Source organism: Rhea pennata, chromosome 9 (assembly GCF_028389875.1).
Source record: "Rhea pennata isolate bPtePen1 chromosome 9, bPtePen1.pri, whole genome shotgun sequence".
Lineage (NCBI taxonomy): Eukaryota > Metazoa > Chordata > Aves > Rheiformes > Rheidae > Rhea > Rhea pennata.
Genome location: NC_084671.1, coordinates 14,909,710 through 15,191,950, shown reverse-complemented (window position 1 = coordinate 15,191,950; position 282,241 = coordinate 14,909,710). Strand labels below are relative to the sequence as shown.

At 46.5% G+C, this 282,241-nt stretch overlaps 7 protein-coding genes and 1 non-coding gene across 20 annotated transcripts; 6 read left to right on the top strand and 2 right to left on the bottom strand.

The window, feature by feature from the left end:
• Positions 1 to 18,998: 18,998 nt before the first annotated feature.
• Positions 18,999 to 35,825, bottom strand: BDH1 (3-hydroxybutyrate dehydrogenase 1). Its single transcript, XM_062582956.1, has 7 exons — positions 35,746 to 35,825; positions 34,312 to 34,436; positions 31,403 to 31,475; positions 29,830 to 29,940; positions 24,278 to 24,419; positions 21,453 to 21,605; positions 18,999 to 20,862 (listed from the first exon to the last, which is right to left on the bottom strand). The coding sequence occupies exons 2-7, from the start codon at positions 34,392 to 34,394 to the stop codon at positions 20,393 to 20,395; spliced, it is 1,032 nt and encodes a 343-aa protein (XP_062438940.1). The 5' UTR covers positions 34,395 to 34,436; positions 35,746 to 35,825; the 3' UTR covers positions 18,999 to 20,392.
• A 58-nt stretch (positions 35,826 to 35,883) lies between these two features.
• On the top strand, positions 35,884 to 58,447 carry LOC134144266 (D-beta-hydroxybutyrate dehydrogenase, mitochondrial-like). Its single transcript, XM_062583051.1, has 5 exons — positions 35,884 to 35,988; positions 40,842 to 40,952; positions 48,931 to 49,072; positions 54,228 to 54,380; positions 56,116 to 58,447. Exons 1-5 carry the CDS (start codon positions 35,884 to 35,886, stop codon positions 56,595 to 56,597), a joined length of 993 nt encoding a protein of 330 aa, XP_062439035.1. The 3' UTR covers positions 56,598 to 58,447.
• Positions 58,448 to 60,048: 1,601 nt separating this feature from the next.
• On the top strand, positions 60,049 to 82,229 carry LOC134144214 (very long-chain specific acyl-CoA dehydrogenase, mitochondrial-like). Of its 4 annotated transcripts, none has more exons than XM_062582984.1 (20): positions 60,049 to 60,305; positions 61,362 to 61,508; positions 66,091 to 66,154; positions 66,564 to 66,636; positions 67,000 to 67,064; positions 67,720 to 67,854; positions 68,376 to 68,520; positions 69,052 to 69,181; positions 69,476 to 69,598; positions 71,090 to 71,288; positions 72,954 to 73,058; positions 73,870 to 73,956; positions 74,547 to 74,609; positions 74,765 to 74,866; positions 75,795 to 75,892; positions 76,548 to 76,620; positions 78,202 to 78,274; positions 78,887 to 78,959; positions 79,452 to 79,527; positions 81,360 to 82,229. In XM_062582984.1, the coding sequence occupies exons 3-20, from the start codon at positions 66,116 to 66,118 to the stop codon at positions 81,495 to 81,497; spliced, it is 1,797 nt and encodes a 598-aa protein (XP_062438968.1). In that variant the 5' UTR covers positions 60,049 to 60,305; positions 61,362 to 61,508; positions 66,091 to 66,115; the 3' UTR covers positions 81,498 to 82,229. The 4 variants fall into 4 exon arrangements, with proteins under 4 accessions (XP_062438968.1, XP_062438967.1, XP_062438969.1 ...); XM_062582983.1 differs by lacking the exons at positions 60,049 to 60,305; positions 61,362 to 61,508 and adding exons at positions 64,776 to 64,802; positions 64,893 to 65,006; XM_062582985.1 differs by lacking the exons at positions 60,049 to 60,305; positions 61,362 to 61,508; positions 72,954 to 73,058; positions 73,870 to 73,956 and adding exons at positions 64,776 to 64,802; positions 64,893 to 65,006.
• An 836-nt stretch (positions 82,230 to 83,065) lies between these two features.
• On the top strand, positions 83,066 to 89,229 carry APOD (apolipoprotein D). Its single transcript, XM_062582853.1, has 5 exons — positions 83,066 to 83,149; positions 83,530 to 83,660; positions 83,989 to 84,110; positions 86,503 to 86,591; positions 88,000 to 89,229. The coding sequence occupies exons 2-5, from the start codon at positions 83,538 to 83,540 to the stop codon at positions 88,233 to 88,235; spliced, it is 570 nt and encodes a 189-aa protein (XP_062438837.1). The 5' UTR covers positions 83,066 to 83,149; positions 83,530 to 83,537; the 3' UTR covers positions 88,236 to 89,229.
• Positions 89,230 to 90,464: 1,235 nt separating this feature from the next.
• Positions 90,465 to 108,964, top strand: PPP1R2 (protein phosphatase 1 regulatory inhibitor subunit 2). Of its 5 annotated transcripts, XM_062582765.1 has the most exons (8): positions 90,466 to 90,683; positions 96,876 to 96,983; positions 97,443 to 97,523; positions 97,834 to 97,940; positions 99,219 to 99,395; positions 105,517 to 105,653; positions 105,822 to 105,921; positions 108,556 to 108,620. In XM_062582765.1, the coding sequence occupies exons 1-6, from the start codon at positions 90,526 to 90,528 to the stop codon at positions 105,579 to 105,581; spliced, it is 696 nt and encodes a 231-aa protein (XP_062438749.1). In that variant the 5' UTR covers positions 90,466 to 90,525; the 3' UTR covers positions 105,582 to 105,653; positions 105,822 to 105,921; positions 108,556 to 108,620. The 5 variants fall into 5 exon arrangements, with proteins under 5 accessions (XP_062438747.1, XP_062438749.1, XP_062438750.1 ...); XM_062582767.1 differs by lacking the exons at positions 105,517 to 105,653; positions 105,822 to 105,921; positions 108,556 to 108,620 and adding exons at positions 102,434 to 102,484; positions 103,886 to 105,315 and having other exon boundaries at positions 90,468 to 90,683; XM_062582763.1 differs by lacking the exons at positions 105,517 to 105,653; positions 105,822 to 105,921 and having other exon boundaries at positions 90,465 to 90,683; positions 108,556 to 108,964.
• A 1,274-nt stretch (positions 108,965 to 110,238) lies between these two features.
• Positions 110,239 to 179,475, top strand: ACAP2 (ArfGAP with coiled-coil, ankyrin repeat and PH domains 2). Of its 6 annotated transcripts, none has more exons than XM_062582402.1 (24): positions 110,239 to 110,366; positions 128,446 to 128,503; positions 130,695 to 130,814; positions 131,781 to 131,834; positions 135,858 to 135,916; positions 136,422 to 136,605; positions 139,490 to 139,534; positions 140,630 to 140,725; positions 144,742 to 144,816; positions 152,316 to 152,428; positions 157,305 to 157,325; positions 160,572 to 160,623; positions 162,040 to 162,140; positions 163,343 to 163,448; positions 163,876 to 164,084; positions 164,292 to 164,361; positions 165,661 to 165,755; positions 167,164 to 167,348; positions 168,168 to 168,260; positions 169,564 to 169,751; positions 170,072 to 170,181; positions 171,193 to 171,303; positions 171,541 to 171,602; positions 176,473 to 179,475. In XM_062582402.1, the coding sequence occupies exons 1-24, from the start codon at positions 110,314 to 110,316 to the stop codon at positions 176,574 to 176,576; spliced, it is 2,364 nt and encodes a 787-aa protein (XP_062438386.1). In that variant the 5' UTR covers positions 110,239 to 110,313; the 3' UTR covers positions 176,577 to 179,475. The 6 variants fall into 6 exon arrangements, with proteins under 6 accessions (XP_062438386.1, XP_062438387.1, XP_062438390.1 ...); XM_062582404.1 differs by lacking the exon at positions 110,239 to 110,366 and adding an exon at positions 110,965 to 110,987; XM_062582403.1 differs by lacking the exon at positions 157,305 to 157,325.
• A 7,445-nt stretch (positions 179,476 to 186,920) lies between these two features.
• On the top strand, positions 186,921 to 249,852 carry XXYLT1 (xyloside xylosyltransferase 1). The gene is made up of 5 exons (XM_062582712.1): positions 186,921 to 186,996; positions 187,130 to 187,219; positions 191,297 to 191,444; positions 218,709 to 218,841; positions 248,472 to 249,852. Exons 3-5 carry the CDS (start codon positions 191,354 to 191,356, stop codon positions 248,866 to 248,868), a joined length of 621 nt encoding a protein of 206 aa, XP_062438696.1. The 5' UTR covers positions 186,921 to 186,996; positions 187,130 to 187,219; positions 191,297 to 191,353; the 3' UTR covers positions 248,869 to 249,852.
• Positions 188,373 to 188,443, bottom strand: TRNAS-GCU (transfer RNA serine (anticodon GCU)). The gene has a single exon. It is a non-coding gene; the product is annotated as a tRNA-Ser (tRNA).
• Positions 249,853 to 282,241: the final 32,389 nt, after the last annotated feature.

The window sequence follows — 282,241 nt, the reverse complement described above, 5'->3', positions numbered from 1 at the left end:
AAAAGAAAGGCCAAGATATTATTGCAGAAGGGAAAATTCATCCAGTGGAACTACTGAAGCATGAGACTGGTGTCTGCTGTGAGTTGGGAGCAATGCCACCGCCTTTCAGTCACAGCTGGAAAAGCCAGATCTGTGCCCATTGGATAGCTTGGAAATGCAAGTACACAAGTGCCCTGTTACCAGGGAAAGAGGTTTTGTTTGTTTTTAAACACTGCCAGCTCTCGGTGCCCAGAGCACCTCTGCAAGGACCCTCCGCACAGCGCATGTGGCACAAGGATGACTCATCCGCTAAGCCCCGCTTGTCCCCAAGCCTGGTGCCTCGCAGCCACCTGCACACCCTCGGGGACAGCCTGGCTGGGCAGGCGGGTGCCTGTGGCCGCCCACCTGGAACGGGCCACCCACTCCATCCCTCCCGAGCGGGCACGGGTACCCTCAGCTGGAGCCTTGAGAAGCCTCATTTCTCCTTATCCCCAGGCCCTTAACTTCTCAGCTGCCTGGAGAGGCAGGGCACTAAAAAGCTGCATTGCTCCGCGTTTCCCGGCGGGGCTGGGTTTACATCTCCCTGATACATCCAGCCTCTTACTCAGCAAGCCTCAGTTCTGCCCCACGGCATTCGGGGCAGGGTGACGGCTCACGCAGGGTAGTTATGGTCCCCTACAAGCACCGCGGCTTTTTGCTGCCCCTTAATTCCTCGTGTGGCTTGTCCTGGTTCAGCAGGACTCGTCTCGTGCAGCAGCCCCCCGGGAACCGCTGGCGTTCATCCTCTTCCTTCTGCTAAGGGAGCACCCTTGCAAAGTGCCGGGAACTCTGTAAAGAGGTTAACTTAGTTATGTATTATGTTTTGCCTTTGGTAATTTTATGCATAAAATAGCATATTTCCTCAAGGCATCTCTGTTTTTATTTCCCTTCTTGTGGGCTTATTCCAATGATAGTTACAACTTGCTGCAGTGCCAGATGAATTAACTTCAAATATTTGCAGCATCAGATTAATAAGTCTGTTGGAAAACCAGAAAAGTACTCCAATAGGTGATTTCATCAACTGACCTATTTCTCTAGGGTGAAATTTTTGTGAGGTGGAGAGTTATTTAAGGGAATTTACATAAAAACAAGTTTTCATAAGTAACTTCAAGTCCTAGACCCAGTTTTCATTTTTATTTTTGTCTATAGAAGCTGTTGCTTGGTTTAAAAAAAAAAAAAATCAGTCTGACTGCTCTGGTTTCTAGTACACACAAGGTAAAAGGTAGAAATACAATATTAAATCAGATAATCAAAAAGCTTCCTGATTTACCTCCTACCAGAAACAGGTTTAAAACAGTAAGAACCTCCTGAATACATGCAAAAGCTTTTCTACCAAATGATCTTTTGAAAGATCAAACAGGATCACACTGGAGTGAATGATGAAAGCAACACCTCTGTGTCTGCTTCATTAGGCACACGGTAATAACATCGGAAACATGACCAGTGTCATAGCTCTTAAAAAGAAAACCCCACTCAGCTACTTGTTAAAGCTAACAGGAGCTGAAGGAGTTCATCACCTCTGAAGAGCAATGTTTTAACTTAAGAGACTGATGAATGGCTTTAGGACCTCATCTCAGGACCCAGAGAAGGAAGACCCTCTGCAATGTGGACACCTCTAAACACAGAAATTTAAGGCAGCACTTGAAAACCTGCCTTCACTCCATAGCTCAATCTAACCTAGTCTTATATTATGCAAAATTATTATTCCCATATCCAAACATAGCTCTCCGGAGCAAACAGCAGTAGCACAAATTGCAGACCCGGACTTTATCTGTCTGCTTCCCACCTCCCCCTCCTTTCCTTCCAAAACTTGCCGGTTAAGGGGGCTCCTCACATTAGGCTGTCTAGGAACAGGCTACTCTTTAGCACACGCTCAAAAACATCAGCTCGCTTCTCTGGGAGCGAAGCGATGGATGCAGCTGTTCCAAGAAAATGCTCTTTTACAGCTCCATTGGCATTTGGTCTTGGAATTCAGCCTGGCCATCACACATCTTTTTAAGATTTTGTTTTGCAGGTGATATGTATTTTCTGGATTGCTGTAGGTAGTACATAAATGCACTAGATTCTGCTGCTATAAGCTGGAGAATGATCTGCTGGTTAGAAATATTCTTCTCTAACATTGCTTTTTAGAGGGAAAATGCATGCATGTAATCCATGGTAAGGGCTTTCTGTTGAGATCTGCTTTCTGTTTCTGGTCTGCCCAAGCCATGGCCTAAAGTATAAACTCCTTGACTGGAAAATAACATCAGCAAGAATTCATTTACATCCAAGTTGACTTATTCATTCATATTGAAATTTGTTTGCCAGTGTACCTGGGCATACTTGGGCCAAGATCCCAACACCCTCCTCGAAGTAACAATACCCGGAGAAGCAATGCACTGGGGCGTTTAAAGAGGAGTTTTACAGCAGTAAGACTTTCCTGGGAGTCTGGAGGGTTGTCTAGGATCGGCTCTGAATGGACCCACAGCTCTGGGCCACTAGTCAGCGCGCCTTATCTTGGAAAGCTTCGCCCATCTGGGGGAAATAGGGCCATGCTAACTGCCAAGCACGCAGGGTAGCATGCGGGGCGCGGTGCCGCTGGCTGGACAGACCTCGTGGGCTGCTGGTGCCCGCAGACACAGGGCCAGGGGGAAAGCAGCAGGTTGCGGGCTGCTCTGCCCCTGTAGCCTGCAGGACAGGGCTGCCTCCCCTGCTGTGCCAGCAGCCCCGTGTCGGTGGAGACTGCTCGGAGGTGGCGCGGCAAAGAGAGGTAATGACTAGTACCGTCAGGCAGGAGCTAGAAGTAGAAAGAGAAGCTTTGTGTGGGTGGTGAGAGGAAAAAAGGCAAATTAAGACACAAGGATCAGAATCTGCAAATCATGCAAAACCAGTTCTGTGTCATGCAGGAAATAACTCTTCTTCTACGTGCAGAGCCCTGATGCTGGTTTAGAAATGCCCTTTGTGGGATGCCCTTTGTTTTGCATGGATCTACACACCCTTGTGGGTGCTTCTTTTGGGATTTTCAGTGTTTCTAGTACATTATTCATTGCATTTTAGTGTTGCGTGACAGATGGATGGTGCGCACAACTTCCATTGCACACCCCAACCCTCCTGGTAAAGGTACAAGGTCTAGATTTCTGATACATAGAAAAACCACCTCAAGACAATCTAAATGAGAGATGTCATCTCCACTGAAAGCAGCAGGAGTTGTCCCATCATTTTAAAGAAAAGTCCCTGGAAAATGCTGGTATCAACTCATAGTGGAATTCCTATTACTTCAGTCCATTTGTTGGAGTACCTCTTTCTACACGCAACTCTTGTGCTACCATGTCTGGGTGGCTTCTGCAGATGGGAAGAGAGAACCCGACACAAGTGAGAGAGAAACAGAGCGAAGAGCTGCCATGGGAAAGCACCGACAGAAACCACCCACCTGTGGGTGAGCTTCCTCTGGGGCACCTCCATGGGCTTTGCGTTCCTGCCAGGCCTTTTGCCTTGTTAGGAAGGAACAGACTCTGAAGAGGGCAGTTTTATCCCGCCTGTTAAGGAATTACCAGCGCAAGGCTACGTCTTGTACAAGCTACACCTGCTCTGTGGGTTTAGCTGTCACCCGGCTGCGACCAGGCTGCCCGCGCGTTGTCCGTCAGCTGCAATGCCAAGTGCAGCGTTGGGTCCGTTAAGCAAATTGTGAACTGAAGTGCCAGAGCGAAGCAGCAGAAGCACCGTGGTGATGGCCCACCGTGCTTCACAAGCACAACGGGTGCCTCACCAGCACCAGAGCCCCTCTGCTCCTTGCAGTGAGCGCGGAGCAGCTGTCTGTCCTCTGTAACACAGCAGTTGCTGCTCCTGGGGTGTTTGCTCTAGTCTCCAGTCCCCCTGGGAAGCAGAAGTACCCCAGGTGAATATAGGGGCACAAAAAGGTAAGAAGAGTTGACTGCACAGACTCTGCTGGAGGCAACCAAGAAGAAAACCCCAGATCCTGTACGTTTTGCCCTCCGTGCTAAGACCAGAGGTCAAAAGATTGAACGTAGGTTTTCACATGTCAGAAGGAGAAGCCAGATTCCTCCCACATTTAGAAGAACTACCAAAGACAGTCAAAGCCTGTTGTTTAGAGAAGGAAATTGTTCAAAAGGGAAAAAAAAAAGACACAGACTGCTATTATTCTGTCTGTACGGGACTTGGTTAATAACTCAGTGTCTGCAAACTATAACTTCAAAATTTTTCCCTGTCACATGGCCAGGCCACAGCTGCATAAAATAGAGAAAACCCCTTATAAGTGACCAGAGCCGTCCAAAAGCTGTGGAAATATTACCTCAGGCTGCAAGGGCCTTTCCGGTGGAAAGAAAATTTTGCAATTGTCTATTAATACCGCTCCTAGCTGACAGCTAGTGCTCATACAATCTGGGTTTCATCAAAAGGTTTTTCATACAGGCTGTACAAAACTCTGAATTGAAACAGATTTTTTTCGCATTATTCTGAACAATTTGTTTCTCCCTTTTCTCCCCTACCTCATGTAGGGGACGCTGATGAGGATGAGCATACAAAAGCACAAATATAATGTGCAGGAACAGGAAGCCACATGGCAGAGGCACTATCCCTGGATTCTGCGTGATAAAGGACTTTTCTGGACCAACATACATAAAGAGATGCTGGAGGAAGGATTTTTTTTTAAAATAAAAAAAAATGTCAACATTACATCACTGTCTAGGATTATATTGTAGGCAAAGCAGCACTTCAAATAATTTGTTTTTGCAACACCCCGTAAGATTAAGTGACTGAGTAGAAATCAATGATTTTATAAAAAAAGTGAAAAACCAAAGCTAAACCTGAGTACCGAACTCACATCTAGGTACAGCATTTCATACTCCCCTCCCTCCCCCAGGCTGATCAGTTCTGGGATCCTAGCCCAGACCCACCTCCAGCGCAAACCAGCCCTCCTTGGCCTCCAGGCCCGCATCTGTAACAAATCGGTGCTCCCCAGGTCTCTGCTCCGCATGCCTATGGACATCCATCAGCGCACATAGCTTTCGAATGAAAACGAGCTGAGGCCTCTGAGCTAGTGATTCACATGCTGATTTTTGTAATGAATTTTTCTGAACAACGTACAGCTGCATGCAACAAATGTGGAAGCGATTAGATCTGGGGTTCAGAGTAAACTCAAAGCTGATAAAGGGGCAGGTTATGAAGATTTAATATGGATAAGGGCTTTTCTAAAGGTGAGGGTAATTGGTTTGGGCCCCTCCAATGCATCTGGGAAAGTGGGCAAGCTCAGCTCACTTAACATACCAGCTACCATTAACCTCAGATATTCCTTGCTTTCCCACTCACTAGAGAATTAATAGGCTCAGGCACCCCCACAGGTCCTGCCAGGAAATGTATCACTATAGCTGAAATTATATCATTAACTTTTCTGGCCAAAATCAATCTAACAAGGAGGCCCCTTGCTGGGGGCCATCAGGAGGAGTGACACTGTCAGACGGATGTAAGCCACAAGGATCACACAAGAATCTTTCCCAGACCATATGGAAATGTGGGGAAAAAAAAAAAAAAAAAAAAAAAAGAGTAAAGACACCACCAACTCCGTATGTGACCCTTTGGCTGTAGCGCCCTGTGTCTGCAGGACAAGAACATCATGTTTCTGGTTGCACGGCTGTGGAGAGGAGCACTGAGAAGTTTGCAGTCTATTTGGTACATAACTGCCTCATGTCAGGAATATCCTCCTCCAGTTTGACTGCGACCAGCATATATGTTCTTTTTCATTATGTTCCTAAGCTATGCAGAATGGAGGAAATAATCATCAATGGTTTTAATGTGAAAGTTCCTGATAGTAGTTTAGAGCAATCAATAAGGATGGATAACTAGGGCCTCACAACTGAACCAAGATAAACTGTAGTTTTGGAGGAGATGACCAAAAAGAAAAGAATTGCCAAAGGTTTAAAAGGAAAACATTATTTCCTAAGCATATCCTAGCTGTTTTTTCAATGTACTTTGCTTGTCATCTCAGTGAGGAGAATTAAAGAGGCAGAGTAGGAAAAAGCAGCAGGAGAGAGGAACTAACAAAGGTTTGATTCACCAAGCAGGGAGGTGACATGCAACCTGGATAGACAGTGTTCAGAAAAATATAGCAAAGCCATAATTACATTAAGAGACACAGGGATCCTTTTCAGGGCAGCAAAAGCCAAGAACAACAAAAAAAGCTGCGCAAGAGGCATTACTCATGCCATCTGCAGAAAACTTGTGAGTGTTGCAGGAAAAGCAACCTGCCACCACAGGCAGTTCTCATGCCAGCCTCAGGGACAGGTTTCCCCGCCCACAGGCACCATCTAGACCAGTGCAGAAGAGGACAAAAAGGCATTTGCCAGCAATGGACATCAAAGTCTAAGTATTGTTTTTCTATTTTCAGAGAAGTCAGCTGCAGAAATATAGTTTAGATTTGCATTAAGAACTCCATTCATTCCAGAATTGTTTTGGTGGTCACATCTGATAAATATTATCTGTAAAACTGTAATAGCCCTTTGGGTTCATAGGCAAGAAAGCTAAGCAATTGTTACTCATTGCCCTTGGACCCTCTACTGACCTCAGTTTCAGTCTCAATCTCCCTCAGCATCTCCTACTCTGCACAACTGTCTCATCTCTTACTCTTTCTTTGAAGATCCCATTTCTAGGTCCCTGATCCAAGTAGTTCATCTCCTACAGATGTTCTCCAATCAGTCCACATCTTTAAAGGACCCAACCCGGGACAGGACAGAGCCCTTCAGCTGCAGCTCCCCTAAATGGAGGGGAGCAGCAAGATTTCTCCCCAGACCTTGGGGGCTGCGCTCCTGTTTGTGCCGCTGCTGCATCATGTACCTTCTCTGCCAGCTTAGGGTCCCCTCCTGAGGGATCGCTGCCATATAAAGCATTCCCACTGTGTTCTTCTCTGCTCAACTTGACCCTATTTTTCTCAGGCCATTTCTTCAATATGTCAGGATTATTTTGAACTCCAGCTCTGCCCTCCAACACATGCTGTCATGCAATCAGTATCTTTTGCTATGAGCTGCCTGTCTGATGGAGCTGCAGTGGAGGTCTAGATCTGGGGCAGCTCTTCCTGCTTGCTGGTAGCGTCAAATCTCGCACGTGCATAAAAGGAACATTTACCACATCTCAAAGCTTCCAAATAGCTCAGCTAACAAAGTCCTTCACTGCTCATAGGAGACTGAAGCACAGATCCACATAGTGCATAGAAATCTAAGGAAAAACCTAGAAATCTCGATGCACGTGGAGTTAAATAAATAATAAAAGTAATAATACTAGCTAGTCTGGGCCCTGGCATGTCCTGCCTCCTGGTACAAGAGGGGAACTGCTGCTTTCTCAAGCAAGGCAGGCTTTTGGCAAAGCAACAGGAGCAGGGTAAAGTCACCAAGAAACACGGATGTGAAGAAACCTCTTACGCAGCAGATTCACAGGCAGCTCCAGACCACAGAGCTTGTTTGCAGCACTGACAGAGCCAAGCAGCTCTGTGTCGTACAGCCCACGGGAAACTAAACTAAAAGTAAAGAGGAAAATCAATTTTTCTGGTAGCACAAGAGAAATCTGTGCCAGCTTCTTCATCCAGTGGGGAAGGAGCTTGCTCTGAACACCACGGAGCAAGGCCAGATAGAGAGGGGCAGAGCTCACCTCACAGGCAAGAGTTAGTCAGTAGAAAAACACACAGATTTTTGGCCACATGAACAAATAAGAACCAGAAAGAAGTGAGGCTGCTGTGCAGTGACACTAGGGGCAAAACTAGAGATCTTCCAGATCTACAACAATGAGATAATTTTAATTGCTTTCCTCTAGAAGCATGAAGCTATGAGATATATGACAGACATGAGAAGAAGACAGAGGAGGGAATGAACATATAGGCAAAGGAACAACCACATTTGAGATAAAAGCAAAACTCAGGAGTTCAGTGTGCTGAAGTGAGGGAGAGCAGATAACCACAACCATATTAAATAGCAAGGATTTCCTGCAGAGCTATCAAATCAGACTACATGGTTAATGTACAGCCCTGCCTCCAAATGCTTTCCCAGGCTCAACACAGGTAGCTTCAAGTCTCTGGTGAATCAGTGCCCTCCAATACCCTCAAAAGGTTACGATGTCCCACAGCTTTCAAGATTTTCAGCTCCATGGCCAGGAGTCTTTTCCTTGTTAAGGGCCCACTCCCCCCAGCAAGCTAGGACAGAGAAGCTACACCAGCAACCCCCAGACAGGCACTGGAGGAGCAGGGGGCCAGCAGGAAAGGGACACAGGGACTTAGGACACATGCAGAGGAGATAAATCATACAGCAAAATCTAAAACCAATTCACCTCTGCAGAAGACAAGGGTTCGCTCTGCTCAAAGGGCTGTTTTGTTCTTAGCAAAGCACAGTTTTAGAGATCAGAAGCCTTCTGCTCTCTCACTATTAGGAAGAGATGGGGCAGTTCTTCCCCGGCTGCTTGGGTCCCCTGCCACAGCCCACAGCACTGCACAACATTGCTGTCACCCCCATTGCTTACTCACCCCAACAGCAACTGCAGATGCAGGACCTAGACCAGCCTCACTCCTCCACTAGTAAAAGCAAGGTAGAGAGGAAAGGGGGCTATTTCTAACAGGCACATGAGCAGCTGGGAGTGAGCAGAGCTGTTTAGGTTAGTGTTGCCACAGGAACAAATTGGTATCATATGGCCACAATTAAAAATCATTTTTTTTTCTTTTTTTGATTGTTTTATTTTTTAAAAAAAGTTTCTATCCATCTGAATTGTGGGTGTCTGTGGCAGCTTCCATACAGAAACAGTGCAGGCAAAACCCTGCTGTTTATGAAAGGGATTACACGATATGGTTTCCTGAGATAACAAGGGATCAGATTTGAAGATCCAGCAATTTCCTGCTGGTCTGTATTTTGTGATACACAACAGGGTGGTTTTGTCTTCACATTCAGGGCTGGCTAATTAGGATAACACCTGCAACGGGACCAAAGCAAACTCCAAGGCCCCAGAGGCAGTGGTGCACGCTCCCAGTCTCGAATGAGGGTGCAGAGGGTAAAAATGGTGTGGGAAGTCCTGACCAGCTCCTGGCAGGCACTGGGGATGTAGGAAGCAAGAGCTCCATCCTCCCTTTGTCTGCTGCACACGGAAAGCATAAAAACCCCATGCTCAGTTTGAGTCATTTATTACTGTCACTGCAAAGTCCTAGATGAAACAGATGAAATAACTGGCAGTGGGCAGGCAGGCAAAACATCTGCTTGTACCCCTGTAGCATGCTAAAGCAGCGCTTCTGATATCTTAATGCAAGGAAAGCAGAGCAAAACCGCATGGTATGCAGTTAAAAAGTGTTTTTGTCTTCTGCAGAAATTGAAACACAGCTATGGCTCTTGTTACATCAGGATGAATCTCTATGTAAGTTGCTAGTAATTGAGAAAAAACATACTGGAATTTAAGGGCCGCGTTGGTTCTTTTTCTGAAAATTGTCAGACTGAAGGTTAAGCTGAGAGGTAAGTGCTGGCCTTCTGCGCCCTTTGCCTGTCACTGTGACTGCTGGATTTGAGGACGAGTGAGATGCCTTATCGTACACCTGTGCATAGCCATGGCCGAGGCAAACCCCGCTTGGACTTCAGGGTGCTGCTTCCGCTCGGGCGAAGCAGTCTCTGGGGTGGAGGAAGTTCCCACGGCAGGCTTGAGTGCACAGTGAGGACCCCGGCACTGTGCAAACCCACTAATCTTTCTTTTCTGCCCAGGCAGATATCGGGACTGCTTTCCTTGAGGTTGTTTTGATATAATCAGGCAACAAGTGACTGTTATTCCACCAAAACTAAGCCTGTTCCTTGAAGCTGTTACAAGGGCGGCAGCGATCAAAGACAACAGCCGGGGAAGCTGCTGGTGGAAAGAGCTGCCAGCGGCTCGCACGACCCACGAATGGGGTAGACCAAGGAGAAGATGAAGCAGCTTCCCTCACACCTCCCCTGGACTATTGCTAAGGACTTCAAAGAGCCCCGGGATCCTGCAGCCGCCGCTGCTAAAAGCTGTTGTCTTCCGGCAATAGTAATTATGAACCGAACGAGACTCAGAGAGAGTAAAGTGCCAATAAGGCAACACCTTTTCTGCTTCATTTGCTTGATTGCCCCCATTTTCATTACACCCATCCCCCTAGGATGTGTCTTTTCATCCTGCAAGCTGGTCTCTCCCTGTGAATATTCACTGCCAACAACACACTTATCACTGCTGCCCGCATATCCTGAAGCTGCGTCAATCTTACATACAGCTCCTAGGACTTCAGCAAAAATATAAATGTGAAATATTTAAAATGTAAAAATGGTTTAGACAGGTCCTGGCAGGGGCTCTAGGCGCCTGGAGGAGAGCTGGGCCCCGTCCCGCCTGCCAGGGCTCACGGGGCTCCCTCCGGAGGGGCAGGCGCGTTGGCGAGGCTCCGAGCACGGAGCGGGGCGAGAGCCCGGCACTCGACGCCGGGCTCCTCCGATCCTCTCCCGTCAAAGCTTCCTGCCGCACTTCGGGGCTCCTCGCCCGCCCTCGTCGCCGCAGCTTGGTGAGCACCCCAGCCTCGGGGCCCTCGACGCAGCTCCTGGGGCTGGGGGACGCTGGCACCTTTCTGCTCGCGGGCGGCGTTCGCCGGCGCAAGGCTCTGCGCTAGCTCAGCCCTCGGCACTTGCGTCTCCCTTGTGTCGCCCTTCGCTCCTCGGCGGATCCCCTGCTCCCTCGCGCTCAGCGGCACTCACATGTGCGGGGGAAGCGCTAAGCCCAGGGGAAACGGTTCCCTCGCGGTAATTATGTTCCCATTTCGCAGTAATGTCTGCTAATAGTGCTGACAGCATTCCCATCTGGGAGTCTTTTAGTGTCAAAAACAGAAAAATGAGTATTCATGTTCCTTCTGACCCCATTCAGACTTAAATAAACCCCTCTGGATGGGTAATTTTATCCCATTAAATAATGGGCTTGCTTAGAGAGATTGTAAGTAGTCTAAGTAGGCACAGATAGCGAGGTTGCTGTTATACCAAAGGGTCATGCTGACATTAGAAACCGTGATGCTGAAGCTGGAGAAGTGGCTCTGGGGGTCATTAGACTCTCAAGCAGGTCTTACGTGGTGTTAACTGCAGAGCTTCACCGTGACGTACTCCACGCTGCGTCCACCTGCGGTTCCTTCGCTGTTCATTGACGGCATTCCCAAGCTATTTGTAACATAAACAAAATCAAACAATAATGTTTTACATGCAAGACAGCCCCGCAGTTTACAGACGCTGTGGGCCTCATCGAGCTTTGCTACGCGGCATTATCGGCGTTTTGAAGACAGAGGCCATTCTTGGAGGATGCGGCGGCCCTGGGGAGGGTGGCCGACGTTGGCGCGGGGAGCCCAGGGGAGCTGGTGGAGCCGTAGGATGGGAGAAGGTTTGCAGTAGAGCGAGGGGCAGAGGGAAGAGGGGGTGGGTTGGAAAGGGGGGAACGGAGGAACGTCAACGTCTGCGTGGTGGCATCCTGCGGTGCGGCTGGGAGAGGCTGCAGCTGCTGCAGGCCCTGGGCACGGGCGCGCAGGAGCAAACCATGCTGGAGAGCTGCTGTTCGGCGCGGCTCGTCCGCAGGGGCTCTGTTTCAGTTTGGCAGCTCCCCAAACACGGTCTGAGCACGCACTTCCCCCGTAAGTGTGCTCGAGAGCCAGAGAGGGACAGAGGTCAGGGGTGTCCTCACGCGAGCATCCCCAGCCCGAGCCCCAAGGACTCCCTGAGAGTGGCTTGAAACGAAAGGACTTCCAGCTAACGCCCGGGACTCTGACTGGCTTCCTCCTTCCCGGGGTCAGGCGATCTCCCCTGGACACATCCAGATGTTTCTGCATGAGCCCAAGGGCTGCAGCTCCACCTCCCTGTGAAGAGAAGGCCACCATTACCGGCTAACCACCTGACCCCAGAAGCTGGAGCTTGATGGAAGGAGAGCCACCAACCCTTTGGTGACTCGCGCTGAAATCATGAGCCGTCCACATTTCCAGCCAGGCCTGTAATGCGGCTGGAAACGCTGGTCTCCTTGGGGTGGCGGGGTGACCGGCATGCTGCTGTCGGAGGGGGTCGGAGCCCAAGCCAGAGACCCACGGCTCGTCCCCCCTGGGCAGGGGGTGCATCTCCGAACAGCAATGCCTGCATTTCACCCCGGCCGCTCGGAGACTGACGCTTAGGAAGCTCTGGTGGGTTTTGCCACTGACAGCTCTCCTAAGAGCTCCAAAGTTGGATCATTTCAATGAATCTGATGTTTTAAAAATTCTGTTCAATTAAAGCGGTTCCTTCGGGTGTGTCTATACGCAGCTCTCACCAGCGTGCACGGGACAGGCGTGCAGCGCGTGCCGGCGTGATCGCAGCCGAAGACACGTTCACCGTCGGTCGCTCAGCATGGGATTGCAACGGTTAGCTAAAAACCAGAACTTGCTCATTTACTGCCTTCTCTTGGAGAAATCCACCCAAACAGTTGCAGATCTTAGTATCGGGGTAAAATCTCGTGCGTGCCGCTGCAGCTGCCGCCCCGCGGGCGGCGACGCTGCGGGGGCGTCAGATCAGAGCCCCGGCTCGGCGGGAAGCGGGGCTGGGGGCGGACTGCAGAGCGCTTCGGCCGAGGCCTGACCGAAGCTCCGCTGCTTTCGTCCTCGCTGCGCTCTAACAGACTTTTGCAGTGGTAATTCCTTGTGGGTTTCCTTTCCACCTGCCGTCTCAAACTGGGGTGAATCATACTGAAAAGCGTATTCCGGAGACCTCGACCGTCTCCTCGGCCTCGTCTCCGCTGGCCGGGAGCCGCGTGGCCCGGAGGCGGCGCTGGCGGGGCGCGTGCCCGGGGCGCCGCTCCGCTCTGCTCCGCTCCGGCGCGGGCTCGGCCCGGCCGACGTCCCCTGGGCAGGTTGTGTCCCTATGCCGCCTCTCCGGAGCCTTGGCCGTCAGATGGGCTGGGGGGGGGTCGCACGCAGTTTTTCCACCTCTGGGAATAAAAAGTGGCATGGCCGGATGATTAGAAAAGATGGGCAAACTACAGCCAGAAAACGAAATCCTCCAGGCTACCAGCGGTTCCCTGAAGCGGGGCAGAAAAACACCCAGCGTTTTTCTTAGCTCCAGGCCGTCCGCCCCGCTCTCACCTCCTGGGCGCGATCCCCCCTCCGCACCCCCACGCGCCGGCTACACGACACCGCCGGAGCCCCGCTCAGAGCCGCCTGGGGCCCTGTTATACCCACGGGCGGCAGCGCTGCCGGCAGCTCCCCTGCCCCGCGGAGGCCTGCGACGCCTGCGAGCCCGGCCCCGGGCACGGCCGGGCCCGGCGCGGCACAAACGCCGCCGGCGCGCCTTGCTCCCGGACACCTGCAGGCAGCCGGCGGAGGGAGCAATTCACCCGAGCGGACAGGAGCGAGCTGAGCAGCAGAGGAAGAACCAAGTTTGCGGAGGAGGAGGAGGACTTTAAGCTAACTGCAGATCCCGAGGGGAGGTACAAGCGACAGCAACCCGGTGTCTCTGCGGAACCGATCTGTGTAACTTTTTCTAGTCCCTCTCTCGGACCAGCTGTACTTTCAGTCTCTGGCGACGACGAATTCCACAGCTTGCTCACGTGTTGCAGCCCAGCGTGGTTTCACACAACCCCTCTTGGGTCTCATGATTCGAGAAGTAGCAAATGATCATCTGCCTTCATCGGTACAACAGATTTCTGCTGTTTCCTGTGTTAGCGATGCACAAAGCTGGACTTGACTGGTTCAGATGAGCTCCCACAAATTGCTTACTTGTAGCATTCAAACTTCCAAGACCTGAAAAACTGGCTGGAAATCTCTGTGGTAACATGTTATCTCACAAGATTTATGGTCCATCCTGCTCCAGGCAAAGTTAGAAATACCACCAGGGTGATCTCTCCGGATATTACCACATTTTTAGGCTGCTGCTCTGACATTCACAGCTGAGTGAGAAATGGTGGTAGGAGTATTTACACCCCAGACTCCACCAAGGAGCTTTTCTGGGGTTAGTGGGAAGGTATTCAGGGAGCTTGAGATCAGGGTCTTGTTACTTCCTAACTTGTAATTTAGCCTGGAAAAAAAGTTGTGCTCAGGGATGAGCACTTGTGGCAAACCCAAGAGTGGAATTTGGGCTTTTTTTGCCTTCCATGTCCTCTTTTTCCTGGGGGAAGCCGTGACCTCTAGCTGGGTATCTGGCCCCATGTGCTGATGGGGGAGGTAGAGTGAGGGGACCAAATACCCCAGGCATGTAAAAGGAGGAGGCCCCAAAACAGTTGGTCAGAAATAAAGGGGTGGGACTGGCAGAAGTCCATACCATAAGCAGCAAACAGCTTGAGTGGCTGCAGCAAAGCCCTGCCTGGCCATGATTCCCAGGGTGCAGTTTCTCAGCACCATAATTTGATCTAAGTGTTGCTGAAGAAGACATTCCTGTGCTCTGCACCTGCTCTGTCGGATTTACCCAACCTTGAAAACAACCTCTCTGCAGTCAAAACTGTTTTGCAGTGGGCGAGATGACCCACTTGCCCCATGGCTGCACAGTCCCCGAAGTGAGCACTGTAGAGGGAACACGCAGCCAGACAAGGAGGACAGCAGGCAACAAACCCTTGATGGAGGCAGAGGTAAACCAGATAAAGCATATTGTAAAACTGCACCCTCAGCTGTGATCGCCTCTGTGGGGAGAAAAGCAAAGCAGAGACCCTCTGTCAGATCTGGGCAGGACTGTGAAACCGGACCTCCTCCACCTCAGAGGAATGCTGTTTCTCCAAGGCTTACATAGTGGGTGATGACAGCTCTCTCAAGCTTTTGTGCTAAAGCTGTCCCACGTCACATAAATAATTATGTAACATTGGGCTAGAAAGGGAAAGAGAGAGGAAGACTAGCTCAGCCTGCAGTGAGGGCAGTCGCACGGCAGATATGGGTCCTACTCCCTGCTCCACTTTAGTATTTGTACAAGGTGGTAGAGCCCCAGTAGGACAGAGAGACTCATTTATGATCAGGGACATACTGACAAAAAAAGATCATCTTTGAACAGTCACACTCAGTAGCAAACAAAACACAGCATTAGCAAAAATTACTTTAAAATAGCAACCTATGTCTTACCAAGACTCCGCACCCCTACGCTTCCCACAGACTGCAGTGAGCTGCCTTCTGGAGAATGAGAGCAGAGGAGTGTGATTTCCAGTTTGTTAGCCAGTCCTGAAGTCCCTGAGCCCTTCTGAGGTGAAACACCGAGGTAGTAGACAACCATCTCAGTTTGTTCATCCACCAATTGCAGAGCTGCAGAAGAGTATCCATCACTGCATGTCCCTCGCTGCATGCTTGGGGGTGAAAGCCCCAGTAACGTAGACCGTGTTGTCTGGGGCAACGCTGTGTGCCATTGCCACCTCCTCTGCTTTGCTAGAGGGGATTTAGGGTGAGCGTCTGCTCCAGGCAGTCAGTCTGACGGGCTAATAAAGCAGGCACTACCCTAGCTGTCTGCCAAAAGCGAATTAGGGCACAGTCACAGTATCCCTTTCATCCACTGCCCGGTGAAGGTGGCAATGCCCAGATGACAGGTGGTGACAAGCAGCACACAGCCAGCCCTGCCTGCCATGGGTGTTGTGGCCACAGGGCCATGCTGCGGCATCCCTGCGAAGGGAGCACGGGCTGGCCAGCTGTTGCCCTGCTCCTGGCCGTGGCCATCTGGGCTGGGGACAGCAAATGGCTCAGAGGAGCAGCCATTACAGCAGTGAGCTACGCGTACAGCTAACACCTCTGATATTCGGGGTCAGTTCTTTAAATCACCTGCTGCATCTTATGGTCTTTCTATAGAAAACCATAGTGCTTTGTGGCACTTAGTTAAAAACATGGTTGAAGAAAGCCCTGTCTCAGGAAGGGAGGAGAAGTAGGTGGGATGGCCAAGCTCGTCTAGCCTCTCTGTCACTTCATGGTCCTTTGCGTGCTTTGCTCCTGCTCACTGCATCTCTGCACAGCCCCTGCTGAAGATCTCACAGCCCATGACCAGCAGAGGAGCAAAGGTTTTTACTTGCAAAGGAACATGCTGGTCATGCTCTGGCATCTCCCCCTTCTTGCATTCATGCAGGAGAAGAAGAAACAGTCCTGCAAAAGCTGCTGCTGCCGCCTACTGCTGCCATGCTGCTTTGTGAGGTTGTGCACCAGTTGGCACAAAAAGCAGATTCCGTTTGCTGCTTTGGCAACACCAGGCCAGCGCTTTCTCTCTTGCAGGGAAGTACCACTCTAAACTTGCACCACCACAAGGCTGCACAGCAAGCCATAGCTCTGTTCCTGAGCAGCATCTCACCAGGGGAAGTGCTACCAGGTCTTGAGTTGTGTATGTGATTCCCAGTCTTGTTTCCTCGGACCAAGCTGGAAGCCACTCTCTTTTCAGTCACAGTCCCTGAAGTGCCAGCAGCTACATACACGCTTTGGAGCCAGGTCCCCTGGCTTGGGTCAAATGTCAGTCCAGACAGGGATTTGACATTGTGGCTCAGCAGCTGAACCATTCCTGTATTTAATTCAGCCAGGCATCCTGGGCTGTTTGACGTTGCCTGGATGGGCATGGCTCCCTTCACTCTTGTCCTTCCAGGCAGTCCTGTTTCTGTACTGCCAGCCCAGGACAGCACATCTCTTCAGCGAGGCTGGAAAGCAGAGTCTCAATCAAGCTCCCAGGGTTGACACAGCTAAACATGAGGGGAGTCTGAGTCAAATCTCTGCGGGGAGGCAGGAGCTGAGGCACAGACTTGGGACCAGCTCTCCTGGCTAAGACATCAGTTTCTGTGCAAGTGGGAAACCCCTGCACTGCATCTAGAAAATGTAGCATTAACAGGTCACTAAATGTTTGTCTTAAATGCAACATTCATTACCCTCAAAAATAAGAACAAAAAGTTCTGGAAGTGGGTAGAACTTCATGATTTCCTCATTAAGGCTTAGAGCAAGATGTAACAGCTGTAGTTAAAATTACCCTGTCTTTGCTGCCTCCCACCATATCAGGGAAAGTTATTTATAGGTTAACATAGTCTTACCATCGAAAGCACTGGTGACAATCATCCGCTCATCTTCCAGGGAACTGAAGCAGATCTGAGCCATGCTACTGCATGGAGAGCTGTGATGCAAGCTGGCCAGTGGCTTCAGTCATTTATGCAGTGAGTCATTATTTTCCCATTTAATTTGCTAAGCAAAAGGAGTGCCACAGATCTGCCTGCATTTCGAACAAACAGCAAGCAGTGGGATGTTATTCTGCCAGCAGCCTGCAACTGCAGTCAGTGTGGTTTCATTCCAGCATGCTCTGAAGGTCCCTCCCCACCTTCAGGTGAAGGCTAGACAAATGCCACTTCCTCCAGTGCTGGTGTCAGGGAGCCAACTGCTAGGCACAAAGGCAACTCCAGGTTACCCAAGGGCTGCTGCACAGTGAGAGCTGTTGCAGCCGCACCAATGGCCTTGGTTCTGGCACAGGACTTGTGATGAGTGCTGGCAGGTCTCAGACAGACACCTCTCTTGAGCCAGCCGTAATCACAAACTAGAGCCTCATAGTGGGCATGGCGGCAAACTGACTCCCCCAGCCTCTCCTGCGCTTTCAGACGGGGCAGTCCCCACGGAGGCAGCTTTGAGAATGCAGAGGATCAAGTGCCCAGCAGAATTCTCCTTTTCAACACTTCTGTTCTTTTTAGTTTTCAAACAAATTTGATGGGCTGAAGCCCTTCTGGTAGCTCGACTGGCACCATGCACGCAAGGGCTAGAGTGCACTGAGTTGCCAGGGCAGTCAAGCAACCAGACGGGGTTATCTTTTAGTGCACTCTCAAGACAAACCCCGAAACTGCAAGTTGCCCAGATTCTAGCAGAACTAACCAGTTTGCTGCCCTCTCGACCATAAATCAGCTACCACAAACTGCCAGCATCAGGAAAACGCACATAAGGAACCTAGGAATGGCCACTATGAGCAGGATCCTGGCCACCGCCTCCCTCAGCCCATTGCGTTTGGCCTTGCTGTCCCCTCTGAACTGCTCTGCAGTGGTGTTGTCACAGCTCCTCAGTGCCAGGAGCGCCTGCCCCGGAGCAGCGGCTGTGCTCCAGCGCTCCCAGTGCGTGCAACCTGTAGAGGGCTTCAGATGCCTCCAGACAGGATGCTCTGTATATGGAGGAGCAGTTATCACTGCTTCGCTTTATCTTTCTGTCTAGGAGTGAACGTGGTACTGTTTAACATCTGATACATTTGCTCTCCAGGGTCTGAGCTAAATTTGGGTGGACAGAACTTAGTTGTGTACTCAATCTTTTCCCTATCTAACTTCAATGATGTCTGTATTAAAATCTGACAGTATATGTAGACACACTGGGGACTAGCATCCCAGGCAGAATTGCACAATTTGCTTAGCATCTAGGGACTAAATTTTTAGATAAGAACTGTTCTTATAACAGCTTTTCTTTTTCTGCTGTAAAATCTGCAGCAAACCTTGTTATCTAGACAATTTGCCTTGCAAATCAGTTCCTGTGCCTCCTAGGTCTCTTGTGGTGCTTACGTTCTGTCCAAGAGAGACGAGCTATTGGAAAATGAAGCAACTGTCCCTGTACCAAAAGATACAGCTACTGCACACATGTCACTTCAGGACTCTAGAGACCAGCAAGAAGATCTGGAAGCAGCAAAGTTTTATTTCAGGTTCCTTCAGTGACCTGCTGTGTGCCTGCCCTTCTGAATCACTGCCGCTCCCCTCCCCTCTTCATAACTCAATTTCTTTTCCTGCTCTGTGGGAATAATCCATAATAATCCTTGGTAATCCATGGGAGTCTGGTACAGACTTAAGAGTAGCGAATACACAGAGTCCAAGGGTTAGACATACTTGTCACAAGATGCAGGAGGATTCACACAACATTTATACAAAAGCTTTGCACAATCAAACATAGACATATAAGCCTGCAAATCAGCCTCTGAATAAAGCATTTATGTGTAATAACAGGCATGAACCTCACCAAATTTAGAAAAACAAAGAACACGAGTTTTTCATTTTAAATATTAAAAAATAAAGAGGAAGCTGATGAATTTTGTTAACATTCATATACAGATTTATTAAGCCAAAGGAGTTTGTTCACGTACTCTCAACTTGTCGAAGTACATTACTAGAGCACATGAAATCCTTCTCTTCAACTTTGCTAATAATGGTTACTTTACTTACTTTTTTGGGTTTTTTGCCTTTCAAGCTTAAAAAAATTAACTCTTTCAATAGTCCCCCATGAAAAGCTCTTTTGTTTTTTTTCTTTTCTTTTCTTAAAGTACAAAACAAATGTTTCTCAGACATGTAAACATAACCATCATAGAAATTAAACTGCTCTTGAGGTTAATTTTACTGTGTTACAGACATTCTGTTAGATTTATATCACATTATATGTATTTTGGCTCAATGACTCCTTCAGTGAAAGTTTTTATCACCTTCACTGTAACAGTGTCTAGAGGCCCTGGTTAGGATTAAGGCCCTTCTGTGCAAGGTGCTGTACAAATACCTCAGTGCAACTCTGAGGTCCCTGATCAGAATGGCATTTGCTGACATGACTGTAACACTCTTTGCTTCCTGTGGTCAGCTGTGATCTGCACAAGTTACAGGAACTGGAGTGAAATTCTATTCCAAACTAATTCTGGAGCTGATGTTCAACTATTGTTGAAGAGAAGAGAAATATTACTATGGGCCAATCCTGATACTTGTAGTCCTGTGAGTAAAGCTTCTCACACTCATGGGAATGCTCATATGAATAAGAAACTCCTGTGAGAAAGGTCTGCAAAACTGAGTCCCTGGTTCACTGAATTGTTACAAGCAAGCATGCAAGAGAAGGAGACTAGTTCATTTTCACTTAAGCTTCATTGGTACAACTCTAAGAGAGGAAAGAATAGGGTCAGTTGCTCAGTTTCAGCACTTTGAATGTTTTGAGTTCTGATCCTCAAATGAAAGAAGCCTCTGCTCTACCTTGGGCTTCTGTGATCAGTCCTGGAAAAATCTATTGGACACTTTCAGGCATCTGGAGGCAGTCATTCGCTGCTACAAAACAGAGGGCCTCTGTTTTAGGTGTGAAGGCTGCATCCTAGGCAGGAATTCTAAAAACTGTACAACCATCAGCAAAAATTATTCTGAAAACATTTTGGAGCAATTGCAATTTAAATAATGATTTTAACTTGACAGTTGAGGTGGAAAAAGAAAGGGATTACATGAAATAAATAGCAAAGAAATAATGTCCCTAAACAAACATAATATATTCCTGCCTATGAAGCATCCCTTGCAAATCACTGCCCTTTAAGTTATGTCAGATGTTTAAATGAACCTTTTAGAGCTAAAATACAGTACTCTGAAATGAGGTTAGAAAAGTTTAAAAATAGCTAATAGGAACTGTGTACAATGCTCTCTTTGAAACAAATTTCCCATCTGTGTCGCTTAGGAGTGTGAGGCCTCAATAGACATAGAGCCGATCTGAAATGGCAGCAGGCATGTGTGTCATGATCTGCATACGCAGCCACCAGTAGTAATCCATGGGGTGGTAACGGGTGTAAGGGGTTGTGGAGGTGAGTGCATGGGCAACACTTTCAATGACAGGTGAGGTGTCTGTCGAGCCACTGTTGCAGTATGTCTCCATCTTGCTGACCTGCTCATCAAAGTACTTCCTGCCATAGTCCTTGCGCACTATCTCAGGGAGCTCGTCCCACATCTTGTCAGCTATGGCTTTGATTCTCTCGGGGCTGTACAGGTTCGTGGCAGCTATGAAGTTGCCGGGCTCCACGATGCTGACCATCACCCCCTGAGGCTGCATCTCGTACCGCAGGCAGTCAGAGAAGGCTTCCACACCAAACTTAGTGATGCAGTATGGTGACCGGGCAGGACTGCCCATCCGACCCATCATGCTACTGATGTTCACTACACGACCTAGGCAGAGGTCAGGTAAACCACAGCCATGATATCTCAGTCAGGGCAGACACCTGATACACACTACCCAACAGATTCTTGAACATGCACCCACCCGCCCACTGCACACCTGTAACAGCTGTCTGGCACATAGACCTGTTAAGGGCTCTAACTGAGCTTTGATGTCCTGTGCAACAGCTTTCAGGCAGGAGAAAAGTCCACACCCTGGCTTGCTGTATCTGAGGGCACAGGTACATGGTGACACACAAAGCTCAATGCTGCAGGGAACACTGAACAATACAAAGAGGCTGGATAAAACCTGCATGGTGAGAAACAGGATTGCTCAGTAGCAGTCAGGATTGAGCCCAGACAAGAAGCAGCAGCATCAAAGAAAACCTTTGCCACCAAGACCGAGCTTGTTCATTTGCAAGGCTGAGGCACGCTATGATCCAGCAGCCCAATGGTGGCTATAGTGCCTGCCTCTCAACAGGGTGCATGCTGCTCCTGCACCACAGAGCAGTGTGAGTCCACTGCATCCTCTTCTGCATGACAGCTGGATAATGGCTGGGGGCAGAGAGCCGAGGCCTCTTTCCTCTCCAGAAGCCACTCACCTTTCGATCTCCGTATGAGCGGAAGGAAAGCCTTGGTAGTTCGCACTGTCCCCCATAGGTTCACCTCAGCTACTTCCATGTAGGTGTCCATGCTGGTGAACTCTACCTCCCCGAATGTGGAAATTCCAGCATTGTTAACCAGCCCCCAGAGACCTGGAAGATAAAATCAAACAAAAGGCTTTACCTCTGTGAGACTGACGAAAGCAAGGCTTTGGAAAAGGCCCTGTAACAGTTTTTCATTAAGACCTGTAATGATGAAAGCCAGACAGGAGAGAATCCAGAGCAGATCTCAATCTCTTTATTGAGCAAATGCAACCACAATAGGGGGTTTTCTGTACTGTCCAACACTGCAGTCACAAAGTACTGTGAATAAGGCTGCCAATGAGTTCTGAGTCAACAGAGAATTTCAACCATGTCTAAGCTGCTCTCCTTGCCATTTTCTTTTTATCCCTAGTGATTTTTTAAAAGAAGCAATATATAGTTTCTGAATGCAAAAAACAAAGACCTTTTAAGAAATAAAAGAGCAATTCTTTTGAAGTAAAATCCTTTGTGTCATCATAATGACAAAAAATGACCGCAATGCTGAGAAAGGTGGTGTGGGCGTGGGTGGACATGGGCGGGCATGCATGTCATGGCCTCTCCCTTTTGTTCTGCTGTAACCAACATGACAGCAACTGCAGCTACCAAGTCATTTGGCAACAAAAAGAAGGATTAGAAAGAAACTCGGAATAATTTAAACTCATTTCTTATAATTTCCTAATTGCACAGGAAACTGGCTAAGAAAGGCCCGTGATGGCTTCTCTCTTCTGCTTAGGAAAACTTACTGTAATCTGTTCAGTAACTGTGTCCAGGCCTGTGTTCTAAGAAGCAGCCCAGAGAAGGCAAACTCATCTTGACCTACACTTGAGAATACAGGGCTAGAAGACACTTATAAGATGCACATATAAAAGTTTAATATATAAAAAGTAAAAGAAATCATGCAAAATCCAAAATAAATCATTACTAGTTGTTCTGCATTTGATACAGTAGCCCAATCCTGAAGTGCTGAGGGGAGGAAAAAAACAGTTCAAAGGGTAGAAAGGTTTCAGGAATGCATCAACAACTGGGATTTTCATAGTACTAGTGCAGAAATTGTTGTCCTTACTTCACCACAATAAGGTTGGCAGGCTAAGAAAGTCAGTTACAGCTGCCCCTTGGGCTCTTGAGATTTGTAACATCTGGTAATACGTGAAATAGCATTAACTGTACTCAGTTGTCTTCATGAGAAATCCTATGATGGGTCCCTCCATCTCCTTTCCTTTTGAAAGTCTGGGGAAACATTTCAGTTGCTAATCTCCAATCTTCGAGCCCTAGCCTTTTATGCCTACATTCACCCTTTTGGGTTTGTAGTTTTACATTCTTGCTGCTGCTGCTGCTCAGCATATGTATCAAAGAGCCTCTTCTGATACTTCAAATGGAGCTGTTAATGCCAGAGTCCCACGACAAGCTATAAGATATTAATTAACAGACAATCAGATCCTTAGTCTGTGTCTTTGACTAGCTTTGTGAACATCCTTTGAACTGCTAGAACCTCCAATGATGAAGGCCCCCCACAGGGGTTCTGCACGCACAGAAAATGTGGGAACAGGTCCAACAACTTATTCTTCTTCATGTAAGTACAGAAAAAAAGCCACAGGCTGAACTCTGCATTTACAGGAGTGGAAGCAGAGATCACAGTCTGCATGGAGACCTTCCCAGCAGTGCCAAAAAGAAGTCTCAAACTAAAAAACTCCAGCCTTCTCTACAATCTCAGACCAAAGTGAAGTATCATGCAGACAACAAACTCAGATTCCCCAGGTGAACATAGCAAAGCTAATGTCACTTGGACAGACAGCTCGTGGTCCTGAAAGGTTTGAACCTGCCAAGTGCTCAGTAGCCTGCTCCTGATCCAGCGCTGAGCTCCAGGTGTGTGAACCGAACCCTCCAGCAGCTCCTTTTCCAACTCGGCAGTGTAACACAGGTCATCTTGGTCTCTGTCAGCAGTGCTAGCAGTGACTCTGCAGGTAGTGGTGATGTTAGTGATGCAGACATTTTTCCATCCTAATCTGAACTGTAAGAGACCCCCTTGTTCCACACAGTTAGGGATAGCCATGCACAGCCTGCCCTCCATGGCTCTGCCAGCTGCTGCTGCCGCAGCACCAGGCAGAGCTGGGCTCTGCAACAGCACCATCTGGCGCACAGCCCAGGCAAAACAACCACCTGGGCAGGCCCTGGCCTGAGCAGCAGCAGGAATCACAAGCAGGAAGCTTTGCCTGATCACAATTTGCCACAAGTCTCCAGAGCCAGGTTTCTGGCTGGCACAGACCAATGTGCTATAGTTCTTGAAAAAGGGCCAATATCTGTGTGCTGAGAACCCAAAAGCATTGAAACACTGGCAAAACTTCAGGAGGTGTCAACACCCTAGAATTAATTTCCATTCAGCAGAGATGATCCAGGTTTTAGGAAGTGAAAGGAATAATAATAAACTTCTGGTCATACATGAGAGCATCAATCCTAGGGCTCTGAAACAACAACCTGATAACAGCTAATGTCCCCATAGGAGCTAGCAAAGAAAACAGCAGAACTTTTTTGTACGTGCTCTCTTAAATGGCAAGAGGGAAGCCGTTTTCTGATACAACACAGCATGTAAACAGGCCATCTGCTCTGCACTGCTGCCCCTAAAAGCACTGTGCCCTTCATTCACTTGGCAAACTTTTGAAATATCTCTGAAAATGGTTTAACGCACAGCTGAGGGAGCTCTTGCCACTGATGTTCATGTGATATTGGAGTCTACTGAATGCACCTACCTTTCTCAGGATCCTCCAGGCTGCTGTTCACTTGCTCCACTGCTCGGTCCACTTCTTTGCTGTCACAGACATTGAGCTGGACAGTTCTCATTCGATCACTGTTCATGTTGTCGAGATCCTTGGAGCCACCATTTCCCTTGTCCTAGATGACAGAAAAGGGCTGGTTTGAATCTGCAGAAGAGACCTTGTGTAAAAGAGGAAAAATGCATAGCAACCACCAAATCAAGCAGAGTGCACAGGGCAGTTGCAGAATAGCCAGGGCAGGCTTGCAGCTCGAAGAGGAAAAGGAACAGACAGAACTGCTCCTGCAGATGAGCATCGTTCCTCTGCATCTCCATATGACCACCAGCTCCATCACTGAGCCAGCTGGTACAGATTTGACCAGAAAAAATGCAAGTAGAGTAAGACCTGCCCCATCATGTTAACTCCTGCCCAGTATGAGTTTATGAGACCAAGCTATGCTCTACTACCACAGCTGAAAGAATGTGGTGCCATTATTACTTTTGCATTGTATATAGGGCACAACAAGACTGTGGTAGAGGTATAGCATATAATAGGTAAAAAGTAGCTGCACATACACCCTGCAAGTACTTTTCAGTCATATGCCAGTGCTGGCAGTGGCAGTTCTGCAAGAGGGATTGTTTGTGCATTGCTTTCTTCCTGCTGCTTATCTGTGCCTGCTGCCTGAAGTGAATCTACGGCTGCCAACTGACTCCTACAGAGTCCAGTTGTCAGGTGTCTGGCCAGCTTGCATGTTAGTAATTTGCCCAGGAAAACTGATCTTTTCCAGTGTCCTGCTCTTCTTCCCCCTTTCTCCTTCTTTCAGGCTCTTTCTCCTTCCTGGTTCTTATCTCTACTTCCTTATTCTTAGCTGAGAGCAACAGAATCCCCCCAAAATATATAGCTATATACACACAAATACATAATATATACATGTATATATATACACACACATATATATGTATATATATATATCTCCATTCACAGCTCAGCCATGTAACTGCAGCTAACCCTTAAGCTACATTTCACAAGGGTCTGGTGCTGCTAGCCACAAGGTTGTCATGCTCAGAGCCTGCCATTCAAGTGGACTAGCAGCTTAGCCCAGCTACAGTGCTACCAGAACACAGACACAGAAGATCAGTGAGTTTGGGAATATCCCTGGATTGCTTTCATGATTATATGCTACTGGACTCTGCAGGTTTTTGCAGAGCTTCTTTGTAGGGGCTTGTGAATGTCTGGCTCTGAAAATAACTACTTCTTTGAAACATCTCTGTCTTTACTGTAAAAACCTCCCTCTGTCCCTTCAACATAATGCCTCACAAGGTGAAACCTTTTATTCCCCATTAATAGGCTAGCCATGGCACATGTCCCATAGGATCATCTGATGGCTGCTGGGCTCTCCTTCCTCCAGCCCTTATCCCTTCTGGGTAGCTCTACTTACTTAGCTAGCATTAGTGCATAAGCATTGGAGTGCTCTTCACACCTGAGCTTTTACAAGGCAGGTATGATAGAGGAGGTAAAGCTTTGTTCCACTGACCTGGAAAGGATCAGCTCTTCACAGTGGGCCTGTCTCCAGACTGCTGAATGGCATTGATTAGTTCTAAATATCTCAAGTAGCAAGGACTCCCATCACTCCCTTTGGGAGACTGTCAGCAGTCAGCTGTCAATGAGATAGTGCCTGCCTCCACAGTCTGAACCTGAAGTGCCCATTTGCCCCAGCAAAATGAGAGCCCACTTTAGATATTTCAGTCTGTCCATGCAAGAAGGGTGGCTATGTATCTCACTGTCTCTGTGCCATCTCTGCATCTTCTAGCTCCTCTTGTTCCTATACTTAATCATTTGCCTCACAGACAGTACCCTAAATTTCAGTAAAGTACTTGATATGTCCTCTATGCTCTTCTCCATCCTTTCTTATTCTGCTGCAGACTGTTAATATCAGTTAGTATTTGTCCTTAACAGGAGGCATCTACTGCACTCTCCTCGCACAAAAGCATACTGCATACAAAATGGAGCAGTTAAAAGTTCCATGCGTAGCTTAGCAGTATTTGGTTTTATAATGACCAAAAGCAATGCTTTGTGTTAAGCTTTTTGCTCACTCAAACCCACTTTGGTGCTGAAGCCAGTGCATATGGCAAAGGATTAAATAGCATACAAATGGCATACAGGGGAATGCCAAGAGAGAATCAGCAAATGCAAACGTGCAAGTCCCTTGGAATCAGCAGATGTGGCTTAAGGGAAGATAGAGAATAGCAAGGCCAAGGTGCTTCTTCCCCAATCTCAAGTCTACAAGGTGCTGTGAAATCACCTTGAAGAGACGAAAACTCCAGAAGCCACTATGGGAAGGCAGAGTAGAACAAGCACATGACTTGAAATGTTAGAAATTTTGGCAAAAGGTAGGTAGCAGTGGGCTTGATCCTGAAGTATCCAATTCTCCTTGCACGGCCAGGCCTCTGGACCACAGCAACACAGCAACCTCAGAGGCCTCTTGAGCACTGTTGTGAACTTCACAGCCTTCTCTTCCTCCCTCACAGAGTTGCCTAAGAAACCCAACATCCGTTGGCTACAGTTCCAGCCACACGCTGCCTGGTGCTTGGATAGGAACTATCTGCAGCTGCAAAGCCAGACCCAAGGGCTGGACCTTATGCATTGACCTAGACCCACAGGATCATTCTTTTCCCTCTTTGGAAAGGGCAGAAGGATGATGTTTAAGGAAGAAACTCTGCCATCACACCATGCTCTCCTGACACAGGACAGAGCCCACCCCACAAACCTTGCACCCTTCAGCAGCAGTGCAAGGACCTTCTTATGCTACGTGGAGAGACCAATTCATCTTCACTGACCCCAAGGCAAGAAGACCCAGGTCTTGCATATTTATATTACATACTGCTACCTCATCTTTTTCTTTCCTTGGTCACCCTTTGGAGCCCAGCTTGGATCTGCCTCTGTATCCCTGAAGTGTTAACCTGTGGCTCTAAGCATGCTTGCTAAGCCCTGTAGTAACTTGCCTGCATCCTGGCTTGCTCAGATGACCTCTGTCTTCTCATCCCCCTGCAAGCCCCAACAGGCCTGAGCACACAAAGCAAAGCAAACAGGAATTCCACGACAATCCTGACAGCCATGACAAACACCACATATGTCCATTGGCAACAGGTACTGATGGTAAAATACCTTCTTCATCTTGTGTCAGCTGGCTCCTACGGCTATTAATCGAAGAGAAAAAATAAGGCAGCTGCAGTGTGATAGTTCATTGAATCCAGTCTGTCACTGTCTCTAGCAATGAAGCATCAACACAACTCTCATGTGAATATATTTGTCAGTGAAAATGTTAGGAAGAATCAGTATGTGAAATATACACATCTGAAGATAAAAGGAGCCAGAAGCACAGATGCATTGTTGAGCTTTACTCAGTCATGACTCTAAATGTACCTCTCTGTCTGCTCAGGTTTCCTTCAGAGGTGATCAGGATCTAGCCATGCTAGGAAGCTTTTCCTAAGGAAGAGCCAGCACTGCTGGCACACACTTTGTGTGTGCAAGTAGGAGAGGATGTTCCTAAGGAGAGTGCGTACCCCAAGGACACAATTGGTCCCCAAGCCAGCCTTTGACATGTAGCTGTACTCTGAAAAAGCCACACGTGTAACAGTCGTTTCCTCTCAGTTAGGGCTAAAACAAATACACTCAATTTAGAAGCAAAAGATGATGCTTCTCATTTCCAGCTGCACTTCTGTCTGGAATTTAAGACCACACTGGGCTTTTTTTCTGTACTTAAAGTGAGCACTAGCAATAAAAACATTCTGATCAGATTCTAATTGTGGTTTTGCTAATGAAGCCTGTGACAAAAATAAAAATCAACTCACTCTCCCGGAGCTGTTTTGATTCTACAGGGCTAAGAGTTTGGTTTTCTCCATGAAGTACATGACTTGAAGACCCATAGGAGACATATGATTAAGAAGCTTTGGTATTTTTATAGTGTTCTTCTGATGGCGACTGCTGTTAGCAATCTTGCCATGGTGGCATAAATTTTGGAACATGAGATGCAAGTCCAGCTAAAAATGCAACATTTAATTACACAGTGATACAGCAAAGGCTTCTGCTGATTTTGATGAAGAAATAAATGCTGATCAAAGCCTATGAGAGTTCTGGCATGCTGCTTTGCATCAACTTCTGTTGAAATTGTGAGAGGCCAAGGATTTCCAGTGACATGCATTCAGTAGCATGTGTACTGAAATCACTATAACAAATGGAGGCTTCAGAGATATTTAATCAGACATTGAAAATCAGGTCTTTCTGATATCTCAGACAGAGGAAGTGAAACTCAGAAGCAACTTTGTTGCTCTGAGATTTTTGGCTACTGTCAACATCTGAGCAGACTATTACTCTAAATAGTGTTTTTTAAGTCTGCAACTTTAGTGTATTCTGTAATGTTGATATTTAATTAAAAAAGCTGAGCAGAGCTTATTATTCTTATTCGCAAAGAAGTCTTCTTCTCCCTCCTCCTCTGCCCTTGAAATCTTTTGAAAAGCAGCAATTTACACAGACAAAAGTTTCTTGCTCTGCTGTGAAGCCTGTAGGGGGAGCCCAGACTAATAAATAAATCCTTGATCTAAAGCTGAGAGACCACAAGGGGCAGAGCTATCGAAACATAAACTTCTCATTCGAAAAAATGCAGCAGAAAGAAAACTACTGATTGAAGCAATACTTCCTAATAATGGAAAGATAACAGCAGAAAGAGTATTAATAATGTTTAAAAAATACCTGGCAATGTCTCTTCAAAGACTATAATGAGGATACATTTACAGTGATCAGTGAGCTAAAAGATTAGGATCAAAATAGCTGACCCACCCCAGGATATCCTGAGGATTAAGTTTGTTTCTCTCAGGAAAGGGCCATGCAGCCAAAAAAGTGAAACTGCTTCATACCACAGAGAGGCTACAGCTCTCTTTTCTTACCCATTACCAGGCAGCTCTGACTGCCATACAAAGCTCCCCTCGAGAATATACCAAGACTGTCACTAGGCTGTTTGTGGCCTGATTCTGCTCTCATTTGCACTAGTGGAACTCTGTAGCCTTCACAGCAATTTCAAGAGGCTCTCAGTACACACTGGGGCATGGCTGCACTCAAGGATACAGAGAGATACAGTCATACAACAAGTCATAAAATCATTGGTGGCTTGGTGGTTGTCACAATTAATCAAATTAAGCTCTGCATAAATATGTATTATTCCAGAGCAGGTCCAAAGATCCAGATTCAACTTGGCCCTACAGTTTGCTTATGGATAAACCTATAAACTTAGATTTGGGTTTCTAGCCCATTGGCTTTGGCCAGGTCACAACATTGACATTCAGATGAGAACCTCCCCAAACACTGTGCAGACTTGGTTCTGCTCCAGGCCAGTTTATGTTCCACGAAAATCAAACATTTACGTTTTTTTCCCCTTGGGCAACCAACTACTCTCTCCTCAGTGCAAAGTCGTGCCGAGTAGAGCCGAAAGACTTGATTTGTTATGTGTCTGTGCACGTGCCACTGGTGAAGAATAAAGTTTTTGCTTTCCTTACCTTTTGCAGGCAGCCAGCATAAACAATGAAGCCTTTGGTGTGCAGGTGCTTGGCCAAGGCAAATCCAAACCCTGAATCACAACCTGTTATAAGTACAGCTCTGCTGCCAATCTGCAAAACAAAACAAATAAACAAAAAACTTACTAGAACAGAGTGCTTGGAATGAATGATTTGCAGCACAGAGAACAAAACTACGTCCTTGGCCACGAGCAGTCCGTTCCAGGGACATTCTCTACACTCGTTGCCAGCTACTGCCACCCAGTGCCTCCTGAAGACAAGAAACCTTTATTTTTGGAGGAAATCCAGTGAGGCAGGGTTATCGACCTCCCAACACAAAGAGAAACTCAGCATCTCTGGCAACAGGCTACCACAGCCAGGAGGCCAAGCAAATCAGCAATCCCTGCAGCTCATATGCATCTCAAAACCTGAAAATACAGTAGACAGTTCCCAAGGAACACTTCCGCTTCAGTAGGAACTGTTCCAATATGTACAGGGGTAAGCAAAGCACCAGGAATACACCAATCTACTCTCTTGTGCCATATAGCCTATAGGTGTTGGGGAAGATCAGCTTAACCAAAGAAGGAATAAGGATTGATCCAGCTGACTGCTCATCCATGTTTGTCCCTCTAGCACATAAACCCTCTAGTGCTGAGTTTTTAAAATGATGCAAAATCAGGTGGGTTTAACATTTGGAATCAAGACTAGTTGGTCATTAGTATTTTTGCCTTCTTGTTTTTCCAATCTGTAATTTAAACAGGAGAAACTCACCTCTTTTCTTCTCCAAATACCTGATTTACTATCCTACTGTAATCCAAAGAGAAGTAGCATTTAATAACTATTACAAAATGAATGATGTGTCAAACATTCTAGAAGCAATGGGTGTATAAGCAGCAAGATGCTGCTGTGGGTGGGATTAGGTAATAACTATTTGCAATTCACTCCCGCTTGTCACTGCTTATAACTAGAAATTTGTCTTTCCCTAGAATATAGTGGGACTCAGAGTGTCACAAGTGCCACACCTGAATGCTCTGAGACTTTTTCCCAAGCTTACAGAGGGGGATGTATATGCTCTAGCATTTCTTCAGTATTGAGTCATGTATCATAAGACAAGCAAATGCCAAAAAATTCCCCCTCCTTTTGCCTGGCACTGTTCCTGGCAGACTAGTGACGTCAAGGAAAGAACTATGAAGGAAGAGGGCTACTTTCTGTACTCAGACCTGAGGATACATCAATTTATTTACATCTCTACATCACCATTCTCAGGAAGGAATGCTTTATTAAGAACTTGTCATGCAAATTCCCTCCACTCAAAGGTGGAACATTTCATCTGCTGAGTGAGTTCCAAATTTAGAACCTCTCTGCCATTAGTCTGATTGTTTATTTCCATCCTTAGTAGCATGCACCATGCTACGTCAATGGAAGCTCTATACTAGGAAAGAATGTGGAGTATGTTGGAAAGGTCCAGCTCAGAATCCCTCTGGCAGATCAGCAAAATATTTTGGTCACCAGGCTTCAGGGAGTTAAAAACCCCAACTCAGCAGAACTGGTTCCAAGAAATCAAAATCACACTCACCTGATCAACTTCACTTGCATAAGAGCGGCTGCCACATCGGGACAAGAGAGGGAAGTAAAATTTTTGCACAGGCCTGTGAGAAAATATAGAACAGTCATGGAATATCTTGTCTGAAGTCTTGTGCTGCTACATACGCATAAGAAGGGTGCTGCTGATACATACAGTGTAGGCTTTCATTTGAGAAGACAGGATCTGGTCTAGAGTTCTCCTTAGTTTGAGCCTGTGTGTTTCCTACCTTACGAAACATTTTTTTGCTCAAAAGACCTCAATGCTATTTCCAGTCATAGAAGCTGGATATTACTGAGAATTCTAAAATAACTTCTAGTTTCAAGGCACTGGGCTGTCTCCACCTGCAAAATGCGCAGTATACAATGTTTTCATTTCCCAACAGTGACAACACTTTCATTTAGAGTGACATAAAGCTGGCTCAGTGGAAATTATTCATTTTTCTGATGAAAATATACTGCTGTGGCATTGTTTCTCATACCCAGCCTTAGGTTTACTTTGCTTGGATCCATCTCATTGCCTTTATGTGCAGCTCCATCCTTGCGTCACCTTAGATGACATTTCTTCCTCCGCAGTGTCTGTACCCAGCAACTACTCAGATCTTATATCCCCTCTCTGTAACCGCTTAAACTAAGAGTAACCATAGCTTTGAGTAATACCTGCCATGCAGATCTGAAACTCCTCTGTATAGTATGTCGGACTTGCAGGAAAATATACCGTGTTTGCAAATGCAGACCAGAGTAAAGTGACAGTGCTTTCCAGAAAATGAGCACCTATTCAGAAAAGCTACGCTACTGGTGGCATCACACTCTCTCAACCCTTGCCAGCACTCATCAAAACTGGGCCAATACAACACATTAGAACGACTCTACCATCAGTTCTTGCTAGCCACCTGTCTGGATTGTATCAGCTTTTTTCTGTTCTCTTTTGAGCATGGCCATTACTCACCTACAGCCTTCTAACTTTCCACTAGACTTGCCGTATTTCAGCTGCCCTCTGGTCTGTCTGACAAGATCTATCTCCTAGCAGAGCTTAAGTTCTAGACTGCTCCTCTGCCTTGTGAATGAACCTTCCTAATCACTCACAATTATCTCCTGCTCAGACATCAGAGGCACTCCCAGGGTGACCTGAGCCACACTGAACACTAATCTGAAGGTATTCTGGCCTCTGAGCTGCACCTTGGGACAACAAGGCTGAAAGGATCTAATAGGGCAGAAGCTTTAAACCAGAGAGGAAAAATACAAATGCCATTCTTGTTGAAAGACATTTTACAATCAGTCAGTGCACCTGTATCCTGCATCAATCCATCTCTTCTACCTAATTGAGTGTCACAAGCCTTATCTACTCTGGAAATAGCAATGGCCAATGCTATTGCTGCAGAGGTCAGTTCCCTGCCCATGTATAACATTACTGACCTGCTATTCTGGTTTCAAACTTTCATCTCAACAGTAAGTTCCTTTGTGTGTCTCAAAGTGCCTATAAATGTTCATAACACACATTTTAGTTGCATTAAGTTAATTTTTATTTTTCATTATCATCTCTGGTCTTGTTATTTCATTATAGCACTCTAATTAGCTGCTCTCTAATCACAGTAACCTGTAGAGAATTGACATCTTGTCTACCTTGACCTGAAGATAAGGGAACCAAACATGTTCTGGTTACTGATCAGCAGAAATGTCATCAGAGGACACTGCTAAGATAGGTACATGATGTTAGCCACCACACAGTACACTAATGTAGCATGAACCATTTTTTGTCATTCTGCATGATGGAATTCTAGATACTATCACTGAGACCTTTAAAACGTACAGATGGTCATGGAACTGAATCTGTTCTTGTTACCAATCATTTGTTTTTGCGTCAGTTATATGAATAAAAGCAATTCTCAGCTTGAAAAATCAGGTATACAAACGTTACCTCACTGCATTAAGATATTGGTAGAGTGACAGCATGGCCTTTCAGATGAACAGTTGGATTTCCACTGCAGATTTAACAATTTGAGGATATGTCAAAAAATGTAAAACATTGTATCAAGAGCTGAGTACCAAAAGCAGAAATACATAGTAAGCAAATAAAAGAATATGCTGAAAATTCTTTTCTCGAGTTTATAAAATATTGATTTGTATTTTTAAGGACACAGAAGTTTCGCTCTGGTACAGGTTTGGTCTCCTGTGCAGCAGATAAAAGGGGCCACCTGTTTTCATGAGAAATTAAGGTTAGACTTTTCTGTCTTTCATCTTCACAACTCTCTGTTACAGGAGTCATCCTTGAGAGTGATGGTGCTGGACATGAACAGAAATGGAACCACACTGATGGTAGCAGTTCTCACTCAGCAGGCCATGAGCCATTTTTAAATGGCTTCTGCATAATTAGTGGTGCGCACAGTACTGTTTGGGAACCCTGCTCTGAAACAATGCCACTGAAAGCACTCAGCTTACTCTGACTTTGAACTAGTATGATTCTCTTAAAATATTAGTAGAAACGGTATTTTTTTTTCAGAGCTAAGAATTAGAATTGAGTAGGTAATTTTCTGTTCAAGTTCAGAAAAAAAGTCAGCTTCATCCCCATCCACCTCCCTTTCTCACAAAAACCCTCCCTCTCAACTTTCTCTCTTCATTTTATATGGTTCGTTATCTCTTTAATAGAGTCACAGAAATATGTGACTGTTCCTTGCAGTGCAGCAAGGCCTACCTGCTGATATTGAGGAATAAATCACTGCTAGACATTAAATCAACCCTTTGACTGCAGATGACTGCACAGGTATTAAAAACCATGTTGTCAACCCCTACTTGCATAAAGAATCCATCTCCTAAAAATAAACAGTCTCACTGAAATCAAATGAGCCTTCAATACATGCTTTATTCAAGGTGTCATTCTTTCTTCTTCTCCATCAAGTTTCTTACCTGAAGCCATTCCCTGGGTCCTTGACATTAAGGGTTTTCACAGAGAAGTTCAGGAGAGGCCGGGACAGTCTGGTTGCCAACATCCTTTCAGTTAACTCACTCAGCAAGACAGCTCTCCCTTAGCTCTGCAGTACAAGATAGCACCTCTCATTTGCTCAGTTATTTTGTAAGTCATGCTGACTCCTTGTATTTTAACAAGCAAATAAAGTCCAAAGGAACTCATCTTCTCCCCTTGCAGTCCCTCACATGGAGATAAACAGCTCAACTTTCAATCACCTCAAACTGCTTTTACATACAGAAGATTATAAGTAAATTGACCAGCAGGGAGCCATTTAAAGAAAATCCTCGTTTACGGTACCTTAAACAATATTCTCTGAAATAGCTAAAATTAGGTTACTTATGTATGGAATATACTCCTTTAAGTAAGTTACATTAAATATTTTGCAAATAAAACGTAAGTTCAAGCCAAGGGTGACATTGTGTTACATGTTCCCAAAGCAATCCTTGGCTTTACTGCTAGTATTGCTATGTGGTTAAAAATATATGCAGCTCTTTGAAATTAAGTAGCTGGCAATATCAGAGTATACACAGAGTATCACTGTTAGTTATTATGGGAAGAAAATGGCTCAAAAACAGGAGTTAAAAACAGTTTCAGTAGTATTCATTTTGAATAAAAAAGATCCAGCACAAAAAAGAACTTGAAGTACAGTTTCTTTTATTAAAGCAGAAAAATTGTATCTAATTATTAAAGTTTATTTATATCTCTATTGAATTCTGTATTGTTACTGCACTTCAGGGGCCTGTCTGAAAACAGGCCTAGACTAAAAAATGCAAAATTATCATGAGAGGATATCTGGCTCAGAGCAGAAAGGCTCTAGAAAACTCAAAGAAAGGCACATCTATGTTAGTCCTATTTAATTACCTCAGAAGACCAGCTGGTTACTGTAATTATCTGAAATTTAGTGTTGCTAGTCAAATTGATTTTTTTTTTAAGGGTGCGGTGGTCACAGGCCCCCATCAGCTGGCTGACATGCACCTCACCACACTTTTCATTCCCCAAGAAGCTGCGAGCGTTTCACGACCCATCATAAACGCGTGTGCCGGCCGGCGGCAGCGCGCTACCCGTCGCCGCTTCGGGAGGACGAGGCGGGCGTAGGCCGCGGCGCGCCGGGGAAGATGTCCGCGCCCGCTGGCGCAGCGGGCGCGCACCGGGGCCAGGCGCGGCCCCGCGCCCTCCCGCCCCCCGCGGCCGGGCCGGGCCGGGCAGAGGCCCCGCGGCCCGCAGCGGTGGTGGTGGTGGTGGTGGTGAGGGTCTGCCTGGAGCCGGCTCTTCCCGCGCGGCTCCTGCAGTGGCACCTCGCCGCCACCCGCAATCGCGGGCCCGGCCGCGCCGCGCCTTCCCTCCCCCCCGCCAGCGTGGCCCAGAGGCTTTACCTAGAGCCAGCGGGCGTCCGAGCGCTGCCTGCGGTTTGAATGGGGCTGGGCCGCTGCCCTGGCGGCTGGGCGCGGCGGAGGGCGGGCGGGGGGAGGGCCGGGGGCGTGTGCGGGCGGCGGCGGCGATAGGCCGCGGCCATGCGCGGCGTCGCCTTGCTGCTGGCGCTCGGCGCCGTGCTGCTGGCGGGCGGCGGGCGGCGCCTGGCCCGCCGCCTCCTGCCGCGCCGCCGCCGCGCCCTGCCCGTGAGTACCGCGGCGAAGGGCCGGGGAGGGCGCGGGGGGCCGCGGCGCCGGACGCCTGCCCTCGCCCCCACCTCGCCGGGCGCCCGCCGCGGCGCGACCCGGCGGGCACGGACCTCCCCGCCGGTACCGGGGGCTCGGAGCCGGCCCCGCGACCGAGCTCGGTCCGCCCGGTGCCCCCTTGCCCGCGGGTTGCGGGCCGGACGCCCGCGGGCAGCGGCGGCAGCAGCGCCCGGCGGCACAAAATGGCGCCCGCCTCGCTTGGCCGCGGGCGGCGGCGGCGGTTGTGGTTTAACCGCGCGGCCGTTAAACGGCCAGGCGGGGGCGGCGGGGGCGTTTCAGCCCTCGCAGCTGCTTGGTGGAGCACCCGTGACAGGGACGCGCGTCCAGCGCGCGCCGGGCGGTGCTCCCGCATCGCGGCTGGGCGAGCGAAGGCTTGACGTGAACACCGCCGGGGACGGAGCGGAGCTGCGGAGGGACGCGCGGCGCTGGCCCGCGAAACGGCTCTCGGGAGTCTGGCAGCTCCTCTTGAAGGGGTTTGAGTAGGCTGCGTTGCTGTAATGCCGACCTCCCTGCTTCTGTGAAACCCGTGGGTTTTCTTCACAAAATTCACGAAATCTTGGGGATATGGGCTTAGTTCCCGTATTCTAAACTTGGAAATGAGTATAAGGGAGAAAAAAAAGAAAACCTTTATGAACTGAAAGGAATTGCATAACCAGTTTCCTTTTATAAGCCCTTTAAAAATGAAATGTTTGGGGTTCTTTCACAGGGTTGGAGCAAACTCAGTCCTTGCTTACGCTCCAGACAACCTTTCAGCAGGCTCTGGAAGGAATTTGCAGCTGAGCATGTTCTTGTTACAGGGCCTCCAGCTGAGTCCAGACCCCTCTGAAATGGCCAGATGGGTTTCATACTGTTTGCAGTCTCCTGCTTTGCTGCTCCCCCATCCTTCCTGCTCCTCCAGTGTTTCCCGCCTCTGTTGCACCTGGCTCTTCCCAAGGGCAGTCTGCCTTTGGTGTCACGGGAAGTGGCTGGAGGTAGGGCTGCCTGAAGAAGTGCAGCATTACTGCCTTCTCCAGAGATGCAGGGAGCAGTCATCTGTGGCTTCAGCCTCTTGAAAGAGAAGTGCAGTGTTTGGCTACTAGCCTTTGGTTTAGGAAACCTTTCAGCTGTGATAGCTCAGCTTTTCAGCAGTAATTTGGCACCTAGCTTCTTGTGCTTTAACTTTTCTTGGCTGTGTTTCCACACAGAGATACAGAAAAGTTGGTAATTCAGGTGATCCAAATTTTAAAAGGGAAACTTGTGTCTAGAGGATGCTCTATAGATGAGGAATTTTATAGGTAGGAAATTTGCTTCTCTTTAGTGTGTATTTTCAGTTCCTTTTCCTGGTATTGCAAACCTCAAGTTCCTGACTTGTGGAAATAAGGAACCAGCAAAGTGTACTATATAACTGCTTGCTCTTATTTTAAAATTGATCTGCTTGATAACAAGTAAATGATCTGGGAGGGTATCAAAGGAAACAGGATCTGTAAAACAAGTGACACAGAGTGGAAGAACATGGAATTTAGGCAAGCATGGTGGGTTCCTAAATTACCCAGACAGGCTGGCAAAGAGGCAATCAAAGTAACTGTGCTTAACTTAGCCTCTTTTGCAGCTGAAGTGTATGATTTTGATAGAGCATCTGCATGAGTAAAATAAATTCTACAGTTTAAGAAGGTAATCACATCCCATTAGGAAAATTAGTGACATTTATACATCTGAGCTGCTGGCAAATTAAAAATAATTGATCTCATTGGAGCTATTTGAACTATATGGAGCATGTATTGCTGTTCAAGTGCCACAGATCACACAGCAGTGACGCAGACTGTATTACCCTATGGAGGTATCATACCAACCCTTCAATCCAAGAACTTACTCTGCGGCGTCATCGGATCTCAGGTGCCCTGGCCACACTGCATATATGTACAGTTTCTCCTGTAGTATTTCCTGTTTGAGAGCACTATTTGACCAGTAATGAGTGAAGCACCTGCAACTCTCCCCCAAAAGTTGGTTAATATCACTGATACCTGATCCTCTCTGCTTGCGTAGGGAGCCTTTCGTGTCTGTCTTACTGCTGTGTTAAACTGCAAGCTGTAAGAGAGTGACCCTTAAAAAATTCTAGGAATAAAAGATGTGAGACCTCTTGGGCATTTTCAAAAGGTGAGGATGATCGGATTTCTCCGTGTTTACAGACTTTTAGGATAGGGTCTCTGCTAATGTGTATTCTGGAAATGGGATCACTCCCTGGTGTCATCCTAGGGTGTTCTCTCCCAACAAGCATCTCACAAAGATAAAGGCAGCTAGTGATCTGAGATATATTACATCCCTTGAGTTTTCTTTGCATGCATATTACTGCTGCTGGGACTTCAATCTATTGTTATGAAGTGTACCACTGCAGTCAAATCTTTTGTTACCAATAACTAGGATAACAGCAAGTAATCATGTGAATGTTTTCATACTGTAAATTGTTCCTCACTTTTCTGCCCATTATAGACACTTGAGAGGATTTTCCAAGCACCTCGTGTGTGTGTGTGTGTGTGTTCAATCAGAGACAGCAAACCAGCTGCTGAGATCTAAAATTAGGTGCACAGCTCAACCACTTGTAAATAGATCTTCCTTTATTTCTTGTATTTCTTGCAGCTGAGCTCTGTCCTTATCAGCCCAGCTGATGAGAGAGCTGACTATGGTGGTGCATCTTTTCCATTTGCCTGTATTGGTCTTTGGAAATAATCACAACTCATTATCTTCTGCTTGATTCCTATACTTCTTGGAAGTCAGGTGTCTTCAGGTTTCAGAACCAGAAGGTATAAGGGAGAGGAGCTGGAGAAAAAGTCAAATCCTTTCATCTCTAAAGGTTGCTGAACTGATGTAGGAGGACGTAACCTTGGCAAATTCAGTGATCTAGTTCATACTTGATCTCCATCTCTTGGAGTTGTGTTACTGTAAATTAGATTAGTATTGAGCAGTGTATATTTAATTCTCACTTATCTTAAACCCTTTAGTATCTGTAGCTACCTTTACAGTATTAGGATAATTAGCCTGTAGATGGGTGCTTCTTGTCTGAATGTGGAATCAGAATTCATATGGATGATCATATGTTAAATTCAGGATATACTTTCAGTCAGCTCAGTTTCAGTTTCAAATCTTGCATCTGCTGTGAAAACAGTAACTTCAATATGAGATGGAGAACAGAACAGGGTGTAGCTTATTACTGTCTGCTTAAATTCATCTTGTGTTTATGCAGTAACTGTTCTGATCACTATCACCCTGCAATTATTCCTTATTACCCTTTCACTACTGCCTATGTCAGCAAAACAAGAAATTAGAGCACTGGAAATTGCACTTGCTTGTCCAGCCAACTTTTCAGATAAAATGGGGCAATTCATGCACGCGTAGTATAAAATCTGAGTGTTTATATTCCAGACATTGTTAGTGCAGTAAAAGAGAGTATTAGTTGCAGATGTTTCCACAGAGACGGAAGTGACCTCACTTCCTTATTGCATTCTTGAAATCTTTATTGCTACCTTGTGTTATTGTCTGACAGATAATGGTTTCAGTTGGAGAGGTCTAGAGCCCTGCAGGTGGGTGTCTGCTAGCTGGGTTAAATGTTACAAATTTATTGCCTCACAGCTGCGGTGAACAGAGCAGGGGAGAGAGGGTCCCCAAGCAAAGAAAGAAGGTGAATGTGCAGTGGGTTGCAGTACAGGATTCTCTTCAGGATTTTGGAAGCTATTACAAGCCTGTTGTATCGTACCAGATGTGGTATCAAGTTGTTTCTCAATTTATCGGTCAGTCAGAAGAGAATAATGTAGGAGAGAACTGTAGGATTAGATACAATTTTTTTCCTGTTAGACTGCAGTATTTTCAGAAGCACTCTAATCTATAGTCGTGTTCTTGCATGCTCTATTGAATCACTAAAATACAGATTGGAAAGCACTGCGTAGAATGTGAGTAGATACAGAACAAATAATAAGAGAATCACTCTACAGCTAAAAGATCTGCTATGCAGTTCAGACAAACACCATACTGTCATTCTGTTGTTTTCTTTGCTACTCTTATGCATTGAAGCTGGTAGATCGCTGACTTTTGAAATGCTTCTGTTCAGTTTCTGGCCACTGATACTTGAAAGAGAGAGGTTCTGTTCCAGCTACTGTATCAAGGCAATGCAAATTGTTCCAAATCAGTGATTGGCTAAATTTTGGATTTCATAATAGTTGTGAGCTGCTTGCATTTTTACACTGGCATCTTCTCATCTTGTTTACGTTGGTGGAATTGGCAGTAGCTCCCCTGAAATTGTAGTGAAGTTAGCATGCAGACAGGTACATGCCGATTGCAACTTGTACCTGGAATTGTCATTTATGCCTGTAATGCTATCATAAATGTGGCAAGGAGCTGAGCTAGAGAAGATTGTGACCTGGCTTCATTGCATTTAGGAGGAGATTATGACCTGACTTGATTGCATTTAAGATTTTGCTGTATATGGAATGATGCTTGTCCAAAATTATGCATCAGGTCTGAGCTTGCTGTCTCTGCTTTCTCTAGACATCCATCTGTATAGGATAATTCCTGTTTTTAGTAGGTGCCTTTCACTGCAGATTTTACAGGGAACCTGGATTAAACAGCTATCCTTCAGATAGCTCAGGTTAGGTGAGCTCAGCTTTAGGGAGAGCTTGGATATCAGCCGTATCTCCCCTTAGTCACGAATGGTACTTTCTAAATGCTATCTGGCCCTGATTACAGGACTACAAGTTGCTCTGATGCATGCTGGTGCCTGCAACATTGCAGTATCTGATAATATATTTCTGTCTTTCTTCACACAGGCTGCAGGGAAGGCAGTGCTAATAACAGGCTGTGACAAAGGTTTTGGACATGCCTTAGCAAAACAACTTCATGCAAAGGGATTCACTGTTTTTGCTGGATGCTTGCTAGCGGTAAGTAGTAATATTGATCAAAATTCTTCTGTGATTGGAGAAAAGTGCTTCTCAACTAATAACCGCTTCATCTGCAGCTTCCCTCTCCCACAGTCTGTGGGAGGTGCAGTGGGTGGGTATCTTTCATTCTTTTCTTTAACACTGGTTCCAGAGCTGTACGTAGTATTAGTGTCAGACTAACTGGCATCTCATTTCTCAGGTCTTTTTTCTTTTCCTTCAATGCAGGTGCTGCTTTTGGAATTCTACAGGGATTGGGCACCCATCTGCTAAATTTAATTTAAAATATCTTAAGCTTGTGTTTCGATATGCCAGTTCTTCCAAAACTCTGGGATATAGATTATCTGCATTCTGCTCTGACTTTTAAAATACCTGAGGGAGCAGCACAAACACAGGAGAGCTGAGAAATAAGTGACATATTTCCTTAAGCCAAAATAAAGAGAAAATAAATGAAGATTAATAAGTGAATTCAGTTGGCAGCATAATAGTCATGGCTTTTAGTGCCCCCAAATGAACAAATGAAAAGAAAAAAATATATTTTGAATATTTTTGCTTTACCTTTTCTACCTAAATGGACTAGAAGCTATTTCTAGCACAGATACTCAGAGAGCAGTGACCACGGATTTTGGTGTACTGTGGCAGAACCATGAAGGTGCATGAAAGGTAATATTCCTTGCCTGCCTGATCACAGTAGAGGTTACATTCTTCCACCATACCAACAGGGGAAACTATTATCAGCTGACGTATTGTGTAACTTGAGAGCAAAAGAGTACTGTTGGAAAGTTGCCACTCTTTGGAAATTTCCATATGGACTCTCTATAAATCCTTCTGTAATCACATCATACACTACATTGGGATGTCTGTATCTGTTGTGATAGCAAGTCAAACACTAACCTTGCAGAGCAGCAGGTGTAAGGGATGGAAAGAAAAGTGGATGGAATGATTTTGAGAGCACTCTTTCAGAAGGCAGCACATTAGTGCTGAGCAGAGAGGGCCAAACTCAGTTTAAAGCCATATAAAGAAATTAAGCGTACCCTAAATGAGCCTCATATGCTCATTTTAACAAAGAAACAGATTACCTCTTCATCACAGGATTACCTGTCCCAGAATGCCATGGCAGCCCTCAGTATCCACCCATCTGGTCTGGTGGCATCTTAATTCAGAGCCAACAATTTTGTGATCTCTATTTAAATTATATGCTGAAGTGGAAAATGCATCAGCAGTCATAGTTGATTCACAGGTAGCTTTCAGGAGATTGACTAACCACTTTATCCTGAAGTGGTAGAGAGTGGGAGGATATGACTGTTCTTGTTCTGTGCTGTGCTACCTGGCAGATATCAAATATGCTTCTCTCTGTACTGTTCCCCATCTGTATTACTCCCCATCTGTATTACCTTTTATAACTTCCTGTGAGCTTGCTTTTGATTTTGTGAACAGGAGACCTGGACTTAGTGTCCCAGGATTTTGCTTGGGAGCCTGGTTTCCTCTGAGGTTGCTGATGTTGTTGTTTGATGGGTTTTTTTTTAATTGCTGTTGGGTGCATATGAGGGACAAGACCTAGTGGTAAAGCAATGTAGAAGTGATACAGCAGAACGCTGTCCGTGGTTCTTGGGACGGCCAGTGTCCCCATGGAACAGCCTTAGATGGCTGAGGGAGATACTAGCAAGAAAATTTAAATTTTTATGAGGAGAAACTTACCAAAAGCCTGACGGTAGAATGCACTTCAGATAAATTTAGATAATTTATTTCAGATAAATTATTTCAGATTCCGAGCATCTATTGCAAGAAAAGGAAGCATATAGTAATTGCAGAAAAGACTAATGGACTCCAAAAGAAGCAGGAAGTAACAGTAAAGTCAGGGAGCTCTTATTGCAAATAATAAGTTATCAGCACCTGAGTGATTACTGCTGATAAAGGAAGTTAGGCACATGCTGTATAGCTAAAGATGCAGCATATAACTACTCATGGCAATTACAAGGAAACTTACCCTGTCATGAAAGAAGAATGAGCTGCTGTAGTTTCACTGCAGGGTTGGAGCAGGTATGAAGCTAGTTGTGGAGCAGATGCCAGGCTGTAAGTTCTCACATAGTTACTCTGTCATCACTTACTTACATGCTTTTATGCTGAGAACTGAAGGATCCCTGGAGTACTTTGTGGTCATGGAAAGCTCTTGCACTGAATGCAAACTGACACCTTGTCAAGTGCATCAGAAGCTTTTTAATGTCCATTAAATAAAAGTCATACAAATAACAAGAATACTGCATGCAGGCAGAGGCAGATCTAGAGAGGATCAAGTGCAAACAATATTTCATTTAGCAAGAAGTGAGCCCAAAGGGTAGTTTCTATTAATGTATTAGAATTAAAAGGAGGGAGGAAATGAATTACAAAGTGAAGAATATAAAGTGTAGAAAAACCTGAAATAGTCAATGTTTTATTTTCTTTAATCTTACTGAAAAAAAAAAGAATAAACTGTGTTTAGATGTTTAATGCTAACTGGTTTTATAGGGAGGTAGTTTTTTATGCTCTACAGGATGGAAAAGAAAAGAGGATATTTACATAAATAGACGTGTTCAAGCCAGCAAACCTGATTAAATGTGCTGGAGAGCATTTAAAGAGTGAGCTGAAGTGATCTCTGCACTACAGGTAATATCTTCAGGAATGTATGGAAGCCAGGGGTTTCCCAGAAGACTGGAAGACAGCAGATGCTATATCTCCCTTTCAAAGGGAGACAGACCTCTAGAATTACCAGTGAGGCTACTCACCTTCAGTTCTTTGGATGAGGTTGCAACACATTAAACAGTAATTATACATATCTAGATCAGAGTGTGATAGAAACTGCCTCTATAGGTTTACTAGGAACAGACTGTGCCATATCAGTCTAATTTCATGCTGTGATAAGCTAAGTGGCAGAGGGATTAAAGGGGAAGGAGTAAATGTGTATCTTGAATAAGGGTTTTGACACAGTAGCTCATGATATTCTTATGAGCAAACTTAGTGTAATGCCTAAGTGTATCTGTCACCAATAGGTGCTTGAAAAGTTGTGCTTCTGCTTGGAGGATATTTGAAGGGGAAGCCTGGAAGGCTCAGCTCTGTCCCTGGCAGTCTGGTACTCTTCAGTGAACTAGATTGAAGTGGTCCCCAATCTGGTCTGAAATTACTGACACTGTTCCTTTTGGGCCTCCTCAGGAGCCATTACCAAGGGCTTTTTGAGGCAGCATGGAACTACTGTCTTATTGCTGCCCTAAAAAGTAGTCAAACTTCCCTGGAAGTGCCCCTGGAATGGAAAATTTACTTGCAAAAAAGATGGACATGGTGCCAAGCAGGGAGGATTGCAGGCCTTTTGTGGAATAGGTTAGGATTCAAAATGACGTTTACAGATCACATAAAGACTCAAATCAACTGGATGAAATCTAGTAATGACAAGTGTGGGGTGTTCTGCTTAGGAAATGTAAAATGGGAACAAGTGGTTAGACAGAAGCAAGACTGAAAGGAAAATGGAGCTGATAGGGGAATGCAAACTGAATGAGTCATTCAGATGCGGCAAAATAGAGCAGATCTTACCTTGGGAAGCAGGCACAGGAAAGTTATTTCCAAGTCTCTATGCAACACTGGTAAGACCTCAGCTAGGACACTGTGTCTAGTTCTGGACACTATGCTTTAGGAAAGATATATGTAAATTCTAAGATGAATGATAAGAGGTTTAGAAAATAAGACCTGTGAGGAAACACTGAAAGAAAATGAGATTATTTAAACTGAAAAGGAGAAGACAGAGTAAAGAGAGGAGAAAGTTCTTATCAAAAGGATAGTTAATCATTCACTCTGTTAACAACAGGAAGGGCGTGCAGAAACCAGATTAATATGCAGCAGAAAATCTATAGATTGGGTTTCAGTGAGTACCCTAATGACTAGACTGCACAATCTTGTTTTCTTTTGCAGTCTTTATGGCCCTGCTGTTCTGAAGTGTTTGCTGCCTAGCAGTGCGACTCCTCAGCAGAGGCTGAGTGTGACTGCCCCTGCGAGAGCACTCCCTCTGGCTGAGGATGGTGTGATAATTTAAGGCTGGGAGCCTGTAATAATGGGCTCTGTCTCTTCTCTCAAATGAGAGCACCACCTTTAAATGTACTGTGCCTGATCTTGATCTGTGTGAGCCCATGAGACTGAGCTCTTCAGAAATCTTGGGTGGGGAAACCTCGTTTTCAGGAGTGGATGTGGGTGTAGGTATGAAGTGCTGGGCCAGCTCCAGATGTGCCAAGGCACAACCAAAAGGGAAAGTCTGAGCACAATGACAAGGTGCCTGTGGGGGTTGCATTTAGGATAAGCAGCTGCTTAGTGAGGTTTTTCAGCATTATATTTATGGCTTCTTGGTTCTCACTGAAATCTCACTGCAGATACCCAAATTCTTGCTGAGATCTATTGCTGAATCTCACAAGCTTCCCTGGATAAAAGCCACAGCTCAGGCCATTACAAGTCTGTGTGGTCTGCCTGTCCCTTAGCACAAGCTGCATCAGGATCCCCAGAATCAGCACAGGATAAAATGAGTGAAGGGAAAGGAAGGCAGCAGAAAGCTTGAGTGATACTTCTCAGCTAGGTGGAGAGGGCTTGTTTGCTGCTTGCCTCCAAACCAATAAGAAGGCCCTGCTAGTCAATAGAGGCTGGATTTGACCAGCCAGAGCCTGTTACAGGGCTGCAAGGGCAGGAGAACAGAGAGAAGTGAGGTAACTGGGCAGGAGATAGTGAAGTTCTACTAAAGGTACCTTTGGAGAGACTTGCTGCATGGCTGGTGACCCATGGAATGTTGTTTGGGACTCACCAGCAGAAGCAATGGATCCCCAGCATGTTTCCCTTCTGCATGTGGATGGGCGATGGAATGCAAACACCAAGCCTGGCTCAGGTCTGTGAACATGTTGGGCTGGGAACTGTGCAGCCTCCCAGCCTGTAGCCCCCTGAGGGGGACATAATGCTGCAGACTTGGCTCCCTGGGGCAGCTGTGCCAGAAGCTCTCTGTGCCAGAAGCATCCCCAAGCTGTCTTCTCATGAGATGTTCCTCTTCCAATGAGATGGCAGAGACCTAGGGCCACAAGCCAGCTGTGCCCTCAGACCGTACGCATCTGTGAAGTGAGCAGGCAGCAATCCAGTGGGGAGCTAAGCCGTTCGCATGCTCTGCTGTAGTTAGGGTCGCGGAAAGGTTGTGCCTAAGGAGAAATGAAGGTCTGAGTGCTACCATGCTGAATCAAAGCATAAAGAATTGGAAAAGTCCTAACAGATGATTCTCTTTCTCAGGGTTGGCAAGAGTCTACCTTTGGGATCTAATAGTTGGATTAGTCTCAACACAGACCTCAGGTGCAAACTGCCCTTTTGTGAAAAGGGTGTGCTGTGCTCTATCCCCCAATTGATGCTAGGGGCCGTATGCCATAGCCCAGCTTGACTCCAGGAGAGTTTTAATGATAGTGTAACTAGGGTGGCCCTGAATGCCAACCTCCCGTTACTTTCTGCAGGGCTGGCTCTTTCTTATGCTAACCCTGTCCTGAGTTTTCACTCAGATTTGTCTAGTCCTTGCAGTCCTGTCACTTGTATAGTAGTGCAACGTTGCAGACAGAAAACCGGAAACAGAGCAGGCCCAAAATCTTGCTACCTTATTCTAGTGGCAGCTTATATGGGATTACTTGTAAGGGTAGAGGAACTAGCCTGTGTGTGAGGAAGAAATGTAATAATAGAGTCTGGTCACAGTCTTGTGTCCTGCTGTTCTTAGGTAAACTGCTCCAGGTACTTTTCTAGCCAGTGAAACTACCATTGAAAAAAAAACAAGGAGGAAGTACCACATGGATATCTGAACTGTGAATGTGCTTATAGCCTCTGAAGCCCCCAGAAAATAAAAAGTTGTTGACTTCTTTCTTTCTGTGAAATATATGGCCACTTCATCTGTTATGAAACAAATTCTTAACTCTTAGGTCCAGAAAAACCTCCTAAGAAGTGGCTGAGGTGGTGGTTCCTGTGACTCTGAAAAATGTTTCTAGTTAATATTTTGTGTTGAAGTTTGTCTCCCAAAATCAATGTGTTTTGTCAACAGTCATTCATATCTGAGAAAGTAACTTTGCAAATTGGGTTGCATTGGTCAAAGGGGAAACTTTGCTTTGATATGAACAGTACTAACAGTTTATACTGGATTTTTAAGTTGCTGGTCTATGACTTTTATTTGCAAAAAATGGTTGAAGTGCTTGTTCTGAGGATTATGCAAGAGGAAATAACAAGTAAGGAAAGGTGGCTTCAGGGCTCTGAAATGAGAAGCAATATTTGAGTGCAGACAGTTTCTCCCCTTCCCAATATAGATGCAGTAAATCTCTCTTTACAAACCAGATTGCTCCACTTTATTCACTGTTAAGTAGCGGAAAGGTACTTTATGTAGCTCACAGCTAGGCTGCAAGAACATCTTCCAGAAATATATTGAGGGAGGCATCATATGGTCCTCACGCATTTTGTAAGGAATATAATATTTTGATGTTTACCTCATTCACTACTTCTAATGCTAATTTTAGAGATTTGCTTTGTGGCTAGATGAGAACTGTGGTGTGCATTAGCAAGCTTTAAATCTTTATTTTCTGTTTTTGTGATATTTGGAAGTAGTTCAGTTGTGAAATGATATGCAGCTGGGGGGCAGAAATTCATTCCTATTGTCATAACTCTGGATTAATTATATGTTGATATAACAGAATTATCCTATTTTGCTTAAGGTTGAGATAGGAATTTTGGCTCTCTTCCTTCATCACAAATCATTGTTTACTGGACTGATGATGGAGGGAGGAACTTGTTACCATATTCATTAGCTACATAATTGGAGATACACGTAGAAAAGCTAAGCAGTTTTTACATCAGCCTTGCTATGGAGGCAGCTGAGCAGATGATTGTGGGAGTGTTGCTTGCCTTGTTTGCCCTTGCTGTGTGGGAGGTAGCATCAAGTGTTAAAGGAAGAGTGGCAGCTAGGCATAGTGATTCACCAATTCATAGCTTCTTCCTCCCTAGTAAAACAGAGCCTATGATGCAGGGAGTAATTTGGTGAATTAAATCTTGAGCCTGTGACGGAGCTACATGGCTAATCTCTACTTTGTTCTTCACTATTCTAATTTAAATTAATGGCTGAAATTTTTTGATTTTATTTTTTCCCCAAAACTTAAACATTTGCATATCTTTCTTACAACATGAAATGTAGACAGTGAAGGACATGATAGAAAAGAGGAAAGAAAGGGGAGCCATCGTGTTGTTTCCTTTAGTGGGGAGGAAGGATGCCTCTTTGCTTTCTCAGCCAGAGGCTCTTCCCTTCATGCCGCTTGTCTGTCACTTTGTCCATGTGTGGTTGCTGTCCACTATGTGGACACTCATGTACATTGTGCAAACTATCATTTCGCAGGTTCAGCTCTAAATGTTTTCTGTTGTGTCCTGTAGCATCAGATGTATTCGCTGTCAGTTATGCCAAAGGTGTTCCTAATGTCTTTCTTTCAAAGCGATCTGACAATAGTATTTCATCAGAAACCAGGAAATGTTTTGGAATGAGGTGAGGAAAGTATTCAGCTTTTTGCTTTTAAGCCTAAAAGATCTGACTCTGATGCATGTAAAAATGTTTGCATTACATGCAGAGCATGGAAACTAGGGCAGTAGAGAGTACCTCAGGGCTGTCCCAGGCTGGCACAGTACCTGGCTCTGTTACAGCTGTGTAACCCTACACTTGGGGAGCAAGCTGGAGGAGTTCTGCTGCCATTTCAAAGCAGCAGGTCAGCAACAGAGATGTAGGAATTGTGCTGGAGGCAATAGGAAGCTAACCATCAGCTGCACCTGGTTAATATGGCTCATGTGCCTGTTTGCTGTTTGTATGCCTCCAAGTGCAATTTTAATAACCCCTATTTCTTATCCATCTGAATATGCTTGGCCTCAAGGTGCATTACTGCTGCTAATACCTCTTATGAGGACCTCTTTTGTTTTTGGTGAGCAGGATAAGAACGGAGATGGAGCCAGGGAGCTGAAGAACATGAAGTCAGATCGCATGATGGTGCTGCAGATCAATGTGTGCAGTGACCAGGAAGTGGATCAAGCTGTGGATTTTGTGAAGAGGAACTTGAAGGAGCCAGAGAAAGGTCTGTGGGAATCTCTGTCTCCCTCAGCCAGCTGGTTCTTTAGTGTGCTCACAGAGACCTTCCTCTGGAGCAGTCCTTCCTCTGTCCAGGCTGTTCTTTCTCTGCACTGCCAGAACGTGATTACCAAGCCTAGGAGGCCTGGGACAGTGTGTGACTGGCTATCTGGCAGTGCAGGATTCAGGTCAGTAGGGAGAACTGGTTTACCATTGACATGCCAGCCATGTGGGAAGAAACCAGGACTTGATAGAGCTTAAGGCTCTAACCCTACCTCCTGGAGAAAAAAAAAAAAAAAGGTGGCAACAAGCTCACAGAAGCATGAGGCAGCAGCCAGGATGGGCTCAGCCTAGACCACCTTAAAACACATGCCACCTTACCTTAGAGGTAAGCCCAGTCCAAGGGCCCTAGAAACATGTAAAAGATGACAGGAGTCCCTTCTGCCTGCTTTCCTCCTTTTTGGCAATGTGTAAGGGGGCTGGGACCACAGCAAAGTAGTGTTCTAGCGCCAGTCTGTGAAAGCACATGCAGCCCCAAGTGCTGCTCATGCTGTGTATCCCATGTCCACACCTCCACTGACTTCCACATGTGAAGGGGGCAGAGGTGCCTAGGAATGGGTGGCTGATCGTGTACCTGCTGCAGCATGGCTTGGCTCCTGTGTTGGGCTTCAGGTATCTCCTCCTGTGCGTGACCAAGCAGTGGCATGTGAGCTTACAGCCAGAGCCTGACATGCTTCCTTACCTCTTCCCAGGCACTGAGTTTGTAAGGTTCTTTGCCTTATGTGGCTTTCTCTGCAGCCTGTGTACAAGTAGCAGGCTGAACAGTGATTGCAGACCCTGGCTGAGAGTGGACTCAAACTTCACAGCTGTGGCTCTAGGACTTGCAGGTTGTGTGGCTGGAAGTGTGGTTGCCCCTCTTAAGGCAAGGGTGAAGCTGCCATAGGGCTGTCCTTGTTCACAGCAAGTGTAAAGTTAGTAACAGTAGCTCTAAGCTTCACGCAAAGTATGTGAGCATACCCTTCCTCCTAAAACAAGCATATGAAGTATAACCAAGGCTCTGTTTCCCACACATGCTCACTCTGCATGACTCTTCCTACACAGTCATCCAACCCTCATCACACATTTCACAGCTTCTCAAGCTTTTCCTAAAGAGCCCAGCAACAGCAGTAGCACAGAGCTCTTTCTACTGATTTTCAGGGGATCAGCTCTGTTGCTTCTATAGATGCAGCAGTGTTTGCAAAACCTTGTGCCTAGCAGGAATAGCATCCTAGCATCCTTGATCAACAAATTGGGTCTGTCCCTCCGGCTCTGAGAGCCTTCTCATTATTTGTTGCAGCATTGTGTGCAGCACAGCGAACACTTCTTTTCAGGAATGTGTGACTGATGTTTGGAGCTTGCCAATAAGCAGTGCCCAATAAACTGATGCAGGAAAGTACTTGGTATGCAGAGTGAAGTGCCTTGCACAGAAGTGCTTGTTGCACACCAAGTGTGGCTCCAGGGAAGCTAGTGCAGAATAGGTCTTCTGTTACACATTCGTACCTCTTTCTGCTTTGCATACACCCTTAAAGTCTAAACTCATTTTGAGGGAGTGCCACTGTTTGCTTTTGATCTTATCCAGTTCCCGCTGTATTGTTCACAGTAAAGAAATAATAACGATAAGGCTCTGCTCTACAAACACATCACGGTCCTGCAAACAGTCCAGTGACCAGGTAACTATCAGCACTTTGTACTGTATGTAACAGGACCTGATCGACTAGTAATGAAATCCCAAGAAGAATGAACCATTTTAAATCACTTTTTCATAAACGTTCCTAAATCTAACTTAATTACCTGAGAAATGGTTGTAGAAAAACTTGGAACCAAGAACTAGTCTACCGACTCAGTTGGGGACTCTTTGTGGTCTTTGGTAAATCCCTGCCAATCCCTGCTCTGCTTAGCTTCTTTTTACCGGTGAAATTACACCATTAGAGTATAGAGTATAGAAATTAGAGCCTGCTTTGAAGAAGTACTGGGGACCTAATTCAGGCTGAGATGCTTTGCCAGCTAGTAGAGCATGGATTTCAGAGTGATGTTGACCCCTTAAAGCCAGCAGTTTCAGTAAGTGCAGCAGTGACAAGTAGGGGATGTTGGATGGAAGCAGCATCATCCAACTGCAACATTTAGAAAACATAATAAAAATAAAAATGAAGGTAGGTGAACAAAATGTTTTCTTAACTTTTGCTGCAGGTCATCACTTAGCTGTTATCCTAAACAGTCTCTGGGGCCATAGTGGCCTGGCTGGAATCCAGAAACAATGGATCTAGAGGAGAATAGAGCTGCAGGCCAATGAACTGAGTTAGCGAAGCAGTATTCACCACTTTCAGAGACAGAAATGCAGGGAAACAGTGGGTCTGGGCTGATCACAATAAAGCTACCACCATGCCGGCTTTTTTCCAGCTATGTGAGAGGTGAACAGGAAAATCTATTTTGGGATAAATCAGGAAGGAGTGGGTAATTTACTGTTGTCACTGGGTAGAGCATGGCCTTTTCCAGACCATTATACGCTGCTTGTCATCAGCATTCAGGGGAAAATGAACTCTTCTGGGAATGGGGCAGGGGAAGGTTACTAGGGCCATCATGAGAATGGACAGTCAGTCTAGCAAGGGCACATGGCTGTTTTTTAAATGCATCAGGAGGGTAAATTCCATCAGTATTTATTTGGCCATTGTGGAAAGCTGCAATTTGCCTAGAGGACCATGTTCAGTACATTATATAGTTGTTATTTGATCACAAATAAATTTAGGCCAGAAGTTATTAAAAGGTTTCCAGACGTCAGAGCAGGGAGGCTGTGGAGCAGAGGCAGGGCAAACAGCCCCCAAAGTTCGAGAGAGAGCTTGATTCGTTTATCAACAGAACGACATGACGTGGGTACTTGTGATAGCAATGTCAGAACTCCCCGAAGACTCCGTCCCAGTCCTGTGTTTGTATGTTTTCAGTGGTAAGAAAAAGGGTCACAGAGTAGAAAGGGGCCTGATTCTGACTGAATATTTGCACAGTAAGAACAGAGGTGTAGGAGTGGCTGATACACCAGAAGGCTGTGCTGCCATTGAGAGAGATTTGGACGGATTGGAGAGTTGGGCAGAGAGGAACCTCATGAATTTCAACAAAGGCAAGTGCAGGGTCCTGCACCTAGGGAAAGAATAACCCCATGTACCAGTACAGGTTAGTGGTTGACCTGCTGGAAAGCAGCTCTGCAGAGAAGGACCTGAAAGTCCTCGTGGACAAGTTAACCACGAGCCAGCAGTGTGCCTCTGTGGACAAGAAGGCCAATGGTATCCTGGGGTGCATTAGGAAGAGTCTCGCCAGCAGGTCAAGGAAGGTGATCTTCCTCCTCTCCTCAGTCCTGGTGAGGCCACATCTCAAGTATTGCCTCCAGTTCTGGGCTCCCCAGTACAAGAGAGACAAGGAGCTACTGGAGAGAGTCCAGCGTAGGGCTATAAAGATGATTACAGGACTGGAGCATCTCTCTTATGAGGAAAGGCTATGAGAACTGGGCCTGTTTAACCTGGGGAAGAGAAGAGAGGGGATTTTTTTTATCAGTGTATACAAATATCTTAAGGGAGGATGCCAGGAGGATGAGGCCGGATTCTTTTCAGTGGTGCCCACTGACAGGACAAGAGGCAATGAGCAAAAACTGAAACACATGCAGTTTCATCTGAATATGAGGAAAAACTTATTTCCTGTGAGAGTGACAGAGCACTGGAACAGGTTGCCTGGAGGGGTTGTGGAGTCTCCTTCTTTGGAGATGCTCAAAACCTGCTTGGACACAATCCTGTGCAACATGCTCTAGGTAACCCTGCTTGAGCAGGGGGGTTGGGCTAGATGATCTCCAGAGGTCCCTTCCAACCTTAACCATTCTAGGTATGGTTGGACATCTAATGAGGAGCAGCTCTGATAACTTGTTCTGATTCTTCTATTGTTTGGTCCTACTGCTGTTTGTGGCTGTGTAGTCCTTTGCTTCAACAAATTCACGAAGTATGGAGTCAGTCCTGCAAGTGTTTGCTGCTGGGACTCATGCAGTAATCATTTTTAATGGTCAAATCCTTAGTGGCCTGCTGAGTTCTAGACATATAAAAGATTCATTGCAGAAGCTCTTGCCAAGTACAGCCAATTTAATCTTGACAGGACTGCATGCACAGTAGAGGTTCATTTTTAAATTCTAATTGTTTTAAAGGTTGGTATGTTTTCCATATTCTTCTACAGTTAGGCCTGAGAGAAGTCAATTGTCTGGGCTAAACCAGGAGCTGCTGAGGTAACCAGTTCCCTTACTTTGTGCAATGAAATCAAGATGTGACTTAACTTACTACTTCAGAAGTATTTTCAAAGTTATTTTCCAAGTTAGACTTTCAGGTTGAAAGCCTTTCCAAAAAATGCTATTATCTTTTTCTATTTTTAACAAAGATAGCTTGCCTCAGCTTGATGGGCATCCCAAGAGTGCCTTTCTTCTATCTCTGCTGTTTGTTAAAAGGATTGATAGGCATAGTCTGTGGCATGGTTGGCCTTGAGCTGGAGCTGTTGGTAAGGTTAGTCCCAGGGTGTGCAGGCACCCTGTTACTGTTCCTTTGGCTCTGCAAATCCCTGTGGGGCTATTTGGGGAGTGAATGATGAGGCATGCAATGGCTTCATTGGACTGTGAACCTACAGATCAGTATCATGTGCGCTCCAGAGTCATGATATGGACTTAAATTCAAAATATTTTTAAGCTGTTTTCCTTCTATTTTATGAAATTGAGAGAAAATCCAGCCACCTCTGAACTGTAAGAGCCATGATAGTCGCCGAGTGAAGATAAACCCAGGACCTGCAGGAGGCATAGGGTAGGGTCAGCCATATCCAACCATACAAAACACAGACATAGCATCAGCCAGAGGGCCAGAGGCATTCATGGAGGCAGTGCTGATGGGGGTCATGCTTTACTACCATTGGAGCACCAAATGAGCCCTGATGGCTTCATTTCTCGTGTCCCAGAGCCCATTTCCTCCCCTTTCTGACTTTGTCTTCTACTGTTTTCTACAAAAGTACCCAGATCTTTGTCAAGGAGTTGGGTTACTCAGAGCATCTAGGAAAGCTGCTTCTCTCTGACACTTCTTCCTTGTTTCACTCTTTAACCATGTGTTTGTTGGCAGGACTCTGGGGCCTGGTGAACAATGCTGGCGTCTCAACCTTTGGAGAGGTGGAATTCACAAGTTTAGACAAGTACAAGGAAGTGACAGAGATCAACCTGTGGGGCACCGTGAGAGTGACAAAGGCTTTCTTGCCCCTTATTCGCAGAGCTAAAGGTACATGCTGGGCAATGTGGCAAGAGCCAGAGAGCTTTTGCAGTGCAACAAAGACAGGTGTTTAAAAATGATGGATCAGATTCTACTTTGGGGAATGTCTGTGCAGCCCAGTGGGGGAGGGTTTGGTATCTGAGGCATACAAGCAAAGCAGACAGCAAGGTTTGACATGCTGTGTAAGGATTTGGTGGAGCTATTGGTCACACTGCAGGGCAGTCTAGGCACCTACAAAGCAGGTGCTGTCTTGAACATCCCAGAGTTTCAGAAATGTTTGTGCCGTGCTGGCATGGCACATGTCCCACAGGACCTGTGGGACACCTAGAGCTTTAGGAGCAGTAATTGGAGGCCAGGCCTATGATACTTTTTGCCTCCAAAGTGGTACCAGGTACTTAAATTTGGACAACCGCCCTCATGTTACTCATTTTGCAGTTAATTGCCACACTGTAGTGGTGGAGTAAATGAGAGTCAGCAGCAACAGAGCCATTTAAACTGTCTTAGTATTATCAAGTCATTGTTTTATTTAAAAAAAAAAAAGGACATGTACGAGGAGAACTCTGAAGGGCTTCTTTATTTAGCATGTGTAGGAGTATGCTGGCACAGCTGTGAGCTCTGTGAGGACAGAAAGAGGTTACACTGAGAGGATTTCTCAGATACTATTTCCAGAAAGTAAGTACCTGTTAAATAAGCCCTATGAGTAAGTTGCACAAAAGTCAACTTACCCCTCAAGTCAATATGTGGTTCTTGGAGGCCCTCTGAGCTGCACTTAGGAAGTCTGGGATGAGAGAGCAGAGCCGCCCACTTGTTTCTCAGCTAAAATTTCAAGCACTAGAAGAGCGGTGCTCCATGGCTGTGAAAATCCTCTCTGCAAAAATAGCTGATGAGATTTTAAGGACCTGTTTGTAAATGCAGTTGAAACCCTAATTGCAGGTATCTTTGTCTTGGGGAAGGACCTAGTGTCCACAGAAGAGTGACCACTGCTGTCACTGCCCCTGGACAAGGCATGATCTGTCATGAACTGCCAGAGCTCTGCAGTTGGGCTGACGTGGGCTGCTGGCAGAAGTCAGGATACTTTGCTTTTTGCTGTCCCATAGACAACAGCATGTTAAATCGTCTCCTTTTGTCTCAGCCACATAACTCTGTAGGCACTCCTGGGGAGCCAGGTAGGTGAACAAACTGCACTGCTGATGCTGCAGGTTCAGGGAAACCTCTGCTGGCTCTCCACCATCCAACTTGGGTCAAGAAGCAGTGTAGCTATGTTAGGCAGAGTGGGTGCAGCAGAGCTGTTGTGCTTACAGAAGCAGTCAGGAAGCATGTACGGCCTCACACTGTGTCATGCAGTTTCCAGCCTGTAACCTTTCCCCAATGGGATGGAGGAGTGGGGCACACTGAGATAAGAGCACATAGCTCATGGCCTCAGAAGATCTAGGTACTGCCCTACCTGGAAGATAGGAAGATGGGAATGTCTTGTACACTTCATAAATTCTTTTTGACACAGAGGCAGGAATGTGTGCCATCCATGTAGGAGGTGAGAGCAGGAGCTAGGTTTGCTTGAATTAGGACATAGGGGCTCCTTCAGAGGGAATTTGATCACACTTCAGAAATTTCAGATTTTATAAATCACCATCATCCAACAAAACAGCTTTTATTGGGGTATTTTGGCTGTCTCCACTGTAGCCAGTCCTGGGCTCCTAGCTGAAAACAGCCAGCTGATCTTCTCTCCCTGTTCTTCCCACTCTAGGCCGTGTGGTGAATGTTACGAGCATGTTAGGGCGGATGGCGAGTCCGTCTCGCTCCTGCTATTGCATTTCCAAGTTCGGGGTAGAGGCCTTCTCCGACTGCCTCCGGCAGGAGATGTACCGCTGGGGTGTCAGAGTCATCCTTATTGAGCCCAGTAACTTTGTGGCAGCAACAGGAATCCTGACTGCAGACAGCATCGACGTGGAGGCTGATGTGCTGTGGAATGGGGCCAGTGACACTGTGCGGGAGGACTATGGGAGGGCATATTTCACTCGCCACGTGGCCCTGATGAAGTCCTTCGTTAACAGTGGCCTGAAGGACATGTCTTTGGTCTTGAATGACATCACGGATGCACTCACTTCCACACACCCGAACAACCGTTACAATCCCATGGAAACCTATTGGTGGGTAAGGCTGCAAGCCATGACGCACCTGCCCACTGCCATTGCTGACTGGCTTTACATTCCCGGTGCCACGCTGTAAATGGGCGTCCTTCAAGCATCCTTCCAGTGCTCATATGCATGGTTTTGAGCGGACTTAATCAGGGCTATTCTGCACCCAGTGCTGATGCATCTCCCCTGCAGGTGCATGTGTTTTCACTTTGGCTTCAAGTTTTGTATTGTGGGAGACATAAAACCATAGCATTTCTGGCTCTTCTTAATTCTTACCCCTTTCTCCCTGCTGCTCTGATTAAGGTTCAAAGATGTTTGAATTGTGGAGGAAGCAGGGGAAGGTTAACATAATGGGTCAAATATGTAGCTGGTGTAATTAGGCCAGCAGAGTTTTTTCCCAGTGATAAATTTGACTCATTAGTGGGCTCTTGCTTTTCCTTACAAGGACAGGCTCGTGATTGCAAACCAAAGCTGTTGCTAAGAGATGTGTCAAAGGGAGAAGGTAAAATGGGAAACAAAAGCAGAGTTTTCCTTTTGATTGAAAATGGGTCAGTCATAGCCTTCGTTTGTTTTCATGATACTGCTAGGAAGTTTGGCTGCTCTTTGACTGTCTGCTCTTTCTAAGAAAACAGCAACATTGCCTCTAAACAGCCTTATTACCTAGCTCTGATGGGGTTTAGGATCCCTACAAGGAAGGATTCTTCCCTCCCAGCTCTGTGACCAGAGGCAGCCAGTCAGTAACTGACTCTGATAGACCGGATAGACAGGAAGAGCAGATAGACTGGAAAAGCCCTTCTAATAGTGAGTCTGAACTTTCCCTCTGTCATTCCCTGTGGATGCTGGAGTTGCAGCTTCTCTCCATGCCCTGTGGATGAGCTTTGTAGGGCAGACTGGAATCTGATGCAGCAAATGGAGTTTTGACTCCTTTGATGCTATGTTAGCGACCCATTTCTGAACAATTCAGCAGTGGTACAGATGCTGTCCAGCAGCCCTACAGCTGCCTCCAAATTTGTGCCCACTGCTAGACACCTCCTTGTTGGTGAGGGAACTGCTTTTGCATTCCCAGACTATGGTTTTGGTTTCATCTGTTCTGTGTTTGAACAGTGACAGGCACTGCAGCCAATGTGGCATGACTATGTGCTCTGGGTGGATGCTTTAAGTGATTCCCTTTTCTTTTCTTAGTATCACACAGTAAAATTTCCATGCCACACATCATTGTCTCCTCACAGAGCTTCCTAGCAACTGTGATAAGTGATACGATCTGGTTTTGCACAGTATCCCCAAGGGTCTCCTGTTGGCCATAACCAGGATTTTTGGTCATTTTACCAAGTGCTGAAGCTGCCTGGCTTCACATCTTGTTTCCTTTTTCCAAGTGGTGATTGCTAGTGTAGTAGCAAACTGACTCCAGGCACTGCTGGCCAGGCCAGGAATCTACCCTCTTATTCTGGGACACGTGAATTCTAGGACCAGCTTCCCGTTCTACTGCTAAGCTGTGTTTAGATTTTGATCTACATGAGATTAAGTGACTTAAAAGAACTTACCATTTGTTCTTTTCTTGTCTCTGTTAGCTCTATCTTGGTATTATGTCTTAAAACTTCTTGTATGCCGCTGACTGTGATTGCTTGGCATCTGAATGCAGCTGTGAATGCTGTGATGCCTGGGGAGGAAAGCAGGCTTCCCGTGGAGATGCTGTGAAGATAGCACGTGTTACAAATAACTACTGGAAATGCTGGCTGTGCAGTTCTTTTTTTATTGCAGATCATCAACACATGGAGACTGTCTGGGATCCAGGACTCAGAATGATCCCAATCTCCCACTGAACTGCAGCTTGTTTGAACAATGTTGTAATCACTTCTGTCCCCTGCACCATAAAATGTGAGTAAAGTTAGGTAACACTGATCTGTGCAGAGAGAAAAATAAACTTGAGATTTGTCAAGCACATGTCCATGTTTCTGGTGCTCATTTCTACATTGTTTTTTTTCCTCCCTCTCAATATGACTTCAGAATTAATTTGGCTCAGTGATCAAGGAGTGTGGCAGTGGGCTCTGCATATGGTGGGATTGTGGGAGTGCAGTAGAAACGGCCTAGAGCAGAATGGATAGCATGACCCTGGCTCTGGAGGGGTAGCACAGCTACTGTCTGCCACATGCTCACAGATGCCAAGGCTTCGTGTGGGCCCTGAAGTGGGAGGTGGTTCATGTGTGGGCCAGCCAGTTTAATTCACTGTGCTTAGCACCAGTAATATCAGAGTGACCTGAGCTGTTTTGTGTTGGATATTTTGGGGCATTAATGAGTTCAAACAGTTTTGACTGAGAAAGGAGGAGATATAATTCCTGTTTTTAGGACAAGAATTGAGGAAGAGAGAGAGCAAGGGAGTTACTCAGGTGTTCATATGGAGGTAAGGGCAAAGGATATTGAAGCTGATGTCCAAGATGAGTGCTTAATTGATCAGTCCAGTTCTTCTCTGCAAGGTTGCTTTGTATTGCAGAAGTGACAAGCACAAGGTCCTTCCTCCACATGCTTCCAGTCTGTGCTGCTGGCAGGAGTGGTGGAAGGGAACAAGGTCTCTCACAAAAGAGGCTCTCCAAAAAAGGTTTCTCACAGACCTATTTTCTCACCTGTTCTGGGGTTCTGCTTGGGAAATAATTTATTACTGTCAGTGTTTGGTCTTTGATATTAAGCAAAAGGGTCCTGTCTCTGCTTAGCTCTTCTCAGCTATCCAGTTAGTGAAAGCTCTGTATGTGTGAGTGTGCACATGCGTGCATGTGTACATCCCTGTAAGTGCACTGCCTGAGTTGCAAATGCCATTTCCAGAACAACAGTATATTTGCAGTCCCACTGGTCCTGCATTTCCTCAGCAGAAGGCAGCTACAGAGAAGACTCTTTCCAAATGCATGCATCATCAGTGTTTATATTTTATGTGGTTTTGCTTAAATGAGCACTTGCAAGCCAGGAAGAGTGTCTGAGGCCATGCAAGGACCTGTTGTCTGAGCCAGGATAAGAATTTCAGAGTGTGCAAGTCTCAGTCCCTTCCTCTGCCCCTTTGATAAGTGCTCAGGTGAGCTGTTAGTGTCAGGTCTGATTTCTGTCTGGATGGGTAGCTCTGGGACGATGTTCAGAGGTAAAAGGTGCAGACTTGTGCTAGAAGAGCAAGTATCAAATGTTTCTGTACAGTATAGGTGGTCACAGACTCTGGGCAGCAAAGGAAAGTCAAGATGACTGAGCGGGTCCATTCCCATCTTGAACTTTCAGCAGCTGTTCAGTATTCTGTGAAAACTGGGTTTTGGTCTTGTTGTGGGGCTGCAGGTGAGAGGTGTGGGAGAGCCCTATGCAAGGGCCGATAAGCTTTTTCTCTTATTCCATTTGTACTTTGATCTCTCAATAACTTGGTTACTTCATTTTTTCTTTCTTTCTTTTCTTTTTTTTTTTTTTTTTTTTTTTTTTTTTTTTTTTTTTTGTAAAAATAATTGGTTACTTTCCTGTTAGGAGACTAAATTCCAAATAGTAAACCCCAGTATCCAGAGGATTCCAGTGGGTAATTTCCATCTCCTGCTGTTTCAGCTGAACATTCAGCTTCTGTAATGCTGTGGCATTTAACCGTAAAAAGAAAAAAGCAATGTTTATGCCAAGAATTGCATTCTTCAGAGCATTCCACTCCTACGTCTTTTGACCTTATTAGATGCTCATTAATTTGTGCGACCAAAATGCCTGTGCACAGAGGAGACCGATCTGACTTCTGCCAGTGGATGATGAGTGTCTTCCCATCACTCGCACCTTCAGTAATCTTCATGTTTCCATGGTGGGTTATGTTAGGTACAGCTGTCTGTATTGAATTTGGCCCTGATGTCAGGGAAGACTCTGCAGCAGGACTGTGATCAGTCCAGAAGTTAACTGAGCTGAAGGAGCTTGAATCTGCTTGGTTGTGCTACAACTACACCTAGGCTTGGAACAGACCTGCTGGGGTTGCTTCACTAGCTGGTAGTGTCAGTGCAGTTTTGAAATCTGATCCCTGAGGCAGATTTGCCCTTGTTTCACACTATAAAGTAGCATTAATGCAGGCATTGAGGGCAGACCATGTCTTGCTGATAAGTAAGAGCGAGAAGAAAACTCAATTTTATTTGAGAGTGACCTTCAAAGTTGGGGGATGGTGGGGAGATGGAAGGAAACTAAGCCACATCCCAAGGCAGTCCACCAAAGTGCCTTTGCTCACTCTCACTGTGGCATCCTGGGAGGAGGTGGGATGTCAGAGGCATCTCTGGCTTTACTTTGAAGGAACAACTGCAGAGGCCACAGGAATGTCCTACCTTTTTCTGCGTGTTCCTCCAATGCCTTGGCAGACAGCCTGGTACAGCTGCTTCGTGCATCCTTTAGCCTTTGTAAAGTGACTGTTTTCCCTTTCAGGTCAGGAAGAATCTGTATGGTGGCACTAGGAAATGGTTCTCTATGTGCAGAGTTTGCTGTGGTTCAACTTAACACAGCAAGGGGCCACCCAAGCGAGCACTGTGAGTCTGCCTGGGTCCTGCAAATAGCTTCAGGTTCTCTCTGTCCTGACATGTCCCAGTATGTGTCCCTACTTCATAGCACCTGTAGTTCTTGGTTTAGCCTCAACCTGAAAACACCACAGAAAGCAAAGGAAGGATGAACTTAGAAGGAAATATATTTATTGCAGGTGAAGGGAATAAAGATCATCTCTAAAAGCTAAGAGAATCTAGAAGTTTTTCTAAGTGGCAAGAGCTGCAGAGGAAGTGGTTAACATCAGGCAGGTGATATATGTAGACAAAGGAAGAAAGATGTTGCCATGGAGATCCCTCATTGATAATCTTAGATGTATTTATCTGTACATTAAACTACACAGAAAATGAAGATGTGTGCTTCCCCCTCCGGGCCTTGAAAGACTTTACCACTGTCACTGCCGTGAATGGCTGAAATTCTAGATGAAATGAAGATGAAATCATAGAAAAAATCCTGATGAAGCTGAGGAGCTTAAGCAGTTGCAGAACTGGTCAGTAAGCATACTATATCGAATATGAACTGTGTAATATTTTTGGGAACTACTGCTATATAGTCTGCTTACAGGGAAGAATCACCATTTGGAGAAAGGTTTGCAGGAAACAGAATGCAGTTTATCTTAGCTAATGTTGCATGTTGCCAGTCAGAATATTTCCATATGTTTCCAAGTGATGGCCCTGTGTGTGCTGACTGGTTACTGAGTGCTGGCCAAAAAAAAGGGGGGGGGGAGGAGCAGCAAATCAGTTGGTCTCCTCTGCATAGAGGGCCTAAACTAGCTGATAATCCTTTTTCTGGCCAAGTGACTGACTCAGTAGACAGTGCCAACACACCCTAGCCTGTTGCTTTGACACCAGGAGTGGAGAAGTTAGGTGCTAGTCTAAGATTTGAGAACATGAGTTCAAGCTTCTGCTGTCCAAAGATTTTGTTCAGCTTCCTGGGAAGCACTTACTGCATGTCTAGCCTTGATCTGGTACTTGAGGTACTGTGTTGCTGCAAGACATGCTATTGGGAAAGGAGGCCAGTGATAGCAGTAGCTTCATATACAGTGGTGGTTGCAAGAAACAGCATGGGAAGACCACAGAAGATCATGTGAGGCAACTCTTCTCAGCCCCAAGTCAGCATTGGTCTTACATCTGCTGTCTCAGTGGTGTTTTTCTCGCTTCTGAAGATCTCTGGGGACTCCAGCACCTCTCAGACCAGCTGCCCCCGCCCCCCACCTCTGCCAGGGCTCGCTGTCATCATGTCTCTTGCACCTTGTCCACAGCAGGGAATACAGACAGGAGCCTGTTCTTTCACTTTATAGCTGCTTTTTACATAGCTGAAGACCATTCTCAGTCTTGACTGAAGAGCACCACTTCTCAGTCTTTCCACTTCAGTTATGTTTTTGAGTGCTCAAGCTTGGTGCTGTGCAGGCTGTACAAAGCACTCTGCTGCTGCCTTGCTGATCCCAGCCAAGGCAGAAGTGCAGCTAAGCTCTGCCTGGCCTCCTGTATGTGTAACCTGGCACATGGTGGGAATGCAACATTCGATTTGAAAGACTGACTGGGTTAGACAAAGGTGTTAATGTGATCTGACGGTGCCCAGCACTGAACAGTGAAACATGGGTTAGGATTTCACAATGATGTGCATGTGCCGTCCTACCTGCTTATCCTGCTAGCTGGGATTGTTGGTTTAAAAGAGGAGAAAAAGGAAAAAAAGTGCTGCTGCTCCTACCATACACCAATTCATTTAGGTGTTGCACTTTGAGAAGATATCAGAGTTCTATCAATGCTATCAACTGGGAAAAAAAAGTGTTAATTGTTAAACATATCAAGTGAAGACTAGAAAGGTGTACTAAAAATCTTCATGAGAGGCACAGGAGGCCAAAAACACTGCTGAGTCTCTGCTTTGTACAGAGGGATGCTGGCCCAGCAGCTCTGCCAAAAGAAAGGGGAGAGTATGGGAGCAGAGCACTTTCGTGAGCTCGCCGCTTCTGCAGGGAACTCTGCCAGGAGACCGATCGTCCCAGGTGGGCTTACCAGCTCTGTGATGCAGCTCTGCAATGGTGCCATCCAGTGTACCCTGAAACGTGAGTTTCATTTAACATTTTAGAAGCTTCAAGACCTAGGAAATACAGGATGATTTTATCTCTCTAGCTTGGAGGCACCTCCCTGAACACCATGATTTTTGTGTAAATAGCAGCACAACCTGTCTTTCTAGCTACTGTTTTGCAACAACAGAGCTGAGAACTGTACTAGAAACAAGCCCAAACCAATGCCAGGAAGTTTCTCAGCTAGCAGCCTGAGCACTCTGGGGATTAAAGAGACCTGCAAACAGTGTAAGAATTTGTAACAGAGCTAGCTCCACCCCCAGAGTTTGGCCTCAAGCCAGATACAGTTGATTTGTTCTCAGCAGTGCTGGAAGAGCCACAGGGATGCTACTGATAGAGAGCCATGTTGTGTTCTTCCTCAGCCACTTGTTCTGGGGTAAGAGCTGTGTCTTTATCTAAAAACAGTCATGTGAAATAATAGTTTAGCCATGTGGGAGACATATCAGGAGGCACAGAGCTGCTGTGCAAGCTTGTACACAAATCTCCTTCATGCTCTTATTGGTGTGCATGTCTTAATAACGAACTAGCTCCACAAATCATTATTCAGGATGTAGCAATGGACATATGCTGATTTGTTAGCACATTGCGTGCTGCAGGGATTCATACAGCGGTACTGGCTGAAAGTATCAGCTCTTTGGGGCATCAAGGGGCATAGAACTGCTTCTGAGAGTTGGGGCAGCCAAAACAGCCTCAGTTCCCCTTTGGGCCAGGAACCTCCCACCAGCTCCTCATGCTATTGCAAATTAATGGCTGCTGCCCCTCTGTAATCTGTTACTGCACACTTGAATGGGACTCAGGCACTCCACACTGGTCTGTCTCTCTTTTTTTTTTTTTTTTTTTTTTTTTTTAGGAAGGAAGCAGCATCTTTTTTAGGAAGTGAAACACATTTTTGGAGTGCTAACCCACTCTGGCACTGCATGAAGTGCAGTAAAAATGTGTCCCTCTGAAGTTTTGGGTTCTTCAGTTTCAATGAGAAATCTGGAGTTCGACCGTCTCTATGCTCAGTGTTCACTTTGTGTTTGGTGTTGTCCTGCCCAGCACCTCCCTTGTCCTGGTTATGCCTTGCAGAGTGGCTTCTTGGTCTCCCCTTCCACAAGCACTGTCAGACCTGCAGAGCAGGTATGAACAGTGCCGCAGGGGAGACTGTCTGTCCACGCCTACAACTGCAAGAGCAAGCCAAATAATGCAGTAAGCAGCCTGCGTACCTTATTGCTTGCTCTGGTCTAACAGAGCGCTGCTTATGGGACGTTTGTATTGTGTGAGCTTGTCTTCTGTTGAAAGTGACCGCAGGAGGGGGATTTGCCATCAGCAAATGGCATCAGTTGTGCATGAAAGCCTGTTAACTGAGTATCTTGAATATGAATTTCTTGAAACTGTTTGGTCTGGGCTGCTGCCAGTTACCAGGTTCCGAGCAGGCTGGACTGGGTGTCCCTTGCAGCTGCTTCCTTGTTCAGCTTCTGCTTTTTTTTCTCCCTTACCAGTATGTCTGGCTTGCACCCTGCTCGCCTCAGCCACTGCGGCAGAGCTGGCAATAATGCGGCCTGTGGCATCACAGTGCCGCCGGCGGCACCGCGAGGTTCCAGCACCCACTGCCAGCCTGCGCTGCAGGCACCTCCGCTGCCCTCCTGGTGTGAGTGGCTGCTTGGACGCCCCAGGTGCTCTGTGCGTTGGGCTGGACAAAGGAGGGCTTGTTTGGATGTACGTGCGTTCTGGAGAGAACAGAATGGTTTCGTTGTAGGTGCTCCATGCCTGTTTTCTTACCTTCATTGTTTTTCTCTCCCCACCAAGGATGTGAGCTGAGCATCGTCTTTGAGGCGAAATGCTTCACCTGATCAGATCTAGACTGCAGCTTGGCTGCAGAAGGCAGTTCTGGGCACAGTACCTGGCCAAGCCAGCGTTCAGGTACTGTTACCACGTGTGATAGAGCGACCATGTAGCAATTCACTTCCCTCAGGGGGGTTTGCCCCACAGTGCTTAATGCATGCAGCAGTGGGTCTTTGCCTGCTCTGTTTCCTCTGGATTTGCAGTATTGCTTTTTTCTGTCCTTAATAGAGAAGCTGTTTGTGTTTTGATCCAACAGATGTGGTCAGGGAAGTATTTTTCTGGTCTCTTTTCTGATAATGCAGATCATTATCAGATGATTTGTCATGCAGGAACCCCTGCCACCGGGCAGGCACCAGCCCCAAGGAATCAACATGGAGAAAGAATCCGAAATTTTCATGCTTTTTGTGCCTGCCTGTTCCAAGCCAGCCTGGCACAAGATTATCCGCTCCTCAAGCATGTCATATCAGGGGCTTTGGCTGCTTGTATGGGAGCTCTTTCTTGAGCAAGACCTGGCAGATGAGATTTCACCAAATGCCTAGCAGTTTACTGGTCCTCATCAGCCCCAGCAAACAGTGAGAGCACATCTAGTCACCTGCAACTCAGAAATAGTCTGGCAGATTTTCTTTTGCAGGAACAGTTTTCTTGACACCTCAATATATTTAGCAATTCTCTGGTATAACACCTATTTTACAAGCTAAAACGAGGGAGGGGGCAGGACATCTTAATGGAAGTTACTCGCAGCTTTATTATTTGTAGCAATGAAGTATTTTAATGTGGTTGCCAAAGTCCCTACTGCAACAAAAAAGATATCTTTAGTGACCGGTCTGACGTTAATTAACAATATCTCTATTGGCACAGACAGGGCTCTTGAATGGCTATTAAATTTTCAACTTTTCTATGTATTTTTACAGTAAAATACTACTTGATGAAAGTGCCTGGGGACCTGGTTTTGTGCAAGCTCTCCCAGACACGTAGATGAGAAACGCCACGGAGCAGGGTGCTGTCAGTGCTCCCAGGGAGCCTTTGGCATGCCTGCAGGGTGTGGGGTGCCTGGCCGGGCGCAGGCATGCGCCCTCCAGGCCGACACAGATAGCCCTGGAGACTGATGCAGCTCCTGGGGAAGGATCATTGCACAAATCACTGTGGCTCGCTCTCTCTGCAGGCTGCCGTCACTGCCGTGCTGTGTAATGCACCAAAGAGCAGGATATTCCAGTGATGTGGAGATGGTAAGTCAGGGGTGGGCATTTGTCTGGTGGAGAGGAGTCCACCTCTCCCTCTGGGGCCTTGTCCAGAAGGCTCCAGGGTGTCCTTGACGCTGCACATGCTGGAAGCAGAGCGTCAATCAGAGCAGCTGACGGGTGATTCTGGGAACAGGAGGGGACACCTGGGGACACACAGAACCTTTCCATGGGGACAGGAGACAACAGCATCCTTGCCATGTACTCTGCCTCGCCACGTGCTGTTGGGACCCGAGGCAGGGAGCCAGGGCTCTGCAGCTGCTCCCTAGCAGGGCTCCCTGTGCAGTCACATGCCTCTAGGTCTCCTGCTTTGCACTGCTGTCTCCTGACTTCAGTCATCCCCTCTGTAAGGGCAGGGTTTTGCCACTGCCTTGTCACTACCTGTTTTCTCTTTTAGGAATCCACTTCCTTTGTCAGAAATATTTTCAATGGGCAGCTCATACCTGACAATGTTTTCCCTTTCCCCTCAGGTGAGTTATATTCATGCATTTGGAGCTGGTACCATTTGCCCTCAAGTGTCACTGACTCAAGCAGTTATGTAGTGGGCAGGGTGCAGGACTGACATTCGGATGTGGGTGCACGGCTGGGCTGCCGGGTCCATACACTGATGATCAGAACAGCTGTCCCCTAGGAAAAGGATGAGATGATGCAAACAGCTATTGGCAGGGGCTCCGTAAGGCAACCGCCAAGGCATAAGGCACTTGCCCACTGCTCTCGCTATGCCGCTGACTCACCGTCAAGCACATCGGTATTCTCCTCACTTGGCAAAGTCAAGTGCTGGACAAAGTAGTGAGGCTAAGGGATATCTTTCTAATGAGGCCATTCTCCTTCAGCTCTCACAGAGGAGGAAACACAGTCCCTGCGAGCCTTGCTAGATCCCTTCACTCGCTTCTTTGAGGTCAGTGGTATCCTCCATCTCTGCAGGCATGTGAAGATATCCTGACACTTGGACACACCTGTGTATGTGTCCATATCTGTGCAGTCATGTGTGTGCATGCACGCACAGGCGTGCAAATATGCATGCATGCATGTATATAAGCATATGCACACATATGCTTATATACATGAGCATGTGTACTCACATATGCACGTGCTTGCACATACTCTTACACGCACACATTCCCATATAATTTTACATGTGTGTGCACACACATATAAGGGCTTCCTTACTGTTGCTATTTTACTAAGTGTCTCTGATAACCATAGCATTTGTTTTAGCCTGTCCCAATGGTCTGAGCCAGATTGTGGAGTCCTTGAGTCCTTGTGGCCTGTGAGTGAGCAGAAGGTAGTAGTGGAGGGCTTTGCATAAGTTGTCTTCTGAGCCACAAGGGAATGCAAGGAGAAGGGAGGAACTGGGAAGGGAGGACGTGGTCACCCTGCGACACTCAGGCTTGCCCCTGCAGCCCCTCATTGTGTGGGACTGGCTGCAGTATCTTGGCACTACTGCTGGCAGTGCCTCCCTTCCTCCTAGAACTGGAGATCCTCCCCTAACGTGTCCTTTCTGAGGAATGAGGGGTATCAGCCTCTCACTCATCCTGTCTGGTTACTTGAAGGAGGTTAACAATCCTGCTGCAAATGAGAAGCTGGAATCTATTGAGGAGGCTACCTTGGCAGGGCTGAAAGACCTAGGAGCCTTTGGACTGCAGGTGCCAGAGGAGCTGGGAGGCACTGGACTGAAGAACAGCCAGGTAAAGAGCCTGCTGGCTTGGGCCCTGTGCAGTAGGGTCTGCATTTTGGGGGTAGATGGGACAGCAGGCCAATTCCAGGTCTGCAATGGCAGCAATGGAGTCCAGATCTGCAGCTTAGGGTTGGGGGCACCTTTCACCTGACTAGACAGTGCTGGGTGAACTCTCCTCACCTTTGTTCTCTCTTCTCCTGGCCTGCAGCCCTTGGTGCACTGATAGACAGGGTGTGAGGACAGTCAGGAGCATGGTAATGGTGTGTGATGGAGGCCTCTATGTGGTGACACTGCACCATCACGCTGCTGCTGCCACCCTGTACTGTGTGCTTGTCTGCAGGGAACCTCCAACCTCCTGACCCACCCAAGCCCATGCTTTCCTGCCATCTCTGCTGTCCCTGCAGCGCTGTGCTGCACCCTGCCAGGCCTCCTGCTGTGTGGAGATGGACAGGTGCCACTATCGGAGCATACAGCCGTGCCGCACAACCCCTCCCTGACCAGGCTAACAGCTGCCTCCATTTCTCCCTGCAGTACGCTCGCATAGTGGAGGTAGTGGGACTGCATGATCTTGGTGTGGGCATCATCCTCGGAGCACATCAGTCCATTGGCTTTAAGGGCATCCTGCTCTTTGGGACCCCGAGCCAGAAGGAGAAGTACCTGCCCAAGCTCGCCTCCGGTAGGGCGCTCAGTGGGCACAGTCATTTGCTGCTGGGGGCTGCCAGACAGACGGCTTGCTGCAAACAAGCTGGGCTTGCAGCAAAAAAGCTGCACTTGCATCTCCTGGTGGTGGGGATGTGCTGTGACCATGCCTAGCACCATCAGGGGAGCCGTCAGCCTAGGTGCTGTAGGTGACACTGGCTTGCACCACGGGCTGCCCTGCTACCCTGGCTGAGGTGGCCCAGTGTTTGCTGGAGATTGGTGTGGACATGGGGGGACTTGCCTTCGGGGCCTGTTCTGAATCGGGCCTTGAGTCAGGCTGTTGGGCTGTGCGGACAAGCAGGCATGCGGAGAAACGTCTGCCGAAGGACTTGTGGTGCTGTGCTGGCCAGGCGCTGCGCTGTCCCTGTCACGTGCGCTCAGTCATTCTCGAGTGCCTGCTATGCTGTCCGCAGCCCAGCCCAAAGGCAGGGTGCGTGGGGCGCACTGTGCTCTGCCACAGCTGGGTACCCCGCAGCCTGCACCCAGCTGGCTGCCCTCTCTTTTGTAGGGGAGACCACAGCTGCCTTCTGCCTGACGGAGCCCTCCAGCGGCTCAGACGCAGCCTCCATCCGGACGGTGGCCGACCTCAGCCCCTGTGGCAAGTTCTACACCCTCAATGGAGAGAAGATCTGGATCAGGTGAGGCCTGGGACAGGATTTCTCAGGCACACCCCAGTCCTCAACTAACTCTTAACCCAGTCTAGGCCAGACAGCTTCTGTTTCTCTGGTAGCCTAGTTTGATAGGCTGTAGTCAACTGTACACAGGCTAGTTGTTTTTGTTGCTGTTTTCCATTATAAAACAAAATTTGCATGATGTACAAGCAGGCCACAGAATCACAAAATCAGAGGAAAAGAGAGAAAAGAACCAATACAATGATACATAGGCTACTCAGAGGAAGTGTTCACTGCTTTGCTGTCCACTTTGTGTTGCAGTAATGGAGGGATAGCTGAGATCTTCACTGTGTTTGCCAAGACACCAATAAAGGTAGAAACTGGTGAAATAAAAGAAAGAATTTCTGCTTTCATCGTAGAGCGAGCATTTGGGGGAGTAACCAGGTAAGAGCTGGTCTATTTTAATGGCATGACATAAAGACCTCCATCAAGGACTGAGATCCAGCAGTTCTGATCCTGTCACTGACACTGGTTTGCTAAATGTCCTGAACAAATCACTCTGCCTGTGCTAAGCTCCCTTACCAACCAATCCATCTGTGTCACTATCCTGTCCATGCTAGAAAGAACTTTTTTAAAAAAAGGAAAATAGTAAGCATCACTATGCAATGCTGTTTGACTGTTTTGTTCTTGTAAATGTCAGAATACCCATTAGCTCTTTGTGTTTCTGTAGGCTGATTTTTTTTTTTTTTTTTTTTTTGGTAGAACAGAAAATGGTGTCTATCTCTAGTCTTCCCTGTGAAAGCTGCTAAAAGTGGCTTTATAAAGTTCTCTGAACTTTTACAGCCTTGGGGAAGAAGATACCAGCATTGAGGGCAGACATTAACACTGTTGTGCTGTTTTTACTTTGGCTGCACTAAAGTTAACCATCACTCAACGAGCACATGCCAAGTCACCTTGAACTGTGGCTTGTAGGAGGCTCTATGTAATCTTTTACTGCGTATCTTTAGGGCCTTCCTGACAGAGTGATCGTGCTTTCACGAGGTGCTGGTGGTACATGTCACCTTAGGAGGTCAAGTGCTGTATAAGAAGTTATTTTTCTGGTGAGACTTTAACCAGAGTTACTATGACAATCAGTCAGCAGACTGCCAGCACCTCGTGTCCTTGCATTTCCTACCTGATTTCCAGCTGCTCAGAGGTGCTTAGCCATTCTGTGCTCAGCAGAGCACATTCGTTTTCTACTCCTAATGACATGTAACCCCCAGCCCTTGCAGGCTGCAGCTGTTTGCTCCAAGAAGCATGACTAACAAGAGAGGGAATAGGCATAGGGAATGCAGGATGCTAAGGCTGTGCACCTCCATCACTTACTGCAGGGAGGAACGTGGCAGTCCCAGTGTCTCATTGGAGACATCCGGTGGGTGTTTGGAGTAAGGCTATACTGCTACTCTGTCTATTGAAAGCCGTGCAGTAACTCTCCTACTTGCACTTCTGCGTACCCCTAGCAGCTGTGCGCTCAGCCTGGCAGGCATCCAGGCCCTGCACATGGGATCTGCAGGGAGCAGAGCCCTTTCATTCCTCCTGGCCTCAAGGAGGACAAGAAGCCACCTCCCACGCTGCCACTGCAGGCCTGTCTGTGGGCAATGGCTGGTGCAGCTTTACTGGGAGGTGAAAGAGATTCTTGTCCCGCCAGCCCTACAGTTCCACGTCTGAATGTGTCTTGAGGCAGCCTCCAAGGCCAGCTGATGCAATCATTGCTGTGCAGCTGCAAATGTCTGTGTCCCATTCCCTCTCATCCATACTAGGCACCCCGGTATACCTGTACAAATGCCAAAATTGTTCATGCAAAACAGCATGCAAAAAATGCACATGTTCAAGGAAAACTGCCAAACTGAAACCAGCTAAGGGCTTTTGCTCTGTGTTCTTCCTTTTTTTTGTTAGTGGCCCTCCAGAGAAGAAGATGGGGATCAAATGCTCCAATACAACTGAGGTTCACTTTGATAACGTGAAAGTGCCTGCAGAAAATCTGCTAGGGGGACTCGGGAAAGGCTTCAAGGTGGCAATGAACATACTGAATAATGGCCGTTTTGGGATGGCGTCTGCCCTGGCTGGGACCATGCGAGGAGTGATCGTCAAAGCCGTAAGTTACTCTTACTTAGAGATTAGGTAGTGCAATGGCTGTGGTAGAAGGTGGCTTAGAGGAGATGTGCGACTGTGTCATTAGGTGGGGGCAGTGGTCTGTCAGTCCCATCCACGGACTCCAGGACTGAGTTTTCTCGAGGTCAGCACTGGTGTGGAGATGGTGCTGGCAGGTGCTTTTACTTGCATTGAGGTTTACTGCCAACTCTGTGTGCACACAGGAAGCGCTTCTCCATCCTCTTCTCCCTGCCACACTCTCAGCCTCTACACTATGTCTCAGACTTAAGCCATTTCTACACCTATTTTCTTGCTGCACGTCTTTATTGACAAGTGAGGTACTAAGACTGTGTCTGTGCCCTATAATGCCAATCTTGACCTGGTTTTCGCTTCTTTGACCCTTTTCCACACCCATATCTGAGCTGCCTGGTTCCTTCAGGCTTTGGGGACAGCTGTACCAGGCTACCACTACTTACCTGCAAGTGAGTAGGAGCAGGAAACCAGCTTGTGATGTTGCAGGAGGCAGGTACGGCACCTTAGCACATCCCGGGTCCTGCTCCTGTTCTATCTGGCTCTCCCTGCCTGCAGGCAATTTCAAGGGCCAAGAGCTGGTTTCCAGCTCTGTCTGCACATGGGCACTTACAGACTCCGAGTCAGTCCCAGGCTCCCATCCTGGGGAAGTTTCCATGACTGTTGGAACTGGAAGTTCTTGTGCATCCATCTGGCTTGGGAAGCTTTTGCTCTGTTCCAGGGGTAGAAAATATTGTGCATGAATAATTATGACTGGGCATGCAAGGCTTGACAGTCACAAATGTGTTTTCAGAAACATTCAAGGTAATTTAATAAAGCATCTGTTGTCTCACCCCAAGTCTCTTTACCCTGAAATACATGCCTGGATAGTATCTCTAGAGAGTGAAGTGTAGATAAAAGCACCTTTAATACAGTCTAAACTAGTATTTCCTGAAATCTCCTAACTTATTTGATTCAAACTCATATGAATGGTATCTCTGTGCCATCTCAGAGTGCAGCTAGGTATTGAAACAAAGTTAGAACATTGACCACTGAATTTGTTGTTTATTTTCTATGTAAAGTAAACCCGTGTGTAGAAAACACTTAGGTCTGTGTTTTAGTGTGAGGCACATGTGCTCAGACTCAGCGGCTTCAGTGCAGCTATTCATGGGCAAAGCCAAACACATATGCCTGTGTATTTGTGATCTGCAGCCTGTGTTGAGTGGTGTGACTTGGTCCTTCAGAACAGAGATTCTTAAAATTCCCTCTCATGTATGGTGTGAGATTAGGGAGTTCAGGGAAGGGGGGTGGAATTCACGGGCTGGCCTAGTGGAAAAGTGTGTCAGGACATTTCCCTACCTCAGTTTAATTTACTGTCTTGGGTCCTTGCACCTTTGGTGACTTGAACCAGAAGAGAGAACCCTAAGAGCTCTGGCAGAAATCAGAAAAACAAGCAAGGGGGAACTCACAAGCTCCAGGAGGGAAAGGCCAGGTTGCCTCCAAGCCCTGTTAGTGTGGACAGCACAGCATTGGTTCAGATGGAAATACACATTCAGATCAGGCAGCTGTGTCTCCTGATAAAATTCCTCTTTCAGTGAGCCCTGCATCTCCTCCCTCTTCCTTTCTCTCACTGCGGTAACCTACTGTTCTGTAACACTAGGCAGACCATGCTGCTAACCGCACACAGTTTGGAGACAAGATAAGCAACTACGGGGCTATTCAGGAGAAAATTGCCCGGATGGCCATGCTGCACTATGTCACAGAGGTGAGAAATTCTTCAGCCTCCTCTGGATTAGCAGAGGCCAACACTGCTCAGCTGTGCACAGTGGTGCCTTCCCCAGCGAGGGCAAACCTTGATGTGGGAAACTGAGTCATCCTGGAAGTAGTCTGAGATCAGAGTAAACATCCTTATCTGACCTAAATGCAACAAGCTCCTCTCCCCAAATCAAGCATCCCTGCACATGTGGTTTTCACCTGGGAGCCTGAGAAAGCAAGCAATCCCTAGAAGCATAAATTAACTGAAATTCTGATGAGTGATGGCACATGATCAGACCATGCAGGGACAAGAGTGGATAAAAGCTTGTAGCCTGGCATGCTCAGGCTCCTTTTACCTGCTGCCACAGTGCTTAAGCAAGTGTCATTATCTCCTGCACCTCATCAAGGCTGGCCCAGTTTGGTGTGTGGATAGGAGACCTTCAGGCTGTGTCTCCTAATCACAAGGAAGTGCTGGGTCTTCTGAGCTTGGCTGTGACCATCTACACTAAAGGAAGGTGAGGACTGTGTGCCAAAGTGTCTGCTGCCCAGTGTGGAGCAAGAACTGCCACCCAGGCCAGGGCAGGATGAAAAAGCTCCAGAGTTATCAGGGCTGGTGGGTGCTCCCTTGGAGGGCCATGCTGCCTGCTACATGCCTGGAAGTGCTGGAGATAGGAGCAGGTTCTCTCTGGGCCAGGCTGCAGGGGCTGAATGGAGGCAGTAATGCTGCAGGAGTCTGATGGGCTGTGACACTGGGTGGAGAAGGTGAGGGGTGGAGAGATGTCCTTGTCACAGGCATGACCTGACCAGCAGCTCCTCTGCAGTCAATGGCCTATGTGCTGAGCGCCAACATGGACATGAAGGTGACTGATTACAAGCTGGAAGCTGCTATCAGCAAGATTTTTGCTTCGGTAAGTGCTTTTAATGACAGCATATCACATCTCCACTGATGGAGCCTGAGCACTGCCTTCTGCTGCAGCCTGTCATGGCGGAGCCAAGCTCCAGGGCCTTGCAGTGGCCTGCTTCCCCCTGGGGTGGGTCATGACATGGGCTCAGTATCTCTGCATGCCTGCTCTCTCTGAGGGTGTGAGGTCTACGGGGTCCCACTGGCCTGAGCCTTGGCTGGAGCTGTTACTCTGAAGGCGAAGGGCAGCTCCCTCCTTGACCAGGTGGTTTACTGCTCCTAGTTTGCTGCCTCTCCATGGAGCTCCTGGGATGTCCTGCAGCCCTGAGCTCCAGCCCTGCTTCTCTTTGTGCTGACCATGGCCCAGTTCGGGTGAAAATGCAGGCCAAAGGCTTTCTCTGGCTGTCCCAGGAGAACTGCTTGGTGCTAGTAACATAATAGTACTCCAGTATTGCCTGACACATTTGCCAGGTGGTACTACGCGTGGACAGAGATGTAAAGAGGGAGCAAAAGCAGAGCTGTTGTGGTGAAGGCTTCCAGTGGCTGCATCCAAGTGGGATATGTTCCCATGTTGCTTTGTGATGTTTTTACATCTAGGAAGCAGCCTGGCATGTCACAGATGAGGCCATCCAGGTCCTCGGAGGAATGGGATACATGCAGGTAAAGGAGCATGGGCTGCCAACCAGGGGAGGGGAGACTGAAGGGCACTGCATGAAGCTCTGTGGTCAGTAGTGCCTAGTGCTTTGTGTCCCTGCCTTGCCGTGACTGGGGCAGCCAGCAGATCCTGCTTTGCTGGAACACCTCCCTTTTTGCAGGAAGCAGGCATTGAGAAGATCCTGAGGGACCTGAGGGTTTTCCGCATCTTTGAGGGCACCAACGACATCCTCCGGCTGTTTGTGGCACTGACAGGTGTTCAGGTAAAGACCCAGAAATGACCTCGGGGGGGGGGGGGGGGGGGAGGGAGTTTCCCTCCCAGAAGACTGTAGGTGCTCCAGCCGCAGTGGGGAGGGTTTTCCTGGGAGGGGTAAGTGCTCTAGGTCTCGCTGTGGCTGGCACTGGCACAGTGGCCAGGAGTCCATGGGTGCCTGAGCCAGCCTGGCAGGAAGGGCTGCGGGACCCGCCTGCACTGAGCAGCTGTCACAGCTCAAGGACGCACCCCAGAGCTGGCAGAAAGCAGTGTCCTGCTGGAGTCTGTGTTACAACATAGCTACACTTGTGCCCGTGAAAGCAGAGAAGTGTTAATGTGAATACGCTGAGCTCACACAAGGGAGGCCAGCCTCCTGGATACCACATCTGGACAGCAGCACACGGTGCAACACGCAGACCTGGTTTGATGGGCAGGTTTGAACGCCAACTCTGACATCTACTGCCCTATCTCTTTCAATGTCTTCTGAATCCCAGATCATCAATATAAAAGCAAAAAATTTTGCATGGGCTTTTGTGAATATAAATTGTTCTGCTTGTACATGGACAATGACCTAATCTCTAAGAGATGGTCTCTCCTTTTTTAATGTGATAGATTCTGTTTTCTTTTTCAGCAAGTCAAGCTATTGTTACCAGCACATTTTAAAAACATATCATGGGAATATATAGGCTGTATGTAGGTCATAGCAAATGTGATTTAAGAGTGTAACTGCATTAATGCACTCCTGCACTAAGGTTCTGACACTTGTTTAAGTTGCAGAAAATAGGTTTTAAATGGTCTTACTGGGGCATCCATTTGACAGACCTAGTAATGCCATGAACTGATCATAGCGCCTCCTCCAGGAGAGCAGAGTCCCTGTGCAGAAGGAACTGTCCAATACGCTAAATGACATTCTTTAAAGTATTTGAAATATGTTTCAGTACGCTGGAGGCTGCTTAAAAAAACTGCAGAAAAGCATCATGAGCCCACTAGGGAATGTGCACGCTATCCTCAGAGAAGTTGGATGGAGAACAAAGCGGTAAGCTCTGGGGATGCCTGTGGGCCCTGCTGTCCCGGTGAGCCTGGCTTAGCTGGGGCACTGAAATACCTGCGGGAAGGCGTGAGAAGTGTCCTGGAGAGCAGAGCTGGAGCACACCAAGGTGCAGCACCAGAGGGAGCTGCTCTGCCAGAGATGCTGCCTCTGGAGGCACTTCCATTGGGGTTAACATTCACAGACACACGGCCTTCGGTAGTCTGCAAGAGCATGGAATTAGAGAGCATAGGATCCGCTCCTGTGTCTGTTGGAGAAGTCCAACCCTGCCTCCTCCTGCTACATGCTTTGTCACTGTTGTCAGCGAGAGCAAGATCAGGCTGCATGCATGCCGTGCTTGGCACCTAGTGCGCGTTGTGTGATAACGGGGCAGCAAAATGATAAAAAGTTTGACCTTTCTAGCATTAGGCTGACCTTGGTGTGGGACACTCTGGGACATACTGAGGAGCCAAGATTAAGTTCACTGTTTTAATGCCAGTTTTTATGGTGAGCATGTGCACAGGGCTGACATGCTCCAGGGCCAATGTTTTGTTGCTGATTCAGATGTGGCTCTACAGTGTAGTTTTGTCTGCGGAGACTTGTTCTGCTCTCTGTTTTGCACCTCTTTGTTTTTCTTTTTTCTATTTCTTTTTTCTACTTTCAGAAAAGTAGGGATCTATTCTGGCTTCTCTCTCCAGGGACTTGTTCATTCAGACCTCGACAGCAGTGCAGCCCAGGTAGGAGAGCCTTCCTCAGAGCCAGGCTAGAACAGCTGTTGTTCCTGTGCTGCAGGGCTCATACCTTAAATAATAACAATAACTCTTTTAGTTTTACAGTTTCTTAAATCTTTCTTTAGTTTCTTATGTTTTGGATATATATTCAGATAATTTCCAGGTTGTAGGGCTACTCACTAATTGTATATATATATATATATGTGAAACATAACATCTTTTGTGCGTTTGCCTTGGAATGAGGCCCCATATCCCACAGGCCATTTCAAGCTTCCAGGATTTGTTTATTTCCTTAGGTGTCATAACTGTAATTTTACACCATTTTGCATGAACAGGTCTCAAAGCATTTTCTGCCACTCCTAGAAACAGAGGAAAATCCCCCCCTTCCCTCCCTTTCTCTGGCTTTTCTCCTACAAGTTCATTTTTGTTGTTTTCCTCTCTCCTCCAAAGGAAATGGGGCTTTTGGTAGGTCATACAACTTGTAAGCAGAAACAAGCTACTTGTGCTGCTGTGCCCGAGACCCTCAGCGCTGCCAGGCCTGAGTGACCCAGCCTTTGGGCCTGCTGCCTTTCAGGTCCCGGTGTTGGACCCGCAGAGTCAGGGGCACCTTTCCCCAGGACCTGGGCTGATGGTCCTAACACAGAGATGAATTGTCAAAGACTGTTTGCCATGAGCAGCTTTTCCTGATACAGAAGATACTTTCATACACACCTTCTGTTCAGCTCACTTTAAACTTGAACCTCAAAACTTGAGTGCTGCTCCCCTCTGAAACCAGGAGCTCTTTGCCCCATAAGTGCCCGAGGGGAAGACAGCACAATCTATGGTAGCTGTGCATCTTGTCTCCCCCGAGAACACAATATTCAGGTAACCAAATACTGGCAATAATGAGTGAATACATTACACTTTGGGCAAATTTACTGAAAAAGTTCCCTGAACTAGCTGAAGTGATTTGGAAAGCTGCCAAGTGTAACCACCACAGAAATCTTTCCTGCATGTCGGAGGGGGTTGCTGAATGTGCAGGGTGGATTTACCTGCAGTTTGTCAGAGCTAGTGTCAGTGCCCCAATCTGGCAGAATCATAGAATCAGGTTGTAAAGGACCTCTGGAGATCATCTAGTCCAACCCCCGTGCTCAGCAGGGTCACCTAGAGCATGTTAGACAATAGTTGTCCTGAGATGAAAACATCCTCACGGGGACAGGCAGGGAGCCCTGGGCAGGTGAGTCCCAGGGAGCTGGTCATGTGCTGCAGCTGGTGGTGTCGCACAAGCAAAAGGTGCACCCAGAGCACTGGCCTTCCTGCAGTGCCTCGGGGCCAGAGGGGAGGAGAGTTTGGGCAGTTTTGAGGCTGTCCTAGGTGTAATGTTGAGGCCTGGACCTGATCTCATCACTGGATTGAGATCAAGACTCCCTCCAGCTGCCTTTCAACCCCTTAGAAGGTGCAGAGCTGCTGGTGCCTGGGGTCTAGCCCATCATCAGCTGCTGGATATCCTTCCCTGAGGCCAGTGCACAGCCTACTTGCCTCGGCTGCTGCCCTGTCGCAGCTTTCTTCCACAGAAAGCTCTGTGTTACCTCTCTCTTTACTTTAAAGCTGACGAAGGCTGTTGACCTGCTGGGAGAAGCTGTAGAGAGCCTCCTGCTGAAGTTTGGCACCAGGCTGACAGGTGGGTGCTTCTCTGCAGCTGTTGAAATCCCACCTCTGCTCTGCCATCAGGCTGTGAGCTGTGGGCCCTGCAGCTGGGTGCCGTGTCAGAACGGGGTGAGCTCCACAAGTGGCAACATTCCTGAGACCTTGTGTTGCTACCTCTCATCCTACTTCCCCTCTTTCCCCGCTGTTTTTCCCTTGCTGCTTTCATAGCTTGCCTTGTGTTCCTCCACTGGCCTGGCTCTGAATGCTGACCCTCAGGGATGCAGATATGACTCTTGGAGGCCAGTATTAGCTTTGTGCTGTTTTGGCATCGTAGGACGCTGCACCCTGTGCTGGCCTGGAGCCTGCAAGGCTCAGCAGGGCAGGCACCGGTGGGAACCGCTTCTCTGTGTGCCTGTGTAGCACCCAGCATGGCTGAGCCCAGGTCTGATGTCTCTGTGCCCTGCTGGCACTGCAGCGGCATCCTCAGCCTTTGCAGTGGCAGGCACAGGGAGTGACAGCAGACCCTGCTCCCAGGAGTGCTTGGCACCTTCTTACCCCACAGCAGCTGTGGCCATGCACCTACTCTGCAGTGACTGCCAGAGCAGCCAGCACATCTGCCCCAGCTCATCACAGTCTCTGTTCCCAGATAAGCAGTTCCACCTGAAGCGTGTGGCCGATGCTGCGATAGACATGTACGCCATGGCTGTGGTGCTCTCCAGGTGCGCAAGGGAGGTGGAGGGGGGAGATGCTATTCTGAGAGGGGAAGGAACTCCCTGCCAGGCAGCTGCCTTGATGGTCTTCTGGCAAGGAGAGCTTTTAGGACCTTCTGCCACTGAAGGCTTCTCCGGGGGGGGGGGGGGGGGGCAGCCTGAGGTAATGTGCAGCAGGGAGCAGGGCAGCAGCACTGGGGTCAGGATGCTGGAGAGACAGCATTTCCTTTGGAAGCCAGATCCTACCTAGGCCCAGCCAGCTAAAGCTCCTCTTTTACCGAGGTCCCAGCAGCTGACTTTAGGCTGGCTTGGGGTGTGTGATGGGAGAATCTCACTTCTGCGCTAAGTGATGGTTATAGATGCATATAGATCTTCAGGGGTAGAGTGGCTCTGCCCTGTCCCAGCCCTCAGCTGACTGGATTTTATCTTCAGCTCCAGCTTTTTCTATCAAGGGAGTTTTCTTTGCTGGTAGCACTCACTGCAGTTACATCCTCTTCCTAGGGCCAGCCGAGCCTTATCTCTGAAACGGGCGTCTGCAGAACATGAGAAACTCCTGTGCCGGACGTGGTGTCACGAGGTGGGCATGGAGCGGAGCAGCTTGAGTTGCTCCATTTGCTATGGCTTCTTGATGGCTTTGTCACTAGGCAGCTGACCCATGCCTGTGCTGCCTGATCCTAGAGGGACCTGTGCCTGTGTTTGGCCCATGGGATTCAGGCACCTTTACATGCACTGCATATGTCGTGTACCCAGCACTCCTTCACCACACATGTGTACCGTGTGACCTTAATCCAGTGCTGTTTATACCATATCTACCATGTGCTCAGTGCTGCCTCAACCCACACACACCCTGTATGGTCCCTGTACCCACTCCTACCTCTCCTACAACCCCCTAGGATATGCTGGGTAGCCAGTGCTGCCTTACCCCATATATGCTTTGCCCCTCAGTGCCACCTCACCATTTGTCCAGGCTGCCTCAGCCCATACACACTTCATATGTGCTTTGTAGATGGTACTGCCTTGTTCCTCCATACCCCTGCACCACTTCACGCTCCGTGTGCTGTGCATGTAGCCTGTACTCTTGCCTTGCAGCTGCCTCCTCATCCAGAAATATGTAGGAGGCTTCATTCTTGCGCAAAGTGTTCACAGCATGTCTCATGCCCCCCCCTTTCCCCAGTTCTCCCCTGGCTCTTCTCCTTCCTGTGTTTCCACTTCTGCTCCAGCTTCCTGCCCTTTGATGTGCCTCCACTCCTTTGCTCTAGGGTACGAACGGCTTAGCAGATGGAGATTTTTCCCCACCCCGTAATTAGGAGGATTATATGGTTATGCCTTTCCCTGAACCCTTGCTCTGGTGTGTATTAAAGGTGGGCTGCTCACAAGCACAGTCCTAGTGCCAGCTAATGACATGCAGGATGGACCTTGAGGAGAGCCCTGGTCTATGCTGGAGCTGAGCTAGGATGACAGGCAGGAGACTCTTGGCAGTGCTGGGGAAGAGATGGCTGGTGAATGTGTCCTGACCTCATGGCCCTGAGTAGGGACTCAGCTGTAGGTGTCTGAGTCTTCTCCGCTCTAATCTGTGAACAGCAGATACCTCGGTACTTCTTGTTGTGGTCAGACAGAGCCCTAAAATGTGCCCCTGGAGAGGGTGTAACCAGCCCTCACTTGGAAACAGGTCCCAGCAGCCCAGTAGCGAGCTTGGCTGTCAGCTCTGGTCGTTTGTGCTTCAACGCGTGCAGTGCCTTAGCGCTTGTGCAGTTCCCTTAACACCCCCCACCCCTGCTCCAGGCAGGCCCTGGGATGGCCTTTTGGGTAACTCCTTCCCCAGGGTGCTGGGCCCTGCAGCAGCCATCCTTTGCAGCCATATTAGGGGGCAGGTTTAGTTCAGTTGGTTAGAGTGTGGTGCTGCTAATGCCAAGGTTGCTGGTTCAATCCCTGTGTGGGCTATGCTGAAGGTTGGACTAGATGATCTCCAGAGGTCCCTTCCTACCTTACCATTCTATGACTGTATGATAAGGCTGCCTGAGCACAGCTTGGACTGTGCAGCCCTGGGATGATGTAGACCAGTTGGGATCCCTCAGGCCCCTCTGTGGAAGCAGCTCTGCCCGCTGGGGCAGGCCCTCCAGGTGGTGCTGGCAGTAGGATGGGAACAGTGTGTTAATGAGCAATGTCTGGGGTGAGGGCTGGGGGATCGTGCTGGCAGCAGCCAAGTGGAGTGAGTGGCCACTGACACAGGGGCTGGGGCTCTCTGCACAGCTGCTGCAGCCACAGTCTGTGATTTTTGGTGCCAGCACTGAAGGCTGAACGCTGCATCTTTCCCTGGGTCCTGTGAAGTTTCCTCAGCTGACTACATGAGGACGAGGTGATCAGTGGTTCCATAACTAATTGGTAATGGTATGTCTTTGTCCAATGCAGGCATATGAGCGAGTGAAGGCAAATTTGAGAGCAGTGAAGTCGTCTACGTGGAATCAGTCTTGCAGCAACATGAAGCTCATATCGCATGCGGTGGTGCAGAACAAGGGGGTCTACACGACACACCCACTTGGCTTCTGAAGGGATCCTGCCTTGGGTTAGAGCGAACCACTGCGACTCCTGCTAGGACATAATAAATTGCTGTTAATTTACTTCCACTGGTATTGGTACTAGTTATGAGGGAGCTGACAGCTACAGCAAAGCCCACCCCACAGGCTTGCTGGATGGCTATGTGTGTGGGGATCTCACCTCTGCAGTGGATGGTATGATGCCATTTGTACAGTTCAGGTCAGGACATGCATCAACAGTTCTGATTTCTAACCCGTTTATATTGCAAGAGGTTCAGATGAATGTGGGACTTCACAGAGGTTCTGCAGCTTCCTTTGATGTTAATGTGAGCAGCCAGTCTAAAGCCGGGATCTTAGAGCTTGATGGATGCACACATAGTGGCAACCAAACTGCTGAGGGAGCCATGTGCTGGGGAGAGCCTCTGCGTGCTGCCCAGCTGGGTGCTGGGGCTGCCAGGGGGATGGAGGACCATGGCGCGTGAGGAAGCTGGGCTTCCTCAGGCTCCTCGCCCCTGGCTACCGTTGCTGTGTGGGTTTGATGATGCAGCATCATCCCCGGGACCCAGTGAGTGCTCTGTAAGAGGGGCAGACGTGGAGCTGCTTGTGGCTCTTGAAGTTGTTTGTACAGTCAGAGGCTCAGAGCATGTTTGTGCATGTACGAGTAAGCCATGGGGAGCAGTGTAAAAAAGGCATAGAAAGGGTGAAAGCCTGAACAGAGATTAGATTAAAAGAAAATGTAATTAAATGCACAGAGCATCCTGTCTGTTACTCAACTCTCCTTGCATAACTCATGGGACCGGCTGCTTTCACAGATGACTGCACTGCTGTCAAATTCATTTGCTGGGCACCTGTTGGAAGAACTGTCAGGTCAGCTCAGATTTAATTGCATCTTTCACTTGTAATGAGATTTTAAAATCTAGAAGGAAAAGTGTCAAAAGTTCTTGCAGCTCCTAAGACAAGCCCGCGATACCTCCTGCTATTTAATCCCCACCGTGTACCCCAGCTACCTGTAACGTGGATCAATCGGTGGTTTGAGGCACATGTTGAAGAAGCACCATGCAGATATTGCTGGCCATCATTGTAACTACTCCAAAGGTCCCCTAAAAGGCAAATAAAGCTCTTGCTTTGCAGTTGCTCCCTGCCCGCCCAGGCCAGGAGCGGAGTAAGCCCACGTGGGCACCACGCTTACTCTGTGCTCACCAGCTCCTGCCGCAGGCTGCCCCACCAGGGCCCCCGTAGCCACGGTGTGCCCCAGTGCGGGCTGCGACCGCTGGCCGGTGATGCCAGCTGGCGCCCCGGAGCCCTGTGCTGTGCTCCGAGGGTCTCCCAGCTGCTCGGGTGGCATCTGAGCCCAGGCTGGCTCTGCGCGTTGCCCGGAGAGCGGGACCCTTGCAATACCTCTTTGCAAGCGTCACCCGCGGGAACGGGAGGCTTTTGCGGGCGCGAAGGGGCAGAGCGGGGCAGCCGCGGGAGCGCCGCGCGCCTCCGGCTCGGCGCCAGCAGCGGGGCCCGCAGCAGGGAGGGGCTTCTGCGCCGCTGCCAAACCGGCCTCCGCGCGTGCTTATAAAAGCACGCGGCAGCGGGACGGCCGCTGCCAGCCGCCCCGCGCCGTCGCAACCGAGCCGCCTCGTCGCCCCGGTGCGTTTCTCAACGAAGAGGGTTTCGGTACAAAACGGGCGCTCGCTTTGCGTTTGCGGGGAAACCCGGGTGCCGCGGTGGGAGGGAGAGGAGGCTCGCGGAGCTGCGCGGGGCCGGCGCCCCGTCCTGCCCCACGCGGGTCCCGCGGCGCCGGCTGCGCCGCAGCTGGTTCCTGCAGCTCTTCAGGGCAGAGCCCCTCGAGCGCCGGTTTCTAACCTCCTCTAGCTTTCTACGGCACCTGCCTCCGCCACGGCCCTCGCCTCAGCTTGGCGGAGGTGCAGACGTTCCCGAGCTGTCTGAACGCCGTGCCGGGCGCCGGGCCTGGGTGCTGACCCGACGGGCTGGCCCGTGCTGCTGCCCCATCCTCCCTTCCTGCCCCCCACGCCTGCTTTCTTCTCTGCCTCCAGGCGCAGCCATGCTGAGGACGGCGGTGCTGCTCTCGGTCCTGCTCAGCCTCGTTGGCTTTGGAGAAGGGCAGACGTTTCACATGGGACCATGTCCAGACCCACCAGTCCAGGAAGACTTCAACATCGCCAAGGTGCGAGGAGCTTTCTGAAAGCTCGCGTCGGGCAGCGAGCGAGGCCGCGGCGACGCGCGCCGGGGCGCGGGCCGGGTCCGCGGGGTCCTGGCAGCTACCGGCAGCGGCCGCGTGCCGAGCACCTTGCGGCCCGCGCGGCGCTGGCTGCCCGTGGCCTGGCCCACGAGGTCCCAGCGCCTGCGCCGGCCCGCGGACCCCTCGGCAGTCTCCCGGGTCCACGCGAGAGCCGCTGAGGCTCCCGCGGGCTGAGCAGGTCACCAGAGGAACCAGGCTGCTCTGCGGACTCACCGAGTGCCCTCGCGCTAAACCCTCGACTTTCTTTTATCAGTACGTTGGAAAATGGTACGAGATAGAGAAGCTGCCATCAAGTTTCGAGAAAGGAAGCTGCATCCAGGCAAATTACGTGATGGAAGAGAACGGGAAGATCAAAGTGATCAACAAGGAGCTGCAGTAAGTGTAAAATGCCCCGGGTCTCGCTCACTGGCTGTTTTAGAGCCCTCAGTGCTTTAAACACCCCAAGTCCTTTGGTGGAGGAGAAGCCAGGAGCCCCAGGTCCCGTCACGTGGGGCTGTGGGCTGCTCGCCGGGTGGCAGCCGCCCCGGGTGCCCCCGGGTGCCGAGAGGTGCCCGTGCCCTGCACTGCTCTCTTCTCTGGAGCAGAAGCGCCCAAAGCACCTGACGAAAAGGGGCTGGGGACGTGGGGCACGTGGGCCGTCTTCACTTGAGCAAACATTTGACAATCTGTCCTTTGAAGCGTTTACCTTGCAGCGCAGGGGTGTCAGAAATCGCTGCCGGTTTAAATCAACGAGCGGAGGGAAAGCACCGATTATTCTCTCCGTTACACTGGGTAGCCGGCAGTCACGCTGAGCCCTCCCGGCTTCTCGCACGGGCTGCTGCGGGTGTTGTTTTGCTTAGGTCTGTCAACAACCCTGCCTTTCACGGGGCGGTGGGGCAAGCGGCAGCGTGACCGAGCGGCGGCGAGCGCTCAAGGAGCCGCTGTTCCCCGCGCTCCCTGGCATGGGCTGGCGACATTGTCCTGCTCTGCAATAACAACGCTGCAACATGTTCCTTGTGCCGCGCGGCGGCTGCTCGGCCCCGTCTCCGCGGCTCCCGCGCCACGGGAGCGCCTGACGACCAGCTGGCCCCTATTAAACTGCAGGCGATGGGACTCTGCAGGAGGGGAATGTCTCAGTGGGACTGACCGTCGGTGTCAGGACTGCAGCAGCTCAGGATCCTCAAGCATCAGGAACACCTTGGTAAAACCTGCTGGCCGACGCGCGTGCTGTGCGTGGCTCCAGCGCCAGCCCCTCGACCCTCGCTGCCGGCAGACCCGCAGGCGCAGCGTCTCCCTTGCGATACCTGCGTCCTGCAGCCGGTCTGCGTTTCCAGAGCAAGGCAGCGGCGTTCACGGGTCGCTTGTGCCTGCAGCGTCTGTTGGCTCTCGTGCCCAAGCCAGCAAGCACATGCTAACAAGCTTCTTGCGGCGCTCCTGGTGAGAGGAAGGCAGGGACTGTAGGCACGCACAGGCATACAGCCCCTTTTGTTTTACGGACAGGGAAAACGAGGTGGAAGTACAAAGCGACGTGGCCACGGCTACGCAGGGAGCAGCTGGTGAGACAAATTAGCTCCGGTCTTTTTGGGTGCTCCCATTTCAAAGCCCCACAGGCAGTCGCTCAGGCTTGAGGCGTCCGGGGAAAAATGCAATCACACGTTAGGCAGCTTGAGCTATAGAGCCAGCTGCCAGCAGGACAGCGCTCTGGATCGGCAGCTAAACAAGCCTGAACTCATCAAGTAGGGGCAGGTAACTTGTGTGGGGAAGGATATGCTTCGACCTGGAAATGCATAAGCGATTGGGCACCTTTCAGAGCTAGCAGAAGTGGAGCAAGTCCTTGGCAGATCTGAGAAGAGTGCTGGGATTTTCCTGCTCTCCACAGAGGGATCTGTCTGTCCTGCCTCGGGCCTGGGGCTCCCTTGGTGGCCACTGAGCCAAACTTGCCATCACTGAGCCCTTCAGGCTGGTTTTGCAAGGGAAAGCTCCTCCGATAGTGGTGTAGGAGAGCAGAGAAGCAGTTTTGGGACTGTGCAGTGCTATGTCTTGGTCTTGAGCAGGATTTTGCATGCTCGGGGGCAATTAGGAAAAGATGCTTGCTGCAGGGCTGAGCCGGGCCAGTCCAGCACAGCTGTGCGAGGCAAAGCAGGAGCAGAGCTGGGCTCGCAGCGGTGCCTGGCCTCCCTCTAGCACTCCTTCCAGTTATTGGTGTTTGCAGGCAGTCGTGTGTCTGGTCATGCTGGATGCTGCAGACTGTCCCAGGAATGCTGTCCTTGCCCACGTTCACCAGCTCTTCCTGTTCTGCCCCATCAGTATCGTCAGGGGAATCGAAGCGCGTTCAGGCAGTATGAGCATTAAATGAGGGCTCACACCAGCCACACAGCAGTTCTGCTGCTTCCTCTCTCAAGCAGCTCTGGGGATCCTTCAGCTGTTAACCTGCCTTTAATGGTTTGAATGTGTGTTGTCAGGCATTTTTTTATCAGTGCTGGCTTGGAAATGTGCCACACTGTAAAGCCCTGGAGAGAGGCATCTTGGAGGTCTGGGGTAAATTAACCTGCAACGGCATTCCTGTGTCCCTGCCACCCCACTGAGCATGTCTTCGGACCCGGCGTGTACCACCAGCCACTGAAACACGGTCTCCAAAGGTTGACCTGTTCTTCTGGGGAAGCTGTGGTTAGCTGGGACATGTTTCAGCCACCCCTTGGTAGATGAATACGTCAGGAAGGATAAAAACTTAAATGTGATTTCAAAAACTTGCCTAATTTTATTTCTCACCTTGTCATTCTCTCCTTAGGTCTAACGGCAAAGTTAAAGAAATCGAAGGAGAAATCACATATGTGGACGTAAAGGAGCCAGCCAAGCTCGGCATCAGCTTTAACTGGTGTAAGTGTGTCACCAGGAGCCGCTCGCAGCCGGCACCAGCTCCCGGCACGGGCCGTTGGCTGCCACAGCACCGCGAGCCCGGCTCATGCGGAGGGCAGGCGGCGTGCAGGGGCATAAAGCAAGTAACTGCAATGTTATCAAAAACGGACAACCTGCAGAGCAAGAGGTTGCCCCAGGGCTTCACCGCAGCATGACGGGGACTGCAGCCTAGGCAAAGGGTTAGGACCAGTGTTGGGATCAGCAGGCCGAGATCTGATGATGTTCAGCTATAATTTACAGCAATAGCCCTAGTGGTAGAGTACTTTTCACCAGCTGATCCCAAAGCAAGGAAGATGAGCAGCACTGCCATCACTGCGTGCCACGTTACCTGTGGGGAAGCGAAGGGTTGGAGGTGGGGGAGGCAGCCCACAGAGCCAGGAACAGGCTTGTTTTTCGGAAGCCCAGCCCAGCACACACTGCCTCTGCTTACAAGCTGCTTCCATTAGCTTTAATAACGTGTTTTTGTTTGCTTTTTCTTCGCTTGCTAATGTAACGTGCCACAGGAGCCTGCTGAGGTATGGCGCACTTTGATCGTGTTACACAGCACTTTCCTCTGTCCACAGCAATGCTTTGGAAAGTGAAAATCTGTCTCTCCTTTGCACCTCTTTTATTTCTTACTTTCTCACGCCTTTTCCTTGGCTGTTTGCGGCACTAACAGAGGAGTTATTTGAGAAGCGGGTGGGTGGAGCAGGGGACGTGCACAGACAGACCCGGCTAGGTGCCGCGAGTGCCCCCGCTGCGGCCGTTTCACCCGCAGAGTGCGCAGGGCCCCGGAGCCACGCTTGGCATTTCCGAATGGACCAGAAACAAATCCCCATGCATTTACTCCAGCCTGCTTTCCAATTTCTGCTTTCCGCCTGATGGCTGGAAGCTGGAGTAGCTGATGCTCCTGGCAGCAGATGTAGCAGCCTGACTGCAAAGGGGATTTGCCCAGGCGGCTGGTACCGACAGGATCGGCCAGCGATGCTGCTTTCGGCCACCCCGCCTCCACGGGGCTCTGCAGGGCCCTGCCCCGGGGCCGCGGGGGCCGGGAGGGAGGTCGTGCTTCGTGCTTCTCCGCTCGTGGCTGTCGGTCCAGGCCTACGGCTCACCCATGCCAGCGAGCCCCCTCACACACGTACGGGCTTTCAGAGGGCTGGGCTGGCTGTTCAGGTCGCAGTGCGACATGTTCATGGCTTTGGGGTTCTCTCGAGTCCCTCTGGTCAGAACAAGGAGTCCTGAGGTGGTTTCCTAAATTACAGCTCCCTGCTCTGGCCCAGCAGCAGCAGGACAGGCCACAGCCCCCAGGAGACGGGGCTGCAGCACCCTGCTGCGGAGCGGTCCAGAGCTGGTCGCCCATGGCGTTTAACGATGCCCTTCTTTCTCCTAGTCACACCTTCCGCTCCTTACTGGGTCATCTCCACTGACTATGAGAACTACTCGCTGGTTTACTCCTGCACTAACATTCTCTGGCTCTTCCATGTCAACTACGCCTGGATTCTTTCAAGAGCTCCCGAGATGCACCCGGAAACTGTGGACAGCCTGAAGAACCTTCTCCAGTCCTACAAGATTGACACCGAGAAAATGATGCCCACGAACCAACTTAACTGCCCTCCTGAGATGTAACTCCGACAGCACCGCACCAGCTGCGAACTCTGCTGCTTTCCTTAGTGCCCGTTAGGACTTCTTTGCGTAGTCGTAGCCCCTCTGCTAACGGTAGTTTGCCAGCCCTGACCGTTGCTCCTCGCGGGTGTTCTCTCTGTTGTTATTCCTCCTTTTTTGTCTCACTCTGACTGACTTTTGCAGAGTAACTGACTGGTTCAAAGCTAAAGGGTGAAGAGATAAGGAATCCTGAAGTGCAGTCGTCAAGTTTTGCTGTTGCTGTGGATCCTCAAGTGTGTGGATACAAAAGGGTATGAGATGTGATGTACAAATCTTAGTCCTGCGGGAAAACCTTTCTTCATACTTCTGCAGGTGCATTTCCTATTTTTGTTGTGATGTTTCTGGGCCTGTTAGGTACACGCAGCGGCTGAGCCACCCCACAGCCTCCCCAGCTGCAATGGCTGGCCATCGGGGGTCTGTCCTGCAACCAAGGAATTGCCACTGGAGTTTTTAAACATGCTTTCTGGTGCAGAGATGTAGGGACATGCTCCTGCCAAATCAGCAAGCCTTCTTGCTAAAATCCAGATCTGGCCCTTCGCATTTAATGCCTGAAATGCCTAAAAATGTCCAGAAATTCATCATTGCTCCCCCCCCCCCCAGTGCCTATATGCATCTTTTTTTGCCTCTGGCAAGGCTGGTCCTGCACCACCAAAGGCTCAGCTCTGACAGTACCTGCAGACAGGCAGAAAAAGGAGGAGAAGGGTCTGTGCTCTTGTCCACACACAGGACGGGCAAGGAGCAAACGTGGCTCTCGTCCTGCCTGTGGAATGTGTCGCGCGCCAGAGGCTTTCCCCGAACTCCTCCAGCTGGCAGGCTGTGTCCTGTGTGCCGCTCACCGCTTCGTTCGCATCCGAGTGCCCTGACGGCACTGCATCTGCCCTGGCAGATGTTCGCAAGGCGCTGCTACGACTCTGCTTACATAGCACTGATGCAACTCATTAAAAATGAAATCAAAATATCTGCTTCCGGGCTTTTGTACCTTCAGAGCTGCGTGACTTTTCCGAGCCGGCCTAGGGCACGGCGTGTTCTACCTGCCCTTCCTGGAGCATACGGCAGCGGGAGGGCAGGACCAGCCTGGCCCGGCCCGGGCAGAGGGTTCCCACCGTCGGCCGCAGCATCGGCCTTTACCCGTTGCCAAAGAGACAGCGCAGAGAAAACGAGGCTGGGGCTGGGACCATCTGCGGGCTCGATGGGAGAAGACACCTCGCAGCAGACGGGGGAGCGCTGGCGACTCGTGCGCAGCGATGCTGCCCCTGCACGCAGCTGCGTTTGATTGCATTCGGAAAAACTGGACTGCTTTTCTCAGCTCTGTCCCGCCAGGGCCGGGGGCTCCAGGCAGCGGTTAGTTCTGCTCTCCAGCGAGTTTTACAGAGCAGAGTCGAGTATGATAAGGCAGACGGGCTACCCGGCGCCCCGCGACCCGCTGAGGGGCCCAGGCGGAGCGCGGCTCCGGCAGCTCCCGCCGCGGGAACGGGGCTCCCGGGACGAGCCGCGCGGGCGGGCGCTGGCAGCAGGGGACGCGGCCACGGAGACGGCTCCCGCGGCGGGCTCTCCCGCTGCTGCGGCCCGAAGCGCGGATCGCGCACGCTGACCGCGGCGTGTGCGCGGCCCCGCGGGGAGCCCAGCGCTCCGCCCAACCCGGGCGCCGGCGAGCTCCGGGCCCTGCGCGCCGCCCCGACCCCGCCCTGCGGCACGGGCCGCCCCGCCAGACACCACGACGCTGCCGCATGGCGGCGGCTGTGGCGCCTCTGCGTCACGGCGCGCGTGGGGTCATCGCGCAGGGGCCCGCGTGGCGCCGCAGCCGCCTTTCCCTGCGAGCAGCCGCGCGCCGCGGGGCGCCCGCGGGGGGATGCGAGCGCGTGCCGGGCCCCTGCGTGTGCCAGGGCCTCGCGCGCCTCCAGAAGCCCCGCAGCCGCGCGCGAACCCGCTGCGCGTGAAACCCTCCGCACACCCGCGCGATCCCGCCCCCCCGGCCCGCGCGCTCGAGACCACCCCCGGCGGGGCGGGGCGGGGCGGGGCGGGGCGGGGCGGGGCGCGGCCGCGCAGGCGCACAGCGGCCGGGGCGGGCGGGGGGCAGCGCGCTCCGCCGGCCGCCAGGGGGCGCGGTGGCAGCGCCGCGCCGAGCGCCGCGCGGGCGGTTGTGACGCGCGGGGCGGTTGTGACGCACCGGGCGCGGCGGCGGCGGCGGCGGCCCCGGACCCGCTCCCGGAGCCGGAGCCGGAGCCGGAGCCGGAGCCGGACGAGCGGCGCGGCCATGGAGGCGCCCTCGGTGCCGGCCGCCTCCACGTCGGGCGCGGCGGGGCGCAGGCCCATCAAGGGCATCCTGAAGAAGGGCGGCGGCGCGCTGTCGGCGGGGGGCGCGGCCCCCGGGGCGCGGCGGGCCAGCCCGGCCCGCGACGAGGACGAGCACGGGTGAGGCGGCGGGCGGCGGCGGGCCCGGGCCGGGCCGGGGCGCGGTGGGGGCTGCCGCTGCGCGGGGCTCTGTCCCGGCGGGCGCTCGGGGCGCCGTTGCTGGCTCTCCCGCTCCCGGTGGCGGCCTGGCCTGGGCACGCAGCAGCGCGCGGACGAGCGAGCGGCCGGTGGCGTGGCGCGCCGGGCCCTGCCGAGGCCCGCTCTGCTGCCGCACGGCCGCCGCGGGAGGGGCTTGGGGAGCGGGCTGGGGCGGCCTCCCCCCTCCGCCGCGCTCGGTGGGTCAGAGGCGGCCTGGGCAAGCGGCTGCCGCGGGCTGCTTGGCTCAGCACGCCGCCGGGAGGCCGCGCTGCGCGCGTGTCAGCAGGGCGCGGAAAGCCTGCGCGCCTGCGGCCAGGAGCTCCCCCGGGAAAAAACCCGTGTGTGGGAGGCCAAGGCCTCGCCGCGCGTGGGAGGCTGGCGCGCGGTTTGAAACACGGGTCTGTGGTAAGAAGGCGGCGGACGGTAAGGGCTGTGGGTGAGAGCGAGCGCTGCGGGAAGCAGGGCACAGCTCCTCTGGTCGCAGCTGGTGTTACCGGGACGGTGACCTGGCTGCCCAGTGTGGCAGCTAAAGGAGCTAATGTGGTTCTTCGCTGTTCAGGGAACACTGACAGAAGTAAAATTACCTTTAAAAGCTTTTCCAAAAAGGCGGTTGACAAATGGGAAGGTTTTACAGTTGCTAGAAAGATAAGATACAGTTTGGGAAAATATAGTTTGCAATGGGAAACCTGCTCACTTCCTGAGCAGGAGTCTGTGGGGAGAAGACTTGTGCTAGACTGAAGCATAAGTAGGATCTGTGCTTGGTTCTCCAAGATTCACCTCCGAAGATCTCACACTTGTGAAGATGCACTGATGAAGTGACTTGTGCTTTTAACGATGAGAAAATCTTAGTTTAATTGTAACACTCAGAGTTAGTCCAAATATAAAAGAAGTGATCTTTAGCTGTCCTTGACATGTACAAATTCCTGCGTTAGTGCCGACGTTATCACCGGGTACCTGCTGCCTGCTGTAGTGCTGAGATTCCATAGTGTTATGATGACGAGGGCTAGACCTGAACTCCCTGTTTATAAAACTGCTCTTGGCAGTGTTGTTCATTTGGGACCTCACTCAGTATTGAAAGAAGAGGTATAATATAATAAACAAAGTTTGCATGTTTATTTGATAGTGTTCCTTCTTCCACTTGGCCTAGTTAAGTCATGAATATGGTTCCCATCTATCAGAGTTAAGACTAAAAGTTTTTTATTTGTGATATTGCCTGTATTGAATGTTCCAGCTTTCCAGGGAGGAGTTAATGCAACTGAAGGAATGAGATGATGTTTTTGAAAGAGGTGAATGTCAGTGGCAATATGTTACATAAATGTTGTTACTATCTTTCTGTTTTCCGCCACACCTGATCTCTAGTTAAACTGGTTGTTAGTAGCTTAATATTCTCTAGTCTCTTTATACCATCTTGTAAAATGATTATATGTATAGCATAGCTGGTTATAGGATACAATAATTTCTTGTGATGCAGTTAAATGGGCAGGAATCCAGTTCCTATTTCCTGTCTGCCAATGCAAGTCAGTAAATGCGTCATTAGATTAATTCAGAAATTGCCTTGCAAGCTAAAGGATATTGGCTAAACCTGGCAGATTGTGCTGGAAGCTTTCCTGGAAAGAACAGTATAGGATTTTTTTAAAACTAGCTTGTGTGCAGATGTTATTTTTGGTTGCCAACTATGGAAGCTTGATTAAATCTGTGTTATTTCTGACTGTAGCAAAATCATTATTTTTATTTAAAAGAATGACAAATGGTACAGCTGTGATTTTTCTTTTAAGAAAAACTAGTTTATAAACTAAGGAATCTGTTTATTAGGTGTGCTTCTATTAACAGCCTCTGCTTAGTCCTAATACTGAAATTCATAGCTGCAGATGAAGGAACTCATTGTGTCAGCTCTCTTCGTTTAAAACACCCTGTTCAGTATAGCGCTCGTGTGTTTACATCATTGTTGACCTGCGCTGTTGCTAGTGGTGGTTAAAATCTTTGGAAAACTTCCTTAATGAAGGTGTGATGCAAGAGCAAAGCATGTGAAACCAGGACACCACTAGGACGGCACCCTGAGAGCTAACATCATAGTTTAATGGTAGATATGTTCATGGCGTGATTGGTGTGCAGTATGACTTGCCTTACAGTTCTGGTAAGAGCCTGTGAAGGCTCTGGTCTAGCATTTTACCAAGTAACTAAGTGTGTGTTTGTGTGTATTTAGCTGAATCCAGTTCCTTGACCTGTTTTGCAGTGCAGTCCTGCACACAGCTTTGTTGGGACAAACAAGAGGAGGGTCTGCTGTGGTGGGAGCAAGTGGGGCAGGAGAGCAGCATTTCTTAGAGGAGTACTGCTGCGGGGGCTTCTGACCTATCAAGGTGTAATCTCAAAGCAAACAATTATTTAAACATTTTAAAATGAGAGCAGGTGAATGCTTTTGGCATTTTTCACTTTTCAAATCTGATTTTACTAAGGAAGATTAGAGTTCATATTTTATATCTGAAGCGATGTCAGGAAGCATTTTCCTGTGATTATCCTAAACTTGTATCATTAATTTTATGCTGCTCTGGCGTGCCTAAGCATGCTAAATTAGAGACAATCAAGGAAGGTGTGGGTTTTTTTAGAGCAGTTAGTCACCCTCATGTGAAGACATTTTACACCCAGGGGTGAAATGACATCTTTTTCTGTTTACCACTGAATTTTATTTATTTATTTATTTTTTGGAAGGTGTTCCACGGCCAAGGCTTTTAATGTTGGTATGTAAGTTAAAAGAAATGAGTACTAAAAAATGCCATGAAAATCTTGCACTTATAAATTCCTGAATTGCAGTCTGTAGAGTGTCTAATTTCGAGTCTAGTGTATGCCAAAAAGATTTTCTGAGGTTGCCAATATTATTGCTAAGTATTGAGTTGTGAACAAAGGCAGTTTAAACTTCAGAGGCTGAAGCAGTTACCTTCTTTCTGTCCTTGCTTTTACCGATTCTAGTTTTAGGGTGGTTAGAGCTGTCTAGATTTGTGCTGGTCTGTGACAGTGAAGGTAGCATGCTGAGTTAGTAAAGTACAAAGGGAGAAGGCAAACAAGATACTGATGTCTCATACAGATATATTTCAACACCAGTACTAGTTCTAGACAACTAAAATACACTTTTCTCATCTGGGTCTTTGCTGTCTAGGGTGCTTTTCCCAGCACTGAGGTGTCTGGGAATTGTTCTTGCTGCTGTTGACCCAGGAACTGATCTGGCTCTTTCCCTTTGCACTAGAGTGCTCGGGCCTGTTCTCCAGTAGGCTTTGATTTTCTGCCCCTTTGCTGCAGGATAGTGGTGAATTGTCCCCCTCAGGCAACCAAACCAGTGGAATTGTCTGCCATCATCCCAAATGCACAAGTGGCCTGATTTCAAGCTCAGGAAAATGTATGCACAGATTTTCTTTGGAGTCTTAAAAAAATAGGAATCCTTGCTAGAGCCTTTTTGCTTTTGTAGTCCCTGGTCTTGGTTTTTATTGGATACGTGCCTGAGTCCCCTGAAGTCAATTCCTGTGGCTCCTTGCCATGAATAAATGTAGTCAGTTTGCCTGTAGTTGGGAGGCTTCGTGAGTCTTTGTCCTGTCTTTAGAAATCCAGCTGCTGATCCATTTCTGGTAATTTTGTTCCTTTTGGTCTTGTGGAATGGGTCCCATTATCACAGCTCTCCTGCTGTGCTTAGTAGACTGTGTGGAGTATGGGAAGATTTCCCTTGCACCGTAACCTAAGCATTAGTTGCAAGCAGAAGCAAACGGGTCACCATCTCCTGCAGGGTCCAGTTTTAGTTGGAATTGCAAGAATGAAGACTAGTTTTTAGCCTTTGCCAGTCAGGTGCATTTCAAGTTCAGTCTTGGAGCAACACATCAAATGAGATTCTGAGTTCAGACCTGATTTTTTTAGGTCCTCGTTTTCTCTCCCATTCCCTCATTTAGGTTATTTGACTCCCAATTCACAGTTACTGTTCTGATACTCCTCTCCAGCCTCGGCTAGAAACTCCAGCCTTCCCTCTATTTGAGGACTGTTTATTTTTATATGAAGGCACAAGCAGGTAGCCTATGACATTGTCTGCTTTCTGTTCCTGCTGCCTCCGCAGCACAGGCACTGGTGCTTGTTGGATTCTGCTGTGAGCCAGTTCAGGAGTCTGAAACTAGCAGAAAATCAGTCTTACAAAAAATTACTTTGTTTTCTTTTTGTGTGTGTGTGGGGGGTGAGTGAGTGGGTGGGAGGGGAAGGCTACTTGGTACAATATTTCTCTTACGTTTTTGCCTGTGCTTGTGCAGCCAGACAGTGAACAAGCAGAAAACAACCCTAAAAAAAAAAGATTAACTTTCTCTTGAATCAGTGTATGAGTGCTGGCGGAAAGGAGGCAGTGAGATCACATGGGCAGGCAGGAGCCTTGATTTTATACTGAGTGCTGCTGTGAAGCTGTACTCGGAGGCAATTCCAGTGAGCACAGAGGCATGTATTAGGAGTTTTCTCCCATCTGTTTTATTTCCTCTTAAACTAAGCTCTCCCTCTATTATAGGGATTGCATACCACTGTCCTGGTATGGACAGTCCACATACTGCTGTGACCAGTAAAATTCTCAGGTACTCAATATGGAACCACATTATCATCTCATGTTAGTCATAGATAAACTTGAAGCAGATGTTTGGCTGATGTTTAATTTGTGAATTTAGACTGCCAAGTAGGTGATACGAATAGCTGATATTTCTAGACCTGGAGTTCTTGCTTTGTCATCATCAAGCTTGTGACTCTCCACTCTGCCAAACATATCGGAGCAGTCAATCTGGCTGATGTTTTGTCCATTCAGATTGTAATCCTTGTGTTGCAAATTGAACAAAATGGTTAAATAGATGTGAAACCTCAAACATGAGGATTTGGCCTGGCTTAGTATATGGTAAGGTGACTGAGTTCACTTACTTGTATGCATTATAGATTTGTAGTATATAGAACTCCATGTAAATTCCGCTTCTATATTTTTTATCTTTAACAATTTTTCCATTGCATTATATGTGGTACTCTCCATAAATGTAGGATTTAGTTTATGCTGAGAATTTTGATCAGTGTCTCTGTTTTACGGATAGTGTTCTGCTTACAAGAATTTGTGTTACTGAGATTGAGCATCTTCAGAATTGGTAACTTGTTGTTAGAACAGTTTGTGTTTAAGAGCAGTTAAATTTAATGAAATACCTCACCAAAACTAAAACTATGTAACATTTTGTAACATTTTCTTCCTTAAATCATAACTTAAAATATTTCAGGCATATGTTAGCAGAGAAGCTAATATTAAATGGTGGAATTTAATATTCTAGATTTTGTGGATTAGTCTAAGGGAAAGACCAGGGCAGTTGCTTGCTTTGTGGCTTGCATATTTTGCTCTGCATATTTTTGTTTCTGCCTGTATGCATAAAATATGTGTGTATATATGCACACATACATAAAATGGTACATTCTCTAATTAATCAAGGAAATTCTAAATAATGCATGATTTCTGCTGGATGTCTCTGTAAGGTATGAAACTGTGGCTTAATAACAGCAGTGGTCTCATTTTATGATTCCAGATTAGAGTGACAAAAGCAGTATTAAAGAACAGAAGTTTAGTGGTACATGTTTTAGTGCAGGAATTAGTTGTTAGTTGGTGTTGTTTGTGCAACAGTTTCACTAATAATCATAGCAGGTGACTGAGCAGAGGTTGGGGGAAGTTACTTGGTTTTGTAGAAGTGTTGTGAGTTGTAGCAAGAGCAAGATTAATTTGCCAGTGACTTGTAACAAGAGCAGACAGTTAATGGGACAGTGATTGAACAGGACTGGTAGTCTCTTGGGATGGGGGAAAATATGTGCATGTGTGTATTTGAATGTATTTATAAAACCATGAATTCGTTTAGCTATCATGATTTGTTAGGGAAGGAGTTGTAAAGTTGCACCCATTTGTTGTGACTCGGTGTTTAATAATCATATTTACACTTTGAACATACCTGTGTGTCATAACAATATCTTTTGCCCTCCACTACATTCTGTGCAAAACCAGAATGTTCTAAACATAATTTCTTCTGTTTGACCATAGGAAAGGAACATTTAGACTACAAGACAATTAATTTGGCTTTCTGATTTCAGTAAAAAATCCCAGAAGTGGGATGAAATGAACATCATCGCTACGTACCATCCAGCAGGCAAAGATTATGGTTTGATGAAAATAGATGAGCCAAGTACTCCTTATCACAGGTAGGCTTGCCAAACAGCTGTCCTAAATAACTTTAATCTTTGATGCTAGGCAATATAGTAGTAGTTCTGCAGCAAACATGGCCTTTTGGATGATGCAATATTTACTAAAACTATAGCTGACAGACTATGCAATCCTACTGGATATATGTGTTCACAAAGCTGCTAAATAAATCTTACAGTTATCAAGCAGTACTGCCAAAAAGGATGATAAGATCTATGTGTATTAGGCCTTAGATTATTAATGGAATAAGTAAATCTGAATTGTATTGGTTTTCAGGTGATATCTCTCATTTATATAAATATAAAGCTGTAACTCTTAAATATTTAAATTAGATTTAGAAAACTCTTCAAGTAATAAACAAGCCTTTTAATTGAATGTTGTAAGATTTGGATTGTTTTATCAATTAAATTTTGAGCAGCAAGTTACTGATTACAGCTACTCTTTGTTTGCCTTTGAAGCATGGTAGGAGAAGATGATGAGGATGCAGTGAGTGATTCAGAATCAAATGAGCCCTTAAAAGCAGATGTGTTGACTAAAAAGTAAGTATTGCTATAGAAAACAGACTTAACGTTGAGATAATTTTATCTTTGTAGAAGTAGTTGCTTTTTGGATGGAAAGGTGTTGCTGTTCTTAGAAGTCAGACTTTTGCTAACTGCAGTTAAACAAAGTAATTTTCTGTGCTTAATAGTGCCACTGGAATGAAAATGGTCTTTTGCAGAATGTTAGTACACATAAATGTGGCAAAAATACTGGATAAAGCAGTCTGTATGAGTATTCTGAAATTTATGTATTTTAGATTGTGAAAGCTTGCTTGCTTCTTCAGTGTTTTGTATTACATGTTTTATGTAGACTAGCAGCTGCAGCTGAAGGTAAGGGACCTAAGATCCTAGCAAAGCAGGAGGAAAGCAGTGAGGAGGAGGATGATGATGATGAAGAATTAACACCTGAAGAACGAGGTAGGCATAATTCCCCCCCCCCCCAAGTAGTTTTAGCTTTTTGGGAGAACTACTTGGAAAGGAAAGGTAATAGCTAGTATAAAGGTGTTGTCATTTAAAAGTGGAGATACTTCACCTTTCCTTAGTTTCCTCCTAACTGGAGGTAAGTTAAGATTAGAAATAAGTATCACTGGCTGTTCAGTCAGGACTGTTTGGTTTGGGATCCACATATAAAGAGGAAGCTTGCTGCTGCTGGATGACCCCTTGTATACAAGCTTAAGGTGTGTAAATTCCTTTTAAGAAACCAGGAGTTCTTAGAGGAGGGGCTTTTTTTGTTTTGGGGATGAGGGAGTATTCCTTAATAGGGCCACATTTCAGGTAGAATTAATGATTTAATGAGTACTACTGCAATTAAAGCACTACTAATTGCTTAGAAATAAATAGATGCTTTTTGTTTTTATGTTAGCTTCAAATCAACTGGTAGATGGATCTAGCAAGAAAACTATAAATATTCCGAAACAAATTGACTCATGCATCTTCAGCAGAGATGCTATTCTGCCTTAGCTTGGGCTAGAACATTTTGAGGATACAGTTGAACAATAATACTTCTAAGGTTTCAAGCTTGTGTTATCTAGCTGTTGCTTCTCATATTTCCTAGCCCCATTCATCAGCTTTGAGCGTCTAATCTTACAATTCTGGTGAGGAAGACAAAAACAGTGTTGGGGCTGCCAAGAAGCAGAGTTTAATTTGATTAAAGTGAGTTACTGCCAGACCTGTTATGGGAATGTTGGATATATAGAGAAAAGTTAGGCTTCAAGCCATGGGGAAAGTGGAAAATATTTTCTTCCATGCTTAGTAAATGCATCTCAGATAATTGGCCTTTGGTAATTAGCCAATAGTCAATTTAGATATCTGCAGAAGTTCATTTTCTAGCATACCAGTGATGTCTCATTTACCCATAAGTTTGCTTAAAATGAGACTTGTTTAACTTTGGAATTTCTTGCATGGTTCCTAGATGCTTTTCTTGATCAGACTTGCTCTCACTTGCAGATAGGTTCTTTAATAGCACTCTAGCCACTTCAGTGCGTTAACTGTTAGGCCTTTTAAGTCAGACTTGTTTGATAGAAGTTTCACTGCTTGAAGAACGTGCTGCAAATTCAAGTGTTGGCTGATGGTGTAAAGAATATTTTTAAAGTGGGAGTGAAACTGACCTGGGAAGTAGTTAATGCTCATGTGTCTCTGAAGAGAAGATAAGCTGATTAAAATATCAATTCAGTATTTAGATTTCTTTGTCCACAGAAAAGAAGAAACAGTTTGAAATGAAGAGAAAGATGCACTACAATGAAGGGCGAAATATCAAACTGGCAAGACAGCTTATTGCAAAAGAACTACATAGTGAAGATGATGAGGATGAAGATGAAGAGATGCATGATGCTGCAGATGTAGAAACAATGAACACGGAAGCAACTGAACATGGTGAGCTGCTGATTAATCAAAAAGCATATTTAAGTATTGATAGTCTTTTCAGCTATTGGAAAATCAATAGACTTAAGTGTAAGAATGAATAGAAAAGGGAAATTATGTATGTAATGCTTAATGTGTAATATTGTGTGCTGTCTTGATAGGTTTGTAGAATGCTACTAAAAATATTAAGGGTGAGGGCTTTTTTTTATTGTTGTGGCACAACAGAAAAGCAAGCACTCCTGCTTGAGGACAGTACTATTTCCACAGCATAACTGACTCTTGGTACTGAAGCTGAAAGCATTATTTTTAGAGGAAGAGTGAGTGTCTTATACAGAATTTTTCAAGGTGTGGCCTCATGGGAGAGCCGTATGGGTTCACTTTCCATTCTGCTCCCAAACCATCCTTTAGTGATCAGTGCGAGACTAGCATGACTGCTTCTTCCCTGTTGAGAATAGGATCCTTGTTTTCATAAGTAAGAACTACTGTATATCTTACTGTAACTTAAAACTATGCTGTTAGGACGTCAGTATGTGCTTGTGTTTAAGCAGTAACACACTTTTGTACTATGGGATAAGCAGCTCAGCCTTCCTCTTGGCTGGGAAACTAAGAAAGCTAAGAAATCTGGGACTTGTAGCTGGGAACTGTTTCTAGAACCTGCTTCAGAGCTGTCTCTTGATATTAATTTGATAGCTAGAGGCTGACACCTTCTCTTCTGTCCCTAAGCTTCACTGTGAGTGAAAATTGTAGACTATGTAATAAAAGCAGTCTCTGAATTTGTGGAGGCCTTCTGGTGAATAACTACAGTTTTTTAGTTACTACCTATATGTGTAACAGCACTCTGAACAAGCTCTTAGCATGAAGAAATGGACATCTCTGCTTGTGAGACTAGTGGCAATGAATGTTAAAGTTTGTAAGCCTCATTCTTCTGTTGCTTGGCAAAGTTGTGAGACATTAGCACAGTCTGCAGACTTGGGAAGATGCTGCACGGGTTTAAATTGGTTCACATTTGCTTTTTGCAACAGTGTGAACTAAGAACTGTTCTAAAATGAGTTTAAAATCTGTATAATAAGGTGACTTGCAAAGTTGGATTTTTTTTAAAAAAAAATCTGTCGATTGCACATTTTAGTTCTACTGTTTATTATAAGAGGCCTAATGCCCCCATAATTGCTGAAGGGTCGTTTGGTATATGTCTGAGACCCATTAGTTGGTTGACTTCCTTAGAATATGCCTTGCAATGGCTATTTACTAGAACTTCACTCTCCAGGGGAAAGGAGGGCTCCAGTAGCATCCTTATGACCTTTCTACATGGCCTGAAGCTGCCATCTTTCTGCACTCTGCTGTAAAACAGGGAGGTAACTCCGTTCCCCAGCTGCATTCTCCAGTGGAAAAAGGCACACCTTTGCAGCATTTTTCCATCTCTATTGTTGAAGTCCATTCCACCTTGCTTCATAACCCAGCTTCTGAGCCACCAATGGTAATTATCAGTTTTAGACTGCTTATGGCTGATAGACTCCATAAATGTAACTGCCAGTTTATCAACCCATTAACTCTACCTGGTTCACTCTATGGCTTACAGAAACACTATTAACTTCACATATTTCTCAATTTTCCATTTTTGTTTTATATCACTCTGCTTAACAAAACTTAGTGTTTTATTCTCTCTTAATTTTTGATCTGTGTACTTGATCAGCTCTTCAGAGGTTAAATATCGGTCTCACTTCTGCAATGGCTCATGAATTAAATGGCCTCCAAACTGATTGTGTGTGACTCTAGGGTGAAAGGATGATGGAATCTAGTCAAAATTGTGTTAATAAACATCAGCTCCATGTCTTTCATCATTGCTCATATTTTAAAATATTTCCTACACTGAGACTGATAAATGTTCATATACTTTAGCCCTGCTGAAGTAATGCCAAGGTTTTACTGAAATAACCTTTGTGGAGATGATCTGTCTTGAGCATTCTCTTGTCTTTATTCTGAGGGCTCCTTTCTTATAAATGTTAATTAAATGTTTTTTTTTGAGCCACGGAGCACTTTTAAAAATAGCTGTTTTTAAAACTTTCTTAGATTCTTTGCTAATCTCTGTTTTTGGCTATACTAGGCAATTGGATTTAATTACTATTTCAATCTGTTTTTTTTTTTTTTCCTTTATGGAAGTGGATCAAAATACAGTTAATATTCTTGTTCCTAAGTTTCTCCCTTTAGGACTGTGAGCATATCAGGATGCTTTTTGATCATTCTGAAACTATGTGGAAAGATTGCTCATCTGGATGTCCTTCAAAGTGCTCTTCAGCTGCAAATCATTGTATTTTACTGTGGTTTTTTTAGAGCAGAGCGGGAGAGTTTTCTTTACTCAATGTATTGGGTGAAGTTTCCTGATTATGCAGGATATCACACCTGTGAGGGCTTATTTTGGCTTCAGTCTATTAAACTGTCTAACAGCTCTGATACTTTCTTTTTAACAACAATGGAAATGTCTGCCTTTTTCTGTGTGATGTTTTGTAGATACATTTTAATTATTTCTTTCATTTGACTTCAATTCTTTTGAAGTTGTGGAAATCATTTGGTGATGTGGCTACCACTCATATTAGGTCTTGGACTGGGTGTAAATTTACATAAGAAAGAACTGGCAGCAGGGTCTATTTCTTCCACTGCAATAATGTGCCTTTTTTATAGTAGTGATGATCATTCCAGGTAAATCTGTGACCCAAGAGTGGTTTCTTGGTAGTCTGTTGTGAATTTGGGGTTCTACTGGCTCCTAGATTGTTATTCAGGTGATTTGAGAGCCTCTTGTCATTTGGAATTTGTCTGTCCATGAAGATCCCTTAAAGGTTCTGAGCTTCTCTTGCCAGATACTCCTTTCCACCATCTAATCCTGCCTGAGTTTTTTTTGTTTGTTTGCATAAAACTAGTAGTTCTCCTGATTTCTGCAAATCCTTCTTGTTATGTCTCTGCTGAGAAAGGGGCTGATGTCTTAGGGTAGGTTTTTAAGAAGGCTTCTGTCAGGTACCACCAAGACTGCTAATATAAGTTGCCCTTCTTGGTTACAGACTGAGATTTCTTGCTGATTGAAATGAAGATGGCCAGTCCAGTCAGTAATGGTGAGAACTGTATGTCTTTCCCCCTGCTTTCATCCTGGGCTAGCAAGCTTTTTCAGTGGATGGATCATTCCTTCCTTGCCTCGTCAAGTAGGTGTCCCATATCTGTGCATACAGATACTACCAGCGAAGCTTTCTGGAGGAAGAGAACTATGTTAAAGTTGCAATAGGCTGCACTGGGATTGTTTACTTTGGCCTCTTTGGAAATTCTCTGGCTACACCCGATTTATGACTCCAGGAACAATGTGGTAGACTTTGCCAGCAAAATAGTGACCATCATCCCTTTCTACACTTTTCCTTTAAAAATGCTCTGAGATCAGTGAAAGAAAGACTCCTGATACGGGTTGATTTAAGAATGAGGACTTCAGTGCAGACTTGATTTTACTTCTGCTGTACAAAAGCTTATTTCTGCAGAAGAGATGAGGGTGTGCTCTGTAGCAAGCCCATTGACAAGCAGTAAAACTTTTGTCCTCAGCTTATGGTTTGTTTAGCTATTCACTGCTGTGATAACCCTACTCAGATACTGTGATCAGCTTAGCTGTCAGCTGACTGGGTGTGCTCTTTTGGCCTTTGGCAGATACAGAATGCATTGTGTTTTCTTAAACCATAGTCAGCATCGTCATAAAGATGACTTAAGTGAGATGGCCAGGAGCATACACAAATTGGTTTTGCTTGTCAGTTATACTATTCACTTATTAAACGGCACATGTGACTAAGTCTAAGTCATGCCCAAGCCTAACCAGCCACTGGCCTTTTTTTTTTTTTTTTTTTTTTTTCTTTAAGAAAAGATGATCATCTGGACTTGTCTTTCTCTGGTCTTTGCTTTATGCCACCAAGTATATTTCTCTTCTAAAGCAGAATTAGGGTTGGCTTTTTCATAACAAAAGCTCTGAGAAGGAATCTTCTCTTTATTACTTTCTGCCATGTAGTGCATAAGATCTTTGGTTCAAATCAGTGACTTTAATGATTTCTTGAACAGCATAACAGACTGCTCCATTTATTAGCTTGGTTTGGTTTAAAATATCTAATCTGGAATTGAAATTTGACCTGAAGACCTTGTGTTTACAGGAACTTCGTATGTTAGTTTTGCATATTGGTATCTGTAACACTTGGGCTAATAGCTCCCACGTAGAGGGGTGGCCAACATTCAGTGCTGCTGTGATATGCAAAACAGTAGCTTCAGAATGTGAGGGTGAAATAACTATTTTGGAGGTTACTGCGCTCTTGGACTAACAGCATATGTAAGCTGCAAAGATGGGACATACTTTGGGGTTGACAAACATTACCTGCGGGGAAAAAGATGATTTCAGCAGTGTGGCTTTTTTTTTTCTTTTTCTTTTTTCTTTTTTTTAATTACTCAATGAGCATGAATAGTTATCTATTCTTGTAATCTTTCTTATGCAGCACATACTACTAGTGACCAGCTGGGAAGTAGAGCGCACAGCATAGAAGAAATCTGTCCAGAACTGTAACTGCTTGTCAAAGACAAATACAAACACTGCTTCATGATCTTTTGCAATTATGGCTCGTAAATATCAAGAAGCATATCAGTTACAATGTTGTATTGCCAAGAATGTTAATTTTAGACTTGTTCATTAGGCAGAAAAAACTGTCTAATTGATTTATTCTTGTGCCTAGTATTTCATGGAGAATACTGCTTTATCATCTGTTCAACCAGAATGGCATTCCCTGTATGTATAACGCTGATTATCTTGCGTAATGTACTGTTGCTCTTCATGCTTTGAAACACAAGACAGTATCTTTGTTTTTTTCACTATTTATTTGACAATGTTCTAGGTGTGGTATCTCCTATGAAAGGGTTTGGAATTCAAGAGCCAAATGGTACAGCATACATTGGATTGACATATTTATCAGATGTGTTAAGCAGTTTAAAAAGGGATTATTTAAGTTTTACAACTTTTTTTGTAGAATTTTGACTGGTTAATCTAGATTTCAGTATGTTATTACCTGTATTTTCCCAGTCTCTAGAAGAAGAGCTGTATTATTTTTAAGAGCTGTGTTTGGAATCAATTACTAGTTTCTGACTAAGGCAGTACTAACTTCTGGTGGAAGGATGTTTTTACACTGGAAATGCGCTAACTTGAACTTTGTGTTTAACTGTCATCTATCTCTTCCATTGGGACTTGATTTTTTGGAGCTCTCTTGGTTTATCTTGAGAACATGGAAGTTCCCTCCAACTTATCTTTTTAAAACCACATCAACTGTCACTCTTCTTGCTCTTGTCCTAAACTTCTGGACTTTTCCAGTTGCATGAAAAGTAAATACTTACCTGAAGTAAACCACCTATTTAGGAGGAAATCCACATCAGGACTGTGGAGACAGGAGGGATTTAAGCTCTGTCTGCTCTTTATATAAAATATAACTGCTGATGATCTTATACCTTCTTGGTGTTTGTACCCTCTATACTGAATACCACTGGTCTAAATCTTTCTGAATCCATTGTAACTTGCAGCAGCTGCTTTTGCAAACAAAGTTTGTTTGGAAGGATAGAAGACTGCCTAATTCAAATGCTGTTTACAATATAGTTGGATAGCTCCTGTAAAGAGGGATTTTTGAACCTCCAAATTACTGTAAAAACTTCCCACTCAATGGATTTTGACTGGTGAATGTTATAGTATTCAAAATAGTTCTTGGTTTTTATTACACAAATGAAGTATACACTTAAGCTTTAGCTTGTTTATGGAATACATTGTTTATCTTAATTTTGATCCGAATTTGATATGTTGCAAAAATCCATATAATTATATGGAACTATTTTAAAATGTCTTTTTGTCCACTGTATATGTGAAGTTTGAATAAAGGAATGAAAGTTATTTTAGTTATCTGTGTTCTCAAACGTGAGCTTTCGTGAAATCTCAGAACACATTGAGAATGAGTAAAGCAGTGACACGCAGTCATTGAAAGATGTTCTGCAGGAATAATCCATTAGAATGAATATATTGCCAAAGATGTTTATGAACTGTGGTAAGTAGGTGTAGTGGTGTGTGCCTTTCCTAAATCTCTTTTCTCCTTAGCAGGTAACAGGATTGCCAGCTGTGGGATATTTAGTCTAGATTCTAAAGACCTGAATCAGACCTAAGAGCATCTTTTCACAAGAAAGAGTTGAACTCTTGATTCAATCCAGTGTGGTGATGCTACCTTTTCAGTAATAGTGAGTGCTGTTTCTTACTGTATCAAACATGGTAATTTCTATAGAGTAAGCAGGGCTAAGAGTGAGCATTTTAACACTTCTGACTTCCAAAGTCATTTACTGTAGCTTTAAGTTTGGCTCACAAATACAGGATTTCAAAATCTAAAGTTTATATTCTGTATATGTTAGTTGCAGTGCTCAGACTGCTGCTGTGTCTGCACGGCTGTGTGCAGACTGACCTGTTTTTCCGATTGGCTGAACGATGGCCCGCTCTGCTTCGTCCGGAGCAGTAAGTCCTACTGAGCAATTAGTGTCACTTAACAGTGTGACTTTCAGATTGGAATACAAATGTGTTAAAAATTTGACGGATGTGGATGAGTAATGCAGATGTCGTCTTGCTCTTAGTGATGAGGTCAGCCAGTGGCTGTACCCAAAATTGGGGCACAAACCATCAGCAGCAGCTCTTACTGAGCAAAAATCCTCCTTCCCCCTCTTCTTCCTTATCCTGATCCTCCATGACCTCATTTTCACTTTGTGCTCAATGAGGGTGCTTTGCACCCTCCAGTGCTTGTGAAGCATAGTGCTTAACAAACAAAACCTTTGCTGTGTTTCAGTAAAGACCTTTCCAGTAGTGATTTCCAAAATCCTGGATGAAATCAGGCTGTAGCTGTGGGAGAGGTACAGTACATGCAAATGCATGAAGTTGGTTTTGAATGAGACTCAATGTCATTGTTCTGATTCATTCAGATCATTTGTCCCTTCATCAGATGTTTGGGTGATTTCCCCTTCGCTGTGTCACCAAGCCCCAAGTTTTAGTCATATACCATTTTGTTATAACTTATGTTGATTTTAGTTATGGGCTTTATTAAAGCTTCTATAGCCCTTTTCACTTTTTTCAGTGAAAACAAAAATACGGTTTATCCTTCTGCTTCATCTCACTCATCTGGATTGCAACCTAATATACCTGCTGCTTCTGTACCTAAAGCTTCATTTAATTGAGAGGCTGATTACTTGATTTTATCCAGCCTTTTACACCTTCATGCATTTTAGAGGTTAAAATACCTGTAGTTACTGCAAAGTAAACTTAGCTACTCCGTACAATTTTTATTACAGAGGGATATCTGACTTGTATTTTGGAAATACTAACTATAGTTCCCTGTTGAATGGGGGCAAAAGAGAAGAAATGCCCTTCCTCTTTTTACATTTGATAGGGATTTAGCTTGATGGAGGTTTTAATACTGTGGTGCATTTGGTAGAGGCTCAGTTGTACAGCAATGAGTGGTGTAAAGAAGAAACAGAATACCCTTCCTTCTTTCCCCCTCCCCCCAAATAATGTGGAAATTGAGCCCCAGAGCATCCTAACTGTGAGGCTTCTCACACAGGTTTATTTTACTCCTTAGGAAGTATCCTATTTAGAGGAAATACTTTCAGTGTGCTCCCAGTTGGATGATCGCTCACCAATAACAGTGTTAACTGTCGTTTATTTATTTTTTTTAACTTCATCACACTGGATGGTACCTAGTTCAGAGAAACTGTATATAACTCCAATATGAGGGCTAGAGAGCTGTAAAAAATACATAATCTTCCTAGAGCAGTTTCTATTATATGCTTTTTGTGGTACTTATTATGATAGAGTCTCACAAATATACTTATTTTGTTTGAAATCAGTATCAAGTGTCACAAAGTAAATAAAACTGTTCCCTTTATTACTGCTTTTGGCACTAATAGATGTATTGGATTGACTTTAGCAAATTTTTTTAAAAAACTGGCAGCTCTTATGATGTTTGCAGGTGGGCTTATTTAATGCGTATTTAAACCAATATTGCAGTTTCCTCATCACTGCAAAGGAGGAAGGTCTCTTGAATATTTCAGTGCAAGTTTGGTGTACTTTAGTTTGTAGGCATTTTCAGATTTTGAGTATTGTCAGACCACTGAAACACGAGAACAGATCTGGGAACCTCAGTGAAGAATTTAAAACAGCACTTGCACAGAAGGAGGTTGTGCTTTTCATAGTAATTACTGTGTGTGTTGTAGGATTAAAGCATGGCTCTGGTGTTTTAATTACATGGTCAGCATTGAGGTAATCACTCACTTGAATTGAGTAATAAAAAGTGACTATCACGAACTATTCCTGAAGAAGCAATATTGTATTCAGAAAGAGCTGGGCTCTCTAAATTGCACAGTTAAATTGAAAAGTGGATTTCACAATGTAAATGCAGCCTAGATAATACAAAGATTTCTTAACCTGCTACGTTTCCTACATGAAGAGACAGCTCATGAAAACATAGTCATTTCATATTGAATTGGATCTGACATTTCACAATTAAAAAAAAAAAAACTCCTAAACCACAGTTGAGTAAATCAAAAAGCTTCAAAATGTTTTTGTGAAAGGACACTAATAAAAGTTAAGGTAGTATAGTTAGAGCAGGCATTTGAGCTGTTTTCCAAGAGAGAAGCCTTATGTGCAGTCTCTCCCCGTGAGACCAAAAGGAAATTGGGGGAGAGAGAAGGTCTACAAATGGAAGGGGATAAAAAATAAACAGGTGACATGCAGGGTGACTGATGGCATGAAGAGGAGTGCTGTCCCAGGCTGCTCAGCAGTGGGAGTGCGGGTCTGTGCGGAGTTGGGTCGCAGCTGCCCCAGGTGCGAGGGGTGACGAGCGAACAGCATCAGCTTTGCAACTGTGGGATTTGGCCCTGACTTGGCATGATGTCGTGTTGTCTTTGCCACAATTAACTTGAGTTAGTGATTTGTACTCTGTCCCTGCCTTTGATAATTTGCAATGAGGGCTGATGCAACTTTTTCTGTGTGTGTGTGTGTGTGTGTTGTGTTTTTTTTTTTTTTTTTTTTTTTTTCTAGCTGGGAACAGTAAGAAGTGCCAAAAATTGTTAAAGCTGTTTTTCTCACTGTTTTCTCTTAAAGGATCAGGGATCAGGAATAAAGGTCTGCAATCCTTCATTTCAAAGAGGGGGATGGGACCAGCTGGGTATTTTTTGCTGTATCTGTGATGCAGCTGTTCTGCTGTTTGAAAAGCCTTCAAAAAATACTCTCAGGCAGAAGCTGCATACAAACCCCCCCCCCCCAAAGGCATGCTTGATATTCTTTCCATAGAAAAAAATTCTGCTATTGAACTTTCTTCTTCAAAAACAACTTTGAATCTGTGGTAAGTAACACACTTAAAAAGTGTATGAACTATTTCCAGCATTGAGAACTTCAAAGTAAATAAGAGTTGAGAGCTGTAACTTCTTCAAGGTGGATTTAAAAGTTGTTCCCGCATTATGCGAATGTGCAGAACTGTCACCTGTATGCTTCTGCCTTAGCAGCGCAGAAATAATAATAATAAAAAAAAAGGTAAAATTTCTACCTAGAAGGATCGTTCTGTTTTCTGTGACGCATCAGGAAGAGGAACGCCACTAAGCAAAGTAACAAATGGCTGCAGCCTTCACCCCTTTCTGCTAGCCCAGAGGACTCGTGCGGAGAGGGAGCAGCTGTGGAGGTGTCCTGACCCGCCAGGCGGGTTTCGTGTTTCAGCAGCCGGGGGCAAGGGGAGCCCTGCAGCCCCAAAATGTCCAGTTTCCTCAGAGGCCAGCGAAGCGCCGTGGCACCCAAAGGGCTTCGTGTCGCCCGCTGACCGTCATCTGTTTTTTTTTCCTGTTCTATAAATATTCTTAATAGGTACTTTACTGCCTGCGCGCCTTGCTCGGCGGCCTCCCCACGCTGCGCAGCTGGCTGCCGCTAAATAAATCGCGTCGCGACAGCCCGCGGCAGAAAACTTCATTTTTTTTTAAAAAAAGTTACTAATGTTGACTAACGGTCAACTAACAGTTGTCTATTCCCTCGCGAGCTGGAAAAGAGGCAAACGGAGAAGGGCCCGAATACGAACGCACAGGCACTAGCAGCGCGGGCCTGTCGCGACACGGCGCACTAGCGGCGCGGGCCGCTCGCGACAGGGCCACCCACCGCGACGGCCGAGCGCCTTGCCCCGCCCACCCCGGAGCAACGTCATCCTGACGCGAGCGCACGGGCCGCAGCGTTTCCCGCCGGCGCCGCGAGCGACAGGCGGGCCAGCCTATGGCAGTGGGGGGGCGGCCCATCTCCGTGGTTATGAGCGCTGGGATTGGTCTTCCGGGCAGCCGTGGCAACAGAGCTCGCCGATTGGCGCTTGGCCAGGGGCCGTTGTTCGGTTGGTTGCGCCAGTGTCACTCTCTCGGATGCACGACGGGGAAGACCTCCGTGAGCGCTCGGTGGTTGGCTGCCTCCTCCGAGTGGCCCGGGTATTGGGCGGTTTTAGTGTACGCCCTCCCCTCGCCCTTCGCGATTGGTCCGGATGCTTGCTTTATCCTGTGACTGGATGCGCTCGTTGTCACTCTTTCTTCCCCAGAGCGGATTGAGGAAGCCCCGCCTATGCTGCCCCCTCGTTGGCTGATCCCGCCGTGCCTTGCTTCCCATTGGCCGGCGTAGCCGTCAGTTGGCACCGGGCGCGGGAGGGGGCCGAGGGGCTGTGGGCACGGCGCCGCCGCCGCCGCCCCGCGGCTGGGCCCGGCCGTCCCTCTGCGCCGCCGCCGTGAGCCCCGCCCCCGCCTAGCCCCGCCCGGCGGCAGCGCTGCGCTCCGGCTCGGGCTCGGGCTCCGGCTCGGGCTCGCCCCGCGCCCGCCAGCAGCCGCGCCGCGCCCGGCCACCATGAAGGTGACCGTGGACTTCGAGGAGTGCCTGAAGGACTCGCCGCGCTTCAGGTGCCGCCGGCGCGGGGGGCGGGGAGCGGGCGCGCCGGTCCGGGCGTGCCGCGGCTGGGGGCCGGGCTGCGTGAGGGCGCGCGGCTGGGGGCGGCCGCGCGGGGCGCGGGGGTTGCGGGGGCCGCTCGGGCGAGGGAGCGGGATGCGCTGGGCGGCGGGCTGGGGTGGGGGGCGCGGGCAGAGGTGATGGGGACCCCGGGGGGTGGCAGCCTGGGGGCGGCAGGGACTGGGTAGGGTGGTGGGTCGGATCTGGGGCGTGGGGCCACGGCTGCTGGGGGCGCAGGGGGCTGCCAAGGGTGATGGGGGGGATCAGGTTTGGGGCCGGTGTGTGGGGGCTGTGTGTGAGGAAGGGGCTCTTGGGGCGCCTGGGCCGCTTGGGTGCGAGCACGGGCCCTCAGGAGGAAGGGGACGCGAGAGGTAGGCGAGCAAGGGAGCGGGGTCGCGCGTGGGCTGGGCGGGCCGCACGGGAGGGCTGGGGGCTCCCGTGGAGGCAGCGCGGCTGGCTGCGCCCACTGCTGGGGTCAGCCGTCGGGGGTGGGGGGGCCTGGCCGGGGCTGGTGCAGGAAACCTTCGGCAGCCGAAGCCGCGTCTTCTCAGCCTCGGAGCATGAAGTTTTGGCTGGTCTGTGTCCTGCTCTTTACTGCTGTACTTACATTTCTGCCCCCAGTGTTGTCCTCCAGTCCCTGCTGTCTGCGTGTCTGTCCTCAGTCTGACTTGCTGGGGTACCAGTACCAAACAAGCTCAACATATTCTTGCTTTCACATACTCCTTTTGTTCTTTCTGCTCTTGAGTGACCGCTTGTCTGTCATTACCTTAGGCTAACCTATACTTAGCCCGAGGAACTCTCCCATTCATCTTTCCCCATGTTTTGTCCCTTCTGCATGCTATGGACCCTTTTGTCCACTCAACGCAGTGCTGCCTGTCCTTGTTGGATGCGTGCCTGTAGGTCCACTTTATGAACCTGATATAATCCTGCTTGTTGCTGGTGGTGGTGAGGCAAGCAGCCCTGAGACTTGAGCTGATGTGTCACTGCTGCGCTCTTCCTGTCCCTTGTTCAGCCCACATTTGGGGTGCTCGTAGCTCTGTGGTCAGCATGGATCCTTTTTGTAGTCTGGCTGTTAGAAGAGATAGTCCTGCTCTTCCCCTGCTGTCTGGACACGTATCTCCTCTTTATGTAGGCTCTGGCCCGCATGCAGTTGTGGGATGTGGATGAAGTTGGAATAGATTGCTTGAATGGTTTACCTCTGCCAAAAGTTGGAGTTCTTGTTCTTCCTTTCTTTTCTCCTGTTTCTGCTATCAGCTTGTTCCTAGCTGCATGATCCTGCCATTTTTTGGGGTGGCTTTGGTGTGTGTTGGATGCTTGTATGAACTCCCTGCCCTGACAAGAAAGAGTGGCGCTAGTTTTCTGCTAGATTAGTGAGTTGCATCAGCATAGCAAGGGGTGTGAAGTGTACTAAAACCGCTAGAAAGGAGGAGGTGGAATTTCCTTGCCAGGAGCAAGGCTGGAAGAATGCAGTGGGGAGTGAGACCTCCCCCTGGGGCAGCAATAAGCTTTCATATTGATTTAGGTGAAGTCTTGTGGAACAGTTAAGTTGGACCTGCATGCTAATATATATTTTTGGCAGAGCTGTATTTAATGTAGGTCCTTTCCATTTGATGGCAATACAGTCTTGGAATGGCTTAATGTAGCCAAAGAACTGTACTATTAACTGTAGCTTTTGAAAACTATGTTTTCCTTTAGGAGAAAAACAGTGGAAAACACTTTATTGGGGGTCATCTAGTCCAATTTGGCCTTTTTGACGGGTTCTGATACTACTGCCTTTGAAGAAATTGCAAAATATCTTGTGGTGGAGTGATGTAATCCCAACAAAATGTTCTTCTAGCCTTCAAGTATTAGGAAGTGGTTAAAACTGAAGCAAAAAATCGTGTAATATTTCTGGAAATAATGTTTATGTGCTTCATTATTATTCATTAGTTACTGTTGTGACTTTGGTTGTACTACTCATAAAAGTTACCTAACCCAGATAGTAAGAAGCCTTCTAAAGACTGAGAGGGGATCTTATCAGTGTCTGTGAATACCTTAAGGGAGAATGTCAAGAGGATGGGACCAGACTCTTTTCAGTGGTGCCATGTGACAGGACAAGAGGCAACAGGCACGTACAAACACAGGAAGTTCCACCTGAAAATGAGGAAGAAGTTCTTTCCTGTGAGAGTGACAGAGCATTGGAACAGGTTGCCCAGAGAGGCTGTGGAGTCTCCTTCTCTGGAGATATCCAATCCTGCCTGGATGTGATTCTATGTAACATGCTCTAGGTGACCCTGCTTGAGCAGGGGGCTTGGACTAGATCATCTCCAGAGGTTGCTTCCAACGTCAACCATTCTGTGATTCTGTGAAGTGACACTTACTGCAGCAGGTTTAATTAAGGGTCTGTATAGCATAACGTAGAGTGAGGTCATTACCTGATCTTTGCGTTATTGTGGGGAGTAGCAAGTACATAAAGCAACTTCTTGTGCTGTGTTCCTTTTGGTAATGGGGCAGGAAGCAGGACTGCAGCTTCCTCCTGACCTTGCTGAACAGGTGGGTGTAGTCTCAATCCTTCCCATCTGTATACCTGTTGGAGTGGTTAAATAAACCTGTTAGGAAGAATATAGTGTATAGAAATGTCACAATATACTTTCTTCTGTAAGCAGTGGAGTGAGCTGAGAGGAAGTGGGTGAATCACAGTTCCTGAGTCACCAAATCTTGCTCTAAGAATCGTCCAGTGCTAATGGTTTTTAGCTCTTCTCTTTTGCAGATGTTCTTAGGCTGTTTTCACAGAGAACTGTTTAAATCTTTTAAAACACACTACTACAAACACACTGCTTTATTGCTTATCTGATTTTCATTGAGTTCATGTTCATCTTTCTGGCTTTGAGATGTGATTGGGAATATCATAGTTACCTGAATCAAAGAGACAAAGGTTTGTTAGTATGCTCAGAATGCATATGATGGGAGTGTGCATGGGTTGTCGCTGTGGCAATGCTGGTATGTGGTTTGATGATGACTATAGTGAGTTACATCAGAAGTACGGTATATTATTTCATAGTAAGGCATGCTTTTTTTTTTTTTTTTCCTCTAGTAGATAAAGAAATCTTTGAATTGGAAAACCTAAAGCAGTGGTGGCTTATTGCATCTTCAGATTTGGGAATTTATGACTTGTTGGATCAGTTTGAGGTTGGAAACTTGAGTCTGATGTTTTGAAAAGGATAATGGAAAGGTTATGGATTCAGGTGCTGTTTTGCAGTGAATAGGTGGAAGAGATGTGGGAGTGAAGCTTATTAAGAATATTAGCGATTTGCAGTCGTGTATATACATTTTATATATATATATATAAAAAGTTTTTACACAGTAGCCGAAGTTGTTCTATATATAATAATCTTGCAGAAGTTAGGTGCTTTTGTTTCATGACTCTCACTTTTAAAATATGAACAGACCAAAGGCCTAAGAAGGAAGTGTGTTTGCAGTTCTACAGCGTGTGGATGACTTTACCTCACATAGAAGAAGTTGCTTAGGGAGGGGCCTTGGAGCAGTCCATAAGGAGCAGGAACGGAACTGTGCTGGCAAGTTCTGCATATGCAATCAAGAGTTCTTAGAGGGCCTTTTAATACACATAGTATTGTGAAATAATAGTTTCTGCTTATCTTGAAACTGAAATTGTCATTAATAGGTCACTGGAACAGGCTTTTATATTGATGTTTCACTTTTTTTCTTCTTGTAACTAAAAATGTGGCTGCTACAGTGCATACTTCATTTATTGAAAGAGAAATCAGCGATCACTCAAAAAATATGAACAGCAAAGTTCTGTTGATTGTATTACATGCAACTTTAAGAACTCTTTAGAAAACTTTAGTCTGTTCCAGTCTTTAAAATGCATCAGTAAAAGGTATTTATTTTTGAGATCCTTTCTTTTTCCTTGTCTATCTCTGTTGTTGAGGTTTAACGTTTTTGTATTGAAGAGAATTTTCGCTTCCCGAGACCTTGACTGTGGCTAAATGAGGTAGATTTTTTAAAAAAAATGTTGCCAATTACTATTCTTAACAACAATATTTAATGGGTGGTTTCTGAGTAGAATTTGGTGTTATAGCATATCCTCTTCAAAGGGACTAATCTGAGTATTCTCTGAGTATTCTTTCATTTTAAGTTTCGTTAAAGCGTTGTTTTGTGTAGGCAAGCCTGAAAGGGAGGACTGGCTTGTCAGTTAAGTTTTCCAGTGTGGTGTGGGGGTGTATGTGGGTGGTTTGTTTATTCTTGCGTGTGTGACCTCAACTATTTCGAGTTTATCTAAATGTGGGCAGCTGAGATGCACCTGAAGCTTCTTTAAGGGGTGCGTTTTCTGCTGTGTTGCTGAGTACCTACCTTTTGTCTGGTATTTACCTGGATGTTAATGCAGGCTGTTACGTTACTTGGTCCCTGGTCTTTTCATTTTGAAGATAAACAAGGCTTTTGACGGACAATGTGTTAAATTAGGTTTTCCAGAACAAAACTCAAGTTTGTTAAAACAATTGCTGACTTAAAATTGTTAGTTTGGTTTTGGACTGGGTTGCTGTCTGCAAGACTGTAATATTTATGAAAGATTCGTACTTCTTTGAATAGCCTAATGTGTTTAAATGGAAATACACAGTTAGAAAAGCATTGGGCAAACCTTCATGTCAACTGTAGCAAATACTCAATATTTAAATAACCTATTAAAATAGGAAGAGGTCATAGATTGTTAATCTCGTGGTGGGAGTTCTAGCACATTGTGTGGTTTGAGTGTGCTTAGGCAAAATTCTTGCATCTTTGAGAGTGGCTTATGACCAGGGATTGTGCCTCACTTAAGTGAAATGAAGGATGTAGAAATATTGCATGGCTCTATTCACTCCTTTTACATACAGATTTATTTTTGTATCCTGATGGCATTAGATGCAGTTTCTTTGCTTTTAGGAAAGAATGAATCACTTTGCACACATATATCAGAAAGTGATATATGTTCATGTATGATCATAAAGTTTCCTTATTGCTCTGTAGACTGAAGAACTTATTTAGAGTTCACAACAGAGTATAACCTAAAAGCGTGGCACACATACTAAGATAAGATACAGAAAACCAGACAACATGTAGTATATATTACTAGTTGATTCCTTCTTCCATCAGGTAAAAGAATGTAGTAGCTTTTTTAGGTATGAATTTACAATTTCCGGAAGATGATAGCTTGAAAAAATTATTTATAGCATTCAATTTTGCATGAAACAATCAGTAACACTTTCACTGAGTGATTAATTTACTACATTTCTCATTTCAAAAGGCTTAGAATGGCTATCTAAATAGGGTGCAAATGCCACACCGTTGTTTTTTGGGGTATATTAATTTTTTTCTATATTGTAGATACAGTTTAATATCTGTTTCCCAGATAAGAAGTATGTTCTGTCACTTTAAAACCCAAATAATATAAGTGACTTATTTAACATATTACGTTATTTGGTGCATGTCTAGTCCTAAAGTCCTGTTTTCCCCAGAGAAACCTGATGGGAATTTGTTCAGTTCAGGTATCACTGCATAGGTACCCTAAAAATGATTTTGATTAAACTTCTTAGCAATGTCATAAATACAGAAAATGTTACGCTGAATTCTCTTAAAAAGGCATGGGTTTATTGGGGTGAGAGAATATGACAGAGGTTTAGAGAGATTGATATGTATCTTGCATGCCTGGTTTTATGGGGAAAACTCTTAGATATGTGTAACAGAAATGAATACAAACTATATATTGTGGCTAAGTGTGTGTGGGGGAACCCAACATGTTTTCTATGGATGGTATTTGAAACAGATGTTTAAGTATGGATCACAATTGTATTAAATGAGGAAACTGATGCATTGAACTTTCTCTACTCCACTTAAGTAACTGACCTGTGCTTGTAAAGAATGTGTAAATATTGGTGTCAATCTTTCACCAATGCAAATAGGTAATTGCACAGAGTGAAACAATTCTGTGTTTTTTTTTTCCCCTTCCCTGTTATCTTATGTTTGCAAAATGCTACTGTCAGTTCATCTTAGCATAATAAAACTTCCTGTAACTTCTTAAATTTATTAAATTGTGTTCAAACTGTTCAGTCTTCAGGGAAATGCAAATATATATGCCTGACTTGTATACCTTGATTGGCTTATTACTTCTGATGATAGGGAGGATGTAAATTAAAGTATCAGTTAAAATTTTACCTCCTCTACTTAACTTACCGTCAATATATTGCTACAGTGCAGTGTCCTTACTAGTGTGTATTATAATACTGTAAACAATAAGTCAGTCTTATTCTGCCTGTGTTTATAGTATGGGTAAGTTAAGTTTGTTTATAGTACTGTTGAGGTCAATGAGGCTGTTTATGTGGGTAATTTTAGTCACATTAAGAAGCTAAGAGAACTGTAAGAACTTCACGTCTGCATGGGGAATCTATTTGTTATTATTCAGATTTACAGAGCTGTTCTAGGAGGAATTAAAAAAAAAAAAATCTTTGGATTGGGGCTCCTGGCCTTGGTTTCTAGGACTGAAAAGCAAGTTTGTAATTCATCTGGCAAGGCTGCTTGGAAAATATCACAGTAGAACAGAATAAAAAAGATATGGCAACTTGAAAGAGAAAGCTGCCAAACATTTGTTGCAAGCTTGCATTTACTCTTTTTTTTTTTTTTTTTTAATACTTTGGCAGTTGTTTTATCGTCAAAATTTCCAGTATAATTGTGGAACAGCACATTTCATAGTTGAAATTTAAGGACGTGTAAGAAAATCCTGTAGAACGCTAGTGAGGTACGCTTTTAGGAAATCTCTGTCTGTATTCCTTGTAGTCTATTGAAATTAAACAGTGATTCTGAATTTCTAATGCTTCAGTTTTATGGCGATGACAGTCAGTGTGCTATTCTACTTAGCTTTTAGGCAGTGTATGTTTTTTTTTTAAGCCTGTGACTATCTTTTCAAACGTATCTCTCTTTAGTTCAACTATTCTAATAGATTTTAATTATTTGTTGGAATTAAGACATGGTGTTAGAACATTTCCTTCTAGGATAGTCATGATAGAGTAATGAAGTTTGATTTAAAACTCTTCTTTCAAATGAAATTCATTAACATTTGTTGCATTGAAATCCTGTAAAATCTTTTCAAATTTTAATAGCAATCCTAATTGAGAATAGAGAAAAGAAACCTGTCTTGAAATCAGTTTGCCCTGATAAGATTAGTGATCCTAAATTTGATTAAAAAAATAAAAAAGAGGGAGGCTGACTCTCATAATTGTTCTACAACTGTAAGATTTTTCTTATTATGATTCCAGTTTGGTTTCTTGGTTGTTGATATAATTTGTGTTAAGTAAAAACAAACTGGAACATCTTAGCTATGATCTCAAATTGCTGATAGGAACTTCAAAAAACAATTTACACTTAGAATTCTAATTTGGGAGTGTTATAAAAAGTGCTCAGAAGTGAGTTTACAGTAGAAGTAGTAACAACATCTGCTAAATGTGATAACATTACTGTAGATTAGCAGCAGAAGGAATTACTGAGAACTGATACTGAACTTGTGCAACTGGCCATTAATGAGAACTTGTAGAACTAGAAGGCAGGCTTGTGTCAAGCTTGGCTTCTTAACAATATTCGTACTCAGAAACCTGTTGTGGAATTTAGAGTCTACATTTTTACCTTTTCTGTTTTTGTTCTTTTGTTTATTGGCAAATTTTGGCATACAAATCATTCTTAAAGTCCCTAAACAAACTCCATCCTGCCAAACTTTCTTAGGAGAAAAGGGGCATCATATTGTCTTTTGAGTGTCATTCAGTAAAGGAAAATAATTTATGTTGAGTACAGGGAAAAAAATCTTACCAAAGCTACTGTTTACCAAGCTAAGAACCCTTTGCTTGGTTCTTGTGCAGGCCTCTTTGGTTAAATCAATTTAGCGTCTCAAGGGGACGCAGATGCAGAAGTGTCACGAGGGAGTGCAAAAAATATGTGGTTACTTAATATAATCTCTTAAAGTGTCTTACATTTACAGGAGCGGGAAGCAGAAGAGTGAGCTCTAATTCACTTAACATTTTTATGTTCTTTACTCTCACTCAAATGTGCAGAATTTGGTTTAAAATCACTTACAGAAGTGTAAACTATGTAAATACACGTGACCTTTTTGAGCAGATAGTGTGCTGTTTGAGAGGTAGAGATCTGTATGAGTTTAATGCTTTAGATTTCTTTTTCATAATGCATATTGTATAGCAAATAACATTGAATCTAGCTGTTTGCAGGGAAGATCATTATGAGGAAATAAAGATTAACATATGAAATGTAACATTTATTAAAACATCTGAAGGAGCGTTATGTCTCAGTGTTACTGTACGAAGCCTGCGTCTACTGCCACGCTTTCATGTAGTCAGAAGATTTGATTGAGAGCATCACAACGAGCAGATACTGTCATTCTGCTCAAGTTACCGTGTTGGACTATTGAAAATAGTTTAAAGTAAAATGTTGCCTTACCTTCCTAATGATATCTTTAAGAGGAATCTTTGCATGTTCAGCAGAATAGCTACTTTACAGTTAATGCTTACTCTGCAAATACTGAAATAACCTAGCCTCACACCGAAGATAAATCAGTTGGCTTATTTTGATACGCTGTAAATATGTTATGCCAGTGTAGAAGAGTAATCTTTTGTATATCATGTACAGATTTTCCAGGTACTCAATTTGACAAACTGCAAGAGTAAACTTAAACAAAACCAAACAACCCCCCCCTCACCCCCGCGAAATAGTCTCTTCAGGTGTCAAATAGGTGATTGGGAAACTAGCTTATGTGGCATGAAAGTTTCTGTGGATCAGGCTTTCTGGTTGGAATTCTAATGACTGGCCTCTACAATTTGCAGACTTGGAACTCTTGAATATTTTTTGGAGTCCATATGTCAACAGTAATGGAATTTAAATTGGTCTTCTGTGGGTTTTGGATGATTTTACATGTGTGTGTGTATATATGTACACACTCACAATTTGTGTGTACACTAGATACTGTTATATTACTTTGTTTTTCGTGAATTTATAATATGTCTTCAGTAATGATCATTAAAAGAAAATGTGTACTAACATTTAATTTTGTATGAATAAACATAAGCAGATCAGTCTGCATGGTGTAATTCTGAAATTTCTGAACCTTCAAAATGTACTTTTGTATTTTAAACTGGATAAAATACAAAGAGAAATTTGAGAAGCCATATGTAGTGAAATGTATTCCATCTGTCCCAATTTTAAAAAACAAGAGAATACAAGAGAATTCCAGATTTCCATCTTTGTGTGTGCCAGATGTTAACTTTAGTAGAAACACATGGATATCAAATACAGTGAATGTTTCTGTGCAGTTCGAAATATCCTGGTCTTCAGTTATAACTTAACATATTGAGACGCCTATGCTGAGGAATCCATTGCTAATTACTCCTGTTTTTTGCGACACTGCTACCCTGTCTTTCATATTGGTTGCCTTTGAGGCACGTAAGGGATATCTTTCCAAATCTGGGATTAAAGTTCCTTTGTTCTTCCACTAGACTATTATTGCATTTCATTTTTAAAAGAAAAGCTGTTGTGACTCTTTAGCGTCTAACTAGGCATTCCAGATCTTAAGGCACAGCGTTTAGAGGGAGGGACATCCTATCTTATCCTTTGCTGTTGGTTGCTTGATGATATTGTTCCATCTCCTGATCATACTACATATTTGAGCTTTCAGATATTGGAATCCTTCATCTGTTCTCCCTTTTCTGTGTTAAAATTCCTGGATAGCTGTTGAGATTTAAAGGCTAGAGCAGTCCTGCAGTGTTTGTCAGTAATGACAAGTTTCTGATGCATGGTCCCGTTGGTTTCTTAAGCTTGTTTCTGCTGCCCTTTTCTGCCTCAGTGTCCTGATATTATAGTCCTGCTTCCTTATCCTCTAGTTTAAGGCCTCCTAAGAAGCTTTTGACTCATGGTAGAGAGGTCAGGATTATCAGTCAAAGTGGTGCTGGATAAGTATTGTAATGTTTTGCGTTCTTATTTTGTTCAATTTAACTGACTTGTTAAAAGATGATCAGGGATGAAATAAAACAATTTAAAAGGTAAAGAAAATTCAAAATGCTAGTGTCTCTCTAGAAGGAGGGCATTGCTCATTTCCTATTTACAATTACCAACTGTCAGGCTCTCCTGAGGCAAAAAAAAGCTCAAGGGAAAAATATTAGGCAAAACTGTTGAAAAAAGAACTACTGGGCATTTCTAGTAAACTACTGCAAAAATGTAGTGAGAAAGCCTGTTGAGAAATTAGAGTCAGCTGGTAGCACAGGTGTCCTTATAAACTGCACTTGATAAATTAAAAGCTGCAGCAAGTTCGGTGGCAACCAGTATGACTTTAAGCAATTTATATTTAAAAGAGTTTATTCCTTTTTGAAGACTCTATTTTTTTTATCACATGCATTATCTTTTGAGCTATGCTTAGTTCTGCACACGTCTGAGGACCTATCTCATTTGCTTGTTGTATCAAAGATTATGAATTACTGAAGATGTACAAAATTTTGTAGATGAAGGCCTTCAACATCTGTATCTACAAGCAAACCTTTGGCTTAATCATTAAATGAATTCAAAAAGAAGAACCCTTTTCCTATTTCACTTATTTATTTTATAAGAGGAGAAGTCTGACTTAGGAAGAATGGAAACATGACTCCATTAATGTTAAGGAGTTTTCTTGTTGTTTTCTTCGGGGAAATTTAAAATATAGATGCAGCTTGTTATGGACCTGGGAAAACTCAGTTTATTCATTTGGCTGCTTTAAAATGATGATCTTTACTTCAGTAGTCTTGCTTCCAGAGAACTGTTAGGAATTATATTTCCATATTTCAATCTAGTGCACAGAAAATTCCTAGGATATCTGGGGACAGGGCTTGGAGGGAGTCACACTTCTAATACAAAGTCCTACTGTTTAGGTCATCAGTTGCTTGAAAAAGCTTCCCAAAATGTTTTGTGGTAATGAACACAGAATTAGGAATGCAAGGAGTACTAGCATGTCTGAGGAACTTCAACTCTGCGTGTCAGGGAGCATTCATCATCTGTTCCTCAGCATGGAGGGGCTCAGGGCCAACAAGGAAAGATCTCTGCAGTGCCAAACTGGAGCACTTCAACGGGCTCCGTGACAGACTGCAGCAGTGCTCTTTCCTCAGACCACATTAATAGTTGTGGTTCATCTCAGATAAGTTACAAAGCTGCTCCTGTATGTGTCCTTGCAGTTATCCAGGGTTGTTGGGTCGCATTGCCCAATGTATGACTCCTTTGTTGCACCGTATGTCGTGGGTTTTTTTTTTTTATTTGTGGTTGTTCAGTAGTGTTACACATCTCAAATGTATCCCTTGTTAAGATTCTTCTAGATAGCTTTTTATATCTAACTGCAATAGATGGAAGAAATCAAATGAAGTAGGCAGCAGTTGGAGGGAGCCGTTGATATGCTAAAGGATAGGATTACCATTTGAAGGGACCTTAACAAGCTGGAGGATACAGGAACGGGCTGACAGGAATCACATGAAGTTCATACAAGACAAATGTGAAGACTTGAAACAGCCCCCATGGCTGCACAGGCTTGGGATGGCTGCCTGGGGGGCAGGCTGGCTGTTGAGAAGAGCCTTGGTCCTGGTGAGCAGCAAGTGGACCATCAGTCAACAGAGTGCCCATGTGGCAATGAAAGCTAACTGTGTATCTGGCTGTGTTAGCAAGAGCACAGCCAGGAAAGATTCCTCCTCTCTACTTGTAGACTAAGGCTGGGACAGTTTGACTGGTTCTGGGCCTTGCCAGTACAAGAAAGACATTGCCAACATGAAGGGTGCAGTGGAAGGCAGCTGGAATGGGTGAATCTCCTCAGGATGCTTGAGGAGAGAATGAGGGTTGTGGATTCAGGCAGAGAAGGGCTGATGGAGAATCTAACTGCTGTCTCCAACTATCTAGTTGGAAGTTACAGAGAAGACTGAGCCAAACTTTTTGTGCATGGCAAAAGGAGAGAGGAGGTGAGTGAAAGTTTTGCAGCAAGGGAGACTGTGAGTACTGAGAGTTAAGAACTGGACTGGATTATCCAGAAAGGTTATCATCTCCATCCCTGGCGGTTTCAGAGCTGGATGTGACAAAGCTCTGAGCTAAGCCCCAATCTGAGCAGGGAGTTGTTACAGCCCCAGAGATCCCTTCCGTTCCAAAGTACGCTGTGAATTTTTATTTATATTGACAAAGACCGAGGTAGTATGCTGTATGCCTCCAGTGCTGCCAGGCAATGTAATAGGCTGGCATCATATCTGGGGGCTGTGATACACAAGTCAGGCACATGTAACATTCCTACCTCTCGTCCAAAGCAGGAGACCTATTAGGTGAGGACAGATGACAAGCATGATGACAGTGATGAGAAAGGTTTTGTTCCAGAACAACGTGAGGCCAGAGGCAGATGTAAAACCTAGTTTATCCTTCTTACCTAGACTTTGAAAGAATTGTGAAGAGGGCTGTTGTAACGATCCTGATTGCCGCCTCAGGTATTGGTTAAGAAGCAGTTATGACCTGTTTTGAATGGAACAGTATCATTAAATGGTTCCCTTTCTGGTGTTTTTTGCCTGAGCTGTGTTGTGCTGCTGCTTCTCATAAACAGAACATATGTTGCTTTTCAGGGCTTTAAGGAGTTTGAAATATGTCTCCTGTTGAACTAATTGTTTGCTTGGTACAGGATAGCTGTTTGGTCTTTTTCTGTTGACCTTCGCAATACATTTGCCTTTAGAGGTCTTTGCTGTCAGCGCTGGATTTCTCTGTACAACGGCCTTGGTAGTAGTATTTTCCTTCTCTCCTTTCCTCCTTCCTCCCAATTTTACCCTCAGCAATCAGTGTGTAGCAATTGCATGGCTATTTCTAAAACAGTCTGGAAGCAACTGCTTCCTCTCTGGGGTGTCATTCCAAAGTGCACCTGCTGTACAGCAGGCAGGTTATGTGAGCAAGTGTAATACTGTGCACAATATATCTGGGATTGAATTTGCCTTTGCAGCTTGTAAGCTATTCTCTGCGCACTGTGACTGCTGTTTCTGCTGCCTTTTACCTGCTGGCACCTGCTGCAGAGGAGGCAGCACTCCTGTAAATTGTCAAGTGCGTAGCCTTGTCTTGCCTTCTGAATCTAATCTTCGTTCTAGTTTTTCACATTCAGGATTTTTTTTTATAATCTTATAAATGATGTTATGAATTTGTTTAGCTTGAATTGTCTCTTATCATTATGAGAAACTTACTGATTTACTTTTTCCTCTATCAATAAGAATGCTGGATGTGATCACTGGGAAGAGTGGTCATAAGTAACTCCACTGCTGTTTTTATTTTCAGTCTGAAAATGGGAAGGAATAAGAGTCATAATATCTCACTGGCATTTTTGTCTGAATCTCCCAGGGCACTGAAGATCTGAGTAGCACTGGCTGAAACATAATCTAGTATCATATAAAGCTAGGCTATAACATGGTAATTTGATAATACTCGGTAATTTTGGTGTAACTTGACTTTTACCTACATCTAGAACTGTGACATTATTGTGGGATATCTGCAGATTGCTTGCTGCTGATCCCTAGTAGTATATGTATTTGGTTTGGATTTAAAATGAAAGTTGAAATGATCAGTTGCTTTAGCCAGTTATGAACCAGCTTTCTCCAGTTTTAGCCTTTGTAATGAGCGAGCCATATAAATCTGTTTCTGTGTGCCTTTCAATTTTCCGAAGGTGCTTGTAGATTAAAATGAAATACAGATGAAGAGGACAAAAAGGGAGTTAATCTCGGTACAATTTGTTTGTTGATTCTTGGTAAATGTTCTCTCTCCAGAGCTGAATTGTTCTTTCTCGGCAGTGGGGCATGCTAATGCTCCTTCGTTTACTCCTCTGACGTACAGCCAGTCTCATGTGATTTTACTGCCGTAAATGAAAGAAAATATGAAAATAGTGATGCTTGATTATGTGTACTTAAAAATACTTTGAATTAGCTATTGATAATTTGTGGCTACTCTTAGATGCCAATTTTGTGCTATTGAGCTGTAGTGTATGGATATTGAAAGGACATGTGGGCTTGTGGCAAAGTCCAAGTCATGCATTTAGAGTCTATTCTGTACTAAATATGTGCAGGTGGGAGATTTCGCTTTCCAGTATTTGAAGGCATCATTTTAGCAGTACTACAGTTTGGAATTTTGATGATGAGAATCTCTTAATTCCGTTTTACAAACTCAAAAAAAAATATGAAGTTATTCAGAAATACTAGTTTCAGTAGCATTTGATTTTACGTACTTGTTTGTACTCTGGTGGAAGTATATTCAGGAAGTGGATCTTGAGATTTAGATTTTAAACTTTTCTTAATTAAAATATTTCCCATTGCTTTTTTTTATTGGTGTATTTAATTTTCTCTGAGATTTATTTATATATCTATATTTAATACTGAAATATATTCATTCTAGGACTAACAGGAATTAAGCATTAATTATCCATCACACCTTTGATTGCTCCAATCCATTGTGTGTGTTCAGCATCTTGTTTATAGTGACAGATAATTCCAGGCTTCTTATTGTTCGGAATGCAGATTAAAACTTCAAGATAGAACAGATGGGTGAGATGAATGAGTGAAAGACTGTATGAGGATGAGGAGTCAGTGGCCAGTTGGCTATCAATTAAAGGATAGCTGTCCTTAAAAGCAGTGACCATTGCTGACTCTTACTTTGTAAGAGTAAGCAGGTGTGACAGATTAAACAACAGAGCTTAATTGTGATTTTTTTTGGGGGGGCAGAGGGGTGGTTTGGGGATTCATGGAGTCCCCTAATACTTTAACCTGGAAGCAGGTCTTTTACTCATTATTTAGGAAGGAGAGTCATGATGCAGGCCAAAAAGCTCAGCTTTCTCTTTTTATATACTGAGTTAGGTAAGTGGTCACATTCCCTTCATGTGGGGCAGGGGGGAAGAGAAGGTGGAGAAGAGGAGGGGAGGAAAAAAGGTTACTAAGTCAGATCTTCAGTTTTCTTCCATCCTCTCCTATATTCTCCCTTCACCATAGCTGTGGCTGCATGGGAAGCTGTATTCTAGCAATGTGAGCTGTGCTTTAGGAGAACAGAGGAGAGGAGAAGCAGAGGAGATGAACACATTCCTGAGAGTCCTCGTTACAGAGCATGAAGAACGTGGGAGACCACTCATTTGTGAAAGCTGTCCTCCACCCTTAAGCAGCTGTTCTGGTTTTATGCTTTGCCATCTAGGATTTGAACAGCTTAGGAAGTCCCAGATGTTTGACTTTGATTCTCATACTGAGACGGATTTGAAGGGCTGATCCTTATTCCTAATGTCAAAGCTTTTGGCTAAGATTGCCCTGACACAAAGCCTATTTCCAGCTCGCAGTTCACTAAGGAGCAACATTCTTGGTACATGTCAGATCTGGCACTTGGTTCTTAGTGTTTTATGACTACTTCCTGTGTTTATATTGGAGTTTTTTGTCTTGGCTGAGGACACAGGATTTACTCAGAATCATGATAATTTTCTGTGAACTTCAAGTAATCTCTGACACAGATGTTTTAGAGAAAAATGCACCTTTATATTTAATGACTTCAAAAGGCTATTAAGTTAAGGAAAAACAAGAATAGCATTAATACAACACAACTTAGATCAAGTGTCCTTAGTATGTTGCCTGACATAGTAAGAAAACAATTTCTGAGTAGATGGATACTTCTGTGTTACTACATTGCTAGCTTTCTCTGTCTGTATTCTGGTCCTGCCAGGGCATCCTGTCCATTGCTCTTAGGCAAATAAGCCAGTGTGGGTCTATTACTGTGAACACATGCATGTGAAAATAACTCGTCTAGTAGTCTTTAAGTGATGAGAACAGTGAGAGCAGCCTGTCCTACAGAAGGAAATAGGGAGTTGAAATGGGGTTTGATTTGGAACCTAGGAGCCCTTTGCCTGTAGCCCACTGCGGGGCCCAGTTGCGCCTTCCCTCCGTCAGGGCCACCGTGATCGTCCTGGGATGCAGAACCAAGGCGGCAGCTGGAGCTGAGACCTGCTTGCGCCAAGGTCTTCTGCTCTGAGCCAGGCTGGGGGTGGGGCAGGGGTTGCTTAATCCAGTTTTCTTTCTTCCACAATGTCCTTCTCGGCTTTGCTCTGTGCTTCTTGCTTGATCTATCCCTCATCTGTTCAATCCTCCATTCTCATTTTAGTTTGTTTAGCGTATTTTCTGCTGCTTTCCCCCTGCCTTACAACTTTAGTTATTGAGGAAGCATATTGTCTTCACTCTGCCTGGTTGCTCTGCTGTCTTTATCTCTCTTCTCCATCCTGTATCTGGTTTAGATTTTTTTTTAAGTTCATAAAACTCAGTGAAGCTAGAACTCTTTGCTAGTTAACAAAATGTTTTTAAAAGTATTTATCAGATATTGGTGCAATTCTTTAAACAAACTACTTAAGTCATGCTTTTCATGTTGATGCCAAAGGAACAAATAAAAATCAGCTGCATTGTGTTTATAAACAAACTAATACAAAATAGCAGTCTAAATATTGAGATATTTATTCTTTCCCCCTTTTGTGTATGCTTTTTTTTTCCTCTGTAGTACTCTTGGAAACAAGTTTTAATTTGAGAGATTTAAGTGCAAATTAATCACTTGCAGACAAAATGGAAAAGAGGAATTAACTTTGCCTGAAATAGTTTGTGGTCCGATACTAGAGAACATACAGAAGTCAAAATGCAACTGTACGGGAATGTGTTTATATCTAAAGGCTAGAATATAACTGTGTGGGAATGCCTTTAAGTATATAAACCAGAGTGTAGCTATGTATTAGACAAATCTGCAAAAAGCTGGAATTTTTCATCCTGAATGTTTGAGAACTGCAGGCAGTTGGCCCCATATTGCAGAACTGTTCTTCAAAAATTGCTTTTGAGTTTGGGGCTTGATCTGGGCTTTTTTTTTTTTTTTTTTTTTTTTGTTCTTGGCTTGAACTCATGTGAACTAGAAAAGAATTAGCAGGAGACAGTAAGGCTGTGGTTCCTTGTGCTCTCATCTTAGTGGTAAAGCTGGCTTAAGAAATTCCCAAATTAGTTCCCTGTCCAACTTCTCTCTCTCTCTCTTTTTTTGTTTTTTCTTCTTTTGTTTGTTTGTACTTTTGGGGGGGGGGGAAGGAGGAGACTTTTGTGAGACTGAAATGTAAAGTATCTGGTCCAGTTTTCCATAAAGCACTGCAGATTTGAAGCAGAACACTTCTGGTGAGCATTATGGCTCCTTGAACAGTTATGCTGGAATAGCTGAAAAGATGAGCTGCCCTGGTGGTGGGAGCAAAGGATGGGAAAAACCACTGTTCCTACTGACCTTTTCATAATGTCAGATCACATCTTGGTGAAATAGACCTTTTTCTTTTCTTTTTTCTTTTTCTTTCTTTCTTTTTTCTTTTTTTTTTTTTTTTTTTTTTTGTAATGCAGCATTCATTTTCAGAAATTAGTACATTCAAGTCCTCAAGGCAGTAGCCTGAACAAATCATGTTCATGAATGTTGTAAAGTGTCTTCCTTTCTCAGCTTCTCCTGTGTGCTCAGCTCTATTGCTAAGTCAGTTGAATCATAGCAAATGCTTATTACAAGTTTGTTATTTAATAACTGTAGGATTGCAGAGAGAGAGGAGAGGATAGTTTGAGCTGAGTGTCACTGAAAGAATTGTAAAATTTCACTCGGACACAATTTGTCTTTCCTTTTGATATTAACACCTTCAAAAATATAGGTTATTGAAATATGCTTCCTTTATTATCATATAGCTAATGTGGAGCACATTAAGGTATAATAAAAGTTCTTCTGAAGTCATTATTACTAGGCTATTTAATGCACCGAGCTTGTAGGATTGGTTGGTTTTTGTTTTGACAGTCAGATGTCTAGCAGGCAGTCTTCCTGGTCCTTTAAAATCTGTGTTGTTTTATAGTTGAAATTAACTGAAACTGAGATGGCAATAAATGGATTAAATGTGATCTTCTCCCTCTCAGCCCCAAGTTCGAGAGTATTTTGTATAAAAACTTACAGGAAAACTTTTATTTTTTAACAATACAGAGCTGCTTTAGAAGAAGTAGAAGGAGATGTGACAGAATTGGAACTGAAACTTGACAAGGTAAGCTTCTTAATGCAACGATGTCTGTTCTGAAAACTAGAAAAAGATATTGTTTAGCTTTGTTTAATTTAAGTTCACAGATGGGAAATGGCAGCGGCTGCTCAAGTGTTCTGCTGTTGCAAACAGGATGGATTTGGCCTGAGCACGCAACTGGGCTCTGGAGACGAGCTTGAGTAACAGCAGCGGCAGCCAGCATGAGCTCTCTTTCTCCCCCAGCTGAGGGTTTGCCTTGTGCAATCTGCCCTGCCCGCATGGCCCCTTGGCAGCCGTGTGACGCGGTCCCGCAATGGGAGCCACATGTGAGCTAATCAAGCTTGCATGCAAGTTAAAAGCTGGGGGCTGACTATTGCTGCCCTGAGAGGTTATGGTTTATGAGAAATGCATGCTGCATAAAAGTCTGCTTTCCTATCCCTGCATTTTATGGAAATTTTCTAAGGTTAGATTTTTTTTTTTTTGCCTGTGTTTTAATGTTGTAGGCATATGTCATCAGCTGACCTCCTTAGCTGTAGTTTGAATTTTAGCCTTTGTTCCTGCAGCTGAGAGGTGGCTGCAGAAAGCTCTTGAAGAGTAAAACAGAATTGCAATATAAAGTGTAGTTTTAAGTGTAAAAGGTTTGTTTTCCCGTTATTTCTTGTAACAGTATTTTCAGGATTTGTAGTGTAACTGCTTTGTCAAAATGCATTAAAGGTATTTCATTTTGAAATTTAGTAAGAATTTCGATGCATCTTGTGGTAACAATGTGTTTCCTGTCAATTTAATGAGTCTGTTTTGGTAGGTGAAGCAGTGTGAGTGCTTCAACGATCTACATATCTGTCTTAAATTTGTTTTTCCTCACCAGTCTAAAAATCATTTTTGGGCAAAAGAATACTCAGGCTTCCTAAGGGCCTTGCCCACCCTGCTTCCCCCCGCCTGTTGTAAGAATCCAGTACCAAGTACAGCCTAGGATACCATATAAAATCTTTAATTGTCCTATTACTATTTTTATCCTAGTACTTTTTTAAAATCAAAAAAACCTCCTGGCAAGAGAGCAAGTAAACAAGATACCAATTTAAACAATTTGTTTGAAATGTGGACTACAAATGATGTAGTATAACACTGGTGTCTAAAGCCAAGCTGCTTGTGTGTGAGCAGAAGTCACTATGGCCGGAGAGTAATTTGTCTAAACTTGGGTGGCAAAATTTTTTCTTAGGTGATTCATAAAAAACTTAATCTGTTTTTTTAATCATCCCAAAAGTGTATGCGATTTTGGGGCTAAATTGAATACATCTTTTTCACCCTGGAAGAAGGGACACTGGGATCAGGATCATGAACCATAAATATGAGTAGTCCTAAAAAAATTTGGGGAAGATAATAGAGGAAGACCAGTCAGCTGGTTTCCTTTTTCCAACAGTTTCAGGTACTGCTACATCATTCTTGACCAACGTTTATCTAATGTGTTCATGAAAAATCCTTCGCTGATAAAGGCTCAGTCAGGGAGATGCTCGCTTGAGCATCTTAGTCATCAGACTAGTCTCTCTTTCATTAACAACTCTGTGTATAAATAGAGTGCAAAGTAGAGAAGATCCATCAGAAGATACTGAAGGCCTCCATACCAGGCTATCCAGCACTATGGTAGTGAAAGTGTTGCCTTAAGCAGGGAGTGGTAGGGATGGAACCTCATCAGAGAAAGGCCTAGAGTCTGCCTGAGTGAGAATATGATTTACTGGCCCTTCTGGGGTATGAACTTTTTTTCAGGTGTGCATTGTGCAGATAGCCTCTGGCTTTCCTGTGCTTTTACTATGACTATCGCAAGATGAAGCAATTGTTTTTTCTCTTTTGGCTAGGAAGAATACAAACTATTGCTAATTTGGTTGGGTCCTAACTAGCTACGTTTCACTTGATGATGAAAGATCTTTTACTCTTGTCTAGCCTTGTGCCTTTTGCAATGTGTGCAAGATCTCAGCTAACAATAGAAGATCAATATGCTTTTATAAAAAGAAATAGTTAATTCTTAATGTAGTATTGATGATATATTGCACTACCGTGCAGTAGAAAGCTCTTCATAGACTGTGAAGTTCCGTTTATTGGCCAGAACGTAACTTGAAATCTCTTGTTTCCTAAGTCTTAGCTAAGCTCAGTATGTTTCATGTTTATATGATGAGTAAAATGACATAAAACCTTTAATTGTGATTTTTTTTCCTTTTTTTTTAAGCTGGTGAAACTTTGTATTGCAATGATTGATACTGGGAAAGCATTCTGTACAGCCAACAAGCAGTTCATGAATGGAATTCGAGACCTTGCACAATATTCAAGTAAAGATGTGTTGGTCGAGGTATGTTCTTGAAGAGTGAAAAGAGAGAAAAACATGAATAAAAAGGGTGAGATGTAGCACTCTCCAAGAGAAGTAGTCAAAGATATTTGTACTGTTGTTCATTCTTGTTCTGTTTTCTTTGGTATACATCTTAACAGTGAGCATTTTGGGCTATATGAAATTGTGTTGAATAAATAGGCAGATATGTTATAATTGTGTATGCCAGGCATGTTTAATGCATGTTGTGTAATAGAACATCTTTTGCTTTTATACATCTTCACAAACCAGTTGAAAAATGGATCTCTGAAACTCAGTGTGGTGTTTGTATGTAATGGAAATGGTCATTGTTTGGAAATGTACTTGCTAAAAACATAGTGCTGTGACAAATTCCTTTATAAATATTAGCCAAATTTAATTTGTAACTAGATAGAAAGTTATTTAATTCAAAGCAGGTTTTTGTTGCACTTAAATGTCAGATAAGTCATTATCAAAATATATTAGGGATTGTTATTTCATAATGTTATATTTCATAAACATTTTTAATTGAGGCATTGTAGAGATTTGATGTTAGTAAGCATTTCAGCTGTGAGGCAGGAATTATCACAGTAACTGGAGTTACACTAATATTTATTAATATTTAATACTGTAAGTTAGTGTTTTTAAGTCATATGAAATCTAATAATTTAGTGAACTGGGGCTGAATTTTCCCTAATTCAATTGGGTTCTTTATATATAGCCAAGGTAGCAAAAACCTATTTCTGATAGTTTTTATTTTAGTAATAACTTGATACTAGGTAGATATAGTGATACTAGTTGATGTTCTCCTTCTAGTATAATGGATTTAATTTAGATCTAGATTTAATAATGGTGCTGATAATGAATTCCAAGTTCTTTACTGAAAAGCTGTAAAGCTCTGAAGCACCTCTGCTTTTGTGCTCTGTACTTTAAAGTTTAACTTAAAACAACTTTGTCTTCCTTTCTTTGCAGAGTAGCTTGACAAAGTTTTCTGATACCTTACAGGAAATGATCAATTATCACAATGTAAGTAATTTTTTATTTAAGACAGAACTCTTAGCTTATGTCAATTCACAAGTTATGTTTGATAATAGAATAATACAAAAGTTTTTCATGTTGATGTTATTCTAAAGGGCACACTCTGAGTCACAGAATCACAGAATGGGTAAGGTTGGAAGGGACCTCTGGAGATCATCTAGTCCAAAACTCCTGCTCAAGCAGGGTCGCCTAGAGCAGGTTAGATAGGATTGCATCCAGGCAGGCCTTGAATATCTCTAGAGAAGGAGACTCCACAACCTCTCTGGGCAACCTGTGCCAGTGCCCTGTCACTCTCACAGTGAAGAAATTCCCCCTCATGTTCAGGTGGAACTGCCTGTGCTTCAATTTCTGCCCATTGCCTCTTGTCCTGTCACATGGGACAACTGAAAAATTTGTCCCTGTCCCCTTGACACCCTCCCTTCAGGTACTTGTACACATTGATAAGATCCCCCCCCTACCCCCTAGTCTTCTCTTCCCCAGGCTAAAGAGGCCCAGCTCTTGCAGCCATTCCTCATAGGGCAGGTGCTCCAGCTCTCTGATCATCTTCACAGCCCTACGCTGGACTCTCTCCAGTAGCTCCATGTCTGTCTTGTGCTGGGGAGCCCAGAACTGGACACAGTACTCGAGATGAGGCCTCCCCAGGGCTGAGTAGAGGGGCAGGATCACTTCCTAATGCACTCCAGGATACCATTGGCCTTCCTGGCCACAGGGCACATCGCTGGCTCATAGTCAACTTGTCATCCAGCAGCACTCCCAGGTCCTTCTCTGCAGAGCTGCTTTCCAGAAGGTCAGCCCCCAGTTTGTACCGGTGCCTGGGGTTATTTCTCCCTAAGTGAATGTGGCACAGTCAACTGATGCAGCTTAAAGGCAGAAAGCAAACAGTAAGGCGTATGAGAAGATTTATTTGCAGACTGAAAGAGAAAGGATTGGTCTCTTGAGTTCTGTCTACTTGCGTTTTGGGGGTTTTATTTTTGTGTTTTTTTTTTCTCAACATCCTTACAACACTCAAGCTTATTGAGTAGAATGGTGGCCTTGGCTGAAAGTCACAGACATTATGAGAAGCAAGGCATGGTGTGGGGCTCTAATGCATAGGTGTCACAGGCTTATGCTGTGGACCTAGTGTTGCTTTCTGTCCGTATGCTTAGTCCAGCAGGGTCTAGTAGCTCCATCTTAGCTCTGTTGTTGACCAAGTTGGCTAGTGAGCCAATAGGGAGAAGCTAGATGGCAAAACAGAAGAAGGCAGGCATAGTCCAGGTGAAGGAGGGAAGGGGTAGGAGATGGCACCTCCTTTGAGATCTGGATTGTCAATTTTTCTTCAAATGAGACTAGACTGCAAAAACCGCATGAATGTCTCTACCAGCTCAGCAATGATGGAGTAGCTTTTACAGCTTATAGCAAATAATGCCTTTCTCACCTTTAATTTCTCACCTTAAAACCTTGAAGGGTTTTAAAGGTAATGTGCTGGGAAGGTTGTAAATTTAGTCAGATCGTGGTCTGGACAGTTCTTTTGTTCATTTAAGAAAAATGTATCTAGATATTTTTCTGCCTAGTAGGTTTTTTTCCCCTCTTTGCTCTGAATAGAATTGCAAGGCTTATATTTCTGGGTGTCCATGAATCTGTAGAGTTTCCATCTGGTTATACTCTTTTTGTTTTGGATCTCAATTGGTGTGCTCCTCAGGCACTGGCAAGCTTAAATGTCAGCAGTGGGAGTAGTCTCAGCGTGATTTCCACCTTGTCAAGTATTCTCTTATCTATTCTAGATAAATCTGTTTTTTCTGGTTTTCTAAAGTGGGAACGCAAACAGCATCTTAGGGATCTTCCATGTGTTACTGTTAAATACAGGATAATTCAGGTTGGAAGGGGCCTCAGGACATGTCTGCTTATGTCTGGCCTGACATAAACAAGGTCAGCTCTGCAGTCGGAGCTGGTTGCTCAGGCCTTTATCTGCTTTGGTCTTAAAAGCCTCCAAAGATGGAGACTGGATGGAGAGAGAGTTCCACTGTTAACTGGGGACTTAAACTGCCATGCTTTCCTCTCTTCGGTGTCTCTAGAAAAGAGAAATGCTAAGGTGGTAAGGGTTTTGCTGTCAGTACTTGGCACTGTGTTTTTTTTTAATTTGCTTGCACATTCTTGACTAGGGGTGCTGAGGCAGGGAACAGTTACCTGTCTAAAAAAGGTGTGTTGTCAGAGTGGAAACAGTTGTCAACTGACTTTCTCCATAAGATTATTTACCATGTGGATCTTTGCATTTTACAGGAGATTCTGTTCCATTGGGCCAGCTACTACTACTTTAAATTATTTCACCTCTTCCCTCTGAGATGTAAAGCTTAAGGAATGTGCAGTTTCATTTCCCAGTTAAAATTTCTGGGGATACGGGAGAAAATGGAAGTTGTTTAACAGTCAGGTATGCTTTGGCCTTGGAAACTTAGCAAAGCTTGAGGAAAATTGTTATATGGATGATTATTGCCCTTTCTTGCCTCCTTCACCGTATCTTGTAAGAAAAAGTAGAAAGAAGCATAGCTTAGAACACTTTAAATCTTACAAAAAGAAGCAACCATTCTTTATAGCAGTTTGACACAGTAGGTTGTTTTCTTATGAATTTAAGTAGAGGAGGTGGTATTAGTTGTTCATGTATTAATATGCACTTCATTAATTTCAGCCCATAGCTTTTTGTAGGAAATTATGGGCATATTCTTTCTATAGTTTCATTTTCTTTAATTAGTTGGTTAAGCTGTGAAAGTCTTTCCTTATAACTATGGTTTTTAAGAAGGCCAGGGTGAGGTATTTGATTTGGGTTGATTTCTGTATTTTTTGTCTTCCCATATAAGTTGTACATAGTTTTTACTGTACTCTAGTCTGCTACAAAATGATGCACTTAAAAGAATTGCATATTTTAATATTAAAGAAACATTGGCTTAGTAATAGTTCTCTTCTAATCCTATGTAATAAGCATATGTATGTTTACAAGAACTGTACCTCAGATTGCTATGATTTTGACCTATGAATCAAAAAATAAATTAAGTATTTAAATTAGTTTCCTGATATTTGTTTAAACCTTAATTGGCATATATCCAGATCATACCATCAAGCATGTAGTTCAACATATCACCTAAACGGAGACAGCTAGTCATGTTTGGAAAATGAGACCTGTAATTGAGGTATAATACAAGTTGAAGTTAGGTTCTATTAGTGAAGCTGTGCAAAATAATTTGCAATGCTCTTGAACTTAATTCCAGGGGTCAGTAGAACAGGCTAGAACACAACTCTTCAACATCACTCAGTTCAGAATAACTTTGAAGGAGGGTGCAGTCTACATTTTTGTGACTTTGATGTGTTGAGTCTTGAGCATATATGGCAGTATGCAGCCCATGCTGTGCCAACAGTGTGTTGCTCGAAATAGATTTAAAACAACATCAGTTTGTTCACACTGGTGCAAACTTATCTTTTTCAAAGGTGTTCTGTGAAGGACTTTCTCTAGTGACTTAGTGGTGCTAGAAGAGTGTTACCCTATTCCTCAAAATACACTGTTGTGGAAAGTGCTGTTCTATCTCAGGGAAGCTCAGGTAACCTATTTTTGGTATAGGATCAAGTAAAATAACTTATATCATGCTTTCTTCATTTTTCTACTTTGTACTTTCTTGTATACATATCTATGTGAACCACGGAGCAAGATTGCCTGCCTGGTTTTAGTTCAAGGCTTCTCTTAGTTCTGTTTTGTTTTTTTATTTTGTTGCACAGTGGATTTCTGGCAGAGATTTTTTTTTTTTTCCATGCAAGATGTCTTCTTCAAGCCAGAAGTGATACATAATGTGAAAAAAGTATTCAATCTGGCACGCAGAATAAATTCAGAAACTACTGTGTGAGGTCAAGAGCTTTCGGAGAGGTGAGGGAAAGGTTTAGAAAGATGTAAAGCATTTAGTGGCTCCTAATTAGTATCTATGCATATGTTGAAAATGGAAAGCTGTGAATAACACCAAGTTCCTGAACTACATATTAATGCTTTTCTTTCAGATGCTATTTGACCAAACCCAAAGATCAATTAAAGCACAACTTCAGAGTTTTGTTAAAGAGTAAGTTATTTTTCACTTATGATGAATTGTTGGAAAATTACTGATAAAATTGGATTAAAAAAAATCCAATTTCTGAGTGGGTTGGTGAAACGTTTTTGAGAATGACCAGCCATAAATTGAAAGGTGTGTTAAAGCCTTGTCAAAAATCACCTTGTATCAGGGAGGCTTTAGATCCAGCTGAAGATAGGCTAAAATTGAAATGATATGTATCACTGATCAATGATTATGACATTTTTTTCACTTGAACAAAAATAACATGAAATCAAAGTGCTTACTAAAGTTTTTCTTGGTATCATGAGAGATACTTTTCTAAATATCAGTTTTACCTTTCTTCAGAATGAGAAAGTGAGGCTTCCATCCTACTACTTGTGATTTGCATCTAATCTGAATATTTGTTAAAGAGCAAATAATGAAACTAGCTATAACATTCAGAAGTGTTCTATTCAATACAGCTTTTTCTCCTACACTTGGAAATTCATTTATCATCCATTTTTATTGTCTTTAGGGATATTAGGAAATTTAAAGATGCGAAGAAACAGTTTGAGAAAGTTAGTGAAGAAAAAGAGAATGCTCTAGTAAAAAACGCCCAAGTACAAAGAAATAAGCAGCACGAGGTAGAAGAGGCGACCAATATTTTGACTGCAACACGGAAATGTTTTCGGCACATAGCTCTGGATTATGTTCTTCAGGTAAGAGCAGCGATAAAAGTTATCTTTCAAAACCATCTGTTACATGTAATTAGAGATAAGTCTGTCAGAAGTTCTTACTGTAAGAAGTTCTCACTTCTCAGAAGCTGGGAAATTACCAGTGTGTAAGAAATAGCTTAAGTCTGCAGGTAGTGTGTTGTTTTTAATGAAATCTGAGCAATTACTTTACTTGATGCATCTTTACTGCTTAATGCTATGGTATTCTGTGCTGTTTGTCCAGTAACACAGATTAATTTTCAATTTAAATACTACTAATACTGTTTCTTCAAAATTCTTCAATTTATTTTGGGTTGGCTGTGCTGTAATTCATTATGTATTTGAAATAAACTCTAACCTAGCCTCCTAATTACAAACAACCTGAATACTGGGATCTAGGAGGCTAACCGCTACTACGATTTCAGTTTTCTGATTTGCGTTTTGTTTAACAAATATCCTACTTGTCGAGGAAGCTGGCAGTTTGGCACTGTCATTGAACTCTCACATGGCACATCGTTACGGTTTTGCTTTGTAATGCAGAACTGTTATAGGGTGTTGAGAGGTGTTTTGTGTCCTACTGTTTTGAAATCTGTGAAATAAATTTTCTGTTGACTCTAATTCTTTGTGTTTCGTAGTTGCATAATCCTGTCTTGCTCTAGTTACCTGCAACTCAGGCAGTTCCTGCCCCTCCTACTGTTTAACATATCTAGGGTTCTCATATGTTCATCCAAACACAGAACATCCCTTTAAAGTTATCACTTTTATATGAGAAATTCTTACCTTGACTGTGGCCGTCCAGGAGGTTATGCGAGGCTTGGTTAACCTAACTGTTCTTTAACTTGCATGCATCATTTGCAAACTAAAATGAAGTTTGCAAAACTTGTACTGGAGCTGTCGTAGCTCTGGTCAGCCACGGCGTGCACACAGGTGGTGTGGTCAGTGGTCAGCACGGAATTTTGTCTTGTAAGCACTAAGCGTGAAACTTATTTCTGTTTAAAGTCATTGATTTAAGCACCGCTTAGTTACTTGTATTAACACTGTTTCCGTGAGTGGTGCCACACAACCCAATGCTGTCGTGCTCGCGTCCCAGCCGCAGTTTCGGGGGAGCAGGCTCTTGCAGCATGTGACGTTTGTTAGTGCGCTTATGGGGAGCTAGTCACAGTGCGCCAGCGGCTGAAAGGCGTGGTGTGGGTTGGATGAGAGCGGTAAGAAGAGGCTGGATTTGACCTAGAGCACCATTTCTGTTCCTCCAAATCCTCTGCTCGTAGTTAAATTTTGAAACCGAGCGGGTAGAGTGGTGCACTGGAGACAGATTCTTGGAAATCTGAAGTTAGCGCCTCTCACCTGAGCTCGCGGCACGCGCTTGGCTACTGCTACCCCGCGAGGGAACGGTTCTGCTCTTCGTGCCCCCGTCGTTGGGGCTCGGCTCCTGCAGCGAGGCCGGCGCTGCGCTGCTCCCCGGGGCTGGCCCGCGGCGGCGGCAGGCAGCTGCTGCTCGTTGGTCCCCGCAGCGCTGGGAGAGCCGAGCCGAGCGGGGTCGTGGAGCCCTTCTTGGAGAAGGATGGGAAGAGAGGCCTCTCTCGGAGCGGGCAGGAAAGGCTGGAAGTGGCTGCTGCAGGCCAGCTTGTTGTGTGCTTACTGAACTGCAGCTCGCTTGCTGTCAGGGATTTGTATATTTTAAAATGTTAACAATTCCTGTAATAAAGATACATTAATGACAAGAAAGAAAAAGTTTCCATGCTGCTTAACTCGTGAAAAATGAAGCTATAGGAGGGTTTTCCAGAAGAAGGGAGTTACCTAAGTAAAAGTGACTTCACAACTACAGTCTCTTGGTAGCTATATTGGCTTTAATCTGTATTTCAATACTTTTGCTTTCCCTTTATTTTTTTTCCTCACAAGTTGTTTGGGGTGTGTGTGTCTGTGTGTGTGTGTGTATATATATATATATATATATATATATATGTATGTATAAAGATTATTTTTGTTACAGAAGGTTTTCCAAAACACTGTCTATTTAGATAGAGAAGTACAATCTGGTTTTGATTATAGTGTTGGTAAGTTTTTAATTTACTGGAATCTTTAAACAGACATACAGAAGTATTAAATTCTGCAATTATGGGCATTTCTGTTAAATGGGGCTTTTAAGTAAAAGCTTTAGTTCTGGATGATAGCTTTAAATTACAGATTAGAGATAGGAGGATGATAGTGAAGATAGGATAGAAGGGTTAGGTGAATGTGAAAAATCTGGTGTGTTCCTTTCTCTATTTCATGTGAAAGGTTTCAAGTTCTAGGGTCAGTGAGTTCAGCTAGCTTAAAAGAGCAAGTATATGTGAAATATATACTGAAAATACTGTGATCTTGTTCATTTTATGTCTGGATCTGAATTCCAGTTCTGGAACTCCTTAGGAGGACCCATATATAACAGTTGTATCCTCTTTCCTAGGGGGAGGAGGTAGGGTGCTGATTGCAGCTCCTTTAAGGAGAAGCTGGGAGGCTGTGTTGGCTCACATGGTCAAAAAGATATTTGAAATAAGCATTTAATTTGGTCTCTTGAAGATGGCAAACAAGCAAATTTGGTATCTTAGGTGTATTATGTTACTTCTGACTGACACACATCTTAATTGTTTTCCCTTTATGATAGAACTTTGTGACTGTCATTGTGAAATTAAACCTTTGCAAGCTTTTTCTCTGAAATGAATCACACCCTGATAAATTTAGCATGCATTTTTTTTACCATTGTAAAAATGATTTTTGATGTCAAGATACTGATGTACATTCTTCTGATATTTTAAGCTGTGATGTGCTTATTTGGAAGTAATCTGCAGTTCATTTCTGTGAGGGAAAATTTGCTAAATGAATAAAATAAGTTGCTTTTTTTCTTTTTTTCTAGATCAACGTTCTTCAGTCTAAAAGGAGATCAGAGATCTTAAAGTCGGTAAGATATATTTTAATTTCTATATAGACAGTATTTTATTAAATCTGAAACAAAATTTTAAAATGTGACTGCAAAGCAGTGTATGCAAAATGGATTTGTCCTGTTCTCCATTATAACATTGCCAGTACAGCTGGCACCTTGCTGCTGGTCACCTTGGCATTTACAATATATACCAAACCATTTTTGGCAATCCTTTTGGTTCAAATGTGACTGCTTTGCTAAGACTTTTACTGCTGTTGTCTCTTTGGTATGTGCTTTGTGATTAAAATTGAAGAGTTTGTTCACCAAACAGTCTTTTCTTTGGAACTGCTATATTCATATATAAACAATGAGCACTTAATCTATTTCTAAGATGGATTCAGCCCTTTCTTCAAAACTGATGTTCTTATTTTATATAAATAGCTTAGAGTCATGTACTATGCTTTTAGCTGTATGTACTAAATTAATATACAACTATAGCTGCATGCTCGTTTTCTTCTAGTCATAGTCCTCTGTATAGTTCCTTTGTATCATCTCTGTAAAAAGTTGATTTAGACTGCCCAATTGAATGATGCCTTTCTTTAAAAGGGCTAGTTCTGCTTCCATAATTTCCTCAATTCCTTTAAATAGTGAAAACTCTGGATCACAGATTCACAGCTGTTCACCTTTGCACTGTATCATCTCAACTTGTTTTAAGACTGTTAATTCTTATGTCTTGGCTGTGTTCATAGAAGTCGTGATTTTGGATCGTTAATAAACAAATTGTATACCCTTTCTCGATTTTTACATGTTTGAGTTAAACGGGAGTTAATAAAATTTTATTACGTGAATAAAATGGCTTGTAACTCATGTTATCTTGTATTTCAATTGATAGGGTTAATCCTATTAACTAATTGAGATTTTTGACTCTGCTTTTTTCCTACCTTGAATTTGAATACTTATGCCACTGGAAGCTGTGCAAGGAATTGATATAAAATTGCATGGAAAAACAAAGTAGAAATCTTACCTTGTACTTTTTTAAAGCTTGTGCAGGTGAAGTAGTTAAGAGAGAAACTTATGTGATATCTGAAATAGTTAAACTTTTATATGAATACTGTTTTTTTTCTTTCCTTCTAGATGTTATCATTTATGTATGCTCATCTGACTTTTTTCCATCAAGGCTATGATCTCTTCAGTGAGCTTGGGCCCTACATGAAAGATCTTGGTGCACAGGTAACAAAAGTTATTTTATAAACTCAAAAATATATATTAGAATGCAAGAGTTTGGTGTGTGTGTACATATCAGGTACACTGTAGACTTACTTGACAAAAGATGGAACTGTATGACAAAGATAGAGGCAAAACATAAAAATACATTTTAGACATTTTGATTTAAGACTTGGAAATTAAAAGTTGCCATTTCTTATAAAAATGTTGATGCTATATAAATTACACAGTCTGCCAGAGCTAAAATTAGTGTTAGCAAATGAAAGTGAGACAATAAAAGTGAAGTTATAAGTATTACAAAATTAATCTTTTATATTGAATCCTTCTTATTCAGTTTTCCTTTTCAAGCCTAAGAACACAGAGGATCCAAAAGCTACAATTCTGTGAGGCTTATGAAAAGGTTAGACTGACCACAGCCAACTGCACTTAGGAAAAATGGAAAATAGTTTTACAAAATGAATTAAGAGCATTATGGCATGCAACTGAATATTCTGTGATTCAGGAAAAAAAGACAGTGTAACCTGGCTTGTTTTCCACAAGTTGAATGGGGCCAGAAACACTTCTATAGAATTTTTATGCCTCTAGCCAAGGATTTGGAACAGTTACACACTGATACAAAACCCTTTATTCTTCCCAACCTAAGTTTCTAAACAAAGCCACCACTTAAAAAAAAAAAAAAAAAAAAAAAAAAAAAAAAAAAAACACTAAATATCTATCTGTATACAGAAGCAAATAGGTGACAGCAAACATGTATTTGTATTCATCTCAGAGATGCATCTCAACATCTGTGAAATTACATTGTTTATTTGGGGTTGGTTTTAAACAGTTCTTGCTCCTGGCTACTCATTCCTGCTGCTGTTGTCACCTGTGCTCCTCAACCTGTTTGTGTGGCTGTGCAGTGAAATAGACTGGGAACTGTAGAAAATACCTATTTAGACATCTGACTTTGTGGATTTTTTTTTTTTTTTTTTTTGCTAGGTTAGTTCCCTAGTCTGGTTCAGTGTGCCTTCATAAATTCTTGTGGAGACACAAGTCGAGGAAGTGTGTGTGTGCATGTGTGTGTGAGCTGCAGTTCTTATCAAGAGGAGAAGTACCTGTGCACCTACAGCTCCCAGAGTTTAGTGTAGTACTAGTGCTTAGATTCAGGTACACATGAGTCTTTCCTTAGTTTATGTTGTTCCTTTTATTTTTTTCCTACATCTTTCTATTTTAAGTTGTAATTGTTGAATTGTAGTGTTTTGTTGATATGCGTTCTTTACTTTCTATATAGAAGAGGTAGTGGGAATAGACTAAAACTATGTAACTAGTAGTGTTGTATGGTGCCAGCTAGGCTTTAATGTTTCCATTTCAGTGAGACTTGAGTTAGGAACGCAAGGTTATTTTTGAATGGCTGGTCACCCTTTTGCTTGATCTGTAAAGGGGTGTTTAATGTTTTCAGTTTGGTGCTGGTATCATAGCAACCAAAGAAGTTAAATTTAGAAAATTCAAAGCTGAGAATGTTTAAAACATATTGCAAATGTAGAGTGAAGATTCTAACATTGTACAACTTGCTGAATTATTTTCCAGTGTTTTGCCCTTAGAATTTAAATAATGGGTATTTTTCACTGGAGAAGTAGACTTGTAAATATCTTGTGAAAATTAAGTTTTACAATTTGTATTGATTCAAGTTTCTACCTTCAGAAGTCAAAGACATGTCCTGACATAATAAAATAGATGGGTTTTATTAGTTGCTTTCTGAAAATACTATCAGTTTCTTTCTGTTGGCAAATGAATTTTTATTCCCAACTAAACTGATTTGTATATGACTAATCACAAGGTTTAATAGCACCTGAAGTATTAAAATTAAAATGATATAACTATTCTGCACTTTCAAATACTGTCTAGTTCACAAGATGGAAGAGGTTTGAGCAGTTGCACTTTCTGGATATTACAGGTTTGTTTAGGATTGTTCATGCATCAGATCATTCACTGCAGGGGAATGTTTAATGGTGTAAAATCTACTTTTGCCTTGAGATTTTGGGATTTGCGCTTTCACATGAAATGTGTTATTACTTAAGAACAAAGCATACTTGAATTTTCATTCCACAATGAAGATTCAAAAGGTGACACTTTTTTAGTCCAATTTAGTTGCATATAGAATAATGCTTACAGAATGCTAAGTGTATATAGAAACTGTTTACCACTAAATGCAGTATTTTGAAAGAATAAACCTAATTTTTGAAGAATACTTATGTCTGTTGCACTATTGTACTTGTATATGTACTATTGTACTTATGTCTATTAGTGGTAAATATATCCTCAAACACTTACGTTAAAATAGAGCAGATGGCACTAATCTAAGTATGGTCTTCTGTTGCATCTAGCGGCGTAAGAGGAAGGGAATTTCTTGGAGGCCATGTCTCAGTTTCTGAATCTGAGGTTGGTTCAGCGAGAATCTTGATTGCTAGAACACCTTGCAAAACATCCTTTGAACCATGACATCCTGAACTCTGTTTTAGAGGGTCTTATTTATCTGACTTCATATAGCTCTGCATGTATGATGTCTGGACGTTTCGGTCTTTCAGATATTCATTTTCACAAATTACCTGTAAGACATGAATATGATGATGCAGTAGTTTGAGCCAGAACAAAACGGAGAGGACACTTAGCAAAATAAGCAGAGCATGGAATTGGGTCCAGATGTCCCAACTATCTCTTAGTTGCATAATTATTGGCCTGTCCAACGTGACAGTGTATTGTTTTCTCTCATTGGCATCATTGCAAACAGGGAAAATATAACTTTGGGGAAAATGAACAGAGTTGGCAGAGCTTCTCACTTGTGGTTAGGAGAGTGGGTGGAGGCTCTCCTTCATGTATGTAAATTGGGGATTCTGTGAGTCACGCTGTGCCCTTTGCCACATGACTGACGCTGCTGGAAAACTGGAATCATGCACTGTTGATAACCTCCCGGTTCTAGCTCTGGAGCAGAGCAAGGTCTGACCCACAGGTGTAAAACCGTGGGCTTTACCCCTGTGTTCAGTCAGTAATCGTCTTTGCTGCACATGTGTTATTACTCAGCGAGATGCCATGACTGGGGTTAATAGAAGTTGTGTATTACAATTTGGATAAGAGAAAAATTCACCAGTTTTCTAGCATACTTTGTCACATAACTACCAAACTATTTAGCCTTTCAGGTAGCTTCTGCTCCTCTGCTTTGCTGTTTTTTATTTAGATGTATTCTTAACATCAAAGTCTGTACAAAATAATTTACTCTCTAACAGGATATCATGAATTTTTTACTCTCTCTCTGCCCTCCAGTCTCACAAGGAAAAGAATTTAAATGGTATTATTTTAGACATGTTTGTAGCAAATATTTGATAGTGTTCATTTTATTGTCACAGACTTCTTAAGGATGTATAATTTAATCAAATCTCATTTGTGGCAGTCTCTCCTTTTTTCTTTGCAAACTTAGTGTATTGTGTTTCTGAAACTAGAAATATTTTTGAATGGTTCTATCTAAAATTCTAAGGAATTTTGCTCACCTTCTGCTAGTGAGCTCTTGGGAATTATCAATGTTTAAGCCTAATTGGGGCAACTCCCTGCTCTGAGGAGGAAAAAAAATCACTAGCATCTACTCTTTCTAGTTTTTGCTGCTAGTGCCAGTGCTGCTGCATAGGCCAGTCAGCCAGCAAGAGCAGCTAAAGCATGAGTCATTCTCCTCAGAGACTGAGCACCAATGCGGTATACCAGGCGCATATGCTTGGCACCATGCTCTTCTTTGAAACATTTCTCCTAAGGCTTACAAGAAATGTACACCTTCCGTAGGGGTTAGCTCAGGATGGTAGTGCAGTGCTTTAAACGAGGCATCAGTGGTTATTAAAGGTAAAAGCTTTGTGATCACAGAAGTGATTTTTAGAATGCAAATAAAACAAAAGTCATGCAATGTCTAGACATAATGTGTTCTTTTTTGTCAGTGTTATGAAATCTACAGAGCCAAATTTCTCTTGAAGTCTAAAGATCCAATTTTCTGTTTCTCTTTACAGCTGGATCAGTTGGCTGTAGATGCTGCAAAGGAGAAGAGAGATATGGAGCAAAAACACTCCACTATTCAACAAAAGGTACTTGAGAGAATGTAAAACATGGAGTGCACACACATTTGCATATATATTTTGGCATCTCTCTTCAACAGTGAATCTGCATTGGAACTGCAAGGGATAGTATCTTTAAAGTGCAAAGAAATAGTCTTACAGACCATTATGCATAGGGCTGGATTGCAGATATTCCTTTTGTGTTATGAAACAAATACTATGTTTCTGTCAAAACTGAACATGATAAATAGAATGGCAGAACTTATTTGACTGCTGGGACATCTAAACATTTTGTTAGAACTTTAATTTCAATGACATCTTGGATTCAGTGTAGTTAAAATTGTTGTCATTTACTCCTACATATATATGTAAGAGGTACATACGCTGCACAGTCCTGCGGGCATATGTATTACTTTTTTCCTAGAGTATGCCAAATATAGTTATGGTGCTCTGATATACAAAGTGGCAGCTACTGTTGTGTATAAAGAGCAAAAGTAAACTACTTGAACATTACATAGTCTTTTTACTTTTAATTGTATGCAAATGTGAAAGCTAAATGATAACATTAAATTGCTGTTTTGGGCAGATCTGTATGTGCGGTAATTCCTCTTTTTTTTTTTTTTTTTTTGTTGGGGAGAATTGTAGATACTTCAGATTGTTGGTGGGAGGGAAATGACTTCTGTTGCTTGGATGTTTCAGAAGCTCTAGATCAGTATTGATTTTGCAGGTATAATGCTAGAAGTTAAAAATATTTCCACTGAACTCTCCGATAGTGAGCTAATACTTCAGGTACTTTTGAAAGGGATTAGATACCAGTTTAAAGGTAATGCAACACTTCTTACTCTCATTCAAATACATTTTTATGTGATCTGTTCACGTGTCACAAATTCAAAAAAACTTAATGTAAATGACATCTGATGAATAAATAAATTCAGTAGTGAGAACATGCCAAGGATAGAATGACGACTCCTTAGAAGGAGTCAATATTTTAGTGGAAAAAGGTAATGCTTCTGGCTGCCACTGTTAGCTGACAGATTTTTCTCATTTCATTTCTCCAGTAGTTGGTGGGAAATATTAGGATTGCCTTAACTGTGTAATTGGGCAGCCATGACAGTTGGTTTCAGGGCAGTGCTGCTCTTCTTTATGTGGAGGCAGATGGAAGATAACTATGGATAAAGTAGGGAGTAAAGTATGGGGGGGAAAAGAATTAAATAACGAAATTTTATATGTTCAAGTTCAGTCTTACTGAGTCTATATAAGTTTGATTTTAGGTGTGGGCAGTAGTTGTGGGTTGCTGTTGGAGGAAAGTAGTGCTTGCTGAAAGATGTAGGTTATGGGCAATACATCTCTAATTGGCCATAGAGATAGTAGCTTGTTATCATGATTTATGGTTATTGCTGTTGCCAGTGGTGTTCACATTTGTTATCTTTTTGTTTTGTTTTTCTCTTTAATGCTGCTTAAGGCTGCTTTGCAGGTAAACGATTTCTAATAATATCAACAGTTATTGAAACTCTAGTAAAACTTAATCAACTATGTCTGTATATATAAACATTTTTTGTTTCTAATGCAAAGAACAAATGGACCAATTCATAAAATTATTTTAATTGAATGATAACTTTACAATGCTTCCAAAATAAAATCAGGACATTCAGATGGTGTTGTATATTGTCCTCAAGTCTCTGTTTCAGGGCAGACATGTTTGGGATATCTCCTGCCCTTATCAGTCAATCTGATATTTTTTTTGATAATGCCTAGGTTGATGTATCTAGCCTTTGGAAGAAGACATGCTTTAATGGAAAGTCCTCCTCTTAGCTATACCTCCTAAAATCATTTTCCTGTTTTATCATTCAAATCATGTTGTCCATTTTTAATGGCATCTACATGCTTTTCCTGGCTTTTCTACCCAGTGTGTTTCCAGCTCATCAGGACTTTATAATCTTCAACTGACTTAAATTTTGGATCTTCTTCCTTAGAGTGTTGTTCCTCATCCAGTCAGCCTCACCAGGATGGCAATCTGTTCTGCTATTCTTTTCTTCTTGTGTACTATCATACTGCTTAGTACTATACTAGCCCTTAGGCATATGTTTCCAGATCTTCCAGTGCCAAATCCTTCCTTCTCTTTCTACTAAAACTTCTGCTTCTTGAGTTGTATATTCCATGAAGTATGTGTGCTTAATAATATACTTAAGTTTTCATCTGATGCCTTGGAATGATGCCTTTTCTTTTCCTCATTGTGTAATAAAGAGCAGTCTCTGTTCTGAAATTTATAGACATAAGTGCGTGTGTGCACACACCTATCACCTCTGTCCTACTCATCTACCTGTGTTTGCATATGTGTGTGTATTCATGTGGAATAATTGCACTTATTAAATAACCCATCAGACTACTTTTTCCTTATTGTCAGCAACCCCTTTAACTTGGCTGTTACCAGAGAGGCTGATGTAGAAGTCCTGGAAAGGCTTAGCTGACAGTACAGTTTGATTTCTCTTGAGAGAGCTGATGTCTGGGTTTTGTTTTAACTCTTGGCTGTGTTCTATTTCGTAGCTATTCTGCAAGAAATGATTTGTAAAATACGATTTTTTTACTCGTTACTCTGGAGAAACACATACTATGGAAGATCTACCTAGGAAGATCTACAATATATTTTTGTAGGGAAGGATGCATATCAAAAGGATGGTGTTACAGGGTTGTCAGCATCAAAACTGTTCAGAACTACTGTCTCCTGAGCGGTTTCATGCAGCCACTATTGTAGTAATGGATTGAATTCTGAAAACTTAAAAATCACTTAGACTGGTCAACAGCATAGTGGTTTTGTTAGTTTTGTGACATAACTAAGTTCTAAACACAGGAAAATGATATAGGAAAAACATTTTCATTTTATTTAAAGTACAGTTTTCATCATATTCAAATACCTCATTTTAAAAAAAGAGAGAGGAGGGGGGAAATCTGCTTCTGAAGAACTATTCAGGAAACAGCTGGAGTGAGAATGATTTGAAAATTTTAACATCTTGATTAAATGAGCTGATAGGAAGCCAGATGCTACCACAGTCATGAAGCAAGTATAAGTCAGAATTACCCCAAATTGCTGTTGGGTAATTAGTGTAAACTAATTTTTGTCACAAAAAATAAAGATGTGCCAGTATTTCAAATGATGTCTGTACTTAGTAACTATCTTAACTTCTTGTACTTTGTCTTGGACTGTAAAACTTTGTTGTGGATTTGTTGTCATTTTAAACTGTTCCTCAAGAGAATTTAAATTCAACAAACATCTCTCTTGCTTTGTATATGCTGTGAGATTGGAATAGAAGCAACTTCATAAAAGGGGAGGGGGGTGCAAAATGACTTTTTTTTTCTTGGTATACTGCAATAACTTTTCAGTTTATTCTTTTTTGGGGAGGCTTTTCTGGTTTTTGCATCTATGCCTGATTGTTCACTTGTCTCCACCATTTACTACCTTTTAAAAAGCTTTAAATATTCTGCTCCTTTAAAACAGAGGAAAAACAATGTCTTTAAATACAAATTCAGTATTAGAATCGTGATGCTCACACTTCCTGTGATGGACTGGTAAAATGGCTTGAATTCAAGCTTTTGACCTTTTAGTAATGTTCATACAGGAAGTGAATCTAAAAAAACCTCTGCTGCTGAAGAGTAGGATTGTTTTGCTTTGATCCCAAGAAAATTATATGCAGGGAAAACGAAAAAAACAGTGCAAACGATTAAATAAATCCAGTCTGTGTGATAAATCGATAAATTCGTATAGAAATGCGGCCACCTGAAACAAGACAAGTATTCTATGACCCATTAAATCAGTATTAAATGCAGAAATGAAAATTGCCTTGCCATTACCTACTGGTTTCCTATCACATGCAGATTTAAACAGAGCAGAAGAGCACACTGTGTAACTCACCTACGAAGGCTACTTCATCTACTTGTTTCTCTTCTAGTAGGTGGCAAACATTTAATAACAGATATCAAACCATAGATGTCCCTTCTTTGAAACTGAGTGAAACGTAATGTAGCCCTTCAGTGTGGCTTTCATAATGCTAGTTTAATTTTCTTTGGTACTCTGGTACCAGCTGACATCTAATCAGCAAAAAAATCTGTTTAAGCTAATGCAAGCTTTTCCAACTGTATGTTTGCTTAAGGAATATAAAATTATGATTCACATGAAGTGACTGGGTTTGTTAACATGTGATTCTCTTATGCAGGATTCTGGAAAGATAAGGATATATTTCTCCTTAACGCTGATTATTTTTCATAATCCATTAAACTTTTCCATGAGCCAAGATAAAAATAAGTTTATAGTGTGACTGCTTTCCCCCTGTTCTTTAATTATGAAATAAAATAGTCTATAAAACTAGACATAGCTCATCTAGTTCTTTTTCTACTGTTATCCTTTCAATTGAAATAAAAGATTTTTCCTAACCACAGCTTTAGCAGTGAAGTTTTTTGGGTGAAGTATATGGAAGCTTTACTTAAAAATTCTTAATTTCAATTAGTCTCCTGTGTATAGGAACATATTAAACTTCCTACATGCACTCTTTTGCCTTAATCTGTTCTATAAGTGTGCAAGTCATTTCATGAAATCAGTTAAAATGACACTGTACAGTTCATGAGGTAGGCAGTATTTTAGGCAACCTGGCATGAGAGTAACAGCGAGGTAACGCTTTGGATTTTTTGTTTGCGTGTCTTCAAAAGCAGCTTAAATCTAGTTTCACTGGAAAAAGACAATTGCAGTATCTGAACCAGCTGTCTGATCTGGGAGGAAAATGTGACTGCGCAGTAGTTTGGGCAGAAAGGACCGAGGGGAGTGTGTGCTTGCCCTTCGTTAGGCAAGGAATCGCAGGCATCACGGAGGCAGGAAGATGCAGATCTTTAGCAGATTTCATTATGTTTGGGAGCTGGTAAGTTATAATAATTTACCAACTGTTTTGGACAAAAAGGTGAACTCAGCATTTGTAAGACTGTGCTTGTAGGGCTGTGAAGTTTTTTTGATGGCATGTTAAGATAAACTGGAGACTGCTCGATGCTTTTTGAGAATGTGTATGTAATAAAGCTGTCTAACACTGTTAAAACTACACTTATATTTGAATGTTTGTGCTTGAGGTCTTTAATACTCAGTATGTTTTGAATTGGAAAACAAGCAGAATATTAACATGAAATTTTGAATAATAAATGCCTCAACTTGGGATCTTTAAGACGCTTTTCTTTGTAATCTATCTTTATTCAGAAGACTATATGATAGTAATAATGTTCTTGAAATTTTCACTTTTGCAGTGATCTGCTAGTGAAGAAAAAGTCTAGGCTAACATTTTGGACATAATAACCTATTAAGAGTGGTATTAGCTGGAAGTGTAGGTCATTTTATAGAATTTAGTGCTCTGCTGGCCTAGGGGCATGAAAGACCCTTTTTGACATTTGTCACCGCTTCACTGTCTTGATCAGCTAACCCTTGGATGAACCATAACTACTCTTTTTCCCGTGCCCCACACACTTAGTGTATGGCAGAGCGGTGTTTTCTCTTCAGTCTTTACAGGAACCTGTTAAAATGCTATTCCTGAGAAGACACATCAGTGAGGAAAAAAATTGTACAGACTCTGTCTACTTTTTCCTTTCACTCAGTTCTGGTTATGCTTCTTTTTGACTGCTTAATGTTCAGTTTGGATGGAATTTCATTTATTTATATATATTTTCCCTAAACTAAAATAACCATATGATAAAGTTGTTTTGCTTGGATATAACTATGCTAGGTTTAAAGGTGCCTCATCCTTTGTGGCTTAGCTATCTGCCTATGTAAGAGTAAATAAGTTGTATACCAAAAAAAATTGTATGCAGGTTGGAATATTACATAGGATTGATAGTACTTTTTTGAAGCTGATTTAGTTTTTGTACGGCCTTCCTCACTCTATTCCCCCCAGTATGGAAAAAGAATATAGTGCAAACCAGAGGTTTACAGATGCAGTTCTCATAAGCTGCCAATGTCAGGTCTTATTTTGTTTGTGTTTTGGAGTTTGTATGGTGGTGTGTGTGTTTAGCATCTTTTGATGGTATGCAAGAGTGACAGTCTTAGACAATGTCCTGTCTCCTAGTTATTGAAATTTAGGTTCTCCTCCCCACTCCCAAGAAAGTTTATTTCCAGTGATGAGTCTTTTCCCCCCCTGTTAGGGGAGGAAGAAGTCTCCATGTGTTGCTAGTCGACTGAAATTTGAGCTAGTCGCATGTATATTTTGTTCTCTGGACATGGCTTATGATATTAAACTATGTCACTTTATGTGCACTTTTTCATGCAACTCTAGTAGCTGTTAGTAGCTCTCCTTTAATACCTGAACCCCAAAGCTGTTGCCAAGAAAGAGGTCCGTGCTGTTTCAGACAGGAAACAAAAGCAGATAATCACCACGTGCGTTACTACTTCATCTACTCTACCTTCTCTAGAAACATGAAGCAATTAACCTTTCTAAAAAATGTAGTGGTATACTTAAAAAGATCTGTTATTAGGCTTAAACAGAAAAAACCCACTCATATTCTCTTGTCCTACTTTTAGCTTCATATTCTTGTCCAAGATTACAAAGAAAAAAATTACTAAGTTTTTGTCATCTTTGCCAGCATCTTGACTGCTAATTGATAGCATCATCTTTACTGCTCCCCATCCGCCGAACTCTGACCCAGCTCACTTGGGATGACAGAGCCGAAGAAGGTGGCAGTCCCCGCTGGTCCCCTGCAGTCCTCAGCCGCAGGCTGCCGCTGTTCCTGTACAACTTTGACTCCTGTAACTTCATCCCTCCTCTCCTTCTCCTCTGCCTCACTCTCCTTTGGCCAGATGACTTAAATCACTTTGAGAAATCTTACCATGCTAGAGAAATCTCACTCATGTTCAAAGCTCAGGAAAGATACAAGGAAAAGGGGTTAATATTTTTAACGTGGGAATTAACTGTAAAGCAGATGACACTTTTAATAACTGTCAACTTTTCTTTTATGTTAATATATGGTTTGTGCTAATCTAATAATGAAACACTTTTTTCGCAGTTTCTCCTAGAAAATATCTTGAATTTGCTCTTTAGAATTTAGATAGTACCGTACCCCGCTTTGAGCTGTAGACACCTGAAAACTCTTTTCACGAAATTACAGCGGTTTTACATTTCCTTCCTCATTATATGATACCAACTTTCTTGATTTTTTTCTTGTATCTTTCCTAGTTCTGGAATGCAACTTTTCTGATCCAGACACTTTTTTTGATTTCCTTCCTCCTCCTCCTTCTCTTCCTCCTCCTCTTTCCCTGCAGTCTTTGAAAAGATAGTTGGAAAAATAATTAAATAATGCAATCTTACTGTTCCAAATCTTATAAAGGAAAAATAATCTTCAGCATCTTGATCTCCTAAAGAGTGTTTTATAATGTGGCAGAAGTAAACACTAGTGAATGTTGCAAGCAAAACATTATTCCTAAATGTTTACTCTTTTTTGACACTTGCTGTTAACATTTAAATCTTCCTGAGACTATAATGTGTTTTTCCTGTTTTGTTCCTTTCTACTAGGATTACTCCAGTGATGATACTAAATTAGAATACAATGTAGATGCAGCCAATGGTATTGTTATGGAAGGTTATCTATTTAAGCGAGCCAGCAATGCCTTCAAGACTTGGAACAGGTAATTCTTCAGAACTTGTCTTTAGTAGCTTATAATAATACTGTCTGTTAAGGTAAATTCTGGTCTGACTTGCAACCTGTGTAACCCACTGATTCCACAGATTTGTCCAAGTTGTTGAGTTTTGACAAAACATTTAGATTGGTCTGTTAATTACAGTAGAGATGACACTTAAAAGCCTCTTCTACTTATTTTCTGTTATTTTATTCTGTTTCTAGTTGTTTTCAAACCTATTTCTAAGAATATGTCTTATAGTCTGGAGAAGTCCTGCGTATGAAAGGCTTACTTTTATGGCCACAATCTGACTCTGTAATTGCCTTCTTGCCTTGTTTTAGGGGTTGACATAGAGCAATTTTTATATTGTGTATTGTGTACAATCCCAAATACAAGCACTGGGAAAATAAGTGTTAGAAATTTTTCCTGAAAAATAAACATGTTAACCTTTTACAGTTCCTGTGCTGTGCAGTGGATTCCTCTTAGTAGTTCTTATAGACCTGTTGGGAATTCAGAATGCAGTGTGAGTCTTGTCTCTGTAACAGTATGTATTTTATGATTATGTAAACATTTTTCCTAATTGAACAGGTTTTCTTTTGACTTTGCAATGGTGTACACTTATTTCAGGAAACATATATGCTGGAGCGCTTACTCTATAGCTGGATGCAGTTCTTGAATTCAGAAGTAAATTTGTTTTGATATAGTGCTGCTCTTTACCATCTCATACTCCCCTATTTGCAGTAGTGCTTTTATTCAAGCATTTTTGTTTTGAAGGCCAGAATGTGAATTTGGATATGTTGTTGGAAATACATATTTCATTTATTTTTCAGTGGTTTACTAGTGAGCCTTTTATTATCACAGAAGCATTTATAAGCATTGAGTAACATCAGCTGGATTTTTCACATATGCTGGGTTGTAGGCAAGGTGTTTTATTATGAAAGTATTCAACTTAGCAAAAATACATTTTCTTATGAAAGTCTTTTTTTTATTAATCAAGTGGAAGTTTCTGGTCAGCCTGAATTGTTGGTGTTGCTGATATGTTCTATTAGTAATATTAATGGATGCATCTGTTGCTGTAGAGGTGTCGTTTTACTGACACATGAGACTGTTGGGATTGGTAGGACTTCTTTGTTCAAGTATTTAAGAAGTTAAACATTACCTAACATTTTCTTTGTACTTGGAAGAGCATTTATTGTAATAGGGCCTCTTATAACTAGTTCTGCCATAGTTAATTCATGATATTTCTGTCTTGGGCTTGAAGAGTATTATAATAGTAATAATTTCTTCTGTAAAATATATTTTGAAGTAGATATGGCCTACTGCGGTCTGGCCCACAAAAGTGCGTAACAGATTTAAGACCTTATGTTTCCTAGTTTTTCTAATTCAAAACATGTTAATTTGAAACCACAAGCCTTTTAGAAGGGCTTGGTTTTGTTCCACTCTGAATAAAGCCAGGGTCTGGCTAGTGGGCTGAGGAGCCCACTACTAAAGGGGACCTGTGGGCCTCGGAGGCAGCAAGCTGAGCAGTGCCCAGCAGCAAAGTAGCCAGCAGCTTTGTGGACTACATTAGCAGGACCTCTGGTTGTTAAATTGAAGGAGATGAATATATCCCCGTTTACTCAGCCTTTGTTAGACTGTTTAAACTGTTGGTCTAAAACACTGTGCCCGACTTGCTGCCCAAAACACAGTGGACAGTGGACATAAATTGAAATTGGAAGATCCAACTGATAATAAGAAAAATCTTTTCACCTTGAGGACAGGCAAGCATTGTAAGAAGCATGTGAGAATGGTTGCGCAGCCTTCGTTCTTGGAGGTGGGCTTTCAAGCTCTGAACAGTCTGGTCTGATCTCACAAGTGACCCTGCTTTGAGAAGGAAGGTGGACTAGAGACCTCCTGGGATGCTTTCCAGCCTTAATTATTCTGTAGTTTTCTGAACCTAGTAGAGGACCCTGATGTCTTGAACATCTTGAAACATTGCAGATTATAGCAAATACATTGTTTCACTTAAATCTCTAGGCTGATACAAGGGCTACTGGAGTCAATAGGCCTCTGTCTATATTAGCAGGCAGTGTGGAACTGGAAGTATATTTGTAGAACACAGACGTGCTGCAGTCCCAGTGTCCACATTTGCATGTGTTCTTGAGAGGTTTTGCCTTGAACTATCTCTAGTCTGGTGCTGTAGTCTGAGTATGCATTTGCAATTGTAATAATATCTAAGTTAGTTTTATCCAAATAGAATTCAGAGTTCTCCAAGACAACTCTGTGGGAACCAAAAATGTAAAGAGGGAAAATTGGGAAATTTGCTTTAACAGCATGTCCCAATCTGAATTCAGATGCTAGTGTAAGCACACTTTGAGAAACTTCACAGTAATAGTGTAGGAGATTGTCCCTAGCTGAATCCTCAGCAGGCTGGAAGAGTCGTTTTTGCAAGATCTTGAGCAGGGCTGACTGCAACCTCTTGATGTCAGAAGACAAACCTGAGGCTCCACCTCTGGGTGGACAACCTTCTGGTTGTCATGAAGGACTTGCTCTGTGAGGAGGAAATAGAAGGAAGCAGAGCAGCAATTCTAGCGTTGGAAGGTAGATGAGAAATATTCTCCTTCCCCTTGGCTTTGTACGTTTTAATACAACACATGTATCTTTCCTTAAGATGATAAGGAGTAGGATTGAATTAAAACTAATTTCAGTCTCTCAAAATTTTAAGACTGATGCAAAATATATGTAGGGAAGTCGTAATTAAATCAGGATAATCAATGATGTTCTTTTGGGATAAGCTTACAGATTTGAACATCTACTACAAAAACAAAGACAAAAAGTAAGTAGTTTGAGAGAGCCAAGATAACTTACTGAAGAGTAAGGGGTACTTACTTCTAAGATACACTTTATATTTGCTTATGTTTTTATTTTTCTTTTATCATGAGTATACGATAAAACTAACCCTTTAGCCTTTTTATGTTAGGTTCTCTATAATTTATATCATTGTTAGTGATGGGCTAGTTGGATGTTTCAGAATTAGAGTGAGCAACATTGGACGTGATAGATGTAAGCCGTCAGTGTTTAGAAATGGAATCAATCATATGTTAGCTTTGTCCTTAATATGTTTATAAACCATTACTAAATATTGTGAAATTATACTGAAATATCCCCCATAAAATAAATATTAAAAATTCTTTTTAATGAAGACTGCTTTTAATTAGTTTCTGAATATAGCCTCACTTCCTTTGTTTTTAATGAAATGGAGAAGTATTTTAAACTTATTTTTACTTCCCAATGCAGTTGTAACTCAGATCAACGACTGCAGTATCTAACATGTAGCACTGCCTCTTTCCACAGCCTAAAACTGATGATGAGATGTTTTATTGACATAGTGGTATAGTTTCACCTCCACAGAGAATTCTTTAAGTTCACTATGTATTAGGGGCTAGAGGGTATTTCCAGCCACTATCTAGAATACAAAAGACTGTAACATTGCTTTAAACTGTTTTTATGTATAAAAATATAAAATTAAATCCCGAAGCAGGAAACACGTATAGAACATGTTATTTGAGGGAAATTTGGGGCTGAAATCAGAGACCTCAAGAAGGAAAAGATATTTTCAAAGTTCTTCTCAGGTAGGTAGACTGCTTTTTCTAACTATATGCCTATCTAGGGCAGCAGATGGTGGAATCAACCAACTGAAACAAAACCAGAAGGATTTGCCTGGAAAGGAACACTGGAATTTCCTGATGTCCTGAACCTCAGGCAACAGCACTGACCTTCCTTGCTAACTGCCAGTTGCAATGCTAGTGGCAGTTTTTATTTAGTATTTAGTTCCTCTTTTCCCTCTGTTAATATTGTTTGGTATTTTGATGCCTCCAGATACTTTAAAATACTCCTTGAGACAATCAAGTTGCAAAAAAACCAAACAAACAAACAAAAAAAATTGCAGTTAAAAGTACTAGTTTATACTTCACAGCATTAAAAACATAAGAGGAAGGGAGATGATACTATGAATTGTGTCTGGGTTTGAGATGCATCAAGGTGATTCCAGCTAACAAAATAGAGATCATTCTGTAATGCTTCTGTGTGCCTGCCTTGGTATACAAATGCATGGACACACGAGTGGATTACTCTGGGGAAATCCAGTTGCTGGAAAAAAGAAAGAAAAAAAAAAGAGTGACAAATCTGCTGCAGTAGGGGAGAATTAGTTTTATTTTAATCCAAGCTGACTTCTTCCTAGTACATTGTAGTTTGTGCCTGGAGCAACTGGCAGCTTGGGTACAGTTGTCCAAAGGCTATTAGTTAATCTTGGGCTTTTACATCAAGTTCCCTAGTCTCAGAATAGCGCTCTTTGACACTGGTTTAAGAAACAAATAGTTTGTGAGCAGGCTACCATGGGAATTGCTTACAGTGTGACGCTGTTGCATTTTTGACTTCTGTTTGTGGCTGTATGTAAGAGCTGAAGATTTTTGAATCTCTTTATAGTATGCCTAAATGGATTGTTTATAATAGTAGCAACAGATTTGGAGGCCTACTGTTTGAATATATGTTTATCTTTTAGCAAAGAATGCACGTACCTTGTAGTACAAAAGTCAGGAAGTGAAATAGGTTTTATTTATTAGTGTGGAGCAGTAGGTGGAAAACTATTTCGTCCCATATTTAAAAATAGGTAAACAAATCTGTGCTTTGGATAAAGGGATATGTGAATAAATGTGTGTGGGGCAAAAGGCCTTTATCAAATATTCTGAGTAATTTTTTTTAGATTGGATGCATTAAACATTTTCCTTTAATTCTGCTGTATTTTCAGACCATGCTAATTCTTTGCTTATTTTGCTCATTTTGCATTTTCATTCCTTTTCCTTCTTTCCCTTATGTTTTAATCCTACCTCATTTTTTCACATGACAGGAAAAAGCCAGATCATATCAGGTACCAACCAGCTTCTTTTATACCTTCCCAATGTTTCTTTGGCACGCAAAAAGCTCTTAATTAACCCTGCATTTAATTTTGATTACTTGCAATGGATGTAAAGTGGCTCAGTCTAAGAAAAATAACAGAAGGGTTCTGCCTGGGATGACAGTGCACCTACTGCTCAGCGCCTTTAAAACAATTAGAGAGGTTGATCACATGCTCAGAAGTTTGAGTGCAGAAACTAAGTTTGATCGCTTTAATTCCTTTATAGCTAAAAATAACTCAGTGTTTTGCCTTTTTCTAATTTAAGTTGGTAAGATTTTTCTCATCAACTGCATTGGAATTAGAAATGGCACTTTTAAATGTTGTGCACTCCTAATCATTCTGTTCATTTGCATGCTGATGGCAAACAAAATTATTCCCTTTTTGAAAATTGATAATAAGTCATTCAAATTTTATGTAAACTTTGAGTTGTTTTTTTTCTTCTTGGTCTTAGTTTTCCATTCTCAGAAATTTGAAATGCTCTTCACTGACTTTTGTATCTTTTCTATTTAACAAATCGATCTTTTTAAATATTGGAGGTATTAATGAGAAGAAAACAATTAAGTTTCTAAACCAGACAGCTTCATTAAAGTACTACCATAAATACAGTGGATCAACATGAATTACTTTGACTTCCCTAAATATATTTCCTCCTTCACCATACTTTTCTCCAAGTTTTTTAGTGACAGAATGACACATTTAAAGAAACTTTGATAATACTCAATACTTACAGCCCACAATGTCTAAATCTTTAATTCCTCAAAAACAGTAGCTATGGTATATCCTTATAACATCTTCAGTCCATGTGTATTTTTTTCTCAAGAGTTCCTGTTTGTCACTGCCTTTGGCAGTGCACTGCGAATCTGTTTTGTACAGTAATGAGTGATGTTTGTTGATGAGACTTGGTTAATTTAAGACAATTCAGAAAGTTTAGACCCAAATAACCTTGTTACTTTGGCCTCAGTAAAATTATTCTGGTGCAGACATGTTGGACCTGAGGCTAAACTTTTCATTTATATTTCAAAACAAATAAAGGAAATTATTTTTTTTCTGTAGACATAATCTTAACTGAGACATGTTCATAAGTGCAGACTACAAGTTTTACTATTTTCTAAATGGCTGCTTATTTCTCCCTTTCCTGCCCCCCTCCAATATTTCTTTACAATTTTTTTTTTTTTTTTTTTTTTTTGCCTGGGCTGAAAAGTTTTTCTTAAACAGATTTCACTTCTGTACTGGGGTAAAAAGGTCATGGAATATTTTGAAAATTTTTAGACTAGACTTCAAAGGTAACAATTTTTGTACAATTTGTATACTCATACTCAGTTTATCAGATTGGAGCTTATTTGCTCTAATCACTTGCTAACTATGTAAATGTACAACAAATGAAGCATTGTATTAATGAAGTTAGTTATACTGCTTAATGGTTATTATTAGGGATTTGCTCCATTGCATGTTATCTTGGGGCGGTGCTGCATTTCTCCTTTGTCTCTTAGGCACTGCTTTACATGTTTTCTAATTGGTGTTCATTCAAAAGCAAAGAATAAGCCTGAGTTTATTTTCCTTTTCTGGTCTGCTTTTTAGCTCATCGATTTAAAATATTAGCAATAACCTCCCTTATGCTTGGATTAGAGGCTTGGTTACTGCATCTGGTTGTGGTTTTTTTTCTTTTTTTTATAGATGGTAAAGGTGATACCTTTTAAATAGCAGTGACCAAAACAACTCTTAGGAAAAAATTGAAAAAGTAGTTAACTTTTTTATTGAATTATTTAATTGTCTTAGTCCAAAGAGATGACCATTATTACGTTGGAAATCTATTAAAGGAGATCCTGTTGCTGCTTTTTTAAATTAAATGTATCTGCACAACATTTGAAAAGAATAATTCTTAAAAGGTAGAATCTCATCTGTCTACTAAGTACTAACTTTTGTAGCAAATACTAGATTTTCTGATATGGATCTAACTTTTGTGTGCATCTTCCCTATATCTTTCGCTGTTGTTTTTCCCTTCTGTGCTTCTTTTCCTGGATGGCTTGTGGTGGCTGGAATATGTGGAGCCCTCTTGTTACTAACCTAGTGAACTGTAGCTTTGATATTCAACAGTTTATGGAGAATTACAAGATAAGTTCCGCTAGCATTTTTTGTGTGCTGTTAGCATTCAAGCCCGATTATCAGTACAGAAAAAAGGTGATATGCAATATGAGCAGAGTCTACGTTCTAAATTTCTAAATTCTAAAGAGTTAGAAGTCTAAATTTCACTGCAGTGCTGATTTTTCTTTATTTTTTTGTTTACATTCTCTTAATTTTTTCCAGTTCAAAACCAGATGATCAGTTAACTTTTCTTATTTTATGCATCCCCAGAAGAGGTAGAAAGGGTTGGTTATATTTGTTAGGTTTTTTCTTTTCTTTCTTTCCTTTTTTTTTTTTTTTTTTTGATGGCCTGTTGAATATGGTTGTTGAAGGTCTGAGATACTCTTAATTTTTCCTGAATACGAGTAATGTTTTGGTTCTCAAGTGTTGCAACACTGAGTTGCACCCAAATTGAACACAAAGTCTGATAATGAGGGATACAGTTCATTTTTTGTTAATACTATCTTTTTCTGGATTTTTATAGGATACCTTAATTTCATCTCTGTAGGTTTCCATGAAGTTGAGGCTTAAATTAGGATTCTGTTTATACCACTTCTGTTTTTTGCACATTTTTAATTTCATCATCTAAAATTTTAAGAAATGTCAAATACAGTGAGATGCTAAATACTCTCATGGGATGGCAATGCAGTGCCTTAGTAAATTGTGTTCTAGTTCCACTCCTGAAAATACTTCAGAAGTGAATGGGAGTTTACCTAGTTTAAGTGTTCTTGTGTGTCAAAGCATTTGAACTGTAAATCAAATAATCCCTTAAAACTTTAGCTTGCTGTTAAAATACTGAAGTGTATGTTCTTTGAAATGAAAATGTTCTGTATGAAAGCTTAACTAATGTTGTGATAACAGGAATGTATTTGTTTAGGACTCAGATTATTTAAACCATGCTTTATCTTTTCTGTTTTGTCTCTGCTTTTTCCTTGTTTCATTATTCTCATGGAATCCTTGTCCAAACTGACTGCGGCATTACATTTTTCAATTCTTTTATGCAGTATTTCTTAGTAGACTGTATAGTTAGCACATTGCAGTCAAATAAGCACTGTAAAATCAATTATATATTGTTTGGATGTCTTTTTGTTTAAATAGGCGCTGGTTCTCAATACAAAACAACCAACTTGTGTACCAGAAGAAATTTAAGGTGGGTATCGAGAATAGGTTTGGGACAGCCTGGGGGGTGATGGTTCCCTCACCAGTTAAGGGGCAGCAGCGAGTTCTCATGCTGACATCCTGTGTGCTCTTGGGCAACCCGTTTCTTTTTCTAAATTAGTTTTTCCTTTTTAAAAAAAGAGAGTAATTCCTGCATGGTGACTGGTAAGCACATACTTTATTTCTTAGTGGTTTTTACCTTCTTGCAGAGAAGAGGTATGAAGAGCTGTTACAAGCTGTTGGTCCCAAAATGCTTGTACGCGATTGCTGGCAGACAAAATATTCAAATATTCCATGCTGTTCTTTGAATAGCTGTGTTTAACTCCTTAAAGACCTGCACTCCCCAAATACCAGATTTCTACATCCAATGAAAATGAACCCATAAAAAATCTTTGTTGTGAAGCAGTTGTGGATAATACATACCTGTATCTGATACTGCAAACATATGGCAGTTCAGTGGAAGGTGTCAGAGTTTTTGTCAGTGTAAGAGTGCTGTTTTTTACGATCGCAGCTGTGTTCATTACAGCTGCAAATGCAGCTCTACCCCCAAACAATAAAGCCAGCCTTTTTAATCAACATTTCGGCAGGAGTTCTTTTATTTTACTGGTCTGGAAGCAGCTTTTGCACTGAATAGCCATAACTGTTTGTAATGCTGGAAAAAACCAGCATAAAACTGTATGCAGAAGGCTGAATAAAAAGGACAATCTTGTTACAGTTTTTCTTTTCAATATTAACAGACCAGGTTCAGAGTAATAATTACCTGACGCTATCAGATCATGGGCGCTGTGAGTCGTTCTGGCTGTAAAGGGGAGCAAACTTAAGTTTGCGTTGGCACGTTTGCTTTAAGCAGGTTATGTGTTTGTGAATGTGTGCGAGTTGTGTATTTTTTCTTAATATTATATGACAGAAGCCACTTTTAGAAATACTGTTCTTCTAAAAATGCTGTTAGCTCATCAGTATTTTAAATCATGTTTTCAAAACCCATAGTTCCCAGCTTCTAGGGTTTTCTTTGTGTGATGCTTGTAATGTTGCAAATGCAGTTGTGATCTCTTTCTGATTGATTTGCAAGTTAGCTGCATCTCTTTTCAGACAGTATCTTGGAATTCTTTTGAACACTGCTGACTACATTTAAGCTGTTGGTTATTTAATCAATCTGATTTTAGATAAAAAGGCATGATTCAAAGGTTAAATTTTCGTCAAACATAACTAAACAGAAAACCCTAAATATTTCTTGCCAAGTATATCTGGTATTATTTACTTAAAATTTTATCTATTTACTTAAATCTGTAGGAAAAACTTGAGTTAATTTTATAAACTGAGAAATAATTTGAGACTGTGAGCAGCCTTATTTTTTTTGTGTGTATGTGACTTGTTTTCTTAATTTTGTCTGTTCCCTTTCCCCCTTCAGGATAATCCCACGGTGGTAGTTGAAGATCTGCGGCTTTGCACAGTTAAACACTGTGAAGACATAGAAAGACGTTTCTGTTTCGAGGTAGTTTCACCAACAAAGTAAGGAGAAGTGAGGGAGCTTATGCTTTAAAAAAAAAAAAAAAAAAAAAAAGTTGCATTCAGTTGTCTTGAAATACAAGATGAATGTGTCTCTTGGGACAGATCAAAACTGGAAAAAATATGTGAACAATTTTGTTGTCTGAAACTTTGGGTCAAGAGTAAGTGACACTGTGAGAAGTGTTCCTAATACTTACTTTACTTTTGACATTAAAATAAACATGCATTCGTGTGCTTTATGTATAAAGAGTTGGTAGTGGTTGAGGTGTTACAGCTTAGTAGCAGCTGACACTGTCAAACTGCTCGGTAATACAGAAAATAGCTCTCAGTTACTCCAGATAATTTGTAATTGGCACAATGAGGTACAAACATAGAACAAGGCAGGGTTTGAGTAATGTTAAGTTACACTTCAGAACGCATTAAATGAAACTACTAAATAAATGTATTTGTTTCAGCTCTGTCAGCACTCTCTATTGGTTGTATTTGGATAAATATGATAGCCCTGCCAGAGCAAGAGCAGGACATTGATTTTGCATTGATGATTTATGACATCAGCCATATTTAACTCTTTTGATATAAGATTAACCTGCTTCTAGGTTAGGATGTTATCTGCACGCCTTGCTCCTGTTTACTTAATTTCCTCTTAAATAGCAGTCCTGACATTTGCATCCGCATCTGTGTTTTGCTTTAACATGCATTTTGTTCATGCTTGACTGCTTATTCAGCCCGTAAGTGTTGGAACAGTTGTAGACTGCATGACTTTCTTTGACTAATGGTGTGCGAAGTAGTTGTTTCTGTTCATGGAAAGCTGCAAAGTTATTTTCTTTTGGAATCAGTGAATTAACTGTGTTTTCAAGGACATATAGATAATCATGGAGGTAAATTTAAAGTAAGGATATAAAAATGAAAAACTCAAGATAATAAAAGAAATAGTTAAATCATTCTCTAGTTATTCAAAGTCCTATCTATGTGTTTTTGTTACCTGTAAATAGTTTTAAAATAAGGAATTTGTTGTTTATAAAGTGTAAGGTGTATTATTTTAAAACAAATGGCTTTAACTATTATATAATACTTACCAGAAACTATGATGAAGTTGATAGCTAGAAACTTTCTCAAGAGTCTGAATTTTAGCAAGCAGTATAATTTTTGCTGTGAGCTCGTTGGTCATTCTCTCTGAATCTGAGTACACGTCTGATTTGTCATAGAAGCTGCATGCTTCAGGCTGACTCGGAAAAGCTGCGGCAGGCGTGGATTAAGGCTGTCCAGACCAGTATTGCTACAGCATATAGAGAGAAAGGGGATGAATCTGAGGTAAGTTTAAAACAAGCAAACAAATATTAGAAAAAAAAATCCTGAAAAGAAAAAGTAGGGAAAACTCCTTTTATAGTGAAAGAAGCATCCATTGCATGTCTTCTGTTGGAAATGCAATGAAATCTTAAGGGCTGTGATTTTTATTTTTTTCCTCACTTCATCTTACTAATGTTGCTTTGTATGGTTTGATTTGATTTTCTCTAGTGCAGTTAAAATTGGTAAGATCAGGGGATACTGTTACATTCAGTTCTAATAAGAAGCTGAAGAGTTTTTCAGTTCTATGGTTTTCCAAGGCTTTAAATACAAAAGTTTCTTTTCTAGGGTTCTAGTGTGCAGTCAGTATCTGCTGGATCTTTACTACTTTAGTCAGTCTCGTGTGCGCGCTTGCCTTCTCTCTTTCTTCTTGTATTTTTTGTTTTGTTTTTAGAAACAGGAAAAGAAATCATCCCCTTCTACTGGAAGCCTGGAGTCTGGCAGTGAGACAAAAGAGAAGTTGTTAAAGGGAGAAAGTGCCCTACAACGGGTTCAGTGTATTCCTGGCAATGCTGCCTGCTGTGATTGTGGCTTGGCAGATCCTCGCTGGGCCAGTATCAACCTAGGAATCACGCTGTGCATTGAGTGCTCTGGTATACACAGGTTAGTGAACTCCTTGGGAGTGTATGATTTATGCATTGCCTTAATTAGGAGGTATGTTGTTTGCCTCTTTAAATGTATGTAGAAGCAAGATGAGAAACACCTGTTTTTTAAGCAGACTTAACGTATCTGTGTAAACTAATAGCAAAGCTGTCAGAAGTATGATGTAACATGCGGTTATGAACTAGTATTTCTTTTTATGCTGTTTAGGAGCCTAGGAGTCCACTTTTCAAAAGTAAGATCTTTAACACTGGATTCATGGGAGCCTGAACTTCTAAAGGTACGATAATACCTTTGAAACAGGAGTTTGTTTGGTGTTTATATTGTTGGTCTACAGCCAGGACATTAGAAGCCTCAATGCAGAAAAGCTTGTATGTTTAGCACTTGTGAGTAGAAAATATATTTTTATATAAAATATATAATTTTAAATTCATATTCTTACAAAACCATGCAGTGGGAATGGAAGTAGCAGTAGTATTTCTTAATAGGAAGTTGTTGGAACAATTTATGACATACAAAGCGTGCTTGTGAACCTGAAGCAGTAAGTTTCATCTGGTATTTTTGACATTTAAAAACTGAAATCTATTTACAGAACAATAATATATAAAATGGAAAAACTTGAAGTACTGTGTCAAAGTAAAGAATGATCATGCTTAAATTTGGATGCCAAATCTTACAGTGGGATCCTGATTTTGTAGGCTTACTGGCTTTTGGAACTTTTTTTTTTTCTTTTTTTGCAGTTGCTGTTGTGTGCTGTTTGTGTGCAATATGCTAGTTGGAAACATGGTTATAAAAATCATGTGATATTGTGAAATGCTGAAATATGAGCTCATGCATGTGTGTAATTGAGTGGTTTATGCAAAGCGTTTGTTTCTAGCTGTATTCCAGTGATCATGTATTGCTTCTGTATTTTCAGCAATAAAAAGATGATGATTTATTTTTTGTGGCTTTGAGCTTAAATTACTTATGTATATAACGTATCTGTGTTGCAAATAAAAACCTGCCTGCCTAACTCATGCAAATAAGAGAGCTGAACATTGTACCTGGATACTAAAAGCAGGGACTCAGTTCATTACCAGTGGTAAACTGGACTTCTTGGACTGAATTCTCCTTAAAGTAGTATGCACAGACTGTTCCCTTCTGATCATTTTCTGTAGACGTAACAGGTCATGGTTTAGCAAACAAATCTCTTCTTTGATAAGACAGGGATAAGATTCAGTGATTTATCTCTTGCTAGATGGGATAGGAACAACAGCTATTAGCAAAGCCTAGTGGAAAAGCATATGTTAATGAGGTCTGCAAACGTCTTTCTGATTGCACAGATTCTTGAGTCACAGGTAGTCATGTTCATAATCCTTTTTCAGAAGGCAATAACATTACTTTAAAAATGTGAGAGTAGTGGGTTTTTTTCTATCTTATTCAGAATTTGTTCCCTTTATTCACTGTTTTATTATCATGCAATAAATCATGCTTAATTTTGTCAGTGAACCAGTGAAAAATACTGAGATATAAAAATAGGCCGGGTGAAGAATAAACAAGCATCTGTTTATAATGTGTTTGAATTTATTTTTCTTCATAGCTTATGTGTGAATTAGGAAATGATGTTATAAATAGAATATATGAAGCAAAGTTGGAAAAAGTGGGAGTAAAGAAGCCACAACCTGGAAGCCAAAGGTAGAATTTACTTTGATTTCAGTTGTTTATCTTTTCATTAAGTTAAAAATATTAATTTAAGCAATTTGGATCATTTAATAAAAATACAACTGAATTTATCCCTTTTTAATAACTGATTGTTCTCTTGTTCTGTACCACTGTCCCTCTGGGTGGTGTGTGTGTGAGTGCTTCTCTTTTGCTTTCTAGGTTCCCTCTTGACACATACCAGGGTCTGCAATTTACTATATCCTTGGATTTTGATTGTGGCAGTCTCAGACCATGACTCTTAATCTGAGTAACTTCAATTTTAATAGTAGTCTAGCCATAATTCATACTAGTTCTTCCTTGTTGCCTCCTTTAGCCTCTAGCTTTAAGAGGTGCTGCCACTTAACTATGTTTAACGCTCCTTTGATTTACTCTTCTGTGCCCCTGATGACCAATCTCTCTCTCTTCGTCTCCCCTTGTTAACCTTCGTTGGGTTCATGTTGCCTCTATTCCTTCTGTTGGCCCCATTCTGCTTCTCTCATTCTCTTGTTCTTTTTCAGATCTTGCTCCCTCCTTTCAGTGAAAAGATACTCCTTTCTCTAGTCACTCTGCTCTCTCTCATCAATATGGACACACTGGTTTCTATTTTCCCATCTGCTTTTTTACCATTTTAACCAGCTCTGCCTGGGCTGTGAGGTACTCCTGGGAGGAGTCTGTGGCTGTGTTGACTTTTGTTTCCTGATCCACAGAGTGCTCTTTTGTCCCCTTCTTCATCCTGCTTTACACATGAGCTCTGCCTTTTTACAGCAACCTTCTACTGATGGGGCAGAAACAGGAGGTTTGCTAGAACTTCCTGCCAGGGGCAACTGCCTTTCAGCAATTTCAGAAGTAGTGTTATTAGAGCCCTTTTCATTGGTTAATCGCAACTGTTGCGTATGTGTCTTAGGATGATACTCTCTGCTATGAGAAAAGTATTTCACTGTAGATTATGCTATTGGTGGCTGTGCCTGCCTTGGGCTTTGATTATTGTTCTCTTATGTGGTCCTGATATTCCTTTACCAGATGATGCAATTTATATTTACCTAAGAATCTAAATATGTATTAGTTGGTTGTTAACAATGTGGAATTAATGTATAAAGAAATAACGTACAGTAGCTAATGCTAATTTCTTTCCCATTTCTTTCAAAAGTTTTCCAGTTGAAAGGCAATATACTGCCTGTAAACTTAAAATAACTTTCTTTTAAGGCTTATGCAAAACTTGTTCAAGAATCCAAGGAATGAGACAATGTACTCTTCATTTTTCTGAAAATGTGCTATAAGTGTCTTATGTGCAATGCCAAACTACAGAGTTTTTGTTATGGCTTTAGTATGAAATGGCAGTGCTCATAATAGTGAATATAGTAAAATACTAGCTTACTAACTCCAAGGATTTTATCTATGACAGGCAAGAGAAAGAGGCGTACATCAGAGCAAAATATGTGGAAAAAAAGTTTGTAGAGAAACAGCTTGCAGCAGTATCTCTGATTGAATCTGGAACAAAAATTTTGCCTCAAAGTCAAGAGGAGAAAAGGCACAGTGGCCCTGAAAAATCCCTTTTGGCAGGTGAACCAAGTACAACATCCCATAAAGGTATTTAGACATGTCTCATGTTAGATATATTAAACATGTTCTCTTTAAAGTGACTTTTGTATTTACTGATTTGCTGCCTCATGCAGATAAAATAGAATCCCTCTCTTAATGGGTCATAGCGTAATTCAGAAGTATAGGAGGAAAAATGGCAATTTTTGACTTGTTCAGGGATGTGCATTATTCTAGGTGGGAAGAATTTGTGAAGTGGGGATGCTTATCATTCAGAAACATATTAACCACTTTCTTTCCTCGTATTTTCATCCTTTTATTTTTTCCAATAACGTTCTTTCCTGCCCTATCCCTTCCTTACTGCCTGCTTTGTGCTTTGCTAACTTGCATGTCCCAGCGGTTGCTCTAAGTAGCGACGAGGCGAGACGGGAGTCTCTGTTCTGTCCTGATGAACTAGATTCACTCTTCTCCTACTTTGATACTTCTTCAAAACTGCGTAGTAGTAAGTACTACAGCTATGGCCTGTTCCGTGTTTGCACTGGTGATCCATTGTGTGTTGTGGCCATCTCCCTGCCTTCAATCCATTGTCTCCAGGCTACTGCATTGCTTAGTGTTTTCATGAAATAACTTAAGCTTTTTTACTTATCCTGATCTCTTACCTTTTTAACCATCTTTGTGACATTTGTTATGGTTGAACATGTAATTTCAGATCTTCTGTGAATATGTTAAGAATATTGAGTAATTACTAGTCATTGAAAAATAAATGATAAATTCAGGACCAAGTATAAGAGCTTGCTTTATTATCATGGTATCTATCAAGAGTGGATAACTTATAGTCTGCATAGTAATTACCATTTCTCTCCAAAACAGTAAGAAGCAGTGACAGTGGGATTCATCAGAGTGCTGATGACAGCAGAGAACACCTTGCTTCTACTATATCAGCTAACAGTTTGTATGAACCAGGTGTGTTAGGCTTTACACTTGAGATGAAGGTTTAAACACTTTTTGCTAGCAAATAGATTACAACATGGTGATACAACTCATGTCTCATCTATCCTGGCTGGCTGAAACATCGTTTTCACTCAAGCAACCATCACCCTGGTTAACTTTCTCTCTTTCAAGCTTGGTAGAGAGAATGGCATTGAATAAGTGATTAAACTAAAGTTCAAAGAATATGTATTTTTTTGTCAGATATTATTGAGCTGTAACTTCATTTTTTAGCATATAGAACAATGCTGTATTTTGATACAGACAAGTCTCTGTAAAAATGCATAATCCTTTATGAATAGTTGAATCCTGTGAGATGGGATTCCTGTCAAGTTGCAGATAATAGGCTTTGTGATACTTGAACAGTCTTGCTTATTTCTTTTCTGATTTCTACCCTTATATGCAATTTACCGTGTCTTTAAAAATTGCTCATCTTTACCAAAATTTGTACAAATTGCTAGAATTATTTGCTAACTAGTATTAACATCCTGGGCTGATGGATATATTAAGCATGGCCTGTTTGCTGCTATCAAAATATCGAAGACACTTGTTTATGAGCAAGCATATTCTTTTCTAAGCACTTTCCTGAGGTATGTCTTAAATTCAGTAGTTCACAGTTGTGGTTTCTAGGCAAGTAGCCTGTGGTCTGGATCCTCTGAGTGCATTGTAGAAGCACTTCTAGGATGCTGCAATTCAGGAAAGTTTATGTAAATAAGTCTACCTCCCAGGCTTCACTCTGTATAACTCCTTTGAATTGAAAAGATCATGCTTTAATCCAATTGATTATATTCCTAGAAAGTAATTAGTATGTGACAATAGTATCTTTCAATGAAAATTGCTTTTTAGAACAGTATTAGCTTAATTATATTCAGGTGTTTGAAGCTGTTGCAGATATTACCCATCAAGATAGTCATGCAAATGTATCTGAGTTTTCTTCATAGCTTGTATAGGATAAAACACACTACTTACCTGTCTCATTTCTGAGAATTGGTTAGAGCTCAGGTGAAGGATATTGATGGGTACCAGTCATATGAAGAGGGTGATCTTATTGGGCAGTAATCATTTTGTGAAGTGTCTGTGCCTGATTTCTGGAACACAGTTAAAGGTATCTTTGATTTCTTCTGGCAGACTAGGGCAGCAGTGCAGAATGTTGCATTCTGCAAAATCTGAGCTCCCTTATGCCAGAGATGTGATAATTTCAGTCAGAATTCTAGGAGGATACTTAACAAAAGCTAGAATTAGGCAAGCTATATACATACATACATACTTCTTTTTTTAGAGGGAGACAAGCAAGAGTCTTCTGTGCTCTATGACTCCAAACAGTTTAATCCAGGACTGCAACTTTATCGAGCTGCCTTTGAGAAGAATCTTCCTGATATGGCAGAAGCATTGGCCCATGGAGCTGATGTAAACTGGGTCAATGTAGAAGAAAACAAAGCAACGCCGCTCATTCAGGCTGTGCGGGGGGTATGTGATCTACAACATACTGACTAATGTGGGGAGAGGGGAATAATAAGGATATTTCTGTATCGCTATTCCTTTTGAACTTGCCCTACTAATGAATGTTAACGGGGTAGTGAAGTTGTCTTTACAGAGTTCTCTCAGTATTTCCTAAACTATTTTTTTATTAATGTTGTATTTGGGGTTATATAACCTAGTAGTGTTTCAATTGAGTGTAGAGGCAAGTCCTTCTTGTTTCCCCCTCGCCACATGGCTCAGTGGTGAGAAGAATTTGGCTATCATTCTAGAGATTTGGTGTTGAATTGTTTCTCTGCTTTTTTCCATAGGGCTCGTTGGTTACTTGTGAATTCTTACTGCAGAATGGTGCCAATGTAAACAACAGGGACGTGAAAGGAAGAGGACCCCTGCACCATGCCACAGTTCTGGGACACACAGGGTAACTCACTGTTCCAGAACTTGTAAATGTCCACCCTTTGGTCTTAGTTAATTTGAAGCTCCTTCACATCCCCAGATACTTGGACCTTTTAATATGTTTCCAATAACCTAGATTTTTCTTAACTTTCTGTGATGAACAAGGAAATAATACTTTAAGTTAGCAGCCTTATCTTGAAAAACACTCTTATAAACACAAAGGTCCATTTTGTAAAAAACAAATAATGCTTTGAAATATCATGAACTTGTAGTGAAGATCTGTGACATGCATTTTTGGGTCTTAAAAAATGAGAAGCAGGTAGGAGAAATGTGAATGAGAGCCAGGGCTGTTTCTGGTTTATTCCTCCCGTCTCTTGCCCAGATAGTGTATTTCATTTCAAATTGTACTATGTCATATCTTGACTATTGGAATCATGGATTCTAGCTGAAATTCTTATGCACCATCTTGATACAAATGAGGACGTAACATGATTTGTGGTGCCAAGGCTCTTTGCGTGCGTGAATTCTGAAGAGTGATAGTTAACAGCTTGAGAATTGTGAAGAGGTAAGCTCTATTACTGTGCCCTCATGTAGATGAAGAATGACAGTAGCATTTTAAAATATGGAATCAGTCTCCATTGGGTATAACAGGCATCTGTGCCTCAGGATTCTGTACTGTATTGATTTATCTTGCTCGGTGGTTCCCTTCCATCATGGATGATAAAATGGATGAGATTTTCTGGTTCTACAACCTAAGATGACACAAGAGTAGAGACCCACTGTTAAATGATTCGACTCCTTGCTGCCCTGGCATTGATTTCACAACTTACCTATTCTTCTAATGTGGGTTAAATAACTAAAGATTTTTCTTAATACTTTGTTAACCACCCTAGAATCATTTTAGACAAATAGTACTTTTTTGACATGTTCAAGAGACTTTTAGTGGTATAAGCCAAACATGTTGGACCCAACCTATTTGTTTACTTGCTTTTTTCTTTTGTTGCGAAAATTACTCTTAAATGCTTTTTCTAAACAGACAAGTGTGTTTATTCCTAAAACGAGGAGCAAACCAGCATGCTACTGATGAAGATGGGAAAGATCCATTGAGTATAGCTGTAGAAGCTGCAAATGCAGATATCGTAACATTGTAAGTTACTTATTTTGTTCATAATTATGTAATAGGTTTTCCTATTCTACTTTCAAGTTTAATATGTAAGACATGGCAAAATTCCTTTGCATAGAAATAGGGAGAGAAAAAAAAGGAAGAGGCTGTGTTTTCAATAGATGACCTCACTGATGAGGTTCAGAAGCAAACTGTAGTTCTTAGATTAATCTTTTTCAGTGCTTTAAATATGATATTCTGCTTTTGTTCTCTAAACCATAGGTTGCGTTTGGCAAGGATGAATGAGGAAATGCGTGAATCGGAAGGACCGTATGGACAGCCAGGTCAATACTCTACTAATAACCATACTGAGATGCAGTATAAGAAATGTATTCAGGAATTTATCAGTTTACAATTAGATTCTTAGTTTTTGAGCAAAATTTAAAGTAGCTTCATACAATGTTTTTTTATAAGCAACATAGACATGTTAAAGCAGCATTGAAATTCACTATCTCGGATTATTCAAAATATCTAAAAGGAATGTTTAAAAAATATAATTGTAGTCCTGTAGTTAAATACATCCATTACTGATCTGTTTTGCTGTTAGCTCTTTACAGTTTTCTTCTGTTGAGGTTCCACTGAAGTTCACACGGTGTTAGGAATTACCTGGTGTTACTTGGTTAGCAGCCTTCTAACCTGGGTTGCTCAGCGACAGTCAAGGAGTTTTATTACAGGATATCATTCTTTTTTTGTGGATGTTTTTTAATCAAACAAAAACAAACCCCAGACTTGCACACTGAGGTAAAAATGTGCATCAATTATTTAAAAATAGCTACCGGCAGGAATAGAAATTGATTATTTCTTCAAAATTTATTTTTAAATATTTTATTTGTGATACAAATAACATCAAGCAAAATACTCAAGTGCATATTTTTGTACATAAAATATTTTACCATTTAATTATAAAAGTTGGCACTTGATTCAACTGTTACAAGAAAAAAAAACAGTTACATTTAATGAATATATACAACTTATTCTTGGACACTAGGTCCCAGTTTACATTGTGTTCTGATGTGGTATTTATGCAAGCCTTTTCTTTAATTATGATATACTTCTATAGGACTCTTTCAAACTCATGCAAATATCAATAACAAAGACAGCTGATTGTTAAGTTAGTGTCAGCTAAAAGCATGTAATAACTGGCAGTAGTGAAAGTAAAACCTACCATTTTTAAGGCTTGATCTTTCATGGTGCTGAGTACTTGTAGCTCACTCCTGTGAAGCCCTTATGTGTTTGCCATCGATTCATAAAGACTTTACGCTGACATCTCCTACCAGATTGGAACGGGATATCCACAAACTGCAAGGTTGCCTCATACCAATATCCCAGATAAACTCTATAAAGTAAACTCAATTTATGTATGTCAAAGATTCTCCTCAAGGAGAGAATTTCAAATTGATATTTAAACTAAACTGTTAAGAAATTCAAATTAAAATGGAAATTCTGTAGACACTCAGCCATTTGAGTAATTTCTCTGGAGAAGCAACAAATAATTTACAAGTAAACCCTGAGATATGAGCTTAAATGAGGAAGAATTCCCTTCTCAGAAAAGGCTGCACACCACAGTCTATTGCCTATTTGAATGACCATTTTGAATGTAAGGCTGTTGTGATTATAATGCATTCTGCATCACTGACAGTCTAAAGGTTACACTCAGTTTGCTTTTTCTCACTTTCATTTTAAAGATATAATAACTTTCAGTTTCAAATAGTAAAATGCATTTCTTCTGAGAGAAAGAGGTATTTTAATTCAAAAACTCTGTGCTAAAATCATAAATGAATCTCTTAGATCACTTTAATTGACACATCACAAATTGAAAGTACTAGAAACCTGAAATTGTTTGTATAGTATGTACAAAAAGCCTAAATCTGTTACTGAACGTTACTCTGCAAGGCTTACCTTAGTTTTTCATGCATAATTACACAGGCACTACTTGTACACATGAAAACATGAATGTCTGTTTAAACTGGAGTTGTTGGATTGTGGGGAGGGGGGAGGGGAGAATATTTTCCTTGACGTTTTGCTTTAAGGATTTTTTTAGACCGATTCTTCAGGTAGATTTAAAAAAAAAAATGCTAGCTTTAATTTTAAAATATCTTGGTGTGGGTTTTTTTTAGCAGTTTCTATTACATTAGATTATAGAGACTGTAATTGACACAAGGATCTAAGTATTCTGGATGTTGTAGAGACACATCCTGAGAGAATCTCTGATCCTTCAAAATGGGCGAGATTGTCAACAGAGAGCAGAGCTTCCCCAAGGGACAGAGCTTTCCCAAATCAAGGGGAGCGTGTCGTTATCGTTAGAATAATTCTTACAACTCAGACTACAAACTGCAGCACAGGGTTCCAGCCAAGAGATTTTTGCTGCATCTGCTCTCCTTGATTCTTGACTCTAAAAGTTTGTTCTGCAAGGCTGCTAGAAAGGTTGTTTAAAGTTGCAAGTGTAAGCACAAAACTTCTTTGCTGTCATGACACTTACCTTTGGTTATAGGGCAGGCAGGTCTCCTCCACTGCGGATATCTGTTGACATATCTGCACCACCCTTACTTTATTACTCCTCTTTTCCAAAATTACAATTTTGGAAGAAAATAAGGATTTTTGAAGACAATTAGGTGGAAGTTACATAAATTAATATGGACATTGTATGTATATAAAGTCAATATGTGTGTGTGTATATGTAGAGAGAGATGCAAGTTTGCTGTCATTGGAGTAAAGTAACCTGCATACTTACCTACTTCAGTATGCTGTTAATGAACAATTACTAGCATAGCTAATGGCATTAACATATCTGACTTTAAAGATATTCTGTTGATTTGAGCTAATGAGGGAATGTATATATTGCTTTGTAAGCTGCAGTGTGTCTTCCAACATATTCTCAGAAAAATGGGAACTAGCTGAAACTGGCTTGTTCCACAAAATGTGCATTTCTGGTGGTAGAAGCCATATTTACCATGGTACTATTTCTTGTGTAAAACTTGAGCGCTCGCCTTCTGGTGCTACTGTATGTCTGCTAACTATTTGATATTACTATTGCTACTCTTACTTCCTATCTTTTTCTTGAATGTATAATGTGTGCCTTTTAAGTTACTCTGATGTTAAATGGTAAAACAGCATTATAGTATTTTTGTATATAAAAACTGCACTTTAGGGAAAATGTTGCTTGGAAAGCAAATTTCCAGAATTAAACTTTAAAATAAGATTTACAGTATTAAATATTTTAAGGCAGCATTACAGGCAAGGGGCACTTTATTTAATATTTTTGTATGTAATATTTTTGTTATCATCTATATAGCCAAAAATAGAGCCACAAATATATCTTGCAAAAATAGCTTTTTTTTCTATCAAGTTTATTTGGAAGAGCCAAATATGGCAACTTGAACTACAGTACAAGTTCACCAATGGAACCCATTTCTGTATTAAAAGCATAATTACTTACATTATACAGTTTGATTCCGGTTTGTGCTTTACGTAGCTACTTCAGTGAATGTTCATAACTATTCATTCTGTGCTTGTCTCGCAGTGCAAGCAGTTATCAAAGTTGTAATGATAAAATGTGTTGTGTGTGCCTGTTTCATCTCAAGAACATACTTGAAACTGAACCTGAGAACCAAAACGGAATCTCGGTAGAACAAAGTTCTAAGTAGTGTAGTATTGAATTAATTTATCTTTTAAAGATTGCGAAGAATTCTGTGTTGTCACGTTTTTATTTAAAACATGATGCTATGTTAAATACTTTTGGAATGTCATTTATAATTTCTGAAAGTATTTTTGAATGAATGCGGTCTTATCTCAAATACCTGAAAAAAGGTAATGGTTCTGGTACTGGAAATGTACTTTTAAAAAGCTGGAAAAAATGAAAGTGTTCTGGAAAAAACAAAACAACAGGTTTTCACTGTCACACACCTTTTAAATTATTTTATGAAGTCTTTTAAAAAAAACGTTCACTAGAAATAAGCACTACAATATTAGTTTTAGTTTCTCTGTCATCCTATTGGGGAAAAAAATCATTATTGTGGTCAATATATATGATGGGAGAGGTTATGTTGATTGCTTTGTCATAGTGATTAATCAAGTTCTCAGCAAGGAACAGGAGTGCTGGGGTCCTGTGTCCTATACAACTTTATTCTTGTTGGAACAAGGCAATCAAATTTTGAGCTGTATTTTTCTTAATTGGACAAAATATGTGTTATATATTTAATTCTCCTTGAAGTCAATAGAGTATAATTAATGTTTTAAAAGAAACCTGAACTTAAGGCTCAAAATGCAGATTAAAAAAAAAAAAAGAAAGAAAGAAAAAAACAGTGCATCTGAGTTAGATCAGATACTGGTGTCCATTTTAGAATGGTAGAAGAATGACTTGAAAAAGATTCAAAAACTAATCATTCTTGAATGTGTTTTACTGTTTAGAAAGCTGAGAGGGAAGAAGGAGACCTGAAGAATGTGTTTCTTTTGCTTTGGGGTAGATCCATACTAGTAGTCAGACTGTGTTTAAATGCAAGGTGAAGGGTGAAGAAGGAAACATGAAAATGTTTAAGGAAAATTGTCACTGTTATAGAGAAACCTAAAAGATGTAAAGAATTTCCAGGAATCGTGTAAAAATAATTTTTACTTGCTAAAGTGGTAGACAAAAAGTATTTATGTACATTAATTTCTCCAGTTGCATCAGATTGCTTTTTTTATACTGTTGCTTGCTAAGTGTTGTTTTCGTGGAGAGTTGTGTTGTGAGACTTCTGCCCCATGCCCCAAGTAAATCTTTATTTATGCCATAGTTCTACTTTCACGAAGGGAACCTTGGTCAGCACTTCCTTTCAAAAACAAGTATTTTATTCTTTACTAGCTAATAAGCATTTTCTTTTACATTGCTTTAAAATGCTTGCATTTTCCTTTCTAACTTTGAACTTTCCTCTGTGTGGCTGCCTTTGAGGTACTGTGTCAGGTATAGTTTGGCTTTGTTTAATTTGCTTCTACAGAATGTGCATGCAATTAAACAGTCTCATAGAGTTCACATCAGCATCATTCCATCTATAAGCAATCTTTGTATTTGAATACAAATGTTATTAAGTAATTGGTGGCACATTAGGGCATATGAGCAATGATGTGTAATGTTAACTATCACAAATGTTTGAAACTGTGTTTCTTTTTCTTTCTACCTAGGAGATGAAATTTATCAGGACATTTTTCGTGACTTTTCTCAAATGGCATCAAATAATCCAGAGAAGCTAAATCGTTTCCAGCAGTCAGATTCACCAAAGTCTTAAGTGTCAAGAAGGAAAAGAACCAAACCTGATACTTCTCTTATAGTGCAAGTTTTTTTAAAAAAAAAAACTTTAACAGAATGAATTATATGCATTTTGCTAGATACTTAATAGTTTGGATAATTGACCACTCTAATGTAGCTTTAGACTGTGGTAGCTGGGGAAATGTATAACGATTGTTCTACAATACATATACCTCAGCAGCTGAAGAAAATACTTTAAAAAAGGAATCCTTGCCAGTAAGTTGGTCTGTGGCTCGTACGTGAAGTTAGCAGAGCGTAACTGGATGACAGAATGATCAGATCAACTTTGATAATGAGTATCCATTACTATCATCAGTCTCCCTGTTGCCATAAAGAACATGCCTCTGACCAGAAAGTCTAGCTTGTTTTTTCTCAGTCTGTTTGAAAGGGAAATGGGATAATAACTTACTGAATCGTGTTTTGATTTATGACCCCATTACTTGTAAGATCCTCTTGTTCTACACTGCTTCTGGTTAGAGGTAGGCTGTTAATAGCAAGACATAGTAACTTAAGCTCTTTTGCAAGCTTTTTTTTTTTTTAGTGGAATCTTTAACACCAGGCTGGCCTTTATTCTAGTGACTGCAGGTCAGTCACAATACGTATATATCTGAAAGGACCAAATTTCTAAGAGCAGTCTATTTTCCTTTTTTAATTTCTTGCTGTGAAGGAAGTTTTCTTTTAGATGAGCATGTGGAGCCTTTCATGAAAAAATAAATTTGATCCTGCTATGATGTGGGGTGTTTTCTTTTTTTTCTTTTTCTTTTTTTCCCCCCACTCTCCTCCAGTATCTTGAGGTCAACATAATAAAAGTAAATACTTGGCCAAAGGAGGATTAGTGTAGAATTGTCATGTGAGGGCTGTCACCTTTTTCTTTGCTCTTCTCAGTATTAGCCCCAAACCAGCTACATATAAAAGCATTAGTGTAATGCAGTCATTTTAAATTTAGGCCAGTCCTTTGTATCACAGCATGCTGTAATATTATCTGCGAAGCTCTGTATATGTACATGTTCTCTGAACTAAGGTGTGCAGAAAAAAAACCTTGGGAATTTTACTCTACAATTTTGCAAAGTAACAAATGAGCATAGTCCCCAGTGGTATTTTGAGGGCATCAACCCAAGCTTTTTTCAGTAAGCTCCACTTTGCAGATGTGCATGCATAAACAATGTCTGTAGATACATGTTCATACATGAGAATACTTAGTATCTAGATGGTAATCACCTGAAGCTACAAGCCAGCAGATGTAATTCTTTGTGCTCTATTTGTTTTGAAGAATGTAAGGAGAATTTTTAGGTAACATAAAATCAATGTGAATTTTTTTATAATCTTATTAGCTGTGGCAGTATGCTAGCCTACTGTTTAAGTGTGTTTGAGAAAGGAGTTAGCTTTTTTTATTCCCAAGCTGGCTAAGCAAAATGGTGGAAAAAAACCCTGTAAATCAGTGAAACTGAACTTTCTGGCATGTTAATTTTAAACAAAATATTTTAAATATTTATCATCTTACAGTAAATGTATAATAATGCATCAAATGTGACTGATTCTTGATGCTGAGTTGATAGCAATTTAGAAGTATTTTTATAAATCCTTTTTCCAAGTAGAAGAACCTTACAAAACACTTTTTGCTTTGTATAGGGTCTAATTACATTAAGAAGAGCATTTTCTGCCCATTTAAAAAGTGCATTTATTCAGAATAATAAGAAACTTAATCTCACCTGCAAGCAGTAACTTCTGATAAGCTGTTGTTTAAATAGCTGTCTATGAAATGATAGAATAGTTCCTGATCTGTAGTAATTAACATCATCTTAGTACATCTTAAATAAAAACAAAATTCCCAGTGTACAGATGGGACAGTGTAAGATATGGCTATGTATAATATATGCTTTAGATATATAGTATTTTCTAAAGATTCATGTCTTCTGCAACCTCTGTGACAGGCAATGTACAATGTGATTGACTGTAATGTAACACTTAATGGCATAATTGCTTTCCCACTCCATGCTTGTGGAAAAATATCTGAGACATTTATTTCTGACCTTCATGTTGGAGACCACTGGCAGTATTTTCTCTCCTAGCCCCTTAGATTCCCTTGAAAAAATTGGCAGGATGTCTTCCTGTAGGTTAAAAATGTCTCTGCTGTAGCTCTGTGGATCATCTGTTGCATTCCCAGCTCGTGTGTGTGTGGGAAGCAGTGTCAGTCTGTTTATGTTAAATGACTAACACTTGATCTGCAGGTTGTATTACTCTTCTCAGGAGCTTTGGAGTTGCAATGATTCAGGGAGTGAGTGTGACACCTTTGAGCCTGCAGCCTCACTCCTCGATCCTTTTAGGTACGCTGAGATATCCAGTATAAAATGCATCCAGTTATTGCACTAGATCTGAAGAGTGCTTTGTGTGTGTTATTATGTTACTCATCAGCAAAAATGAATGTGCTGTTAAGTTGTGTGAAATGTATTGAGGGTTTACTCCTACCAGAGTAAACTGACAGACGCGGTGCTCCAAGGCCTCTGTACTCTGCAGGATTCAGCCCTCAGTAATAGAGAGCCTGTCAGAGCCCAGTGCTTGGAAGATTGGGATTTGCCTGTCAAGTTCTGAATCAGGTTCTAGTGTTCTGCTGCGTGGCATTATGAACTTCTGTTTTAATTACAGTATGAATGTGCATATAACTTAAATTCCTGGTAGTAAGGCTCTGCTGTGTGTTAACAACATCTTGTACCATGTACCAGGTAACAGGAAGCTTCAATTCCAGCTCAAGTTTCTCTGTAGCTATGAAATACCATAGGTCACAATCAGGGGAGTACAAAGCAGTATATTATTAATGTAAATTAAAATAATGAGCACTCATAGGGATTTTCAAGAACTTAATAAAATCCTTTTGTGGCTGATATACTGTCTTCCTCCTAGTCAGGGTTAGATCAGGTGCTCCAAAAGCCTCTTGGAGAGACAAATGAGTAAGAGCTCAACATATTCGAACATCTTGATTTCAGAGGTATAATTTACTTATGTTGGATATTGATTAAGGTAGTAGCTGTGTTGTCTCATTACAATGGTCTGTACTGTTTTGATCATTTGATTCGGTTTCCTATGTTGTTGAATGGCTTCCTATTTTACATTGGTACTGTTCATATAAACTTAGGTATTTCTGAATTATCTTACTGAATAATACCACTGAATTATATTTGGCATATGGCAATCAATTCCCATTCCAAGTTCGGTGGCATGGTAATTGGTAGACATCTTGCTTTGCTTTTACAGGCTGCACATACTGCAGTTTGAACATACATTTCTGTTGTTCAGTAGTATGTTGTAGACCTTAGGCTCCTTACCTACTCTTTACCAATTAGGATGAAATCCAGCAACTCACTGAAATCAGTGGCAGCCTTTCTGCTGTTCTCAGAGGCTTTGGACTGTACCCTTAATGGCTTATAATGTTAGTGTGTTAAATGATCCTGTATTAATATTGCATTTTTTGCTCTGTAGGGTTCTGTATTTAACCTGTTTATGTACGGAGCTGAAATAGTTTTAGAAAAGAACCAGACTGTCCAACAGCTGTCAGCAAATCCCTCCATATAAAAAGAAGTTTCTCCTGTTTTGCACTATGATGCCAGTAAACAATCTGAATTACTACATTTTTCTGATAGATCAAAAACTTTGCAGCACTAATGTGGGGGGGAAGTGAGAAACTACGGTAAGAAGATTGGCTGTTTCAGATGGCTGCAAAGAAGCACCAAAATTCTGTTTTAAAGTGTGCGTGTTAACTCTGCAGTTAATAATAATAATAATAATAATAATAATAATAAAAACCTTCTAAATGGCACAGGAAATTAAGAAAAAAAGACCATCTGATAGAATTTGAAATAACATGTAAACGTTTTAAGTACCCGGGGAGTAATATTTTTATACTGTTAAAATGATTAAGCTAATTATTACTTATGCTGAGTATTTTGAAAGTCACTTTTGAAAGCTGCCGTCTGTGTCCGTTCCTGCAGGTGGACGCCTTTTCCCTAAATTAAGCAGTGCTTTGGTTTATACCGCTTGTTTGTACAGCCTTGCTGTCTGTGTGCTTGCAAAAAGGCCCGTTTTAAAACGGGGCCCGGCAGCCCCAGAAGGGTAACTGGGGGGAAGAGGGATGTGTCGCTGCAGTGTATCCCCTTCTTCATGCTGCTTCCTCTTCCTGTGGACGCGGTTCCCTTCCCCTGGCAGGAGGTGACAGGAGGAGCGCGCCCGCCCCCTCTTCTGTTAACACCCCAGATTTCCTATGTTTTGATAGAAATCACTGAGAAGTCGTTGTTTCCTCAAGCTGAAATGTTAGTCTGTTTGAAAAATAAACTTCTTTTTCTCCCTCGTCCCTCTGCCCCTCCGCTCCCGGTGCGTTTCAAGCAGCCCTGCGCAGCCGCCCTCCTCCTGCGCGTGGCTGTAACGGGGGCGCAGCCGGGCCGCGGCGGCGGCAGCAGAGCTCGCGTCAGGCCCTGAGGGGAGCTCCCTGCGTTGCCGCTGTAGTTGCGCGAGTGCACGCTGCGTGCGCAGTGTACGCGCCATCGCCATCACAGGCTCTGCCCGCTCTGAGCGCTGCTCGGCTCCGCGCCGCGAAGGCGGGGACGCGGCGGTGCCTCCCCTCAGGGCCGCGCCGGGGGGCGGGGCCTGCGCCGCGAAGGCGGGGACGCGGCGGTGCCTCCCCTCAGGGCCGCGCCGGGGGGCGGGGCCTGCGCCGCGAAGGCGGGGACGCGGCGGTGCCTCCCCTCAGGGCCGCGCCGGGGGGCGGGGCCTGCGCCGCGAAGGCGGGGACGCGGCGGTGCCTCCCCTCAGGGCCGCGCCGGGGGGCGGGGCCTGCGCGGCGGGGGGCGGGGCTGGGGGCGGGGCCTCCGCCCGCAACATGGCGGCGGGCGGCGGCGGGCGGTAGCGGCGGCGGCGCGGCCCATGGCGCGGGCGGGCTGGCTGCGCTCGCAGCCCTGCGCGCTGGCGCTGGCGGCCGCGCTCGCCGTCTGCGCCTTCTACTACCTGGGCGCCGGCCGCGAGACCTTCTCCAGCGCCACGCGCCGCCTGCGGGCCACGCGCGCCGCCGCGCCGCCCGCCACGCCGCCCGGCCCGACCCGCCGCGGCCCCGGCCCCGGCCCCGGTCCCGACCCCGGCGGCCCCGGCGCGGCCCGCGACCTCCACCTGCTCATGATGTTCACCAAGGCGGAGCGGAACCCCGCGCTGCGCGCCAAGGGCCAGGCGGCGCTGCGCTCCCTGCTGCGCCACGGCCGCTTCCAGCGCGGGGACGCGCTGCGCCTCCACCTCGTCACCGAGGGCGCCAGCAGGGACATCGGGGAGGGCCTGCTGCGGGAGCTGCTGCGCGGGGCCGCCGTCCGCCACGAGGTGCGCGGGGGCCGCGCCGAGCACCGGGGCAGGGGCGGGGTGTGTGTGGGGGGCAGCGCCGAGCACCTGTGCGTGTCGGGGGGGGGGCACGGCAGCGCCGGGCGGCTGGGTGCGCCTGGGGCCCCGCGGGGGCTCCGCGCGGCCTTGTTCAGAAACGCCGCCACCGGCCGCGGGCCGGCAGCCCCGCGCAAGGACCCGCGCGCCCGAGGTTGGCAGGCGTAAGGCCGCCGAGCGGGACCCCGGGTTGCGCGTAGGCGGCTTCCCAAGCGCTCCTCCGCGGTGTCGCCCGCTCGTAGCCGGCTCTGAAGGGAATGGGGGGCCGGCAAAAGCTGGGGAGGGGGCTGCCGCGCTTGAAAGTTCCTCCTGCTACCTGCCGGAGAAACGGCTCCACCCCTCGGAGGCGTCCTCTGGTTCTGCTGTAACCTCAAACTTCTCGTTTCTGAGATACTGACATCAGCTGAACTCAGCTGGAAGAGCCTGAGCTCCGACTGCGTGTTGTGCGTGCAGCTATTTGTCGGTGAATAACCCCGTGTCTCGTCTTTCTCCTGTCTGAACAGTGCTTTCCTGGTCCTAGTTCTTGCTAGCATCCCACAGTGGATTAGCGGCCCTGTGCCGAACAGTTCTCAGTATATGGATACAGCATGTTCAACGAATTCTTCAGATAGTTTCCCTTCTGCCGTGGTGGTGTGGATTAGCATTACGTGTGACGCTGGTCTGCACCCCCCCACGACCATACCACCAGATAGCAGTGGACGTGTGGCTTCCCCTCAGAATTGGAATAAAGCTGGTATCAAATGTGCAGTGAAACAATTTAGCTGGGGTTTCTGGTGTTAGTGTAACCCCAGAGCCCTTCAGCTGCTGGGCCACCATGAAGTCTGGGTCCCTCATGGACCCCCATGCATACATGCCACCATCTTACTACAATGTGCCGTTCTCAGAAACCTAATTCTTTGGCAAATAACCTTTCTAGCATTGCTTCATCAGGAGAGCATGGGCTTGTGGAGCTTGCTGAGTTAAATTTTGAGTGGGGTTGGAGTGTACAGTGGGACTGCTGTTGAGCAGTGCTTCCGTGACCGCGTGTTCTTAGGCGGTTGCAGACCTGCAGTAAAACACGGCTCGCGTCTCAGGGAGCAGCTCTTTCACCAGAACTATCTTCCTAGGGTGAGAGCAAGCAACCTTGTTTGGAGGTTTGAAATGAGATCTCAGTGGGGTGACTTCTTCTCTCTCTCTCTCTCTCTCTCCTGGAAGAGCCTGGTATGTCATGGTAGTATTTGGTTTTGTTAGTTAACCAGTGATTGGCAGTATGCTTCAGACCTTGCCAGTTACCCTGTTTTGGGGTAGACAGTTCTACGACAGAGTAGAGGCTTTTGTGTAACCTTGTCTTTAATACTGTGACAGCTTCTTGTATGCTAGAGGGTGACAGTGTGCCTTTATTTTTGCTGTAGACTGTCCCATTCTTCTTCCTTATCAGCAGAAAATGTTGTCAGAACTCGGAATTCCTGTGCTGCTAAAGGTTTGAAGAAGGCTGATCCTAAACCCAATCCTCTGCAGAGATACCAGGTATCTCTGCTGGTAGACCAATCTCTTCTTCACTGCACGCCATCCTGGTTCTTACACTATTTCCTCAGGGCAGGCACAGGGACAAAACCTGATAAAGTGCCTGGAAGCCGGTATGAGCTGCTGAGGCAGAACTGAGGATAACCCTATAATTTACTTTTTTTTTCCTTTTTTCATGAGGATATGATTCAGGGTCTGTTTCTGGAGCTGTCCTTGCCCTTCCAACAGAGCTGTGATCAGAAGGGTCCTCTGTTAGGGTGTGCAGCCAGGGAATGAAAAGTTTTGAGTCTCAGCCACTGAGGAAAGTGATGGGCCAGCTCTGGTCTCTCCCAAAGCACACTTGCAAATTCAGATGATTCCAAAGTCTCCTTCTGGAGACCAAAGTACCCAGCAGCAAGACAGTATGCCGACTGACAGCATGGTGCTCTGGGGTGCATGGCAGCAGCATGCATGGGAGCAGTCTTGGCACAGGACTATGCAGAGTACCACGTCCCTGAGTCAGGGGACAGCCACGACGTTCAGTCACCTGCTGTGGTGACCCTTGGTCCCGCGGGTCCCTGCAGCACTGAGGTCTGGAGGTGGCCTTGTGGGAGGTGTGGATTTGCCCCGGTGCCCGGGGTGAGCTGGGCACCCCGGTGTCCGGGGGCCGTGTGTGCAGCGGCGCCTGGACGGGGGGCAGGCCGCGGGGCTGGGTGCGTGCCACGCGGGCACTGAGCGGCAGATGGAGCTGGCGCACTGCGATGCGCTGCTGCACGGCTCTGCGCGGCGTGGGGGCCCGGCGCAGGGTGGGAGGAAGCCTGCGGGGAAGCACCCTGCGACAGGCAGCAGGAAGGGAGGACGCGCAGCGTGCCCGGATCCAGCCTCGCGGGACTCGTCGCAGGGCTGAGCCTTCCTGACCCTGCTTTACCCTCCCACCCCAGAGCCGTGCCTGCGTGCGCGGGTCGTGCTGGGCTTTTGCCAGGGCTTGTCTACTGGAAGTTAGTGAGCGCGTGTGTCCCGTCCCCACGCGCTGCAGCGTAGCCTCTCCGCTTCCCTGGGTGAGGGGTGAGGGCCCTGGGAGCTGGCTGGACCTGTCTCCGTGCCTGATACCGTGCTTACACAGCGGCCCTGCTTGCCCAGTTTCCTTTGACTGGGCTGCACAGTCTTGATGCTTTGTAGTGATTAATATCACTTATTTATTTTGTTCCCCTTTTGCAATAAAATTGATTGCATCCTCTTTCCATTGCTTTTCCTGTTTGTTTGCATAAATAGGTCCCTCCACTGATAACGCCAAATGCTGACTTAAAAATCCCTCTGGTCCTTCGTTGCCTGATTCTCCTCCTGGGATTTGCTGGCTGCACCTCCCGCGGCATTGCTGGTTTTTCTGCCCGAGCTGGGGTGACTCGGTGGCAGAGAGCTGAGGCGAAGGCTGTAGCAGCGTTTGTTTGCGCCCTCCCTTTCTACGGGCAGACGTGCCTGCCTGCGTTGTTTGTTGTCGTCTGTGATTTTGCAGTCAGGGAGACCACATCCTGGAGCTCCGAGATGCTTTCCCTCCACCGAGAGGCCTGAGCGCTTGCACGTGAGCAGTGTTGTCTGAAGGGCTGGCTCTCAGGAAACCCGAGTTTGGTTTCTGGCAATCAGCGCGCACTTGGGCAGTTTGGCTGCTTGCAGATCTTGACTCCCCGCTCTGTAAAAAGTGGTTAACAGCCTATCCGTGCGCGGTGCTTCGGGAACCACAGTGAGGCCATGTGCAAAGGCCGAGCTATCCTTGTTCTCCGCAAACCTGGTCAGGTAATGAAGACGTGCTGGAATGAATCTACCTGTGCTGCTGCGACCAGGTACTTAAAATATTGCCACAAAGCTGTCTAGCAAGAGTAGGAGGGAAAGTAAAAGAGAAGCAGAGTAGTGTGGGTTGCCTTTTTTTCTTTTTTTTTTTTTTTTTCCTTTTTTTTTTTTTTTTTTATTGAATCCCTTGAAAGGGTCTTTTCACAGTGTGGGATATGGGTTTATAAATATGTGCTTGCACAGGAAACCCATAGAATTTACTTTTCTTAAGTCCTCAGTGAACTTGGTCAGATTTAGCTCCAGGGATTTACTGAAAGCTGCTACACAAATAAATAATGAAGTACAAAATTAGCTGCAGATAAACATGTTCTACTAAAGTCTGTCCTAAGGAGAAGAAAAGTTCCTGCAGTACTGGAGAGGATATGTGTCCTGTGGCCACAGAGAAAAAAATTCATCTTGTCAGGAGTTTGCTTTGTAGAAGTACCTGATCAAAGGATGGGCAAAGGATGTAAATTTGCTCTAGTTTCTTTCTGGAAGGGAAGGGAAGACAGATGATACTGTTTGGAGTTTCAGGAGTACTTTTTCTGTAATTTTTGACCAATGGTGCACTCCTCAGCTGCTTTCAGAGGTGGTTGGAATTGATTTCTTTTTTCTTTTCCCTTTTCCCTGCTGTGCTGCTCACCAGCTCCTGAATTAGGAGAAGATTTAAGCCTGGCTGCTTCTCAGAGTGGATCTGCTCCCACCAAAGCCATGGCAGGGCGGGGATTTTCCAGGGAGAGGTGACCCTGGGAGTCACACTGCATTGGTGTGCAGGCAGGAGACAGCAGGGGTTGTGCTTGTGGTGGGGTGGCTGGGTGCAACTCTCCATCCTCGTGTGTCAGCACCCTTTGTTCCTCTTCCACTTGCTGTATCTGTCCTCCTTCCTTGTTCCTGTCTAAACCTGGTCCCACTGGTGGCAGCTCTAGATGCTGGCTGTCCAGATGCCGGCTCCTAGCAGACAGATGACCTCCTCAGCCTGCTTTTATGTGGCTTCTGGTCACCCCAGAAGCAAGTGGGAGAAGCCTAGGAGTTGTGCCTGCCGGTGGGCAGCCAGGGCCTGGCGCAGAGCGCTGAAACTCTGCAGTGGTGGTGTCTTGGCCTTGTATTACCAGGATCACGTGGGGAAGATTGGTGCTGCTAGTGGGGCTTTGCTCCATGCATTTTATAGAGGTAGGGGTCACGACATTTGAATAATGTTCCCTCCAGCAGTGCCTTGGGGAAGCATTTTTATGCACGTTGTCTTATCCAAAACCACGTGTGGCTCATGATGAGCTCTCCCAATAAGCTTTCCTGGTACGTGGTGTTTCTGCATGATTTTTCCTGCCTTCCTCTGGAAGATGCTTGGCATTGAGCTCAACTGCAGTGAAGAGAGCTACGCTGTCCCCCCGGTTAAGGAAATGCACTGACTTCTGGGCTTCCAGACAGGTCGTACGGGGCTCTGAGAGCACACCGTGTGAGGGTGCTCGTGCAGCTCTACATCTGACAGCAAGGCAAAGTATCACACTCTTAGACTACATTCTTGGCCAAGAGTAGATGTTCAGGGCGCCTGCCCTGTGGTTGCTGCGGCTGATGGAAACCTCTCTTCATTCCCCTTCTGCAGGGTACTGTGCTGTTCTGCCCCAGATGCTCCTTGAAATGGGTGGCAGCAGCTCCTGGGAAGGGTGTCTTGACCCGCTACGGGAAGGATGGTAAATGGTGGAGTTCTGGCCTTTGCAGTTTGCCTTCCCTGTGCATGGCTTAGTATGTGCTGTCCTTTGCTATAAAAAGGGCTGAGATCATTGGCCTTGCTCTAAATTCTGACTATTTGCTCTTCATTGTTAGGTGAGGTCAGAAAGGAGATGATGTGGCCACCATGGAGATGCTTGCTGGGATCACCAGCTCTCCCTGATCCTCAGGGAGGAAGAGTGGCAGGTAATTGGGGGTACCTGAGGCAGCAGAGCCAGGAGATTGCAGTGGCACATCCCTGCCTGGGCCTGTGCCGCGGCTGGTGGGCAGTCAGCAGTTTCCTTGCACTCGCGGACCTAACCACGCTGGTGAGGTCGACTGCTTGCTTCCTCCTTGCCTTCGTGGCTGGGTTCTTTGCTCAGGTATGGGGGAGGAGGTGCAGAGGGTGTGCATCCCTCCAGATCCTCTCTGCTGTCCAGGAAAGTTTTATCCTGCTTTGGGCACAGGCCAGCAGCTGCTGGAGGGGAGGGAAGGGAAGGACTAAACTGCAGGCAGGACCTGTGATAAGCCCTGTCTGTGCTGGGAGCTGAGCTGGCCTCGTGACCTGGCAGCCTGCGTGGGTGAGGGTGGCCTCTCCCTGTCCCCAGTGTGCACTGAAGTCTCTGTGCTGACCACTCCACGATCCCCCTGCTTGGCAAGAGGAGTCTGAGCTGGTCTGTGGCTCACGGGGAAAGTCTGGGCACATGCAGACTGCAAGGACAGAGCACAGGTGCCAGGGGTTGTTCCTTTCTCTCAGACCCCTCTGCAGACACTTGAGTGTTTTTCTGATTTGCTCATGGACTTTGTGAGCTCCAGAGGGTGAGGGAAGAAAGCAGAAGGCAGGATCTCTGTGGCAAGGATTGGTGCTGGAAAACTAAGAGCAGGTAGAGTCAGAGTCGGGGGGCTGTGGCACCCCTGCACATACGCACTTTTGGACTGAGCAGAGCTGTTGTTCATGTGCTGCTCCGTGCAGAGTGGGTGGAAAGAGGTGTTCTGCACGGTTCAGCTGTGCTCACTTTCCTCTCCCCACTATTGGGGAGCAGCTGCTGGTTGTCCCTGGGTTCCTCTCCTAAATGACTTGGCTGCCCTGATTAATCTGTTGCTGTTCACAGTGTAATTCACAGAGCATCCTGAACCTTCCTTCCTTCCCAGCCTTCTGCTCTGAGTGGGAGGCAAGGTAGGACTGTTGCGACTTCAACACTGTCTTGTGTTGCCTTTGAAACCTAAGGGGGTGAGATGAATCCAAGCTATGGGTGACTTTGGATCGATTGGATTCCAAGACACTGCTGTTTAATCATAGTATCATAGAATGGTAAGGTTGGAAGGGACCTCTGGAGATCATCTAGTCCAATCCTCAGCGTAGCCCATACGGGGATTGAACCCACGACCTTGGCGTTAGCAGCACCACGCTCTAACCAACTGAGCTAAGCCTGCCCCCGAATCATGAAATAAGGTGAATTTTTAAAAGCTTCCAAGACACAGAGTGTCTTCACTAGATCTCAAGGCTCCTGGGTATTCTTCTGTATTTCTGCACATTCTGTGCAATGGTTTGTGCCTGTGAACAGCTTCAAGCTATTTTAAGGCTTCTCAGCACAGACAGGTTAATGTGACAGTCCGTAAGTGTCAAGTAAATGTGCATTAGATCTGCTCATATAATACATGCAAATGCCCTGACCTAGATCCCATTAGTAGCTTGGTTTTGCCATGTGCAAAACGTCCCTTCTGGTTTGCAGAGTGAATAACCTGCCTCCTCCTGCCTTCTCCTCTGACCCGAGAGAACGAGCTTCTCGGAAAGTGGCGGTGCCGTGCTGCGTGGACTCCACAGCTTCTCGCCGCTCAGGTCCCAAGCTCTGTCCCAGGTGTCTGCTGAGAGTTACCCGTGCGGCAGCGCGGCTCCGAGAGGGAGCTGCCGTCGTGCAGCAGAGGAGACGGGAGGCCAGGCCCGCCTGTGCCTCTTCCCTCTCGGGACGAGACAGATGTGCCATGTGCTGGCACACCCCACCATACCGCGCCGGCACCGAGACGCCCACGGTTGTCAGCCAGCCCTCGAGGCGCTGGTTCCCAGCGCGGTGCCAGCAGGGCTAACCGTGCGCTGGCCTTGGCTCCTAGGTGCGTGTTCGTGTACAAAATGCTGTTGGCTGCCCTGGCGTAAAAAGCTTTTCCTCTTGTCCCCTGGCAGCTGGGGAGGACCCCGAGAGGCTGCGTGGGGAGCTGCCGCGACGCGCCGTGCTCCCGTGCCGGCCGGGAGCAGGGAGTGGGGCTGCCTCCGGCCGCGGAGGCTGCGTGGGCAGGGGCCAGCGGCACCCGCGGCGGCTCGGTTGCTCCGTGTGGCCAGGGCCTTCAGTGCTTCCTGCCAGCCGTCAGGATGGATATGTCACTTCATGCCTCGCCTCGCATCCGGCTGGCCCCACGAGCAGCCTCCTGGCTCCTGCGTGCTCTGCTCCCCACGCGAGAGCTCTTTGATCTGGGTAAGGTTTTCAACAAGAAAGTGTGGGAGGAGAAAGCTCCAGACTGCTCACTGCGTCTGTATCTCTGACATGTTTTGCCAACTTTCACTTGCTGTTAAAGCATCCCCTGGTTCATTGTACTGGCTCAGGCACCAAAGGATTTTTTTCATCTTAAATATTTGACTTTGTTGAGCTTTTTTTTTTTAAATATATAAAAAAAAGATTTACTGCTATCCTATGGTTTTAGGTGTGCAGTGTGGCACTCCTAGCTCTTAAGCAGATGAAGTTTTAGTAGGGGAAAGAAGTGAATAATTCAGTTTGGAGGGGACCTGCAGAGATCATGTAGTCCAGTCCCCTGCTCAAAGCAGATCCTTAGAGAAGTATTACAGTGGTCCTCAAAGAAGCAGCATAGGCTTTCCTTTCTGAGACTCGAGAGTTGCTGCTGGGTTGTGTCCTCGCCAGTGGCATGCTGCAATCTGTCATGCTTTCTCTTGCATGGAGAATGCAGCGTGACCCTGAGTCCCCAGAGTTGGAGTTCTTGAACTCTCACTTATCTACATTAGGGTTGTGTCCCTTGTGCCTGTTAATTACCCTGAAAATTCCTTCAGATAACTGGCGTGATTCAGTGACCTGCATCATTCTGTGTGTCTAACGAGCGTCAGGTTGCATGAAAGTTTCTGTTATTTGGACTTTGACTGAAATGAATTACGAGCTTGTAAAATTTCAGTAGCTGACAAGGTATATTTGTGGTGGCTCCTGTTCTTTTAACAGCCGTGGTTTGCCTCATTGCTCAATTTTCAAGTCTCTCATGAAAACTAGGTACAGTAGGTAGGCTGGTGAGGTTTTTTGTTTGGTAATTTGTAGCCTGAGCAAATGAGGTTCTTTGTTTTGTTTTTCTTTTATTTTTTTTCTTTATTTTGTTAAAGAGCAAGAACATGGAGAAGGCTGTATTTATGTCAGAGATCAGTTTCCTGGGATCCTGTTTCTGTCCGATACCTGTTACTTAGGAAAGGCTTTAAGAGAGGGAAGCCTGCAGTGCTGCCCCCAGGGCCCTGGCGGTGGTGGCTGAAGGGCACAGAACATTGCACTGCTGAGTGAGAGCAAGCCCAGGCCAGAGGCCGTGGTGTGGTCTTCCTGCTGCAGCGATTCTGGAAAGCTCCAGCGCAGAAGGGCTGAACTCCAGCTAGAAAAGACACTCAGCCCTGTTGTAACTGCTGACGTTTGGCTTTTTGTTGGCTTGCTGTGGCTTGTCCTGCCTTTCCTCTTGCAGCTCTGGCGGGGGCATGCTGAAGACCTTGCTTAGATGCTGGGCTGAGATTCGGCTCATCATGTAATGACCCCATTATAGCCTGCTTTTATAGCAGAAAGTCTTGGACCTCGTGCTAAGCGATGTGAACTGGCTTGCCTCAAAGGTGTCTGCAGGATGCCGAGCCTGGAGTGAATGTTACCTCTTCTGACTCAGTCTGTATTGGAGACCAAACATGAGTATGTATAGGCAGTGGGAACAGCAGGGCCAGAGACCTGCGGAAAAGCATGCATCGAATAAACTTGATCGTGCAAGTGGATTGCAGTATCTGTATGCCCGTGTCTCTCATTTATGGAATGAGCATAAAAATACTTCCGTCCTTCCCCTACTGCACTTATCTGCCTCTCACAGCATGGAGATGGGGCCCAGGACAGTTGGATCCCTCTGTGCAGTGGGAATGCCAACAAGCAATATCTGCAGTTTAATAACCTCGTACCTGTGTGTTGGTACAGGCTGAGAAAAGGATACTAAAACTGGGAAAAAGTCTATTGGATGTAGTGGCTCACTGGTTGTTTCTGGTGTCTCTCCTAGGTAATATTCCACGATGTGAATGTATTGACTGAAAAGTTGTTTCCAATAGTCGAAGCCATGCAGAAACACTTCAGTGCTGGATCCGGGACCTACTACAGTGATTCAATCTTCTTCTTGTCGGTCGTGATGCATCGTATCATGCCCAAAGGTAAGCCCTCCACTCAGGTTGTGACAGCAGCTGCCTCCAAAAACACAGATGTAAGTATTATCCAGTGCTTTCTGAAATGCAAAGAAAGTTAACAAAAAGAAGTTGCTATAACTGAAACAGGGGGTTCATTAATGTGACGAAGTGGATTGATCTTAGTGGGATGTGCTCTGTTACACTCTGACTACAGAGCATACGTGCTTTCTCTCCCTCTCTCTAGTAAGACGCAGAATACTCTCTAGTAAGACGCAGGTAGCCCATTTTCCATCACTAGCATCATCCCAGCTGCCAGTGTTGGAGTACTGTGGAGCAGAGGCGGTGGCAGTGACATGCTTGGACAGAGCCAAAGCTGCTAGCATTGATGTTATGTCTGCCATTTATTGATGGTTCTGGGAGGCAGCGGAGACTGATCAACTGTAGGACTATCCTGGTATATTGTCACATGAGGTGTCCTCTTTTAAGGATTTGGAATGAGTGATTTCTTGGGCAAAGCCTGGTTTCTGCTTGTTCCTGCAGAATGACAAACCTTTCTGTGGAGCTTGAGATGACGGTGCAGGCAAGGGCCACATGAGCTCCTGGAAACTGTGACTTGTCTACCCCATCCAAGCCTGCTTTTAGTGGGTCTGACCCCAAATGCAAGTCTTTCCTTTAATTACAGTGTTCTCAGACAAGCTCCAAGGTGGGACAGACCAGTGGGGATTTTTGCAGTCAGCTGAAAAGGTCGAGTTTGAAGAGAAATGTAGTGGGAAAGCAGTTCTCAGTAGAGCTCTGAGCAGCCTGTAGGCTGGCTGAACTTGAGAGTTTGTCAGCCCTGGCTTGTCCCTAGGCTCAGCTCACACTGTTAAGATGTGGTGGTGCTCATGTCCAAGTCTGCTGGCATGAGCAACTGAGAAGTCATCTGTGCTGCACTGCCAGCTGGTTCTGCTCTCACACTGTGAACCATTAGGAAAGACAAGACTGGAGCTTGTCTAGCCATCTGAAGTTCAGACCTGTTTCTGCTTCTAACTGTGCCCCAAATTCAGCTGCTGTTTACTTGTCACATGTGTTTTTGCAACCTCCCTTTCCTTGTTGTGTCAGCAGAAAGAGATGAAACATATTTGCAGCACAGTAACTGAGGGCATCCCCTATGTGTATGCTAGCAGGTGTCAGTAGAGTGGTTACTGATCACACTTTCCTTTTGGCCCTGATGAGCTCTTGGAAAGCTTTGCTGATTAGCAGCCACTGATCACTTATCTTTCTCTATTGTGCCTTTGCTCTGCTTTTATGGAGTGAGAGAACAACAGTAAATCTGCGAGAAAGCAAATGCAGCTGGCAAAAGGGGCTTAGCTCAGTTCATGCCATATTTTCCTTCCCCAGCTGTGTGTATTTCTCTTAGACCTGCGTGTTTTGTAGCCTTGGACCACAGTCAGTAGTCCCTGTTTTGCTCTCCATCCCTGAATTTTTTAGGTCAGGCTTGTTTTTCTTGTAGGGAGGTCAGGCCTGGGAGAAAGGTTGGAGTTATTTCCATAAGGCTGATGGCCAAGGATCACATTACTCTTGCTGGTGCTGTTAGGCCCTTACAAATAAAGTGCAAAATGGGAGCAATAGCATCTCCTTTCCTGGGGTTATTTATTTCCTGCTGGCCCAAAGCATTCTTTAAACTGGTGGAGTTGGGCTACCGCTTACGTGGTGGAGAGGAGAATGGTAGGCTGGTGCAAGATGATGCAGGGGTTTCTCTGTGATGGAAAGGGAATGTTGACTGTAGTCAGGCCTACATCTCCCTGCAGGACATGGTGTTTCCTCTCATTCCAGCCTGTAATGTCAGGTCTGTGCAGAAGAAATCCTGTTTCAGAGCTGCTGGAGCGTTTTGAGTGCCTGGTCCCACATGGCATGTGCAGAGCTGCAGCTGTAGTATGGAGGTGGTGCAGTCAGATATGTGCACAGACACTGAGGGTTACCAGTCACAGGTGCGTGCCTTCTTCATCTGCCTTAAAGGTCCTGCTGCAGCTTAGTGGGTGAGGAGAGCTGGAGCTCCTGAGGCTTCTGCCTGCATTGTTCCTGGTACAGCCCATTTCAGGGTCTCTGATCACAGGCACTGGACAGTGAGAGGGCTGTCCTCAGAAGGCTCCTGCCATCACCAGACCGTGGTAGCAGATAGCAGTAGGCCCCAGTGTCCCGGTTTCCAGGCTTGAGATCAGACTGCTTGGCCTCGCACCTTCCCCGGGAGAAAATAACGGCACCAAAGTGCTGGTAAGTTGGCTGTATCTTCCATGGAGGGGCAGGCAGTGATGACTTACAAGGCTGGAGTCTCTCCTAGCAACCTCATGCCAGGAATGGCTGCTGTGCAGGTCGCTTGGTTTGGGCTGACCGTACTTGAGCTCTCAGCAGGTGCTCCAAGAGGCCTCTCTGGGCAGGATCTTGAGATGGTGGGATCTGTGAACCCCCTTCACAAGAGAATTATAAACATAGTGGCCTGTTTGGGGTCCTGGCATGTCCTGTAACCACAGTGGTTTCACAAACAGTGTTTGCTTGCCAGATAAGGAGGAAGTGAAGCAGACACTGCTTTCCTTCCTGTGTTCCCGGGCCGTCCTTCTGGGGAAGGTCACAGTACTGCATACACAGCGAGCTTCAGACATGCTAGCAGAGGTCTGGATTGGTGCTGCTGTGTAATACACAGCCCATAAGTAATTCTGTTACCTTGGGAAAGATTAACTGGGAGAAACAGGCAGGGAGAGTGTATTTGCAGGTAGATTTTTTTGTTATTTAAACTCTTGAGGACTCCCAGTTGTTAAAATAACGGCACTGGCCCGTTCACTGCTCAGATAAAGGCACTGCAGTGATACATTTAGGAATGGGGTAGCTGCTGAATTCAGAAGTTTGTTGCTGGTAATCATTACAGAAGAAGGAAAGTAAAGTTCTCTTTCCTTTCTTCTGTTGTATTCCTCATTCATCATCTTTCTTCCCAAGTTGTATTGCCCACCATCCAAGAAGCGTACACCTGCCCTTCTCTGCTGGAGACCTGGAAGGCCAGGCAGGATTCCCTCTTGAGCAGCTGTGTCCTATTTCTTCAGGATCTAGGAGCAAACAGCTGCTGAACATTTGCGGAAGTCAGCAGATCTCACCTGGCTGACTTACCAAGTCCATGTTCTCTCACAACTGACCTCGCTCCGCACCTCTTGCAGAGCCTGAGATGCTTGCTAGGAGTATTCCTGGTGCTGAGTAGCAGCATGGCAAACCCCTCATCCTGTGCCTCACTCTGGGGATGAGGCCTGTGGTTACGGTTGCCAGGCTCTTCTTACCCTGGACCCTTGCTGGGTTTGTTGCATTACATTGTAGGCTCTCAAAACCACATGTAAATGAGGCACTCAGTACATCAGGGCATGTCGTAGTGGCTTGCTCCTGCTGTTCTGTCTTGCTGATATAGCTGTTCCGTGGCTAACACAACTGGAATCACTAGCTTCCTCTTCAGCTGGAATAGAAGTTTGTGCTGGCCCCTGCTCAGTCATAATATTTCCTGCATTTTTTCTGCTGCTCTTCTGCAAATTTCTGGTATTGTCTTGTTCTGCTGAGAATGATGCAGAGGGCATCAACTTTGTGGGTACTGTCAGTAAGTCATCACATTCCTGGAGTTTGAGCCTCCCTCGGTGCAGCCAGAGGAAGACTTGTCACATGCCCTGGATAAAAAGGGAAGTCCAAATTGGTGGAAAGCCATGATCTTAGGAGCTGCATATAAAGATGTTGGCTTAAAGTTGGTCTCAGCCTTGGGACCTGAAGTGCAAGGTTGTTGCAGAGTAAGAGTGAGAGCAAAGAACACTGCCTGATAGAGAAAGGGGTCTTTAAGTGGGGGATGTACCTCATATCTAACACTCTGTGAGAAGTAGGGTGCATAGAGGATACCTACTTTACCTAAAAGGCTTGCCTACCCCTGCTGTGCCAGGAAGTCCTGAGGAGATGGTGCAGTAAAACCTAAGAACCTCAGTGTTTATTTTAATAGCACATTTTTGTCAGATAGACATCAAGACAGGAAGAGGCACACAGCATGACATGTCCCGTACAGGAAACTGAACTGTCAGGGGTCGCAGCCTGAAAGATACCCTGTGGGGCTGAAGGGTACTATGCAAGGGTGAGTGTGCGAAGGGGCAGGAACAGAGGGGCATGGGGAGCTTGTGGATCCATGGCCAAATCTAATCTTCTGCTTTTAGAGGTGAAGAGAAAAGGGACTGAAATAAGTAATATGCCTGAAAGCAGAGAGCACTGGGGAGCATGTTAGAGTGGGACTCGTTAAACAGGGAATCCCTGCTCTGTTGTGTTCCTGCTAAGCCCGTCATGGAGTTTGGCATTCCCTGCTCTGCTCAGCAGTTCCTGCCACCGTTAGGCCTAAAAAGGGGAGTAGTCTTCAAGTTTACATCAACAGTTGGTCCAAGATACTGGTTCATGAGACTTCCTCTGGGGCTTGGTCCTGTCCTTTCTGGCACATCTGTTCCCAAAGAAGATGGAATTTATACATTGCCACTGTAATGGTGCTGTGCATACGTTTGTAAAGCAGTGGAGGAGTATCATTTAACTTATGTTCGCAAGTGCCTGGAACGGATGAGTTGTCTGTGAAGAGCAGGCAGGGAAGTGGGTGTATGTACATAAAATAAGGAAGCGCCTACAGGACAGCAGTATAGCGAAAGCTCTCGTACCTTTCCTGGGAAGTCAGCATGACGAGGTGCTTCTCTGAAGTGCTTGCACATTGAGCATGGGGAATGAGCAGGAGAAATGAGATGCACATGCGATTGCAGAGATGTGATCTCGTTGGTATCATGTAGATGTGGTGGGATACCTCACATGATTGGTGTGTTGCAATGGATGGATACAGGCCCTTTAGGAAGGACAGGCTGGTTTGGAGAGGAGGGGGAGTTGTACTTTTTATGCGAGAGCCATGGGGAGGCATGGAGCTATGTCTGGGGACAGATTATGAGCCAGCTGAGAGCTGTTTTCGGTGTTTTCTACAGACTGCTTGGTCAGAAAGAAGTAGTAGTTGAGGCCTTCTTCAGACAACTAGAAGAAGCCTCATGTTTGCAGGCCCTGGTCCTCATGGGGGATTTTAACCACACAGATATGTACTGAAGGGACAACATAGCAGGGCAATCCAGAAGGCTTCTAGAGTGCATTGATGGCAACTTCCTGACACAATGATTGAGCATCTGATGAGGAGAGGTGCTTTACTGGGACCTCGTACTTACAAAGAAGGAAGGACTGGTCCAGGCTGGGAGCAGCTTTGGCTGCAGTGGTCATAAGATGGTGGAGTTCAGGATCCTGCAAAGAAGAAGCAGGGCAAAAAGCAGGATCACATCCCTGGTCTTCAGAAGAGCAAACTGGGTTCTTCAGGGACCTTCTTGGAAGAATCCCATGGGATAGGGCCTTAGAAGGAAGAGGAGTCCCAGAGAACTGGTTAAATTTCAAGGATCACCTCCTTCATTCTCAAGATTGGTTCGTCCTGATAAATGTAAAATCAAGCAAAGGTGGCCAGAGGCCTGCGTGGATGAACAAGGAGCTCCTGACAAAACTCAGATTTAAAAAGGGAGGTGGAAGCAGGAGGAGGTGACCATGGAGGAACGTAGGGACATTGTTTGAGGGTGCAAGGATGGTGCTGGGCTGCCAGCACAAGAGAGACATGGGCATACTGGTGTGAGTACAGCAAAGGGCCACAAAGGTAATTAAGGAATTGCAGCATCTGATGTACAATGAGAGGCTGAGCTGGGATTATTTAGCCTGGAGAAGAGAAGGCTCGAGGGGGATCTTGGCAGTGTTTATAGATATCTGGTGGCAGGGAGTATAAAGGGTGGAGCCAGACTTGTGGTATCCAGTGAAAGGATAAGATGCAGTGGGCCCAAATTGTAACACAGGAAATTCCACTTATATGTAAGAAAAAGCTTTTTTACTGTAAGGGTGATCAAACACTGTAACAGGCTGCCCAGAGAGGTCGTAGAGTCTCCAACCTTGGCAGTACTCAAAACCCTACTGTAGTGGACCTTGCTTTGAGCAGGGATTTGGACTAGATGATCTCCAGAGGTGCCATCCAACCTCAAACATTCTGTGATTCTCAGCAAGTATACTGTAGTTAGGTCTTTATTAGACTTTGGTAGTTTTTTTGTTTGTTTGTTTTGTCTGCTAATATCTGCATTGTGAATGCAGCATGCTTTGGAGTATGCTGAATAGAAATGACAGTATTAATGCTAATTCACTTGCCCAGAAGGTGTTCAGTCTGAAATATCTTTTCTTATTTTGTCAACCTGTGGATAGTCCTGTTTCTTGAAAAGCTTGCCTGTTGTCTGTCAGCCCAACAGGGGCTTGCAATGGCCTGTTGGCTACACGGGATATTTAAGAGTCATTTTACAATTCTGTGAGTTTTTGTTTCAGAAGCTGCTAGTAAAGCAAATTTTACATTTCCCTTAAAAGTGAGATCAGATTTACTGCACTGGATGCCTGCAGTGTCTGTCGTGATTTATGGGTCTGGCAAAGCTTCCAGACCTTTTCCCTGCTTTCCAGTTGCATAGCCAGGACCTAATGCAAAGCAGCAGGCTTGAACATTAAATAGGATAATCAGCTTCTGCAGTGGGGACATGGCATGACTGAAGATGGCTGCTTCTGCTAGTCAGTGATATTAATCCTCCATCAGACTTGATTCTTGGCTTTTGGTTCCCTTTGTAGCTCAACTGCCTTGGACGGGAATTGTGTGAAGGTCAGTGTTTCTGACTTTTCCACCATGTGATCTGTATTTTTGCTCACCTAGTTTTTAAGTGTAAATGAAAGATCTTCCTCCCTGGGGAAACAGAGGGCTACGAACTATTCTCCTTTGTCCCCCTGCACATCTGTGGATGGTACAGGCATCATGCCATGCTCTTGTTCTCTTTCTTTGCTGTGCCTCTGTTTCTCTCAGAACCCAATGTATGTTGGCTTGAAAAAGCCTCTTTAATAAGATGGAGGAGGAAGTATTAAAGCTTGATTATCCCAGAACACCAGCATTTTTTGTAGTGCATTTCTCTGCCATTTCACCTGCCATGAACTCTGCAGTTGCACATTGTAGTCCTGTCTGGCTCCATAGTTTTAGCTCCTGTTTTGTGTGGCAGCTGGATTTAATTGCAGGTTTAAGAATGCTCCAGCAGAAATGAAGGCCATGATTTGAATATTAAGTTCTCTTGTGTGTTTGTATGCATGTGTATCAGTCTGTCTGTACTTTTTTTGAACACTAGACCTTTGTGTTAAGGTTGCATGGCTTTAGTTTTCCAAATCTATTAATTTTTGAAGAGCTCTGGCATATTCATAGTATCATGACTTAATGATTTCTTTGAAGGATAGTTTTGGGATTGTGATGGTGCACTAACTTTGCAGACTGATGGCACTCAAACCTGAACAGCACTATTTAAAAAAAAGATTGTTGTGGAACCTGTGAACGACTATGTGCATTTTGTACTGAGAATATATACTTTTTGCCACCCAGCTGTTCTGATTTCCACTATTGCTTGGAATCCTTGTCCAAAAATCTTTGAAGCCAAAAGATACAGCTGCCAAACTATAATGTAACAGCTCCTCAGCTGATGTAAATCATGTAACTCTCTTGTCTTAAATGTCTTACATCAGTGGAGTTAATCTGATTTAAACCAGCTGGGGAGTTGGTATGCGGTGTACGGAGGTGGAGACAACGTAGCTGTTGTCTGTGCTTGAGATCTATAAATCCTGTTTTAATGTGGTATGGCCAGACCTGATGAGCTAGAGGAAGAGTTGATGCATTTCAATGATTTTTGCAAAGGAGAAGTGATAGGCAAGTTACACAGAGTAGAAAAGCAGAGTTCAAACTTGGAAGGAGCTGCCAAGATGAGGATGTTGCCAGCATGAAATGATCTTGAGATCTGCAGAGATTCAGGCTAGGAGGAAATAGGAGGACAGGGACTCAGAACTTTTTATTTTCCTTTTCAGTATCCAGATTCAGAGGAGGCTTCTCACTTGCTGATGATTTTAATCCTGTTAGTTGCTTGTCATTTTAGTGTCATAACTTAGAGGATCCAGCAAACTTTTTATAATGTTTCTTAGGGACATATAAATATCTTAGCTGGTCTACCTGGAAGGCAAGAGCACACTGAGCAGATGATAGAAATAACATGGCTACTTCAAGGCACACGAGACAGACTGCTGATGTCTAAGGTTAGGGTTAGGAGAGGGAAAAAAAGGCTAGCGCTCCCTTTGAGTTGGGGTGGTGAAGGGGCAGCCAAAGGAATCTGTGGGCTGCTGAAAGAGTTCTCCCTGAGAACTTGCTCACTTGGGCCAAGGCTGGGAGTCCTGGGCCAAGGCTCACATGGTGGCAACCCTGGCGGTAGGGTTCAAGTAACATGCAGGGTGAGGAGTGAGAAAGCCTATAGCTTCAGTTGGATCAAGACTGAAAAGGGGCTGTCAAAGGAGAGTCAGGCCTGTGAAAAGATTTTTTTTTTCCCACGGTAATTTACTCCTTTTGTGGTCTTGGTCTAATTTTACAGCAAAGAATTATTATGGAAGCTCGTAGCTTCCTTTGGCAGCCGCATGCAAGCTTAAGCTCTAGGCTTCATCTCTTAACCATAATGCTAGAGCTTGACCTAGCCAAGGAAGTTCTCAGGGAGATTTTAGTGGCCCTCACCTTCCTTTGACAGCCCTTTTGTAGCCTCGCTGAAGCTGAAGATCTAGGGTTGGTTTCTATCCTGACCTTAGCCTGAGGATTTGGTTGTGGCTGAGCCTTAGACCAACCCAACCATGGTACAGGTGACAAAGTCACTAGAGATTAATCCTGGCAGCCCCTTCGCAGACCTGCTCCATCAGGGGCTCTACGCTTTGTCTCTGCCTTAACTCCATCTCTATTTGTAAATTTAGGGCTTGGTCTTGGCGGGTCATTAGACTAAGCCCCTCATCCTTGTCCCAAATTAGGAGTTTCTCAAGGGAGAATTATTTTAGCAGCCCTCAACTTCCTTTGTTAGCCCCTTTGCAGCCCTACTCCAGCTTGGACATGTTTAACTGACATCACATCTCAGTTGTGTGCAAAACAGACATTACTCCTTCCATTTTGCTCTGTTTACTGCAATTCACTGCAAGTTTTTTATGGTGTTGGATTAGATCATTTCATGGATAAGAGCCATATGGCTTAAGGAGAAGCCACAGTTGTGGGGGTGATGCCTCGTAATACCTGGGGGAAACATTCAGAGTGTGTGCAACCCATGTGCTTTGCAATTCTTGTAGGCACACGTCCACTGGGGGTTGCTTTTCTTCAGTACTGAATTCTTTTGGATTCTTTGTCTTTGTTTCACTCTTTCATAGTGGCACCCAGGACTCCTCCTCTCCCTTCTCTCCTATTAGAAGGAAGAGGCTTTCCTTCCTGAATGGTTGCCTAGGGCATGCTTTTCAGGACTGTTACCTCTTGGCTTGGCTATAGCAATGCATCATAGCTGTTTGTAGGCACAGGTGCTTGACACTGTGTGTCCTCAAAAAAATGCAGTGTTCCTCCTTGGCAGAACTGGCCATTACTAGCACAGTAAATACTGATCCCCAAACGGTTTTCTTGTTCAAGACCTTCATCATGATGCTGCAAACAGTCCTCAACTTGACTAGGATATCCAAATAGGAGGTGGGGACTGTGGGCAGCAGCTGTGTTTCTCTGGCAAGAGAGAGTGCATTGCTAGTTTGGGAGATGGAGCCATTCCAGGGCAGTCTGCAAACTGTGGAGAAGAATTGATGGGGAACCAAGGACCACCAAAATGTCCTGGCTTCCTTGAGTTTAGCTCATAGCAGTATGTCAAGATAGAAAATATCTTTTTGAACCAAATGCGGTGTAGTGCCTAAAATTATCTGCTGTGGAAGGCTGAAAGGAAGAATGAGCCTTATGTATCTTATACTGCTTGGTACACTGCTAGACATGTCCTGGTTCCCCAGGGACAAGGTGTGCTATCTTTGTAGCCTCTATGACAGAGAAACAAAATGGCACCAAGCAGGTAACCACAAGGAGCAAACAAATATGCAGGTGTCTATATTCAGAGTCTGCAATTGTGACTGCAACATGAGGTTGAAAACATGTTTCAGCAAGAGTGTCTGATGGCAAATAGTGGTAGGTAGTTGTTTCTGAGCACAACAGGAATGCTGCTACAGGTACCACCAGTTTTCTAGTGTGTAGAGTCTAGTCTCGTTCCTTGCTGTGAGGTTTCGGTGGCGGGGGGGGTAGGTGACTGTGTAATAGGAAGAGGTTTGCTCGAGTGTAGAGATGCTTGTAGCACTGCCTCTTTTCTTCTGGCTGTAATTTTAATCTTCCAGGATGGCTTTGGTCTGTCAGGCTGTCTCTTTACTGAAGAGGCAATCTCCCTCCTAGAACTGTCCTCATCTGTCCTTGGAGCACCATGCAGAACACCCTAGGCATGAGAAGAGGGACAAGTATTGTGGGGGCAGAGAGAGGGGCAGCACTGGGATGTCTCCCAGCCCAGTCCTGTTCATTCTTTAACAATATCATGGCTGGTGCCAGTGTACTGATTTTGGTTGTGTAGTGCTTGTACAGTAGGAGTTAGCTGAAGCACCAGACTTAATTAAATAGAAAGTAATACTTTATGGTTATCTCCAGCTTGGCCAGAGCCAGAAAGGTTCAACTGGGTGGTATCATGAGCAGCTGCTGGGTAGCCCAGGGAAAGACGTCATCACCATCATCCAGGAGCCTGGGCAGACCTTTGAAAACTCCCTTTTTGTATTTGACTCTATTGGTAATGCTGACTGTATGCTGCAGCAAGATCATGGTGTCAAACAAAAGGGCATGGGACAGAGGGAAAAAATATGGGCCAGAAATTCAGAATTCAGATAACTTTTGTCTGAAGATTCTGTCTGACACATATTCTCAATGAAACTGCTTCATGGCTTATCTCTACTGACTGAGCCAGAGGAGATGAGTGCAAGGGAATCTCTGAAACATTGCCTGGAGGAAGCGTGTGTCATGTGGAGTTAGGGTAGGACTTGATTGAAGGTGGCATTTGACAAATTGTAGACAGCAGGATTTCCTTGCCGGTCAGAGCAGCTGGCAGTCTTCCTGAGGGGCTTACCATCATCCCTGAATGTACTTCTCCTCCTCCCCGTTCCTGGCAGCGTGGAGGGAAGCACACAGGGTTTCTCTTCTGCTGAACAATCCAGCGTGAAGGCAGAAGCCCTGCCAACGGGTGAGAGATTAGCGCAGAGGCCCCTGGCTTTACGGTTCCTGTGATGCGAGTGGTTAGCTCTTACATGGTATGCTGCACCTTACAGGCACTGGTGAAATGCTAATTAATCCTGACGTTACAGGCACTGGTGAAATGCTAACTAATTAATCCTGACGTCATTCTGGGTAGCTGGGGAGAGGGCTAGAGCGCTGCTTCTCCAAACTTGACAGGATGCAGCCAAGCAGAGCTAGGCTGGGAGAACATGGTGTTGCTGGTTGGTGAGGGAGGGTTTGTAGGGACTGGATTCCTTCTCATGCTAACAAGGCCATTCTGTGTCTGCAAGGGGCACAGCAAAATAAATACAAATGCCAGGTTTAATTCAGTTAACAGGATCTCTATAGAGTCAGGCTTGGCGATCCCCAGAAAACCAGCTTAACAGGGTAGTTGCCCTCTTTACGCCCAGCCTCTCTGCTGCTTCAGTGCCACCTGCTTCATCCTAGCCCTGTGGATACGCAGAAGGCTCTAATGGCATACAGTAAGAGACACAGAAGGGTGTCTAGCTAACAACATGGGAAAGAGACAGATGCGGTTGAACTCTTGCACCACGTCTACTTTAAATACTTTGAAAGCATGGGACCAAAAACGGAAAGAGAGCAAATTCCTCAACTGGTTTATTTCAGTACTAGGAGTCTGGGAAAGAAACTGGATGGATTGGGAAGCTTCACTGGTGAGAAAATACTTGACATAATTATCACTACTGAAATTGGTGAGATGATATATATACTAAATTATTAAAGTCACTGGCTGCAGTGCTTGCTTAAGAAACATAGTGGATAAGAGAGGTGGAAGCTGGGTGGTGCTCTATAGTAAAGATGCAACTAGAGACTTGTTGACTGATAACTGAGAAGCTTGATTTCCAGCTGCATTTAACAAGGTTGTTAATCAAAGGCTTCTAAGGGAACCAAGCAGTAATGGGATAAGTGAATAAGTTTTCATATGGCTAGGTAAAGATAGAGAAATATTAAGAAAGGAGAACAAACTGCATTACGCACTCTTTAAATTTATGGCATACCAACATGGTGTGTTAGGGAGAAACCTGGAAAACGTTCAGAGTGAAGCAGTAGCTTCCATACAAGACGAACCTGATGGACTGTGACTCTCCAGTCTGGAAAAGAGCTGAGTAAGGAGGTTACGACTGAGTCGCGAAAGCCACGGTTTATACGAAGCAGGCATCAGTTGACTGCCTCTGCTTGTACAAGATCTAGGGGATGTCGAATTTAGTTAGAGGCAGGTTTAGAACAGACTAAATGAGGTGTTATTCATATATATGTAACTGATCCATGGAACTCCTTTTCACAGAATTTTGTAGATACTAAAATTTATCTCAGCCCAAGGAGATGCTAGACTAGCTCACAAAAAAGAAAGCTATTGAAAGCTGTAAGTGAGAGATGCCACTTCTGTCTCAGGAGCTGCCTGAGCTGCAAGTTAGGTGGGAGTGTGCTGCAGGGCCATGTGGCTCTCTCTCTCAATGGAGAAGCAAAGGCTGTTGCAAGAAAACAGGCAACACAGTACACGGAAATGGCCACCAGCAGAGGGCTGTGCCATTGGCTTCATAGCAGATGTCCAGGATAGTGGCCTGTGACACACTGGGATCAAACTGGATGATCCAGTAGTCTTCATGGCCTCAAACTCTGAGCTCGGTGACTTCTCTGGGTCATTATCTGTGACAGTACTGGTCATTAAATGTTGACCAGTGTGTAAAGATGTTTGTCTGAGCTGCCTGTTAATCACAGAGCCACAGGCCGCTTGGGAATTAATACTACTTGAAATTGGCTCCTGCTGCTGGCTACAACTTGATTTAGGAGATGATCTCTCATGAAATTGATATGTGCCTTGTAAGTGCTCTGGCAGTCTCAGCCTGGACAAAGCAAACAGCCTTTGTGAGCAATGACTTGTGCTTTTCCCACAAAGCTGGCCCGCAGGGAGGGCAAAGGCCAGGCTGGAGAAATGCTGCGGAGAGCTCCGAGCTGCACTGTGTCTTCTCGCAGCATCTTCCCTTCCACTCGCACGCACAGAGCAGCCCTGCCTTCTGACAGCAAAGGCTGACCCGCCGGTTCCTATAGGAGAGGATGGGCCAGTACCAAGATTTCCGTGTTCAAGTGGTCTCTCGGGTTGTGTTTCAGTTCCCAGAGGTAAACGCGCAAGCCTGGTCTGACCCTGAGAGCACTCCCTGTGGTTTGCTTGGGGTGATAGTCTACACTTCAAGCAAGCTTTACATTTGGCTCTGATGATGGAAAATGTGTGGGGGCCAGGAGGAGTGTTTTAAGTAGAGGTATCAAGAAAGTAGTCTGATAGGTGGAACAGCATGTTTACAAGCAAGCTGTCTTATGCTGACATGCTTCTGTAAAACAGGCATACAGTATTCTGAAAATGTTATATATTGCTGTTAAAAAACATGAGTTTATATATGCCCATGTGTGAGAGTTTGCTGTTACTGCTGGAACATTTGAATTCTTCACGCAAGATTGCTCAGGTCATTCTAGAAATCTCGTTTGCCTAAGAATTGCCGGAGCCAGATGCCTGTGCTGCCACTGGCCTGTGTATTATGCGATTTCATCATAGGGAAACACAAGCCAAGATTTTCTGTCCTGAGAGCCTGAAGTTGGGCTGTCTGTTTGGATGTCCTGAGCACCATCAGGCCCAGGGAAGCCGGAGAGCTGCTAGGCACGGTGCCTGTTGGAGACAGGCCTCTAGTCCTCTCTGCCCTTCCCAGGATGGCTTCTGGGGTCAGCACTTCATACATACGCTGTTTACGCTCTATGGCACCAGTTTGCACTGGTACAGGGCTCCTGCGGTGTGCTAATCCCATGTCACACGCTGAACACACAAGCGTGCATCAGAGGTTTGTTATGTGGCACCCTGCAGAGTGACATGAGCAAGCACAATCTCCTTTTCTTCCTTTCTTTCAGTTGCTGGATAATTTCTTGTACACAGTGAAGTTACCCATATAATTTGGTGAATATTAAATTTGAATAAGTGAACATTTTAAAAGTGTGCCATCCTGACCCTTTACTGCTGGCTGAGCATTGCGACCTTCACTGAGCTGCAGCGTGTCAGGGTAGCAGAGGTGCAGCAAGTTTGAAGAGCGTTTGAAAGAGAGCATCTGTATCCCAGATGTTCCAGGTCTGGCTCCACTTCCTTGCAGTGGGGATGTTAGGAAAAGGGACAGACAATCTGGGTCAGTGGTGCGCTCATGGGAGATTCTCCCAGAGCTATGTGCTCCCCAAATGCAGTTCCCTTGAGATGTTGCAGAAGCAAAAGGGTTTCTTTTCCGGCAGAATGTTCCCATTTTTACGAGGATGGAGGGAGCGTTCATAGTTCTGATGGCCTCTCAGAACTGCTCTTGGTGCATTGGGCGTTTTTCGCTGCTTGGGCTGCTCTGGGGGTCAGCCTGGATGCTACCCTCCAGGGCGCTTGGCCTGGCTGCTTTCCCGAGCATGCTGGCCTGGTCGCGCTGCTGGCGTGCGCTGTGTCCCTGGTCTGTGCCCGCTGCAAGCTCGTGAGCAGCCGGGCTCCACTGTGCTGTGCAGCGTGCGCGCAGGCAGGCTGCTTTGATGCCAGCGATGTTGTTGCTGTTTAACAGGAGAGGCGGGTTCAGGACAGTCCCCCGGATGCTCCGGCACCGAGGAGGCCTGTTTCCCACAGCATGATCACCGTTCTGGTCCAACGTGACCTGCAGCCCCTTGGGGTGGTGTCACTTTTCATTATTTCCATTGGCTGCCCCTTGCTGTAGTGCCGGCATCGATTATTTTGGATGTCCTAGATCTGTCAGACCAAGGCAGGCGTGTGCTGTTATTTCACCTCCTGCAGAGTGACACGGTCTCGGCATTTGCCCTGCCGGGGCAGTTATTTAGATAAACACCCTGGTGTGTTCGGCAGCAGGAAGCTTCCTGCTGGCCCTCCTAGCAACAGACATTATTTTTAAGGGAGGGGATACCCTTTCCCTTTTGTAACTAGCCCCTCTCTCCTTTTATATAAAAGGTTAGCAGCATGGAAGCTACTTCAAGTCATCCTGCATTAAAATCTTAAGCCTGCTCAAAGGCTGGCCCAGCTGGGTTTGTGGGAACTGCTGTCCCCCAAGGTCTTGCTGGCAGCTCTGCCTTAGCTTTTTTGAGTTTAGCAAGATAAAACAGGGACAGCATCTGCCTGCAGCTCTGCTGCCTCTTCCACTGCACAGTTTGTAGTTAATTGAGACATGAGATCATTTACCCTAATGCGTTTATTTTCCTGAATCTCTTTTCAGTTTCTCTTTCCATCTCACCTGTTCATTGCTTTACGCTCTTCCGTCCTTACTCCTTTGTAATATATGACAGCCTGGAATTAAATCTTATTTGGTCTGAGGTTTCCTGCTGCTCTAACTCTAGCTACAGAAAGTGTCTTCACACTCCTCCTCCCCCAGTGACACTGCATATGAAATATGTAACGAGCAGCACTTAACAACTTCATCTTGGGAGTTGTTGAGTGCTCAGTATTGTCTGTGGTACGGAGTCCAGGCAAGGTCCAGGGAACTTAGCACCATTAAAGACATCATTGGTGTCTTGGACCTTAATGGATTATGGGGAGACAATCAGATGTACAGGAAAAATTAATCTCTGGAACAAAATGTATAATTTTCCTAAGTTTTCTCTTTCCCTCTTCCTCATAGTGACCACACATTATGGAGCGACCCCACTGCTTGCCCCAGAGGTAACAAGACACAAATACCCCATATGCTTGTGGCCAGGCCAGTACAGAGGTAGCAGGAGATGGGGTGAAATGGGCCCTTCCCCTTGTGCACAGGGTCTCTCTCGAGTCGGGAGCAGGGCATGGAAATAGAAGTGGGGACAGAGACATTTATCTGGACCAGGCAAGAGCAGTCAGGCTGCTGCAGCGAACACACTGGGGTCCCCAAAGCTGTACCAGATCCTTTAGCTTGTGTAGATAGTTGCTCCAGGGCTTTTACAGATGTACTGAAAGCCTCTCTGAGCCACTCAGTTTCCAGAGCTGATGCTGAAAACTTTCTTTCTCCCGTGTCAGTGTGCTCAAAGGTGACACTCAGCATTCTCCAAGGTCTAATTCTCCAGGGCTTGCAGGCAACAAGTACATGGGCTTTGCAGAAAGACTGGCCTACTGAGGGGACCTGAGGCAGATGGTGGCAGAGCCACCACATTGTGGAGCTGATAAGTAACAGTGCTGTCCAGGAGCTGCTGTGTATGGGTTTTAGCAATGATTTGTCATCTGGAGCTGGCAGTCAGCTTAACTTTTTAATTAGCTAATAGGCTGGAATTGCTGTGAAGAAGCTGCCTTTCCTCTCCCCTGGGTGCAAGGAGTTGTAGAAATCTGCTTAATGACATCGTTAGCCAGCTGGGACTGCTCTGTTTTCTTGAGTATGTCCTTCTCCATCCTAGATGTCCTCTTGACTTCATATTCGCAGGTAGGCAACCTCTCTGGGAGAGATGTATGCCTTCGACAGGGCTGACTGGTTTCCTGAGGACAGCACGCCACAGGAAGCCAGCCAGCTGGTGGGTGGATTCACTGGTTAGCCCATTTTTCACCAGCTGATGCAGGTGATGGGTGCAGAACAGTCAGGCAACACAGCCGCTTTTTTTTCAGTTTAATCTCAGGCAGCTTGTGGGAAAAGCCTGGGCCTCCCTTCTGTGGCACAGGGAGAGCTGGGAGCTTTGCTAGCACCTACATCCTAGCTGCCAAGAGAGGTCAAATAGAGGAACTCTACAGGGAACTACAGCATGCGGCTAGAGAGGTTGGGTCATGGTGTAACCACATGATCAGCATGCTAGGGGACATCCCATGGGGCTCATCTGTCTCCAGGATCTTTCTGTGGCTGGCAAAGTGGCACTTGGACTACCAGCCAAACTCAGAGCAGGGCTTGTGGTTCTCCTCCCCAATCAGAGTTGCTCAAATGTTTTATGTAAATTTTGTCTTGATGCTCTTGTTCTGAGCATGGTGATGGGGAGAGGGACATGTGGACAAATGGCCAGAACATTGATTTCCAGGCCTCTCAGTGGCAGAAATATGAAGAAAGGAGCAGCAGCAGAGACCTCTGATGAGAGAGAGGGCAGAGCTGCCCATTAGGATGGCCACAGTAATATAGGTGATCCTTGGCAGGGATGGAGGAGCTGCATTTAACTGCAAGCTTGGAGATTAAGCTATCAGCACCTGGATAAGTTCCTCTGAGGTATGGTTTTAAAGGATCTTTTTTTTTTTTGTCCAGGGATGATGAGCTCCAGAGTGGTATCAAGTCCTGGGAGAGACTTGCAGCCTCTCCAAGCTGAGGCGCTTTGCCAGAAGCCGTACCGTGCAGCGTTGCCCCGGCTGCTATGAGGCTGTTTGCTTTGGGGGGAGGGGGCTTACAGAACATCTCCCGACCCGCGACCACGCGCGGGGAACCGTTTTTCCAAAGCACAAGTTCTGCAGCGGAAGGGAAGTGTCAACATCTCTGTTCGAGGCGGATCTGCGTCCCGGCCTCGGTCTGCACTGGCCTCCCCCGGGATGGCGGGCCGCCCCGCTCTCGCCTGCTAGCTGGCGGTGGGCTGTGTGGAGCGTGTCACGTTTGCACGCACGCGCGCACGCTCCTGCCGCTGGCTGCAGCCCGCCGGCTTCCTCCGGGTGAGGCTCGCCTGTTTTGTCAGGGTCAGCCCCGCGGCAGGCAGGTGGGTGGGCAGGCAGGAGTGATTAATCCTGGAACCAGAAAGGGAGACTTTATCTATCGAGAAAATAAGCCCTGAAAAGGGGAACACACAACAAAACAGGAAGCTGCTCGCAACTCTCATGACAGCAGAAGGGAAAACTGCCGGGGAGCAGCCAGGAACACTGGGGTTAGCAAAACAAAGGAAGCTTCTAACAAAGGACAGCCAGAAGAACAGAGTATGTTTGTATAAATAAACTCGACATATCCATGGCTGGCTTATCATGGCTCTGGCATCTCTGCCTGGCACCGCAGCGGTGCTTGTGCAGTGCTGCCTGCTGCAGCCATAGCAGGAGGCTTTAAGAAACAGTTGGCTGATGCTGGTGGTGCAATATGTAGCACCCTCCACATTGCATACTCCCCTCTAGAGCGTGCTACCTACACCGTGCCTGAGCCTAGCCTTGGCACTGGTCACTGGGGTCATACATTTCTTGGCCACACGTCTCTCTGAGCCGCCGAGGGAAGGGCGTGCTGGTTTCTCAGCTGATGCGAGCAGCTTTGCAAGCCCCGCGGTGCATGTGAGGTCAAAGCTTCGCATGTTGCTGTCGGCGGCATGCTGCCCACTGGAGCACAGGCCCTTTAGCACTGGCCCAGGTGGTTTATTGCCTCAGGCAGCAATTCAAAAGTTGCTGCTGATCACCACTCCTGATTTCGGTAGGATGTGAGAATCCTTTCCATTGTCTGAGCACCGTTGGCAGCTGTGGAGAGGAGGCTGCGGACGTACAGGCCAGGGCGTGCTGGTCAGGTCCCCCAGGTGTGTGACAGGCAGGTGTGCGAGGAGTGATGACTCCTGAAAACATAAGAAGAGCTTTTTTGTCCCAAGATACAGCTGACAGAGGAGGCTGACTGCAAGCAGCAGCCTGGGGACAGTAGTTGTGCTTGGTCATGCCTGGGGCGTGGGTTGGGCCTTCCTCAGGTGACAGTGTCATCCAACCCATGCAGAGCCAGGTTTCGCCTCTCACTGTCGGAGGGCTGTGGGGCCTGGATCAAGCACGCAGACACTGTTTTGTGACTGCTGGTTGATGCATAGCATGCTGGGCCCTGGGGCAGCAGCATAGGAGGAGAGAGCTGTCGGCTGGTGAGAGCGTGGCTTGTGGGTGGCAAAAATCATCAGAGGGGTCGGAGCCGCGTTCCAGCCAATGGACAGAGGTGAGGGGCAGCTGTCCAGATGTGCCTAGCATTTGCAGAAAAGCAGGTCTGAGCCTTCGAGCCCTGTTAACCCCCTAAACTGAGAGCCCGGGTTGGCTAGGACTTGCTCCTTCTGATAGTTTGAAATAAGTGGCAAAATCCACATTTGTTCCATGCCATTTCTTGAGACCCCTGAAGGCAGCTCCGCAGGCACTCAGAGCCTGTGCAGCCAGCAGGGGACACTCCTGTCCCTTTGCTGTGCAGTGTCGCTCATCCTGCTGGCTGCAGCCGCCTGCGGTCCCTGCAGAGGAGTCTGAGCTGCTTTGAATCCAGCAGCTGCACGTCCTTGCCCATCACCAGGGCCTTAGCCATTTTGCCACTGCGTGGGCTCCAGGAAGGTGCAGGGCCTGATAGGGGAGAGGGAGCTACTGAATCCTGTATTGCAGGAATCACTCCTGCTGGCTCTGCAGGGAAAGGCAAAGCAGCAGGCCTGGCTTATGCACTAAACCAGGGCTTATCAGCAAGGCACCAACAGGAATCTCAGTGGTGTCCTCCTTGATCTTACCTCTTCTGTTCTGCCTCAAAGATCATGCCTGGTAGTGGGCCAAGGGCACCAGCCTCTGGCCCCCTATGTTGCTGTCATGTAGCAAAAAAGGTGCGGAGAGGTTGAGGTGCTCTAGAGAACTGCAGCTCTGCTTGTCTGTGGCAAGGCAGCTGTTCTGCTGCACGTCCCCAGCAGTGCATTTAACCTTGGATTGTGTCTCTGCGGTTAGCAAATCTTAGGTCCTGCAACATCTTCATGTGAGAGGTGTATATGTGTCCTTTTGTGAGCCCCTGGCCAGTGAATCACTGAAAATCTCCACCAGCAGTCTGGTAGCGCAGATCTTGTCTGCGAGCAGATAGGGTTAGGATTAATAATACCCAAGTCAAGCCCAAATAGTTTTTTCAGGCAACGCAGGCTCCTTAGAGATCCAGTCCTGCTCAGGCAGTCCGCTCCAACTGAGCCCAGAGAGTGTTTGCCCGTGGGGGAAAGCGGGACCTCGTCTGATGCATGCAGGAGGCATGTCTCCTTGTTGGCATTTAGGTTAGGAGTAGTTAGGACCAGTGTCCTAAGAGCAGGCTTGTTCAGAGAGGTGGAGACCTTGTTGTGCTGGCTGGTAGGAGCAGAACCAAATCACTGCCAGTTTCAGCAGCAGGCACCTACCAAAGGGCCTGTGTGAGACTTTGGCACTACGTAGCCATGGCAGGGCAATGGGCGTAGGCAACCCCTACTGCCCTCTTGCCATTTTCCCCAGTACAGCCCAACTGGATAGAGAAAAGGAATACACTAGAAGGGTCTGTAGCAGGGGAGGGGTGCAATGCTGCTGGAGGAGTGGCTGTTGTCTGCAGAGCTTGTGTCGCGGTGGCTTTGCTCTGTGAGCAGCTCTGGTGCCTTCCTGGAGTGACTCGACCAGAGCCACAGTGGGAGCGTTGGCTCCGGTGTCAGGCCTGCTGCAGGCAGGATTTCCTCCTTTGACTGGGGAGCTGAGCTCATGCAAACACGCCCGTCAATCACCTGGGGAGCTACAGCAACTCAAAGATGTTACAATTCTTCTAGTTTCTTCTAGTCGAAAGCTATTTAAACCACTGCTAGATTAACAGTAGTTAAGACATGGCATTGGCTGGACGGCTTTTGGACTTTGCATTGTTGATGGCAGCTCTCCGTTTCATTATTTGTTGTTTGACACAATTTGTTATTATCTTTACTCATTTCCCATCTTTGCAGATTGATGTGATTGGCATGACTGTAGGTGGCAGTATGCTTTTGTTTTGTATGGAAGAAGAGAGTTTGGAGTAGAGATTAGTGTTTAGGCCTCCACTCTTATGCCTGCAATCTGGGCTTTTCGATCTGGGCTTTTTTTTTTTTTTTTGTCAGGGCTTGAGCACAGCTCTCACATAGAAGGTTATCAGGACTGACTTTAAAGAATTTACCTACATAATAGAAATACATCTCTGCTACCTGGAAAGAAGAAGCTTGGATATAGTGCTTCTCAGCACTAGCACTCCTTGGGTTCCCCATACCTACATCCAGAGATGCCAGGTGTACAGGAGCTTTTTAGTTTGGATAGGAAGCTCTCAAATTGCATGTCATAATCCAGATAATAGTTTTGGCCCCAACTATATGACCTGTATGCACCTGAGACCGGTGGACACCTTGATCGCATCTGGAGGGGAAAGTGTTAACCCACACTGCTCTTGTTTTTATGTGGATTCGACCTAGCTACCTGCAACCTGGGGGAGGCAGTGACTCATTGAGAGCCAAGGAGCTGGAGCAGGGAAGCGTGAGTAGCCACTGAAGGGGATCTCCTTTGCACCCACCAGGTTTGCAGCTGATAGCTGGGGTTCCCAGAGGGAGTTGTGCCCACAGGCTTATGCATGTGGCAGCTGCCCCCAAGCTCTGTGCTCCTGCTTCTGCATCTCCTCCTATTGTCCTGATATTTCATCCCCTTTTCTGTTATTAAATCCACTAATGACTGTTTCTTGCTAAGCTGTCCTCTAGCCTTAGGGCAAACACAGGGCCATGGAGCCCAAAGCTGCTGTCAGCTCCTGGGATCTCTGTATTTGTAGGCTGCTCTGAACAGTGAAGGCATGTGTAGTGGTCAAGAAGGGCTCAGTTAGTAAAAGCTGCTACAGGATTACTCCGTGGAGCAAGTGGGAAGCTCACAGGGAGTGTCGTGCCCTCGTATGCAGTGTGTGTTGCTGGGCTGACAGAACCAGCTCTTGAAGCCAGCAGACATCTGTCCTGGACTTGCTTCCTCCCACTAACACTGTAGCTGCCTCTTGGGCAGCTGCTGAGCATCTTTCATGCTCTGTTTGGTTTGACCAAAGCAGCTTGCCTCCTCTCTGCGCACCCCTTCTGCAAGTTGTGTTCACTCAGTTATTCGAGGCAAATCACCTTTTGAGGAGAATAGTTTGCTTGGAAAGGTCACATTGCATGTCCACAGATTCTTAACGGCAGGATGATCTGACTCGCTGCAAGTCAGCCTGCTCCTGTGCCTCAGTGGCTGCACTCGGAGGGCACTGCCCATGCTGTGCTGTGAGTGCAGAGCATGGATCCAGCCCCTTCTGTGAAGGGCTAGCAGACGTGCTCCAAAAGCAGCCTCCTGCCAGAGGCGTTCCTGTGCTCTGTTTAGTGATGGGCTCTGGCTCTGCTGCAGCAGCTGAACAGCTCGCCAGGCCCCTTGGCACGCACCGCTCCAGAGTGCCTGTTCTTCTGCTTGTCCAGCTCTGCCAGATCCCGGGAGAGGGCTCTGGGTGCCGGGATGTATGGAAGCGACCTCCATCTGCCTGCAGCCCTTGCTGGCCTGAGACTCACAGGGGAAGAGAGAGGGCCTGCACAAGAGACAGTCTGTGCCAGCAGCTCCCGAGTCCCGCTTTGGGACAGCGGATTGATTCTCCCCCCTTCTGGTGACCAAGCCCCAGTGCAAGATGGCCTGGGCACTGGCGCTGGCTTACTCCCCGGCAGTTTCTAGCATGGTGGATCCTGCTCTGGGTTTGTTTGGATCCCACATTCTTTTGGCCAGTCTTTCACCTCTGGAGCACGGCAGGGTTGTAAGAGCCGGAGGGAGGGTTTGAGTCAGCGTGGTGAAGGCAGGCTCCAGGTGTTGAATGCCACGGTCCCTGCTTTGTGGTGAGGATGTGTCGAAGTCCACACGGCCATCGCTTGGTGCGAGTCGGAGTAAGCCTTTAGCAGAGCCAAGCCCAGACAGCATCCCCTCTGTGGCTGCTGTTACGAGGCTGCAGTAAAAAATTACGAGCTCTAAGTGGGGCCAGCCTAGGTCATAAAACTGTCACTGCTAATGGAGATCTCCAGTTTGAGTGGCTTAGCTCCCCTGTATGCACGATGGCTGGAAGAGCCAGAGTTGAACAAAGAGCATAAAATTTTTTATGGCAAAGTTAGAAAACTCACTTTCCGAGCAAAACGCTTAATGTTTTCCCACATTTTCAGCTGGCCCCTTCCAAGCAGTTTGTGCCTAAGAGAGGAGATCATGTGATTCCTCCACCCTCACGTAGTAGTCAGGGCAAAGTGCGTGGCAAGAGGACAAAATGCCGTGATAAATCATAAATATTAGTGCCTGACTCCTTGCCAGTCACAGACAGTGATCACAGAGAAATCATCTTAGCCATCTGTGCAAGGAGCATCTGGCAGAACAGCATTTAGCGTTAGCCACACTCATTTTTGTGTCTGTGTCACAGTTATTGCATGCTTGAAAAAAGGAAAAGTTTTTTTTTTTTCTTGTTTAATTTGTTGGCTACATTTTCCTGGGGCTTTTCTTTTCTGCCAGCACAAAGAGGAGTGCAGGGTAAGGGTGCCAGAGCAGGCAGGGATGGGAAAAATGGAGGAAGCAGGGAGTTAGAGTTTCCCCCCAAGCTTAGCCTTCACTCTCAGTTGTGATTAACTGCAGCTAGTGCTCGTCTGTAATTTTAGAGAACAATCAGATGATGTGCCTCGTGGTTGATTTAATTGAAACCTGATGAGCCGTCTCAGGCCTGCTTTGCAGTGGGGGTAAACTGTGCTGGAGTTGTCCCCTGCTGTTGCAAGGGCTGGGAGTGCTTCCTGGAGCAAGCCTGGGGATGCCACCTCGTTTCCCCCCTGCTTTCCAGCGCCTTGGACGTTTCAGGCCCCCCATCCTCGTTTCTACCTGGCTGGGGTTGTGCTGGAGGGCACTTTGCCATGTCTCCTCATGCTGAAGAGAGAGATTTGTCTTCTCCTTTGGAAGACCGTCCTGATCCTTTACCACAGGTTTGGTGGGTCCAAAATGTGGTTTGGGGCAGAGTCAAAAAAAAAAAAAGAAAGGAAAAAAGAAAGTAAGCCTTGGGCTTGCCACAGAGACTCCAGCAGAATGTGCTTGTTGCTGCCAGGGGGATCCCGGGGCTGGGCTCCTCCTGGAGGGACCCGTGAGGCAGGTCGGTGGCCGTGGCTTTTTGGGAACGGGAGCGGCTGGCAGCCCTGTCCGCTCTTGCCGTGACGTGCCTCGTCGTGGCAGCCGCGAAGCCCCCGAGAGGGAGCTCTGCGGAGCCGCCAGCTGCCGAGCGCAGGCGTCGGTGCCGACGGAAGGGGGCACGGGGCAGGCTGCCGTGCCGCGGGCCGCCGCGGCTCTGCGTCCGCCCGGTGAGGCCCGCCGTTGTCGGGCGTCCCCGTGCCCGCTGCCCGCGGACGGGTGGTCCTCTGGGCAGAGCCGGTGTGGGGCAGCGCGCGGAGCCGGGGAAGCGTGTGCGGACGCCCCCCTGGCGTAAGAGGGGACCAAGCTGCGAAAGTTGGTTTCGTGAGCAGGTCTGAATAGTCCCTAGGCAGTAGCATAAGGGATATGGGGGCTCATGCCGCTGTGGTATGGACCAGGCGGGAAGTCTAGGCTTGGCTGAGGAATAGCTTTAAGGGGGAATTAGATTTGGGGTATTTGGGATGCCTGTCTCGTTCCCCGTTGCAGAAATCCTTCACTCTGCCTATTCATCTGCTTGAATTGTGCTAGCAATTTTTAAGGCAGTTAGGAAGCCTGAGGGAAATTGCTTTCAGGTCAAGACCTGCTTTAGCCTGTAGTGAATTACTACGCCTGAGTTTTAAATCTTTGCAAACAGAGGATTATGTTGGTGGTAAATACTGGGTAGGCCTGGAGATTGCCTTACTGCAGGATGAAGTGAGTACAGCTTTCCTTTTAGTAGATAGAGAATGGTGGATGCTTAAAAAAAAAAAAAAAAAAAAAAAATTGAGATATAGCTTGGGTTATAGCTCCGATAGTATTTCTCCTTGATTTGTATTTCTGCTTGGAAACTTCACAGGCTAAGCCTTCTTAAATGAGGACAGTATGTTAGATATGACCAATTGCTGAGAGCCATGGATTAGTGCAGGATTTGCAAAAAAATCAGAGCTGCTGTGCAGCCCTGTGTTTGGCTAAAACACAAACATGAAGTGATAAATGTATTTGAAATGGAAAAGTTACATTCCTGCACTGAAAGACAGCTGTGTGTGCCTGGTTGCTCTCATCATCTCTGAGTCTGTAGTCCTGACAGTTGCTTTTGAGTTTGGAAAAAACAAAAAACAAACAAACTTCTTCCTGCTTTCAGCATAATGGTGATAGCAGGCCGCATACAGTGAACACCCCAAGGCCAGGAGGTGCAGGACACATGGTGATATGAAGACTATAGCATGGGCAAAGCCAAGAAAAATATGGAGTCCCAGCAGCCGAGCTGATAACTCCTGAGAGCACCGGCCTGCCTGGGGTCGGCACACGTTCACGAATGCTCAGAGTTGCAGGTCCACAGCTGGAGGAAGAGAGCCGGCCTGGCACGATGATGTGCGTGGTGCTGGGGCCACAGGGTGCCAGACCTTTCTTGATGACCTGTGCTCCAGCCAGGGAGGAAGCGTGCAACACAGGGTGAGGGGAGGATGGGTTCATCCTCCTATCTGGAAATACCTGGCAGTAGGAAGGATGAGAGCCTTATTTGCTAATTACTGTGAAAACAGTGGTAGAGGGATACTGAAATGCGCATCTAGCCTGCAGAAGGCTGTAACAGTACCTGTACAAAGTGGGGACTGAAACAGGTTGACACAGTCTTTTTAATCCAATTAGCACTGAGTGCTAAGCATCCCAGCCAATTTGCTCTTGGCTTTTATAACACACACAAATAGCTCTGGCATTGCATAAGATGGTGGCCATTGGAGACTACCTGAAACATGAGGGACATGTTCAGGGTTCCTGAGCAGGGCTGAGTTTTGCTGGTCAGATGGTAGCTACAGCTTTGCCCAGGCTGAGGGAACCAAGTGGACAGTCTGATCTCTCTGAGGCTCAGCATTTGCATTTGCTACGTTTCACTTAGCCTGCTGCAATCTGTACAGCATTCCTGAACCCACCCAAGACAAGCAGTCTTGGAAAGGCATGTCTCCTCCAGCCTCTCCCAAACAATGTTTTCATAAATTGGTCTCATGTTCTGCAGAGGAGACTGACAAAAGCTGGCAGGGGCTGGGTGGCTGTAGCCAGCCCTTACTCTACTTTCTCCTGCGATAGTGAGTTGCCAGTCTCCTTTCCTCCTTGGTGAGGGAAGGAGCTGTCTGTCTTGCTGCTGCAAACAGATTAAGGAGCCATTCACCATCACCATGCTTCTGACCAAGGGGCCATGACAGGGGTGAGGAAGGGGGAGGAATTAGGCACATTTGTACCAGTTCCTAAGGGCTTTGACTGGTGACACTGGCAGAGGCAGCAAGGGCTGGAAAGGCCATGGAATCACACTTCTCCCTGACTCCTCAGATAAAGATATGTGTCTTGCCTCATTTTGTAGCTGAACAGAGGGGCTGACCACTGCACTGCCAGCATCTTGATTTCCCTACCAGCGGTGATGTCGCTCCGCTGGTCTGACGGGTTCACAGCATGCATTGCTAGATGCTCTGCCCAAGCACAGGATGTAAGTGTTATTTCTGGAGGAGCACGCTGTGCAATGGTCCTGAGCCTGCTCATGGGCTCAGGGCTGGCCTTAAAAATGATATCCTGCAGCCTCTTTACACTCTGATTTTGTCACTGCAAGTGGAAGATGCTTCCGAATCTGCACGACCCTGCTTGTCTCCAACAGTATGTTGTCAGTTATAATAAAGTTTTCAGGCTGTTCTAGACCATCAGCAGTTTTCTACATGCAGAGTATCGTACTCTCTGCCCTTGGGGAAGCCTGCATCAGGCCACTGCAAGCTAATAAGCTTGTGCAGGTGTTATCGAGGGTGTAATGTGGCTTACTGAATTAACTGTTGTGGTCCACAATGGGAATTACTCTATTTGATACTTAGACCCAGGGATAGTAACATGGGCTGGAGAACTGCATAGCAGAAGGTGAACATGGGATTTTGTATGACCTTTTCTTCAGAAGGGGGGAAAAATACCAGTTTTGGAGCTGAGCTGGAGCTACTTTTTGCTTTTTTCAATGGTATAGAAACCAATCTTCTGTCTGGTGGAGGGGTTTGATAGAAGCAAAAGGTCATCAGAAATGGTTTCTGGTGTAAATCATGCCTCAAACATGGAAGGTAAATGCTGTCATGATGGTTGAAGGTTGGTAGCTTTATATAGGGGTTGCAACAGGAATGTTTTTGCCCTAGATTGGCTCAGAATCTTGCCCACTGGGCTGGTTGGGCAAAGTCTTTGCTGAGTTTAAGTCATTACGTCTCTGTTGGTATTCACTGAGTTAAGTTTTTTCTTTTATTTTTTCTATTTGTGCTTTCAGAAATAACGCGAATCATCCAGGTAGACTTGGACCTGAAATACAAGACCAACATCCGAGACCTGTTTGAGGAGTTTGACAACTTCCAGGAAGGAGCTGTCATTGGGATTGCCAGGGAAATGCAACCAGTTTACAGGTATAGCAGCATGCCCAGGACAGGAGCATGGGGAAGAGGGGATGGGCAGTAGTTGGCTTTTATATTTTCTGTTCAACTCAATTTGGTCTTTGGAACAAGATCGACAGAGAAAGAGTCTCCCCGTTTTAATCTCAGCAGAGGAATTTAATCAGAAACTCCTAAGCAGGCATGAACAAAGTGTACAGCATCACTATCATTTTCTTGGTTTCACACATCACATCAAAGCTTTCAGAACTGAGTTCCTGATAGTCAGTGCCTAAATCCATATTTAGGCTCACAGAATACCTGTTAGATGAGTGTTTCCCAAGTCATTTTTATTTAGATGTCTAACTGAATTTTGGAGTATTACTTTGTACATTAAGGTCCAGCGTTTTTGGCCATGAATACTGTTGCTCTGTCCAACAAGTAGCAATATTTCCTTATTCCAGGTGGACCTGGGAACAGTGCATTTCAGATGTGTTTTTACATTCTATTAGACTGACAAAGATGAAAGTGCAGAGAGGCGGCAGTTGCAGCCTGAGGACTATCTCTGAGCAGTGCAGTAGCCTTACCTCCTGCTATTTAGCTTTTGTCTGTTTTACTTTCCTCCATGTTTTCCACAGAAGCACTGACCCAGCATTGGGAAATCCAACTGTCAGGAGATTTAAGCAGATCACAGTCTGCCTTCTTCAGCCATTATCTTATTTGCAGGGAGTTTGAACCACATGCTGTGCTAATGCAAGATCTTTGGGGGAATGCCATGTATGGAAGAGAGATGCTCTTTTGTTGGTTGCGTTGCTAGTTTCTCCATTTCCATTAGGCAGAGAATACATGTTGAGTTTGGATGATCATGAGGTTTTGGATCTCTGGAGGCATCCCGCAGAAGTATGGAGTATGCACTTAGGGTGTCCCCTCACAAAGATGGGGTGGTGCTACTGTAGGTCCTTCAGTATTTGACTCTCTGCTTGTGTCAGCAGGTTACTAATGAGTGGATGCTGTTTTGAGTTGCAGTGAGGTATTCATACAGAGAAGTCTAAATGGGTAGAACTCCCGATGACCTGGGCTTGCAAGCACGCAGATATTCCCATATCTGCTGTGCAGATGTTCTGATCTCTCTCAAAGCTGATGGAGGCTTTGAGACTTCATCACTTGCAGAGAAGAGCCTCAGCTTCTCAGAAACAGCCAAATCTGGCAAAATTATTTCCAGAGTTCCTAGTGCGCTGAAGCTGCAAAGTGCTGCTCTGTCATTCATGAGCAGTGCTACAACTATCTGGCTGAAGCGGGGCTGGCTGACCGTTTTTGAACGTGCTCACAGTGGATTCGTTCTGGCTGTGCTTAAGGGTTTATTTAGCGCTTTCTGTGTCTGGTGTGAAATATGCACTAGAGAAAATGGCAGCTGGGCAGGCTAGAGGGAAATTTTCTATTCGTGAGCAAAGATATTTGGCAAAGTCAGTGAGAGGTAAAAGGTCTCTCTTACAGCTTCTGGTATTGCTGATATCCTGCATGGACCGATGTGGTTCATTATTTCTCATGTAGTGTTCTGCCACAGGTTATCTTAGCGTTATGGGTAGCTGTGAAGTGGGCTGCAGCTCTTATTTGGCCAAACAGTGGAGAAGATGAAATATCTCCACTGTAACTTGCTCTTTGAACCCGTAATCCATCAGCTGGCACTGACTCTGGTGGTAGCTAGCTACGGGAGCCACACAGTAAGGGCTTGCCAAGCTCTTCCCACTCACAGGCCACCAGTGGGCTTTGGGGAGGAGCAGCTCCGGGTTCCTCAGGGCTAAGCTGGGTCCAAATAAGGCAGCTCAGGGACATTTCTCTGTGTAATTGCTGCACCAGTCTTTACAGGGTGTGCACTTGTTCATGTGGACCCTACAAAATAAAGTAACAAGACACAGCTCAGCCTAGTGACATTACCTAGGCTGGAGTTCTCATGCCCAAAGGCATGAGTGGCCAAAGGTGGTCAGTGAGAAGAGGTTGTTTCCCCACTTCTTCACAGAAGTGGGGCACCACTTGCTCTGTAGCTGTGACAATCAGACAGCTTCACTCCCAAACATTATTTTAGTGCACTCTTTGGTAATGAAAACAAGGCTTGTTTCATGTGTTACTGTTCTGGACTTCTGCCAAGCTGGTGGTGCCATTTGGGAAAATCCACTATCGCTTTTGGTTCGGATGTGAGTTATGTCAATTCCCGACAGCAGCGCAGTCTCAGTAGTCTGGAGTCACAGGTCTGTGGGTTCCTGGTGATGAGGCTGTGGGAGGCCATTTCCCTCTTGTAGAGCAAAGGCTGCAGATCAGGTACCAGGCCAGCCAGAAAGGTGCAGAAGATGAGTGTCCCTGCAGCTGGGGCAGACGTGTGGGTGGCAGGAGATGAAGGCAGTCTGCATGCATGTGTGCTGTTCTGCTGGGGAACCGTAACTCAGCTCTGCACTCAGCAGCAGCACATGTGTCTCCAGTAAGTCAGCCACAGCTTTCTGCCCTGAGTGATGATGATAGTAACAGTCCTGGTACACTACTGGTCTGCAAAGGGGGTTCTCATTAACCCTGTCCTTTTTTTGTTTTCCATGTGCTACATGCATGTGTGCAGCACAGTTAGACTAAATTAGAGGAGTGGGCAAATGTAGAGTCCAGACATCACAAGAGGCTCTAGCCCCTTTGCCAGTGGGTCTGGGAGTAGGTTCATATTTGAGCAGGTGCTGTGTTGAGTGGGATCAGATATTTCCAGATTGGTACTTACCAAAATTGATTTAATTTATTCTGTGTTGTTTAAAGGATGAACCTCAATTTTCATTTTAATTAGTGGTGAGTCAGATCACCAGCTCAGGATGCCTTGAGGAGTTCTCAGCTGAGCTGAGTTTGAGAATCTGAAATAGCTTGGCTAAATTCACTAATCCTAGTGGAAATGTTCTCAGGGAAAGATTAAAAAAGCTTAATAACTCTATATGTCTTTTTTTTTTCCTACTGGAAGCTTTACTAATGGGACTGATAACTGAACCTCCTAATACCTACCCATGCAGTGCAAGTGCAGTACTGGCTGGTGCCACAGGTTGGTGCGTGCTGGAGCTGCAGTCCAGCAGTACTCTTGGGTAAGGGCAGAGCACAGAGAGCGCAGCGTAGGCCTGCTGCAGGGCAGTCTGCCAGCAGAGACGGGATCGCCCATTCCTGCTGAGGGTGCCCAAATGGCGTGAGTGTGGTCCCTGAGAGGAGTTCTCCAGCAAAGCATTGATAGAAAAGCAGCTGTACAGGCAGCTCTCCAGAGGCTTGTCTGCAACCTGCGGAGTTGACTAGAAGCCAGGAATGAGGAGCCAGAGAGCAGGGAGGGTGATCAGCTCCGGGCTGCCCTGTGGAGAGTGGGGGGAGGCCAGGACCCAGTGCAGCTCTTCAGATAGGTCCTTACAAGGAAGGGCAGGCATCCCACACACTTGGGGAACAGGATGGTGACAGGCACACGAGGAACACAGTTCTGTGCTACCTGCATACGGTAGCAACGCTGGGAGACCCGGTCTCAGTGCATCCAAGAGCCACTAACACAGCAGGGAAATCCATGCTGCCTAATTCTAACTCCTCCTTAGCCGAGAGAGCAAGTGTGGGGAAGCGTCAGTAGTGCCTTCCATGCAGGCGCGGCCACGTGAGCAAGGTGCTCCCTCCTCCCCGCCGCGGGTGAGCGGTGGTGGCGCTCTGAAGGCTTGTCCCATCCTGCGTGAGCTGTTCTCCAGCTGCCTCCTGTGGATATCTGTTCCTGGTGCCTAGGTACAGACCAGAAATAACCCGTTTAGACTGCCAAGAGGAGTTGCTAGATTCCAGACAACGTGTCTTTCTTGAAATTTGAGCAAGTATGCATCTTGCTGTTCAGCCTCTCTGGGTCGGAATGGTATTGGTTATATTTTGGCACTGGCTGCAGCCATGGAGAATCAGTTCCTTCTACCCCTCCACAGACTTGTTCCATTGGGTCTGTTTGTAGGGTAGGACCCAGAGCCGCAGGGAGAGTGAGTTTGTCACAGCTTAATGGCAGACCCTTGGGAGGATGCCTTTTCAGAGTGAGGCTTTCACTGCTTTCTAAGTGTGCCATGGCTTCACCATCTCTGATTTTTAGCACTGCTCTTTCGGTAATGACCTGGAAATCACGAATGCCACATTAGAACCTGAGTGGTCTTGGTTCAGTGCAGCCAGCCCTTGCGTGCGAAGCTGTTAGCAGTTATCAGAGCACAAAGGTGTCTGCACTGTAGTCTGAGGTCGCAAAGGTGGATGGCCATTGCCCCAACGGCACCTGTGTCCTCCCCTGGCCCCAGGGTGTCCATGGTCCCTACTGGTATTGATGTGCAGCACTGCCTCACCCCCGTGCCCCATGCGTCTTTGCTCTGTGTTCTGGCCAGGCTGTGCTGTGCTTCGCCTGGCTGGCGGTGCCCTAAATACCCTGGTAGAGCTGATCCTTAGTCCAGACTGAGCAGGCCTGCTATGCGGTCGGCACGCTGCTGTCCCCGGAAGGAAGCTAGCCCTGCCAGTCACAGCAGTGATATGAGGCTGACCTCCAGCAGGGTCACATCCCCGGCAGGACTGAGGATAATGAATCATACTTCCCAGAGAAAATGATTTTTGGAATTTCCGCTTTTTTCTTTATAGTTAAACATACAAAAACACAAGTTGTCAGTGGAAGAGGAACTTGCTAGATCATGTCTTTTTTTTCACCCTCCATCAAGGTTTCAGTGATATTTTGATGATAACAAGTTTGCTCACAAATACGACTTTTTTTTCTACATAATTTATAAATGGAGCTCAAGTTTGTGTGGCATCTCTCCTTTTAGAGCTGTGTCTTTAGAGCGAATCATATAGCACCATTTTTACAATATGAATCTCGTCCTAGCGTCTCTAGTCTGAGAGCTTAGCTCAGCTGCTGCATCCCATGCTGTCATTAATCACCACTGATTATTTCCTAGAAGCCTGAGCCAAATGCAAACATGCTCATGAGAGCATTTCTGGTTGTACATACTGCACAAATCACCTTTGTTCCTGGGCTGGAAAGAAACATCTCTGTGACTGTGGTAAAAGTGTCATTCTCTCCTCCTGACTTGTGTTCTTGGCAAGGTGAGCTAGGACCGAAGGAGCACAGATGCTGACTTCTCTTCTCTGTAGGTTGACACTGCGTTCAGAGCATGAAGTGCTGCTGGATCCGCTTTGGGTGTCCTGGCAGGATTTCAATGCCCAGAATGGTAAATCCAGCCCCACTTAATCATGTCCAATTGTTAAAGCTTAAAGTAAAATACAGAGAATGGCCACTGCTAAGCACAGTGGCCTGGTTGGGGCCGATTGCGAGGTTAAATCAGTATTGCCCGGTTAGGCAGATCCCTTTCGTTAACAGTGCAGCCTGCAAGATAGGATAAATTAAACGTTTAGTTGCATGAATTAGTCCAAGGTGGACTGGCTCCATGCTTCTGTCTCTGAAGGGATCAGCTTTGCATTACTTCTGTGCATAGCTAGAGAGTGGAGACCAATTCTCTGGATATGGTTTATGGAACAGGGCATGCCTGGAGGTTACTGAAATAAGCTTTGGGGTGTTCAGTTAGAGATCTCCAGCCTGCCAAAGGACAAGGCATGGCATCCCAGGGCTGAACATTGTTGTCCAGTGAATATCTGTGACCTGAACTGAACCTGTCCTCCCCGATCTCCTGCTGCAGATGGTGGGTACAAACAAGCCTAGTAATAACAGTCCTTACATGCTGTGTTTCTTGGTTGAACTTTTTATTGTTGTAGCTTTGGCTTTCTGGGTCAGTTTGGGCTATGTTGTGTTTTCTTGTATGTGCTGTTTTTATCTTTATTTAAAAGCAAATGCCTGGTGTTTCTTGTGGTCAAGACACCCGATGTGGAAGGAGCCTTATGAGAGTGCAGCTTTTTCCTCCTGCAGAACCTTCCACGTTGTTAGACTTGCACCCCTTTTAAAAAAGGATTTCAAGACAAAACCACAAGCTGACAAAGTGTGAATGTTCTTTGTAAAGATCTTTGCTATTTTTACAACCTAAGCAACATAAAAATATGTTTTGTGTGTGAAGCAGAGGTGCCAGCTCCAGCCATGTGTTTCACCACATACACAGGTTTGAAGCCTCAATTGGAAAAAGTGATTGTGGGAGTGGAGGAGTGTTACAGGTTTGTAGCACACTGGTGGGCTGCGGGCTGGCTCCTAGGGTCTCTCAATTGCCACTTATGTTTTCCTTCTCACTTTGTGCAATTCCTTCTGACACCAACTCTGCCCAGCAGAATTTTATCCCAGTGTTTGCATCTTTACTGAGATGGAAAAGTTTCCAGGACCAGCAGTATGATGTGGTCAGACTTGCAGTTTTAAGAGATGTCAGTGTCCTGAAATCTGCTCCCCAAAACAAACCAGGAGGTGTTTCCCAGGCAGTAAATTGTGACCAGGGTTGTGCCCTGATGTTTTTACTCTCTGCAGAAGGGGAGGTGCACTCTTGCTAGCAGTCTTGTGGCTGTGAACCGAGGCTGTACTGGAGTGCATTTAACATAGAAGCCTTAAAAGCAGGCTAGTGTGGAGCACAGCCCAGCAAGTCAGGAAGGAGCTCAGAGCTTTCCTGGGCCCTCTTGCTTACAGAGCTCTGGACTGGCATCCTCAGTGGGCAAGGCAGGCTGGTCACTGCGTATGAAAGGTGTATGTGCCTTTTTCCTTTGTCTCCACAGTGGTGGAGGTGATGGATCTGGATCAACTCAGTTCCCTGTGTTAGATGCTCAGTCTTGCTGCTCGTTACCTATGTGGCCTGTCAGAGGAAGTGTATGTGTGCACACAGGCACGTTTTGTAAATGCTACACCATTTTCTGGGAGGCAGTTGTGTTCCCACCAGCTGCTTATTTACTGTCTTTTTGTAGGCTATACTTTTCAGGCGTAGGCCGAAAAGGAGTGGATAATGCTCGGTTTCTGTGCTGGTGTGCTGAACAGCCCTGGGTACAAATGCTTTCGGGAAATGGAATAGTAAAGGAACAGCAAATAGGAAATGTCCCAGAGCCTGCTTGCACATCCTGAAGGTAGGGGGAAACCTCCAGACAGCAAAACAGGATGGCACTGGAGTGTTTCCATTCATTGACTCATGCTGAAACAATGCCCGGGTTCTGTTTGTCTTGGACAAATATATTTCTGTGAGTAAAAAGATCTCCTGACCTTCTCGCAACACAAATGCTGGTGTTTAATTGTTGCACAGTCTGGGCCTGGCCTGTTTCTTGAGGTCTGTTAGGATCAGTTTGAGTGGCTTGTGTATAGTGCTATAGTAGCTCCCACAATTGGGCTAAAAGCCCGTGGCTGGTGATGTTCTGAAGCTGCACATCGATCATCCTTCAGCCTTGCCCTCACAGATGGCGTTTGGCTATGAACTGGCTGGCAGAGGCCAAGATGCAGTGATCTTGGGTGCTGAGGGAGAGGCTGTGGGAGTCCACATCTTATGTGGACATCAGACTAAGATTCAAAGCTGTTTATGTCACATTTGTTTTTCTTCCAGCTGCAGCAAACTGTTGTTCAGTCCATGAGTCAAACATGTTACAGTGATACGTGTTACGGGTGATATGAGATTGTCAACGTCTTGGTGGAACAGGCCACAGGCAGAGCTTCATCCTGCAAGTGGCTGAGCACCTTCCATTGCCTTCCACTTCCAGGAGAATTGAGGACACCCGGAGTTGTTCCCTAGGCTATTGCATGCTTGTGGGCTTTCTGTGGCAGCACTGCCACCTCATGTTGCAAACTTTTACTCCCTCACAGAGTGCCTCTTGCTAGGATGAAGTGTGCATGCTGGCCTGCAGACAGAGCTTCTTCACAGTGCTGACATACGTCTGTTGATATGTGTGCCTGCATAGGATCAAGGCCGAGGCCAGGTACTCGTGCTTCAATGGGAGCAATTCTGATGGAAAGATTAAAATCTGCCTCTGAAGTTTGTCAGATCCAAAAAGCTTTTCATGCAAGGAAGTGCTTTGCAAAGTCATGATCTTAATTAAAAATCCTTTTGTCCCCTTCAGTGACTTTCCTGTAGCATTTTAGCTATCAAAAGTGCTGTCAGTGTCCTGTTCACCAGACTACAAAGGGCTGGTAATGATGCTCTTAATAAATATTTATGTTGCACCAGGGCTTCTGTGCGAGATCCTGAACAAATTCAGAAATCCAGATCCTCCTATTCTCTGGAGTCAGAAACTCATCTAAGAAACATGCAGGCAAATGTTGCAGATGCAGATTCAAAGCAGGTTATCAGATAGCCAGGTAAACTCACTGTCTCCAGGGAGTGCACTGGATTTGCTTTGGTCTTGGGAGCAGCTTAGCAGGCACATCAGAGCCCCAAGGAACTTTGACTGTCTGTCAGTGTCAGGGTCTCCATGGACAGCTTGACATAACTGTGACTGCCCTGTAGAAGAAGGGAGACACATTCACGGGTGACCAAAAGGACATTTCTTTTAAGGTGTTGTAAGGCACTGAGTGGACAGGATAAGGCTGGTATTCCTGGTACTGCTTGGTCTAGGAGTAGCAGGACTCAATGCCCAGGATCAAAGCAAAAGCCAGGAATTCGTGCTTCAATGGGAGCAATTCTGATTTCCAAATCCAAAAAGCTTTCCATGCAAGGAAGTTCATGGCCACCACAGGCAGTGCTGAGGGCTAGAAGGGACCATGCTCCCTTCTGAGCTCCAGTGCCAAGAGCAAAGTGCTGTTCTGCCTGTGTGGGATTGAATGGCACCGAGATAAACCATGGCTTGCTGTGGATCAGCCTGTTGCCACTCGTGATCATATATGAGGCTAGGATTGGTTGTACTTCACATGAATACAGGCACAACACGGGTCTCTATCAAGACACAGAGAGGCCATCCACGTGAAGAACCTGCTGCCTAGCCCTGCCCTGAGGGCATCCTTGCCAGCTCTCCTCTGGGGAGTGCTTGTCCGCAGGCACTGCAGCTGAGCACTAGCAGGAGCCAAAGTGACAAACCGTCCAGTTTTGAAGCAGCCGCATAGCTGAGAGCCTCAGGTGGGTGGAATGGGGAAACATTGCAGCACTCCCCCAAATGTTCTGAAAACTCTCTGATTATAGAAGGCAGAACTTAAACTAGATTCTTACTAACTTTCTGGCTGAAAGATCCCTCTGGTCACACTGGTGCGTGAGGCTGAGCAGGGTGGTGGCATTGATTGAACAGCTGCTCTCAGCAGCTGCAGACTGACATCAGATTAGCATGCTGCGCTACACTGCCCCCTCCCATCCGGACAGCTATCCCAGCCTCTTTGCTTCATCCAGCAGAGCTGTGATTTCGGTGTTGTTGCTGACATTGCCATGCTGCTGTTGGCACTGGGAGGAGCAGAGATACCCTTCAGTGGACCTTTGGGGGAAGCGTGCCATCTTCCTTAGCTGGGGAGGATATCCCCGGGCCGGATGGAGTGCTGTACTGCTGTAGAGAGCACAGTGTGCCATGGGGCAGATTGCATAGAAGGGACCCAGATGCTGACCCTCCAGCCCTCTCCTTGCCTAGGAGTGAAGTTTGTTGGTTGTGCTGGTGGTTTGTAAAGGACAGTGTAAGGAAGCTCTGAGATCTGGCTGCAAGCATGTCGTGCCTGAGGCAAGATGTGTCCCAGATTAACTCACTTCTTCTGGATGCTAGCGTGTGCTGCGTTAGCCTTAACTGATGAATCTGACCATATCAGCCTGTATTGTTCATGCTCTTGGTGCAGACAGCAGGGTTTCCTGGGGGCTAGCAGAGGCACTGCCTCCTGAAGCTGCTGCAGAAGCATCTGTTCCTGTTCAGAGGCTCTTTCCAGGAGAGGCTGGTACTGCTGCCTGCACAGCCTGGCCAGGCTGCAGCAAAGAGCCTGTTGAAGAGGCCAGAGAGGAAGGCAGCGGGAGGATGCTGGGGAAGGATGGTGGCTATTCAGCCTAGAGCACCTGAGCTGGACTGTGCAGCCTGGCAGCGTATTTGTGACCCATGAGTGTTGCCCCGCACAACTCACTTCAGTGGTCTGATCAGAGAGGAACATCCTGCTGGCAAGGGGGAGCTGGTAGATCTCCTCTGCATCTAAGTAACACAAGCTGAGGAGCACTGGGGTATGCAGTGACATGGGGTTGCAGCTGGGTCTTTGGGGGCTCTTGGCCTTCAGCTCTGCCCTGAGCTGTGGGGTTAGAAGCTTAATACTCTGCCCACCCTAACCCACAGGTCCTCACAGAGGTGCTTTAGCTCCCATGTTTGAGCTAACATGGTCAGGTGCCCCAGGAGAGCTGCCTCACTGCTAGCTGCAGGCTGCCCATGGTGGTGGAGCCCACCCGTGGTCTCAGTCCTCCTTCAGTCCCGGGGCATAGCTGGGACCGGGCAGGCGGGTGCTGTCTTTGTTTCTGCTGTCAAGTGAGATTGTTACTGCTGTACCTGATGCGAAGAAACTAATTAAAGCCTGAGGCATCTTGGAAATCCACGGTGCTGGAAATTATAAAAGTTTGTCTTGCAGGAAGGGATGGCTACATCAAAGGGACAGCTACAGACTACAAAGGACCAACACTTGGACCCTTTAATGGCTGCAAGGCTGCTGGTCTTCGCTTCTGCCTAAAATGAAACCTAGGAATAGCTTGAATAGGACATTTTCTCATGGAAAGGGAAAGGAGTAGAATTTTTCTTCTAAGGTGTGATTATCTAGGAGATGTGATAGACGTGTACTGAGTGATACAGGTTTTATTTGTGCTCTTCTGCCTGTGCTCGCTGGTACTGACGCTCCAGCTGCAGCCCCCCTTCCTCCCCAGCCTTGCTGCCCATGGGGTGAGGCAGATCTGTCACTGCTAGCAGCACTCCTGCTCTGCAAAGTAGTTTGCAGGTGCCTTGCCTTTTTATTTGGAGACCATTAAGTCTGTGTTGACCTGCTGGAACTTGGATATTTTGACACATTGTTGAGGAGGAAGAGCTGGGTTTAGCCAGAAACCTGACCAGGACTCAGACAGAAGCTGTGAGAGCTGGTAAAATACCTCTCAGCAGTCCGTTAATGAATGGAAGGAAGTTTGTACAACCTTCTTACCTTGAGGCTTGTCACTTTGAGTGTTTGACTTAATATAGTTGCCACTGAGCTTCCAGTAAACATTAAACACTCAAAGTGTCAGACATCTAAAAGAGGAAAAGAAAAAGAATTAGTCTGGGCACAGAGCAGGCTGTTGCTGAATCTGCAGGCAGACTGGGCTGATGCAGTACATCCTGTACCTTCGCTCTACATGGGGAAAAAAAAAAAAAAGAAAGAAAGAAAATCAAGAGAGCTGCCGGCAAGGTAGAGCTGCTGAATTCCCTGGGTCTCAGTTAAGCCAGTGATGTTTTTAAGATTTACACATTTTGTGACTGTTCCATGAAAACAGTCACTGAGTAAAATGAGAGAGAAGCAGCAGAGAAGCTTTAGTGCAGGTGCACTGTTTGTCTGGGATCAAGCTCTGAAGGTAGAGGGAACCACCCACAGAGGGCCTGTCCTCCTACCCAGTGTCTCCTCTGCTTTTGTGGAGTCCTTACACAGGCAGGTTGCTCTGATCTGACAGTTTTGTTCTTTTCTAAGTGCTTTTATCGTGGAAGAGCAGGAAGCTGCCTGCCCCAATGGGCTCCGTCTTTCTCAAGACTCTGCAGGAGAATTAGCCTTTGCCATGTCCCACCAGGCGTGGTGACACTGCTGCTGCACGGAGCAGTGATGTTTTGCAGCAGCCTGTGCACTGTCCTTGCACGTGGAGCCGAGTATAACCCCTTTGCTCTCCAGGTTATAAGCCATTTTGAATCTTTAAATTGATTTGCAGTGAGTGCCCCTGCTTGATGTGAGGGGAAAGATGATTCTAAGGAATCTTTGGCAATTGCTACTGAGAAAAAGCCCAAATTATGGAACAAGCCGAACCTTTAGGAATTGGCAGCAGAATCAATTTTAGTAAGTTAGCATTACTTTCTGATGAAAAAATTGTCCTGGAAGGTAGAGCGGTTTAATTGTCTACATCCATATACATCACTAATATATAGGACCTGTTGCACTTACATTCGCATTACCAACCAAACTTGGAATATATTTAAAAAACAATGAATAAGTTTGACAAGACCCACAAATACCCACAAATGTATACTGATTCACATTAATACTGTTAATGATATTAATACTATTACTCTTCCTTTTGAGATTTGGGCATTATAAACAAGATTTTTTCAACAGTCAAGATATTTGTGTGCATTTGCATAAGGCAATCGGGATTCTCCAAGATGAGGTTCAAGCTTTCCGTCTAAGGACTAAGATGCTGTCCTGCAAAGAGCATTCATGGGATGGTGGTCCTCCTTGGCAAGGTCCTGTAAGGTTTTGCTGTAGGTTTTTATTGTCAATCGTAGCACACAAGTCCAGTGCATGCCAGGGGAGCACTTTACCTGCACAGCTTGTCCTGAACTCCTGCAGTTCTCAATCTCAGTGCCTAGAGGATGGTGTCACACAGTTTACATCCGCACGTCTAGCTCTGTTTTAGCCATGTGTGAGTGCCCTGTGCTGCGGCTGGATGCCCCAGCCTTCCTCCCCAGGGTGACGGCTGCATCGGGGAGCAGAGTGATAGTTCGATATCGCTGATACCCCCTCCTGCGAAAGTGCCTGTCTCTAGGGCACGCTGAGCACAAACTGGGTTTGTGCTGTGCAGTGCTGCAGGAGTGGCCTGCATGGATGACAGGTGGGAGGGATGAGGCTGGAAACCAGTCGTTACCCAGATTATGGTCGGTGAGAGAGCAGTAGTTACATGTGCCTTATCCCAGCAGCGGGGTGGAAGAAGCTCTTGCTTGCTGGCAACAAAGCGCCCAGATCCGGGAGCTTCCTGAGCTGTTTTGCCTGCGACAGGGCTCTGAAGAAAGGCTCTTTCTAGTGACGAGATTACTGTGCAGTTTGCTTATCATAAATTCACAGGGTGACGGTGCTCAGCGGGAGCTTTGCAACATAGCTAACGAGCTGTTGTAGTATGCCACGGTGCAACTTGGATGCAACAGGCAACCAACTGCTGAGAGCAGCGCCTATAGCCCTTGTCTTACGGTAAGTCTGTGAGGTTTTCCCTGGAGTTTCCCTGCAGCTCCAGACTTCCAGGCTTCCAGCCCTTTTCCCCATGTTTCCCTGTGGGACATCAATGTCATTCATTCAGCAAAGACACATGCTCCCCAGCTCTCGTTCTCTCCCCACTGGCAGCTCCCACTTCTGTTTCTCCAGCCACTGTGCCTGCCCTGTGCCCCTTGCCCGTGAGCCCAAAGCACATCAGTCAGATTCATGATCTTGGAAAAGGGGCAAATAGAGACTTTCTATATGAAATTGATATTTCTGTGCAGGCCAGACAAGTGTTGCTTTTTTGGCCGTTTGGAGAATTGCATCCCATTTTGCCTTGGTGGATTTACATTGGCTTTTTCCATGAAACAACGCTGCCAGCAGGAGTTTCTCAAACCCAGGGAACATCAGCTTTGTGTGAAGTTTGCACTGGGACTCTCTTTGGCCTCTTCCCTTCTGGCGCTTCAGGTTGGCACTTGGCAAAGCCAGTGCCGATGACCTTTTGGGGACCTTGTGGTTTTCCACTGACTCAGCCATTCTGTCTGTCCCAGCTGTCCTCTCTGGAGCTGGAAGGTGGCCTCCTGCTTGGTAAGGAGGTGGCAGGGAGCCCTCTGGACGTGCAGGCTGGTCCCACCAAGTAGGCCACTTCCTCTGTGTTGTGTGAAGTCCTTTTAGCAGAGCCATTTCTAATGGTTTCTGGGTCTGCTTCCTGAGTCTGGGAAATACACTGCTTGTTTCGATGCCTGATTCATTCCCCTCCTGGACTTTTCTGGAATACGAGTTGCTGGTAGTGCTGCCCCTGTAAACTACCAAGCACCATGCCTTCTCCACAGCAGAGGTGTGTCACCCAGCGGGTAAGTGTGGAGGCAGGAAGAGCTTGAGCTGGCAGACCAAGACTGTTCAGCCATGGCAAAACCAGCCAGCAGGGACACGCAGTGCTGCCTGGTGGGGCTTCTTTTTGCCTCAGTATAGGAAAAAGCGGTATACAAACAAAACTAGTGACCCTGCCGGAGGGTAAGCTTTGGGAGGCAATCTAGGCAGAGCCACGCAGGAGGAGGCTGTTTGTTCTCAGCAGTGTGGTCCTTGTCCTCCGGGACTGCCTGTGCTGTGTTGCATCACCTGTCTGCATTGCTGGATCGTCAGCTCCTGCACACTCAGTGTGTCCTTAGAGGGTGATTAGATCCAGCTGGATATTTGCTCTGCTGCTGCTGGCACTGGGTTCTGGCAGTGCCTAGTGCTGCTTCAGTGGCTGTTTTTTAGTTGTGGGAGTGTATGAGGTCAGCACTGGGCAGTTGTGCTTGCCGAGAGGTCACAACACAGTTACTGGGCCAAGATTGGGCCTGCTACGAAAGTAGTTTGTTCATGAGCTGTGGCAGGACTCGAGTCTTGGGCTTTCAGCTTGCTCACACTGGCTAAATCTTGTGCTGTGGACCTTGCAAGGAGCAGGGTGTTGTTTGGTGCTTCCGAGGTGACTCGGATAATAGCAGCTTCTTTAATGTTTGCTGGGAGCAGGAGGGTTCCTCGTTACCTTCTCTGACAGAGAAGTACGAGTAGCAGAGCAGGCTTGTGTTGTTTGTGTGTTTGTGACTCCTTGCACCCCAGGGAAGGTTTTGCAGTGTGAAAAGGAGCAGAGTCTGGACTACAGATGCTAACAGAGGTCTCAAACCAGCCAAGGTCAGCTTCTGAATCTGCCTTAGAAAGTGGCCGCCAGAGATGGCACAAGAGTAGCCCAGCCTGATGGAGCAGATGAGAATGCTCTGGTTGCCAGGAGCCACTGCCAAAGGGCAGCTGACTGCTGCTCACACCAAAGGCTTCCTCACCAGCAGTTGTTGGAGAAGGAATTTCCAAGAGCCGAAACCCTTTGATGGAGGAACAAACAAACAAACAGCAGGAAACAGAGAAGCTTTGCTACATAGCTGGGATGTTTTCTGAAGCGGTGAAGGGCTGACCCACTCTTAAAGGGGAAGCTGCAGGCAACCCTGTTACGGCAGCACCATTTTCAGAGATTCCCTGAACATGCATCTGCTCTCTGAGGCTCCGTGGCGGCTCTTCTCGTTGCTCCATGACAGCAGCTCCTGAGCACCAGTCCTGTGTGCCCTGTCCCTGAGCAGAGCTGGCTGGTGGGACTTCTTGCCCTTCAGCCAGATGCAGGGAGAGCTGGGCAAGTGGGACATGCACACAGCAGCTCTCCTTCAGGAGCTGGATAACGTGATTGAAACCTGGCGCAGTTGCTCTCCAGCCTGCTCTTGGTGCGGTATGTCCCCACTCTGCACTCTGCACAGCTCAGTGGCCAAGAGGAGGCCTCATGCCCTGTCTTCCCTTACTTGCCCACTGCACCCCAAAGCTGAAGTTGCCATCAGGCATGTTCTCCTTAGAGGTCTCTGCTGGAACCTAAGCAGAACATGGGATATGTGATAAAAACACAGGGAAGAGGCAAGTGCTGGGCAGCTCAGGAGACTGGCACTTCACCAGGGTTCGGTGACTTTTGGGGACAGGTCTGGATCCAACCTGAGCTAGCAGAGATTGAAAATGGACACTTTCTAAAGCCTTCACAGTGCCTTGCAGGCTGATTGGGATACATCTCGTGTTCAGCCTCCCTAGGCCCCCTCCAGAAGACAGTTCAGTGCAAGCCTATGATGGTGTCTGCCTGAAAGATGCTCACCCGCAGTGCTGAGGCTTGCAGAGAGATGGGCGTTGCAGGGTAGGATTTGGCATTGCTTGCCCCAGACAGAGAAATGTTTACTATTCCTTCCGTGGGTAGCCTCACAGTGGCACATGAGCTCATATATCCACAGTGCCTGAAAATAAAAGCAAGAGAAGCAGCCGGTCCTGCTTGCCCCAGCGCCATTCATGGACATTCCCTCCCCATTTTTGCAGAAGGCTCTGCTGAGGTATACAGGCAGGGCCCCTTCCTGGCGCTGGAGTGTGGCCAGGACCCTTGCTAGCTGAACAAGACTGGGCTGAGAAGTACACAAGACTTATAGCACAGCCTTGCTGGGCTGAGACCGAAAACAAGATATAGGACTAAAGTTCTGCAGCCTGTTCTAGCAGCCAGGCTGGAGGACATGGCCTGCAGTGTGAGCAAAGACAGCTGTGCTCCAGAGTAAGGACCTCCTGCAGGGATGGAGGCCTTTCCTGCAGCAACCCTTACGTATCCCCGTTCCTGTGAATCCTGCTTGCAGGCGAAGGTGGCTGCAGGAGCGCCCTCCTGATGCAGAGGCTGCTGATGCTCCCGAGTCGTTAGGCGGGCAGGAGAGCGCTCCCTGAGCAGTGTCCTTTCCTCGTTGTTACGGAGATCTGTCATTTTGAAGATAATGAGGCCTGCAGTATTTTAGAATGAATGAGCTGCACTCCATCCTTCTCCAGTGCCAAATGAGCGGATGGGCTGACTTACGCAGATGAGCTCGCTGTGCTGCCGTTTGTTCCAGTGACATTTGATCTAAAAAGGGAAGGAAACCAATTTAACCCAGACAGTGTGATTTATGGTCACAGACCTATTAGGAGGGTGATATTAGCACAGGAGTGGGATGCAAAAATTGAAGATGATGGGGGTCACTGGCCTTGAAAATCCATATTGTGTCCCGAGGAAAGGTTTTCATACTTTGATGCACTGCAGCTGTTAAATCCAGTGGTGAATTGTTTCCCCCTTGTGAGTGGATTTAATTTGTAACAGCGCTAAAAGGTTGCAGGGAAGAGCCTGTGTTTTGGTTGTATCATGACTGTACAAAAAATGAGAAGGGGATTGTGACTGCCTGCTGTGAGCGCCTGCGTCTCTGCGACTTTAGGTCCCAGGCAGGCGGGTGCCTCAGCCTGTTGCTGCCAATGCTGAACATGAGCTTGGGTGAGCCTCTACCTCAAGCCGTGACAGCATCGTTGCTGCTGCTGCTGCCACCACTTCCTTAAAGCCTCCTTTGCTGCCTGCCATGTGATGGCTCTGCTCTATTAAATCAGCCCCTTCCCGAGAAGGGCCACAAGCCAGTGCTGCGTGGTGGGACATGCTTTACCCCTTTCTCAAAGGTTGGCGTGCCTCCTCCAGACGCAGTCCTGCCAGGCCAGAGTCATAGGCTGCAGGCTGCTGCAGGAGCTGGCTGATTCAGAAAAGGCTTTGCTGGCTCAACTTGGAGATGTAAGGAGCTGAGGTGTTTCTCTCCCTGGGCCAGGCTGTGCCAGCAAGTCCCTCCTGCTGAGTGTGCATCGTGTGTGTTGGTAGAGCTGTGTGTCCCAACAGGCTTGCTGCACGCAGTTCAACTGCATCCCAAATCTCTCTGAGCTACCACGTCTGCTGGTCGCTGGCCTTGCCGTGAACAGGGTCAGTCCGGGGATGCTCCCCCCACTTCTGTTCCTCTCTCGAGTAAGGCAAGAGAGGTTGGTATCCCAAAGCAGGGATCTGTTTTGTCTCCAGCCCCTCTCTCAGCTGTTCCCAGTTAAGAGCAAAGTGTGGTGGCTCGGACCCGTCATGTCTGGATTGGCCCCTGATCCTGAACCCTGTCCTCTGTGAGGAAACAAGATGTATCAGGGAGACGTTAAGGCAATGACAGTAGGCACACTAACTGTATTTCTTCTGTCCCTTGCTGGTACCTGGGAATTGGGGTTGCTTTGCCCCTTGGTGACATTTTCTTTTCTGGAGAGGGGATGCTGAGTACCACTGTGTTGATGAGGCTGTTGCACTTCCCTGGGTGAATCATGTTCCCTGGAAAAGCGAAGCCAGAATTTCCGTTACACAAGCTGCTCAGCTTTGGCCAAGATGCTCTGGACCAGGCTAGTGCTGAACCTACCCCCTTAGCTCCTTGAAGGGTTTAACATTTGCACATGGGAAATACGTGACCAGCAACAAGGGCCACTTTGTTACAGAAGCTGCTTCTCCAGGACTGCCCTTGCCTGGATGGCTGGTTGCAGTGATGGCTACTGTGACTGCTCAGCGCACGGTCCTCGAGAGCCCCTACTTGTAATTAAAATACCTGCCTGTTGTCAGCCCCTCCTCTGGCTGGAACTAGGCTGGAGGAGGCCCTGGCCCACGAAGTTGGAAAGATCTGTGATTCACAAGGGATTTTGGAGCAGACCTGCAGGAAGCCAAGTGTCTGTTGTGCCAGGAGCTCATGCCTCACTTACACTGGCGCGTGTTTAAAGTTGCATACGACTCATTTCTTAGCCCAGATGGACAAACATCCCAGGCCTTTCTCCAAGGCTGAGTTTTGCTTTGTTACCCAAGCGAGGTGTCTGCTCCTGGAGGTGGAGTGCCAGTACTTCTGTGTCCTGTTTGAGAGCTCTGCCTGCCTAGCATTGGTTGGGGGGCTGTGCTGTGCACTGGATAAGGCCAGCTATGCCATGCTTCTGCAGTAGAAACTTTGAAGAGCCCATTCTGGCTGTAGCATTTGCTTTTCAGTGGTGCAGAGGTGGAGGAAGGGGAAATGGAAGGGGAAATGGCTATTTTCCAGGAGATAATGTCAATGAAACTAAGTGCTGGTAAGGAGACAGGAGCTGCTAGCTACAAGCTGCAGTTAGCAAAGGAGAGAAGGCACCAGGGAGGTTTCTTGACTGCACACTTACGTCTCACTGAGGATAAGGTGGGAAAACCACCCTCAGACTAATGATAGGAATGGTTATAGCTCCTATATGTCTATCCCGCCAAAAGGGAGGAGTCACTTCTTTACAGAAAGCAGTGATGAGTTAAATGCACACCTTTCTGCTCAGATACAAACAGGTTTAAAGGGCTGGCTAGGCTTGAATGTTTGCACATGGCATTGCCCAATTTGCAGGTGAAATGGCAAAAATACTTCTGTGTTGGGCTCCATTTAAAAAGTTTGATGTTCAATAGTTGTAGCTATCTTGCTTTGAGGCACTTTATGTTTTCCAGTCAGGGACTTCTGCATCTCTTCAGACTCTTCCACATTTCATGTTCTTAGACATGTGGGCAGCTCCCCATGGAACAGAAAGAGCACTGGACAAGGACACACAATGTTTGTGTTCACTGCAAAACCAGTGTCTTGCAAATGAGAACCAGCAGCTGTGCACATTAGCCTTCCCGTGTGCCTCTGGTCTGTATTTCTAATATACAGATCAGCATCTATCTATATATCTCCCTCTCCATTTAAAATACATTTCTTCTCTCTGCGTAAGGGCAACACCCACTTCAGATTATGATTCTCATTTGAATGAAAGCCATCGTGGCCTGTACAGGACACTGTGACCTGTGGTATGAGGACTGCATTCATATTAATGGTGTTCTCATCCATGAGATGAGACCAGAGAAGGGCAGCTGAAGCTAATGGACAAGCAGGTGCTTGCTGCATGATGCCTGGTTATGGAAATGACTTGAGCTATGCAGCTGTACTGCTGAATTAACAAGTGTATCAGCAGGCAAACTGCTGCCCTCATCACAGGGAACTTCTGGAGCACAACAGCTCTCTCTGGTCCCTGGAGCATGCTAGTATGAGCCAGGAGGGAGCAAGGTAAACAGTCGCACTGTTAGCAGTACTGTACGTCACTACACCTGCGCTTGAGGCTGTGGTATGTCTCCCACTAACACAGACCAGTAAATGCAAAAGCAGCATGTTCAAAGAGGAAAAAAACTAATTTTGTCACTCGGTCTAGTGAACATGTAGATCTTGCTGCCAGTAGATGCTGTTGGGGTCCCCGAGTCAGGAATCAAAGCAGTATGAGGCAAGCATGTGGCTTGCCAGGACATCATCGGCCACTTTGGAAGCAGTAAAACACCAAGGATTATATTGTCCTGCTTTCATGGACAGAGAGAGGAAAGAGCTCTGTTTGGCCTGGGTCCCCAAGCTGTGCTGCACATGACAGCTGGGTCCTTGTCTCTCCTCCCTGCTTCATGAGAGCTCCTCAGAGCCATGCAAGCTTGCCTTAACCAGTGTGAACAGCCTTCTGGATGCGCCCTCCCTAATTTCAATCCTCTGTTAACAGCGGGGAGAAGAATGTTTTTCTACAGTTCTCCTGAAAACTCGCCAGTATCAGCAGAAAGTGGTGCAGACTGGCTGAAGCTGTCCCCCATCCATTTAATCCTCCTGAGTTAGCTTACAGGTCCCCATTAAGCACTTAAGCTCAGAAACATTTATGCTTCAATTTTCTCTGTCTCTCTCCAGTTTTGACCTCTTTGTGGGTCAAACTAAAGTGCCTTCTCTCACTGCTGCATTAGTATGGGCTGTGGGTCCCTGGTTAGGGCGAGGGCATGAGCACTCCTGCGTCTGACCTGCTGCCTGGCCTTGAGCCTCTCTGTGCTGTTACATACTTGGAGAAGCTGCGCCTGATGGACCACAGAGGAAGGAAAAAGAAGAGTGTGGTTCCCAGAGTGAGCTTAGGGCTAAGGGCTCCCAGTAGTGTGCTCAGCCAGCTTTTAAGGGATCCTGAACAGATTGGCCACCCTGAGATATGCTACTCTCCACGATCAGGTGCAACGGGCTGAAGGGCTGGAGGAAGGAGACCACTCAGCTGTTTTCACCTTGTTTGGGAAAAGTTCAAGGTGTGGGGTAAGCGCAGCCTTGCAGGGAAGACCCCTGCCAGCTTCAGGGGTGCTTTGGCAGTGGCACGGAGCAGAGGCATGCAGTGCACTTACATTTTGTTGCTCATTGTATGGGAATGACTATGTTTGCCAGCAGCTACAGGTTGGGATAATGCCTCCATCCATTTATTTTCTAGTTTGGTAATTTAAAAACATCTTTCGAAGTAGCAAGAGTGTGCACTTGTTATTTTAGTTTGTGTTTAGGCTGGCAAGGCTGCTGTTGACTTGGCACAGAAAGCGAAGGCTGCCCGTGTTTCCCGTCTGTGTGAGGAACAGCGTGCTTGGCTGGCTCGTGCAAAGGGCTTGGTCTCTGGAGCACACTCAGCCCGTGGCCTGCAGTTGCTGGTCTCAACCGGAGAGGCTCCAGCAACAAAGCATGTCCTTGAGGCGCTGGGCTGCAGCTGCTATGTCCCCTTCCCTGCCAGGCAGTCGGCAGATGACCCAAACTCTGCCAGGGCTAGCAAGAGTTGGAATCAAACCAGTGAACTTCAACAAAAAGTTTAGTAGCCCATGAATGTTTATTGTGCCCAGGTCCCTTAATTTTCATCATTTTATTGCATGGCTATTGGCCTTCATTTCCCTCCTTTCGGAGGGGAGAGGGAATGCATCAGATCGTGTGCGCTGGTCGGGCACGTGCATGCATTGTGCACGACTGCATTAGCTCTGCCCAAGGGAAAATACTGCAGCCTTTCCCAGAGCATCCTCTGACCACAGCCTCTGTGGGGCTGGCCCAGCATTTGTTAGAACTGGTGTCTGGTGTCGGGTTCTGCATTTCTGTGGCTGCAGGGCCTGAAGGAGGACCTGCATGTTGTCATTGTTTCTGGAGATGCCACTGCCCAGGGAAGGTCCGCATCCTTGCAGTGAGGGCGGCAGGCTGGGCTGCCAGTGTGGCACAGTTTCAGCCTCTTGAGCATCTCTGATGGGTACAAACATGCAAGCAGACTGCATGGGGGCAGTGCCAGGTTCTTGCTGTTGGTATCCTGCAGCAGCTGATGTTCCCATGCAACTGGCCCTCATAGCCACTAACTCTTCTACGCTAATATTTCTGCTGGGATTGAAGCCCAGCATGTTTAAGGGCTTGCAGTATCTCCCAGTGAGACTGTGCCCCCAACCTGAACAGAGCCAGGGATGCCTGGTTGGTTATCATTTTGCCACCGGGTTTCCCTTCAACACTGGGGCTAATAACAAACCTCCTGTTGGCTCGAGGGCAGAAGGTGCCCAGCACTGTAATTAAGGCCACGGGTGTGCGCGGTGCTTCAGGCAGCCCCACCGCGCTCCGCGGGAGCCTTGCCAGCTTGGGACGCAGCAGCGCGGACGCTCGCCAGGCGTTTGCGCCTCGCTGCATGTCGAAGGGAGAGAGACCTACCAAATGCAGATGATACACGGAACAATTTCTCCTCCCCGCAGAAGCCGTTCTCAGCAGTATAACAAGAAGGTGTTTTAAAACATGGTATTACAGCTCTGCCTTGAAGCCTGGCTTCGAGCACTGCGTAATCAGGCCTCGTGATTGCGCGGCTGCACCGGGCTGGTTATTTGGGAGGCCGCCGGCGCGTCTTGCGGGGGCCGCGCGGGACGGGGGCTTGGCAGGCGCTGGCTGCGCGGGAGGAAGCCAGGCCAGAGGGCCGTGCGCCTGGCCGGCAAGGGAAGTCCTTGTGGATTTTTTTTTTTTTTATCTGGGCTGCCTGGACCCTGTGTTTGAATGCTTGGAAATGCTGCTCTCCAGATGTTTCCTAGCGCATGCAGGCTCTGTTTATAAACAGCTCCTCAAAGCGAAGCCCCTCGGCGCAGGGTGGCCCTCCGCCGCGGGGCGGCGCGGCTGCCGGCAGGCGTTCGCACCCACCGCCCTGCACAACTCCCCGGTGTTTTGTTATGGTGTCAGGGGCCCCGGGTCATGTTTGGGAACATTTTTTCCCCTCCCTTAAAGAGAGGCCATGGCCAGCCTGCTGCTTAACGAAGGTCTGAAATGCCTTCTCTTCCTCTCTCTTCCCCTCCTCCCAGCCAGCAGTTTCCTGCTGCTTTTCATCCTTGCGATAGCAGGGATCTCCAGGCTGCCTTCCTGCCTTCGCTGGAGGCCCTTCGTTGCCGGGCGAGCAGGAGCGGGCTCTTCCCGGTCCTGTCTCTCCAGCGGGGGCTGGTAGTGTTGCAGAAAGGACCCCCCGGAGCCTCAGCCGGTGTCGCTGCAGCCCCGCTCTTAGCCGCGTGCTGGCCGGCGTGCTTCGGGAGCCGGCGTGCTTCGGGAGCAGCCCTGCTGCGGCCGGGCGCAGCGGAGAGCCGGGGGCTCCCGCACCACTGCCCCGGCACGGGCAGCCCCGCTCCTCCCGGGCGCTCGGAGGCCTGCATGAACATGCTGATCTGCATGGACAAGCTTCACCTCCGCAGGTACAGGACGCTCAAAAACACCTTACCTTTGAGCCTTACTGTGCGGTGCAGCTTACTGGTGCTGTGAGTCAGGTCTGCACTCAGTTCTCAGCCATGCTCCCTGCAGGCAACACTGCCCTGAAAGAGTCTGTGGCAAGTTTGGTGCTGAGCTGGCAAACCTGTGCCACGCTGTGAGCTGGCGATGGGAGGAGGAGGCTTTTCATGGGACGTTGGTGTCAGCACCCGGGAGTGTGGGTAGTGCATGCTGCTTGTTCTGATGTTCGGGCCAGGGGCACTGCATGCTCTGCTGAGTCCTGCTGGGGAACAGGTTTGCTCCAGAGTGCTGGGGGCAGAAACACAGGCTGCTGGCTTTTGCCAGGGTGTCTCGAGGCGCCATCTCCCATCCCTCCTGGGCCGTCTGCTGTGGACAGAAGCTCCCTGCGGCAGGCAGAGGGAGCACGGTGCAGAGGGACAGCCTGCATAGTGCCAGCAAAGTCTGGGATGCTGAAGCCTCCATCCCTGGTTGTAGCCCGGAGAGTCCACGTGTGGTGGGTTCAGAGGTCCATTCCCTCCTGCATCGTCCTTCTTTCTCAGGCGGTGCCCAGCTCTGACCTATGGAGGAGTTGTCTTGCCATGTGGACTTTGTGATTCACTGATTTCTGCTTTTACTGGCGTTTGGAGGAACTGTGTGTTTTGCGCAGCTCGTTCCATTGTTGTGGAGCACCTGCTAACTGTGATTTTTCCAGAACTGCAAGATGTTTCCATGTGTGCTTTCCTCACTGAAAAGCACCTGCAGCTTCATTTCCCACAGAGAACATTATACAAAGCACAGTCTAAAACTGTATTTGGCAGTTTGGTTACAGAAGAAAAATAGCAAGTTGTCCCTAGGGCAGTCGGTAGGTTGATTATAAATGCCAGTGACATCCACTGGGGACAGCAGAAGGTGTCCACCCTTTTGCCACCCAGAGGTCTTTGCCCCTCCATGCTAGCAGCACAGATGCTACTAAGGAACTGCCTTGACCTGGGGACCAGGCTGCTCCAGAGCTTCTCTCAGGTGTCCTTGCTGTGGCTCCTGCTAACCTTCAGGAGTTTGGGACTAGAAGACATTTCCATTGGCTCAAACCAGAGATTCCGTTCCTTTTTGGAAAGCTGTCACCTCATGTGTCTGTGTTCCCAGATAGCTCCCAGCAGCCCACTCCCGGGATCCTGGCAGCCTGCGCAGTGTTTTACCAGACCCCTGGGATTTTCTTCCCACATTTTGTCAAAATTTGAAGCAGGAGCAAAGGGAAGATTTCAGATGGGGCAGCGCGTGTGTTTTCCCTGGGCTTTGTCTCCTCTAAAGAAAACACTCTTGCACCACCGCTCCTCCTTTCACTTTCCCTTCCTAGATGGCTACTTATGGCCAGGCTCTGCCCTGGTTCCTGGAGAAGGCGCGAACCAAAAGCCCCCACCGGGCGGACAAAGCGGGGTGAAGTCCGGCCTGCGGCCTGCACGGACGCTGCTGGCAGCCCTGCCGAAGTGCCTCTGCCTCGGCCTCGGGCCTCGGTGCACTGCGAGCAGACGCCCGAGCTGCCGGCGCCGCGGGGCCGCCGGCGGCTCTCGCAGCTCGTCGCGTCCGGGCTCGCTGAAGGTTTCCCCCGGCGGCCGCACGTCCACTCCTTCTCCCCGGCTCAGCTGTGCTCCCCGCGCGCGCTGCAAGCGAAAGCGAATGGCTTTTTCGTGTCAGCCCAGGCCTGGCCCCGGAGGAAGCCGTGAAACAGTTGCTGCTTGTTTGTCTGTCTGCTCTCTCTGCAAAAAAACAGCACGTTGTTCCCTCCTCCTGAGTGCTCCCCCGTTTACCTGCATTAGCCATCACGGAATAATCCACAGGGAAAAGACACGGCTCACAACTTGATTAAGTCATTTGATGCAGATCTGCTTTCGCCCCCACGGAGGCCTGGCCCGGACCCGGGGCTGGCGGCGGGAGACGCGGCCAGCAGCTGGGTGGTGCCGAGGGCTGAGACCGTGTCATTTTTCCTATTATAGCAAGCTACTTGCAGGGGTTGTAATTTAGTCCCTTGCCAGGCAACCTGGCAGCAGCTCGAACAGCATATGGTTTTGGAAATAGGAATGTGAAACAAATAATCAGTTCCACTGCTCTGGAGTTGCAAAGGCACCTCCCTCTGCTCTCACCGTCTCCCTTCTGCCAGACTTTTTCATCATTCTTTGAGCATGAGGATTGCTTTCTGGCGTTGCTAGAAATATGTAAAGAGAGCAGAAAATGTAGAGATGGGCTTCAGCCCCCGAGCTGCGCGGCTGTGCCCAGCCCTGCGTCTAGACCGGCTCCCGCGGCTGGGCAGTGCGAGGCTGGCTGCAGCCCTTGCACGTGGAGCTGCAGCCTGACGCCACGCCAGGAGCGCTTTGTTCCCCGTGTCCCGTGGGCACCCGCAAGTCTTCTTTGCTGTGGCCTGGTATCTGTCCCAAAGACATAACTGCTCTTTGCACTGGCAGAGCCTTTTTATCTCTTCCCTGTGCTCTAGATCAAATGACCGTCGCTGCCCTCAGGCTCGAGGAGGCGAGGAGGAGCTCGTGGCTCCCCTGTCCTCTGTCTTTCCTTCTCCAGGAGGCATGGAGACAGCTATTCAAAGCTGGGTCTTACTTCCATGGGAAATTGGCACTTTCAAAATTCCTTTCCATCCTGACAAAAGGGAATGAAATGAGAAATTTCAGAGTTTCAAATCTGAAGCATCTAAATGGAAAATTGTAAGGAAGGGATGCTGTCTTATGGTTCTGTTTCTCCTGATCAGCAAAGAAGAAGCTTACTCCCAGCTGGCATTACTGATAGATCCACATTTTCTGCTGGGGTAATTTTCCTGGTGATGGCTGAATCCTGGCTCTCATCTTGGCCAGTCACGCAGCCCTCCTGTCACTCACCTGTGCAGGGCTCCTCTCAAGACCCAGGGGATTCGGAGGAGAGACCAAAGGGTTGGATTTAATTGTCTTTTCTCTGCATAAGCCTTAGGATTCCCTGAGCTAATGCCTGTTAGAGTTGAACATGGCTGTTTAGGAGAAAAGTTTTGATTTAAAAGTTTTCAGTGGGGGGTATCCGCCATGACTCTAGGTTGTTGCAATGGTTAATTTTGCACCTTCTTATGTCTCCAGCTTCACCTTCCAAACATAGGACCGTTTTAAAACTTTGTATGATAAATCCGAGATATCTGCCAACAAATCTCTTTTTCCCGTGTGCGTACGTAGATACTTTGATCAGTGTCTGCCAGAGACCTGCTCGGTTTATTCTTTTTAACCAAAGCATTGTCTCTCCCTGACATCCTCACAGCAAGGCACAAAGAAACGGCATAGCTTCGCCTTAAGAGTTTGGGCTGGGGTGAGAGAGCAGTACTGGCAGCCCTGTGCTGTTGCAAAGGTTGGGGTGGCTGGTCCCCAGGTCCTCTCTGGCCTGGCATCTGCATAGCACACACTGCGCTCTGTGAACTGCCTGGCGTTTAGCAGAGGATGCTGCTTGGGGGCAGAAGACTTTCTGACTGAATGGAAGTGATTTGTGGGGGTGGATTCAACCCCAGCTCCTGGATAAGGAACATGGGGTGAATTCAGTCTCTGCAAGCAGGAACAGCTTCTGTGGGTATGGGTAGGTGTGCTTGTTGCCCCAGGGTGAAGTAAGGAGCCAAAGACATTTTTGTGCTGCTTACTTAGGTAGTCTGAATTTTTCCCATTTGAATCACCTTCTTGAGGTTTTGTGTATTTCTAGCCTTGCACCACTTTGTTCTCCTTGGCAGCTGGAAAGAGCATCTGCCAGAGCTGCTACGTCTAAGCCTTCCTAGGGCTGCAGATGCTGAAGGCAGTGCTTATTTAGGTAATGAAATGTTGCCACTGGATTTCTTTTTTATTATTATTTTTCAGAAATATTTCTGCTGATCTGAGGGATTTATTTCAAGGCTTCTTTTTGCACAGCCTTGAACTAGGACCCATCTTTGAGCTGGAGCTTCCCTGTTACCAAATAATAATAATGATGCTGTGCACTCTGCTGCTGAGATCCCGTTTGCTGCAAGATATTTTCTAAGCCATGTTTTCCCGGCTGCCGTGCCGTACAGCTGCCAGACAGCACTGATAAAAATTTGGAGTGGCAGAGCAGGTTAACCCAGGGCTCCTGGAAAGCAACCCCAGAGTTATGGTGTCCCAGAGTGAGTCAAGTGAAAAGGCCGAGCTGTACCCCTGTGTCCTGTGGTCACACGGAGCTAGGAGGGGACCTGCTGCCTGTGATGTCCTAGGTCCTGGGCCAGCTCCTCTCCTCCCAAAACACTGCACCGAAGGGACCCTTCAGCACCTGTGGGTGGCCGCCTTGGTGCCGAGGTGCCCCAGTCAGCTGCTGTGCAGGCAGCTGGGGCTGCTGGAGGAGGAGGGAGCAGGAGGCCCCACACGCCAGCAATGGGATGCACGAGCTTTGGCACCGCCTCAGCTGCTCCGACTGGATTTGCACCATTGCAGGACAGCTGTAGAGCAGAGGGCGGTCATTTAATCTTTTCGTTTGCTTTCAGACCTCTCTCCCGCCCCATCCCCTGCCCGGAGAGCTGCAGGCGTTGTTACCCCGTGGCTCTGAGAGGTGGCCGGGGCAGTGGTCACGCTGTTGCTGACGCAGGAGCGCGGTCCCCAAAGCCTCCGGGATGGCTCTTGCGCAAGGAGGAGGGAACCGGCCGGCCGTGCAGGCGCGCACGGCGGTGTCCCTGTGCACGCTGCGGCCGAGCAGGAGCTGGCCATCCCCCGCCTCTCCAACTGGAGCTCGCTGAGTGTTTATCTTTAGCAGACTCTTTGTTTAACCAAGTCCCGCGCTGTCGCCGCGCGGCAAAGCTCTGCATTGTATCTGGGCGAAACAATGTCCCTGCAGGAAGCTGCAGGAGTCGGGCTGGGCTCATCGCGGGACTGTGCCGCTGCCCACCTTCAAAGCAGGCTGCTGGGGCGGACGGGGCCGCTGGCTGCGTTAATGGGATGCTGCTTTGAAGGTCTCTATGGGAACAGTGTTAGTGGGGCCTCAGAGATAATTTTTGGCAGGAACAAGAAGCGATTTAGCTTGTTCTGGAGGGAGCTCCTATAGCTGTAGTTCCTGTTGGAACTAGCAGGTCAATTTTAATGACTTTTTGTCATCTTAAATAAACGGGAGAGATTCCAGTACCTTAGCACGAGTCTCACTTGGGGCAGTGTCCTAGGCTAGAGCAACTCGGAGAGACAGCAGGCACCGAGAGCAAAGTGTGGCCAGTTCTCTTCAGTATTTTCATTTCAATTAGCTTGTCCAACAGGGTTTCAGCCTGTTTATGGGCTCCTTGCAAGGGTCCCTAAGCGGCAACACAGATAAGAAAGGCTGTTGTTGGAAGGCTAGTCTTCACTATACCGGGCAGAGAATTTGGAAAATGTGTATTGTGTCCATTTCTAACAGACACTGAAAACCCTTGGCTTAATACTTGGCTTTAAGAGTAACTTAACTCTGCCCCTGACGTTTTCCATCAGTTGTTTTCACTGAAGAGAGATGCTGAGGAACTAGCTCTGCTTTCGTGTTTGTGAAGCGCTTGGAAATCCTTGTGTGGGTGCGTGGCTGACATAACGTCACGGTCCATTAGCCTGACCATCGCAAGGCAGGCGATGTGGCTGGCATGTCAGCAGTGCCAATGTGAGTCAACAAGAGCTCCAAGGAGACCAGGTCTTGTCTAGAAGTCCTAAAGACTGTAACCAGATCCCAGGCTTAGTGGTTAAGAACAGCTTTCTTGACGTGATAAACATTTTTTATTCTATTCAGCCCATTGTTGCTCAATATTTTTACCAGTGATCTCGGGAGAAACAAAAAATGCCAACGGCATTTGCAGACTGCACACAAATGGATGAGTCTGTCCCACAGACCGACCTGACCTACTTTATAAGGCTCGTGAAACAATGGGCATTTCAGCAAAACAAAAAAGCTAGCTCCTGCTGCCAGGACCGGCAAACACGTCCCTTACCCTGCGTTTGGAGCATGTATCCTGGAAGGCAGCGGCTCTGGAAAGGACTGTAAAGACCTAGCATTTGTTGGCTGAGAAGCACATCTCGTCATTTCACCTAAGAATGAGGGATGAGGTTTCATCTCTCTACAGAGCCATATGAGCAGTCACAGGGTCCTGTATCTAGTTTACTCATCAGAATGATGTTGATAAAAACAAAAGGGGCTTTAGAAGAGAGCAAAAAGAATGATTTGAGCAATATCTGGGCAATATCCTGTGCAAGGAGACAGAGAAAGAGCAGCCTGTGGAGCACTAGGCTGCAGTGGGAGATTAGATACCTCCAACTAGCAGAAGAGAGCACTGTGAGATCTCAGTAGATAGTAAGTTCAGTGCTCTAGTGAGCACAGTAACTGGCTGTGGAGTAATGGCCCTGGGAATGAAAAACTTTCTGTCACCTGAAGGTTTCATAGTGGGCAAGACATCCCTTCACACGTGATCCACATGACACAGGAGGCTGTAGTTGAGGGTCTCTGGGCTGTACGATGCAGCCACATGGTCCAACAGTCCCTCTGTTGAAGTGGTTCTTGTGCATCAGTTTTGTACCTGGCATGCCTTTCTGGTTGTGAAAAATATGAGAGTCACAGCATGAGGTTTTGGGGTTCTCAGAGAGGCTACAAGCAGGAGACTGAGTTGTGCACAGAAAACATTAGATAATAATTTTCAGCTCTGCCCAGACTGTAGCTGGCTACTCCTTGCCCTGCAATCACTGACGCCAGTGTTACTCTGTTTCCTCCTCCAGGCACACATTCTGGCAGTATCGCCGCGAAAACCCCCAGACCAAAGTGGGAGAGCCCCCTCCTGATGGGCTGCCTGGCTTCAACAGTGGCGTCCTGCTTCTGAATTTGGAAGCCATGAGGCAGTCCAAGCTCTACAACCAGCTGTTGGAGCCTGCCATGGTGCAGAAGCTCACAGAGAAGTACCACTTCAAGGGCCACCTTGGGGACCAGGATTTTTTCACCATGATTGGGATGGAGCACCCAGAACTATTCCACGTGCTCGACTGCACATGGAACCGGCAGCTTTGCACGTGGTGGAAGGACCACGGCTACAGCGATGTGTTTGACCAGTACTTCCAGTGTGAAGGTGAGGTCAAAATTTATCATGGGAACTGCAACACTCCAATCCCTGAAGACTAGGGCACCTGCCTCTTCTGGGAGAAGATCTGCATGGCTGTTTGGCTGGTGACTACAATAATCCCTACAAAGCCATACAAGAGCCATACAGACCCGTAGTGGCTGCACCGGTAGTCCTTCTGGAAGGGTGGCCGGCCTGATCCATTGCATCCCTGGAGAATCTGCATCGCAGAGGGATTCCTGAAGACCCCAGGAATGTTCACTATTCCACTACCTATAGCCTCATTGCTCCAGGAGAAAGTGCGGTTTAGTGGCCAGAGCGGGACTCTTGCAGTCGACCTGCCTAGGCTCCTTTCCTAACTCTGACACTGGCTCACCTTGTGACTTTGGGCAAGACCATGGTGCACATCTCTGCTACACTCTTGCCAGCATTGACTGCCCTTCTTCCCTGCCAGGCCTGGAGGCTGCACACAGCAGTGCTAGGGACAGCTGAGGAGCTTTCAGTTGGTCACTGCTTTTGCACACTTGCTGAAGGTGCTGGCTCCTTGGGTGCTCTGCAGCACTGCACCATCTAATGGTTGACAGGAGTTCACAGCTAGGCAGTTGGGGGTTCATTTTAGCATTCCTTGGTGGCCCGTTTCTGCACCTCATGCAGAGCATCCGTCTGGTCTATCTCAAGAGCAGACACTGTCCTCAGGTCATCTTCCTTTTGAAGCATTCCAGATAGGCAAAAGGGTTTTAAAGACTGACAAAGCTGCTTTAAATTGGGTTACCTATGAACAAAAATTGAATGCTAGATGAGCTTTAAAGCCTTCCGTTGGTTCTTCTTAGCAATAAAAGCTTTACTGCCGTATCTTGTCTTAAAAGCATTCAGTGAGCGTGTGCAAATAGGTTCATTTTTGTAGCTTTGCCTTTAACCTTTTGTACTGTAATAAAGCTGCAGATGTAAAACACACTTTGCTGGTTTTCTGCAGCACAACTAAAGTCACATGTCATAGGAGTTTTTGTGTTCTTTTTATAATGATTAAAAAGTAGTTCATAAACATCTGTGGGGCTGATGAAAATGGTGCCCTGTGTAGCTTACCACTGTGTTTAATCACGCGTCTGTCCTGAGTGAATGATGCGATAAAATTACTCAGTTCACGTATTGTGCGTGTGAGAGACGGATGTTTGTTGGCAGCAAGGATGGTGACTGTGTGGTACCTTTGCACGCGGGGACATGTGTGCCCAAGCCCTGTCTGGATGGAAACATGTCAATCCGCTGGTCTGTGTGCTGGAGGGATGGTCATCTCCAGGAGAGCGGTCTGCATGTGCTCTCTGCTTGGGTGGTGTCGGGAAGGTCCCTGTGGGACCAGCTCAGAAAAAGCGATTCCCGCCTCGTGGGCTCCACGTCCTGTAAGGCAGAAGAGTAGTTTCCAGTGTGGAGGAGGAGGAGGGACAACCCTACCCTCCTGGTTCTGTTGAGAAAGATTTTGGTTGATTTGGGGTTCTTTTTGGTAGGGCTATTCAAGCAATTCAAGTCAGTTCAGACATGTCCAGCGTATGGCTGTGTGCAGGAGTGCAATTTTACCATGCCTCTTATACTTCCATGCAGCCAATAACTAATTCTCACTGTACCTGCAGTTTTGTGTTTGAGAGGTGTTTGCTACCTCGCTTCACTCTGCAATACGGTCAAAGCTGTCAGAGCTTTAGCTGGAGCTTGGTGGGGCTGCTTAAACCGATGGCCAGGTTACGTGCGTCGCGGCATCGCTGGCTTCTGCAGCTTTCGGCTCCTGCGCCCGGCGGGAGAACGGCTGCCAGCAGCACACCTGAACTCTCCGCTGCGGCTTGAAGTCTAAACAGGCCGATAACACAAAGCGAGAGATTTTCATGTAGCATCTGGATTTAAAAAGAAAATGATCCATCACCGTAATCGAGGCTTGTCTAGAAGGAGCCATCTGTGCCGTGAATGACCAGGCTTCAGGTCTGGTCTGCATCTCTGCTCCTTGAAAAACCCTGGCTGTGCTGTCTGGATAGGGGGTTGCAAACTATGGCGTGTGTTTTTGTAAGAGGGGATGGCACCAGTGCATCAACCCGCTTTTTGAACTGATTTATTTAAATCAAGCTGGTGTGTGGGGGTGTGTGCGTGTGCATATGTGTGTGTGTGCATCCGTTTGGTGTGCACGTGCAAGAGAGACAAAAAGACTTAATTATGGCTTAACCTAATAAAGACATACTCAGTGTGTGGCGGGGGTTTCCTGGGCTCCTTCACATGTTTCCATGAATGCATAAATGCTTATTTTTGAAGAGGGAAGGGCTCTCTAATTGATCTGACAAGAACACAGGGCTCGGAGATGCCGGCTGCAGCTCCAGCCTTCTGATTTTGCTGAGTTTATTTGATTTGCTGAATTGATCCGTTTCCGATTGATACACCAGCTCATCTTCCAATTTTTTCATGTCCCCAGGGAAGGAACTGCTAAGAAGTGATTAAGGACAAATGAAAGCAGCAATGACCTGCTTACGATGCCAACATTTTAACAGCGAAAAGAGGTGGTTGGGCATCAGTGTGCAGTAGCAGGCGAGGAGCCAGGGACCCGGGGAAGGTGCCGCCGCCACCGCCTGGTTCTCGCGCCCCCTCCCACCGCCACCGCTCAGCTGCCAGCTCATCTCGCACCGCTGGCTCCCCACTTTTGCCCCCTTGCAAACCCTCCTTTCGGGCTGTGCCCAAGCCTTGGGGCCTGAACCGGGGCTGAGAGGCGACGTTTCCCATGACGCAGCCGTTTCCAGTCCTTGCAGCAGCAGCGGGACCCTTGGTGCGTGGCCAGGAGGCTGCGTTAAGGTGCCGCTGCGGAGCTGACGGGCGTGATGAGCCCGCTCAGCATCTGACGCCGGACAGGTCTGGACTAGCGTGGGCTGCGGATTTTAGAGCAGGGGTGACTGATGGGAGCAGCTCCCTGGCGACGGCGCGTCCCCCCCACGCTGCTAGGTCGGGTCCGGCATCTCCCTGCGCAAGCTTCCACGCCGGGGCTGGAGCGGCGCCCGCGGGCCGTGCGGGGAGCCCGGAGCCGGCCGCGGCTCCCTGCGGGGCCGCACGGGCTGCGCGCGGGGTCCCGGGAAGTGCCGCGCTGGCCCAGCACAGCGCCGGCCGCGGGGGCGGGCGCCGCGCGCCCGAGAGCCTGTTGCACCCTTGACGGCCGAGCCGAACCTTTCGGCTGGGTATTTCCCGAAGGAAAGGCGGTTTTGTTCAAAGTGGCATCCCACCAGGAAATTCGCGGCGTTTCTTCAGCTTTGACAAAAACCCGGCCGTTCAGGAAGCGAAACGCTTCTCCCCGAAGCATGGAGGGGGGGTCCCTCTCTCAAGGCTCTGAAATCCTCCCCGCGGGGGCCCGCGTCAGCTTCCCTCGGGGCGTCAAGCAGCGCGTGAGGGACGCCCCAGGTGGCCTCGGGTGGCCCCGGGTGGCCCTGGCTTGCCGGCAGGGTCCAGGCTTTTCCTCGCAGCCTCCCCGGCTGGGGCTGGCCGGGGCGAGCGGAGCCGTGGAGCGTTCGGCACAGCCGCAGCGCGGGAGCGAAACGCCTGCGGAGGGCTGCTGGCGCCGGCGGCTCTTCCCGCCTGCTTTCTGCATTAAATCTCATCTCTTTTCTATGCTGGCTTAAAAGAGAAAAGTTTTGTTCAGAGTGCTTAAAAATACCAGAAACGCCATGGAAAAACACAGCTCGAGCTGCTTGCCTCCGGGGCTGGGGTGCAGCGTGCCGCCTGCCTAAAGGAAACCCAACCGAACCAGCGGTCCCCACAGTCCTCGGGCAAAACCCGTCGAAAATCGTCACCTGGGAACTGAGGGAGGGTGGGAACGGGGCAGGGTTTGCTGCCGATGCTCCGGTGCTTGTTTACGAGAGTGAAATCCGAAGGCGATGCGAAGAGCTGCAGAAACATGGACGATGCGGAGCGGTCGGGTGGTGAAACGGGAACCGAATTCCCCGTCGGCGGGTGCAGCCACGGCTAAAACGTCGGGAAAGGGAAAACGACCAGGAGAAGAGGACTCGCTCGGGCTGGCGAGCGGCGGCGGGTCTTGCGGCGGCATTGCCGTCGGGGAGGCCAGCCCTGAAACAGGCTCCCGAGGAGGAAGGGAGCAGACCCGGCCTGCTGCGTGCGTGAGCGGCGCTGGGAGGCGGCGGAAAGCAGAGCGAGGAGCTGGTCTGGAGTTTGCCGCAGCTTTGCAGAAAATGAGAGCTGCAGGAGCAGAGATTAAATTCTCTGCCAGAAGCAACTGGCCTAGAAGAAATGCCACGCGGTGAAACAGAAATCCGAGGCCAGCGCTGCTGTGCCCGTGCTGACATAAGCGTTTCACGTTTTCAAAGCAGCGGGCTTTGCAGAAATAGGAGAAGTCAGCACTATAACACCAAACACCATGAATTACACCCTGGTGAGTCACTTGCTTCTAAACCTCAAAAATCTTCCAGCGGGTGCCACTAAGTTCCTCGGCCAGTCACTGCTCCGGTGAAGTTTTTCCAGCAGGGAACGAGGATAATTTAGAGCGCGCAGAGTGTCTAATCGCCGCCTTCCCTCGAGAGCTGTGTGCAATCGGCTGCGCTCGCAGATGACACCAAGGGAAACATCTCGGTGCTGCTGGGTGGAGTAGGGAGGGCCAATGCAGTCACGCACGTGTCGTAAGAACCGAGTACCAGACTGCTGGTGAGTAAGCGCGCCAGCCGCGTTGGGGCGGGAGGCTGGGCAGGGCCGAGCGCGTGCCTGCCGCCTGCTCTCCTGCCACGTGCAGACCCTGGAGGTTACTCTGGTCCCCAGTGAGAAGTGCCTGGTGCTTTGGGCTTCGCCTCCCTCGCCGGAGGAGTGACGCCAACCCCTTCTGGAGGGACGGGGTGTTTCCGCGGGGACCAGAGCATCACACGTGTGCACGACTTGGCAGCCCTTGGGAGCTGCTTTTCGGCCGCCTGCCTGGCCTCGCAGCCCCTCGTTTGATCCCGCGGCAAGCAGAAGCCCGGCTCCCCGCAGAGACCGTCCCCCAGCGCTGCCGGCACGCCGGGAGCGTGAACCGCCACTGGGCCCCCTCGTCGGCAGGGCAGGAACGCCGTGGGTGGACACGAATTACGTGCGGTGGTCTCGGCTGCCTTTTCCTTCTCAAAATAACTTTGCTCTTTGTGGAGCAGTTGTTTGAAAACCGTAATTGATGCTCTCTGAGCCCCGTGTAGTTGCTAGTGAAATACGACCTTCTGGTGACTCGAGCACACGCATGAGCAGAACCAAAGGTCAATCTGCGCTTCGGACGGCGGCAGGGAGCAGGCTGAACGAGAGGGTGTTTTTGGCCGCCCTCCGTCTGCCCGGGGAAGGACTCGTCGCGCAGCGCCCGCTTTGCAGACGCACTCGGCCGCTGCAAACCACGCGAGGACGCTGGGCAAGCAGCAACGTCCTAGGGGCAGCTGCAGGGGTGCAAGCGCGCCGATGCGATGGTGCTCCCGGTCCCTGCAGCGCCTTTCCTAGCAGGGGGAGATCTGCACGTGCTGGGGAGGTGGCGCCTGAGGTCCCTGCGCGATGGGGAAGAGGCGCGCTCGGAGAGGCCGAAGATCCCAGCTCACGCACGCGAGAGAGAAGCAGAGATTGCAGAGAGCCGTGTTTATCCTGGAGGCCTCAAATGTTTTCCCTCCTTCGGTACAGTACAAGGAGAAAACACCTACCGACTGTTTCATCTTCAAAGCCGGAGAGCTTGAGCACAAGCTAACAGCCACGTTCTGGTCACGTTAACTCCGGCGGTAGTTCAGGCCCCGCAGAGACACTTCCCGTGTGCACACGCTTTGCATCAAGGGTTTCTGGCTGCGAATCCAAATGCCGAACCAGCTGGGCGAGCAGGTGCCCTCTGGGCATCTCCCCCTGGAGCACCGGGCCGTGCGTAGACCCCGCAGCTCTCGCTCGTTAGCGGCAGCACCCTTACGCGCCGTGCAGGGAAAGCCCAACGCCTGGGCATCACCCCCACCCTGCGTCCGACCGGCGGAGAAAACCCCACCGCCCGCCTTGCTTGAGGGGCACCGGGCTGCAAAGGTCCTGCCTGCAGCCGGGGAGCAGCTCCCTGGCGCCCTGGGGTCCGGCTGGCCCTGGAGGGCAGCAGCGGGGTGCAGGTTTGCTGCTTCCCCCCGCACAAGTGTTCGCTGTTCCCCGTTTCCAGGCCGTGCTGTGGCTGGGGGTCCTGCGTGGTGTGGTATGGCCTCTGCTAGAAGACCGTAAGCTGCATTTTCTGCATAGATTTATGTTCACACCTCATGAACCTGTGACTCCAGAGAGGGAAAAATAAGAGCGTGAAAGATAATACCTGCTGGCAGCCTCTGCACCAGCCAGGAGGAGGCATGAATTATCTGCAGTAGTTACCGGTCATGTTTAAAATGCAGCTGCTTCTTTCAGGGAGCGTAGGACACGGGCTTTTTGCACATTAAATCTTGGAAGGTAGCATCAGCTTTCACAGTAATTTAAGGCTGGCATTTCTTCCTGCCTCGCTCTTGCTTCCGAAGTGCACCGAGGGGCATCTTTCATCTTTTTAAGAGGCTTATAGTTATTAGGCATCATAAACAAAAGCCTTTAAAGAGTCTCGCCGTTTCCCAGAGACCGGCCGCGCCGCACACGTAGCCCGAAACGCAGGGCTTCCCGGTCCGTCTGCGTTTTGCACACAGCTGACCTGAGGGGGACAAGCGGACGAGGGAGAGCGGGCGCCTTGCTCGCGCGTGTGCGCGTGTGCGAGGTCAGCAGCGCCTGACCTCAGGCGGGGACCCGGCCGCTCGGGGAGCCCCGGCGGAGCCTTTCCCCTCCCCGGCACCGCGCGGCCCTGTGCCCCGCGCCGCCGGCCTCGGCTCGGGGCGTTCCCTGGCGCTCGGCGAGCAGCCGAGCTAATCAGCGCCTCCCCGGGGGCACCGCTGCCGCCGGGAAAGCCGAGCCCGTGCTGGGAAAAGCGCCTCGGGCGCTCGCCAAATTGGCACCTACAGAAGATTAAAAAAAAAGAAAGAAAGAAAGAAAGAAAGAAACAGTCCCTGGCGAACGTTCCTGAGATGGTAAATAAATGTTTTCGTGTTGCCTTGGCCCGCTCTGGGCTTTATCGGAGACGCCACGCGGGGGGACGGGGCCTGGCGGGGAGAGCGTGGGAACCGAGGCCCCGATCCCTGCAGCTCGCTGCCAGGAGGGCGTCCTGCCTCCTCGCGTGCGGGGGGGAAACCGCACCTGCGTGTGTGCACACAGGTACGTATGAAAGCCCACATATGCAATATTTACTGTGCAGGAGCCTCTGAACCACAAGTCACAGCTCAGTAGCAAGCACAGAATTAAGGGTGTGCGTGCAGCAGCTTTTCAGGGGATCGGGGAGCAGGCAGAGCTGTGTCGGAGCCGACTGCCCTTGGCTCTCCCAAGGGCGTTTGCGGGGGGCCAGCCGCCCCGCGCCTGCTTCCCGCGGGCCCCCGCGCCGGAGCGGCCCCGGTTCCCGCGCTCTGTGCGGGGCTGGCTGCCGCGCGCCGTCTCCGCAGCGGCCGGGCTTTGCGCTGGGGCCAGCTCGCCGCGGCCTCCCCGGGGGTCCGCCTTGTACAAGCGGGTGTCGGAGCTCCTGCCCTTTCCGGAGCGCGGCGCGGAGGGCGTCGAGCTGCGCAGCGCTGGCAAGAGGAGAAGACCAAACCCAAAGCTGCGCAACCAGAAAGAGAAACAACCCGACACGGCGCTCGCGAGGCTCCTGAGGGCAAGCTCTGGATAATTACTCCAATTACATGCTGAATTACAGCGAAGCCAGTGGCCTCCACGCAAGAACGGATGTCAGGCTCCGGCGGTGATCGCCGGCGCAGGTGTTGTGCTCTGCTCCTAGTCTGAAGTACGTGTTCATCTCCCTTTGCGAGTCCTTAATCATACTCCTAATCCTCACCTTTGTGTCAACTCTTCTATTTCTAGCGCACGTGTCGAAGGAGCCAGCACGTTAATCGGCCAAGTATTCCTCATCGCTTCTTGTCGGCAGCCAACTGTCTTCTAAAAAGGAGTGACCAGGTGTCTCACCCTGGCTTCGCGTAGGAGAGGCAGCCGTCAAAACCGCCTGAACGACAAACCTGTCGGGGACGTGATTTGTTGCTCAAGGCAGATGGTGAAGGACAGGGCTCAGCTAGGTAGAGGGAGACCAGCTGTAAATCCAGATCCCTCCCTGAGGCTGTGTTTATGCCAATATTTGTGGAAGACCATCAATAGCTTCTCCATCAGGAGGAAGCGTGCTACAGGAACAGGGAGGTGTTTTTGTTTCGCGTTTTCTTTGCATTCGTTAACTTTCTGAGCTTTTCAGAGTGGGATTCCAGATGGCCCTGAGGCTCCAGGAGACAAAACACGCTTGGAACAAGCTCCGTCGCTTCGCAGGAACGGAAATGAAAGCCTACACATACCCCGGCCGAAGCTACGCGGCGCCCCAGCAGCACAGCCAGGACAATATAAGTGCATCCAGCCAAAAGGACATGGCGTGGAAAAGATATCAAAGTCTGGCCCCTCTTCTCACATCCATCCTGATTGCTGAAAGTTGGTTAATCAGTGCTTTTATCCATGCTCCATCCGCTCCCTGCGCACGCTCCGGGAGGAGAGAAAATGCGGGAGAGCTGGCCAGGTGCGGAGGAGGCGGCAGGCAGGGTCCGGCACGCTCTCAGCTGTGCGCGGTGTGCGGCGAGCGGCACAACGGACCTCCAGGAGCGAGGCGGTGCTCCGTGAAGAACCGGGCAGAGCACAGGCGTGGAAACTCCTCTTGGTGGGCACTGTGCCTTTTGCCGCAGCTGGTGCAACCGCACGTTTCTCCTCCTGTTCAAGCTGCTTATAGCACATGATTTTCCATACCGGAGTCTCACAACGTAGCGTCACCTTTTACCTGCAGCCTTCATGGCAGCAACGAGCAGCGCGCCGACATACCGAGACCTCTCGCGAAGGCGGAGGAGCGCTCCTGCAGCCGGCCGGGGGGCGGGAGCAGGGCCGAGCGCTTTGCACAGCTCCCCCCAGGAGGGTCTCACGCTGCCCCCCAGGAGCAGCCCCACAGCTTCCCGGTGAGAGGCCCCCGGAGCTCGTTCCTGTGGGCATCTGGTGCTTAATGAACTTAATGAACTCGGGCACCACGACCTTTGCAGAGCGAGAGCACCGAGTCCGGTTTCACCGCGGTCCTGCCCTCCAGCTGCTCGTCTTGCGTAACCGGGCATGCCGAGGTTACGTGTCCCCACCGCTGAGGAAACAGCCGGGTCCCCCGCGGGAAAATGACAAATTGGAGTTTCCTACTGAGCTGCAGTGTCTGAGCTGGGGCTTCTGGGCAAATCCCTTGGACGCAAGCCTGGAGGTCCGCACCCAGCAAACCGGGCTGCTCAGGCACGCCGGGCTCCCCGCGGCTGAGGTGGCAGCGGGGCTGGAGATCGGAAGTGCACCACGGAGGAGGCAGGAGTGAGGTATGGGGAGCTGCCTCGTTCGCGAGGAGGCAGCAGCGGCCTCCGCTTCGGAGGCAGACCAGGACAAGAGCCCGGTTACTGGTGCACAGTCGTGGGACCTCACCGAGTGTGTCTATACCTCGATTAAAGCATTACCGGGGTAGGGAACCCACCGCTGGCTTTGGCAAGCTGTTCCAGCTGCCCTTGTTTCCATCTGCAATCTTTTTTTCATCTTTGCTGGGATCAAATTAGCCCTTCAGCCTCTTTTCTTGCCTGAGCAGATGGAACCTCTGGAATTTCTCACCATGAAAATCTGCCTTCCCATCCTTTAATCGCGCTCTCGCTTCCTTTCTGGGCACAGCCCAACTTTCCTACGTCCTCCCGCGCCGGCCGACCCCACGGCAGGCGCAGCGCTGCCGCGGCGGGCGAGCGGGGCCGCTCCTCCCGCGGAGCCCGGCAGCGCGCCGAGCGGCCGCCCGCCGCTCACGTTCGCTCCCGGCTCCGGCGGCCGCGCCGCTCGGGAGCTGATGGCCGGCAGGTTTCCTTCCAAGACGCCCGCAGCCTTTTCGGAGTCCCCGGCGGCGGGGTGCAGGCGGCCCGGCGCAGGAGCTGCGGGGGACGAGCGCTGCCTCCTCCCAGCCGCCGGGCGGCACGGGCTGCTCTGCCAGGGCCCGCTTCTCCTCGGCGTTTGCCGAGAAACTGAGAGGGTGTTAAATAATGCAGAGCCAAAATTAATCCCTGCCAGAGGCCCTCGCTAGCACTCCCGCTGAGCAGCAATACCTCGTCTGCAGCGCTGGAGAGCCTGGGTTTCCGATGGATTGGCTTAGCGCTCTCTTTCCAGGCTGTTAAAATCGCCAGATGCCTTACATAAGCTCGTTACATCAGCACGATCACAAGTTTCACTGAGACAGAGAATATTAATAACATACGTATCAGAATCTCTTTTCCATAAAATTGTGCTAATTGACACTAATTATATTTCCCCGCTGCAGATCTTCGTCAGTCAAATCCTGCAGTGGCCGCCCCGGACCTTAGCATGGGGCTGATGGCAGAGCGACAGGACGGTGCCGGCCTGGGACATCCTGTTTGCTCCCCCTAACTATTGGCAGATCGTTAGTGCGGGGACGCGGGTGCCGTCCTAGGGACCTGCAGACGCTGCCCAGACGGCTCCTTAGCCTCGCCCGTGTGTGTCGGACCCGCTTTCAGAACCTGACCGCCGTAGCTATCTTCCTGACGCGCTCACAGGATGGAAAGTATTTTACAACTGTGGTGGTTTTATTTTATAATCTGCTGCGGTGTTTGGCTTTTCCCCTCGCCGCACGCTTCGTTTCTGGGTTGTTGCCTGCCTGGCTTTGCCCGCGATGGGTGCTGGGATGCAGGGCAGAGGCTCCTCCCTGTGCCTGCTGCGCCGAGACCTCCGGGGACCGGGGGGGACACGATGCCCTCCTCGTCCGCCCGCCGTGGTCCCCGCTGCCCGCCCGGCGGGGCCGGTGCAGGAGGCAGCCGCAGGGAGGTGGAAAGGTGCGAGGAGGTGGTGGAGACCCGGCTGGTCCCTGCGGGCGGGGGGCGGATGGCAGCCTTTCGTCCTGCTGGGAAGGGGGTAAGCTCGGCCTCGGGCGGGATCCCCCCACACCTAAAGAGGGCAGAGGCCTGGCCGGCGGGTGAGGAGGACGCGCTCCGGCCCTGGCTCACGCTGTGCTTCAGGAAGCAGGGCTGCTCCGACGGGTCTTAGAAATTACGGGACTGCAGCCCCACAGGTACCCAGCTCCCATCACCAGCGTGACCCTCACTCGGTGCAAAAGCAGACGCTGTGTCCTTCTCCCTGCGGGGCCTGAGCTGTTGCCAGGAGCTCGTGCGCCGGAGGACCCGTGCTCTGCGCGGAGCTTTCTGCCGGCCCGCGGGGCAAGGTCGGGCCGGCTGCCAGCAGCCCTCTCCTCTCCCCTGCGGCATGCTGGCGTGGGGTCCCTGTGCTCAGCCCTCCCTGGGGAGCCTCTGTGGCGTTATTAGGACTTCACGCAGAAAACAGCACATTTTTATTCCAGTAACAATAAGAAACCACAAAGAAAACTGCTTCCAGGGGTGTATTGTGACAGCTTGGAGGCCCAGACATAGGCTTAAGCTAGGAGCTGCTTCAGATCTCTGTTCTGCCCCTTCCTGCCCCCAAAAGAAAGCACGGATGGAGCAGGCCGTCATTTTCCTGCACCGCGTGCTGGCAGCAGTGGGGTAAAAGCACGTTAGATGTGCTGGGAGCAGCCCAGGATGGCGCATCCCCGCACCGCGGGGCCGGTGCCACGGCACGTCGCTGAGGAACGGCCCAGCAAGGGCTCCTCTGCACGCGTGCCCCCCCGATCCCCGCGTTGTCCCCTCGCTGCTGTGCGCGCGGGGCGTCTCGTCGCCCCGAGGGTCGTCCTCCCGGTAATTAACATTCCACGGAAACTCTCGGACGGGCGCGTGTTTAGTCATCGGAGCAGGCAGATCAAGGCAAGATGCATGTAGCAATTAATTCCTTCTCTGCTCGTTAATCGTCTGCTTGCAAGCTCGCCTGGGAATCGCCCGCTCTCGGCGGAAGGTTGCGGCGTGGCTCAGACGCATCCGAACCTGCGATGGGCTAGGGCAGCACGCGGGCAGCCTCCCGGCCGAGCGCGGCCCGCCCGCGCCGCAGCATCTCGCGCTGTGCACTGGCATCGCTTGCCGCTGGGCTTGCTCTCCCAGCCCCCAAAAGGCTCATCGCTCATCCCGCCCTCGAGGCACCCCCAGAGCTGCAAGCCCCATGCAAGAGCACAGAAGCGGCGAGTGCCGCCGCTAGGCTGGGCTTGTGCAGGACTCGGCTCAGGCAGAAGAAGGGGAAGGAAACAAGGAGATGGCTGCCGCAGCAGCAGCACCCTGGCCACCAGGTGCTTCTCCCCAGCTACTCCCTTCCACACCCTGGAAAGCCGGGATGATGAATGCCCATGGGTATGATCAGTGCAAAATGGGTTAGCATGGGCCTGGCAGCAGGCTAATTCAGCTGGCAGAAGAGCTTCTCTCACAGCTGCACATGAGGAGCTGCTCACAGCCCAACGGGACCGGCAGCCACCCTAGCACCCAGCCCCAGCGAGGCCCCACAGCACATCACTTGTGCTTCACCCTGGTCACTAGTTCATTGGCCATCATTCCGGCTCATTTGCCCCAGCTGGTCCCAGGCAGGCTATTTAGGAGCTGCAGGCAGCCCCAAGTGCTCACCTGTGGAGGCAGCTACGTTTCTTTCCCTGGGGGGACCTGGGTAGCTGGGAAGCCCATGGCTGAGCAGAGCACAGTCTGGTATGTGTGTGGCAGCAAGTAGGAAATCCCCCCTGCCCTTGGGGTGAAGCCTCTGAGGTTTTGGGCAGCAGGGAGGAGGTGTCAGCTCTGGTTGGGTGGGTAGCAGTGTTGGGGGGGTGATAGGAGGTTTCTGCTTCTCCAGAAAGAGAGGGAAGAGATCTGGGATTTAGAATTGCGTACTCCAAAACTGAATCATCCCAGTTTTCACATGTGCGTACCACAGCATCCCCTTTTCCCTTCCCAGAGGGAACATGCAAGACTTGAAGCTGCAGTTGGTCCTCCTGCTCCTGGTAAGTCATTCTGGTGTTAGATCTGTCACAGTAGAAAGATTTTTGAATAACAGATTTTGAAGTAGCTTTTGTTGAATGTCAGGTTTTAGTCCTGAGATGCTGTTCTTTCCATAGTGATGCACTGCTCATATCCCTTCCCTGTGGACCTGTTGCTCTTGATACAGTTTGCACTGAAGGTTTATTTTTCTAGTGGGGCAGCTTTGCTTCTGAATTTCCCATTTTTCTGCCAACTGCCTTTGCCAGGAGTGTGGTGTAGGGTTGGAACAGGTCATGAAAGAGGTGGTGGTGTTGAGTCTCCATTCTTGGAGACCCCAGACTCAGCTGAGGAACTTTGTTTCTCATGCTAAGAGCAGGAAGTTGGACCAGAGGCCCCCAGAGCTTCTTTCCAACCTGCATTTCTATCATTCTCCATGGACTGACCCCAGAACTGGTCACTGATTTGTTAATGGTCTTACTGTGCGTGCCAGTGTGACTTCCTCTCTCTGATGCTTGATTTTTTTTTTTTTTTCCCCTTTTCATGTTAACCTCAACTACATCAGTCCCCCTATGGGGGCTCACATTGAGGCTTTTATCAACTGTGGCCCGTAGGTGATTTCCTCAGTCATTGCTTTCCTGTATTAAGTCTCCCATCCTTCTCACCTCCTGTGCTCTCGGGTCCCAGGCTGACCTTGTGTTCACTGCTTTAAGAGGTATTTGGGGCTGTGCCCATTCCCTGGGTGATTCATATTATTGGTATCGAGCAGCGTGTGCTTCTTGCTGTTTATTGTACCGTCAGTCTTTGTCATCTGCCTGTCTTACCAGAAAAGATTTTTCTAGTCATTTAGTTAATTGGTTAAAATACTAAGTTATGCAACACTATGAAATGATCCCTAGGACCTGCTAGTAATCATCTCCAATGATGTTTGCTGCCCAAACATCTCCAGCTCCATCTTACACTTCAAATGTGGTCAGACCACCTGCTTTCATGCAATTTTTTTGCACAGAATGCCAGGTAATATTGACAGACTTGAGGAAAATGGATTACAAGGTATTGGTCCAACTTGTCAGGCAGGACTGTAACCTTCTCCAAAAAATAGAGGCAACAGCCCTGTTCTGTAAATCTTTCTCAAGAAGCATGCTGGCTGGCAGAGTGTTAAGTTTTTAACTGCATTTGGATACAATCATACCTTAGTGGCTTGGGTGTTTGAGTGCATGGGGAAATTGGTGGCACCTGGGCATTCTTTGCCCTGTCCCCCTCTGATCTACCTGGCTCAGGGATTAGCTTTGAGGCCCAGGCTCTATCTGGTGATGAGTTTGCAGCCTTCCTTCTTGCAGCTCCTAGATACCATGCTGCATTGGTTCCTCCATTGCACTGGCTTCTATACAGCAAAAATCAGTGGTGATTTAGAAAGATAAAGCAGCACTTCGTGGAAGCAGGTTCCCTTTTGGGGCAAGGGCCATTTGCTGTCTCCCACAGGTTGCTGGCTGTGTCTTGCTGAGGGTCCCTGTCCCATGGGGAAGTCTGGTGACAGGCATTAATTTTGAGGCTGTGCAGAGGTTTCCTGATGGTACCTGTGTGCAAGGCCACTGCCCTGCCGTAGTCTTGTGCCACTGGCATTGGCAGCCCTTGCACTTGGTGACTGCCAGCAGTGCAGTGTCCATGCCTTTCCCCAAACACCACCTGGCTTTCCTCCTTACAGGGGTAGGTCCCACAGATGGGTATACTTTGCTTGGGTGGAGGATGGAGGCCTCAGGGCCAGGGCAGTGTGGTCACTTCCTGGGCTGGTGGACATGTTTTCAGGCATATTCATTGAACAGCTGAGTGTGCTGTTGCAGGAAGTCCTGCTGTGGCTGGAAAATTCATTACCAGTGCAGCTGCCCCAGCTGGGCAGGCTGGGGGGAGGTGAGATGCATGTGAGGCCTTGGCCCTGGGTTAGCATGAAGGGGGGTATGTGGGCTGCTGCTGCTGGTCCCCCCACCGTGGAGATGGAAGCAGCAGCTCATGGGATAAGTGTGAGCAACTGGAGCTGCAGCAGAGAATTCACATGTGCAGAGGGGAGGAGCCTGAGCCCTCCCACTGCAGGAGCTGGAGCTGTGTCTTGGACCACATCAGGAGGGCTGATGGGGCTCTTGGAGGGAGCTGAGCCAGGAGAGGCAGCAGGATCGCATGCCAGGGACAGGCTGCGCCTTCTTCCTCCCAGTGGGGAAGAGGAGGCGGAAATGCAGCACGCATATAGCTTTTTTGTCCCCGTGAATGATCAGCAAGCGCAGCAGGGGTGCTGGCACTGCTCTGCAGCCTGAGCCCGTGCTTGCGTTAGCACCTTCTGGGAAATGAGTCCTTGCACCGTAATTACTGCTGTCATGCACAGATGTTTTCTGGCTGGTTTAGTTTGATTGTGGCTGTGAGTTCATGCTTCAAATAACCTTCCCCTGGGAAGATGCTTTTCCAGCAGACCTGAGGTTGGCTCTTCTCTCTGCAGCCCTTTCCTCAGGCGCTGGCACTGCACCTAGGGCAGATGGGAGCAGGGGCTGTTGTACCCATTTGTGGTTCCTTTCTTTTCCCTTTGTCAGTGCCTATGAGGGTGCTGGAAAAAATAATGGAGTGTTTGGGAAAGTCTGGTGATATGTGGGCTGATATACCTTGGGCCCTTCTGCATGGGCAGGAGTGGGAAGAGCAGAGCCTGCTGCTGGCAAAGCCCATGTGTGTGAGCACCTGTGCATCCATGCATGTGGGAGGCTGCTGGGAGGCTCCACCCAGTGCTCCTTAGGGACTGGTGCTGATCAGCTGCCTGGCAGGCTTTGCTTCTCATGGAGTAATAAACAAGGCTGAACAGGAAACCCAGCAATATTGCCAAGTGGTGACTTAGGACAGAGAGCTGGCTCGGGCAGCAGCCCTGGTGGTTGAGAGCCCATTAATGGATGAGAGCCAAACCCACTGAAGACAATGGAAAGACCTTGTTGGTTGTGTTCATCTTGACTTGGGCTGCTGGCTGGTGGAAGATCAAGTCTTGGTTGACAGTGAGAAATGATGCTGGGGTGAACTCCAGCATATCTAGACCATACTTCTGGGGCACTGCTGTCTTCCGTGCTACAGAGGTGTCCTACAGACCCAGCAGGCTGTCCTCAACCAAGCTGTGTCCGCAGCCAAGCAGGGGTGGGATGCCATCCTCCACATCCTCATGTGCCACCTCTGCCAGAGTCTGCCAGACTCAGGTTCTATCTGAACGTGGGCCTTGATCTCTGTGCAATGTATCTTGCTTGCATGCTCTACAACGTTGCTTCTAAAGCACTTCTCTCCAAAAGTCCTTTAAAGTGGATCACAGAATGGCTGTGTTCCAGGGGGTCGCAGCCCACACAGCATGGGGTCGTCTTGAAAGTAATGAGAACTTTTTGCAAGCACTTCTGCAACACAGTTTTTTTTCTTCTCTGTCAGCTTCAATGCTCGGTGGAATAAACTACACAAAGATGGCCCCAATCTCAACGTAGCACAATAAATTATGTAACGCGATGTCACAATTATACATTTATGAAACAGAAGTAGGGCAGTGAGCTGCCAGAGAAGTCTCCTGTTCTCCAGATGAGCAACACCCACAGGCCTGCTGCTGAATGAACCGTAATCTCTTCGGGTCACCTCCGTTTGCATCCCTAATGGCAGAGCTCCCTGCAGAATTTGTGGGAGCTTTTAAGACTCAGTTTTCCCTTCAGAAGCAGTGGAAAAAAAACATTGAAAGGGAAAGAGCAGGTAATTTTTGTGTCCAGCATCAGATTGCTAGTTGGGAACATTAGGTCAAGGAAGATAAATATTAATCCACGGCCTCAGCTTGCAGGCGGCTGAGCAGGGCGTCCTGCGGCTGCGCAGCACAGACGAGGGCTGCACTTGAATTCAGGCGGAGGTCTGCACTGTGTCAGCTCAAGCAACACATTTTGTGAGAGGCCATAAAATCAGCTTTAGGGAAACCAATATGAAAATTGCCAATGTGCTGACTTGAAGCTCCGGGAGAGCCTTGGAAGAGAGGTTCTTCCTGTGTTACGGAAGTGCGCGCTGTCTGCTTAACGACGTGGCTGGCAGGGTGTTCGTTCGCAGCTTTGTCAAAGCACGATGGTCGACGCTAGTGCTACTTGCTGCCCCGCTGCTGAGGACCAGCCCCCATGGCCATCTTAGCGTGATAGCGGGCTGAGCACGCGTGCCGAACTGGGACCTGCTCGATGGGTCCGGGTGCTCCCTGCCCGTGGAGCCCGGCCAGCACCCACCGGGGCGCGAGCCACGGGGAGGGCGGCAGCAGCGCTGCTTGCCCTTTTCCTTGCCCCAGGGTTACATCTCGCTGATGCTCGCGCAATGCCCTTGACAGGCCCGGGCAAATCATTTAGAGAGGGCCCTGTGCTGGGTTAGAGCAGAGTCGGGATCCTCTGACAATATTTTGTTTGCCTCTTTGCAATTTCTTTAACAATGGCTTGAGCATTCATGTTTCATCTTTCTCAAAGTGCCAGGAGAAGAGCAAATACGTCACGATCTTCGAGATTGTCAGCAGCAGGCAAAAGGAGCACAGAGAATGAACTGAATCAACTGGTTTGGGGCAATTCACAGCCTGCAGGTAGATGCAGTATTTCATCTCTATTTAGTCTCTGCATTTTCTTCCCCAAACAAAAATGGGAAATGGTGGGGGAGAAGAGAGAAAGACAGTAAGATGGGAGGAGAGAGCAAGAGAGACCTAGCACAACACTGATAGTGCTCTTGGAGCTAAATACTTGAGAACAAAACAGTGCTTTGGAGATATGCAGAATTAGAGCGAAGTCCTTGGGATTGCTCTGTTGATTCCCTCTTGAGATGAGGGAGTGGAGTCAACTGCAAGGTAAAAAAGCAAGGAGTGGACTCCTTGGCTGATCAGAGCTCCTGCGGCAGCCTGGGGGGAGACACGGCTGCGCCCCAGTCCTGCGGGGGCGCCTGGGGCTATGTTGCCTGTGTGAGCACTCATGTGATGCTGGTGGAAGAGGTAGTTACCCATGTGCGTAGCGATGTCGGACTGAGTCCGGAGAGGATTTCTTTGGGCATGGAGGAGCTGGGCCATGCTGCTGCTTTTCTCGCTCTTGCGAAAGCTACCAAAGTCCCCCAGTAAAGTAGAGAAGTCAGGACATGACAGCTCAAATGTAAAACTGCAGCAGCAGGAGAGAGCTTTGAAAAACAACCTTTGCAAGGTCATCTTTGAGCAACATGAAACAGTAGCGGAGGGCCCTTTTCTGCAATTCGGCTCAAAAGACTGGATTTTGCCCTTTCTTTATGGGAAGGGAAGCATGTGATGACAGGTCCCTAGAGCTTTTATTTTGAAGCCAAATGCTTAGAGTGCATGAAGACAGCAAAAGCATTTTCCTTCAGGCAATACAAATCAAATAAATGGAGACACTACACTGCAATTCTGTGCAACAGTCAACAGTGGAAAACACCACTTGTGCCTCAGCACTGCAAGCGCATCACCAACAGGAGGTGCCTGGCACTGGCATCGTCAGCAGCCCTTCTTGCCCCAGATGTCTCCTACCTGCTTGGGTCAGGGCTTCTACCTAGTATTTGGTGAAACTTTGTGCTGTAATTTTTGCGGCAGGTTTGTGCCCTCTTCTTAAAGATGGGTGAGTGAAACTGTCAGTAGTATTTAGTTAAACAATATAGAATAAACTCCAAGAGGGACTGTCTGGTTGAATTAACTCCTGACTCAACTTGTAAATTTGTGTTGAGTTCTTTCCCCTATTTTCTTTTTATTTTTTAACCCTTGCTGTGGCAGGGGGGCTGGCACTGAGATGGGGGACTGTTCCCCACTTTTCCCACCAATGCTGCTATCATCCCCCAGTCCAGACTGTTGCTACATGCAAGAGGAGCCGTGAAGAGCAGGCCTGTCTCTGCAGCAGGACTGCGTTGTAAACAGATAGGCTGGGGAGCTGGTAACTCAGCTTTCTTATACCCGTATCGGCTAAATAAGTGATCTCAAATGCAAATTGAGTTGCAAGCAGTGCTAAAGGCAAGAAATGAGCCCGTGGATTTCATAACAGTTACAGGGCTCTTATCCTCTCATTAATGGGGTTTTACAGCTGTCATAAGCGAGCCATCTCCCTAGAAAGAAGGCATTTTCCTTATAAGCAGCACTTCAAGTGTTACAGGCTATTTAATAGATGAGACTTGTTTCTAATTAAATAATAATCCTCCTAGGTTGTATGGTTTGTGTCTGGACTATCTGTCACAACTGAGGTAGTCCTGCCGAATGAGGGATCTGTGCTTGCCTCCGATACTTCCCTGCGCCTCTGCAGTGTAGCTCACCCTTATCTTTCACCATTTCAAAGTGTTGTGCAATGTAGGCTGTCAGTGCTGCCTTCCCAGTCCCTCTGGCCAGAAGCTGATGTTTCGTTTAACCACATCATAACTATGTTGATTTTTCTTTTTTTTTCATTTTTAAAGCCCCTGGGAATGGAAGTGAGATGAAGCAAGGCTTGATGGCGTTGGCATAATACCAGTAAGAAATCCAGTTAACTCTGCAGTGACAGTTTACTGTGCCTCCTGTTTTGATTTACAGGGCTAGCCCAATGTAGGCTTTGAAATAACCAGCAGCTCTTCTTTTTCTCCTGGCTGGCACCTATTCACAATACCTGGAGCTTCAGCCAGAACCTGCTAACTAGTTCTCTGAGTCTCCTGGTGCAGCACTGGGTTTGCTGGAAGTGTCTGCTTCTGGGCTGGCCTCCTCTCTGCCTTGTGCAGAGTGAGGATGCTGGAGCCTGCTGCTGTGCTGCAGGCGGATGTGGTCGTGCTGCCTTGCCTGGCGCTAGCTTCAGGAGTAATGACAGGGTCCAGCATGCTTGGAGGTGGCCCCTGGGCTCCACGCGCAGCTTCTGGCAGGGCTGCAGTCCCCAGAGTCCATCTCAGTGCCTTAAGCATGAGAGTCACGGGGCTGTTTTTGAACTGCTCACTTCCTTACTGCTTCTGCCTTCACATTGGCCTGGACTGAGTCCAGGCAAGTTCTTATCTCCCTTCCCATTGAAAGCTGTGCAAGCTTATGCATGCTGCTATCTGAGAGGTTGCTCTCTGTTTTGAGAGAAATCAAGCCTGCTTTGTTTCTAAGCCTCTGTTAATCATCTTTTTTTCTTTCTTTTTTTTTTTTTTTTTCAACCTTTCTTTTCTTTGAGGTGGAGAGTACAGGAGCTTTGACCTGGGTTAGCCTTGGTGTAGCCTGGGAGTCCTTTAAACTTCCTGCACTGGAACCTGATTCTCTGTTTGCAGAAAATCCTGCCAGGCTGGATGGGTGGCACCAGCCTCTGCAGTTTGCCAGGGCAGGCGTGGGTACTGGACGTCTGCCCTGCTTGAAGTGTGCTTCTAGGTCAGAAGGTTCTTCCTGTGCATGAGCTTGCCAAGCATAGCAGGCCTGGAGTCACTCAAATGTTCCCACTGTCAGCAACCCCAAACCTTAACTGGTTCTGTGCTGGGGCAGCTGTGCCCCTCCACATGTGGTTTGTGATCCCTTCCCATATGAATGAGGGGATTTTTGGAAGAAATATGTTAATGGACACAACTGACCATCATTAGCTTGTGATGTAGCTGCTCCAACAGCAGCTGCCAGTCCTTGCAGTGAGAGCTCAGCTGGCAGCTCTGTTCAGTTGCCTAGGTCAAAAACACAGCTGTGTCCTGGGGCCAGGAGCATCCTTGTCCCAAAGTCTGTGGCCTCCTTTCACCTGTTTTGCCCCAGGAGCTGATGCTCAGGCACCAGGAAAGCTAATGTATCTATAAGAAAACAATATTAATTACTAGAGGTACATGAGTGCCCTTGCAGCTCAGCCGTACTCTGAGCTGAGCTCTGTTTAGTGGTCACGGCCTTGTCTACTGCTGGATGTATCCCCCAACTACCTACCCAGTACCAGTATGTGCAGCACTTCTGCTCTCATTAAGAAATAATTCAGAAATAATTCACTTTCTGCACAGTTCTGTGCTCCACTCTTTAAAGGACCTTCTCCAGTGCTGACAGATGTTTGGCACTATGTGAGCCTGTGTCAGCAGTCATTGACCTCCACATCATGTGTACAGGGTCATGCTTCCTGGGGCTTTGTGGGGTGGGCCATGTGCTGATGGTATCCAGTGTGATGCTCCATTGCCTGCCACTGAGCAGTGTGTGTCTGCATATAAGCGTGGTGTCCTCATACCTTGAGTGCTGTGAGTGGTTCTGGTCCTCACCACAAGAAGAACAAAGCGAAGTTAGAGGATGCAGCGAAGGATGACTAAAATAGGTGGGGGCAGGTCCCACGAGCTGTGGCTCTCCTGTTTGGTGAGGAGGAGTCTTGGCAGGGGTATGCTTGAGACTTATAGATTGCAGAAGAGATGGATGAGAACTTACTCATTTTCTCCCATAAGATATGAAGCACTTAAAACTGATAAGAGATCAGTTAGAAATGGATAACAGGGCTTATTTCCATGGCAGAGGTGTGTGTCTGGCCCAGCTGTCACCAGATGCTGTTCTCTGGCAGGATCACCAGGGCCTGGAGGGCTCAAGCAGGTTCATGGTCATGGGTCACAAGCAGCTGTGGAGTGCCCTGATCCTGTGATGCTGGGAGAGCACAGGGGCAAGGCCCACAGATGCAGTCTGCCCTGCCTGGCAGGTTGTGTGTGATGCTCTTAGTGCACTTGGAGTGTTTGTGGTGGTTTGTTTTTTATCCTTCTCCTCTAGGTTAGTGCTTTGTGTAGGACAGCTCTGGCTGACTACGTGTGCAGCAGTTGGCTATCCAACTTGCACTACTGGCTATCCTAGCATCTCTGCAGGGTGTTATCAATCTGCCTGCCAAAGCAGACAGTCTTGCCTAGTTTAACTGAGTCCCTCTGGTCACAGGGACCTCTGGCATGTTTGTGCTGAGGCTGTCTGACTCGACTTGTTTTGCACCATGGAGGTGAGAGGCCAGAAGACCTTCTAAAGAGTCTCATGCTGGAAGCAAAGAGTTAAATCACAGTTGACATTCAGCTCTGCTCTGATTTGTGAGCCTGGACACATGTAGTCTATGGAGAAAAACAGGCAGGGTAATTTCCTGATTTAAATGAATTTCAGAGACCACCACAGGAAGGAACTTGGGATGTGTCCAAAGGGCAACAAGGCCATGGAAAAATACCAGGCAGGGGAAGGGGTTGGGGGTATAAAGACTTGAATTTTCCCCCTTGTCATTACCAAGGTGGTAGCCACCATTGCATTTTTCCAGTTGTGTTCAGTTTAAGGAATTTAGGACACTCTAATTGTCAGATTGTTGAAGAATCAGCTCTCCCTGTGGGGGAATTTCCTGAGAGCCTGAGTCCTTTCCAGCCAACACTTCATTTTATTTACTGATTTCTTGTTGTACTGAAATCCTGAATACAAATCAGGTAAGCTCTTTGCTGATGCTTTTCTTGTCCTTAGACAAGGGCCTGTATTTAGGCGTGGCTTAGTTCAAGTCACCTTGGGTTCCCTCAGCAACACCAGGGACCCATCTACTCTGTTTATCCTCTCCATGGCAAGCAAAGTGTTGGCACCAGTGCTGCAGACAGAGGAAAATGGCTTTGTTTGTCCTTGTGTATTATCGCTAGTCTTTCCAGACATAATTGCCAGGGCCCATTCTCTGCACTGAACTTCTCAGTTTCCCCAGAAGTCCCCCTGATATGTCTTCCCCCTTGCCTCTTTTGGGAAAGGACTGATCTTCTTGGCAGAGATGAGCCACATGCGACTTGTGCGTCTTTCCTAATCATATAATTTTCCAAGTGGATGTGTTGGGTTTGGGAAGCATCCCATGAACTCTGCATGCAGAAGCACTCCTGTGGCCCGCCCTGCAGGAGCAGGAACAAGCGTGCTTATGGATCTGAGCTGGGCTCTGCTCCGGGCTCCTGCCCAGAGCTCCTCTGAAAGTAAATCTTCCTTCTCCGGTCTCATAGTGCCTTGATGCTGTGTTGCTTGCTACTGCAGAAATTGTATTCCTGGGGGGAATTTGCTGTTAGAAATGGAATGAAAGATGCTTTGTTGGAAAAAGGAGTTTGTTTTGTGTTCCTTAGTGTGGTTGAATGCCAGTGGAAGACAGCTGAGCTCATATTTGGGTGCATGCAGGCACGGCTGGAGGAACTCATCCTCCCAGCGAGTTTACAGCAAGTGAAGTGAGTACATCCCAGCTTCCCAGGAGGGCTCTGCTCTGTGCGAGCTGCCCAGCAATGCCGCAGTCAGCTTGCTAGCAGTGCAGAGCACACGCATTCTTACAAGGCAGAGCCCTGTGCATGAAGTCGGTCTGTACTGACAGCAAAATCCCTGGGGTGAGTGTGTCTCCAGTGCAGCAGGATCCTTATAGTCTGAGATTTTACAGATATCAGCCAAGCACTGAGAAACACAAGCACTGTTCTCCTGTGAGGGCAAGCCCTTGCAGAGGGTCCAGGGCTTGGCATTCAGAAATTGGGTAGATGATGTGCTGTCCCCGGAAGCCAGGCTTTTTCTCTGATATGCTGCTGTTATTAAGGATGCAACTAACACTTTCCAGAGACCTTTTCATTGAAGGCTATGAAATATAACACCTATAGCTCGAAAAGTCCCATAGCCACAAATTGTTGATGGCTGATGGCACATCTTATGAAGTACCATTAAACTTGCTGTGTTCTGGTACCTCGCCTTGGGAGTCCGCTGTGTGCCACTGCTGGAGATGGTGTAGTGGATGTGAAGGGGTCCTGAGCAAGATGACTCTGCTGTGACCCTGAGCAGTTGCTCCTATATTAAGTATTTCTTATTTCATTGAACTTAACAACAGTGAGTCATTCTGTTTTTCTCATAGTAGCTGCCAAGGGTCCCAAGCACATGAGGGTCCTCAGGAGGCTGGTTGCTGGGCAAAGAGGCAAAGACTCATGGTCCCTGCTCCCAGTAACCTCATTTGTCATATGCATCTTTGTTGCCTTTGCTCGCATAGTCCAAGCAGTGGACTGGCACAAACCTGAAGACAGCCTGGCTATGAGATATGAATGACAGTCAAGGGGTCAAGATACTAGAAGACATTGGAGTGAGAAACTAGAGAGGAGAAACAAAACAGGTTGTAGACACCAGTGGGATGGAGTTGTGAACATGATGGTCTGTGTCCTGGTGACTTGGAATATTTCTAGACAAAATTGGAATTGGCAAAATACTTTTTTTTCATTCCAGGTGCCAAAATTCATCCAAGAGCAAAGCCTTTCAGTCACTAAAAGGCAGCTGAACAGAAAGGCTTTTTGCAAGTGCTCTCAGAACAGCACAGACTAGATTGCAGAGACAGATTCTGTGGAATGTATAAGCTGCAAGAAAAGGTGATAATTGACCATTACTGAGTGAATTTATCATCCTATTAGAGATGCAGGAGTTAGTGGAACAAAGGCCTTGTACACAGTATGGAGGTTATTATTTCAAGCTATCATCAACCTTAATTTAAAATTCTCATTCCAAGAATGCCTGAGTGAACACTTGTGTTGCATTAAAAGCTGAGTAAGCTTGGCTTTTTTTAAAATCTCTTGCTATTTTCTTGTCTCTCATGATGTGTAACTGCTTGGTTATTATTTAAATAGCTTGATGATCAGCTGCTTTTTTTAGGCTTAGAAATCTGCATGAAATATAGCATACAGTAAAGGATTAAATTTGTTGGCCTGAAGATGAATTCTGTTTAAAAAAAAAAAAAAAAAGACGTGTGCTGGAATCCTTTAAAATGAAGGGTACATCAGCCTCAGGGAACTGTAGCCCCCAACTTTTGCCATGCTGAGCCTAGCATCTCCCTGGGACTGCTGGTGCGAGTGTGAGTTAGAGGAGCAGGGTAGCAGGAAGGAAGACGGAGGAATAGGGCAGTTTGGGGAGCAGTACGCCGCGGACCTTCAGTTCCCATTTCAACAGTGGGAGCTGTGGGGAGCAGCGCTTCTCAGGATCAAACTTGCAGTTGCCTTCCTGTGTGCAGGGTCCGAGTCTTGTGTCAGTAGCACATAAACGCTTCTGAACGTGCCGCTGCTGCGGATTTGTGCGAGAATGGCCTGGCACCCCTCCAGCAGTGCCGCTATGGAGCTGGGACCGGCGAGTGCTCGCCCTGCAGCAGGCAAAGTACATATGCTTTTGCAAAGTGTTGTGATGGATGTTTATAGCTTCTTATACGAAGTCCACATGCATGAGTTTGCTTTTCATCTTAACATCACGCTGCAGTCTCCATATTTATTCCTAAGTAGAGTCCTCCTTTCATATGGAAATCCTCTCATCCCTCCAAATGTATTTTTTTTAGCCATCTCCAAAAACATCTTCTGAGGTCTGGGCCCTTAGCTGGAGAAAGCAAATATCCTCTGGTGCACTGGGGAGTTGAAGGTGGGAGCTCTGTGATCTACTCCAAAGTGCTTGATTGCCTTTTCCACTTTTTTAATATTTCCACATTGAGTCAAAACCTACAGAAGACAACAGTAGAGTCTTATAGCTGGTACAGGGCTAGAAGTGGTGATCTGTCACGTGTTAAGGGTCAACCTCCTCCATGGAGCAGCCTGGGCTGATGGATCACTACCAGCTCACATCTCAGATGTGAACTACAGCAGGAGCAGTATCTTATGGGTGAACACGGATCACAAACGGTAGTGGAATCCTCTCCTCACAAAAGGTGTGAAGGTTGCAAAAGGTCTTTCTGTGGCCATTTTAGAGAGGAAACAGAGCCTGGAAGCAGAATGGCTGCAGGGCTGGCGGTGGTGCTTGCTCTGGACAGGATGTTCTTTGCAGGAATCCTGCAAAATGAGACCCTCATCATCAATGCTCAGGCTGGGTAGGATGCTGAAAAAGGAGCATATGCAGGTGTTTAATCAGGCTGGATGTGGTGGTGCTTGGGCATTAATTTGTTTTGCTGCCTTTGTAAAATGCCTGTGTGCTTCAGGTGGTGTTTATCCCAGCAAAGTCAACTAGTCAACTAACAAATGAAAGTGCCTGCAAGGTTAATGCTACAGTAATAAATATTCTCTTAAAAACACCAGAGAGCCTGAGAGCAAGCCCTACAACCAAGCTGAGAGCTAGGTCTGAGAAGGGACACTTTCTGCTCCATGGGAGTGTTTGGAGACAGCACACCAGCAACACTGTCTCAAGTTAACTGAGCCATGACCACAGAAGCTGTCAGGAAGCCCAGGAGCCTGGAAAGTGTCCAGCAGAGAGGGTCCTCAGGGGTTGCTGGCCCGGAGGCAGATCTGTGGCATGAACTGCAGAGCTCAGTTTGTTCCCACACAGAAAATAAACATGCAGGAACACACAAACTGGGAGGGAGAGAGGCAACAAGACTTTTCTCATAGAAGCTCAGAGAAAAAAATGACAAGATACCTGCAATGACTTGCAATATTAAGCTTAAGGGCAGCTTCAGCATCTTGAAAGTAAGTAAAGTAATTTGCGGTATCCAGTTACTGCAAACACAATTCTTTGCAACCAGAAGTGGCAAGTAGTTAATGACATTGAGAAACCACTTGAGGAAAATCCGTGTGGATTAATTTTCTATTGTGAATGAGCTATTTGCCACTCTCTCTTAGCAAGAGGATGCTGTTGGTGACAATCTCCTATTTAGTGTGTATTAAAGATGCTACTGAAACCTCCAGATTTATTTAGGAGAACACTCCTGGGGCACCAGTTGTGCTCTGTGTAATTTCATTCAAGCTTTTCAGTGGGTGGAACTTGAATTAAGCATGCAACTGCCCACAAAAACCCATTAGTTTTATTGCTTTCCTGATGAAATGGCCCAGAAGATGCGGCTGGGGTTTGGAAGTCTGTGTATCAAAACCCATCAGTGTCTAGACAGAAAATAAATATGATAGTGAGAGTGACGTGGCTGTCCCTTTGCAGATGCAACCTCGGGAAGGCAGTGGGGATGGAGGCATGGAGGAGAAATACAGCCCCAGCAGCGGCTTAGGGTTTGGAGGGTCCTGATGGCCTTGGTGATGCCTAGGGGAAATGTAGCTTGGCAGCACAAGCCCTGCTCTTGGAAATCAGGTGGCTGCTGAGCTCTGTGTAGGAGTGGAGAAGCTGGTGCTGGGCACCGAGAAGGGGCTGTTGAGCTGGGGATGTGATCCCACAGCTCCTCTGCCGTGGCACCAGCGCTTCCCTCTGGCTTTGCCCCCCACTACAAAGCCTTCAAGCGTTTTAAACATTTACCTACCTTAAGCTTTTAAGATCTCCTTGATGGCCTCAAGTATTCATCTGCATTAAGAGCTTACAGTGCCTTAAGTAGCCTTATGTCCTGTGGGGAGGCTCAGGACTCATAGCGATGTGAGTGTTTAACAGGATTTACACTCCAGGGGGGCTCTGCAGGTGTTGACAGCTTTCCCCATCCTTGTGCAGGATGGATGGTTTCCACTGCCTTGGCCTGTCCTCCACTCTGGAACAGCTGAGACCTTGGCCAGCATGTGCATTGCTTTGGGGACAGGCTGAGCAGGCTGATAGTGCCAGGTGGCTCCAGCCATCGCAAGCAGCAGCTGCTTCTGGCCCCACTGGGCTCACAGAGGACCTCAAGGGTTGCTGGAGACCAACAGTAGCTGAAGCAGGAACCAGGAACTTGTGAGAGGTGGAAGAAAGGCAGCCCTTTTGGGGGGAGGGACTAAAGAGAGGGGCCTCCCAGAGGTCTGGGTGATGGTGCCTCTCCAGAGATGGGTATGTGAAGCCTTCGTTCTCTGTGGGCAGCTCAGGAGCTTTCACAAAGTTTCTAGGCCAAGAAGATCCTGTGTGGAGCTGCTCCATGGCTGCATGCAGAAACCTCCTTGGCACTTTGCAAAAGCACTGCCTTCCTGTGCTGTCCTTCAAAGCTCTGCTTGAGGCTTGGTGAACTGCTCGCATGGTAAGGAGTGATGCTGGAGGAGCACCGTGAGCTTAGGGGCCCGGCACTGCCGGTGCCTGGTCTGTGCTGCTGGCCTGCGCTGGGATTGGGAGACTGCGGGAGGCAGCCTGGAGACCGCAAAGCCTCTGAGCATCTTCTGGTTCCAGCCTTGGGCTGCGCACTGCTGGCAGACCCAGCAGTAACTGTGCTTCCTGCTGAGTCGCAGCTGCGAGGGGGACGCCTAGATAGCTGTGAAGAAACAGCCAGAGCCCAGGGTTGAGCTCGCTGATCCGAAAGGCTTGTGAGGAGCGAGGTAGGCTGCACGGAGCAGCAGTGGGGCTGTCTGCAGCCCGCTCTCGGCACCGAGCCAGGCTGCGCGCGCGCCCGCCAGCGAGCAGCTCCCCATGGCAAGTTTCTCCAAACTTGTGCGATGTCGTGGCAAGCCTTAGTGAAACAGGACGTCGCAGCGGTGCGGGGGCCAGGGTTTTTGGGGGGTGCCGGGTGCCTGTCACACTCCTGGGGCACCAGCTGTATTAGTCCCTCTTTTGGGCAGAGCGAGGGAGGGCTGCTCCTGCTCCGCGTGGAGAAAGCAGCACTCCTGCAGCCCCAAATCCTTCGCGCTGCGTGGCGTGAAGCCCTGCGCTGGCTGCCCCTGCCCGTGAGTGCAGCTGGTGGGGATGAGCTTGGATCAGAGCTGGTATTTAGCTGGTCTTTTTGAAGCTGTGGTGGTCTAGTGACTCTGGGATTTTGGGACATAAAATAGAAGAGATTTTGTGATCAGCCAGCCCGGCTCAGACAAGGAGCGCTATGCCCGAGACCCCCTCTTGTAGGCCAGAACCAGATAGATAAGGAAAAACACAGGAGAGAACAAGCCTGTTGTTCCTCTCCCTGAACCCCCTTCCCATCTCCAGCACTTTGCAGCTCAGGAATTGGAGTCCATGCCTTTGTATTTAGCAGCCTTGGTTAGACTTTCCTCCTGGAGATTTTTCCAGCTGCCATATGAACCTACTGCTTTCCAACGCCCTGGTTGGCAGGTGCTTATTCCTCCTGAAAATCCCATTGCCCAAAGGCGCCCTGGTCACGTTGCTGGGGGATGATGCCTGAGCGTGGTCCTCCAGCCTGGCGCAAGCGGCATTGCTGCCCCACATGCCCCCATGGGAGCTGGGTCCCGCGCACCGGAGCCCTGGGCAGCCACCTCGGTGGAGTCTGCATTGCTCCCGCATCCTGCCACCGCTGGGGGCTGCTCAGGAGGGCAGGGACACGTCTCCGAACAATGCAAAATCCTCCCCGGGTGCAGCCAGCGGCGCCAGGTACCGTGCAGCCCGCTGGTCTCGGCAGGCGTTGCGCTGTCTGCAGAGCTAGAGCTGCTTGCTGGAGACCTTCACAAATCATTTAGGGTAAGGAGCACAGCTGAGAACGTTACAGTCTGCTCATGGGTGATTTATGGCTGGAAGAAGGGACAGCTCCATTCACAGGATACGTTACGTGCTGGTGGCTTTTCGTACTGCTGCAAGGGGGGCGAGTTTTGCCCACAGTTAGTCCTTCAGCCTTGGCCACGTATGAAGCGGACAGTAAGCTGAATTTTAAAATCCGCTTTGGAGGGCAAATGCGCCAGTGTGCGTTTGTGCCCCAGGCGAGCTGGGAGCGGGCGGCCGTGCGGCACGGCAGGGCTCGCGGCGGTGGTGGCCGCTGCTGCTTGGACGGGGCAGGTGGCGGCGCGGGGGCGCAGGACGCGGGTGCCCCGCGGCGCTGAACGCGGCGGGCAGCGGGGCGCGGAGACCTCGTCGTGCTGCAGCCCGCCTCTCGCAGCCTGCCGCGGGGCGCGGGGTCCCGCGGTCCCTTCGCGCTGCGTACTCGGTGCTCCGGGGAGGGGAGCCCCCCGGGGCTGCAGGAGGCCACAGCCCCGCACCAGTGCGGCCCCGCCGGCCTGCACTGGGACGTCCCGGGCGGGCCGGAGATCAGCGCTCTGCGTCCGAGGGGCGGGACTGGGACTGGGACGGGGTGAGCCCCCGGGAGCAGGCGCTGAGCAGCTGTGCCGAGGGCGCTCACGCGTGTGTGTTGGCGCTCCGCCGCTGAGCGCTCTGTTCTCCTTGTAATAGGATGGCAACAGACCCATTTTTGCCACTTATGTTATCAGGCAAAGCTGCAATTACTCCAGAAAGGTTCATCCAGCTAAACTCCCTCATCATGGGCCATTTATACCTAGCGACTTTATCTATGCACAGTTGCTTCAACTGGATTAAACCGTTCATGGCTTACCTCCTAGAGAGCAAATATCCAGCCCCCGAGCGGCCCGAGAGGTCGGTGGCTCGCTAGCCTCCGACCGACTTTGCTTCGCCAACAGATCCTGCAGGGAAGGCCCTCCCCATCTCCTCGCTTGCTGCCCAGCTGTGGTTTTTCTGGGCTTTGCTCAGCCAGGATCTCTTTGGATGCTGGGGTCTGAGCAAACTGCCTGAGCCTGAGCAAACCTTCCTTCCCCCAGCGCTTTTGAGCTGAGCTCCGCCACTCTCACATGCCCAGGCACAGGTAAAAGTCCTTTCTTAGGTATTTCTAAGAAAAGCGTTTCTCTTGGCTTTTGTCATGTGTCTTACTCATCTGGCAGAAATACAAGGAGCTGTTAAGGACTGCCTGTAGCTTTGCTCTTTTATGGGATGGGGTTGGGAACAGAGACGTGGAAGCAGGACTTGTGGAGGAAATGGCAGCGGAGATCCCCGCCAGGAAGCGCGGTGGGGGGACAGTGGGCCAGAGCCGGCCAAGGCGAGGCGTGGGGCTCGGGTGTGGGGACAGGGCTGATCGGGAGCTGCGGGGCAGAACTGGGGACCGGCCGGCTGCTGGGCAGGAGGCTGCGTGGGGCCGGCGCGGGCCGCTGCCGGCCCTGCCGAGCCCGGCGGGGAGCAGGCGCGGCGCGCTGCCTGCCGGCCAGACCGCCGCGATTAGCAGGGATTTGTTCTACCGGCACCGGCACCGGCGGAGCAGGCAGGCAGGAGCCGTGCCGAAGGGGAAGCAGGTTATCTGCCGGGGACATCGGAGAAAATAGCGCCGGCTTGTTCCAGTGCTGTGCCCTTCTGAGCACCATCAGCACGGGAGCAGCGAACCTGCTGCGACGTTTGTAGGCAGTGGTTGCTGCCAGCCTGTCCTTTCATCCCGGCTTGTCTGACACGAAACGGCTCAGGCGGACGCTGTGAGCAAGCCTCCCCGCTTGCTTTGATTGCTTCCCAGGGATTCCTCCACTCGCATTATAATGAAGTGATATTTTGCTGTATAAATAAACCAGAAAGTTGACATATAAAGGACTTAGCAACTCTGAAGCTATTTGCATACCCTCCCTTCGAAAGGAGGGGGAGAGCTACACAGCGATTAAGTGGGGATGAACTTCAAGTGTTGGTGAGGACAGTGAAGATGTACAGCAAGGTGCTCTCCTGGCTTTTCATAAAGGACGTTGCTGTGCCCTGGGCTGTGGGCAAGCGGCAAGATGAGGGTGCTCCTGCGGCAAACGTCTTAGGCACGTGCTTGAGTTATCTTGTTTAGTGTTGGCCTCATCCTACAGCCATGCTCCTCTGGCTGGGCCAACTTCTGTGTCCACCCCGACATGCCATGGGGCGGTGAGAAATGTGCTGGGTTCTGCAAGGGCACTGTCAAAAAGATCTTACTGTCTTTTGGCGTGATCCTAATTCTCCCCTGGCACCTCAACTAGATTTAAAAGGGGAATATGACCAAAGCACTGACTGCTCTGGTGTCTGCCCTTGACAAACGCTTTGCCAAGGGTCAGGGTGGGAATCCCTCTGCCTGTCTGCAGCGCTCAGCTAAGCACATCCTGCTAGACCTTGAATTTCACACCACTCGGAATAGTCGGAGCTTCTAGGCAGTCCCTGCTTAAATCCCTGTTCACTGGGCAAAGAGAAACTCAGAGTACCAGCCATATTCTGTAGGGCCACAGGACATGTTTTAAATGTTCAGGAACTGGAGTTTCTGCCTTCATTGCCTGAATTCTTTGCTTTCCACCAACATTTAGGACAGCAGAGAGGCCACATGCTGGGTTAGCTCAACCTCTGCTGCCTGCGGCTGAGGGGCAGAGCCGCATGCTGCCTTGCAGATGGCCACATTCATCCCTCCTCCATCTCTGGCGCAGTTTAGCTTGGTGCTCTGCGGCTCTCAGCATCATACAAACTGGCTTTGAATTCTTCTCCCTCAGCTGCCCTTTTCAGATCTGAATTCCAGCAAAGCCCACTGACACCGATGGGTTTTGGGTCAGGCTAAACACACCAGTGCCTGAGTGGCTGGCACTTGCCTGTGCTGGGTCACATCTGCAAACGATCTTCACGTCTGTCTCCATGGAAAAGATAGTGCTGGGAGCTACCTCGTGCAGGCACAAACCTCCGGAGATGTGGCTATTGCCTGCAAATACTGCTTCTCTGACCCATTTTCTCTGCAGCCACGCATCTCACCAGAGAGACTATCTCTTGCTGTTGCTGAGGGACCTAGGTTTAATCCTCAAAAAATAGAATCCAGCTTTTGCTAAAACACTTGGGAGGACCATGGTGTTGGAAAGCAATTTGCAAGCTAGTCAGCAAAAGCGTGGTAGCAGGCCAGCTGCAAAAACAGACATGTCAACTCCTTATACCACAAGAGTGTAAGCACAGCTGCTCTGGGCCAACCACAGGTCTGTCTAGGTCAGTGGTGGTGGCCAAATCCAGATGCCCATCAAAGTGTATAGGAACAAGGAAAATGCATAAAACACTTTGACCAGATATGCTCCCAGCCTCCAGCTGCTTGTGTCATGGGGGCTTTCTGAGCTAGTGAAAGTTTCTGTGTGTTTTTCAATACACGGAGAAGAATTTCTCTTTCATGAACCCTCAGAACATTTTGGCATCTGTAACATCCTGCAGTGAGAAGTTTCACTACCTATTTCCACGTGAAGAACCCCATCTCCTAGTTTGTTTGGGAGCTGACACATGCTGCCTTCATTTGATGCCCCCGTTTGCTCTCCTTTCACCCCAGTCTGGGGGCGGTTTGTTTTCCGCAGAAGAAAAAGATGAGACAGTCGTACCCTGCTCTCAGGGAGCTGTGCAATGTGAGGCTCGTGGTGAGCTGGAGGGGAGCCTGCCCAGCAGAGATGGGGGGGGAGCTGAGATGGGCCCATGCAGAGATGACCCTGCAGGATGAAGCTGTGTCCCTGGGCCCCTAGGAGGGGTGGAGAGGGCAGGAAGAGGAGGAAAGAGCTGAGAAGATGCCTGGGGGAACAGGAGGAGAAACAGCTCAAGGAGATGGGCTAGGGGACAAGCGTGCCAGGGCACTCTGTGATCTGGGAATCTGGATCCCCTCCACTACTTGCAACTGACAGTGAACAGGGGGACAGGGCTGGGCCGGAGACGCATCATGGGTTTCCTCAAGGACAAGCCCCTGTTCTGCAGTAGGGGCAGAATAACCCCATGATCTGGTAGGACAGAGGTGAGGGTCAGAGCAGAACCCTGCTGGAAAGGACCTAGGGGGGCTGAGGGTGGCCAGGGTGAACATCAGCCAGTGACCACTGTCACTGCAAACACGACAAAGCACATCCTGGGAAATTACTGCCTCCCCTCCTTGGCACTGGTGAGGCCGCACCTGTAGTACAGTGTCGGGGTGTGGACTGCCCAGTTCAAGAGGGAGGCAGAAAAACTGGACAACATCTCGAGGAGGACTGGCATACTGGT

Bases quoted from the DNA above. Each gene is read 5' to 3' on its own strand.
- BDH1 (XM_062582956.1), bottom strand. From the start codon at position 34,394: ATGTTGGCAACCAGACTGTCCCGGCCTCTCCTGAACTTCTCTGTGAAA. The intron at 29,941-31,402 runs GTGAGTGTGATT...TTTGTTTTGCAG, and splicing joins ATGCAAGTGAAGTTGATCAG to ATTGGCAGCAGAGCTGTACT. The intron at 21,606-24,277 runs GTAGGTGCATTC...TTTATCTTCCAG, and splicing joins CCTGGAGGATCCTGAGAAAG to GTCTCTGGGGGCTGGTTAAC.
- LOC134144266 (XM_062583051.1), top strand. From the start codon at position 35,884: ATGCGCGGCGTCGCCTTGCTGCTGGCGCTCGGCGCCGTGCTGCTGGCG. The intron at 35,989-40,841 runs GTGAGTACCGCG...TTCTTCACACAG, and splicing joins GCCGCCGCCGCGCCCTGCCC to GCTGCAGGGAAGGCAGTGCT. The intron at 49,073-54,227 runs GTCTGTGGGAAT...GTTTGTTGGCAG, and splicing joins CTTGAAGGAGCCAGAGAAAG to GACTCTGGGGCCTGGTGAAC.
- LOC134144214 (XM_062582983.1), top strand. From the start codon at position 64,924: ATGCTTCACCTGATCAGATCTAGACTGCAGCTTGGCTGCAGAAGGCAG. The intron at 67,855-68,375 runs GTAAAGAGCCTG...TTCTCCCTGCAG, and splicing joins CTGGACTGAAGAACAGCCAG to TACGCTCGCATAGTGGAGGT. The intron at 78,275-78,886 runs GTGGGTGCTTCT...CTCTGTTCCCAG, and splicing joins GTTTGGCACCAGGCTGACAG to ATAAGCAGTTCCACCTGAAG.
- APOD (XM_062582853.1), top strand. From the start codon at position 83,538: ATGCTGAGGACGGCGGTGCTGCTCTCGGTCCTGCTCAGCCTCGTTGGC. The intron at 83,661-83,988 runs GTGCGAGGAGCT...TTCTTTTATCAG, and splicing joins AAGACTTCAACATCGCCAAG to TACGTTGGAAAATGGTACGA. The intron at 86,592-87,999 runs GTAAGTGTGTCA...TCTTTCTCCTAG, and splicing joins CGGCATCAGCTTTAACTGGT to TCACACCTTCCGCTCCTTAC.
- PPP1R2 (XM_062582763.1), top strand. From the start codon at position 90,526: ATGGAGGCGCCCTCGGTGCCGGCCGCCTCCACGTCGGGCGCGGCGGGG. The intron at 90,684-96,875 runs GTGAGGCGGCGG...TTCTGATTTCAG, and splicing joins CGCGACGAGGACGAGCACGG to TAAAAAATCCCAGAAGTGGG. The intron at 96,984-97,442 runs GTAGGCTTGCCA...TTGCCTTTGAAG, and splicing joins CCAAGTACTCCTTATCACAG to CATGGTAGGAGAAGATGATG.
- ACAP2 (XM_062582402.1), top strand. From the start codon at position 110,314: ATGAAGGTGACCGTGGACTTCGAGGAGTGCCTGAAGGACTCGCCGCGC. The intron at 165,756-167,163 runs GTAGAATTTACT...TATCTATGACAG, and splicing joins CCACAACCTGGAAGCCAAAG to GCAAGAGAAAGAGGCGTACA. The intron at 168,261-169,563 runs GTGTGTTAGGCT...TTCTTTTTTTAG, and splicing joins TAACAGTTTGTATGAACCAG to AGGGAGACAAGCAAGAGTCT.
- XXYLT1 (XM_062582712.1), top strand. From the start codon at position 191,354: ATGCAGAAACACTTCAGTGCTGGATCCGGGACCTACTACAGTGATTCA. The intron at 191,445-218,708 runs GTAAGCCCTCCA...TTGTGCTTTCAG, and splicing joins GCATCGTATCATGCCCAAAG to AAATAACGCGAATCATCCAG. The intron at 218,842-248,471 runs GTATAGCAGCAT...TTCCTCCTCCAG, and splicing joins GAAATGCAACCAGTTTACAG to GCACACATTCTGGCAGTATC.